Below are 235,207 nucleotides of genomic sequence, written 5' to 3' on the forward strand. Positions count from 1 at the left end.
AGACCTGTCAGCAGCCTTCGACATGGTCGATCACGAACTCCTGGACCACCGCCTTGCCGACGTGGGGATCCAGGGCACAGTCCTTCAATGGCTGCGCTCGTTTCTCTCTGGTCGGGGACAGAGGGTGGCGCTTGGGGGAAAATTGTCATCCTGCCACTCCTTGGTGTGTGGAGTGCCTCAGGGTGCGATTCTCTCCCCAATGCTTTTTAACATCTTTATGCGCCCCCTCGCCCAGCTTGTCCGGAGTTTTGGGCTGGGTTGCCATCAGTATGCCGATGACACCCAACTCTATCTGTTGATGGATGGCCATCCTGACTCGGCCCCAGACACACTGGCGAGATGTCTGGAAGCTGTGGCTGGATGGTTACGTGGGAGCCGGTTGAAGTTAAATCCTTCGAAGACAGAGATCCTCTGGCTGGGACGGGGCGATATGGGATTGAGGGGGCAACTCCCATCTCTTGCGGGGGTGCAATAAGTGCCAGCACCGTCCGTTAAGAGTTTGGGTGTAATCTTCGATACCTCCCTCTCTATGGAGGCGCAGATTACAGCTATAACAAAGGCAGCATTTTTTCATCTCCGCCAAGCTAAGCAGTTGGCTCCTTATCTCTCTCGCCCTGACCTAGCCACTGTGATCCATGCGACGGTCACCTCCAGACTGGATTATTGTAACTCGCTCTACGTGGGGCTACCCTTGAGACTGACCCAGAAACTCCAGTGGGTGCAAAATGCCGTGGCGAGACTCCTTATGGGGTCTTCGCTGCGAGATCACATCCGGTACTATACCAGCTGCACTGGCTCCCGGTGGAGTACAGGATCAGGTTTAAGGTGCTGGTTTTAACCTTTAAAGCCCTATACGACCTAGGACCCTCGTATCTACGGGACCGCCTCTCCTGGTATGTCCCACAGAGGAACTTATGGTCTGCAAATAAAAACATCTTGAAGATCCCAGGCCACAGAGAGGTTAGGCTGGCCTCAACTAGAACCAGGGCCTTTTCGGCCGCGGCTCCAATCTGGTGGAACGCTCTGTCACAAGAGACTAGGGCCCTGCAGGACTTGACATCTTTCCGCAGGGCCTGCAAGACAGAGCTGTTCCACCTGGCCTTTGGTCAGGGCGCAGCCTGACTCCCTCCTCTGGCAATCTGCACAGAATTTTGCTTATTGGTTGCCATAAATTTGATTTTAATTTTTATAATGAAATGTTTTTAGAATCGTTGGATTATTTTGATTGTTGTTAGCCGCCCTGAGCCCAGTTTCGGCTGGGGAGGGCGGGATATAAATGAAATTTATTATTTATTATTATAAAGAACAAGAGGCGGCATGACTGAGGAGGAGCTGTCGGGGCGGCGAGAGATCCAGCCTCCAAGGAGCGCTTTGCAGCTGCTCCTATAGAAGCTGCCAAGGCATTCCTTGGGGGCCGGACCTGCTGCCTCTCCTGCCTGAGAGGGGGCCGCCTCACTTTGCTTCGCGGGTGGGGCCAGCCCCATTGCAACGGACGGCAAGACCGAGGGAGGGCTCCCCCCCACACACTTCCCTAAGGAAAACGGCACACGAGGGGCAGAATGCTGGTCCGCATAATTCCCCCTCCCCCCGCACCGTCTTTACAAAGGGGCATTCGGACATGTCATCGGCTCCCTCCCCCCCCCCCCCCCGCGTTCCGAAGTGTAGCGTTCCAGGAAAGTTCTGGATTCGCATTCCGTTAACGGTACCAAGCGCCCCTTAGGGCTCAACATCCGGGAACAGGCAGTTGAGCAAAGCGCCGCTTTCTGCTCCCCAACCCCCGCTGCCCTGCAGCTCATGCAAGCCCCGCCCACTTCGAGCGGCTCGCGCCGGCGGAGAGTCACGTGCCGCCGGGCTCCCCCAATCCGCCAAGGCCCCTCCTGCTCCTCGCTCTCGCGCTCCTCAGGGCAGCGGCCGCCTCCGCCTCTCACTCGGCTTCTCTCCCCGCCTCGCTCGCTGGGCGGCGCGCGAGAGCAGAGCGCAGGTCCCGCCGCCGCTTCAGCTGGTTGGTCGGTCGGCCGGCCTCTCGAGCGGCTCCTTCGTCACCGGGACAACCGGCGGCCCGCTATTGCCTCACAATGGTGGGTGGTTTTATTCTCTCCTCACCCCCCCCCTCCCTGCCGTCCAACGGACCGTTAAACCGCCGCCTGCCCCTCGCGCGCGGGAAAGCAGGCGGGCCGTTATGTGGAGATTCGATATGGGCGGAGATAGGTAGAGATAGACAGAGACGGCTATAGGTAGGGTGGGGTCTGAGGCGGCGGGGCCGGCGTTTGGGTGCGAGGAAGGTGGCGGTCAGGGAGGGGCGCGGCAGGGCGGCTCCTCTTTGGGGTCGGGCTCGAAAGCGGCATTGTGGAGACGGTGTCCGTGACGGGGAAGGTGGGTGGAGGGCGGCTGGGGAAAGGACCGGGCGTCGTCCTCCCGGCCTCACGGCACAAGCGTTGCAGGGCGGCCACGGCTCCGCACGATGCGCGTTAAGATGGAGGGGGACGGGTGGGGACGTCCGCAGGGGCCCGGCGGGACAAATGGTGCTGGTGGAGGCGCAGAGGCGAAACGCGAGCTTCGGGGCAGCGTCGCTGTGTGGTGGCGGCGGCGGCGGCGCGTGCACGCACGTGAGAACGGGCAGCTGGGAGAGGGCGGGGTGGCGGGCACCGCCCGGCCCCCCATCATCTGAGCAGGAGTGCCAACTGGAATACAATATTCGAGGAAGCCCCGCCCTGCATTATCGATCGCATGACGAGGTGCACCCACGCCCAATTGGGGAGGGGGGGGGAATCAAATATTTTATAGGGAGGGAGAGGGCACGAATGGACCTCTACCCCTAGGAGTTGGCGCCTGTTTTCTGTAGGGAGGAGTTGGGGAAAGGAAATGGAAGATCTCGGGGGACAGGAGATGAACCCCCCTCCTTTTTCCGCTCCTGTGTGGAGTGTTGTAGATGCATCAGCGCAGGAAATTGTAAGATGGCTTTCGTTGACTTCCCAACCTTGTTTTTTTTGAGTGTGGCACGAGTTTTAGGAGAGTAGTTTCCTGCACCTTTCTGTGCACCTTTTTGTATGTTTTTCACAAAGCTTGTGTGCATGTGTGGATGTTTATTGCACAGCAAACATCAGCATCAAATAAAACTTTTTGTTCTTGTCCAGTATAGATAGTGTATCTGAAGTACAGCTGGAAATCAAAACAGTTTGTATTATGTGGGGAAGCGGTTTGAATGTTTGTAGCTGCTGGCTTTCTTTCCTCATTTTTGGTCTGCTGCAAGTATTGTCACCCCATGTCTGATAAAGCATGCAAAATTCCCATTGTTACTTACTTGCAATGAAGCAGTTCACTGGAAATTACATTCTGATATTGTGTCAAGTTCATGCATTTAAATAAAATGCAGATGTTACTGCAGTTATAAATGGTCTTTTCCAACATTGGAAGAAAAGATAAATATTTCCTGAACTCTGGCTTCAGTAATCTTTCAATTTTCAAAGAATGGTCCAGAGGCTGTGGACTTTATAAATGAGATTAGTAAAAGAGAGAGCCTCCCTATTTAAGTCACCTATTTGTTGAGTAATCATTTTCTGAGATGCCAATAAAAAGGCTGGTTAATGGATAGCATGGGTATTGGGTATTTGCTGTTAGGCTGGGAGCAGTCAGTGCGAACACATTCCCCGCTCCTAGCCTGCTTCTGAGTACAATTCAAAATGCTGGTGCTTGCTTCTAGTGATACAGGGTTTGGTATTTGGAAACTTAAGGGAGCACCTGCTCCAACAGGAGCCTGCCTGTACACTGAAAATATTTGGAAGTCTACCAAAGTGAGGCAGATGGCAGTGACCTTCTAGGATGTGACCCCCTCCCCTTTAGAACCTTCTCCCCAAAGAGGTTCACTTGATACTTACAAACTTGTTTTTTGTTTGTTTGTTTTTTGCTATCTGGCAAGATCTATTTCCCCCCAAAATTATTTTTGTGCAGGCATTCTTGGTTGGTTGTTTATTGTTATTGGTTTTTGTCATCTTTAAATCAACCTTTTTTTTTTTTACATTGAATATAAACTTACAAAACCTCATACAGGCACACTCATTAGGAAGCTAGAATCAGCTCTTGCTCCTTTTTAGCATAGTTGCTTATTCATATCTTTGATTAAGCATTACCCACATTTAAGCAAACTCGTGTCAGCAGCAGATCCATGTGCAGAATCATGCGTACTGTCAATTTTTTTTAATTAGTGCGTGGGAGAAAGGAGCAGATGGCCTCTGCACTTCACCCTTAAACATTTCTTAAAACATGTCATTTTAACATAGTAAACTTCTCCCATGAGAAGAAAAATCTGAAAAAGCAATTTTAGGTGGAGAAACACATGAGGGTTACTGTTATTCTTGTTTTATATGGAAGTGCTGTCTTGCCTTGTTGCATCTTGAATGCATCCTAAGCCCTGAAAGCTAACTGAACCAGAGCAATAAAATGCTTGAAAAGATGCAGTTGTGCTGTTGAGGTGGGTGGCGGGGACAGGAGAGTAGATATAAACTCTAGGATATTCCAGGCTCCTTACTAGTATTTCAGTATTATTATTTTTTTTAAGTCTAATGTATGAAGAGAAAAGATAATGCTGACAGTATTCTACCAAATTTCTTCACTGATCAAAACAGGTTCTGGTATGACTGAAGTACCTGTCAGTTATTATAAGCAGATTAAATTAATGTTGTGTGCAGTGTTGTGTGACCTGACCCGACTATCGGCCACTTGAGACCAAGCCACTTGATGCCAGGGTGTTGCCTGACATCACCATCTGGAGGTGCATGCCTGGGGATCATTGGATCTTGACTGCTTTCTCACAATAATACTACAATTTGTAGAATTATATTAATTATGTTTCATCAGCACAATTGGAATGAATTTCAGGAACCAAAATGCTTTTTCTGTGTAGCCTATAGGGCAGGGGTCCTCAGACTTTTTTTTAACAAGGGGCCAATTCACTGTCCTATGCATACTGCACATATTTTATTAGTAGTGCACAAAAAACAGGAAAAACAATACTATATTTAAAATGAAGAATGATTTTAATCAACATAAACTTTTGAACTGTGCCAAAACTGAAGTTGTTTAAAGAAAGAATGATATGTCTGCAATCCAGGACTCTCTTGAAAAGTATGTTTGGAAAACTCAGGAACCCAGATTCCATGAAAATCAGCTACAATTAAATTGTAATGGGGGGGTTGCAATAAAAGGCTGCAGCTTTTTGCCAGTTTGTTGACTGGAGATTTCCCCCCAGCTCTCCCCACATGTCTGCCGCCGCACACCCACAGGCTCACACAAGCAAAAACATGAGAGAGAACGGGGGACAAATCTTTCTCCTGTACACAAATCCCCATTCCCCAATTCTTTCTTTGGGGATACATGTGCCACCTGAGCTCTAGGAGGCTTACATGCGAGTTTGGGGGGGGGGAGAAGGAGGCGAGTAAAGCCCTGGGGGTGTCCAAGGACACCAGTTGCCGGCTGAAAGCTCTTGGCAAAACCTCGGGGAGAAGAGAGAGAAAAGTTGCTGCCTTTCCTTTGCCCTCTGCCATGACTCTCCGCTTGCGGCAACCTTCCTCCTCTCCTGTTGCCCCACTTCTTGGTCCCCCTCCTATCCATCCTCTTCCTCCCCTCTCTCAGCAGCTGCCTCTTGTCACCAGACTCCGACCAACATCCCTGGAGCTGCACGGCTCCCCCACCCCCAGAGAGCAGCCTGGGAGCGCATGGCAACGGTGTGCAGTGTGAAGCCTTCCCACAACTCAAAGGCCTTCCCGGAGCTGTCAGGGGAAAGGGGAGGCTGCTGGCAAAGCCCACTGGTGGGCAGGGGGCCAGTAGCCTAGCCGCGCAAAGCGCAGCAGCTGCTCGGTCTGCTGCTTAATAGAGGGAGGGGGCCCAAGTGCCGCTGCCACCTTGCCGGCCACGACTCCCCGCCGGCCCCCTTGCTGCTTCCTCCCGCGTCTCTCTGCTCAGCCCCCCGCTGCTGTGGGAGCCATGAGCGGCTGCTGAGGTGGCAGCTTCGACCGCCGGCTTCCAGCCTCCTCTGGTCTCAGGCAGCGCTCTTTGGTGGGCAGGAGGGGCTCTGCCGGCGCACCTGCGCATTAGAGAGTCAGAGCCATGGGCAGCTGCTGAGGCAGCGGCTGCGACCACCGGCCTCCAGCCTCCCTGGTCTCAGGCAGCACTCTCCTCCAGTGGGCAGGAGGGGCTCTGCCAGCGCATCTGCGCATTAGAGAGTCGAGAGCCGCTCTTTTGCCAGAAAGCGGCTTCCCTGGGTGGGGAGGGAACGAGAGAGACCCATCCTCTTGCCGAGATGGGAGGGGGGAGGAGGAGACTGAGCAGGCTTTGTCCTGGCCGGCCGAGCTGGATTAACAACCCTATTGGGCCAGATCTGGCCTGCGGACCTTAGTTTGAAGACCCCTGCTTTAGGGGATAGATTTGATTCTTTCCACCCACATTTTCCTGTCTACATCACACAACTGGCAAGCTGCTATTTTACCCTGTGTGGGAAAAATGCAGGTATATATATATACAGTCGTACTTCCACTTACGTATCCCTCCGGTTATGTAAACTTCGGGGTATGTAAGCGGCAAACCCAGAAGTATATTTCTGGGTTTTTGCCACACACGCATGCGCAGAAGTGCTCTACCGCCGAGCGTGCTTGCGCAGAAGCAGTCTCCAGTTCCGAAAACCTTGGGATCCAGCTGGACCTCTGGAACGGATCCTGTCCGCAGCCGGAGGTACCACTGTATATGTATTCAACTGAGGGCAAAAAACAGCTTGGAGTGATCTGTCTTTTTGTTTGTTTGTAGGAGTCTTGTTTGACTCCAACCCCAAACGGGATTGAAGACATGAGGCAAATATGGAGTGAAACTGGGACTATTTTTTTAGCATACCTGCAACAACTATGTAACCCTGAACACTCCAGTGTATTGCCTATTGGCATCTTTGCTTGTTTGTCCTCACAATGGCTCCTAGCAAATGCTCCCAGCAACCTGATCAGTTATCTTGTCTGCCAACACCTTTGTGGATGTTGAAGAGGCTCCTGGAGTATTGTGGCATTTAAGGTGTTAAGCAATAAGACTGTTAATACTCTTTTCACTTTCCCTCATGCTGGTAAGCTTTGAGAGAATGATTTGGGGCAGTCCTTATCCACATTGCTGTCTTGGTGTGCTTAGTCTAGTTCATTCCCTGACCAGAACTAACTTTACCCCCACTTCACTCCACAAAGCCCAGATAGACTGAAGTAGATCATGGACCCTGACCAACAGTCAATCTGACAAGTAAAAAAAAAAGGTAGAAATCCTACTTGGCCCCTTTAAAGCCGACCAAATAGTCCTTAATGGTTAATATGTGGAAGGCTTTATTTTGGGAATATACAGGGACATTATATAAAGTTGCTGAGATAATGGATTTGGGGCTTCAGCTTGCCTTACCCACGTAACCGTTTTGATAAATTTAAACCATAGCTACTCACTTTTTACACAAATGAATCAGACATGTGTGATCACTTCAGTGCTAAGTGGGAAAAATGAATAGTCTATGAACTAGGGCATTTTTAACTCCAGTCGTGCTGCTATGCTGAAAATATTGAGAGCCTGGGGAGAAGAGAAGAGGAAGTAATGGCAAATGGGGATGCAAAGTGGGAAGGAGATTTCACTCCCCTCACTTGTACACCCCCTTTGGTGTTAAATTATCTGCCCTTCTCCATATGAATATCACTGATGATATAAAACTAGAAAGGAATAGTGTAATTGGAAGAAGATTCTCTATTATACAGCAGGTTATCTTAAAAAATTTCAGGGATTAGATCATGTTTATGCTGAGGTTAATCATTTGGGAAACTAGGCTTGTTTTCTTCTAATAGTTACCCTCTGAACAGTTTTCCAGGCAACATTGGTTAGAATTGCTCTTTTCTTCCTATTTATTCTAGCTGTCAGCTGTTCAAGATGTAAAGCAGTATTCTGCAATGCTTTCCAACCACTCTCAAGTCTGATCCTCCTGTAAGCCATCACAGTGTTATAGCCAGTCCCCCTTGGGAAAGTGGGGGGGGGGGGGGAGGAGAAGCCTTGCTGCAGATGTTTTGTCAATTTTCTTTCTCTGCTTGTGAAACGGACACAGATCTAGGTTTTGTACTGTAGCCCTCAGGTTTTAAAAAAATGCCAGGGAATTCATATCATAGAACACTCCTGTCTTCATAACTTGAAGTAATTATAAGTAATTTAAGAAGCGTTTTTCAGTGCCATTTAATCCTGTCTTAAATTTTAAAATAAATTATGTAGCTTGGGTAATTTTTTGAGGAAATTGTGCTAATACCAGAAACCATAAAACACTAAAAATTCAAATTTGTTGCAGCATAATCTTTCAGGGACATGGCATAAATGGCTTTGACTATGTTAATCTTTGTTTGCTATAGTTGAGTAGCACAACCAACCTTCTGGAGTATATTCACAGTAATGAAGCTGTTGAATTACTCAGCAGTTTTGAATCAAAGCCATCAGTGCCATTGATGTGATTTTCAAGCTTTCACATATATAGACCTCCATTAGTTTGTTAAAATGAGTATTTTAAAGTTAGGGAATTTCTAGACTTTTCCCAGTTGACGCCCTCTCAAAAACTGTCATTGGGGCAGGGGGGCGGGGGATAAATATGTGGAATCCTTTAAAAACAAACAGACCCTAAACATTACTACTTTAAGAGGATTAAATGCATTACGTATAATAGGGAATTGTATCCAGGGGGTGGGGGTGGAATTGGCTAATAGCATAATTTCACAAATGCATGTGCTACGATATTTATGTTTTATAGCAGTGTTCATGCTTCCACTGCTGCAAAAGGGAGAACACATTTAAATTTAGTTATGAAACTTAAAAGTTGATACATTATTTTATCAGCACAAAGATTACAAAGGAACCCAATGTGGACTGTGGTGGTGGCCTTCAGATATTGTTGGCATACAGCTTCTGTCATCTCTGACAATCAGCCATTGGGTTAATGAAAATTAGAGTACAACTGAATCTGTAGGGCATCATGATCTAAAGCCGTGGTTCCCAACATGGGGCACCCCCCCACACAGGGGGGTGATTTGATTGGGGGGGCCAAGAATGAGTTAGACCAAGTTAATGGCCTTTTAAGTGACACGGGTGGCGCTGTGGGTTATACCACAGAGCCTCGACTTGCCGATCAGAAGGTTGGCGGTTCGAATCCCCGCGATGGGGTGAGCTCCTGTTGCTCAGTCCCTGCTCCTGCCAACCTAGCAGTTCGAAAGCACGTCCAAGTGCAAGTAGATAAATGGGTACCGCTCCGGCGGGAAGGTAAACAGTGTTTCCATGTGCTGCTCTGGTTCACCAGAAGCGGCTTAGTCATGCTGGCCACATGACCCAGAAGCTGTATGCCGGCTCCCTCGGCCAATAAAGTGAGATGAGAGCCGCAACCCCAGAGTCGGTTGCAACTGGACCTAATGGTCAGGGGTCCTCTCACCTTTTAATGGCCTTTTAGGCTTCCTCCATGTGAATAGTTCACTTTTTGAATAACAATTACATATAACGGGAGGGGCATCAGGATTTTACAGATGTTTAGGTGGGGCATCTCAGAATACTGTGGTTTCTTTCTCTTTCTTTTTAGGCACTCTCAAATGATGATGAAGCTCTTATTAACAGAAAGTTACCAAAAGAACTCCTTTTAAGGTAATTCTACATTAGAAGTTTATAGTTTTAATGTGATTATTGCTTATAAAATGGATTTCATTGGTTTCAAATTTAAGTTTTATGAAAACTTATACATGCCTAGTTTTAACTTCATTTGTTGCAAAAATGTGTCAGTTTGAGGATAGCTTTTTAAAAGCGCGTTACCTATGCAGCTAGGAAACAATAGCTTTTCCATTGTTGTCAATTGGAATTTTCTGTGAAAAAATCAAGCTTTAGAAAAGTTGGTAAGTACAGGATATTTTTTTATTATGGCATGGGAATGGGAGGGAATTTGCATAAGAACTAACAGAGAATTGACTACTCCACTTGGAGTTGAGGCTGGATTTCCATTATCTCTTGGCTCTCTTCCCCCATACTTTGCCCTTTTAAATTTTAAAGCAACAGTGGAGAGGGGAAAAAGTTCCAATTTTGATGAGAGCAGTGGAAGAAGGGGCTTCTTTCATCCTCCATATACCATTGTTCTCAAGCTGCTATTACCCCTGTAGCAGATAAAATATAGGCATGAAATATGAGTTTCATATTGAGTGTATGAGCTGCTGCAGATATAATGTTCTCTTAACTCTTTCCAAAGTTAAAATCAACTATCCACCATAAACCTCTCCTGAGCGAAATTGCTTTTTGGTTTGCATTTACAGGTACCAGTGACAATTAAAAAAGTTCTATTCCTTTCCTTTGCTTGATACAATCAAGTGGGACTTCTAGACTCTTCTGTGTGGCTTAACTTTGTGCAGTGAGTGTGGCAGCTGAGACTTTGATTTTCTTCTTAAGCACACAGAACAGCATAGTTGGGCAGAAGGGTCCTGAGTTACATAACAATATCTAGTAGGCTATTTCCTAATTATAGTTTTCTTACCCTTAGATTGATGGGAACAGAAAGGTCTCAAAGAGAGTTTATCTAGTAACTTACCTAGAATTGTATGGAATATATATATTGCAGGTATATGATACACCAGGGGTTGTCAACCTGGTCCCTACCTGGTCGCTAGTGGGCATTTCAGGATTCTAGGTGGGTGGTAGGGGGTTCTACGGCACAAGCTGAATCCCTCCATCAAGCACTGGTGGGTAGGAAATTTTACTATCAAGAAAGATGCATTAGTGGGAGGTAGGTATAAAAAGGTTGACTGCCCCTGTGTTACACCTTGCTGTAACATTCTTCAAGCTGTGACTATATGTGAGAAAAGTTCTTATAACTGCCTTTGAAACATCTTTGGTTGGCAGCTTTCAAATACTACCCTGATCTGACTGATCTATATGTTTTTAACTTGAGTTAATATGTTTACAGGAGTACGTTAGAATGGATTGTTGAAGAACAGTTTTACTTCTTTCTTTTTTACTTTCTTATAGAATATTTTCCTTCTTGGATGTAATTACCTTGTGTCGATGCGCACAAGTTTCTAAGGTACTGCTAGGTATTTGCTTTGTAATTTCATTTCTTCTCTAAGTAAAAAAATGAATGTATAATGTACACTTACATTAATTGTCTTTGGAATCTCACTGTTTTCACTGTATAGCAGAAAAAAGAGTGTGCTTGCAAAGCTTGAATGGTCCTTCTTCCTCTTTTACCATGAGGGGGAGTTTGGATCCTTTTTCAATTAACCATTTTTTAGTGTGATGTCTGAATCCTGAACTGTGGTTAATGATGGCAATGGTTTATTGAAGCAAACAAACTTTAAAAGCCACAATATGAAGTTTGTTTGCTTTGGTAAACTATAGTAAATATCCACAGCCGTTTATTTAAAACATAATGCTAAACTGTAATTAACTAAAAATGGAAGCAGAGTTTTCTAGCCGCCTCCTTGCATCAGTGGAGGAGCAAGGGGAGGTGATGAGCCTGAGGCTTATTCAGTACAGTGGTACCTCGGGTTAAGTATTTAATTCGTTCCGGAGGTCCTTACTTAAATGAAACTGTTCTTAACCTGAAGTACCACTTTAGCTAATGGGGCCTCCTGCTGCTGCTGTGCCGCCGGAGCATGATTTCTGTTCTCATCCTGAAGCAAAGTTCTTAACCTGAAGCACTATTTCTGGGTTAGTGGAGACTGTAACCTGAAGCGTATGTAACCCGAGGTACCACTGTAACACCAAACCATAGTTTATGAACCATATTCCCTACATTTCAGCTTGGTTCTAACATGTATAGATGGGGAAACAATTGATGTGGTGGTAGAATAATAATAATAATAATAATAATAATAATAATAATAAGCATTTATGAAAGCTGCAATCCTGTATCCACTTGCCTGGGACTAAGCCCCATTGAACTTGGGGTTATTTCTGAGTGGACATGGATAGCAGTGCTTTCCAAGCTTTTCATGTTGGTGACACACTTTTTAGACATGCATTATTTTGCAACACGGCAATTCAGTTTTACTAGCAAACTAGAGATGCTCTCCAGAAGTGGAGCATGTATGCAAGCCTCCCGGGATGGGTGTGTTTGTGCCTAGCCCCCACCCTGCAGCCACCTCCTTGTGCCACCATCCCTGGATCTGAGCTTTGCAAGGCCGCTCCGGGAGGATGGTGTAGGGACACGACAGACATGCATCCTGATCGAATGGCTCATGGTTGCCAGGACCTCCCTGAGCAGCCTTGCAACACTTGGACCTGAGGAGGGCAGCATGAGAAAGTCGTAACCATGCACAGCCTTTCAACTTGGTTGCAGCCTTGGTGCCTGCTTTTGTGCTGGAAGGAGAAAGCACAGAGTGGTGGTTTTGTTTTTGTTTTACTTGCTACAAACCTGGAAATAAGTTGTCCTTGTTTTTCCCCTCTCCTGCCCCCTGGTGAGGGTTAAACCTAGAGACTGCTCCATTACTATTTCAATACTAGACACACCTTCCTATTCTGTTCTAGCTGCCCTGGGGAGAAAGAGAAAATTGGCTTTGGGATTTCCTAGGAGTATTGTTGGGGGAGGTTGGTGCATTTGGAGGAAAGATGAGCAAATAATTGCAAAAAAGAGAGAGGATTTGTTGCTGATTTTCAGGGTGTGCCGCTTTGCTGCTTGAGAGGCTTCAGTAGCTTCAACAGAGGGAGAATAGTAATTCTCCTAAGGTAAAAAAAAAAAAGGCGATCAGCTTGATGTGACACACCTCCACACTGCAGCTGATACACAGTTTGGAAAGCTCTGGTGTATAGGGTCACATTGTTTAACAGCCCTGCAGAATGGCTTGTGTGTATTAGCTCCATATTGTAGTTTAAGCTAAACAGAATAGAGGTTTGTTTAAGGCTTCCTAGTGAGTTCATAACTGAGGTGAAATTATAAATTGGCTCACAAGTTGCACTCCTAGCTACTTTATTATACCAAGTAAGTATTATTTCATCTAACTTTGCATTTAGGTAATATTCTTGCACTCTTACAGGATATTTATCTCTCAAGAAACTGGGCCTTAAAATGTTGCTTTAAAAGTAGTTTCCCTCAACTAAGGACCATTTTAAACATGGAAAAATCCTAGTTCTGAATTCTTCATGCTTTCATCATACGTTTTGTGAGTGATGTTTTGAAAAGACATTGGTTATTATGTTGCGCATATACAGCAAGCATATATGTATGTGTTCTTTGTTTATTTTAGTCTTGGAATGTGTTGGCCCTGGATGGGAGTAACTGGCAAAGAATAGACCTTTTTAACTTTCAGACAGATGTCGAGGTTCGTAACACATAACGTTTTTCACTATCATAAAAACAATGTAAAACTGAAACTTTAAAGTACAGATTTGATTTAATTTTACATTTTTATCTAGCATTATTGGTTGAACTTTGATTTGAAAGTAGTTAATTGCTTTTAATTATCTTTTTTTTAGAGCAACAAGCAACTAAAACCTCATCTGACCTCTTGCCCACTGATTGCACTGTGTCTGGTTTCATTTTCTTTCTTTGTTACATTGCAAATAAAGTAAGGGATAATAATGAAAAACTGCTTTTCTATACATAAAACAAATGGTGGCCAGGCAGCTTTCGCAAAAGGTTGAAAAATAATTTACAGGTTTTACCAGGTGAGGGGATTACACAATGCCTTGAGCTTTCACTGTCTCCTCTTCATAATTCTTTTAAGGTATTCAATTATTATTATTATTTTCTTAAAACAAATATTGCAAACTTTTATTTTGTATTTTCTTAACAGAAATCAATGAAACTTTTTGTAAGGAATGTTTTTCCATATACCACTGAAGCTTAGGACTGCCACCACCATTGTTGCTATAGTTCATCTTTTTCCTCTTTGCACCAGTCACATAGTGAGAGAGAGAGAGAGAGAGAGAGAGAGAGAGACGAAGCCTAACTATGTCCTGTTCTGGTCTGGGGCAGGACCACAGATAGCTCTGAATGAATGGCTTGATCTGACAAATGTTGAGCCCATATTGAGCCTTTTTAAAGCCTCTGCCCTCATACTACCTCTCTTAGGCTCCATCCCATTGTGGATAACATTAGATTCTTAGAGAGGCCAACCCTTTTTAAGATCTTTAAATTCTTTAGTACCCTCTGGCTTGAAGTTGGGTACTGCTTGAATTCATGACCTGCATCATGATGCACTCTGCTGTTATGGGAGATAGATGGACATATTGGATCATTATTATACACCGAGTTTTAAATGTTTTTGTGTGGTATCTCTCAGTTGTTGCAACAGAAAGCACTTCCTAACATTGATCTCAATCCTGCACATACTGTCCTGATTCCAAGTTGTTATGTTTCAGTTAGGTTAACAAAGAACTAAACTTCAGACCTATAGAAACCTAGAATGGGGCATTTCCATCCTGGCAAAGAGGAAAGGTTGTGGTTTAAATTGGCCCTGATTTAGCAGGTTCTTTATACTTTAGTTGAGCATTTCCAATACTGGAACCTACATACTTACGTGGTGTGAGATTTCTACCACCATGTAAGTTTTATTTATTTATATGTATTTTTGAAGAAATCTGTGTATGCTAAAAGTGATCATTTTGCCATGTCCTCATATGGCTCTTTCCAGTATCCCTGGCAGTTCATTTAAATAGAGTTGGCTTGAGGCCTTCAGCAATAAAAACATTTTTTGTTTTGTTTTTGTCTGTTTTAGACATTATTCTTCCTGGTTTGGTGCTCCTCTTGAAAGGCATCTGGTTAGATATGAAGTTGATATTTGTTTCATCTATTTAAGGGCCGGGTCTTAGAAAATATTTCCAAAAGATGTGGTGGGTTCCTGAGACAACTGAGTCTGAGAGGCTGTCTTGGGGTTGGAGATACTTCTTTAAAGTAAGTAATATTTTAAAAGTTGCTCTTTTTAAATTGCATTACAGTTTTCAGCATCAACCATGATGGAAAGGTGGAGGCTGCAACAAGTGTTTGAGTAGAATACCCAGTACCACATTGACCAACTCTGGATCACGAGTACAACGATACTGATGAAAATGCCAGTGTAGCTGAGCTCTGAACCCAGAATTGGTTAGTCAAAGGGGGAAGGGAGTCTGCCATTGCTGACTGGAACAATCTAGACAGTGAGAGGTGCATTGCCTACAGTATCCCTATAAGTAGCTATTCTGTCACAAGCATTACATCTTGCAACCACTGACATGCTACTCACATTTCCTGGCTAGCTGGTTTTGTGACAGTCCCCTGTCTGGAATAAGGTACAATAAACCTGTAGTTCCTGGCTAGAAGCTATCAAAACTCATTTTCCTCACCTGCGGTACCATCACTGGAAAGAATGTAGGGTTGTACAACTTTTGAATGCCAGTGTCTCAGCGGTGTAGGGCCTGCCAGACCCCATCAGTGCAGCACCTGTTGGAAACTCCCAATGTTCTAGGTGCCTTTTGTGACAAGGAATTTCATTAGCAGTTTCTGAGCTTCTGGGCGCAATACTGCACCTAAGAGTTCAGATTAAAACTGCAGAGTGGAAGGAAAAGACTATTTTCTCCCTTCCCACTTTCAGCTACTCTCTGAAGACTGGAGAAGAGACCCTCTTAAGAATATTAGGGGGGTAGGCAGGGGAAGGACTAGAACATGTGAAAAATGAACATCACAATTTAGCTGCAGTTCATTTATTTAGTTTTGTACTCTTGTTATAAAAAAGCAAGACATTCCGTTGTTGCACCCATAACCTAGGTTTAAGGTGCCATTTAGCTCCTAGCTTTCATATCTCAGTTTCTAACACTGCCATTAGAACTGTCTGGCAACAAGGTTGTGAATGGGATGTTAAAAACCTGGTCATGTGCATTTTAAGTCCTTTTCTCTCCAGTCATCATAGGATCAAACTGTAAGTCATTTAAAACAATTCAGAAATTCTTACCATAATTAACATTTTACTTTAATTGTTTGGGGAATTCCAGAACAGCTGTGCAGAGACACTTTCTCCTTCACATGATGGCATAATAATTAAAGGAATGGATATGAGATTAATAAGTTGCAAATAGTTTTTTAGTGTGAAAGCTCTGACAGAACCTGAATATTATCTCAAACACAGCCAACTGTGTTTCTGATGTATTGTAAATGTTAAGTGCCTGATGGGAGAGTGCATTAGTACATAAAAATGTGCTCTACTTATTTGTGCTTTTTAATTTTATTGCTTTTGCAGAACATTTGCACAGAACTGTAGAAACATTGAACATTTGAACCTTAATGGATGCACAAAAATTACTGATAGGTAAGCCAACGGTGTCGGATGGGAAAACTGATGTTTTTAAAAAATTAGTTCGATTCATTTTTACTGCCTCTCTTCCTTTACAGCACTTGCTTTAGCCTTAGCAAATTTTGCCCCAGGCTAAAACATCTGGATCTGACATCTTGTATTTCCATCACAAACAACTCTTTGAGAAGTTTAAGGTAAAGCTTTTTATTATTCAACTTACATTGAAATGATTTAAGTTTATATCTGGAAATCGACTGGTGCTGCCTATTAATAGTATTGCTGGTGTTTAAATCTTTATGACTGTGTGTGGCCTTTCCCTCAAGATTTTGTTCTGTGGTGGCTGGCAGTTACCTTTAATATTTGTTAAGAAGAATTTAATTTGGCTCTGCTGCTATAATAACTACTCAAACACAGTGCTTTCTTTTCTTTCTTGTTGCAGTGAGGGATGCCAAAATCTGGAACTCTTGAATCTTTCCTGGTGTGATCAGATTACAAAAGATGGCATTGAAGCACTGGTGAAAGGGTGCAGTGGACTAAAAGCACTATTTCTTAGAGGATGCACACAGGTACAAACCTGCTAAGGTACCAAGTTGAACCCATAAGAGTTAGTTTTATATTGGGGTATCCGACAAAGTTTTTTTTGTTGTTGAATAATAATAATAATAAGAATAATAATAATAATTTATTATTTATACCCCGCAAATCTGGCTGGGCCTCCCCAGCCACTCTGGGCGCCTTCCATGGAAACCAAAAATACAGTAAAATATCACACGTTAAAAACTTCCCTGAACAGGGCTGCCTTAAGATGTCTTCTGAATGTCAGGTAGTTGTTTATCGCTTTGACATCTCGTGGGAGGGTGTTCCACAGGGTGGGCGCCACTACCGAGAAGGCCCTCTGCCTGGTTCCCTGTAGCTTTGAACCGTCAGAAGGCCCTCGGCGCTGGACCTCAGCGTCCGGGCAGAACGATGGGGGTGGAGACGCTCCTTCAGGTATACTGGACCGAGGCCGTTTAGGGCTTTAAAGGTCAGCACCAACACTTTGAATTGTGCTCGGAAACGTACTGGGAGCCAATGTAGGTCTTTCAAGACCGGTGTTATATGGTCTCGGTGGCCGCCCCCAGTCACCAGTCTAGCTGCCGCATTCTGGATTAGTTGTAGTTTCCGAGTCACCTTCAAAGGTAGCCCCACGTAGAGTGCATTGCAGTAGTCCAAGCGGGAGATAACCAGAGCATGCACCACTCTGGTGAGACAATCCGCAGGCAGATAGGGTCTCAGCCTACGTACCAGATGGAGCTGGTAAACAGCTGCCCTGGACACAGATTTGACCTGTGCCTCCATGGACAGCTGTGAGTCCAAAATGACTCCCAGGCTGCGCATCTGGTCCTTCAGGGGCACAGTTACCCCATTCAGGACCAGGGAATCCTCCACACCCGCCCGCCTCCTGTCCCCCAAAAACAGTACTTCTGTCTTGTCAGGATTCAACCTCAATCTGTTAGCCGCCATCCATCCTCCAACCGCCTCCAGACACTCACACAGGACCTTCACCGCCTTCACTGGTTCTGATTTAAAAGAGAGGTAGAGCTGGGTATCATCCGCATACTGATGAACACCCAGCCCAAACCTCCTGATGATCTCTCCCAGCGGCTGCATGTAAATGTTGAAAAGCATGGGGGAGAGGACAGAACCCTGAGGCACCCCACAAGTGAGAGCCCAGGGGTCTGAACACTCATCCCCCACCAACACTTTCTGAACACGGCCCAGGAGGAAGGAGTGGAACCACTGTATGACAGTGCCCCCAGCTCCCAGCCCCTCAAGACGGTCCAGAAGGATGTTATGGTCGATGGTATCAAACGCCGCTGAGAGATCCAGCAGAACTAGGAAACAGCTCTCACCTTTGTCCCTAGCCCGCCGGAGATCATCAACCAGTGCGACCAAGGCAGTTTCAGTCCCATGATGAGGCCTGAATCCCGACTGGAAGGGATCCAAATGGTCCGCTTGTTCCAGGCGTGCCTGGAGTTGTTCGGCAACCGCTCGCTCAATCACCTTGCCCAAGAATGGAAGATTTGAGACTGGGTGATATAGTTGGCCATGGTGGCCGCATCTAAAGATCGTTTTTTAAGAAGCGGTTTAATAACCGCCTCTTTCAGCGGGTCTGGGAAGGCTCCCTCATGGAGGGAAGCATTCACCACCCCACGAAGCCCATCGCCCAGTCCTTCCCGGCTAGCTTTTATAAGCCAGGATGGGCAAGGATCAAGGAGACAAGTGGTTGGTTTCACTCGTCCAAGCAGCCTGTCCACATCCTCGGGGGTAACAGATTGGAATTGATCCCACACAACTTTAGACAGAACTCTAGCACTCTCCCGCCCCGGCCCTGCTTCTTCTACTTCTTCCTGAATCTGAGCGATTTTATCTGCAAAAAACTTTGCAAAATCATTGCAGGAGAACATGTGGCCCATACTGGGCCCTGATGTTGCAGGTGGTTCCGCTAAATTGTGAACCACCTGAAAAAGTCTCCTGCTGCTGTTTTCTGTAGATGCAATAGAGGCGGTAAAGAAATTCTTCTTCGCCGTCGCTTTCGCCACTTGGTAGGCTCGACGTTGAGCTCTAAGCTGTGTCCAGTCGGATTCGGAATGAGTTATCCACCACCGGCGCTCTAGCCGTCTTAATGATTGTTTCATTGCCCTCTGCCCTCAGATGCGTGGAAAGCCACGGGGCTGTCCGGGCTCCATGCAATCGGAGAGGGCGCTTCGGAGCCAAACAGTCAGTAGCCCTGGTTAACTCCACATTTCAGCGGGCCACCTGGGAATCGGCTGAAAGGCCATCAACATGGGATAAAGCATCCCCTACCACTCTCTGGAAACCATTTGGATCCATTAAGTGGCAGGGGCGGACCATCCGAATTGGTCCCACCTCCCTGCAGAGGGGATGGGTCGCAGAGAAGTCCAGTTGCACCAGGAAGTGATCTGACCATGGCACTTCTTTCGTTTCGCTTTTACTTAGTGTCAGATCACCAACATCCATAGAGGTAAACAGGTCCAAGGCATGTCTGCGGCTATGGGTTGGGCCAGACCTATTCAGGGACAGCCCCATGGAGGCCATGCTTTCCACGAATAAAGCAGTATTCATTTATTGACGTGATATTTTGCCATGCTTATGTCCACTTCTTCTGCCAATTTATTTTCTTTTCATTAATACAGCTGGTAGATGAGGCGCTTCACCACATTGAGACTCATTGCCATGAACTGGTTATCTTAAACTTGCAGTCATGCATGGTAAGTACTTCTCTTTGCACTTTGTAGCTTCTATGATTAGATGGAAAAGGTCATTCTCCTAGGATGAAAACTACAGTGGTACCTTGGTTCTCGAACTTAATCTGTTCTGGGATCCGTTTTGAGGAAATTTTAATGCTAGGCTTCAGAGTTTAATATTGAGAATACACATGTACCAAACAAGCTTCTGCCATGCATTCAGAATTTTGAAAATATTGTCTTACAGCTAATGTTCAGTTTGTCCTGGTTGTTCCATTTTCTTTTATAAAGTGCCACTTTATAAAAGAAGATATCAAAAATAGGAGCCTAAAGTTATTAGGGCATATCAAAGAAGGGGCAAATAATCAATTCCAAGGTCAGGAATTTGGTGCACATGACATGCCAAAGGTAGGGAAATTGTGGCCGTTCGGATGAAGAACCATGAACTTGAGCCAGCACAACCAGTAGTCAATAATTATTTGAATTTGGCGAGGGACACAGTCCTCAAGTAATCTTGGTGTTCCCTCTTCCAGCTATGCCTGTCTTTCTCCTCTATCACCGAGAGAGGCTGTCCTACTATGGTTCCTGCAAGATTTCTTTTCCCTAGACACCTAGATGAAGATGGTATTAGGTGCTCAGCCAAACAACTCAGTCATGGATCCGTTATAGCCAACACACACAAAAGGGCACATCATAACAATTAACCTTCAGTCTCCCACCAAAGCAGTGATAACGCCTAACAACTTGTGCCATGCCATTGCTAGGAGCTCCACAGCAGTTCCCAGCTAGCAGGAAAGAAAGGGATCAATAATAATAATAAATAATAATAATAATTTATTATTTATACCCCGCCCATCTGGCTGAGTCTCCCCAGCCACTCTGGGTGGCTCCCAATCAAGTGTTAAAAACAATACAACATTAAATATTAAAAACTTCCCTAAACAGGCCTGTCTTCAGATGCCTCTTAAAAATAGCATAGCTGCTTATTTCCTTCACATATGAAGGAAGGGTGTTCCACAGGGTGGGCGCCACTGCCAAGAAGGCCCTCTGTCTGGTTCCCTGTAACCTCACTTCTCGCAATGAGAGAACCGCCAGAAGGCCCTCAGCGCTGGATCTCAATCAATCAATCAGTCAATCAATCAATCACCCACCCTGCATGATTGCTGATGGATTTAAAAAATGAGGAGATGTGGAGTGGGGGCCAGGTGATTCACATTTCCCCTTCTCTATAGTAGCTCACAAAAAAGTCTCATCAGTGCCCTCCCATTGTTTCCCAGCCTTTTTCTTGCTTTCCTAGAATCATGAACTATAGTCAAACCTTGGTTGTCAAACTTAATCCGTTCCAGAAGACTGTTAGACTTAAATGTTCGACAACCGAAAACTGAAAGCGGAAGCCTCAGTGCAATAGGGAAATTCAAAATGGAAGCCGTGAAGCACCTTCGGCTTCCAAAAATCGTTCAAAAACCGGAGCAGTTACTTCCAGGTTTTTGGCGTTTGGGAGCCGAAAAATTTGAAAACGGACCCGTTGAAGAACCGAGGTTTGACTGTAATAGTGATTTCTTGACATACCGTATTTTTCGTCCCATAGGACGCTCCGTCCCATAGGACGCACCTAGTTTTTTTGGGGGGAAATAAAGGAATTTCCCCCCCTTTATTTCCCCCCCAAAAGCAGGTCGGGGAAACGGAACCAGGTCGGGGAACAGCGGGATGGCGGCGCTGCGCCTCCCTGCTGTCCCCCGAGCTTGTGGGGCTAGCCGATGTCTGTCCGGCGCACGGGGCGCTCTGCTTCAGGGCGCCCCGCCCGCCGTGCGGCAGGCTGCTATCCGCAGCGTGGGGAGCCAGGCGGGGAACTCCTGCAGGGCTCGCCACGCTGCGGATGTCTGTCCGGCGCGCGGGTCGCTCTGCTTCAGGGCGCCCCGCCCACCGGGTGGCAGGCTGGTATCCGCAGCGTGGGGAGCCCTGCGGGGAACTCCCGCAGGGCTCGCCACGCTGCGGATGTGTTCCCAAAGCGCCGGGCACTCTGCTTTCAGGGCGCCCGACGCTCCGGAAAGCAGGCTGCTATCCGCAGCCTAGACATCCCTGCGGGACCTCCTGCAGGGCTGCCCAGGCTGCGGATGTGCTCCCGAAGCGCCGGGCGCTCTGCTTTCAGGGCGCCTGATGCTCCGGGAAGCAGGCTGCTATCCGCAGCCTAGACATCCCTGCGGGACCGCCCGCAGGGCTGTCTAGGCTGCGGATGTCTTCCTGAAGCCTGGAGAGCGAGAGGGGTCGGTGCGTACAACCCCTCTCGCTCCCCAAGCTTCAGCGAAAGCCTGTATTCGCCCCATAGGACGCACCCAGATTTCTCCTTCATTTCTGGAGGGGAAAAAGTGCGTCCTATAGGGCGAAAAATACGGTAATTATTGTTTGGCATGTTTGCACGCAAGCTTCTTTCTTTTTCTTTTTGGCTGCTAGTATACTTGCTTCCTTCAGCAAAATGCATATTACCAAGGTTGAAAGGAAATCCATCTTTGAAATAGTGCACCAAACTGCAAGATAAAGCACTGTGTTTGAGGAAACTCCTTTCCAGATGACTATAGAGCGGAATCTATAAAAATGTTGACTAGCATGCCCTTGGAGTGAAAATAAATAGTATGGAACAAACTGCATGAGAATTGTTATTGTTAACATTTGTTATTTAATTGTGTAAACTTGATACCTTTTAAGAGAAATTGCCTAACTTCAGATGACAGAACTTCCCACTGTTCTTTGTTACAGCAAATATCGGATGATGGCATAGCAGGTATCTGTAGAGGATGTCACCAACTCCAGTCGCTTTGTGTTTCTGGTTGTACAAACCTTACAGATGCTTCTCTCGTAGCTCTTGGTCTGAACTGTCCAAGATTGAAGTGAGTACTATTCAGTTCACACATTACTGAGTGGTGGTTGTCTCCCTCTGATTTGAAGTTGCATTCATCGTCATCAGACTAGCAGGTGCCTAATAGTTTTCAGTGACAACTATGATGCAGTCCAATGCGTATTTATCGAAAAGCAAAACAGGAAAATGGGGAGGGGCCCAGATTCAACCCCTGCCATCTCCAGGTGGTGCTGCGAAAAACTCCTGTCTGAAACCTTGGAGAAGTTCTGCGAGTCAGTGAGCTAGGTGGACCTGATCAATGGAAGGCAACTTTCTATGTTCCTAAGTAAGTTCCACAGGACTTATTTCCAAGTAAGTATGGCTAGGATCCTCCCCTGTGTGATTTTAGTATTTTTAAAGTCATATATATTGAAATTTGCATATTCCCTGAAAACTAACTGAAAATGTAATCCTGGATTACAGATAAATTTCTGAGACCTGATTAGATTTAATACTTTTCAGTGTTAACTTAAATGTGCCAAAGGTAGACTGTAGTCTGCAAAAGCTCATGCTACAATAAATCTGCTGGCCTCGAAGGTGCCACAAAACTTTGTTGTTTTGCTGCAACAGACTAACAGAGCCACCCATTTGGAAAAAGTGTGGAATTGCTAATTAGACCACAATATGCAAGTAGCAGTATATCTTTAACCCTTCCCTCATCTTTCTCTGCTTTCTTTGTATATTTTGCCTGGAATGTGTAATTGTGCATTTCCCCAAGACATTCATATAAATAGGAGGAGGATGGGCAAGCAAAACCTTGTTTATACATCACTGGGGACAATGTGGAAAGAGAACCAAGCTTGCTGCATGGTTGGGGGAACAGCTTTTCTCCTAGAATTATAGCATGGGAAGATAGATTCCACTTAATCTTATGGGATAAGCTAATAATTTTTTAAAAGTTGGGAAAATAACACACCTTCCAAAATCGGGAACAGAAAATAAGATGAGTAGCAGTGGTGTTGGTTATGTTCATGAGTCCAGCAGTGTCTGTGGGTGCAGGCATCTAACCACCCCCCCCCCAAAAAAAAGTAAAAAAAAAAAGTCATACATTAATCAGTATGGGTATACTTGCAGGTAAAGCCTACTTCCCATTCCTGGCTGAGAATAGCAGAGTCTCCATTAAATGAGACTCTGCAGGGAGCACACACAGATGCATTTCCCACCCCACTCAGGTGTAGGAAGGGGGTGGTGGACCGCTCCGGGTGCCCTCACTGAGGGGGGGGGGTGACATTCAGCACACCACCCACCCACAACTCCCAAGCCCACCCCAAGCCATTGGGGTAAGGAGGGAACTTTGCCGGCAGCATTCCCCCCTTCCCCCTGACAGCTTGGGGGAGGCTTGGGAGTTGTGTGTGGGTGGCGCCCTCATGGGCGGCTCGCTCCACTCCAGGCACCCAAGCAGCTATCCTGCGCCTGGGAGGGCACCCTCTGTGCCATGCCCTTCTCGGGAGCACGCCCGCCCTGGGCAGCGCAGGTATATGCTCCGCCGCTGACCCCACTCCATTTGGAGGACCTCAAATACATGGGCCTTCTCTCTCCCTCCTGCCCACATAATTTCAGATACTTGCTAGTCTTAAAATAAAAATGATACTTATTGGCAATTCTGTTTATTGTGCATCTCCCTCTTCCTGATATTGTTCCCCTCCCACTTCTTCTTAGGGTCTGTTTGTGGAGGTGAATTTTTCTTTGCAATGTATTTCTGCATTATTTCCCTTAAGGTGAATATAGAAAGGTTGGTGCATTTTATATTTTGTTTTGCAATTTTTATTTCCTGATGGTTATGGCTGCACTTTTCTTCTTTTCCTGCTGCTTTTTTCAGTTTTAAAAATTGTTAATTTTAAACTACTTCAAGGGATGGATCAACAAACGTAACATGCTGGGTGAAAGTCAAAGTTCCTTTTCTAAACCCTCTTTCTTCAGCACATCATCAGTGTAAAATCGAGTTCCAAAACACATCCATAACAAGGTAAAGAGGGTTGTTCTGTTATAAAAACAGACTAATCACTAGGAAACATTGCCGCCACCACAATGAGCAACTTCTTCCAGGCTATTTGGGATTCCTTGAAGTTACCCTAGATGTATTCTAGCCTTTCTAAAAACTGGAACCAAGCTATTCTTGTAACAATAGAACCTTTAGCAATAGCATAAGAGATCAGTGATGTGTATATAGTTTTGAATGATGCTGATTCAGAAACAGAACAGTTGGTATATGCGAGATGGAAAGTGAACGAGCAGCCTATTTCCCATTTAAGGAGAGAAAAAGATAATTCTGTTTGCTGACTTTACCTAAATAAAAAAGCAGCAAGCTTAAACTACATAATATTCATTGCATCCCATTAGTATTCTTTCAATGCTAGTTAATATATCACAAACTTAGATGGTCTGAATTGGTTAGCACAAGGTTAGTACAAATGGCACACTACAATGTAGTACACTCATACCTCGGGTTAAATATGCTTCAGGTTAAGCGTTTCCAGGTTACGCTCCGCGGCGACCCAGAAGTAATGGAACGCGTTACTTCCAGTTTTCGCCACTCGTGCAGATGCTCAAAATGATGTCACACGCATGCACAGAAGCAGCGAATCGCGACCCGTGCAGTCGCGTTCTACTCAGGATGCAAATGGGTATAGCGCTATTGTGATGTGCTATCGGACAGCAAACACTCTCAGGAGGCAGCCTGTCAGAAAGTAATTGTGTACACCCAAGCTGTATTTTTAGATCTGTATCCTACCCTTTTCCCAAGGAGCTCAGGGTTCACCTGCCCTTTATTCTCTCAACAACCCTGTAAGGTAGATCAGATAGAGGGAAGAGAGATGGACCCAGGGCCACCCACTGAACTACTTGTCTGAATAGGAATTTGAAACTGGGTCTCCTATTCTGGTCCTCCTAAGTACAGTGGTACCTCTAGTTACAGACACGATCCGTTCTGGGGTGCCGTTCGCACCCTGAAAAGTCTGCAACTAGAGCGGCGCTTCTGCATAAGTGCGGAGCATGATAGAGTGCTTCTGCGCCCGCGCAAAGCTCACAATGCTTCTGTGCATGTGGCAAAACCCGGAAGTATACACTTCCTGGTTTGCCGTGTTTGCAAGCTGAAAAGATGCAACATGAACCTAACGCAACACGAGGTATGACTGTACATTATGGCATGATGGTTCATTGCTTGAAAGGAACAAAAATGGATGGAGACACTTCACCTGGCTTTATAGCCCTGGGTTGCTTCAGGCCTTCAACAGTTTGGAATTCCAAGAAATAGTCAATTCCAGGTCATCAAAACTGTGAATGTGATCAAGAAGCTGTGGCCGAACGTTGATAATGATGAGAGAATGCTAATAATGACCTCTGTCCATCCACATCCACAAGACAGCTGTCACAGACTTCAGCCTTCTTCATCCCCCCCCCCCCGACTCAACTAAAATGTTTTCAGGTCTCAGTCAAGATTTTCAGTTCTTATAGTGTATCAGCCATAGAAACAGGATTTTAGTCATGTTGCAGAACTTGAAATTTGTAGTCTCATTGCCAACAGAGATAATAAAATAATCTAGGATAGTAGATGTATTATTTATTCCTGTTTCCATTGCATAGAATCACATGCTAGGTTCCTGGTGTCATCACAAGGATTTCTTTCTGATTATTCTCAACTGCAGAAATGTTTATTTTTCAGGATTCTGGAGGCTGCAAGGTGTTCCCATCTCACTGATGCTGGTTTTGCACTTCTAGCACGGGTAGGTAAGGTTAATATTATTTAACTTTTTATCCCATACTTCCTCTAAGTATCTTATAGTAGAACTTTTAGCCTCACAACCCTTTGAGGTAGATTAAGTTTCAAAAATGGATGGATATTGTAACTCCATTTCACACAGCCAGACACACCTCTAGCCCTTGTACCACATTGACCACACATTTAAAAAAAAGTATCTTACACAAGTACATATCTGCATGTGCAAAGATATAAGGAGGAAATCTGTCTGTTTCAGGGAGTTTGACTAGGTAACCCTTGAATTGGTTGTGACCTTGCTTTTGCCCAGCTATGCATGAGGGTCAAGTTCCCTTGTTTTCAGTTCTCAAAAAAACTGATTGCAAAATTAATATACATTTTCCAGATTAAGGAGGGGTTGCTTCACTGTATCTCCACCCACTGAGTATTTAACCTGTTTTGGATAAGAGGAAAAACAAACCACAGTTATTCATATTCAGTACATATGAGTCGTGTATTGTCAAGGGAGCTGACACGTAGCACGCTTTGCAGAGCAGAAAAGAGAAAGCAACACCAGCTAACTTGAAGTTAGTTGTTTTATTAAGAAATCAGAACAGAAAAAACATGGAGACTCCAACATTGTTGGGGTGGCTTGGCAGGAGTCACTGTCTTTGCTTTGTGCTGGGGCACCTGCTTGTTGCCCCTTTTTCCTTGTCCTCCAAACTCTCAGTCTAGTACCTCCCAGCTCTTCCCCTCTGGGGTGTGTCTGGTTGTCCACCACTAGGAGCCTGGATCCATCTCCTCTTCCTCTGCGCTTTTTTCCTCATCTAGTCAGCCCCTGACATGTCATAAAGTATACACGACATACTGGAAGTTTCTAAAATCTTAAGTTCTCAGTTTAGCCTTGTTTTTAATGGTAGAATGCTTTTTTTCTCACTTTTAGAATTGCCATGAACTAGAAAAGATGGACCTAGAAGAATGTGTTCTGGTGAGACCTATTTGTACAAGGCCTTTGCATCAGATCTAGTAAAAGTATCATTAAAAGATGACACTTCTGTGTCCGTAAAAACGTGCAGACTACAAAAACTACCTGATATGTATTTTTGCCTATCCCTGAGTTTGACACTGTTCTCCATATAATTTCTTTCTTTCTAGATAACAGATAACACATTGATACAACTTTCCATTCATTGCCCTAAACTGCAAGCATTGGTAAGTTCCTGTTTATTTAGTTGTTTTAAGACAAATAAATACTCATTCCACTTCTTCAGATCAAATGATCCATTTCATCTTGTTGCTAGTTGAAACTGGGAATTAGGAAATTTAAGATTATGTTCATGCAGGGCATTTATATGAACAGAATATAAACAAATGATTATATGCCAGCACAGATTCTGCATGTAAAATTTTTGTATGTTTTGGGGTTTTGTGTTTGCCAGTAATGAGACTACATAGAGTACTAACGTATTTCTTGACCTACCTCTGGAAATCAGGGCACTTGAAAATTGATTTTTGAAAATCAGTTTAAAAGGCAAAGCAATCAAATATTCTGTTTCTTTAAAAATAGCCTGGCTTAAAATGGCATTGTATTTAATGCAACATGTAAGTCTTCATCATGACCATCAATTAGAATGAGTTTTATGTTGCTTTTTGATGGGGATGGGAAAATAATGGGATAATATTTCTCACCTCTTGAAATTGCTGAACAGCTTGGTAGGTTTCTGGATGAAACATCTGCTCTGGATCCATTCCAGTCCGGCTTCCGCGCTGGTCATGGGACCGAGACGGCTCTGGTCGCCCTAACAGATGATCTCCACAGGCAGCTGGATCGAGGCGGGTCGGGGCTGCTGATTCTTCTAGACCTGTCAGCAGCCTTCGACATGGTCGATCACGAACTCCTGGACCACCGCCTTGCCGACGTGGGGATCCAGGGCACAGTCCTTTAATGGCTGCGCTCGTTTCTCTCTGGTCAGGGACAGAGGGTGGCGCTCGGGGGGGAATTGTCACCGCGCCACTCCTTGGTGTGTGGAGTGCCTCAGGCTGCGATTCTCTCCCCGATGCTTTTTAACATCTTTATGCGCCCCCTCGCCCAGCTTGCCCGGAGTTTTGGGCTGGGTTGCCATCAGTATGCTGATGACACCCAACTCTATCTGTTGATGGATGGCCATCCTGACCCGGCCCCAGACACACTGGCGAGATGTCTGGAAGCTGTGGCTGGATGGTTACGTGGGAGCCGGTTGAAGTTAAATCCTTCGAAGACAGAGGTCCTCTGGCTGGGGCGGGACGATATGGGATTGAGGGGGCAACTCCCATCTCTTGCGGGGGTGCAATTAGTGCCAGCACTGTCCGTTAAGAGTTTGGGTGTAATCTTCGATACCTCCCTCTCTATGGAGGCGCAGATTACAGCTATAACAAAGGCGGCATTTTTTCATCTCCGCCAAGCTAAGCAGTTGGCCCCTTATCTCTCTCGCCCTGACCTAGCCACTGTGATCCATGCGACGGTCACCTCCAGACTGGATTATTGTAACTCGCTCTACGTGGGGCTGCCCTTGAGACTGACCCAGAAACTCCAGCGGGTGCAGAATGCCGTGGCGAGACTCCTTACGGGGTCTTCGCTGCGAGATCACATTCATCCGGTACTATACCAGCTGCACTGGCACCCGGTGGAGTACAGGATCAGGTTTAAGGTGCTGGTTTTAACCTTTAAAGCCCTATATGGCCTAGGACCCTCGTACCTACGGGACCGCCTCTCCTGGTATGCCCCACAGAGAAACCTACGGTCTGCAAATAAAAACATCCTTAAGGTCCCAGGCCTCAGAGAGGTTAGGCTGGCCTCAACTAGAGCCAGGGCCTTCTCGGCTGCGGCTCCAATCTGGTGGAATGCTCTGTCACAAGAGACTAGGGCCCTTAAGGAAGGTATACTGACATCCTTCCGCAGGGCCTGCAAGACAGAGTTGTTCCACCAGGCCTTTGGTCAGGGCGCAGCCTGACTCCCTCCTCTGGCAACCTGCACAGAATCTTGCTTAATCAGTTGCCATTAATTTGATTTTAATTGATTTTTATAATGAAATATTTTTAGAATGTGCGATTATCTGATTGTTTTTTTTTTAATAATAATATTTATTAAATTTTATATAACCAATAAAAAACATACATAATAACATAATATTTTCCATTATCCACATTTCATTCTCAACTTTGGACTTCCTCACATCTCTTGTTCCTGCTTTCTAAACATAAATTTTACCAGCAAATTATTAACTTAATTTAATTCATATAATATAATTTTCCAATATTTAATTTAATTTTGGGATTTAACATACTCTTATTGAAGCTTAATCATAAAATATTACTTATCCCAAATTTATCTTTTCATCTTCCAATTGAATTTAAATTTATATTCTTTATAACTAGTTTGTTGAAGCCATGTTTTTGCTAATCTTACATCTTTCTTAGCAATCATACAATTTACAATATTTTTGTAGATAGTCCTTGAATTTCTTCCAGTCTTCCTCCACCAGTTCTTCTCCCAGGTCTCGGATTCTGCCCGTCATCTCCGCCAGTTCCATATAGTCTATCAGTTGCATCTGCCATTCTTCCAGTGTGGGTAATTCTTGAGTTTTCCAGCTTTTAGCGATGAGTATCCTTGCTGCTGTTGTAGCGTACATAAAAAAGGTTCGATCCTTCTTTTGCACACTCTGACCAACAATGCCCAAGAGAAAGGCCTCTGGTTTCTTAAGGAAGGTATACTTAAATACCTTTTTCAGTTCATTATAAATCATTTCCCAGAAAACCTTCACTCTAGGGCAAGTCCACCAGAGGTGAAAGAATGTTCCTTCAGCATCTTTACACTTCCAACATTTATTATCAGACACATGGTATATCTTTGCAAGCTTGACTGGGGTCATGTACCACCTGTATATCATTTTCATAATATTTTCTTTCAGGGCATTACATGCCGTAAATCTCAAACCTGTGGTCCATAACTTTTCCCAGTCAGCAAACATAATGTTGTACCCTATGTCCTGTGCCCATTTTATCATGGCTGATTTGACCATTTCATCCTGTGTATTCCATTTTAACAGCAAATTATACATTCTTGAAAGTATCTTAGAGCTGGGTTCTAACAGTTCAGTTTCTAACTTTGATTTTTCCACCTGGAATCCTACCTTTTTATCCAACTTAAAAACTTCTTTAATCTGAGCATAATGTAGCCAATCTCGCACTTTATCTTTTATTTTATCCATACTCTGCAACCTCCAGTTATCTCCATCTTTTTCTATTATTTCCCAATATTTCGGCCATTCGGCCTCCATATTGAGTTTTTTCACGGCCTTAGCCTCCATTGGTGATAACCACCTTGGGGTCTTGTTTTCCAATAAGTCTTTATATTTCAACCAGACATTAAAAACTGTTTTTCTGACAACATGGTTCTTGAAATTCTTATGTATTTTAGCCTTGTCATACCACAGATATGCATGCCACCCAAACGCATTGTTGAATCCTTCCAAATCTAAAACATCAGTGTTCTCAAGAAGTAGGCAGTCTTTCAACCAGCAGAAAGCTGCTGATTCATAATACAACTTTAAGTCTGGCAGGGCAAATCCCCCTCTTTCTTTAGCGTCAGTTAATATCTTAAACTTAATTCTGGGCTTTTTGCCCTGCCAGACAAATCTTGAAATATCTCTCTGCCACCTCCCAAAACACTCCATTTTGTCCACAATCTGCAAAGTTTGAAACAAAAATAACATTTTTGGCAATACATTCATCTTAATTGCAGCAATACGTCCTGTCAAAGAAAGTTTCAATCTTGACCAATGATTGTTTGATTGTTGTTAGCCGCCCTGAGCCCGGCTTCAGCTGGGGAGGGCGGAATATAAATAAAATTTATTATTATTATTATTATTATTATTATTATTATTATTATTATTATTACAAAGGATGTCATCCAAGCGTTTATATTGTCAGCTTCCTTCTGGGCTCAGAAATAGCAAGTCCTTGGAAGTAATAGGATCCAGGAGATTCCATCCTATATCTTATCAGGTTCACTGTTTGAGTGTTCTTGAACTTGCATATAACCAAAAATGCTGAAGCCCAAGTAAATATTGTGTGGGGAGAAAGGAGGACCAGAGGTAAAAACAAGAAGGAACCTCAGAATGCAAAAAGGGTAGAAAATCCTGTTTTGTTTAGGCTTTCTATTTCACTTTATCTACAAAAAGTTCTCAAGAGCCATGGATAATTCTGCTTTCTTCAGTTGAAGCAGGTCAAAATTTGGGGGGAATAAACATTTCTGTAAGCCCTGTCTCCAACTGAATAAGTGGAGTCACCCATCTCAGAAAAAATTTCCTTTTCCTAAACGAGAGGAGATGGATTTGACCCGTTACAGAAATATGCATTAATGAAACATTGCATTTCTCATCTTTGTTAGAGCTTGTCCCACTGTGAACTGATCACGGATGATGGGATTCTGCATCTGAGCAGCAGCACATGTGGACATGAAAGACTCCAAGTACTTGAATTGGACAACTGCCTTCTAATCACAGACGTGACCCTAGAACATCTTGAAAATTGCCACAACTTAGAAAGAATTGAATTATATGACTGTCAGCAAGTCACCCGTGCAGGCATCAAAAGAATAAGAGTACGTACTGCACAACTGTGCTGAGATGCAGAGCCTCAGTGTTGATATATCAAGGTAGCTCCTGGCATGACTTTTAATACACACCAAGACCAGTGTCGTATCATTTAATAAAGTGTCTATTCGTAGGCTCTCATTCAGCAAGAGTGCACAATACTGAACTCAATGCTGTCTAAATTTATGCAGAACACCATGCACCTGCAACAGAAGCAGCATATTCTTTTTCCTTTCTAGAAAGGGATTTGTGGAAAAAATGAGCAGCTTATTTCTTATGTCTCTATCAAGGGTTGGGAGGAATTAATAATATTATTCCCTGTCCTTCACCTTAAGTTCCCAGAGTGGGTTACAGAATTTTTTGAAAAGGTGGTAAAACTGCTTTGGTTGCAGCTACACTTTGTTCTCCTGCGAGTTCATAGATAGGATGAAGGCTGGCAGGATCACCTTGATACTGTTGCTGCCGAATTCGGGATATTTGGCTGCTTTTCATTAGCAGTTAGTAGCTCTGCAGAGCAAGATTAACAAAAGTGGATTGTTCTGGAAAGAGTTCCAGTAAAAATTCAAGTAATGATTGTTTGCTAAAAGATCCTGGAAATTGGAGTCCCATACTACTGCCTAAGCAGTCTGAACAGGGCTGGCAATTACTAAAGTGGATGTAATTTATTAAGGCAATGCAGAACTGAGGGTTGGGGTCCTGTTGGGAGGGGAGGGTTCAGCAGCAAAGCAGATGTTTTACTATATTGGGATGCAAGTTTTATGGTAACTTGTTCAACTTCATTGAGTATTAATTTTTGCCTACAGGCTCATCTACCAGATGTGAAAGTTCATGCTTACTTTGCTCCAGTAACTCCGCCTCCTTCTGTAGGAGGCACTCGCCAACAACTCTGCCGATGCTGCATTATTCTTTAGCAGGTAACGAGTGGCGCTGAAGATGTTGGATGAAAGAATGAATGACTGGGAGCAACCATGGTTAAGCTATAAAACAATGTGTTGTTGTTTTTTCCAACCATCCAATTCTGCATTGGTCATAATTCCAATGCTAATTTACAGGTAAAATATCATGCAGATATGGAACAGTGTTGGCACTTGGATTGAATATTCTCCTCTAGCATTTCTGCCATTGCAGTGCCAGCGTGTACTAGCTGGTGTGGAGATACGAGTGTCAAGTTAATCAGAACAAAATACCAACAGTAGAACACTACAGTTAGTTGCACCTCCATGGTTTAAGTATTAAGATCATCGGGGACATGTAACCAAAAATGTATTTAACTGTTGGCACGGTTGCTCTACAGAACCTGAACAGGCCATAATAGTATAACTTGCCTTCAAAGAAAGGCAAATGTAACCTGTTGAACAAAGCAGCTTCTCTGGAATGGTATGCAGGAAGCACCCGGTGCCCCAGAGCAGGCAGTGTCATGTGATACGTGACATCAAGCATGGAACATGTATAGCCACAGCTGCAAAGAACTTCACTTTGTTCAATGGAATGTAATTCTAAACAAGTGTGTATAGCTGATGCCCCATAAATTGTCCTGGATCTCTGCTCCAGTGCACTGTACGAAGATTGTGGGCGGGGAGCAGGGCGGTTTGAAGGAAAAAGGTAAGGTTGAGAAGAAAAATGAGATAGACCAAACACATGTAAAAGTTGCCAAATTTTATTCAGCGCAGGGCCAGTCTGGAGAGTGTGGGAAGACTTGTCCCCCACCAAGGATCTTCATGTGATCCTGCCTGTCCAGTCAGAGGAGAGGAGCCATCCAAGCGTAAGGACTTTGGCTCCAGGAGCCTCTGGGGAATAGATTCCCTTCTGAAAGTAGCAGGGCAGCTGCAAAGGAACCATCAGGAGCACTCCCTATTGTTCCTTTGCTACCACGGCTTCACTTTCCCATGCTTGATGCCATGACATCAGGTGCCCCATGAAGGGTGGGCCATTTGTTCTAGCTCTCTGGTCAAAGGGGGTTCTCTTCATGCTTGCTCCTTCCAGAGTCAGCAGTGTTGAAAAAAGAACAAAACAAATCTCATGGGAAACAAAAGCAGCTCAAGAGTCTGTCTGCAAGCCTTTTTATGGGCACTTTTCCATGATGTGTTGAAAGACTCCCATCTTTTGGGTGTAGGGTCTGAGGCTCCTCTACCTTCTCTACAGAGGAATCCTTAGGACTCCCCTGGGAAGGAAGAAGAATGGTCTCACATGGCAGCAGCAAGATGCTTACACCAGTTACTCCATTCTGATGATTTTGTGCCTTTTCTTTCTAGGGTATTTTCCCTAGATCTGCAATCATAAGCAGACCTTGACATCCCAGTCATAGTCTAGAGAAGCACCAGATTTTCCAGCTCCAAATTCTTCCAGTGAGGTTCCCTTTCTGGCATTGTTCAGAAAGCTGGTCAGTGCTGATTGATCGACACCCTTGCAAGGTAGGAAGGCTGCAGGAGTAGCAGAAAAGTTTTATTCCTTTCCAGAAAAGACCTTGGACAGGTTCAAATTTCCCTTTGATGATGGCCCAGTAGTAGTGCTATTGTTGGAGGCAGTGGTCCCCTGGGATGGGGATACCTCTTTGAAGGATTAGGTAAGCAATGTTCAGAGCCAGTGTTAAAGACCGGCCAGCAGACTTCCTCCACAGCTTCTATTTTGTCTTGTGCACCCTTCCTTTGGGCGAAGGATCTGTTGGCAGGAGACTGACAATAGGCTACAGTGGTACCTCAGGTTAAGAACTTAATTCATTCTGGAGGTCCATATTTAACCTGAAACTGTTCTTAACCTGAGGTACCACTTTAGCTGCTGCCGCTGCTGCGCAATTTCTGTTCTCACTCTGAAGCAAAGTTCTTAACCCGAGGTACTATTTCTGGGTTAGCTGAGTCTGTAACCTGAAGCGCCTGTAACCCGAGGTACCACTGTACACAGAATTCAAATTTGTCTGGTGACTTCTAGCCTTTATAGCAGATACTAGGTTTGTTGGTTTGCCATTTAGACCTCTGAAGCTAACACAATGGACAGTCATACAATCTGGTTTGTCTTTAAAGGGTCAGTGACTGGGGAGGAGGCCCTAAGGGATGTTTTAATCAAAATATAAGAAAAGGGATGTGCTTCAGAGGGGAATCTCTTTCCTTTCTGGCCATTTCTTGAGAGTCTTGCCTGGACTAGAATAAGACATGTTTTCTGTCTTTATGCTGTTCGTTTCAGGTGGGGGGATTGCCTTGATTTATTTAACAAAATTTATATACCACTAGATTGAAATATTAAAATTATCAATAAAAACAGTTTAAAATCCTAGAATGGTCACTTGTAATGCTCCTCCCTGATCAGACAGCTTAAACAAGTCCTCTTGATGCCTCCTGTATGCCATTATTTGGAATGAAATTTTGGTTACTTACCATGAATGTTCTTTCCAGGGATGTGCAGAAGGTATCCTTGCCCACCATATTTAGGGGAGTGCAGTATGGTATTTACCTTCAGCCTCTGTCTTGTGCCATGTTGATTTGGAGGGTATGATCAGTTTTCCTTTCCTTATGCTGTTTTGATTGTCTTCCTCACATACGGTCTCTGGTTCAGACCAGTAGGAGACTGGGGAACTGGCTGAAACTTTCAAACCTGGACCATACGATACTGCCTGTCCCAAGGTGGTAATAATCTGTTTTATGGATGCTTCCTGCACCTTTCCCCAATTTGCTATACTGGAGAAATGCTAGAGGCTGTTTCCCAAGGGCAGTTATAAGCCAGTTGCTAAATCAAGTACTCCAAAGTTGTGAAAGGACTCTTGTAGGGCTCTAAATAGGAAAGGCATATTGTCTAGTACAGTGGTGCACCGCAAGACGAACGCCTCGCAAGACGGAAAACCCGCTAGACGAAAGGGTTTTCCGTTTTGGAGGCGCTTCGCAAAACGTATTTCCCTATGGGCTTGCTTCGCAAGACGAAATGTCTTGCGAGTTTTTCCGACTCCCCCCCCCCTTTTTCCTAAGCCGCTTATCAGCTGATCCGCTGAAAAACCACTTATCAGCTGATCCGCTAAAAGCCGCTAATAGCGCTAATCCGCTAAGCTGTCAATGGGCTTGCTTCGCAAGACGAAAAAACCGCTATACGAAGAGCCTCACGGAACGGATTAATTTCGTCTTGCGAGGCACCACTGTACTAGTTACATGGGCTTTGCTGAAAAGGAATAAGCATTTAAGATGGAGCAGTGCTTTTGTCTCATGGGAATCTTTGAAGCCAATATTATGAATATATAGAACATAAAAATATTAGGACAACACAATACAATGTTTCTGAAAATAAGCAGTGGTACTGTGGCAAGGGTTAAGTTCTGCCTGACATATTACTCAATACACAAGCAAGTAATGTTGCACAAACTGTTTAATATTATATTAGGGAGAATGTGTGGTCCTCCAGATGTTAATACATTGCAGCTTCTAGCATCCTGGCCACTGATCTATGCTGGCTGCGGTTGCTGGAAGTTGGAATTGAAGAACAGCTAGAGAACTGATTATTCCCCATTGCTGTGTATATGAATCGGACTTGTGCACATCTCTGGTGCAGCAGTGAGATTAGAAGTTTTCATTATCCATCTTCTCACTACCATACCAGGAAGAGAAGCAGTATGCCCAAGCCTGAGGGGTTATTCATATAATGGTAAATCATACACATTGGTACCTTGGTTTGCAGCCACGTCAAACCCAGAAGTGTGTGTCCCTTTCTTTGGATTACAACCCATTTTGGGGGAGAGGCCCCATTGGCGAAAGTGCACCTTGGCTTACAACCTGTTTTAGTTTACAACCGGACCTTCAGAACGGATTATGGTTGTAAACCAAGGTACCACTGTATTAGCATAGCCAGTGTATGCCCTGAACTCTTATGTTCACAGCACACTGAAAATTAAAGGAATCAATTCATTTCAGCTAAGGGGTAATCAAATTGAGGAAAAAAGTATGATTGGAAATGCACTGCAAGAACTAGATACTGATGTCTTAAGACTACTTTACAGCTAGGTTATGCATTACATTGATTGCCAGCAATGGAAAATGTATTTCTTTGTTAAGAGAGGAATATTCTGCAGACCATATCTGTCTGATTTGCTATCCGTCTATGCTAATTTAAGCTGTCACAGGGAGAAATCTAATCGCTTGTCAAACAAAATTGTTTTGATATGTGTTCAACTCTTAAAAGGTAAAGTGTTTATGAAATTCCAGTTATTAAACAGGTACTTGCTCCAAATGAAAAAATTTGGTACACTATTTAAATAAAGGCATCCTTATTTAGACTGGTTTCAATCATTCCCCACCACCACCACCACAAAAGACAAATTAATGCAAGAGTCAATCTTCTGCCAACAGCATACTCAGAACAGTTTTCATACGTGAGTAGCAGAAAATGGGTGGAAAGCTTCGGTGCAGACAAAAAGATCTCAGCACCACCTGCACTTCAGTATTGCTTTGCAAGTAAGGAAAGATACAATCATTATTGGAAAATGTTTTTTTACTGAAATTGAAATGTATACATCTTATTTAAAAACAAAAAGCAATTTGCTGGTGCCATAATTAAATCCAAGTGAACCAAACTACTGTACAGCTTTTATAATTTAGTGACATTTTTCAGATTCTCCACAGATTAGAAAAATGAGATGATGCATCAAGTCCATTGAAGACACCCGAGTACAACCAAAATAATTTATAGGCAAGAAAAACTCAAAACAATTAAGTATGCTCACAAACTCTACTCTCCTTCCCCATCAGTGCAGAATAGTCCAGGTCATGGGGGGTGGGGAGTAAGGCCTTATCCTACTCTAGGAATGAAACAACATTCTTAACATAAAGACTTAACCTAGGCATAATTATAAATGGGAATGAAATTAAGAACAGTATTTGACATGCTGCTCTTCCCACCTTCAAATATTCACTACATCAGTTAAGATTTTAGCTATTTGATTAAGGGGCAAGCCACCTACCATGACGGAACAACCAGCATTCTCTGTCTAAATCTCCCACAAACCTGTATTAACGCAGAGCAGACATGTGCACCTGTCCTTGGATAGTTCTCTGCTCTTCGGCCAACATTTAAGGACATTTTTGCAGCTCATTCATTAAGTTGTGCAACTGCTAATCAAGTATTTGGTTGTATGGAAGAGGCACTGTAACTATGGTTTTCCACAACAGTCAGAGAAAAAAAGCAACAAACAGTTCACACATGGGAAGATCCTGGTCTTCAACTAGGGCAGTAACAAAAATCAATGTTTGATTTGTAGATTCCTGCTTAATGCTTTAGAATAGTCCCTTGGTGCCAGTGACATTCCCTTTTTCTCCACGAGGAAGTCCCAACTCACTATTAATAATAGTGTGGTTCAAAAAGTGAAACATTGAAAAGCTGCAGTAGTGCTTTATAGAAAAACTAAAAAAGACATGATGCATAGGCAGATTTTCTGTAACATGCCTATTACAAAGCAAAGTATTGTACCTCACAGGATTTCTTCTTATCCTCTCAAATAGGTACGGATGATGATGCGGTCTGCTGCATGCTTAATTTTCATCTGGCTAGGACTTTCAGTAAGTCCACCTTTTGACATTTACACTTCTTACATTCACGCTTATACACAATTTACACGGAGGATGCTGTTTTGACAGCTTTACTCTCAAGACCCAAAACCTGATTGCTATCATTTTTACTACTTATTTCCACACAAATTACTATGTGCTCTGCTAACATCAAAAAATAAAAGCGAGTAATAGACAAACTGGCACAGAAAGGTAAATGCCCAGAATAAGTTTACATTCAAACTGGATACAGTGTAATAGGAAAGCAGTAACGCTTCTACAAACTGCATCTACTGGCCATAGCTTGCCTTAATGTTAAAAAGGGCAAACACCTTTGTTTCCTTTGTTTTTTCCATGCCTGTATGTTAGCTATTCCGGCATTGTTACCTCTTATGAGGACTTTGGGCTATGGCAGTGGGAAGTTCATCTACTAAACAGCACATTAGAAAGGTCACCTTGTGTTTTCAATATGAAACATTCTATACGGTGAAGTCAGATCCCTGAAGAGACGATGTTATTTGTCATTCTTGAGCATGACTTCATTCTATACTGGAATATCAATCCATTATATTGTATGGCAACATCACTTCAAAATTATATGGAAGCCTTCACCATTTTCAGCTGTAGATAACATTAAAAGGAGCCATTATTTTAATTTATAATAAAATTTTATAATGAAAGCACATGAATATAAAATGCTATTAAAAGTATTTTCTAGGGCTCACTGAACTGCCAAACTATGGGTTCCATAAGACCTTGAAATCAGGACTGCTTTCGTTCTACTCTACAAAGACCGGTGTCATCAGTTCTTATGCCTAAGTATCTCACAATTCTGGAAAGACTCATTCATTAAATACTTTGAAAACATTTTTCAAGTGTAACTTGAGTAGCTCCTTTTTCTTTTACTGAAAGATATCTAAATGGCAGTATACAGAGTGATTGAAGGTAGTCCCGAGTTCAGGAGAAGCAGGTTGCAACTTTAAAACATAATTTCAGAACACAAATAAAACACAAATTTAAAAACAAACCGAATGTAAAACATTTAAATGCAAGTCTGTTTTAACTAACTACTGGTAAGTAAAAAATGCAGGGAAGCCAGTGCCTCACATAGGCAGTTTTTTAAAAAATAAGCTAAGGGTATCATTTTCAACATTATTATTAGCATACCTTTTATTGTGGTAACTAAGAAGCAGCTTTCATCTTCAAAGTTTTGAACCATCTAGGAAGAAAGACAATTAAATGCAGCTACATGCTGGCAACATGCATAGCAGTGTACCCAAGTTTCATTCACCCAAAATTGCCATAAGGAGTGCCAAGCTGTTTTACAAGCAGCAACCTGAGCCTCAGTGTTTGCTCTCCTCATTTCAATACTGCTGATCTAGTAAAAAAGTGTCATTATTATGTTTGCATGCTATTTTTTAAAAAATGAAACTCTACTGTGCTCAATGATGAGTGACAGTGATGTGGCCATGTCTTTTTATCTCTACGAATCTAAGAATATAATTGTGCAGACCCTGGTTGAATATTTGTGGTGTCTCTCAATCCCCTGCTTTACTTAAATTTCTGCTGTTGTTTTAAGCATCCATGTCTGCCTTTTCGTTCATCTTCAACTTCCATCCCTCAACTGTGTCATGCGAGAAATAACGGATGTAGACCCCTCAAATATTCCATATGCTCATACAGTGTATTTCACTCCTCTGTCTTCAACATGAAGTTCCAGGTTCAGTGTAGTAATTTAAAAGAGATATTTCATTAACAAGCGAACACTCCTATGTACAACAGCCATGAACTGAACCTTTAACAGAACAAGTTAACTGGCAGGCTTAAAGCTACAGTACTATATATCAGCATGTGCTTTGGGCATAAATGGGGCTGCAGAACAAGAGAGAGGATGAAGCATGGAAATGGGGATGGCCTGTGTGCAAGTCGGAGTTGAAAAAAGGGTTGCAAAACGGGAGTGATTAGGTGGCACAGCAACAGGGTGAAGATAAAAGCAGGGGCATTAAGGAGCTTGCAGAAAAGGAGGGATGGTGGTTGCATAATTGGGTGGAAGTTAAAAAGGGTGCTTTGTAGCTGCAAGGTGTGGGAAGGACGACGATATAGAAAGTTACCATGGGATGATCTGTATTAAATGGCAGGGGGTTGCAGAAAAAGAGTGGTGGTGGAGGCACAGACATGGGGGGTGAAGGTGAAAACTGGCACAAAGCAAAGCCACAGAAAACAGAAGTTATGAAGCGGCTTCAGAAATGCGGTTGGGAAGGGGAACCATAGGGGGTTAATGGGGGAATGGCAGAGAAATTGATGCGTTTATGAATAAACAGTACTTTTATTTAGATTTCTAACCCACTGCTCATTAAAAATAATTCCATATATATATTAGGTACTCAAATTTATTTGTTAGAAGCCATTGACTATAATAAAAATACAAACAGAACTGAAGTACATTTTAGCATGGGTTGTCCCCAGCACACAGAAATGGTGTCTGATCCATTGTGTTGCTAAGGCAAATGCAGAAATTACAGTGGTGCCTCGCAAGACGAAATTAATCCGTTCCCTGAGGCTCCTTGTATAGCGGTTTTTTCGTCTTGCGAAGCAAGCCATTGACAGCTTAGCGGATTAGCGCTATTAGCGGTTTAGCGGCTTTTAGCGGATCAGCTGATTAGCGGCTTAGGAAAAGGGGAAAAAAAGGGGGGAAACCCCGCAAGACATTTCGTCTTCCGAAGCAAGCCCATAGGGAAATTTGTTTTGCGAAGCGCCTCCAAAACGGAAAACCCTTTCGTCTAGCGGGTTTTCCGTCTTGTGAGGCGTTCGTCTTGCGGGGCACCACTGTATGTATCCCCATCCATCAACAAACAACAGATATTTCTCCCTGTTGTTCAAAAAGGAAAGTGGAGAATTCCTTTGAGAAATCTGTCCCTAGCAGCAATACGTAATATGATGAACAATATTTTCCACCTCTCCCTGCTGCAGATACAAATTATGATTTACTGGTATTCTGGCATTTCTCCCATTTAAAATACATTGTCAGCAGAGTTTGGGATAGCATGCCGTATTTTTCGCCCTACAGGACGCACCGGCCCATAGGGCGCACCTAGTTTTCGGGGGGGGGGGGGAATCAAGGAAAAAACTATGATTCCCCCCCCCCGTAGCTCTGGGAGCAGCGGACAGGCTGCACGCAGCCTGTGCGCTACTCCAAGACCTTCTTCCTGCTTTTGCGGGAGGTGGCGTAATTCCCCCACCTCCCGCAAAAGCCCACAAGAGCCGCGCGCGACCCCTGCGGACTTTTCGACCAGGAGGGAGAAGGGACTGAAACGGCCAGTCAGTCCCTTCTCCCTCCTTGGGGAAAAGCCCCCAAGAGCGGCACGCTCTTTAAAGGCTGCGCGGCTCCTACGGGCTTTTCTACGAGGTGGGGGAATTCCCCCACCTCCTAGAAAAGCCAGCAGAAGCTACACAGCCGCTTTAAAGAGCGCCCGGCTTTTGCCTGCTATTGTGGGAGGTGGGGGAATTCCCCCATCTCCCGCAAAAGCCCACAGGAGGGAGAAGGGACGGACTCCGCCAGTCCGCCCCTTCTCCCTCCTTGGGGAAAAGCCTGCTTTCTACCACCGCCAGCCTCCAAGCCGGGTTGGAGAGTAGCAGGAAGGCTTCGCGCGCCTTCCCACTGCCCCCCATCCTCTGGGGCTGGCCATGGGGGAAGCGCTGCTTTCCCCACCGCCAGCCTCAAAGAGCAGACTCTCCTGGCTTCAGCAGAAGCAACGCGAAGCCTCTGGAGCGCAGGCTTCGGAGGCTTCGCGTTGCTATTGCTGAAGCCAAGGAGCCTGCATTCGCCCCATAAGACGCACATTTCCCCTTCATTTTTGGAGGGGGAAAAGTGCGTCTTATAGGGCGAAAAATACGGTAATTAGAAATGCCTCCCTCAACACATCAACTGAGAGAGAGAAAATGCAATAGACCAAAATCAGATTTCATAGAATAGTAAAATGGTGAGAACTACATAGTTAAAAGTCCTGCTTAATGAGATGTAATCTTTAAATTTTATTTTTAATATCCTGCTTTGCTACTAGGGGTAGCAAGCTTAAAGACATCACCAACCAGTCCATATTTTATTGATAAGGGTTTTTGCATTTGTTGGCTAAGCAGCACCATTATGAAATTTGCCCCAAACTTTTTGGGGGCAACCTCGTGTCTGACATATGCTATAATTTAAACAAGCACAGAAACAAGGCATTGTGAACTCTAGAGATTATTTAAAAAATAACGCACGTGGGAGTTTCAAGAGTGACCTCAAAAAGAAGTTTGAATGGTTTCCATTCTGACAGCAGGGACCTGGGGTATGGGTGGCTACTATGAACATGCCCATGGCTGTCCTAACCCTTCGCCGGAGGGCCCAGTATATAGATATATTGAAAACAATGTAATTTACCTGGTCACTGACGAGAATATGGATGCCAGTAGGACCCTGTCTGTAAACCTGGTTGATCTGATGCAAAGGAATATTGAACACCAACGCAAGTTTGCGCATGACTTCGGATGCAGCCATTTCTTCCAAGTAGATTGCATGATAAACTAAAATAAAAATATCTTTTAAAGTACTCTTGCAGACTTCCCATCACTATTTTCTTTGTGAAAGTTACTAGAATCTGTATTCAGTGTATTATTATTATTATTAATAATAATAATAATAAATTATATCCATTTATAACCTGCCTTTTTTCCTGACAGGACTCAAGATAAAAAGAAGAATCATTAAAAACATGGGGAAAACAATAATAAAAAATAAACATTGATAGAATTAAAATTCTATAGATATAAAATCTGTTTAAAACATACAATTAATTATAATAAAAACAACACAGCCCTTTCATTAAAAGTTCACAGACAGTTCCCAAAAGCTTTTTGGAACAAGGAGGACAAATCCAAGGAGCCAATTCCAGAGCCACTGAGAAGGTCCTTTCCCACATCCCCACCCAATGTGCCTGTGAGGGTAGCTGGACCCAGAGAAGAGCCTCCCCTGAAGAGCTCAAAACTCGGGCAGGCTTGTGTGAGGGAATACGGTCTTTCAGACAGCTTGGACCTATGCCATGTAGGGCTTTACAGGGCATAAACAGCACTTTGAATTGTGCCCGCAAAGAGACCAGAAGCCAGTGAAGCTGTTCTAAGAAGGCAGTCCATATGGTCAGCAATCTGGCTGCAGCTCTTTGAGCCAGTCAAAGCTTCTGAGCACTTTCCAAAAGCAGCCCCACAAAGACCGTGTTACCGAAATCCAAACAGGCGTGTGTAACTGCGGCCAAATCATACATATCATTCAATGGGCTTGGTGCACTTGCGTTAACTGTAAACACACTTCCCAGCCACCACAGAAATCTGAGCATCCATGTTCGGTGTCTGAATTTGATTCAGCACAACCTCGATACCAATCCTTTAAACAGGGCCCAGAATCCTAACCCATCAATGGCTCCCATAACTTCCTGGATCTGAGCCAAGACAAAGTGTGTTCTGCCTACACAGTGCTCTGAATGAGTTCCACGTAGCCAGAGGAGCAGCGTACAATGTCTATGTAAGGGACACACATCATTTTGCATCATCCTCCAAACAGGTATTTTCATTGCCACTTCATAGTGCATAGCAGTTGCTATGGTTTCTAGTTGCTGCAAGCAGTTAAGATCCTGTTCACCCAGACAAATAAGATTTAAATAGATGCAGCCCTTACACCATCACACTCTGTTCATCCTTTCATGCAGCACTTTTCATTTGTTCCTGTTAAGCTCAATTTTACTTAACATTCATATAAAGATTATGCTAAAAATTTAGTTTTTCCTTTAGCGTTTGCAATTTCCTCAGTTTTGTTATCTGCAAATTTGAGCCCTTTGCATAGCTCATTCATGAAAATGTTAAAAAGCATCACATCTGGGACGCCTTATAGAATCCTACACTTCAGATGAAATGTAGATCCTACAAATCCAAGCCCCATCTGTTAACAGCAGTTTCTTTTCAAACATTTGTTTTAAGAAGGCTGCATTGTGGGACAAGTTAAAAAGATGTGCATACATTTAGTCTACCTCAACTTTACATTTCTGTTTTACTAACCAACCCACATAAAAATAGGAGCAGTTACTGCCGATCTGGTATGATTTGTTCTCAGCATGTCAAATGACAGACTCTATCATGTTTATCCTCACCAGTATTTTTCTGTGTATTAGGTCACATAAAGTGTACACCAGCTCTCTGTACTGCGGAAGCTCCAATAGTTCTGTCCATTATAAACTACTCACACTGGCAGAGTAGAAATTTAACTTTTATTTGTTCCAAACAAATACTCAAAAAACCTTCAGCCCTAAAGATGGCTACAAGTGATGAATAAATCCTCCAATGTATAGTAATATAGTCCCATCTAGTAATACAGTTGATACTAAAATAAGCTCCTGACAGACACATACCATATATTGCACCATTCCTGCTCTCTCCACTGCCTGAGTCTTGCTGCCTTTCAAGTTGTAGACTTCTTGATTGCTCTTGGCATACATAGATTGTTAGACGTGGCCTAACAGACCTGGAATGTAAGGGGGGAAAATAAATACTCCTGTACAAAATAAAATGGACGTACGTCATTATGTTTTGTTACTTTAACACTACTTATTTTCTTTACAAACTACTTCACATTTGAGGCAAACTATCAAAGATTGTTTAGTCTGATGACTCATCTCAGAACCACTGAGATTGTCTAATGGTGGTGAATTAATCTTCAAACTTAAAGCAATTAGGACACTGGTGTATGGTGCAATTTTGTAATATAACTACTTGAGTAACAGAAGTAACAGCAAGTTAACATCATCTATTATGCCAGCTTAATTCATAGTTAGAAATCTGCAATTGTTAATATTTAGTAGCCATGACCTCAAGAACTTTAGGTTGGTTATAGCTCACCTAAATGAGAAGATTTGTCTCTTGGCAACAAACCCATCCGTCTTCAAGAAATCAGTACTGCCCAACTGCATTGCTACCAGTCTTACAGTCTACCTTTGAGCTCATCAGTGCCTGCATCATATCTGTGGCCTGCCCTGAAGGTGTACAACAAAACATTCTTCTTTTGAGCACAGTACTTCCAACTCCTGCATGAGCTCACACAGGCATATGCCAATCGAAAATCTAAATTAATATCTCCCAAATCCCTCTAGTCTAAAACAGACTTTCGTACAAAACTGATGCAAGCAAGAGTTGGCACAGGGATAATATTTACCTTGATTTAAGTGCATTGTAAAGCCGAATTCCATCAGCTGGACCACAGATTTGTACCAGATCTTCTCTTGTAAGCTTCAGTAAATCAGCACCTGCAGAAATAAAGCAGAATAGCATCCATATAATATATAGATCAGAATGCAATGTCCACAGTTGTAATATGCCACTGTTGCTTAAAGTGCATCTCAACAAATGCCTCTCCAAAACATTTAGCTGAAAGGAGATATGCTCAACCTTCCAATTCTGGCAGGACAAGTTTCGTGGCTTCAGGGACTTGGCTGAACAGCAGATTTTCTAACTTTATCATTACAGGCAGCACTTCATTCACTGTGCATTCATATTCTTATTTATTAAATTTCTATATCACCTTCAAAGATCACAGGGTGATCAGGGTGCCAAGAACACACACTCTAGATCCTGCCACCCCCTCAAACTGGACAGAACCTGGAGAGAGATGGATTCATTATAGACCCCCTCCTCAACTCTCAAGTTCACCCTGATGCTGCACAGAGTACTTGAGTGGGCACAGCTGGGTGAGACCAACTCCATCCTGTTCACCCACCCAAGCCTTAGCAATGCATATTCAAATCTAACAAGGATCCCCTGTCAGCCCCTAATATTAGTGTGTCATATCCACAGAGCATTTTCAATTACAGTTTTCTGCCAACAAATCTCAAGACTCCTTACAGCTAGCCTCCTCGGTAGCAACCAACATTTAGGAAAATTCCCCAAAACATTCAGTTAACATTTAAAATGGTTAAGGGATGGGAAGTATTAAACATTCGTGTTTTCCCTTTGGACTATGTTTTCTCTTCTCCAACTTCTCTGCTTTGGTCTCAACTGTGACATCTGTTTCTCAGGTTACGGTTCTGTGTTGTTTACCTCTTGTCTTGCTGCTGCCACTTGGGATAGCAGCTGTTTTAAGGCAGAGACTGAAGCTTGCTGTGTTTTCTCTCCTTTCTCCAGATTCAAAGGAAACTGTGTTAAGGTTCTAATTATGCCACTACACAATAATGACTGGGGTAGGAACAAGAGAAGGCTGTAGCAACAGCAACCTGCACTATTTTCACTATCCACTATTCACATTTACTCTCAACAAGTGTGCATTCCAAAGACATGCTTGATCAGTGACTAAGCATGAAAGAAGGCAGAAAGTGCGCTTCCAGCATATTATTTGGTGGGGAGGAATTCTGACAGACACTCAAAACTCAACTAGTAGCCTAAGGAAACATGCATAGACAAATCCACAAAGAAGGCAGACAATCATATAATTTTTGGTACAAAAGAATCCAAATTGTATCATGCTGCAACTGTTGCTATTAAGTTGGTCATATAAAGGGCCTGGCATCAGGAGTGAGCAGCAAGATAGCCAACTTTGCAGATGACACAAAATTATTCAGAAGACTTCCAATATCATGGTTTTATGTAAATAACTGCCATATCTGGAACACCACATATAGCGCATCCCAAAAGAGATATTGTGCAGAAATAATAAAGCGTTGGAGCACCTTCCCCACAAAGGAAGCCTTGGGGGATTTTTAGGAGATGAAACCTAAGGGAAGACATAGTGAAAGTGCTAAGAATTACAGTGGTGCCCCGCAAGACGAACGCCTCGCAAGACGAAAAACCCGCTAGACGAAAGGGTTTTCCGTTTTGGAGGCGCTTCGCAAAACGAATTTCCCTATGGGCTTCCTTCGCAAGACGAAAGCCCATAGGGAAATCTCCGGAAGGCTGCTCCGAAGGCTGGCGGCGGGAGGAGGTCTCTCCGCCCCACCGGCAGCCTTCGGAAGGCTGCTCTGGAGGCTGGCGGTGGGGCTGAGAGACCTCCCGCTGCCAGCCTTGGGATGGCTGTCCTGAAGACTTGCGGTGGGAGGAGGGTTTTCCTTCCCACCGCCAACTTTCAGAATGCTGTTGGAAAAACCCTCCTCCCACCGCAAGCCCCGGGAACAGAGGAGAAGCGCTGCGTGCCTTCCCCTCTGTTCCCGTACCTGTCCTGAAGGCTTGCGGTGGGGAGAAAAGCCCTTCTCCGCACCGCCAGCCTGGCAAGTGGTCTCCATAGGAACGCATTAATTGATTTTCAATGCATTCCTATGGGAAACCGTGCTTCGCAAGACGAAAAACTCGCAAGAAGAAAAAACTTGCGGAACGAATTAATTTCGTCTTGCGAGGCACCACTGTATTGACTGTGTAGAGCACAGCTGGACAACCTGTGACCCCTCCATATGCTGCTAGACTACAACTCCTATAATCCTTTGTTTGGTTCAGAGTTTGGTTCTGTTTCCCACCCCGACATACTTTAGTTTGATATGATCTTTTTCCTACTCTCATATGAGAAGTCTCACCCACTTAAATAGATCAACAACAAATACAGGAGACAGAGGAAAGTACATTGAACATGGTTACTTTCCAAAACTTCCCAGTGGCACAGATGTTTTAAAAGGGGGTTAGACAATTTCATGGAGGACACTTATTGTCTAAGGTAAAGGTGCCCCTGCCCGTACGGACCAGTCTTGACAGACTCTAGGGTTGTGCGCTCATCTCACTCTAGAGGCCGGGAGACAGCGCTGTCCGCAGACACTTCCAGGTCACGTGGCCAGCGTGACGAAGCTGCTCTGGCGAACCGGCACCAGAGCAGCACACGGAAACGCCGTTTACCTTCCCGCTATAAAGCGGTACCTATTTATCTACTTGCACTTAAGGGTGCTTTCGAACTGCTAGGTGGGCAGGAGCTGGGACCGAACGACGGGAGCTCACCCCGCCACGGGGATTCGAACCGCTGAACATGCGATCGGCAAGTCCTAGGCCCTGAGGTTTTACCCACAGCGCCACCCGCGTCCCCTAAGGGGACTTATTGTCTACTTCTTGCTTAAACCTCCATGCTTCAGAGGAAATATTCATTTACTCCTGGGGGGGAAATAGGAGAAAGATGCTAATTGCACAACTTGTTTCTGGACTTCCCAGAAGTAACTTTTGGAAATGGAATGAACCCTTAGCCTGATTCAGCAAGGCAGTTCTTAAGATTATAGTGAAGAAGGGATGCTGCAAGTGTGTCAATAAAAACCATAAAAAATGCTGGAAAGAACTGACAAGGAAAAAAAGAAATCGGGTTGAATTTCTGATAACTAGCAAAGTTATCTGTTAAATCTATATTGCTCACTTGACTTCTATATCAGAAATACATGAAGTCCCATGGGATGAAGAGCTACTTTGAAAAACAAGCAAACCTAAAAGTTGATCTTGTAAGTACCTGAGAAATTTGAAAACAGCCTTGTGTAAGTGGAAAATCTATGTTTAAGCAACCATTGTTGGGCTTCTTGGATTGTGGCCGATGGATGAAGTTGCTGGGGGAAGAAAAAAAATTACTTAAATCTACATTTTATACGGTAATATGCACTTTAGGTTTTTAAAATACAATATTTTCTTTCTAAAGGTATTTCTGTACCACTGTATCATAAAATATCTGGGTGCTGTAAAACAATAAAACACCATTTAAAGCAATATGAATACTCATTATAACCAATAAAACAAAATCCAGGAACACTTACAGTTTCTTCGCCACCACTCTCTCCAAAAACCTTCCTGAGAGGATGACTGGTAATTGGCTTTTAATTGCAGTGGTGCCCCACAAGATGAATGCCTCGCGAGATGGAAAACTCGCTAGACGAAGGAGTTTTCCGTTTTGGAGGCGCTTCGCAAAACGAATTTCCTATGGGCTTGCTTCGCAAGACAAAAATGTCTTGCGAGTTCCTGCGGGGTTTTTTTTCCTCTCCCCCCCCTTTTCTAAGCCGCTAAGCCGCTTATCCGCTAAGCTGCTAAAAGCCGCTAAACCACTAATCCGCTAAGCCGTCAATGGGCTTGCTTCGCAAGACGAAAAAACCGCTAGACGAAGAGACCCGCGGAACGGATTCTTTTCGTCTTGCGAGGCACCACTGTATTATACACCACTGCGCCCAGGGTTGGATTTTTTAAGGATCAGTCACACCATTGTCTTTTTAAGAGCAGATGGCAGAACCTAATCAGGCAACAACTCTTTTGTAACATCCTGAACGCACCTGGCTATTCTACTCTGGCCAGGAAGAGCAGTGATCTAAGACTGCGCATGGCCAGATGCATCAATTTAAGGATCCTGTCCACATCAGGCTGCACTGACTGGAGCTGATCCGGTAACACTGGACCAGACAAAGCGTTGGACAAATGGGCTGGATTAGCTGTGACAGCGGCATCTAAATCACTCCAAATTGGAGCAAGCTTGTCCTTCAGTTGCCTTGCAAACCACTTGCAGCTAGGCACTGTGTGCTTCAGGGTCTGCCCCACAAATCTGGAGTAACAAGTCCCCAGACAACATGGAACTCTGGAGCTGACTCCTTGCGGATGCAATGCATGCAGTCAACTGTAATGTCACTGCCTTCAAGGCCATGTGATAGACACAATGTATCAGCTTTCTATCTCAGCTTGGGAGTGAGATTTCCACCACTCGGGCTCTGGTCTTTGTCCAGCCCATTTCATCAACCCCACAGCTCCTCAGAATACCAAGGAGTAATGCATTCTATCTACATGGTATGAGGGATTCCTGGTAGCATGAGAAACTGGCACTCACCTCTCCCGATACTTGAGGAATTCCATCTCCTTGGTGATTTGGAGATGATGAATTGCTAGACAGAAGGATGCGGGAAAGGAAGATTACATTATTATTTTACTTTTATTTTTTGAAGCTATAAGGCTGTGATACAGAGGCATTCCTCTCAAGTATTTTCCTGCCAGCAAACTTCCCACTGCAAACTCGGGCAGGGATGGAACTTCATAAATTTAACAGAGCAGTTTGGGAGTTCAGTGCTAGAATTCCAACTAGGAACCATCTCCAGTGCATGTGTTGTTTTAAAGTGCATTTATCTGTCAGCACCTCAGAACTGAACTGCTAGAAGAGAATGGCCAGCAATTTTATAACAGGTACATTTTTGATGTCTTATTGGCATAATTTTACACTAACCTCTAAACAATACAACATAGCACTGCCACACACTTGCAATAGGATTCAACTTCCAGACTGAAGACCACAAAATATTGTTGTAATACAGACCTGGGCTGTTTCTCCTTATCCTGTGCTTAGAACAGGGTTGGTAAAGGACATTTTACTGCCTGTGACAAAGTAAAAGTTGCCCCCCAGCCCCAATAGTCTACAGTGGAGACTGAATGATATGGTTTGTTTATATACCACTTTTTAGTCCAAAGGCCTCCGAAGTGGCAAACAATATTAAAACAAAAGCAATATACACTAAAAGTACAATACATGAAACACCTTAATCAAAACAATATAAAATAGTGGCAGACTTTTCAATGGCTGGTACTAAAAAAGGAGGACGTACCACTAAGAGCAGGAGATAACACAATATCCTCTGTTGCACTACTAAGCTAGGAATGTTGACAAGGGTTAACTTGTCTCTTCCATGTTTCTGTAAAGCTTTGGGCTTTGTATTATAATTTCTTGTAATCTGATTATCCCGAGAGAGATAATTAAACGCAAGGAAATCACATACAAGTTCCACAGCATCGTTTTCTTCAGTCTTAATCTTGATATAAGATACGTCATGCTAGAAGAGAAGCATACCTGTCTGGGACACTGTAAGTAGTACTATGTGGAGTAGAGGCAAACGTCGGAGTTGGGGTAGGGCTACTGTTCACAAATGCGGTAGATGTATCAGGCCACGGTGAACACTAGAGAAAAGAGAAACATTAAAACAGCAGTTTTAAAGCTGGGCTTCACTTTGCAAGAGCATAACTCTTACTTTCTCCAAAGCTCTCTACCAGTCCTCACTTATTTTATCAAATAATTATATATTTACTATGCATGCATACAACTCAAGCTACGTCACTAAAAGTTTATACGTGCCTTGAGATAATAAATTTAGTAATGACTTCCCCCCCCTACAAACAGATCTCTTCATACCTGAATTTCTAAACTATTCCATAAACTGATTGTTTTCAGTGAGTGACTAACAAAATCAGGAAATTTTAAAGGTAAGTCCACGCATTACAGTATAGCTGGATGACTCTGTAGGAAATACCCAGAAACTGCTCATGTACATTGGGCTTTACTAGCATGGTTTCCTCCAAAAGAACCATGGGAACATAGAAGCCTACAAGGAACCAGAAATCTCTCACCAAAAACTCATTCCGATGGTTTCCTAAGGGAAGCCATGGTAATTTAATAGCATTGAAACAAACCTAAGTTTAAAATTTAGATACACATCCACAAAACTTTATGGCATCTCAAATGTGCAGTGTTAAGCACCCAAAAGCAAGAAAGGGGAGAACCTCACTCATACAGCAAGGGACTTTAGATCTCTTGCAAACAAAAAAAAAGGGAGGGGGACTTTTGAGCTTCTCATTCACATTCTACAACCAGTTGTAGCGAGCCGCATTCTGCCTCACAGAAAGGAAGGGGAAACAGCAACACAACATGGGGAGAGACTTTTCCCACATACTTTAAGGAAACATGCACTCCAACCAAGGGCACTGCATGCCAGCTCCTATATCCAGAATGCACTACTTGATCAGTTAGTTTTTTTTAAAAGGTCTGACCTAGTTTATCGAATTCTGAAACATTGCTTTGAACCACTGAATGTCTGGAGGAGGATTCTAAGCATGTTCAGCTGAACAAGTTTAGATTCTTCCCTGTAGCTGGAAGCCACAACTTACCAGGGTCCTCTTTTGCAAGGGATTGGTGGATCATATGCTAGCTTGGCATGATTAGGGTGGGTGGGAATAGAACCATGCATACCTTGTAGTAACAGTCCAAGGTCCACCATCCTACTTTCAAAAGCAATCTGTCAAATGTCTTTGGACACTCACAGAGTAAGAACATGATAGTGATCCATTGTTTGTAACCAGTATCCAGTACTCAGAGGAATACCACCTCTAAACTTGTAATCACAGCAATTTGCTGCGTTTTCTTATCAGGATAAAACCATGCACATTCGGAAGAAGGCTATGAACGCCAATTTCATAACCCTTCTCCCTCTCTCATACATACCCTCAAGGGAAAAGAGAGCAGAACCATTCTCAGCAGCCTTTTTTTCTTTATTCAACAAGAAAATAATTTCAACAAGCCTGACAAACACAGAGTTCTGTGTTTTGAAGCGCACAGAAAGCAGAGGGGGAAGCTGGCATGTACAGGTGGCTGTTTTTCATGCCTTTGGTGCACGATGGGGATTAAGCCCCAATTCTAGGGCAACAATAAATCATGTTCTGATTTCTGACAAAGCAAATATGCATTTCAAAGATGTGCACCCCACACTGAAGCTACACTCAAATATGCATGCTTGTATTTTTTACTTCCAGATGTGAATTCTAAGAATTTTTTTAAAAAGATACATTCTCTTTAAATGTAATAGTTTAAAACAATATCAACAACTGAAATAAGTATAAAAAGGTGCCACAAAGTTTCTGGGTGCCTGAAATGTGAAGGTTCAGCATTTGTTTTGATACAGTATGTATTTTATGGTTGCTTTCAATATACTAACTGAATAATATTCCTTCTGAGATTGTAATCCATGCTGCCTATGATTAAATGGGACATTTTAGATCAATAATTTTCTCAAGATAATGACAGTTAAGCAGAAATTAACACTGGATTAAAGCAAATGCATTCTAGCTGAATAATTACTGCATTTTAAGGGTACTATATTTTAAGGGTGCTATCCTATAGTCCCTGGGATGGTTATACCAGAGACTAAGATTTTGCAGAGCTCTCTCTCTTTCTCTCTGTGGGTGAGGTCTGCCGTCCCACTGCTCCTGTGTAAGATTGTTGCTTTGTCCACCACAACCAATCCTTCCCATGACCCAGTAGAATTGTATACCAATAATTATACACAGAAAGCTTCCTCCGTCAGTTAAAAATGAAATGATGATAAAAGCTTTGACTATCTCTATCCCTTTAACTTTTTATACTACCCCCCTTACCTTTTTTAGGCTGAACATTTATGGTAAATCTAAGATATAAGTATCAGTATCTTTTATGCCTTCTTAAGTTACACTTAAAGTACACATTTGATTCTAAGCGCAAGTTTTAGATGTTGGCCACTATTTACTACATGGACCTCTACTCAAGAACTTAGCAGTGATTTATTTGTAAATGTTCTCTCTATTTTGTATTACTTTCCCTCAGATATGCATTCTTCTGTTTCCAACCAAAGGAGCCAACTGTTTGTATACATGATTGCAGCACAAGTTTGAACAGCTCTTTCAGAAGAGCTCTTTAGTCTTCTGCTATTGTCATGACTGGACAGAACAGATTTCCAATTCTCACTATTGATGGGAAGTTTTGCTTCTGCACATGACTCTGGCAAACCGCTCTAAGCTGAAGCGTTCCTTCCTCACCCACCCTAGAATGTTTAGTTCACATTGAGTTCATGAAACATCGTACCCTGACCTGTTCTCAATGCATGGTTAACCACATCTACGGAATGCGATAGTTATGCTATATCAATCACTAGTAATAGTTTAATAAGGAGGTTTTCATATCTGTCCAATTCTGTGTTCCCTTTCCCAACTTTTAATCTATTGATGATTAATGCCTATATGCAACCCTTGCATTGTATTTGTGTTAACCAATCAGCAACAAGCACATATGTGGCAATGCTGTAATATTCAATAAAAGGGACTCCCCGAGACATGCTCGAGAGATGCCTCCCATATGACACTTCTCATTCGTCTGTCGTTTATTTCAACCCAACACACTATATCTTGACCAAAAACACTGCTGAAATCCTTATTGAAAGCATTACTGCAAAAGCTATGAGAAAAAGAGGACACGGTAGAATCATGTGAAATCTTGACCAGCCTAGTGGGGGTAGAAAACGTCTTGGGAAAATTCAGTGTAGAGCAGCAAGACCCAGGTTCAGATCACCACCAGCCATGAAGTTCACTGGATGATCTTGGGCTAGCTGCTATTTCTCATTCCAATCTACTTCACAGGTTGTCATACAGTGGAAGGAGCAGGAATGGCACAAAAAACATTTAGTGGTTTTTTAAAAGGAAGGTTTTGGGTTTTTTTTGCTACCACAAGATAGCACTCAGTGATGATTGCAATCCTGTAAGCCAACAAGAGCTTTCCACCACTGACCACCTTACGGATAGAAAGCGTTGGCATGCTACATCAGTGATAGGGAACTTATTCAGCCCGGTTGGCTGAATCCCCACCTCCCTGAAGGCCACCTGTCATTTGCCTGCTGACAAAGCTGATCAGCAAGGCCTGCCTGCAAAGGAACAACTGAGAGCACCCTGTATGCTCCTAACCATTCAGTTGCTGCTGCAACTTTACCTGCTCCACACTCAATATCACATATCCCCCATGTTTCAGAAGTCCGACTGGCCCCAACTAGAAGCCAGGCACTTATGCTTCTGGTACCACACTCTGGAATACTCTTCCAGTAGAGATTTGGCATGGCTTACTTTCAAATGTCTCATGAATTATTATTATTTTTTATGCCAGACAGGTCTATTCAGTTGTTTACTTTTTATTTTTTCAGAATTAGCCGCCATTTTGTATTGATTTTCTGCATCTTACATTTTATTGTATTGTATACATTGTTGGGTTGATATTTTATGAGAGTGAGTGGTATATAATTCTTATTTTTTACAGTAGATAATCAAGACAGCTATATAGGGAATGTACATGTGATTTGGAGAAAACAGACAGTAGGTCAAATTAGGGCCCCTGCTGGAATTCAAAGTGCCAGTTCATAGGAGAGAGAATGTTACCATTCAAATGTATTGTCAGTCTAGCCAAGGACATTTTAACAGCTGGATATGCTTGAACTGGCTCTTTCACTGGCAGCTGGTTTCATGCTAACAAACGGAGAAGGCCTATTTTGTTGTGTGTACAAAGGGAAGAATAAAGGCCTACATAGCATTATTCAACTCTCAGTTTGTACTTTTAAGAAGTGTATCATATAAATATTTGCACTGAGCAAATACATGATTAGGCCAAGCTCATTTAGGAAATTAAAAATAGTATTAACAAATGGAAAGCCATTAATAAGGAAAGCAAAGTATTATTACTGCAAATAGTTAGACAACACAGAGCCATGAAAAAAAAATAGTTTGTGGAAACTTACATGTGAAAATAAAAAAAAATACATCTCAACTGAATGATATTGCTACTTCTCATTCCATTAATTACAGGAGAGAAAACAGTTGTTAAGAACACAGCTATTCAATAAAGCCATTTCAGGTGTAAACTGAAGCTCTTGCTTTTATTAAGAGTCACAGGCCTGCTGACATTTTTATGTGTTAGATTTAGGAAGTATTTCTCACTAAGATACAAGCATGAAGTAATTTGTGGGTAAACGAAAGTGCACGAAATTAAGCCAAGGCAGACAAAATCCTTGTTTTTTAATCTTGGATGATGGAAATTGGTCCTATATCTAACACTGCACAAGATAACTTGCACAATGAAAAGTAAGCAGAAGTCCCTTACACTGCCTCGCTTTGCCAGAGAATCACCGTAGTCTGCTGGCAAAGTCCGCTTGCTGGACTTTTTCTGCTCATGTTCAACTGCATCTTCAATTATAGGCTCAAGCCTCATCTGGACAAACACCAAAGATGTGGATCAATTTCTTTTCATTATACAGTGAGGAAAATTTAAAAGCCTTTTAAAAACTTCTGCAATCGTTAGAAAGCTATAGGAAACTCACTGGTGTTTAAATAAAAAGAAATGCAAGAACCCAGTGAGGCTCTGCCCATAAATTCAATAACTTCTAAAATACAGCTCTGGGCTCAAACCAGACAAGAACAAAACAAATCCTGAGACAGTTTTCTTTCAGCACTGAAGGGCTTTTAGACATGTAATGAGGTTTGAGCAAAGCTAAATGTTTTAAGAAAATATATATTTCTACTTGATCCTAAGTCTTATGGGTCTTTGTTTCTTTGTCAAAGACATCTGTCAAATGAAAAGCCTACTTTTAGATATATTTAGCTTATGACCCACCCCTTGACACTCTAACTCATTACTTAGATTAAAGTATGTTATGTGTACTATGCGCCATTTATCTCTGAAAACGAAAACATTTCAGTATTATTACCTCTGTGAGAATTGTAGTGTCATATGAAGGTTGATATTTTTCTTTTTCATGAGCAGTTCGTTTCTCCATTTTTTCTCTGTCTGTTTTCTGTTTTCTATCTGCCCCTTTTGGCTAAAAATTAAATTACACACAGAAATCAAGCTTTAGAAAAATAAATACTACAAGCCTCTGTACGCCAATTTCCTCCCTGCTGTTCATTAACATCTCTTACCTTAAAAACTTTGATTTGGCAGCTGGCCGAATGCAAATGATCAGTGTATTCTCCATTTTCTGTCTGTTTAAAAGTGTCAACCTGAATCCTAAAAGGAACTCCTTTTTCACCTCCATGTTTACGAGGTGTAAATTCAGTGCTGATACAATGTACCTAGGGGTTTAAAAAAAAGCCACAATATGGTGTTCATTTGTCACTACAGTATTACAGTTTTCTTTTTTACGGGAGGGGGAGTAAACAAGTTGTAATCTTCATTTGAGAAAAAATTATTTTCAAGATTTTGACAATTATTTAACTTCTTGCATACAGTACACAAGAGTGATGTTACAACTAAGAAGAGCGAGGACTGTGTTTCAGCTCTTTTAAATCATTAAAGATCACCAACATTTCTTTCCCACCATTAAAAACTACTATCATTTCTTAAGAAAACAAATCTTCAAACCTGAATAAAGGCAGATGTTCGTTTTCCAGGATCCCACAGAAATTCAACTGCATTAAGCTGGCTTGGATTTGTCTTTATATCGATTACTCCAACTGACATAGGAATATCTTAATAAAATAAACACAGTTTTGGGGGGGAAACAATGCAGTGAAGATTTCATTTGCACATTTTCATCTTAAATAATGTTCTCTTAGGATAGATTGAGAGTAGCAATAATGAACATGCAGAAATTTAGTTTAAAGTTTCACGTCTTTTTTTTTTTATTAAAATACCATCTTTGTGCTTAGATCACACCATCTATTAATTGTTACTAACAGGGTATCTCAAAATGAATGAGAGAATTTCCAATGCCCTTTGTGGTAATCTACGTAATAATGCATTATTTAAACCACGTACAATTCAAATTTTACTATATAGTACGTCAGAAGAGTTAACACTTCTCTTGTTAATTCATCTCTTCATATGAAGAGGCTATGTTAATTAACACACCTACCTAAATCAAGTAATCTGTCTCCAGGGCGATTCCACTTCCAGCCTTCAAGTTGCTGGTGCTCAGTATACTGCAGTCTTCTGTCATGGAACACAACTCTTATAATACTCTAAAAAAAAAAAAGATGACGGATATCTAGTTTGCAGTGTAAACATGTGCCAATGCTATGCCCACCCAAATTTTCCTACTGCAATGAAATCAGACAAACAAGAACCATGCTTCCTTTTGGAGGAATGCTGAAGTATACAAAGGTATGAGCTTCTCACAGATAGCCTGCAGAGTGACAATATCTTAGTTTTAAACTAACTTTGAACATTCTGATGATTCTCTACCTGGTTATGTGCACTCTCTCTTCTATCAGGGTGATAAAGAGCACCAGAGAAAGGGGTATCACAGAATCATAGAGTTGCAAGGGACCATGAGGATCATCTAGTCTAATTCCTTGCAATCCAGGAATCTTTCACCCATTGTGGAGCTCAAACCCACGACCTTTAGATTAAGCGTCTCATGCTCTACCAACTGAGCTACCTTGATTTCAAAGAAAAACTCTACAGGCTGATGGGACTGGACAAACCTATGTGTTAGCAATATAAAACTGGAGTGGGGCACACACAAAAAAGAAGGAAGGGGAAATACTGACGTGAGAGCAAGTGAGTCTGTACAGGTTTTAGAAAACAGAACCTGCTAAAAATTATATTCACTAGAAGCTGTAACCTGGATTCAACTAGATACAATGAAAATGTGTGGTGGGATAATGAGCTGCTTGTGCGTTGAAGCTGGATCCCTCAGAGCTCACTCAGTGTAGTGAAGCCCTGCCTTGAGCGGAGCCCTTCAGCATGGCTCCGTCAGTCGCTGGTAGAATCTGACAGTGGGCGTTTGCGGAAACGTTTCCAACATAAAAGCTGTTTCACGGACATGCGCCTCCTGGATTCCCTGCGTGACAGTTTCCGGCGGGGGGTGGGGGTCCTTAAAGGCTGTCCTGATACCTCCTCACTGTTCTCACTGGAAGTATCCCAGAGCCTCCCCTCCGACTCCCTTTCCTTTGGAGCTCCCGCACTCCCCCTACTGGTTCCCTCTTCTGCTGAAGAAGTGTCTCTCCTATTCTCCTGAAGCCTTCTCACCACCTGTCCTTCCGATGGCAGTTCCCTGACATCCACCTCCCCCCCAGGGCCCCCTTCACCCCCTCCCGCCTCTTCTCTTACTGGCGGCGAGGACGGAAATCCCTGGAAGGAACTCCCCTCATCCTCCGAGGATTCAAACACTTCTAACCACGGCCTTCCGTCTCTTTCCCCCTTTTCCTCTCCTTCGTCGGAATCTGTTTCCACCTCCACTCCCGACTCTGGGAACCCTTCAAACTCCCCTTCCTCATCTGTAGTCCCGAAGTGTTCCCTCCTAAATCTTGCCACTGGTTGTGGTTTCCTTGGGAAACGCCGATGAAACGTTTCTATTAAAATCTCGTCTTTGACTTCCTCTGCCGGTACCCATGTGTTTTCTGACTCTTCCTCCCCCTCCCATTCTACCAAGTATTCCACCTGATTCCCCTTCCACCTGGAATCAATGATCCCTGCCACATCCATGTTGCGTTCTCTCTCTTCTATGACGGGTGTCCGGGTGACCTCCCTCTCATGCTCCCCCCACTCACATCCCTCTCTGTACGGCGACAGTAATGACCTGTGAAATACTGGGTGCAATTTCATGTGACTGGGCAATCGGAGTTTGAATGCTACTGGGTTGACCTGCTGTATGACCTCAAAGGGTCCCAACCGTTTGGGTCTCAATTTCTTACACCCTCCCTTGAACGGCAGTCCTTGGGTGGATAGCCACACCCGGTTACCCACCCTTATGGTTTCGCCTTCCCTCCTATTTCTGTCTGCTTGCTTCTTATATTCTTCTTTGGCTTTCTCTAAGTTGAGTTGGAGCTGACGGTGGATCGCTTCCATCTCTTCAACAAAATTTTCCACTGCAGGTACACTCCACCTTCCCCCGCCCTCTCCTGGAAACGCCCGAGGATGACACCCATAATTGGCTAGAAAGGGACTCATCCCTGTGGACACGTTCTCCGCGTTGTTGTAGGCAAATTCTGCCAGAGGTAGCCAGTCTACCCAATCAGTTTCTCTGTCCTTTACATAACACCTCAGATATTGTTGCAAAACCCCGTTTGCCCTTTCTGCTTGCCCATTTGTTTCTGGGTGCCTGGCGGTGGAAAAACTTACCTCCACATGCAACATGCTCATTAGTTTCCTCCAGAACCTAGAAGTAAATTGTTTTCCTCTGTCGCTCAAAACCCTCAAGGGGGTGCCATGCAACCTAAAAATGTGCTCCACAAACAACCTTGCGGTTTCTTCCGCTGTCACTGCATGTGAACAAGCTATAAAGTGGCACATCTTAGTTAGTAGATCTACCACCACCATGACCGCGGTTTTCCCTTTGGATCTCGGTAGATCGGTCATGAAGTCTATGGATACCATCTCCCATGGCCTTTCTGGGGTGGGTAAGGGTTCTAATAACCCTGCTGGCGCCAACCTCTCTCCCTTTGCTCTTTGGCACCTGTCGCATCCCCTGACATACTCCCGCACGTCTTCCCGCACCTTGGGCCACCAAAACTCCCTGGTAACCAACCACATGGTCTTGTGCTGCCCGAAGTGCCCCGCCGTGGGGCTGTCATGCAACTGTTTAAGCACCCGCCCTCTTAGTTCCCCATCTGGTATGTAGAGCGCCCCTTTGTAATATAGTTTTCCGTTCTTTTCCTCAAACCCCCCTGCGTTCTCACCTGTCTCCCTGAGTTCCCTAAGTTTTTCTTGGGCATATTCATCGTTTTCAATACCCTCTACCAGTTCTCTTTGCCCCACCAATGCCGCCCCACAAACCCAGTGGTCCTCTGAGATGATATGTCTTTCTTCCGCCCCTCCTTCCCCCTCCAAGTACTCAGGTTTTCTGGAGAGAGCGTCCGCCCTGACATTCTCAGCCCCTGGCACGTAGCGAATTTCAAAATTGAACTTGGAGAACTCTTGCGCCCATCTTACTTGTCTCTGGTTCAATACTCGGGCTGTTCTCCAGTATTCTAGATTTTTGTGGTCTGTCCGCACTTGAACCTTGTGTTGCGCCCCAATCAACAGGTGTCTCCATCTCTTGAACGCTTCGTGGACGGCGAGTAATTCTCTGTCGTACACTGTATAATTCCTCTCAGACTTGTTCAATTTCCTCGAGAAGAAGGCACACGGTCTCCATTCCGACGTATTCTCTCCTGGCTGCAGGAGCACGGCGCCCACCGCTCTGTCAGACGCGTCGGTTTCCACCCTCATCGGCTGCTGCAGATCCACGTGTAAGAGTTGTTCTTCCGAAGCAAACGCCCTCTTTAAACTTTCGAAAGCTCGCTGCGCTTCTTCCGTCCAGACAAATTTCTTCTTACTGCTGAGACAATCCGTGATGGGGGCTGTTAAATGGGCGAAGTTCTTGATGAACTTCCGATAGAAGTTTCCGAACCCCAAAAACCTCTGCACATCTTTCTTAGTTTTCGGTGGCCTCCATTCCAGCACCGCTTGCACCTTGCTAGGATCCATGGCCAGCCCCTTGTCCGACAACCAGTACCCAAGGAATTCCACCTCCCTGGTGTGAAACTGACACTTCTCCAGTTTCACCCACAGCTGGTTTTCTTGCAGTTTGCTCAGTACCTCTCGTACATCTCGCACATGCTGCTCTTCATCCTCTGAGTACACCAGTACATCGTCCAAGAACGCAGCGCAGTTCTTGTACAGCAATGGTCCTAGTACGTGATTCATGAATGATTGAAATACTGCTGATCCCGCCTGGAGGCCGAAAGGCATAACGCAGTACTCAAATGCCCCCAAGGGGGTGAACATAGTGGTTTTCCACTCATCTCCCTTTCTCATACGTATCAGGTTATACGCCCCCCTCAGGTCCAGCTTGGTAAAAATCTTCCCTTTTCTCACCCGGGTCAGAATGTCATCGATTCTGGGCATAGGGAAAGCCACGGGTTCGGACACTGCATTTAGGGCCCGGAAATCCACAATTAATCTCGGTTTGTCCGAGTTTTTTTTGTCCACAAAGAACACTGGGCTACCCCCCACCGCTCGTGACTCCCTGATGAACCCACGCTTGAGGTTTTTGTCAATAAACTCCCTTAGCTCCTTCTCCCTCCTCCCCAACAGCTCCCATTTCCCTTCCCGCTTCTCCAAGGCTCTGGCCTCCTGGCGTGATCCTATGGCCAGCGCTGATTTAGTCAGATGGTCCATAGACTCCGCCCTGGGCCCCCGGGAAAGTTTGTCTTTCACTGCCGAAGATAGTCCTTCTTCGAACAGCATTTGTATCGGTTCCGCTGACAAATCCCAACCTAATTTATGGATCAACATGGTGAACTCAGTCCAGTACTCACGGACAGATCGGTTCCCTTGTTTACACGCCATTAACTGCCTGCGCGCCACTCCCTGCTCAATCTCGCTGGAAAACATCAGATCCATGGCGCGAAAAAACTTCCTTGTGTCCCTTAGGGCTTCATTATTGGCTGCCATTAGTGGCCTCACCCAATGTTTTGCCCCGCCTTCGAGATGGCCAATCACATAAGCAACCCTCGATTCCTCATCAGGAAAATCATCAAACTGCAGATTGAGGGCATATTGCATCTCTGTCCTGAAGGCTTGATAATTCCTGGGATCACCCCCAAACTTCTGCACCAGTCCAGGCACTTTCCTCGAGAGCTGGGCGGCTTTCCCCTTTTCTGCATCATGAGCCCTCCTCTCCTCCAGCCTCGCCGTTTGCAGAGCTAACTGTACCTCCAACATCCTGTACCTTTCTTCCAGGCTAGGACCGGCTGCAGCTGCTCCCCCATCTCCGGCTCCGGCTGGGTTGCTCATGATGCCTCTCTTTGCACAAGCTGCTTTCAGGGACTGTCAGATTGCTGTGGTGGGATAATGAGCTGCTTGTGCGTTGAAGCTGGATCCCTCAGAGCTCACTCAGTGTAGTGAAGCCCTGCCTTGAGCGGAGCCCTTCAGCATGGCTCCGTCAGTCGCTGGTAGAATCTGACAGTGGGCGTTTGCGGAAACGTTTCCAACATAAAAGCTGTTTCACGGACATGCGCCTCCTGGATTCCCTGCGTGACAGTTTCCGGCGGGGGGTGGGGGTCCTTAAAGGCTGTCCTGATACCTCCTCACTGTTCTCACTGGAAGTATCCCAGAGCCTCCCCTCCGACTCCCTTTCCTTTGGAGCTCCCGCACTCCCCCTACTGGTTCCCTCTTCTGCTGAAGAAGTGTCTCTCCTATTCTCCTGAAGCCTTCTCACCACCTGTCCTTCCGATGGCAGTTCCCTGACAAAATGTAATCCAGATTAGCCAATGTGGTATCCTCCAAATATGACTGGACTACTCCGTTTAGAATTTTGTAAATATCACACCAGTTAAGTAGCCCTAGTATTCAAAGTAAGGAAAATGTCACTTATCAGTTACAGGCTCAATAAATCCATCAGCAAGTTCCTGAGTACTTGTGCTTCAAAATATAATAATCATCAAGGACATTTCTTCCAGAGTGAGAATATATGCACCCAGTTTAAGAAAAAAACATACACCTCATTCTCTGCTTCACAATATTATTCTTCCTTTCAGAAAACAAGAAGGGAGGTAAACAACCAGGATGGAAATATACTTGTATAACTCAACTAAAATGGGCTCATCTACCCTATGACATCCACTCTAAATTATTTTGTCGACTGCAGCCCTAACACTGATTTAGAAGTCTCAGGTAACGCCAGCACATTGGAGGACTGGGAATCATGAGAGCCAGGAGTTTCCTCACGCACTTGCCAGGCAGCTTAGGGTATGTTTTTCTTAAGGTGATAAACATTCACAGCTGCTGTGACTAAAAGAAGCCCTAGGTGTTTAAAAATTCATAATTCAGTCTCTATAGTAGTTTTCATCTGTCCAACAGGGATTTTCAGTGAGTATAGTTCACAAGTATAGAGTGAAGGCTATTTGGGTACTGAATAGTGATGGGTGTCCTCACCCCATGTCAAGACTAGCTCAGAATAAGCAGAAAGGGGAAACACATCAAATTTTCTGAGCCAATCCAAATTTTAAAGTGTTGTAAAAGCTCCAAAAGCTCATACCTGATCTCAAATACAGAAAGCTATGATAGCATCACTTGTACTGAGCCACCTTTTAGGCAGGTATAATAACCTTTTTTTTAATCCAAACCCACATGTATTAAATTCTGCAGAATATTCTGAATAGTGAGACTTCACACAAGGTAATTTTTTCCTTCCCACAACTGAAAAGTGAAACTAAAAGGTAATTAAATAATGGTTACATATTCTTAAATATTCCTCACATTCAACAGTTCCTGCCTTTATACATTAGAGTGAACTATATATACTTGAATTGGAGTAGGAGGATTTAGAGCTGAAGTACGCAGTTCAGACCTCAGCCCTGGATGGTCTAAAAAGTTACTAGGAAGAAATGCTGGAAATGAAATGACATCCTACACCACTGAGATGAATTCTTTGGAATATCCCAGTAGTCCAGCCATGTACAAGTTTTGGGGATGTCCAAGACCTATACTGAAACTTCTGCCATTAGAAAGTGGGTGATGCATTCTCTCCTTGTTGCAGTTTTAAAAGCCAAAACAGGGAAATGTTGTCATTGGAAGTAGCTCCAATAGCTACAAAGAATCACAAGAGACGGGAATCAGGACTGAGCCAACAACATACCTTCACCATTTTCCCATTGATCTCTGGCATATCTCCCATTTTTCTATTATCTAACAGCCGGATTTCGTAGGACTGACCTTTCAAAGGGAAAAAATAATAATTTTACTTATGTAGTGCCTTTGGCCAAATGCCACTTTACTGCAATACTTTCAAAGACATTGAAGTACAATACATTATATTAAAACAATTTTAAACTGTTCTGTTAAAAAGAGGGAAGTGGAATCTGAAAGGGAAAATACACAATGGTAAAGCTCCTCTAGCATGAGGGAAAGAAAATTATTTAGGCCCTTTTGCAAAAGTGAGGAAGAAGGGAAAGTAAATTGGAAGACAGCTACTATAAGCTAAAGATTCTGCCGACAACAAATGACACCTTTTATCTACTGATTTAAGATGGCACATTGTATCTCTAAATGTTCTTACAACGTATTTGGAATGTCTGTGCCTGTATCAAACAGAGCCTTGAAAACCACAGTGCCATCTTAAATACAGCCTACACTCTTATAGACAGCCAATGCACAAATCAGGATGGACATAACTGTAAACAACCAGTGATTTAAAACACACTACAAGAGATGGAGAAGCAATAACAGAAATCAAGCCTTGTAGTCACCAGGCTGAAACCATCCTAGTACAAGTAAATAAATGTCAAAATTATTTTCCTTTTTGTGTTTCCCATTCATATAACACAAATAGTCGTCTATGAATAGTTACGTGACAATCTGACGCTTTCCTCAATCTAGTATTAAATTTAGGACAATGAACACTGATTCTAATTTATTAAAATACTGCATCAAAGTATCAAAAGAACAGGGTTTTTCCCAATATTAAAAAATGAACATATGGAATAAATCTTATCCCAATACAGAAATTTAAAAGCAGCTATAAATGCAGCTTAAAGAGCAATGTACCACAATCCCTGCCCCATGAACAAAGTTGAGGAAATGCATTTGTATTGGGGATCATAGGTAATCTCATAGGAACACCTTTCCCTTAACTTAATGCACTTTCTTAAACACTACATTGCCAAGATGACTAAATTACACCAAGCATTCCAAGGAATGTTTAGGAGAATATATTAAGTGCCAGAAGGTTTTGAATCGAAAACAATGCATAAATAATGTTAGAGGTCTAAGAGCTCTCAAAAACTTATTTCATACCCCACAAGCTATCTTCGTAGTCTAAACTTCATTTTATTTAGCAATACGATTAACCTTGACTGCAACTGTTATTTCTCAATAGAACTTCAAGTCTGGCTTTTTCCGAAAGAGAAACAAAGAACACTATCATATGACACCATTCAATCTGATGTTGGGATTAGCCAGCATCTCAAAAAACCAGCACATTTCCTGTTAATGGAAATGTTTGTATTCCAGTTTCATAACTATAAAATCTAATGCCTTTCCTTGTTGTCTCGCTATACATACCAGGATACCAAAACAAGCACAGATATTTACAATGAGCAAGTATTTTGAACAACGATTATTATTTCAGGCATTTAAAATTTATTAAAATGTAGCCATATACAAGAGCAGCAGAAGTCTGCTCAGAGGAACAATGCTAACCTTGGTTTAAGTAAGTAAGGGTTTCATCATGCAGTTTGACAGCTGGAGACGTTGCAGCACACATAACATACTGAAATGGTGGGTGTTTTGTGTCACTGTCAGGTGGAAGGCTGGAGTCTTCTTGCTTGAAAATGGGCAGTGCCAGAACATCACTGAAATGAGAACGGGTGACAGTGTTAGATCTCAGAAGCCTTACTTCTCTTTGTTAGCAACAAGGACATTACTCACTGGGAAGGCCAGTGGTATACCAGCTGGAAGCGGCAGTCCTGTTTCCAGGAAAACAGTATCCTTGAATACAATTCTCCTTCTGAATGCATGCTGAAACCCTAGCAATATTATTTATTTGAAAGTAAGTATTTTTACCCCACCTTTAAAATTGCTTCCTGTAAGGCAGCTCATGTAACCAAAATAATTATGAAATAACAAAACAATTAAAACACAGTATCTAGAGTATCCAATAGATTATAAAACACATCAGCAAAAACCAAAGAGCCAGCAAGAATAAGTTTTAAAACCATATAAAGTGGAATATAAACCATGGAATAAAAGGGTCTCCAAAGGCCATCTAAATGGAAGAGGCAGCATGCTGAATTTCTTGGGAGAGAGATCCATAAAATGCAGCCTTTTCCTTGACACCAAGAGTGAGCTATGCTATGTTTGTTATACAGCATCCCACAATGGCAACCTAACTCTAGAATGAAGAAAAATATGTAAACAGTTGTAAATTACAAATAGACACCATGATTATGTAGCCACTTATAGCAGAAGTTAACACCTTAACATTTAGCATAACAGATATTTCAGGTGCTATTTCATGCTAGCTTCTCAACAAACAAAAAAGTTACACATTTGGGACTTTGTTTTAATTTATGTAGTGAATCTTGCCCATTCTTCATAAACACTGTTGTAGTTACATCAAGTTGATACTAAAGAAACAGAAGGAAAAAAAAATGATGACATTGTTTATTTAAAACTAAAGATTCTGTTACGCTAATAGCTTACAAGTTCCAGACAACATGGTGAGATACCATCTGCCTCAAAATCTCCAGGGATTTACTCATCAGCCCTACAAATTTTTACTATGTGGGCCAGTCTGCTAACTACCGTTCATCATGTACTCAGTTACTTCACATTAACACATGGCATCATTTTCAAAACAAGCAGATGTATTTCAACTGAATTCTGGATAAACAAGCATATAAACAACACTTCCAAGCAGGATTTACAAATGATATGTCAATGCCAGAAGCTGCACTACAATCACCAACTTCAGATAGCATTAGAAACAAGAGAAAGAGCAACTCTCATTTTTTAATTTTTTTATCAATTCAATATTGACATCTTACTGGAACAGCAGTTTTAGCTCATAACAAGTAGTTGGGAACTACACTATGCACCAATCCAGTTTATAAAAGTCTGCCTTAAATCATGTGAACAAAAAGCAGACACCATTTATCTAGTACAGAGAAAACTTCAGTCTATAAAGAGTGTAAGCCAACAAGTGTTAACTGATATATCAGCTAGTGAGCCACAGATGCAAGTGAAACCCAAGGTACTGGCTACTCTTGACGAAATCTTAACTGAAAACAGAGCTGAGTTACCTAAGAAGTCACCTTCTTGCTATGTACCATCTGTGGTTATCTGAATGTTCTGGAAGGTTATTCTGAAGTACTAACATTAGGGGACCAATTTAGTCACTAGTATTTCTCCGCAATATATGAACTACCTCCTCCTAGACAGACATTTCAACTGTACCTTACAATATCTGATGACCCCCAAAACTCACCACAAAGGTTCTATCAGCTTGCTCTAAAAAAAAATCCAACCCTGTTTAAGGGGGGGAAAACCATTCCACTTGCATAATTGCCAGAGAAAGAGAAAAAAAATCACACAACAAACAACTTTAGATACCTGTTGATAACCTCAAACTAAGAAAAGAGATTGTAACATAATTAATTACCTCAAAAGAAAAAGAATGGGCTAAAGAAATGTGGAAGCAGGGCATATAGCCATGTATTCTTGTCAAAATAAAAAAGCAATCCATAGCTATAGTTTACACAGATTCTCTTAGAATTTATTCAATTTTTATCCCACCTGTTAGCCAAAATGGCTCCAGAGAAAAAGGGTATCTGCCCTCAGGCTTGCAATATAAAATGACATAACACAAAAGAAAAAAAATGGACTGGAAGGGAGGGAGGGAAGTGCAACAGCCATTCTTCACATAAAGAATAAATAACTTAATCTACTATTTGATTACTTCATCAGAAAAGGCCAAATTCCTAGAAGTGTGTGGCTTACGTACTAGTTTAATCAAGTTACATAGTTATAAAGGTCAAGTTATACAGATCAGGCCTTGGCATACTGGAAACATTGATAACTACAGATGAGGAAAGAGATTATTACACTTGGATGAAATTCCAGTGACATTTATGCCAACAGTTCCTGATAAATAGGTACCGCTCCAGCAGGAAGGTAAACGGCACTTCCGTGCGTTGCTCTGGTTCGCTAGAAGCGGCTTAATCATGCTGGTCACATGACCCGAAGCTGTACACCAGCTCCCTCAGCCTATAGAGCAAGATGAGCGTCGCAGCCCCAGTGTCATCCACGACTGGACCTAATGGTCAGGGGTACCTTTACCTTTTTATATATGTACCGGTATGTCATGAGGTCCTCGACTACCCCTCAACAGTGATTGTTTTGTTTAGATGGCCCGAAGTGAAGGCAAGACAAATCCCTGACTGTACTGTGCTTCAGAAATATCAGAACTTGCTGCTGTCCAGTGTCTCTGAAAGTCAGCTTCAAAACCAATAATATCACAGTCCTTCCTGAATTGGCAGAGATTGGTGGCAACCACAACTTTGAGCTGGCTCCCAAAGCCGCTCCAAATTTGTGCACTCCAGAGATCATGGATGGTGGTGGTGGGAACTGCAGTGGCAAACAGATTAAAAATGTGAAGACTAATCTGAACAAGTATAACAAATCATGTTTGGATACCATTGTGGGCTGGATCCTCATAAGCTGCTGTGTATAGGTAATTCCCCGGGACGCAGGTGGCGCTGTGGGTTAAAGCCTCAGCGCCTAGGGCTTGCCGATCGAAAGGTCGGCGGTTCGAATCCCTGCGGCGGGGTGCGCTCCCGCTGCTCGGTCCCAGCGCCTGCCAACCTAGCAGTTCGAAAGCACCTCCGGGTGCAAGTAGATAAATAGGGACCGCTTACCAGCGGGAAGGTAAACGGCGTTTCCGTGTGCGGCTCTGGCTCGCCAGAGCAGCGATGTCACGCTGGCCACGTGACCCGGAAGTGTCTCCGGACAGCGCTGGCCCCTGGCCTCTTAAGTGAGATGGGCGCACAACCCCAGAGTCTGTCAAGACTGGCCCGTACGGGCAGGGGTACCTTTACCTTATAGGTAATTCCCATGTCCAGGAACTGAATAGGCTTCCTTGTTCTGGATGAGGTCACACTGCCTCTGAAGGAGGTACATAGCTTGGGATGCACCTAGAGCCATCACTATTGGTGGAGGTGCAAGTGGCAAAAAGTACTTTTTACCAGCTTCAGCTGGTATGCCAGCCATGGCCATTCCTGGACCAGGATAGCCAGGCCACAGTGATCCACACCATGGTATTCTCAAGAATGGATTATTGTACCACACTTCTAGGTAGAGCTACCCTTAAGGTAGGTTGAGAAGCTGGAGCTAATGGCTAGGCAGTTAAATGAAATAACCTACTTAGGAATGCATTACACCAGTTTTGGAGGAGTTGCACTGACTGCCTAGAAACTATCATGTTAAGTTCATGTACTTGTGTTGACAAGCAAAGCAAAGCCTGACTCAGAATCTAGGTATCTAATGGAAGGATTTCTCCCATATACACCTGCCCCAGACACGGAGAACTGGTGGGGATTCTCTTGAGAGTGCTGCATTTGCTTGGAATCTGGTATGCAGAAACTTGAGAAGGCATTCTCAATAGTCCCCCCACAAATATGCAAGTCCCTTTCTGTCCAGCTAAGATCTGCAAAAACCCTTAGTAGATTAAACTACCTGTTAAAAACAGATGTTCTTTCCTCCTCTGCCTTTTGCATTTTATACCTAGATGCTGTGGATTGCTTGATATGGATGTTTATATAGAATTGCTGTTGTTAACGGCTTTAGTAAGCATATTGCTTGAAAAGTGAACTTTACATCACATCAACCACCACTAGTAAAACAATTCAGTTGTCAACCACATACAGTACACCCAGCTAAGGGAAACAAGGTTCAACGTCTGATTCTCTTCTCCCCTCTGCTCTGGTGTGGAATGAACCCACTCACCCATCCCATAAGTAGCCACATATTCCAGTGTTCCAAATTGGAATTTAAAATGTCGGTTAGTAATGTTGGCTTATTTGACTATTATTGCGGTGGGAGTTTCTCCTCCTCCTCCTCCTCCTCCTCCTCCTCCTCTTCTTCTTCTTCTTCTTCTTCTTCTTCTTCTTCTTCTTCATATTTCACCTTTTCTCTAAGGAGCTCAAGGGTGGTATATATGGTTCTCTCATCCTCTTTTTAGTTTCACAACCCTGAAAAGTTAGGCTGAGACACAGTGACTGGCCCAAGGTCACTTGGCGAGCTCCATGAACAAATGGGGATTTGAACCCTGGTCTCCCTTGACTTAATCTAAAACCAACCGATACACCACATTGGCTTTATTGGAATTTATTGTTTAAGTTTTTGCAGGACTTAGTTCAGAGCCCTTTCTTCAATTCATAGTAAAAAAACAAATAGACAATTAGAGCACAGCCTAACGTGTAATTTAAAAGTGAACAACACAACTTGGAATAATGCCACACATGAAGAATAAAAGGCATATCTCACCTATACTAAAGATACAGGACATTGTAGATACAACACACTGTCCGTTTAAAAAAAAAGAGGAAAAACTAAGCACCCAAAATTTGTACACTTTTGAAATTTGTACCTGCTGCAGAGCATCATCAGGGTTTTAAAGCAAAATGCAAATGTGAACAGCAGCCTCTGGGGAAAAAAGTGTAGAATGGGGATTTCTTTTACCAACAGCACCCAGTCTACCTGAACTATTGTTATCTTATTTTTATGTGCTGTAAGCTGCCCAGTGTGGCCAGATGGGCGGGGTATAAATTCTTATTACAGTGGTACCTTGGTTCTCAAACTTAATACATTCTGGAAGTCTGTTCCAAAACCAAAGCGTTCCAAAACCAAGGTGTGATTTCCCATAGAAAGTAATGCAAAATGGATTGATCCGTTCCAGACTTTTAAAAACAACTCCTAAAACAGCAATTTAACACGAATTTTGCTATCTAATGAGCTCATTAACCCACAAAATGAAAGCAATAATGTACTATACTATAAAATAAATAAGACATTATTGTAGATGATAAAAATTAAAATTATTTTTTTCTTACCTGCACTGATAACAGTCATTGTTTGGATGGGGGGGGGGCCTTTTATCCATTTCCGCAGTCACACAACTAATCAATCAGTAGCTGAACTGGGTTCCACAAAAAACAAAATAACCAAAAAGCCGCAAAAACAAAAAATAGCAAAAACAAAAGCACCAAACTTAATCCATTCCGGAAGTCCATTTGGCTTCTGAAATGTTTGAAAACCAAGGCACAATGTAATGTAATGGTTTCCCCAGCCACTCTGGGCAGCTTACAGCACATAAATATTGTAAAACATTAGACATTTAAAATTTCCCGATACAAGGTTGCCTTCAGATGTCATCTAAAAGTCAGATAGTTATTTATTTCCTTGACATCTGATGGGAGGGTGCTCCACAGGGTGGGGGCCACTACCGAGAAGGCCATCTGCCTTTATTATTATATTGGCAAAGGCTGTGATCCCTTGCTTCCTCCCTCCTGATGGAACGGGCAAGGTATCAGAGTCAAGGCCGCCTGGAGGAAGAAGGCAGAGGCTACGTTAGGCGCAGCTCTTTCCGTGAGAGCGGGACTCCCAAGCCCCAGAGGCCAGCTCCCTTGTAGTAAGGTTAATGCTTAGTGGGCAATGATACACAGCAGGGTTTCCCAAACTTGGGACTCTAGCTGATTTTGTACTACAACTCCCATCATCCCTAGCTAGCAGGACCAGTGGCCAGGGATTATGGGAACTGTAGTAGAAAAGCAGCTAAAGAGCCAAGTTTGGGAAACCCTGATATACAGTATAATGAATGGAAAAGGATGTTTAAAATAACGTTTGTAAAAAAAAATACCCAGAAACCTTTCTTTTGGGAATTATAGGGAAAGAACTACCTAAACTGTATAGAATCTTATTCATGTAAGCTACACAGCGGCAAGAATGTTACTCGCCCCAAAATGGAAAGCAGCAGAAGTCCCAGCAAAGGATGAATGGATACAGGGACTTATGGAATATGCAGTAATGGCGAAACTTACCGGAAGGATAAGAAATCAAGATACTAAACTTTTTATAAAAGAATGGAAATGGTTTACTTAATATTTTGCAGATAAACTGTAAACATATAAGAACACTGACAGGATTATTGTAATAACCTGCAGTTTCATAGCAGTATATATTTAAAGTAGATGAATAAATAATTTGGAAGATGCCAAAAATAAATGTAAGGAACCGCAGAAAGAGGGGAAAGGAAGTCGAGTTTTGAAATGTTAAAAAGATTGTAAAATTAGTGTAATGTATAAACCTGAAAGCATAAATAAAACTAAGAGACCTAGAGGAGGCGCCGCGCCGCTGCTCCGCCGAAGGGAAGGGCGCCCACTAGCCCGCCCTGGCGCGGCCCAGCTCGGCTCCCTCCCCGCCCCGCTTCTTCCACCCCGCTTGCCGAGGGGCCGACCCACCTCATGCTATAAGCGCCGGCCCCCAGCTCTTGCCCGATGCCGGAGAGGCTGGCGTCGAAGTCGTGCGCGAGGCCGGACTCGATCACTTCGTCCATCTTCAGCACCCACGCCATCTTCCACCGGCGGCCTCGGGGGGAGGCGGGCAGGCCGGCCTGGGCAGGAAAGGAGGCCTCCTTTTCCTCCTCCTCCTCCTCCACCCCTTTGCGGTGAGGCCTCAGGCCGGGCGAAGGAGGAGGAGGCCTGGACGGGAAAGGCGCCGAGGGAGCGCCTCAGCCCCGGGGGAGCCCTTTCCCCTCCGAGGAAGCGGCGCTCGCGGGAAGCGACGACGCGGAGGAAGCCGACATGCTGCGCTTCTCTCTCTCTCTCTCTCAGGCCGGGCGGCTGCCTCGCCCGCCGCCGCCGCCTCAGCAGCCGCCCCTCAGACCAACCGCATCAGCGCCGCCCTCGGCTGCCACCCGCCGCCTCGCCAGCCCCAACGGCTTCTCCGCCAGCCGGAGCTGTTCCGGCGTCTCCGCCTCCTTCCTGGTACGTTGCCGCGGCGGCGGCGGCGGCGGCGGCAGCTGCCGAGCCTGCGCTAACATGGCGCCCGCCTCTCCTCACAAACGTCGCCAGGGCGGGGCGGCGGTTGCTCGGGGCCTCTCGCGGACGGGCTGACCAATGCGGACGGGCCCCTGGCGACGTGGAGCCAATCAAACGAGGCCCTCCCCCCCCCCCCGCTCTTTCGTCGCTGGGCACGAAGGCCGCGCGCTGCCTACAAAGCCCAGAAGGCTGCACAGTGAGGGCAGCTGTCGGAACAGAGGCGGGCGTGTCTTACGGCGGCGGCGCTGACGCAAGTTGCGTGCGGTCTCTTGTCCGCCTCGGCGCGGCCGCAAACAGCGCGGAACTTTTCGCGGCGGTTGCCGCGTGGCCTCGCGATTCCGGACGGCTGAACGGATTTAACGTAGAGCTTTCGGAACGCTCCTTGACGGTCGCTATAGCAATCGAGCCCGTGACTGTTTTGAAATTCAAAGCTTCTGCAATAATAAAACAGTTGAAAAGCAACCGTCAATCGAATAATCAGACTTTCGAAAGTTCAACCCCCCCATTATATTTTATTAAGCTTAAGCGTTTTTAACACATACAGTTAAAGCACTTTAAACTTGCCAAAATATACCATTTGTCTGATAACAAATGCTGGAAATGTAAAGGAAATGAAGGAACATTCTTTCACCTCTGGTGGACGTGCCCTAGAGTGAAGGCCTTCTGGGAAATGATATATAATGAGTTGAAAAAGGTATTTAAGTATACTTTTCCCAAGAAACCAGAGGCCTTCCTCCTGGGAGTCCAAAGAAGTTATGAAAAGATGTTATGATACATGTTATATTGTTTATTATTTTTGCATTTCTGTATTTAAAAAATCTCAATAAATATTTATAAAAAAAAATTAAAGCACAATTTCGAATTTTTCTCTTATTTCTGTCGACTTCCTGCACGAGGGGCTTTTCAAATCCCAAAAGTCTGCAGCTTTTTGCCTATCTTCTTATACTGCTTATCCTAGTATTTTTGACACTTGGTATTTCAAGTTGCTTTTAAATGCTGATTTACATTATCCAACTGATGCAGGCTAGAGTTTCAAGCTGAATTGATGCTTTTGAATTCTGGTGCTGGAGGAGACTCTTGAGAGTCCCATGGACTGCAAGAAGATCAAACGTATCCATTCTTAAGGAAATCAGCCCTGAATGCTCACTGGAAGGACAGATCCTGAAGCTGAGACTCCACCTCATGAGAAGAGAAGACTCCCTGGAAAAGACCCTGATGTTGGGAAACATGGAGGGCACAAGGAGAAGAGGACGGCAGAGGACGAGATGGTGGGACAGTGTTCTAGAAACTACCAGCATGAGTTTGACCAAACTGCGGGAGGCAGTGGAAGACAGGAGTGCCTGGCGTGCTCTGGTCCAGGGGGTCACAAAGAGTTGGACACAACTAAACGACTAAACAACAACAGATTTCTCTGCAAGGAGGACAATGGGAAAGAATTGTCTTTTGCTTACCTGTCTTAAGGGTGTATTTGTGTATGAATAGGGTGAGCCTGTGACCAGGTAAAGCAAACAGTTACCATTAACAGATATCCTGGCAAACAGGATTTCTGCTGTAGACCACCTCCTGTGATGTATTTCTGCTGTAGACCACCCCTACTGTGATGCATGTATGATGTTTTGAGGGGTGGTTTTGAGCTACAGGGTGGGCAATTTCAAAAGTCTATATAGGGGCTTGCACACCATTGTTCTGGGTCCCTCCTCCCACCTGCATGTGGTGCATGAGAACCCTGTTGCAACAGTTTAATAAAGATCAGGCTTACTAGCTGCTTTGCTTCTCGATATTCTCTGGTTGGCATGTTATTTTCTCCTACTGATAGGGAACCCACTTAAGGACTTTATACAGGCTCTTGGATACCCCAAAAGGGAAAAGGAGATTTTTTCTGTAACAGCAGTATATAAATTCTAATTATAATAATAATAATACCTGCAAACCCTATGCATAGAGCCATGAGCAATGCTTCAAAGGCCCAGTTAATTGATAAAAGTTTGAAATAAAGTAACTGTGATTCCAGTATTTAAGAAGGAAACAAGACCTTATCAGTAGTAGCTGCTAAGGTTTGAATGAATGGGTTGCATACCATTTTTTTTTTTTTTTTGTATTGGGGCTTTTATAAGAAAAATACCTCTAATTCCCTTATGGGTTATCTAGAGCCCGTACAGAGTCCCTCAGAAGATCTCTATCGGTCAGATAGAAAGAAGAGGCCAACCAGAGTATATTGAAAGCAAAGCGGCTAGTAAGCTTGATCTTTATTAATGGAAATAATGTGTTACAACAGGGTCCCCACTCACGACACACAGGAGGGAGAACCCCGAATAATGGTGTGCAAGCCCCTATGAAGACTTTTGAAATTGCCCACCCTGTAGCCCAACATCACCCCCCAAAACATCATACATACACCACAGTAGAAGACAGAAATTTGAGTGTGTTGCCTCTCCTGTCTGCCAGGATACCTGATAGTCTTACTTGATTGCATTTTCTGGGTAGCCTGGCCATTCCTTTGAGATGGTAAATACTTTAGTTCCTGAATCTCTTACGCATATTGAGTTTGCTCAGCTCAACAGATACTTGCCAGACTGTATTTGAAAAGGGAGGTGTAAGCCCCTACAATCCAGATAATTGGAAAGCTTTTCCCATTTCCTTCCTCCTTGCAGAGATATTTGAGGTCAATTTGGGAGCCAAAATGGCTTCAGGATTGCTCTCCTGTACTATTCATTTTTTTTATTATTAAATTTTTTATTACATTTTCAGTTTACAGAAAAGAAAAAGAAGGACAAACCAGAAAAAAGAAAGAAAGAAAAACAATCCAACTTTCAAAATACATTTTTAGGTTACTAACTGGACTTCCCCACATCTCCCTCACCCTGCGTTCTTTACAATAAACATATCAGCAAATTATTACCTTGTTTCATATCTTATTTATATCTTTCAGAGTGTTTTACTTCTAAATTTAAAGTACCTTTTGTCAAATATTTATACCTTAAGATAATACATAAAATAACTTTAAATTTCAACTTTTTCTTACTTATAACTTAACTTTCTATTTTCCTAATCTAATTGCAGGAGCTAAAATTTCCAAGTCATGCAGATTCTTAACATTCATACAACTTATAATGTTTTTGTAAATAGTCCTTAAATTTCTTCCAGTCCTCTTCCATTGTCTCTTCTCCCAGATCTCGGATTCTGCCAGTCATTTCAGCCAGTTCCATATAGTCCATCAACTGCGTCTGCCACTCTTCCAGCGTGGGAAGGTCTTGTATCTTCCAATATTTTGCAATGAGTATTCTTGCTGCTGTAGTTGCATACATAAAAAAAGTTCTATCCTTCTTTAACACCTTTTGGTCCACAATGCCCAGGAGGAAGGCCTCTGGTTTCTTAGGGAAGGTGTATCTAAACACCTTTTTTAACTCATTATAGATCATTTCCCAGAAGGCCTTCACTTTTGGAGAAGTCCACCAAAGATGAAAGAATGTCCCTTCAGCCTCCTTACATTTCCAACATTTATTATCAGACCGATGATATATTTTTGCAAGTTTGACTGGGGTCATGTACCACCTATATATCATTTTCATAATATTTTCCTTCAGGGCATTACATGCCGTGAATTTCATTCCAGTGGTCCATAACCTTTCCCAGTCTTCTAACATAATGTTGTACCCAATATCCTGAGCCCATTTTATCATGGCTGATTTGACTATCTCATCCTGGGTGTTCCATTTAAGCAGCAAGTTATACATTCTCGAAAGCGCCTTGGTCTTAGGTTCTAACAGTTCTGTCTCTAATTTCAATTTTTCTACCTGGAATCCTATTTTTTTGTCTGACTTAAAAACCTCTTGAATTTGAGCATAATGAAACCAGTCTTGCACCCTATTCTTTAATTTTTCAAAGCTCTGCAGCCTCCAATTATCTCCAATTTTTTCTATTATTTCCCAGTATTTCGGCCATCCGGCCTCCATATTGGGTTTTTTTCGAACCTTGGCCTCCGCTGGTGATAACCACCTCGGGGTCTTACCTTCCAATAAGTCTTTGTATTTTGTCCAGACCATAAATATAGCTTTCCTGACAATATGGTTTTTAAACATTTTATGAACCTTTACCTTATCGTACCACAAATATGCATGCCATCCAAAAACATTATTATACCCTTCCAGATCTAGGACATCAGTGTTCTCAAGGAGTAACCAATCTTTCATCCAGCAGAAAGCCGCAGCTTCATAATATAACCTTAAATCTGACAGGGCAAACCCCCCTCTCTCTTTTGCATCCGTTAATATTTTAAATTTTATTCGGGGCTTTTTGCCCTACCAGACAAACCTAGAAATATCTTTCTGCCACTTCTCAAAACACTCCACTCTGTCCACGATCTGTAGGGTCTGAAACAAAAATAACATCTTCGGCAATACATTCATCTTTATAGCTGCAATTCGACCCAACAAGGAAAGTTTCAATCTTGACCAGATCTCTAAATCTTTCTTAATTTCTGACCAGCATTTTTCATAATTATCTTTAAATAGATTCAAATTTTTGGCAGACAAGTTTACCCCTAGGTATTTTACCTTTTTAACAACATTTAACTCTGTCTCTTTCTGAAACCCATCTATTTCCAAAGGTGTCAGATTTTTCTCCAAAACCTTGGTTTTTTGCTTGTTCAGTTTGAACCCCGCTACCCGACCAAATTCATAAATTAATTCTAACACTCTCTTCGTACTAGATTCTGGCTCCTGTAGTGTTAAAACCAAATCATCTGCAAAAGCTTTCAATTTAAATTGTTTCACTCCGACCTGTATTCCTTGTACCAACCGGTCTTCCCTAATCATGTTCAAAAGCACCTCCAGAACACAAATAAATAACAGAGGGGATAGGGGGCAACCTTGTCGTGTTCCTTTTTCAATTTTAAATTCTTCTGTCACCACATTGTTTACTATCAGTTTAGCTTTCTGCTCTGAATAAATTGCCTCTATTCCATTTTCAAACCCCCGTCCCACTCCCATCCCTTCCAAATTTTCTTCATAAACCTCCAAGAAATGTTATCAAAGGCCTTCTCCGCATCAACAAAAATTAACACTGATTTTGTATTAATGTTGGTTTGCAAAAGTTCCAAAATATCAATAATATTCCTAGTATTATCAGACAAATGTCTTCCTGGGAGAAAGCCTGCCTGGTCCTTGTGAATTACTTCATTTAATACTTTTTTAAATCTCCTTGCCAAAATATCTGCAAAAATTTTGTAATCCACATTTAGGAGTGAGATGGGACGGTAGTACTTAAGTTGAGTCTTTTCAGTTTCCACTTTAGGGATCAATGTGATGAAGGCTTCTTTCCACGATTCCGGTGCCTTCTTCCCCTCCAAAATCTGATTGCATACCTCCATTAATGGTTGTATCAAATAATCTTTCAATATCTTATAATACTTGGAGGTAAGCCCATCCGGACCTGGAGATTTGCCTAGTTGCATATTCTGGATGGCACCCTCTATTTCTTGTTGTGTTATTTTATGATTCAGGATTGTTCTCTTTTCCTGGGCAAGTTTGGTAAACCATTTGTTTTCAAAAATTGGTCTATCTCCTTCTCCTCTTGTGGCCCTTGAGTATAGAGCTTTTTGAAATATCTCTGGAAACACTTCCTAATTTCTTCGGGTTTCTGGATATCTTTCCCTTCAATCTCTAGATTGGTGACTGTATTCAATTTTTGTCTCTTTTTCAATTGCCATGCTAATAGTTTCCCACACTTGTTAGCTGATTCAAATGATCTTTGTTTCATTTGTTTAATTTTCCACTCAGCTTCTTGATTTATCAATTTCGCTTACTGTGCTTGGTAAAATTTAATTTCTCTCAAGATCTCCTTCGATTTTGGCTTAGATCTCAACTGTTGATTGCTCTGGATACAACTTGCATCTAAATAAAGATGTGGTGAGCAGGTTTTGTTCTTCCACAATGGCCACATAAACATTTATCAGTGTATGCTTACAACTGTGCTTTCATACAACCCTTATAAACTAATCCAAGAGTCCTGCATTTTTACTTTAAAATGCCCTGCAAGGACTGGTCGTAGAATCTTCTTTACTCTTTCAACTCTTACAGTACCTTACATAAATCAGGAGAGAGGTCGTCAAGCTGTCCTTTATGTGGATCACTTTGGATTGCAGGTGGAATATTAATGTGCTTTAAAAAAATTGCACAGGAGAAAAATACCCAGCACTAACTATACATTGGAGAGATGGGCCAACGCTCTCATCTCCCAAGAGCAGGTATATATGACAGGCTTCAAACCCTGTCATTCACATTCAAAATAAAATCCACTTCATCTGCTTTGTGAGAATTAGACTACCGTTCTTATTATGATAGGAATTCTGAGGTCTTAGATACATGTTAAATGTTCATAAGTGTACCAACCAAGCACGTACATAGATCAGCACAGGAAGACCGACCTGAAACTATTTTTTATTCCCAAACTGACCTCAATTATTTCTCTGCAAGGTCAAAGTGGGAAACCTCCCCATTGTCTCTTTCCTCACAAATCCTGTCTTAAGGGCACATTTAAGATATGAATAGGGTGTGAGCCTGACCTGGCTCAGGAACTAAGTATTTATAATTACAGAAGACTGGCCAGGCTCCCCAGGCAACCCAATCAAGTGACCATTAAACAGGTAACCTGGCAGACAGGAGGTAAACAAAGCACTCATATTTCTCCTGTAAATGGTCCTTTCTGTGATGTAGGTATGATGTATCTGGGGGTGGGGGTCTTGAGCTACACCCCTTCTGTGATGTATGTATGTATGTTTCTGGGGGTGGTCTTGATCTACAGGGTGGGAATTTCAAAAGTCTATATAAGGGCTTGCACACCATTGTTCTGGGTTCCTCCTCCCTCCTGTGTGGTGTGAGGACCCTGTTGCAACAGATCAATAAAGATCAGGCTTCCTAGCTGCTTTGGTTCTCAATATTCTCTGGTTGGCCTCTGTTATTTTCTCCTACCAATAGGGAACCTACGTAAGGACTCTATATGGGCTCTTGGATACCCCGTAAGGGAAAAAGGGCAGATTTTCGTTTACAACATTATTGCTTTCGTTTACAACATTATTGTCCACCCTCTCTTCCTATGAGATTGCAGAAAGATTGTTGAGAGATGTGGATTAATAGATGGTCTTAACTATGTGTATGCCGATTAGGGGAGAGGAGACAGGAACAGCTGTTTAGGTCAAACCTTCAGAGACTATGCATGTGCATTTGCAATACAACATTACTAATTTCCGTTCTTTTTTTGTATGCTTCCCCAAAACAAAATTGGACTCAGATTCACAGAAGCAAGGAGAATGGAAAAACACAAGTGCTTTGCCGATACCCCACTTTTTCCAAAATGGTGCAGTGCAGAAACTCCCTAACAGAGATGCAGTTTGCAAATCTCCCTACAGGGGAAAAGTCCATATTTTGGAGGATAAAGAAGCATGGCTCAGGAAGAAGGGGGAAACCAGCATGGGCTGTGCTAGGTATAACTTCCAAATTTTCATAGATGGAAATAGGAATACGAGGCTTAAGGACTTGTAGACTTGCACAGAGTTATTCTTAGACCATAGCATCAATGGAGTTCCCCTTCACTGAAATGCATATTATCAAAGTTTCGTTCCCTGTATTCATTTTACTCTGCAATAGCATGTGCAGTACTGCCATTATTCCCAAAGCTATTTATCAGCTAACCTTAAACATCCTCAAGTTCAACAGTAAAATGACATAACAGTGGATAGAAGAAATACAGAGTTCCAGTGTATTCTCACCCAATGGTTGTGCTCATACCAACCAATGTAATTTGTAAGGTGCTTAAAATGGCCAATTCACCCTCTATTCCATTTCCAATTGATGCACAACGTCCTATGGCTTTTAGAGGTCACTGAGCAGGCTCATTAGGTTGTTTGTCGATTTTGTGCGTGTAACCCTTTAAAACACGCATTTTTGCATACTGCAGGGTTCACCCAAGCATGCTGATACTTCCCTCCACTCTCAGTAATTCCGCTTTGGCCCCATTCCTGTTGATGCTCAATCATCTGTGTTCCCTATTAAGAGGAAATGATGTGCAACTGTTTACGCACATGTGCATTAAAGCCAAGATGCATTTAGCCTGCTTCCGGGGGCCCAAGGAATGAGGCTAAAACCCTGAATAATTCTAACGCATGTGTCTGTGGCCTAGCAATTCTAAAAAGGCATTTTAGAAAGGCAAGATTTGAAGAAAATAGATGCTAGGCGCAGGTATGATAAAACAGGCACTACCCACAGTTAAGTAGGGGCAGTGGGTATGTTTGGTTGTGTACTCAGATTTTAATCAGAAAGGGGAAATTGTAAATTGGTGGATATAAGCTTAACAGTACATCTGTTACCATTTAAGGCTATTGGCTATGCTATGCTACCGTAACAGGAAAAAATAGTTAATCTCATCTTTCCTTTTAACAAGGCATAGTCACATTTATTAAATTGTAATTTTTACATATTTTTGGCTACATCTCCAAAAGGCCTCTATTAGTTATGTGCGAATGTAAATTTAATTGAGTCATTTTAGCCAATGAAAAAAATGGTAAGACAGCTAAAAATGGTAAAGACAGCTAAAGAAACTAAAATTCTTCAGGCGGTTCATAGCAACTGCATGATGGTTCCCCTCTCCAATCTCTAGGCTAGTCCCCATCCCCCAGACTTAAAAAGCAGTACATCAGTGTCCTCCAATTAACCTTGAAAGATGAATACAAACATTTAAAAAACAGTCACATGAAAGCTTGCTGCAGTAGAGAATGCTGAGCATTCAGTAAGTTCCCAAGTATATTTCAATATTTATTGCCCACATCCAGCAGCGGAGCAAGCCGATCGGGCGCCTGGGGCGGCACGCATGCCCTGCACTCAAGGGTGGGGCCAGCAGCCTGTGGGGCGCGGCCAGCTGGGGCAGTGTGCTCCGTGGGGCCTACCTCCTCCCACTCAGCCGCCCTACAGCTGACGGGGAGCCTGCGGGCGCCCAAGCCACCGTGTCACTCCCAGGAGAGCCAAGTGGCTTGGGTGCGCTGCAGGTCCCGGGTTGAGTGCTGCCCGCCATTTTGTCACCCCCCCTCAGTGGTGACACCCGGGGTGGGCCACCCCCCCTTCCTCGACCCCTGCCCACATCAGGTTCTTGTGTTCATTTCGCATTTCTTGGGCTTCATACCAAATGCCCAGTGGTTTCTCAAAGGAAAAACACAAGGAGATACTCTTTATTTAACACACATCTTGAACCTTACAAATGTGTCTGCAGGCGAAGCAGTAAACCTGAAATTCTAGCAACGTTCCTGGAAAGATGGTTGTAGCACAAGTGTAATGCAAAATGTGTTACGACTACCTGTATGTTAAAATGAACCATCTTGTATATAAATGTTATTTAAAATACAAATTGAATAGACTGATATGCTGTGTTGCCTCTTCTTTTCTCCAAGCGGTATTGAGTTTTCCCCTTTGGATCTTTCTCTCCCAGGTCTTTTTAACTGTGATGTTAACTCCATATGCAAAACCCAGATTCTGCCACTGGCCCAGAGCTTGTTCAAAGTTCAGTTAGTTAAAATAAAATTGGTGTAAATTGGGAACAGTAACACGCACATACTCATTTAAAGATACGGTACTATTTTAAAGTAACCAGATAGGCTTGTAATAAATAAACTTTTAAGTACCTTTGTTAAATATAATATCTATATCTGACTGGCATTGTATCATGCCTGTACCCCAGTTACTGGTTTATTTGTAAGTTAAGAGTTCAGAGGTTATGAACGAGATTGAATGTGGCAGCAGCATGTTTTGCAGCATTCTCACTGGAGTGGGAATTGGGTTTTGTTATTATAGAGTAAGTGTGTAAATACCCCCCTTCCCTTCACGGGAGATGGCATTTCCACAGCAAACATCTTCTTGGGCACAAAAACATCAATGAACCTTGGAAGATGGAATAAGCACTTCTGTTAGTTTCTTAAGTTCATGGTCTTTTTTCACTCTTCAATTATTCCAACAATTAAATGTGTGTCTAGAGCAACATTCCCAATCTGATGCCCTCCTGATATTGTTGGGACTACCACTCCCATGAACCTCAGTCAGTACTGTCAGGGATGATGGGAATTGTAGTGCAAGACAATCGGTGGATACCATGTGGGAAATGCTGGTATAGAGGGGCTGCTTTAGCCTCTCCCTCAGTCAGGGAGAGGGATGCAGGTGGCGCTGTGGGTTAAAGCCTCAGCGCCTAGGGCTTGCCGATCGAAAGGTCGGCGGTTCGAATCCCTGCGGCGGGGTGCGCTCCCGCTGCTCGGTCCCAGCGCCTGCCAACCTAGCAGTTCGAAAGCACCTCCGGGTGCAAGTAGATAAATAGGGACCGCTTACCAGCGGGAAGGTAAACGGCGTTTCCGTGTGCGGCTCTGGCTCGCCAGATGCAGCTTTGTCACGCTGGCCACGTGACCCGGAAGTGTCTCCGGACAGCGCTGGCCCCTGGCCTCTTAAGTGAGATGGGCGCACAACCCCAGAGTCTGTCAAGACTGGCCCGTACGGGCAGGGGTACCTTTACCTCAGTCAGGGAGAAGCCAAAATGGTAAAGTCACTTCCACAACAGAAAGCAAGACAAAATGAGCAATACCCGTAGCCCATGCATAGAACAGCCCGAGGGCAATTTCTATGCCTATTGTTCAAAAATTGGGACGTTGCAGTTTTCCTCATAATTGCAAGAAACATTTCAAAAGAAGAGGCCAGTCACGTTCAATCATGTGCACATATTCCATCATGTTCAGTCATGTGCAAGTGAAAGAGTTGCCGTTACATAAACCTTCCTCTGACTTGGTGTGTGCACACATGGGGGATTTCGAAGGATAGGCAGGACCGTATTAGTTCTTCCACATTGAATACCATGTTTACACACACGTGCACACTTTAAACTCTTCCTTTATAGCTTTGGTTAAATGCAGGTTTCAAAGCTCACTTCATGCTTAAAGCATGTTAATGAGAGATGAAACATATGAATCAACAGACTTTCTCTTGATTTGCTATATGCAAATTATACACAGAATCTTTGCGGTTTGAGATGACTCACTTGTAAGGAGGAAACAGACACATTAAAGGCTGCCCCAGGTGCCAATTAGGTTTGCTGTTCTCTTACCATATTTAGTTGGAGCCTGGTTAATGAATGCATGAAACCTTTTCTGAAGCTTCAGATTTATCTGATAGTCTCTGGGGCTACCATACTCTGTTAGAACTACCATAGCCTAGCTCAAAGTAGTTTATGCTTTGCTGGGCAACAGTAATAGGTTTTCCTATTACAGTGGTGCCTCGCAAGACGAAATCAATCCGTTCCGTGAGGCTCTTCGTATAGCGGTTTTTTCGTCTTGCGAAGCAAGCCCACTGACAGCTTAGCGGATTAGCGCTATTAGCGGTTTAGCGGCTTTTAGCGATCAGCTGTTAAGTGGCTTATCAGCGGATCAGCTGATAAGCGGCTTAGCGGCTTAGGAAAAGGGGAAAAAAAGGGGGGGAAACCCGCAGGAACTCGCAAGACATTTTCGTCTTGCGAAGCAAGCCCATAGGGAAATTCGTTTTGCGAAGCGCCTCCAAAACGGAAAACCCTTTCGTCTAGCGGGTTTTCCGTCTTGCGAGGCGTTCGTCTTGCGGGGCACCACTGTATTTGTGTGACATCCATTACTCTCCCTTTCTTAACAAATTTGAGGATCAGGGGATTCTAGATGTGTGTCATGTACAGAGAAGAAGGGCTAATCAATCCCTGCTTTCCAAATACATGGCAGAGAATGAAATTTTGGATGAATTAGCAGGAATGATACAACAAAAAACTGAAAAGAAAGTGCTGATGAGAATTGCTAGGACATCGTACATTGTTCCTGCAGATTAATATGCTGACACATTAAACTATGAATAACATGGGTTAGAAGTATTTCCACACAATTCTCACTTGCAGAGGATTTCAAGTTGGGATCTAGAAACGGGGGCCTCTTCCCTGAGGTAGCCTAGCTACACACTTGCGATTTCCATTTTAGCATTATCAATTATTCCTAGTGCCAAAGTTTAATTTGATACCTTAAGTTACTTAGTCATTTTCTACAGTCCAATTCATACTGAGCCTGTGCTCTTAAATACATTGCAGGAAGTTCTATGGGATAATTCCACATAATAGTTCTAATACAGCAATAGTTTCAAGAAACTGATCATACGAAACAACCGGTTGCTCTGGATCAATAGGGCACAGATGAAGGCCATGCAAATAGATTTGTGTACCCACAAGCATGTCAACAATGCATGTGGACTTCTTGCTCAACTGGGACAAAAGAACACAAGAGACATCGATTCTAAATAAACAGAAGCTAAGGAGCTAGCTTTTGAGTATGATTAGCATTTTGTTTTCCCTGAATCAGTTGTAACTACGTTTAGTTGTTTGTTTGTATTGTTTGCATTTTGGAACTGGGAGTTACTTACATCTGAGCAACTTATTTCCGTACTCCTACAACACTAGTCCATTATAACTGTCTGTCCTTCAAAAAAAGAAAGAGGAAACCAGTATCGTTAAAAATAAAGTACCATAAATGGTAAGATCTACCACTAAATAAAGCAGAAATGCAGCTGTATACATAGTTAAATTTTTCAAGTAATGTTATGTACATTTTATTGCCTGTATATGCACAATGGTAAGCAGAGAACTATAAATACACAATGTAATAGAACAGTAGAAAACAAGAATGTTACACATATGGAAATGAGAAAGGGGAGACTATTTTCCTGATGAAGCTGCTAAAAAAAGCCAGTGACGAATAATGACAATTAAGGTTGTTGTTTTTTTACATATATTTCTAAAATATTTTCCCAGATAAACAGCTTTCTGCAACAGCAAATGCTTCTTTTATAACCACATCTCTCATCTTTCCCAGTCAGAACAACTTCTGATCTAAGTCAAAGTAATTTATTAAATTATGTAACTCCAAGTATTCAATTTTTCAAGGTAATTAGCAAGTAAAGTATTATTAGCTCTTTTAAAAATGGTATTTGGCTGCATGTTAAAAGAATTGGGTTTTGAATACACAATAGTAAATGAACAAAAATGAAATAAAAAAATATTTCTATAGACAATTTTTTCCCCACAAGACATTATGGGTAGCAGCTCAGTCAAAAGTTTCCACCCTGGAGAGGTAGAGAGAATCTTAGCCTAGCACAGAAAAACCAGAATCGTTGGCACTGCTATCTTCTCTCCTATAAAAACACAATCCTTAAAACTAGATTATGTAACTATGGTCACAAGATCTAGGTTCTAGCCATTGTGAGAAGGGTGCTGATCTCACTCCCATCTCTCAGTTAAGAAACTTGGTAGATGGTGGTTAAATCTGAGAAACAGAAGACTTTTGGGAACATTTTCTTGATTTTCATTCTCTCAGTTATGAAATCCATAAATACAAAGATGCATTATTCACAACAAAGTTAAAAAAAAGTTACAGAAACAACCTGAAAACTTTTCCACATCTCTATCCAGATGGTCTCAATGACACCATTTCAAGGAAACCATGCAATAAATTTGGTGCTGCCTTCCCAAATAATTCAAATTGAAACCCTCAACCAAGGGTTTCAAGATCTATAGTGCTTGTGATTCTTTTCCCCAGCCCTCCCCCTGTAAGTCAACGAACAAACACCTGTTCTTGCAAAAAAAATAAAAATTCGTTGCTGAAAAGCTTTCCGCAGTGCTTGCTGTCCTATATCCCTACGCGAGTTAAAATGGTAGAACGATTAGTTCCAGTAATTAGGTTGAGAGGAAACATTCTAGTGATAAAGATAAATACATACGGAGCATGCTTGTGCAGAGCACTCCACTCTGAAGCATCCTGCTTGAGGAAGGGATGGTGACAAGAATGGTTCATATCCATTAAGTGACTTTGCTTAACCTGAATTTGGGAAAGCAGGGCGTCACATTCCCCCAGTTCTGCAACACTGTGTTCTGAATAGGATGTCTTCCACTGACTTGTCCTCCTTAGTTTGCACGGAATTTTTATTTATGGGACAAACATACTCAACTGTGAACCGTGTTTAGATACTGGATCAATCCAGCTTTTCTTTTCTTTTTAATTAATGGGCACTGCTTGCTTTCAGACTCTATTATCTGACTTAAGACATGCCCATGAGGATGCAACTCCAGTACAGGGACCGAGTTGCAATTCTGACCAGTCCGGCTTTGTTCTTATGCTCAAGAAAGTAAAGAAAAACAAAACACCCATAGCCATTGAATAAAAACAGCCATACAAAGTCATGTTACTTTGTAGCCAAAGAAAAACAAGGAAATTTAGATTTTAGCTTTTAAAGCTTAAAGCATTCCTGTTTAATTAGGTTTGTGGTGGTGGTTTTTTAAAAAATAAAAAATGTACAGTAACACTGATGAAAATTAATGGGAAGACACACAGAGGAGTGTGAACAGAAAACATGATGGATTAGATTTAAAAATTTATTTTGCTTCAATCAGGTGATATTAATACTGTTTTTTCTTTTCCCTTGGATATGGAATAACTGCAACAGTCACATGCAGGCTGAGAATAGCCCTCCATTAAGGGGGAAAAAAAGGGGAAAAAAAAAAACCTCCAACAAAAATGAAGAGTTCCAAAAGTTTAGTTTGAGACTTTTCCTTTTACTGATGTGTCTTTTCTTCTGTGAGCAACATCATCACTAGCTTTGTCCAGGAACATCTGCCGCTGAGTCACCTGCTCCAGAGCCTGTTTGTGCACGTTTGATGTAAAGGTTCAACAACTTCATCTGCAGATTTAATTCAGTAAATGTCCTCTTTAGTATTCAAGACATATTTAAATTACAGAAAAGTTTGGGGGGGGGGGGAACCAAGCAATTGTATGCTGTTTATAAGCAAAATAATAGCAAGAAAAAACACATTTGATAAGGAATGATGGCAACAATGGGGTGGGGACTTCCTGAGAGTTGTAAAATGGAGCTGTAGTTTAAATAGTGAATGAAGATTTAACTGCTTTGCATCATTAGATTATGGGGGAGGAATCAGACAAGTATTCACCATAACTCAGGTGTATTGTTCACATGTTAACTACAGGATATGAGCAGTTGGGATACTTGAGTTGACGTTAAGAATTGGCTCAGATGCAATGGGAAGGAAACCATGGTTTCCTGCTACAAGAACGCACTGTTCTAAGTTTTAGGCTCCCACAATTCCTCTCTTCCATAGGAGAAAGTTTTGGGTTTTAAACTACCCGCAGTTTCCTGCGCAATCTGAACATGAGGGAATGGTGGTTTGAGGATAAGCCAGAATTAGAAACCATGATTTGATCCAGGCTTGCTGCCATTAACTACTGTTTGAACAAAGCACAGTCCCCCAAGTTCAGGCGGCACAGGAAGCTTTGGGTCTCCTTTTGCAGCCACAGAAGACCAAACAACAGAAAGGAGGCACATAAGCAGAAGGCCTCATATGGCTTGCTCTCATTGTTTCTTGTTACATTTGACCGGGGGTTAGACTTAGTCATTTTTTTATTGTTCAGCCTTTCAGCATTCAGATGGCTAGTCAGGATCTCTTATTATACAATATTACAATCCTTCTTTAAAATCCATGATTTCAGTACACTTAATTGCCCATGTTATAATACAATTTCCTAGTTCCTTTCACCTAAATGCTAGGTCTATTCTGGGTAACATTTTAGTCCAGAATAGTACACCATATTTTCTATGGAATTCATAGAATGGCACAGCACATATTGCTTCGCCCTCTTTGTGGCAAACTGTTGAACTCAGACTAGCTCTTGGGTGTCACAAGTTTCGACTTACTTTGCTGCCAGTGAGTTGGCTGAGATGCGGTTTCAGTTCATCACCAATTACTGCATGAATGGCTACAAGACAGAAGACACAAGCCTTCCGAACACTGCTTTCAGAGTTATCATAGCCCTGAAAGCAAGAAAAGTTAGCATTAAAAAACTTAACATATTAACACAAAGAGAAATCACTAACACATTTTAAATGGGCTAGAAATCTCATTCCTAAAATTATTTGATGGAATGATATATGGTAGCAAAGAATTCAGATACTGAATAAATATATTCTACCTATTAAATGCACACGTTTGCTTGAGAACTGAGTCGTCTCAGAGGAAAAAAACTATCAGGTTTAAATTATTTGCGATACACATGATTCATTAAGGTTTTCATCTGTTATTAGCTGTTCATTTGTTATATGTTTTCTTACCTGTAGTAGACCTGGTACTATCTCTGGCAAGAGCTGAGCAAGTGTTTCTTTAGGTACTCTTTCTATCACCTTAGTTTGCATTTTGATTGCAGCCAGGTTTATAGGATAATCTGCTGTTTGGATAATGGGACAAAGTACTTTGATGCACTGATCTGGGCTAATGGATGTGGCCAGCATTGTAGCAGCCTCTTCAGCAGATCTTACAACCTAAAAGATTAAGCAGAAACTCAAACCATTAAATCACATTTGTTCAATTTTGAATGCATCCTTAAAACTTGGTGGAAAATATATATGCAAATACTTTTTGCTCAGGATAGCAGCATTTCAATGAAGTGGGCATTTCCCCCAAGAAGTACTTGGCATCATAACTTTAAAATATGATCTGAAGAAGTGTATCTGAAGAAGTGTGCATGCACACGAAAGCTCATACCAAGAACTAACTTAGTTGGTCTTTAAGGTGCTACTGGAAGGAATTTTTTTATTTTGTTTTGACTATGGCAGACCAACACGGCTACCTATCTGTAACTTTAAAATATGAGTATGCTTTGCTAAACAATTAAATCAATTTATTTGGGTAAATCAATCAATATTTTAACTCCACATACTGTAGTCTTAAAATATACTGTTATACTGTTGTCTTAAAATAAAAAGCTAGGTAGAAAACAAGAGGACAGTATAGATTCACATTATTTCAAATTTTAATTCATGATTTTCAGCTACTGTACAATTGAAACTTGATTGCTGCTGAATATATACTTGGCAGTGACTTTAAAAGGGTTTTTATTTCCATAAGGTGTGTAAAAAGCAAAGCTGAATAAAGGACATACAAGTAAGGGAAGTTTTTAGTACCAATATAAACCCTCTAGGTGCGTAAGGAATAACAGTTTATTAATATTGCATTATAGTGATACAGCTAATCTTGATAGGAAATAGTTTGCAAGTTACAAGACTGATGCCTGTCTTGTTGAAACTGAGTTTAAAGGATACCCCAGCTCCCACTGAGAACTAGCTCCTCTCCACATAATCTGTGGTACTGGAGACATTTTTTTTAATCGAAAACACGAGAGTCTACCTTTCTTAGAGTTAACTGTGACTTAATGTTACAGATTCAGTAGCTTTGTACTCTTATGACAAATGCCTTGTCTTCTCTCTTTTCATTCTTCAGTCACATCCTCAAGGACAACACAAGTCAAAATAAGTTATACAAACCTCCTTGTGGGGGTCCTTATGAGCTTCTAGTGTCTTCATGATTGTAAGCTCTGCATAATTTCTAAATCTTGCTGGTTGGTGTCTTAAAATTTCTCTTAAAACTTTCAATGCCAGTGCTCTAATTGCATGCTGAAAGTTCAAACATACTTTGTTTAGTCTTCTTTGCACAACTTCAAACTGAATATTTTCAGCAGGGAAAATATTTCCATATTTCCAGAACTGAATCAAGTATTTAATTGATCCTTTGGGATCTCTGAAAATAAAGGGCTTTTCCACATTAATTTTCTTTCTGCAGTTACACATTTGTTGCCAGGAATCCAGGCAATCTTTCCTGATAGAACTTCTATGATGAACATCACATTCATCTAAAACTAACACTGAAATGTTTTCTATAAATTGCTACTGTTAAAATTGCTCAGCTAACACATTGCAGCCCTGTTCAGGGAAGTTTTTAATGTGTGATATTTTAGTGTATTTTTGGTTTCTATGGAAGCCGCCCAGAGTGGCTGGGGATACAAATAATAAATTATTATAATATTATTATTGCAAGTGCAATACAGGCTACACTTGCAAGATATAACTGCTTAAGTGACCTTAGCTTCTACTGCAGCCTGTGACATATCCTCTCCCTGCCAGGTAGGTACTGATTATCAATTTTGGTATTTTAAGAAAAATACTGAACAACAACACTGAACAACACTGCCTGGGATGCACTGCTCATTGTCCTACCAGGGCAAAGCTTCAGTAATCCTGACATTCTCAAGGGGAATATGTGTATCAGGTTTGCCCCAAACCCAATTACGTCGCAGGAAAGTAAAGCAGACATATAAACGGTTTTGGCTTTCCCTATGTTAAAACTTTACCTCTTTGTCCCCAAGCGTTTCAAGTAATAAAAGCAGAATTGTTTTGAAGTGCTCATCCCAAACACCGAAAGACTCTTCTTGGGTCAATTTCATTAGCTCGTAGAGAGCAGCTTTCCGTTCTTCTACTCTCTCATTGTGATTTGACAGTTCCTTCAGCAATTCTGCAACCAGGTCAGAATGGTCCAGTGGATGTTCTGTGACAAAAGGAAAATGAAAAATTATTAAAAAGAACTCCTATTTTTAGCATTTGATGTACATCTCAGACCATACATTTACAGCACACAAGCACTCTAAGAGGCAATCAACACTCATTTTATTTGATTTGATGCATAACCTGGAGATTGGAGGATTTTCTTTCTGCTAAATCCCTCTACTACTTTTGTGCCAGAGAGTGACCTAGGGACTGGGGGACCTCTTCTCAATTTACTTACTAGGAGCCTGGTTCTTTGAAGAAATACTGCCAGAGATTAGAGTTGGAATCATTTCCTTCCCTAGAGCCAGTTATGGTGCAATAATAACTCAACTCAGCTACACGTGACACAAAAATTGCCACTAACTGGTGGAAGTGAAGCAGTTATTCCATCCAGTTATTCTGAGAGATGATCTGATGGTGGCTCTCCCTCAACCATCACATAGAAGCAACCATGCTATCAGGCTGCTTTGCAGAGAAGGAGAGCAGGGCTGCTTCTATCAACTATGCTGAGAGACCGCTGTTCTTCATCTGGCCGTTCCATCAGGCTATCTGAACTGCTCGTACCCCAGCTGAGCATTGCTAATAACGTTTAAGATCTGGAACCTGTTTCTTTCCTCCCTCCTCCCTCCCCATCTCTAAAGAGAGGAATTGTCTACTTTATATGTGGCCCTGGAAGCCCATTCGACTGAAGAGCAGCATTAAAATACTCTAAACCAGGGTTTACCAAACTTAGGTTTCCAGCTGTTTTTGGACTACAACTCCCATCATCCCTAGCTAGCAGGGCCAGTGATCAAGGATGATGGGAACGGTAGTTCAAAAAGAGATGGAGTCCCAATTTTGGGTTCAGGAAACCCTGCTCTAAACTAACAAGAAGACAAATAAATGAATAAAAAGCATAGGCAAAAATGAAGGGGAGTAAGAACAGGGAAAAGTAGTAATATCACATTAAGAAATTAGAAATGAAGGGATGTATGGGCTGTATTCAACTAAATTATTGCACTAGTAGAAGCCAGCACAATGATCCCCGTTTGTGCAACAAGAACCCCTTCCCTCGCAGTCTCCCCAAATCTGCTCACGAGGGGCAGGAGAACCCCCAGGACAGAGGCAGGGCAGAAGGGTGCGGATATTGTTCCATAGGGCAAGAAGAAATGCTTGTGTTGATGGAACAGTCTTTCTTAGTACTGTGTTCAATGCAACCCTATGCCAAGCAACTATCATTCCAAGCTTAAAATGAGCCAAATGTAGCTGTGTATGTCTTCTTTCCAAAGTTGAAGTTTAGACAATACACACAACAGTTCTAACTAGAAATATTTTGCCAGTAAAACACCACTGACACAGGTGTTTCCTTTACCCCAAAAAGGCTAAGGTAAAATGTTTAGCTGCTGAAATAAATCTATTTGGAAACAGCACAGCTGTTTAAAAAAATTAAATCTCATCTCATCTTGCATATAAAGACAACATCTAGTTGCTTTCAAGCCTACGTTTTGTATATCAAGTTTTCACTCAACCTCAAGAAGCCTACTAGAAGTATTTTCCCCCCAAGGTTGCTGTTTTTGCATGTTACTTGTTCTTTGTTTTTACCCACACAGTTCCTTCCATATACCGTTTCCCCAATGCTGTTAGCAAAACACTAGATTTACCATCAGGAAACTGTTCTGCATCATCATCAAACATGGCCTCTTTTAAAGCTGATTTGTTAAATGAACCAACACTATCTGAGTAATTGTATGGGTTATAATCACGTGATCGTGGGGAAGAATGAGACGGCATTGTGTTAAGCAATGAGGTTTTGTTGTCAAGAGCTGTTCGGCCTGTATCAGTGGCACCACCTCCTGCTCGCAGATCCACTATTCCAGACCCACTGCAAATCTAAGAAAGATAGATAGAAAGAAAGAAAGAAAGAAAGAGACAAACAGATATACAAAAGCACATTAACACAATCGGCAGATTAAGACATCTGTTTTAGTAGTATATAAATATCAGGCAAACATTCTTGAGTATTTTACTAGCAATCTTGAAAATTCAGCTATTTTTTATGTGGCTTTTAAAATATCACCATTTAGCATAAAAATTTGGCATCCAGAAATTAAGCATTTATACCCACAGTAAAGCTTCTAAACCAAACTGATCTGTAGAACTTCTGGTTGACCATTTTTACAAAGTTATCGTTTTTAAATAGAAAAGGGCACATTATAAAAACAGAATTTTATAGATTTCTTTCAAAGATTAAGTTTACAGCTAGGTTCACACTACTTTCATAAAGCCAACATATATTCTTTTTTTTACGCAAATGAGTAATATATGCTTTCTTTGATTGGAAAATATAAGTGTAAACCTAACATGCTTTGGTTTTAACAAAGATTAGTTTAGTTTCAAAGTGAAGGCATAGAAGAAGACCCTCAGTTTACAAATCTCCTTTTATAATTGCACCACACTGCTGCTTTGAAGTAGTCTCATATTCTTTGGTTAATGCCTGAATCAAGGAGCTTCCTATCCATGGTTGTCTCCCCCCCCCCCCCCCGCCCCAAGACATGTGTTCTGATAAGCAGCCACATATATGGCAGAATGGCCCCACGGTTACTTTTTTTAATTTCACCCCCTAACTGAAATACTCACTGAATCGCCATCCTCTTTTTTGGGATCCCGTTTCATGGGCTCATTCATATCTTCTTGACTGCGGAAGCTAAAGTTCTGAATTGCTTCAGTCACCCCACGAAGAGAACTATAAATGTCTTCTGAATTCATATTTTCTGTGTCATAATCAAATGCACTGTAGAATGAAAAAGACAGGTTTTTTTCCTTTTAACTTGAATGACAGAGTCCTCTACTGGTATTCCTCTGCATGAATTCTCAAGTGAGAACTATTGGAAGACAGCAAGTTGCCTAGTGCCAGAGCAGACTGTTTGTACATTTTGTCCAACTGACTGACAGCAGATCCCCAGGCACTGCTATTTCATCCTTTGATTGGACACAAGATTTTAAACAGTTGAAGTACCTGCTCTACCACTGAGCCATGGCCCATCCCTAAAGAGCAGCAAAGTGTCAGGAGCGAGCCAGCAAGAAATCACACAGAAGGTAGAAGAAACAAGGTCTGCTCAGGAGTGCCAGGCCTAATGAGCACAGCAACTCTTCTCGGTAGCTCCCAGGTCTTTCCCAAGTAATCTGAGACTGCGCTGGCATGCCTACCTTTGCTCCTCCCACTTCATACCTCTCCTGGTCCTGGGAGACCAGTGGGGAGGGGAGCTGGTCACAGCAGGAGGGGGAGCCACCCTGGCTTCTTCACCAGCCTGACTCATCTCTGCTTCTTAGCCAACCTTCTCTCCTGCTTCTGCTCTTGCACTTCTCTCTGCCACAGACTCTTCCCGCTCACTAAACCCTGTTACCTCTTCAGTTTCTGACACCTCCTCCCAGGCTTATCCCTCTGACAACTTATCATTGTCCCACTACCACTCCCTGGGCTCAAAGCCTTATTCCCTTGGGTTTTCCCCAGCTGGTGCCTCCTACCAGTCCTCTGTGTCCAGCCACTTCATGACACAAAACATCTGAAATGATGTGAGAGCATGCAGTGTTAAGTAAGGAGGAGAGGATTCTCTCTCACACTGTGGGGATTACAAAGGATACGGAGAGGCAGACTATTAGGATATTGACTATTCCTGCCCGTCTAATTAAATTCAACATGTTATTGCACTTAAAGGCTTTTAATCAATTTTCTATTTGTTGAAAAACTCATTTTGTGAACAGTAAATTAGTGGAAGAAGATATAATTTTGTCTCTTACCTTGGTGACAAAGTATTTTGGGATGTATTGGTTGGGGAAGTGATGGGGCTAGACCAACTAGCTGGTGAGCGAGGAACAGGCCTTGTTAAAGGGCTTCCCATGGACCCCTTTAATGAAACAAGATATTTTCCATTAAGACACTTAATACTATGGTTCAGCATTTAATTTAGAAAAGCAGATTTAACAATACTTTATTTATATTAGCAAGCTTGAGAAAAATCCAGCTGACAAGTTTAACCAGTAAGGCAATTTCAACACCCACCCCTATGCTATCAAATAATACTTTTGACCATTGACAACCACGTCTTTAATCTTCATTAGAATCATTATACCTTTAAGTTTTTTAATGGGGAATAATGTAAAAACCTGAAAATACCTGGCCACCATTTCCTGTATTCCGGAGGTGATTGTGAAGCAGCTTTGTGGCACCATCCTGAAAAGTTTTTGGTAAAGCACCCAACAACATTGTAAACTCCGGGGTATTTAGCTCAAAGAGAGAAATCAATACTGACTGTGCAGCCTAGGGGGGAAAGAGCATATCATATTAAAATAAACAGGCTAGCCTTAAGACAAATAGGTTTCAAGTGTCAAGAACTACTAATTTTCCCAGCTCAATAAATCTGTCATTTATATACAAAACCAGGTCCTTCTCAAATGGGGTCAGGGAATCAGAGGAACAGAGCTGTGTACTGGCTTCATACTAATTCATGTCCATGGGAGAGTAGATCCACTTGGGGACACAGTCAGGGAATGACCAGTCTATGTTTTATTCATCCATTCAATTGTTAAGCTGCCCTTTTTATCACTAAGAACCCAGGATCCTTTACAGTATCTAATTAGAGTAAAAATTTCAACCATAAACGTATTGAAATGCATAACCCTGGATCCAGTTACCAATGTTCTACAGTGGTGCCCCGCAAGACGAATGCCTCGCAAGACGAAAAACTCGCTAGACGAAAGAGTTTTCCGTCTTTTGAGGTGCTTCGCAAGACGAATTTCCCTATGGGCTTGCTTCGCAAGACGAAACGTCTTGCGAATTCTTCCGAGTTTTTTCCCTCCCCCCCCTTTTTCTAAGCCGCTAAAAGCCGCTAAACCGCTAATAGCGCTAATCCGCTAATAGCCGTGCTTCGCAAGACGAAAAAACCGCTATACGAAGAGACTTGCGGAACGGATTAATTTCGTCTTGCGAGGCACCACTGTATTTCAAGACAGGAAATCCAGGTTCTGTCTGCCTAACAAGTCACTTCCAGCCCCTGGGATGTGACCGGTGAGTGCACAATATGGATTAAGCTTTATGACTGGCTTTCATCACCACCAGTATGAAATATCTCCATTTGACGCATGTACAATCTCTGGAGGCTCCCAGCTAAGTGACCAATCCTTACATGCAGTCGTAACTTGAACAACCTATGCAAGGTGCCTATGCTCAGTGCTAAGGCAACTGAACCGGGGAGGTGAAAGGAACTGACACTATTGCTGTGGTCTTTCCTGTTGCACAGATATGCACCTAGTGAGGGACACAATTAAAAAGGGAATGCATGTGCTTCCTTTGAAGTTTGCTTTGGTGTGCTGGGTGCTACTGTGACTGGCCTGCTTCCCTGTCCTCAGATGATCTATATCATACCCAAAGTCTGGGTCATGCCCTGGTATCCAGTTGATTCTGAAAGTCACATCAGTAACAGAAATGATTATGTGGAAAGGACTTGCACCTCTTTCTATTTGCAAGTAAGACTCATTCATGCACTGCATACACAGGTATTAGGTTTTGTGTATGAAAAGTATATGTACTTTAACATGCAAAGCACAGAATGGCTGTGTCCCCTGACAAGTTGTTAGGTAAGCAAGACATCAGCAACTATACATCTGAACAAAATCTTTGAAGCATACATTTTTTTACAGAACATTTCTGAGTGCAATAAAATCGTATGCTTCTGTTTATATAATAACCAGCTCTTCTCCTTTACAAAAACATGGGAGTTAATGACTTTTATAATAGTAAGCAATATATGTAGCAAAAACTATTACAAAACCTTGATATTGTGGTATGAATTAAGTCCTTTAAAACCCTCTTTACACATCTAACATACAAATGACATACCTTCCTAACATCTGAACTTTTAGGTTCTGTTGTCCAAGTAATAATTCGAGATACTGCCAGACGAGTTTCACTTGAATTTATAAAATCTCCGGGGTCCATCTGCTGTGCAAGTGTCTCTATATATTTGAGAATTGCAACCTTTACCTATGTAAAAAAAGGAGAATCAAATAGATGTACAGAAAAGTGCAACCGTCAGTGAGGAGGTTAGAATGGAAGAGAATTTATTTTACTTGGGAGCAACCTTGCAGTTGTATCCTGACAGGATGAAGAGAAATGCATTTTCTTTGCATTTTATGTTGATAGAAGCTGTAAGAAATAATCTCCTTAGAAAAAGGCATAAGATCAGTGTGTTGAATCCAGAGAACCGTGAATAGAGAAAATAGTACTGTCCTGCAAACCTTTACACAAGAGCTTGTGCAAGAGTTCACAGAGTACTATGATAGTTTAGCTCTACAGTTCTATCAAACAGTTGAGCAAATTGAATATATTTGGGTTTAGTTTCAGGTTTTTCACCCACATTTTTGTGAGTGGAAGACACCTTCAAATTTTTCAATATAAAAATACAGTGAAGATTATACTAGTCAAAGGTCTATGCAAATAGTTCTGCACGCTTCAAGGTGTATCTTGAACAGCAACTTTGTGATAGTTCAAGGCAAACCACTTTGAAGCAAAGCTTCTAATCCACACAGCAAATAGGGGGTTCACTTGAGGGGGAACTGACTCTCAAGGCTTCAGGAACACCAAGAAGAGACCAGTCAGCATTGTAGTCCCATTTCTTGTCAGATTACCATGGTCACGATGATTTGTGGCCAAATAAAGAAAGGGAAGAAAATCCCTGTTGATTCTCTGTGGCCTCTGTGTTTTTTAATTCCATTGACAATTGTATCTTTCTGGACAGGTGGTCCGAGGGGGATATTGGACATTACACGCCCCCGTGTATAAGATGCCCCCTATTTTGGGGGACTCCAAATTAAGAAAATGGGGGAGATTACCTAGAGTTGTTAAGCTTTTTGAGGATTGCCCAGAGTTGTTGAGCTTCTTTTTTTTGGGGGGGGGTGCCCAGAGTCGTCGAGCTTTTTGGGGGGAATTGATGAAAATCGCTCACCCACTCACCCACCAATTGTGTGCCCACTCGCCGCCAACAACCTCCCATCGCCCGCCCAATTGCAGCAGCGGCAGCCATTGCCACACCCAACCCTCACTCGCCCAATCACCACTGACAATCTCCAGATCATGGCTGCAACCAATCAACCGTCCCCCCAATAAACTATCCATGTATAAGACGACCCCAAATGTATAACTTATTTTTTAAAGAAAAAAACCTCATCTAATACACGGGAAAATACGGTACAGTCCATCCCCCATGTTGTTTAACATCTATAAAACACTGGGTGAGGTCATCCAGTGGCTGAAGTATTGCCAATATGCTGATGACACCAAGCTTTCAGTCCCTTTTGCATCAAATCCAGAAGAGGTACTGAGTATTCAGAACTGGTGCTTCAAAGAAGGCAAACAAACAGACTCAGTTCAGGCTCCACCTCTCACTGGAGCCAAGTGGGACTGCCTGGTGCCCATGCAGGGGGAAGCCCAGCTGGCTGACACACAGCTGTTCTCTCCTCTCTCTCTAGGAGACAGAGGTGCCAGCCAAGCCTGAAAGGCCTAGCCCCAGCTTGCCTCCTCAGAGGGCTCCTGTCATGGGGGCACCTGGTTGCGCCCTCTCAAAATCCGGTGGCATCGGTGTCAGAGGGCTCTGTTCTCTCTCTGCAACCCATTCCTGGCTTGTGAGTCCCATCCAGGAACATGTCAGTACCACAGGCGCCCAAACCCCACACTATGCCATTGTTTAATGGTATTTAACCTATTCAGGAGGAGGATCAAATTTGCATTTTATGGGTACTCATAGGTCCAGTGGTGACACAGGTGGCCTCTCAGATGAGAAATCGACATGAAGAAAGTCTCACTAAAATTATCCATACTCTAATGAGCTCCCTGTTGTGTCTATGCTGGCAGGGGCGGGTGACAGCTGTAGTCCACAATATCAGGAGGCTACCAGGTTTGTGAAGGTTGCTGTAATGTGTTGTATATGAGGCCACCTTTCAAAACCATCTGGAAATTTCAATTTCCAGTCGAGACTGTTAACTGAGATGGGCCTTTTTAATCATATTGTGCTGGTGTTTTGCCATGTGATCTGGATTCCAGTTGATGCTTTGACCCAATTCAATGTGCTCATTTTAATCTCTAAAGCTTTAAATGGCTTGGGCCAGGCTACTTGAATGATAACCTACTCCTATATATACTCCTATATACTTGGACCTTTAGGTAATCTTCAGAGGCCCTTTTCAATGTGCCCTCCCCCCAAACAAAGCACAGCAAGTAACCACCAGGGAGAGGGCCTTCTAGGTGGCAGCAAAATCTGGCATGCCAGAATTATAAGATACAAGTAACGGACTGGCAGCACCACTTCTTGAAGGCAGACCACCACTTGTACGTGCTGGTTTTTCACCTGACTAGAGTGATGTCCAACATTGATGGACTCTTAACTTTGCCTGCTTCCATTAGAAGTCTGTCCTCCGATGTAAACATACAAACAATGCATTAACTTGTGGAATTAGCCATGACAGCTACTAGACTAGATACTTTTACAAAGTGGTAGACAAATTCAGAGAGAATGTGCCCATCAGTAGTTAAGTAGAAAACTTTATGTTTGCAGGCAATATATCACTGAATACCATAGGCTTGACACAAACCATGTATGAGAGCTGTAGCCTATGAACCTATGGAGGTATCTGGGTCTTACTATTGAAAACAGAATGTTAGACTAGATGAATTTATGGTTTGTTCCAGAAGGGCTGCTTTTTAATATTCTTCTTTTAAAGGCCATTTAAGAACCTATACTCTTCTCTCACTTATGTGCTTGTATGTATGTGTTAATATCCATCCCTATTCTCCCTTTTCCTTTTTACTACTCCTCATCTAAAAAAATAGGTTGCACCAGCACAAGTGACCCACATTGATGTCAGCAACGTAAGTGTTAGAGAAGGATGCTAATCCTTCTATATTCAACATCATGTGACCCCCTTTACAATAAATATCAGAGGTTGACAAAGGCATCAGCATCATTTGTAGTTCACAAAAAGCAAACGGTGAATGGTCTAACATCAGGTTCATATCTGCTAAACAGAGCAAGGAGGGATGACCTTATTTCTACCTTCCTCTTGTTGCTCCCTACCCAGCAATCCATGTTATTCTGTACTGAAGTGTATTATGAAGGACCTGGGGCTTTACACTACTGCTTTCCTTAATTCAGGAATCGAATATAAGTTAAGATTCAGTACTTTCCCACTCACACCCAAGTTTGGCAGCTATTGAAGCAGTACTATCCTCTCTCCATCAACAGAAATCCTGCCAAGTAAATTTTTCTAGCTCTGGTGTTTCCTATGTTCAGAAATAGGTTTTCATAAACACACACATAATGCCCCCCTGCCTATAGTAATTCCATACACCTTCTCAAAATCCTATAGGTGTCAGTATATGGAAACATCGCAGCTGCCGACAGCCAGATTGTTGACATCACATGATGCGCCTATCTGTGGGAAAGAAGAATTTCCCAGGAAGTTCACAGGCTGGAAAAGTCTCTATGAAGAGTGTAATCTGAAACCTTCTGTGTGCGCATGTTCAGGAAGTTTGTCAGACTTCTCTAGTGCTGTAGACAGAAATAAACATAATGTAAATAGACGTTTCTGTCTGTCTTTTCCCTGCTAGGGAAGAAGCAGGAAAAGGGGTGTGTGCATTTTACCCACTCTTGGGAAAATGTCGCCTATCAAAATCTCCCTGGTCTGTCTGGATGTCAGCCAGAGGAAGTTACTGGTATGCAAGCTCCGAGGACAGTGAGAGGGGCCAGCCTCTGTGGAGGGGTGGCTTGCAAACCGACAATAGGTACCATTTGCGATTAAAAGGGACAAGGATTGGTATCAATGAGCAACTAGAGAAATTCACATTCTCAGCAAAGCAATCCTACATTTAAATCTAGAAAACTATTGCAAAATCAAGGTCAGAAGATTCCCACTAACCGATATAATTAAACTCAAACTCTCTTTATCACGTACAATAAAATTCTGCTGCACTTTAAACAAACGGAGAATTGTAGCTGTGTGACTTCAGCACCGTGTTCAAGAATAAAGAAGTGCCGTCTTGTGAAAAGCTCTTAACAGACCGTGTACAATTACTGCGTGCAGGATAGAGGAAAAAATACTGGTTGTATATATGCTTGTTATTTTCCCAAATTGCCTCAGTTTAAATTCTTAGTATTTGTTGCATTTATACCAAAGCTACAGTTTGGACGACTACACATTTGCAGGAAAATAGTCTGTCTTTTATATATTCCAATGCATTACTTCTTTCCAGCTAATGTTCGCAATAAGAACTTGTTTAAAAATAAAGGTCCGTTTCTCTAATTTTGACTATGCAAAATATAGCAGGACTTCAAGAAGCTTAGGAATAAATTCAGTTGTGAGAGCCACTAAATCTGTAAAATGAGGATTGGGAAATCACAAACATAAAATTAGAACAGACTTGATAGAGTGAGTTTGCATAACCAGCTTGGTGTTAGGCAGCCATACTTCGTTTTGTTGTTCTTGTGTTTTCTTGTAAAGTTTACTGTCAAACGTTTTAACGAAAGCATAACGCTTGATCTCAAATTGGAAAGCATGCTCAGAATTCCTTGCAAATGTTAGTAGCTGCATATGGATGCATACAAGTAAACGTTTTTAAAATGTAAATTTACACATAGTAGGTTAAAAAGACAATAATGCAGACAAAAACCTTGGAGCTCCAAAAAGAGCGAAGCTGGTCTTGCAGTGCTGGCTTGACTGTCTGAAATTTTATAAAAACAAAACCCACTATTTGAAAACCAGCAACACAGAATGCAACAAATATGCAAATATTAATAAATGAAATTTGCACTGAACTCATTTGTTTTTGAAAACTTTGCACGTTCTTACCTTCAAGCTGGGTGTCTGAGTCTGATCAACAGTAAATCTCATTAAAATATTGAACTGGAGCTCATTGGGGAAAGATTCCCTGCAAAAATGAATTAATCCAGTGTTAAGGGTTAAAGAACAGTTGGTTAAAGGGACTGTGGAAAGACAGAATGAAAAGGGAGAGAACAGAAAATACTGCAGGTAGCTTTGCCCAAAATATATCTGGTGCCCATGCAGGAAGACTGAGCTGTTACTGGTTGAAAAAAAGAATCAGATGTATTTGTGGTTGGCTGCTCGTGTGAGCAGCTTGTTTACTTGTACTGCAGTTCTTTAATTTTTGCATCTCATCCAAGCCTCCCTTGGGAAGCTTCTCAAGCTATACTAGAGTTTTGGTAGGTACCCTACACCAACCTTTATGTGCACTTATCAAGGAGTATGGCTCCTACTTTCCCAATCAGTTCGTACAGGGCTTTTCTTCTAGAAAAAGGGGTGGAGGAACTTGCTAAGCTGAGTGCCCATCGAAAGTTGTTGAGCTTTTTAGGGGGTACCACAATCGCCGCGGCAACCTGATCATCATGTTGCACAGCCCCAGCTGAAAAAGGTGCCAGAACTCAGTTCCCACGAGTTCCAGCTGAAAAAAAAGCCCTGAGTTCATATTTAACTACCACATTGCTCTTGGCTTGAATACCTTCCATGAATCACTTCATGGGATGTTTTCATTTTTGCTTTTTAACTTATTGTCTCTCTCTATATTCCAGTAACAGCCTTCTTTCCTGGTTTGTGTATTATTTATTTTGGTTGCCCCTATGGTTCAGCTATTGTTGTTGTTAGAATTTATATACCACCCTATAATCTCAGGGCAAGTTCACAGAATAAAATCAAGATATAAAACCACAAAATACCTAATAAAAATAAAAACAGCAACCCAATACCCCCCACAAAACACATTTTAAAAGGGCACAGGATGTAAATTGGATCAACAAAAAGGCCTTTTCAGGGAACTGCCATCAGAGCCAAGGGTGAAGGTAAGGCTCCCCAATGATGCTGGAGAGGGAACCAGCAAGGAGAGAGGGGAAGCTTCCGCTGGGGAAGGAAATAGGCGTGAGGCCAGGAAGAAAGGGGAGGCTGAGGGAGCTTCGGAGGGAGGGCTCCGAGACTGTTCCAGCGAGACCAGCGGGGAGAGCACAGAACCTCCGCTTGGGACGCCCATTCTGCGCAGAAAGCTTCCGCGCAGGGAGGCTAGGCGGAGACTTGGTGTCAAAGAACTTTTATGTTGGAAAAAGTTCAGGAAACGCCCACTGACGGATTCTGCCAGTGATTGAGACAGCCACGGAGTAGAGGCTGTCCAGCCGGGGGAAAGTTTTAACCAAACAACTCAGCTTGGAGCAGTTTGCGGCTTACGCACAAGCAACCCCAACCCCCATTACAGGCCTGGTTAAAAAGGAATGCTTTTGCCTGGCGTCCAAAGGTGTATAATGAAGGTGCCAGGCGAACTTCCCTGGGGAGAGCATTCCACAAATGGGGAGCCACTGCAGAGAAGGCCTATTCTCGTGCTGCCACCCTCCGAACCACTTGAGGAGGCACATGAAGAAGGGCCTCAGAAGATGATCTCAGGGTCCGGGTAGGTTCATATGGAAAGAGGCGGTCCTTGAGGTACTGCGGTAGTGTTGATGTTTTTTTGCTAATGTCATTGTGGCACTAAACTCCCTCATACTGATGGCCAGGTATTGGAAGAGTTCCACCATACAGTCAGTTGCTGGCACTGTCAGGGGTGTCATCCAGTAACTGAGAAGGAACGGAGTCCTACTTATGAGTCCTTCTCTGAGACAAGGTTCTTCAGGTTGGTGACATGAAATGTTCAGACTCTTAAGGAAGAAGGATGAAGTGTTTGGGAATCCCTGCTCTTTTAAGATATCATCAGGTACAATCTTCTATGCATGCTTAGTTCAATTATATGTGCTACTATTCTTCCAGAATCATGTAGTGAATATGGGAACATACTGACATCTCATTACATTCTAATCTTTTTCACTTATGGTGCTAAACATTCATTTGATTTGTATCTGGGAAGATAAGCATTCTTAAGAATGCAAGAGGTACTACTGATACAAAGATGCAGAATATACCGTATTTTTTGCTCTATAAAACTCACTTTTTTCCTCCTAAAAAGTAAGGGGAAATGTGTGTGCGTCTTATGGAGCGAATGCAGGCTGCGCAGCTATCCCAGATTCCAGAACAGCAAGAGGGATTGCTGCTTTCACTGCGCAGTGATCCCTCTTGCTGTTCTGGCTTCTGAGATTCAGAATATTTTTTTCTTGTTTTCCTCCTCCCAAAACTAGGTGCGTCTTGTGGTCTGGTGCATCTTATAGAGCGAAAAATACAGTACCGCCCCCCTTCCAGGAAATATTTCCACAAAGTCAAGAATTCATTACCTTGTCACATCAAGTGCCTTTTGAACTTTCGCTTGCACGGACCCCAACAAGTCAGCACCCATTTTTTTCAACAGCTGTGTCAGCAAGACAAATAGCCAGTCCTGCAGATCTTCTTTATGGACTTGAATGAAGTCAACTAAAGTTTCCAAAAACATGCTGAACACCTGGAGGGGACAGAAAAAAGGACAAAGGGAAAGAAGAGAAGAGTAGGGAAGAAAAGGAGTTGACGCTTGCCTGTGTTGAACTCACAAAAGAATGTAGTAACACACACAGAAGCAGAAAGAGGCAATGATTCACAGCCAAGCGGGAAAACATTCTGTCTGCCTTTCATCAGAATCTGTGATTCAAGAGTATTTAAGCAATTCAGAAAATTAGTACTTCATGCAGTAACACTGGGAAAAGAAATGCTGTGATGACTGGCGCAACTTTCCCCGCCCCCAGCTACTGCTTTGGTGTTGTCTGTTGTATTGAGTTTTGTGGAAATGGTTTAAACCAGTGTGTCTCAAACGTTAAAAAATTGTAACTCTTCCTACGTGTTCTGACTCAACCCATTCACTCCAATTTTGAAGCCTCTTTGGGTCAATCTGCCAAGCAGCCTGATGAGTTATCTCATTCCCACCCACATGGGTGCTATACTCAACTCAACCTCACGTCAATTACACTTCCTCACCTCGCACTCTCGATTTCTCACACAGATACACACTAAGCTCTTCTCCCCACAACACTTTAGCCAGTACTAACTCAGTAAGCCACTCAGTATAGTTTGCATCCCCAATGAAGGAGGTCTTGCCACCCTCCATTTGAGAAACACTGCTTTAGACTGTTAATCCACTCAGTGTTGCATGCAACACAACGTGCACACACCACAAACAGATTTACTGAATTGTAAAAAGCTAAGATGCCATGACAAGTCCTCAAAGTTCAGTGAAACACAGGACTCACAACTCATTTCCATACAGATCACTATTCAGTGGTGAAACGTGAAAAGAGTGCAAGTTTCTTCTCTTATAAAGATGTACTTTAGCAAGTATGATCAAATTTAATTTACGTTGCTTATAAAAGTCTTTGTTAAAATAGTTTGTTGAAACTGCACAATTCACAATCTGGCGGAATCTTCCAAGGCTCAAATTTCTTGATTCTCTGCAGGTACAATACAAGCTTTAAGTGCAATTGGCAGGCCACACCTTCTGTTCAGAAAACTAATTTAACAGTCAAACAGGACAGCCTACCGCACAACACACAAAAAGGAACACACTACAAGATTGTCTACTTTAACAAAGAAAAAATTAAAATATATGACACTATGGGGTAGACAAAACAGTTTGGGCAAGGGATCTGCCAAGACATTTCATCCAGTCTGTGCTTCCACTGTGCATTCATTCACCAGTGGGGACAAATATAGGTCACAAGTATGTATTTCCTATCTCTGTTCAAAACAGTCCCCACAGAAGCTGTTCACTAGCTCTTTTATCCATGGTCCTCCAGAAGTTGTCAGACTACAACTACCATTATCCCTGATCACTGGGCATGCTGGCTGATGGGAACTGTAGTCCAACAGCATACTGAGTGTCAGGGGTTCAGGGAGAGAGGCGCAGAGGAGGGAGGAGACCGAGAGTGAGGGAGAAGGATTCCAGCCTGACGAGGAAGAGGACGACAATGACCCGAGATGGTCCATGAGTCCGTCCAGTGAATCGGAGGATTCCCAAAAGGGAGCCCCCCTGGTCAAGCCAAGGGGAGCCCAAGGGGGAAGCAGTCAGGAGCAGGGGAACGTAGGGGGAACCGCCAGTGGGAGTTGGAGATCGAGACCTGCTTCTCCACCGGAACGGAGTGAAGAGGGTGGAGTTACCAGTGTGTCGGGAGGAACAGAACAAGGAGCAGAGGGGGGAAGGAGATCGGGGCAAGACGTCCTGCCGGAAGGGGCGGAAAGCAGTACCGGGAGCAGTGTGGCTGTTGAAAGGAAGGTCAGGAGCAACGTACGCGCGCCAAGTTCAAATGTGGAGGCGCGCGGAAGTGGGGAGAGCTCTGGGGAGGAGCCTGGTGCTAAAGCACGAAGGAGGGGGCAGCAGGCAGGAGAAGACTCAGCCTCTGGGGAGTCCCGGAAAGAGGGAACACAGGGGGGCAGGAAGACCCTGCGGAAAAGGAAGGAGAGGAAAAGGTGGAGCAGCACAAGCCTCTTAAATTGGTGCAGGGGAGGGACGGACTCAGAGGGGACTTCTAACATCTAAGGGTAACAGATGTGGAGCCACGGAGTTTGGATGTAATGACGACAATGATCTTCAATAAAACCTTTTGTATATAACTTGGACTGGACTTTGGTCTCTTGTGAGCTGGGACCCAGGGTGGCGCTGACAGTAAGTCCCCTCCTCTGAACGCAAAATTTTTTTTTGCAAAGCTCACGAACGGTGACAGCCATGAGTGCGGAGGAGCAGTTGACAGCTCTGCGAACTACAGTTTCCGAACTCACTGCTGCAGTCCTTGCGTCTCAGAAGAAGCATGACGAAGTGGAGAAGCGCTGCCAGGACCTGCAAACCAGGTGGGAACGTGCAAGCAGGGAAGGGTTCCCAGGGTCCAGATCAGAAGGGATTGGACTTGGACGGAGGGGGGGCAGACTAGTCACCCACTTCGATGGGAACCTGAAGCACTACCCCAGTTTCAGAGCAGACGTTTTGTATGCATTGCACTTGCTTCGTCATGACTTTAAAGATGAGGAGGAGAAAGTGGGGTTTATTGTTTCTCACTTGCATGGGCCGGCCAGAGACTGGTTGCGCAATTTGTGGCGTGAAGATGGCCCTGCCCGCCGCGATGCAGATGAATTCATTAAAGCAATGGATGCCTGCTTCCAGTCAACTGTAGATGTGGATCTTGCACGCAGGGAAATTTTTGGATTGCGGCAAGGCAAAGCCACTGTGCGTCAGTACCATTCCAGATTTTTTGCTTTACTGACTGCGCTAAGCTGGGAGAAGGATTGTGCACCTGTGAGGGATTTGTTCTGGGAGGGGCTCAGCGGTCCCATTAAGGATGAACTTGCCAGGGGAGACAGACCCCAGACCCTGGAGGAGCTTGTGCAGAGGGCTTTGGCGATTGGGATAAGGCACGAGGGACGTCCTTGGCACACTGAGGAAGAACGTCAGGTGCGTCTACCAGCGAGGACGTCTTCTTTCATCCCCAGGGAGTTCAGTCAGTCACATCCTTCGCCACTGGGAAGGCAGGGGGAGGAGCCCATGGAACTTGGTGGTGCTAAGGCTCAAGCAACAGCCAGAGCCCCAGCTTCCGGTGCAGTAAAGGCACAGCCTCCTAGAGGGACCAGGAAGTGTTACATTTGCGACAGTGCACAGCACATGGCGAAAGGGTGTCCCCAGAGGCTGCAGAAACACACTGCAGTTTTAGCAACTGTTGCAGCAGAAATGATGCAAGCAGAGCAACCTCAGGGAAACGACAGTGCCTGGCTGGAAGCAGAGCTGCTGGGGCTCAGCCAGGCGAATCTGTAGAGCAGTCCCCAGCGCTTTTGCAACGCACAGACCCTTTACCACCCAAGCCAGCGGTGCAGCTCACTGCAACACTTCAGTTGCCGAATGGAACCACCCTGGAAGTCCCCATCACGATTGATTCTGGGAGCAACGCAGATTTTGTGGGGACGCACTTTGTCAAGCAGCATCGCATAGCGCTTCTGCCAGCGACAACACCTCTGAACGTAGTCACGGTGGATGGCAGGAAATTGCTAGGAGGACAAGTTGTGCAACAGACGCCTCCCATGGTGATGAGGATTGGAAATCATCGAGAAGTCATCAGCTTCAATGTCACCCGCCTTTCAGACACGCCTATAGTATTAGGCATGAGTTGGCTGGAGAGACACAGTCCTGCTGTAGCGTGGTACCAACGGCAGATCACCTTTTGCTCATCGTACTGTGCTCAACATTGCATCCAGTCCAGCCAGGAGGAGGGAGCTGAGCAGCAGTTGCAACTTGGCATGGTGCAGGCAGTACCCCGCAAGTACGAGGGGTTCCTGGAGGTTTTCTGCGAGAAGGAAGCTGACCAGTTGCCGCCCCACAGGCCTTATGATTGTGCCATCGACCTGGTGCCAGGGGCGCAGTTGCCGACTGCAAAGCTGTATTCCATGTCTGAGGACGAGATGCAAGAACTCAGGGAGTTCATAGAGCACAATTTGAAGCGCGGATTCATCCGAGAATCGAAAGCGGTGGGGGGCAGTCCTGTTTTCTTTGTAAAGAAAAAGGACACGCCCCAAAAAAGACTCATTGTGGACTATCGATTCATAAACAGTAAGACCAAACCCAAGGCCTTCCCCATGCCCAAGATAGATGATCTCCTGGCAACCGTAAGGAAGGGGAAGATATTCACCAAATTGGATCTGCGTGGAGCGTATAACCTCATACGCATCCGGGAGGGCGATGAGTGGAAGACGGCCATGTTCACGCCTCTGGGCACGTACGAATACAGAGTGATGCCATTTGGTCTCCAAAATGGATCTCACGTCTTTCAAGCATTTATGCATCACGTGCTAGCGGGACTTCTATACAAGAAATGCGTGTGTTTCCTCGACGACATCCTGATCTTTTCGGAAACGGAGGAGGCCCATGAGAAGGACGTAAAGGAAGTCCTGCAGAGACTACGGGAGAACAAGCTCTACGCCAAGTTAGAGAAGTGCCAGTTTGATGTGACGGACGTGGATTTCCTAGGCTACAAGCTGTCCGACAAGGGGCTGGCCATGGACAGCGCCAAGGTCCGCGCGGTGTTGGACTGGAAGAGCCCTCGCAATCGGAAGGAAGTCCAAAGATTCATCGGCTTCGCCAACTTCTACCGCAAATTCATCAGAGGTTTTGCAAAGGAGACGGCAGCGATCACGGACACTCTCAGTTCCAAGAAAAAGAGGTTCGTGTGGACGGAACAGGCGGAGCGCTCTTTTCAGAAGCTTAAAAGCCTTTTCGCCTCCGAGGAGCAGCTGCTGCACGTGAATCCAGGCAAGCCCATACGAGTAGAGACCGACGCGTCAGACAGAGCGGTTGGAGCCGTACTCCTGCAAGAAGATCCACATGGAAACTGGAGACCCGGTGCCTTTTACTCCAGAAAGCTCAGCAAAGCGGAGCAAAACTACACCATATGGGACAGGGAGCTGTTAGCCATTCACGCAGCGTTCAAAGCGTGGCGACATTTCCTCATTGGAGCCAAGCACACAGTGCAGGTCCGCACGGATCACAAGAATTTAGAGTATTGGCGCACGGCGAAACTCCAGAGCCAAAGACACATGCGCTGGGCAGAGTTCTTCGCGGATTTCGACTTCAGGATAGAGTACGTCCCAGGGGACTCCAACGTTATAGCCGATGCGCTCTCCAGGAAACCGCAATATCTTGAGGAAGCGGCGCCAATAGCAGCCAGGCACATTTTTGCACCGCAGGCGTGGGCGTGCGCTGCCATCGCTGTCGACCTGGACGCAGTGCGACGCGCGTTGCAGGTAGATCAGTTTGCACAATCCAAAATAGAGGAGCTGCGTAGGGGTTCGCTGAGAGACGATGAGTTCCAGTTACGCGACGGACTGTTAACTCACAAGGGTGCCCTCTACGTGCCGAGCGACGAGCTCCGAGCAAAGGTTCTGCAGCAGTTGCACGACGCTCCCAGTGCGGGCCATTTCGGCAGGGAGAAGACAATAGAACTGGTGGCCAGGGACTTTTGGTGGCCCCAGATGCGAGGAGAAGTAGCGGAGTACGTCGCCAGATGTGACACTTGTCAGAGGTCCAAGCCAGTACACCAGAAGCCGGCGGGCTTGCTGGAACCACTGGAAACACCACAGCAACCGTGGGAGAGGGTGGCGCTGGACTTCGTCACTGACCTGCCCAGTTCCAGAGGCAAGACGGCGGTACTGGTGGTGGTGGACTTGTTCACCAAGATGGCGCACTTCATTCCCTGCGCGAAGGTGGCGACGGCGGAACAGACCGCCAAGCTCTTCATCGACCACGTGTTCCGGGCGCATGGGCTGCCGCGGGCCATCCTGTCCGACAGGGGGCACCAGTTTATTTCCAATTTTTGGCAGAAGCTCCTAGGTATCCTGCGCGTCAAGATCAACCTAGCGTCGGCAAGACATCCACAAACCAACGGCCAGGCCGAGAGGGTCAACGCGATCATGCAGCAGTACCTGAGATGTTATGCAAATCAGCGACCCACAGCTTGGGTGGACTACCTACCGATGGCGGAGTTTGCCTACAACAACACGAAGCATGCGTCGACGGGGGTGACGCCGTTCTTCGCGAACAATGGACGTCATCCCAGGACCTTCCCGGGGTTCGTAGCACCAAGAGAGGGGGAGCCGCAAGAGGCCGACCAGTTCGCTGCAGAACTACAAGAGGTGCACGAGGAGCTGCGGAGACATTTGGAGCTAGCCAAACAAGCATATAAGGTGCAGGCAGACAAAGGCAGAAGAGTGGGAGAGGACATCCAGGTGGGGGACTGGGTGTGGTTAGCGGCCCAGGCGATGCCAACCAAGTCGTTGGCCAAGAAGAAGCTAGGGCACAGGCAGCTAGGACCATACCAGGTGGAGGCTAAGATCAACCCCGTGGCTTTTCGACTGGCCCTCCCCGAAGGTTCCAGAGTCCACCCGGTTTTTCATAGGTCGGTGCTCACTCCCTACAAGGCCCCGCACAGGTTTCAGGAGTCTGAAACAGTACCGCAGCCACGCACAGAGTCACCTAGGAGGGAGGGATCGCCTAGGGTCGAACCACTCAACGAGGTCACAGAGATCCTGGACTCGAGATGGGGGGAAGAGGGAATAGAATACTTTCTAGTCAGAGAGGGTGCACCAGTCAGTGCCAGTGGGTGGGTGCCGGACTACGCTTTAGACGAACCTCTTTTAAAGGACGAGTTCCATGCCCTTTTCCCACATAGACCCATGCCAGCCGAGTACTTCGATGACTGGCTCTTTACCCCCACATGTTCAGGCAGCACTTTCCACGGCTTTTCTTCAGCCGAGGAAAGAACACCGAACTCAAACTCGCCCAGGGGATCGTGTTCGGGGGTGGACACAGAGCCCTCTTATTGGTGGGATGAGCAACCAGAGGAAGCCTGGCGCAAGAAATGGCTGAAGGGGCCTTGGACGGCAGCACCAGACGAAGTAGCAATGGAAGAGGGAACTGCGAACATTTTGGGTGAAGAACCCGAATTCGAACACACGTACACCGAGCTGCCAGCAGAGGTCATGGACGTAGCCGAACTGTATCCTGCATCTACCTCCGAGGAGCTGCAGTTCCCACAACCCGCACCCGATGGGGGGGAGGGGGGAAGGGGGGGCTTCGAGGGGGGGATGGATGTCAGGGGTTCAGGGAGAGAGGCGCAGAGGAGGGAGGAGACCGAGAGTGAGGGAGAAGGATTCCAGCCTGACGAGGAAGAGGACGACAATGACCCGAGATGGTCCATGAGTCCGTCCAGTGAATCGGAGGATTCCCAAAAGGGAGCCCCCCTGGTCAAGCCAAGGGGAGCCCAAGGGGGAAGCAGTCAGGAGCAGGGGAACGTAGGGGGAACCGCCAGTGGGAGTTGGAGATCGAGACCTGCTTCTCCACCGGAACGGAGTGAAGAGGGTGGAGTTACCAGTGTGTCGGGAGGAACAGAACAAGGAGCAGAGGGGGGAAGGAGATCGGGGCAAGACGTCCTGCCGGAAGGGGCGGAAAGCAGTACCGGGAGCAGTGTGGCTGTTGAAAGGAAGGTCAGGAGCAACGTACGCGCGCCAAGTTCAAATGTGGAGGCGCGCGGAAGTGGGGAGAGCTCTGGGGAGGAGCCTGGTGCTAAAGCACGAAGGAGGGGGCAGCAGGCAGGAGAAGACTCAGCCTCTGGGGAGTCCCGGAAAGAGGGAACACAGGGGGGCAGGAAGACCCTGCGGAAAAGGAAGGAGAGGAAAAGGTGGAGCAGCACAAGCCTCTTAAATTGGTGCAGGGGAGGGACGGACTCAGAGGGGACTTCTAACATCTAAGGGTAACAGATGTGGAGCCACGGAGTTTGGATGTAATGACGACAATGATCTTCAATAAAACCTTTTGTATATAACTTGGACTGGACTTTGGTCTCTTGTGAGCTGGGACCCAGGGTGGCGCTGACACTGAGTGCCACAGATTCCCCAAACCTGATCTACAGGATTCAAGCACAAGCTAAAGTTTAAAATATTGAAACTTTAACAAGGGGCATATTGTGAGTACGCCTTCTTCATCAATCCCTCCAGTTATAGGACTAGTTTGGACATGACTCTAAACTGTGGTTTAGACTTAAAAGCTATGGGAAGCTATCTGGCTCTTTCTTCTTCCCTTTTCTTTCATGTACAAGGAAGAGGAGATTGGAAACGATGGATTTTGATTTTAAACCAACCAGAGCCCTCTTTTGTGTCTGAACTCTGGCAAGTTCTAAGTCTGCTTAGTTCAAACCAGTAAAAATAAATTTTAAAAAATAGCAGTAAGCAGAGAGTAGGAGCAAAGTTCTCTGAATGGAGAGATGTGGAAAATGGGGAGTCATCCAAGGACCAGGACTGGGAACTGGTACTTTTGCTCACCATACCAAACAGTTTCAGGTCATTACAACAAAAAGATTGTGAAAAGCCCCCAAGGGATCTTTCCAAACTGAGTGAATGGGTGGTAACATGGTAAATGCGTCAATAAGTGCAAATTAATACATATCAAAGGCAAAAATCGTAATTCTGCATATACACTCATGGAATGTTAACTGGGTCTGAACACTCATGGGGTGAATGACCAGGAACAAGACCTTGGGCTTGTAGTGGATAGCTTGATGAAGGCGCTGAACCAGTGTGCAGCAGCTGTGAAAAAAGGCAAATTCCATGTTGCTACACGAGGCAGCGACGGCCACCAACATGGATGGCTTTCAAGAATGTTTGGACAATTTCATGCAGGTTAAGGCTATAAATGGCTACTAGCCATGGTTGCCATGGTCTGCCTCCATGATTGGAGGCAGCAATGCTTCTGAATACCAGTTGCTGAAAACCACAGGCTCACCTGGGTGGCCACAGAGAGATCAGGATGCTGGACTAAATGGGCCATGGGCATGATTCAGCAGGCACTTCATACGTACTTAAAATCTTAAAGTCTGGTTTGATCCTGGCTTATCTGAACTAGCCAGAGTTTAAACTAAAACACTCTAAAACCGAGACCTCTGATTAGTTTAAAAAGTGGGTGCTTCTGATTTTATTCTTCTGGTGTGCACCACTGCCTCAATATAGCTCAGGACACTGGTTGTTCGGACCCAGAGAGCCCTACATCTGTGACAAGCAGCAGAAGTACAAGCAACTATGTGTTGGTGTTCTATTTAAAAAGGTAAAGGTACCCCTGCCCGTACGGGCCAGTCTTGACAGACTCTGGGGTTGTGCGCCCATCTCACTTAAGAGGCCAGGGGCCAGCGCTGTCCTGAGACACTTCCGGGTCACGTGGCCAGCGTGACATCGCTGCTCTGGCGAGCCAGAGCCGCACACGGAAACGCCGTTTACCTTCCCGCTGGTAAGCGGTCCCTATTTATCTACTTGCACCCGGAGGTGCTTTCGAACTGCTAGGTTGGCAGGCGCTGGGACCGAGCAGCGGGAGCGCACCCCGCCGCAGGGATTCGAACCGCCGACCTTTCGATCGGCAAGTCCTAGGCGCTGAGGCTTTAACCCACAGCGCCACCTAGATAGGTCCAAATAAAGCAGCTTAGTTTCCTAGAAGTATCTTCTGCTCCTTGAAGTAATACAATACTTAACAATAAAAATAGCACTAATATAATACACTGGATTGGTTCCAGATTCACTTAAGTTGGCATAAGTTCTCGCTTGAATTAATGGGAATCAACTCAACTGTATTTAACTTTTCACGCTGATTTAAATGGGATCTAAGATCAAATAAGTTTGGATCCAACTCATTGTTTCAGATGATATGGTTACCATGATGTACATTTAAAGGTGATGCAGCTGCTTTTAGCAGTAACCAACAAGCAACTATTGCACTTCAGACAGTGACTGAGTTGAACCATGTTGAAAGTGATCCAAGTGGTTGAAATGGTTGCCAACCGTAATCTCTTGACATATGAGCAACTCGGTTACATTTAGTGTGCACAACTTAGCAAGGCCTCAGACTACCTTGCAACATTTCCCCTTCACACAGCACACATGGAGTGCAGCTGCACTGGAGTACAGAAGGAATTCAGTGTTCATCATTATTTCGCTTGGGAAAAGACTTAATGACCTTATTTGCAAATAATGGTAACCAAACTATGGCTTACCAGGACCATGAAAGTGCAGGTTTGTGGAGAGAAGCTTGCAGCTGCTTTGCTCCTCTCTGGTTTATTACATTCCCACACCAGGTTAAGCCAAGTTTTGACTTGGTGTGTAGTCTGAACCTGGGTTTGTGGTTTAAACTCTCTCCTTGCCAACCAATACCTGTAGCTTAACCTTCAGTCCTGATTCAAACAACACTGTAAGGCAAACCTTGGTTTGATTTAGCAAGGGAATATAAAAGAAAAACCAGAGAGGATCAATGCAGCCCCAGTAAGCCATAGTTTGGCTTACCATGATGTGCAAACCAGGTTATTATATATATTTTTAAAAGTACAAGCATCCAGTAGGAGAGTCATATGGTGACCGTGTGAATATGGACAGTGTGAATACTCTGACTTTATTGCTGCTTTTGCAAAATCGTGAAAATATTTCTTGAAAATTGTGTGTGAAGCTGAAACTGAACAGTAGAGATAAAAGCCCTGATGTATCGTTTGCAATAACAGGTCTTAGATGATGTAAAACTCAGATGCGCCAACCACCACAACACACAGTAGAAGTACAAAACCAAAAAGGTCAGTTAATTAGTATACAGAAGCACATCCAAAAATATTTCAGCATAATTTGCATGACTGCAAGGATTTTGTAAAGCGCAAAAGCTGGACTCGGCACACATTCTTTATAAGAGTAAAGTAGAGGGGGAAAAGGTTATTATCAATCATGCAATAAGGTTAGGGCTCCAAAAAATATTGAACCAACTTACTCTCTACAGAGAGTTCCAACACAGGGGACAGCATGCAAAAAGAAAAGAAAAAAAGGAGGGAGGAAGGGAGGGAGGGAAGATAAAACACACAAATTAGTTGCCATCTGCATAGTTCCTGTATGAGGAAAATGTGATACATGGGTTTTAATATGATTAAGTAAACAGCTTTGCTCTGAAATTTCCAATTCTTGCAAAAGCACATAGGTCTCTCTTCTTTGCCCGTTTCACTCTTTTAAAACCAAAACATCTGAATAAAAATACAGTTTTTTGAAAGCAATTATTTAACATTTGGGTATGGATGGATTCAAGCATTACAATTTTAACATACATATTTGAGATGTATTATATTACTCACTATAACCATAACATTTGAAGTGCATATACATCTCTTTTTTTTAACCTCAAGTACCCTGCAGAAACTTGTGCCAATGAACTAAGGCCACTCATGGTTCCCTGAAGCATGTTTCAGCATTGCATGCCAGATTAAAGTATATGTTGCAAATGATACCATTTTAGTGGGTACTCAATGAAAGTTTATTGTGTTCCTATGAAAATTTTACATTGTGAGGCATCCTTAATGGTACCCTAAAACAACACAACACAATGGATGGTCAAGTCAAGGATCCATGAGAAAGGATCTCCAATTTACATTTCTGATAAGGGAGCAATTCCTCCGTGTTTGCCATGAAAAGCCTCAATTAAACTACAGTTTAAAGCACATATTCAAAAGTCTAACAAAGCAGTAGACAGAGCAATATGCAAAAAGAAAATTAACACTGAAGGTATCAGAATTCAATGATGATGTCAATTATATGCAAGATATACTTTGTTTTCTGATATAACCACTTTCTGCAGTTTTCACTAAAAATTCTGAGCACTTTAAGAGAAACCATAAACATCATTTGAAAATGTACTGATTCTGGGGTCTATAAGATAAACCTACCCTGTGCTTGGTCAGAGACAGGTATTTCCTTCACTGGTGACTATAACCTCTAAGTATTTGTGTACATATCTGCATTGTTATAAATACCTACACACCTATATTTACACACATACTTATCCCAATCTACACACACACACACACACACACACACACACACACACACAACATTCAACAAGTTTTATCACCTTAAATTTTAAGACATTTGTTAATCCTACATTTGAAGAGAGTAATTCAAAAACCCCTAAAAGCTCCATTTGAATGTACAATACTCAAAAGCTATATTCTGTCTCTCCCCCCCCCCTTTTGTTCGTGTAAGGAGAGTCAATTTTGCCATTAAATCAAAAATTCCAGAATTTATGAATCCATTCATTTGTTGTTGGCATCATTTGTGTTCACCTACTGACATCTAATAATCCTGCTGCCAGTGACATATATGAAGCAAGTTACTTATGTTGATTCATTAAGGAATCCATCTATATCGTTTAATAAGAAAAATACCAGATCTATAATTATGTGGTTTTCCCCCTCCTCCTGTGCCCCCCTCCTAAATCCACGTTGGAGGGTCTGGAGAATCTCTAAGAACAGGGTGTGTAAGGAAGAAAGAGGGCAAAATGCTTGTGCTGATGGAACAATTTTCTTAGTGCTAATCTGCATTCCACCTTAAATCTTTTTCCTGTTTTTACATTGCAATTCCCACCACATATAATAAATTCCATTCTGATTTGTCATTTCCAGCAATCACTTTCTTATTTCTTATTGTTGGTGTTATATGCCAGCATGCCACTATCTTATATAACAATTATCTCTTAAATACTTACAGAACCTATGTGATTCCTCCCCCTCCTTACAGGTTTTCCCATTCTCTCCCATGCATGTTTTGTACTCATTATGAATTCTTCCACCTATCCAGGTTTAGTATTATATTTAAGAAGCAACTTATATATCCTTGATAGCAAGCTATCCTTGCAACGCATTAGTATTTATTTCCCCCCCAAAATCTGATAGAAATCATTACCTACTGTTTTAATTCTCAGGTAACTATTCACTGAGAACCTTATTGTAAAGTAGTCATACTACACCACAGGAGATTTTCCTGATTTAAACTTTATTTTTAAATACTTCCAACCCCATAATTTGTTAAAACCACATATCTAAAAAGTTCATAATCCTCCAGAACTTCAAACCACCATTTCCCCTTATCTCTGTACCAATACTCAAGGTTGGATGATAGTGGCACAATTGGAACAATTGCACCAGAGCCAATGCCTGCAAGTTGGGCAGAGCATCTGAGCTTCCTTTAAAAAAAAAAAAGTAAAAGTCTCCAGTCCTCCTAGAAAGTAAGTTGTGAAACAAAATGTGCAGGTTCCCTTTCCAAGTGATTTCTGTGAGATGAGACAGACTAGCTGCTCCCACCTTTCAGTGTTTTTAGCCAATGAGTGATGTCAGAACTGTGATTGAGAAGAGAGCTATTTAGGCACCAGGCCACAGACACCCCCAAGGTCCTAAAGAAATGCTGTTTCCCCCTCTCCTTCTTTCCTGCTTTTAACAATTAGAATTTCCATCGTTTGCTTGTTTCCCTGCCCCTGCTAGTTAACAGGATTCATTTTTCCTGTGGTAGGTTCATTTGAGATTGGGTACTCCCTCCAAGTCTCATTGTGTTTAATGCATACAGGGTCTTGTTGCTATTGTAGCAGAACACTAGAAAGTGGGAGCAGGTTTTATTAGGAATCAGGAAAAATATGCTTCTCCTTACTATTTTACCTGTAAAAGTAAAACAGTCAAAAGACAAATAATGAAAATGAAAGGGGGGGGGCCCTCCAGGGAATAAGTTTCATAAAGTGCAGAAGCCACCAGGAAATTTTGGAACATTCTAACATTTCAGTTCTAAGGCCTTCTCATAGAAGCAGAGAGCACAGCTGCTGTTTGTTAGGTTGTGTGTTATCTACTGAATTCCAAGTTCAAAGCTTTGGAGAAAGACTATACTACTGCCTACTGGGGAGTTTAATCTCACTCTTCTTTCTGTTTTATCATGGAATGTAGATTTATCTGCTTTCGTATTTAACACTTTTACTGTGAGGTGTATTCTTATTGCTGCAACTAGATTTTGCTCTAAAATCGGGTATGATTTGTACCTTGCTGGGGAGCTAGCAAAGGACTGTGTGCTTTATACCTTAGTAAATCTTTTACTGGAGACTTTGACTGACTGAGAGAGTTATCGGAATCCACGCATCCGCCAAGCTTCTGCTAATTAACCAGAAGATGGTGTGTGTGTGTGTGTGTGTGCGCGCGCGCGCGTGTCTCTAGTCTTGAGCACCACTTCTTGTGCTTTGGTGCCCTAGCAATGCGCTGAATTCCATTTAATTCTTTGTGACATAGCCACTCCTACATACATTCCATTGATAGCAGATACTGGTATTCCTGTGGGTTTTTATTTTGTAAAATCAAGCAAAGATTTAGCATGGTGATCACAGTGTAAAAATCAAAGTATGCTGGCATGGCATTACAATACAACTTACTTGAGCTGGGTGTGGGGACACAGAATTGAGGATGGTGAAAACACGGATAACGGAATGGGTGGAATTAAAGTGTGGATGTAATAATACTGGAGCACTGGGGAATGACTACAGAACTGATAAAGCAGAGTGATGTGTGGACAACCCAGTATGAATTCTCTTCAAACACACTATTAATGTTTTAATGTTGCTGTGATAAAAAATAGCAGTCTGAATGGGCCCCAGATAACACTGCTTTCCACAGTTCCCCAACCCACAGTGGCTTCAGGCCTAGGATAACTTTTCTTAGGAATCAGTCTCCTGTGCACAATAACTTGAGAGTAAGCTCAGCTAAACACAGGCAGGAGTTAGCTGTACTAATCTGCAGAGAAGGGGCAGAAAACCCTTTAAAGTACAATGACACATCACTCCAGTTAAAGAAACCAACATTTGATGCCTGTGATACAAACATTAAGTCCCCCTTAATACAGTCATTTTATGCTTCCTTCTATATGGACCTGACCATTAGGTCCAGTCGTGACCGACTCTGGGGTTGCGGCGCTCATCTCGCTTTATTGCCCGAGGGAGCCGGTGTACAGCTTCTGGGTCATGTGGCCAGCATGACTAAGCCGCTTTTGACGAACCAGAGCAGCACACGGAAACGCCGTTTGCCTTCCCGCCAGGGCGGTACCTATTTATCTACTTGCACTTTGACATGATTTTGAACTGCTAGGTTGGCAGGAGCAGGGACTAAGCAACGGGAGCTCACCCCGTTGCGGGGATTCGAACCGCCGACCTTCTGATCAGCAAGTCCTAGGCTCTGTGATTTAACCCACAGCACCACCCGCGTCCCTTCTATATGGACAGCCATATGTTAGGCTGAGAGCTGCTGACTGGCCCAAGACAGGAAGTGAGCAAAGACAATGAGTTAAGTGAGTTCAAAATGTGAAACTCAAGTGCTCAGAGTATTTACTTTAGTCCACAAAAGCTTATGCTGTATGAAATTTGCTGGTCTTTAAAAAATCACGACTGATTTTTGTGCTACATTGTTTTGTGTTATTTCAAGAATTTGAATAGCGAGCAACCAGGATGCAGTTGCAGAAGTTGGCTATCCCCATGGTTTGGACAAAATGTTCTTAAGCATAGTGTGAAGATGTAGTCTACTTATTTAAACTTTCTGAAATTTTAAAGAGGTCATGAACACATGAAGGGGTGGCATCTGCTCTTCCACACACTAGTGTACAGCTGTATGCAAGTACAAATAGATGGGTATTGTCCCTGCACTCAAGAGCCCAGGGTTCCTGACTACTTGGAGAAGACCTTTCTAAAAATACAGAGCTGTATCCATGGGGATAATTTTAGACAGTACAATGAATGTTCTAGACCTGAAAAACAGTTCTGTGCAGATAGTCCTTCTTTAGAAACAAACACTGGTTCAGTAGAAGGTACTATCTGATTCTATCATGTGCCTCTTGTACCATTAAAGGATTGGGCCTCTGTTAATAAAAATAATATGAACACACTTGGAAGTGCTTTCTGTCCACCAAGTATTTAAGTCTAAATCTATGGCAGTATTCTTCTAAAAACCCTGCAGATGTTCATAATCGCTATGGAGCAAAACAAATACATACCTTGCTATGAGGATCAGCAAACATCCTTGTGAAGATTTCACACAACCTTTTTAATTCAACGCGACTGCCAAAATGACATAAGACTAATTAGTAAATGGCAGGGTAATGTTATGAGCAACTTTAGAACAACTTTAAAAATGAGTCGGTGAAATATTTTACATTCGTTAACATGTTTGGCAATGTAAACGTGCTTATACTATGCTTTACACTCAGAACTATAGCACAGAATCATAAAGTCCAAGTAAGGGTCAACAACTGCTGGGGGGGGGGGGGAGATTGTCTACTGTTGCTTACTTGCAAATCTCCATTCTCTTTGAGAACCTGTGTGTGTGTGTGTGTGTGTGTGTGTGTGTGTGTGTGTGTGTGGAGCCAGGAGGAAGGCAGGTTGGCCTCAGGGGAATTCATACTTTGGGGTGGGTGGGTAGGAAAGGGAGTACATGAGTCAGTTATTTTATTGTTTGTAAGCCGCTTGGAGATTCATTTGAATGAAAAGCGGCATAGAAATACAATAAATCAAAATCAGTGGCCCAATACTTCCTCTTAATCACCATTAAGGTATTATTGTTATGGCATGTACAGGGTCAAGATCTGAAAGTGCTTTATGGCTCTACTATTATCCAGAGCCATTTTTATGCTCTACTTGTGAAGGAATGTGCTCAACAAAAGCTAAATGTGACGCTATCTATTCCTTACAGAGACCTTTCAATCATCTTTGAAGGAAATATCAAGTGTCCAAAAGCACTTCAAGAAATTGATGCCAGTTGCTTTCCTTTTGTTTTGCAGGGACAATAGACGTCACCTAGCAAGTTATGAACTAGGAAGCCAGTTGACTTTCTTTTCCCTGCTGTAGAATTCATTAGCCGGAGAATAAATATCTGCAGAGCTTTCTCAACTACAAAATCTCTCACCTAAAAAGGTTTCCTACCTTAATGTTCGCTGGTTTTTTAACAAATTTTGTAGCCCCAGAAGACCTTCTTTTCTTTCTGACCAGTTGGAGCTTGCACAGCGATTGAGGACCTCGGCCACATCCTCTGTCTGCCGCATATAGGTAGGGATGGTGCCATTCCGAGAGCTGTACGATCTTTCTGAGCAAGCACTGGACGCGTCGCTATTGGCATCATCATCGGAGTACATTCCATAGGATTCGTATCTCCTTCGCACCGGCTTTTTCTATCACACAGAGAGCATCACTTGAGGAACCATAACCAATTTGTAGTACCTCTTACGCAAATATCATGTGCCTATTCATATAGCAAACCTCCCCGATGCCACTGTCACCTGCACCTACACCCGGAGCAGGCATCAGATTCATACCCATCTCATTTCTCTCACCGCACTGAGCCTGAGACCCTCTGGTTATTTGAAAGGGAGACCTCCTCTAACCATGATCGTTTAATTTCTTTATATAAAAACGGGCAACTTTTCCCTCAAAAAGTGTCACTGAAAACTGCTTGCAGAATATAAAACCACACAGCAATCACATTGAAACGCACAGTTATCAGACTAAAAGCCACCGAAAAGCAAGAGCAAGAGCCAAAACTATCAATAAATTGAACAGAATCAAAAGTGTGTTCAAAGAAATTGCAGCTGTTGTAGTACAGATACTGAAACTGCTAAATGATGTTCCAAATCTTGCTGTGCTTACTAGGTGGGGAGGGGAAAGTAAAGTTCAAACAAGACTGTAACATTAATCTCTTAACACAACTGGTACTATGTATAAAGCAATAACCTTTCCCAGCAAAGGCACTAAGATCATAAAGGCAAAATGTGCATGAATGAGCAAGTTCAACTATATTAGACTTTAAAAAAACATTTGGAATACATGGAAGTCACACTGTAGGACAAAAGGACAACAACATTTGAAACTATAATCATTTGGAAACGTTCAGCTCCTTAAAACAATTGTGAATCTGGGACACAAGTGAAGCAGACATTATGTATTTATTTTAAAACACTGAGCATTTTTAACAGGGAAACATAGATTGTTATACCTTAGTCCGTATGTCTCCTAAGAGCTGATCGCAATGCATTACAGAAGAAACAGAAAAGTTATGAGCACAGCTGACAACGGTTAAATAGTGTAAGCACAGATGTCATTACCTCTAGTTAGAAATGAGGTCTGGGTTTAGCCTCAGGAACAAAAGAAAACATAACAGTTTTAGCTAGATACACAACTGTGGACCCAAGCACCCTTTTTTTGAGGAGATGTAATCAGGCGCCCCCATAACAGGCTCCTTTATTGAGGACGGAGCTGTGAAGTGGGAAGCCATGCCTGGGCTGGGCGAAGGGACGTCTGTGTGCATCTCACCCCTGGGAGGAGCCCAGATGGAGGAGGAGGACACAGTCACCACCCAACAAGGAGGGAGGAAGAGAGCATGACCCAGGGGTGCTGCTCCTTTCCTCCACTGGGCTCCAGCTTGTGAGGGAGCCCACGGAGGCCCAACGCTGCCAGCCAACCACAGCTCTACTCCTGGGTCAGGCCCCCTTCAAATCAGTCTGATCGGACTGATTTGGAGCAGCGGCGTTGGTGGCAAGGGCTGGGCCAGTGCAGCCGCAGCAGGCTCCCTTCCTGCTCTGCCCCGGGCAGCGGTAACACATGGTCCACCCCTGGAACCATGAACACTATCTTGAGCTCCTTGAAGGGAAGGTGGGATATAGATTTAATTAATAACAACAGGAAAAAATGTAGACCAGTCTCTGCCTCCAAGGAGCTTACAATGTAAACCGGACAGCAGGGAAAACAACAGTGAGTGATAAATGTATGTAAATGCAGTTACATGTACTATGGGAATAAATATTAAGTTGTTAAGAAAGGCTTTGAGGGGAAGGTAGATGAGTTTGAAGGAACAGAAACATAATGGCATGTACGGTCAAAAACGGAGCTCCATGTAATTTAGCAGAACCAATAATCAAATTTGGCAGTAATACAAACTGCAAAGCTTTTACTCTGTCACCCCCCCCCAAAAAAAAAACAAATAAACAGGTGTGTGATAGACAAGATGCTCACCAAAGCATCTGCTACTGCTTCTTCCACATCGGAGCCTGTGTTCAAGACACGCATGGCACTAACTGATGAGGATAACCGACTTGACTGACTTATTCCAAAACCTGTGCCTGTCATAATAAGACAAAAGAAAACATAAATCAGAATCATCCTGGGAAGGTCAATGCAATATAAACTAAAATTTAAAGCCACTATTTAAGAAGTTTTATGCCTTCCAATATTTGGAAGCGGTGAAGCCTCAAAAAGGTTCATCTCATTTGTTCTGAATCTGGCTGCTTGCCTGCTTGCCTTCAACTCAACAAAAGGAACACTTACTTGATTTATTAAGGGAAGTGAATATATGCAGAGCCTACCATCAATACCAGCCCTTGCCATAGAAACCTGGTACACTCTCAGAAACCACATGAACCAGATGGCTCAGGAGAGATACTGGCCATAATCTAGAAAATTCTACTACATGCACACTCCAGAGAAACAAGTGCAGCTAGAGTTCTCCTTCAAGTTTGTTAAAGTAGCTCCTGTGGCTAAAGACAAGCAATGGCTCGATTTTAAAAGCAATTTCCCTGTTTAGTTATCTAACTGTGGCAGCAAAAATTTTAAGGAAAGAGTGCACTGCCACATACAGTTTGCAGTGACATGTTCATGTTGGATTTTGGCCTTAATATCCTAATGAAATTAAAGTAAATTTAAAGGCAGTTATTTAACTGTACCTCATGTGGCAAAAAGAACAAAAACATACTGTGTATACATAATTACGCAGGAGCTGAAGCAACAGCAACTATTTTCTTTTTTCTACTAAAATGTGTTTGTCACTGGTGTTTTTTAAAACTATGAAACAAATTAAGGGAAACCACAGTCAATACAGCCTACAGCATTACGTATCATAAAGCTACATGCATTAATAAAGCTTTGGAAATACAAGAATGGAAAGGAAAAGAAGGAAAAACCCAACAAAATTCACCTGAAACTAAAGAAAAACTGCTGTGTGTGTGTGTGTGTGTGAAGAAAGGAAAACACTTTGCACTTTTATCTACTTTGAATATTCGAAATAATGTCCAGAAATTAATACTGAAAATGATAAAAAATACGACTGCATGAAAAATCAAATGGGGTAAAAATAATCCAGGGTGATGGCACAGATGATAGCAAAGTGTACTCATCCTTCACCTGTAGCCCCATAAACATCTGGCGAGTAGAGGGCCCCAGTGGATCTGGAGTGATGCCTGGAAGCTGCAATAACAGGATCATATGAACCCTATCTATTACTATAAAAGTAAAGTATAGAACAATTGTACAGAGCGCAATGGAGCAAGGTCTAGGCAAAGCCAGGAAGCACTGCTTCATGACAAGAGCAACTAAGAACAGATTCACAGCAACGCTGAGTACAGGGTACAATAATCCTGTGATTATTGGCTCCCTGCCCACAGAGAGCTCGCATGCAGCTTCTACTATCCTCATCTTCAGAACTGTGCTATTGCAAACATTCAACATTTGTGTTTGTGGTAGGTGTAAAAATCTTGCACATGTCAAGAATTGCTTTCAACTGGCTGGTCACAGGTTGGCAGCTGACATGCACATAATTTTCAGCATTGTAAAACACGCCCTATGAACTTAATGGTCATGAGAACAAGTGACATTTTCTGGAGAGGAGAGAAAAATAATTTGCCTTACATGAAAATGTAATAATTACAAGACTAAATCTAAAGGGGCCTTTTGTATTTTTTGAAAAATCTAAAGCCACCTGTTGAATGACAGAGCACACAAAATCAGGAAATGACCAAAAAAAAATAATTCAGCTAAGCAAGCTATCTTTTTTGATGTTCACAAAGTTGTCAACCTTGAAACCTCATTTGGCACAAAACATGATAGTTAATTCTCTTCATATATTAATAATAGTTTAATTAAAAAATCCCCTTAGTCCATCTGTGTATCTAAGAATCATTAAAAGGACAGAAACCTTGAAGTTCTAATTCTCCTGGTGAACATTGAAATTAAAATGTGTGAATTCATTTTTCCAAGTTAACATAATTAACATTTTACTTGATTCATTACGTTAATCACATACAGCATGCAACTTCCCCCTTCACATTTTAGATATAACTTAGTAAAAGGAGTGTAGCAAAAGCGTAGGGAACAAATGTGTTCTTTGTGTTAACATTTATTGTGTTAAAGTTAATAGTATACATAAATAAGTTCTGATTACATTATATTTCCTCATCAAAAATGTGTAAAGTGGCATAGCTATCAATGGGCATTCCTTGCCCATTGATGGGGAAAAGACTGAAGGAGAGGTTGCCTTAACTTAAAACAAATGGACCACTGGATGATAACTAAAGCAAGCTTATACAGAAGAGTGATTTCCAGGGTTTTGAGTTAAGCAGTGGCATTGCAGTGCTAAATTTTACTGAAACAGGAAAAATGTGGCTCAAAAAACCCCTAAGTTTTTTTTCTAGGAAGGGAACGTAAAAAATAAGAAAAAGAATTGCCAAGCAGTTTAAGCCATTGAAGGGAGTTTTTAAAAAGTCTGATCAATGCTCAACAAGGGAAGTTAATTCAATTTCCCTGGATTAAAATGGTTTTAGCTTAAAGCAGTGTCAAACCACAAAGTGGCTAGGCCTGGTATTAAGCCTTGAATCAGCGCTTGTGGTTTGTTTTACTCTAAACAAACCATGGTTGTGCTTTGTTCAGAGCAGGGATAAGCCAGCTCCAACTCCATCATCCATGACCATTACTTATGATGGCTGGGGTTTATGGGAGATCTGGTAGGGCACCACATTAGCTACTCCTGGTTTAGAAAAAAACAAACAACGGGCATGTGTTTGGGCATAGTGCAAAGTGAACCGCTGTATGGTTGTTTCCCTGCTGGAGGAAAGGAGGAGCACAGTGGGAATACTTGAGCTGCATGCTGTAGTAAGTAGGTCATGCAGAGACTAATTTGCTTAGCTATAGTTTAATGGCTTTGTGTTTCATCCGAACGCAGCCACTAAATGTCAGATAAGCAACTTAGAATACTATGTCCATGAAAAAAGACTTTTCTTCTAGAAGTTATCTTCTATCTATGAAATTCAGAAAGGTTTCCAGTGCCAATGTTGTGTTCCCAGGCCAGGCACTAAAGTAAGGTTTTGAAAAAAAAACCCCAAACCTAATCTATAACTTGTTTCTTGACTGTGCTGTGAATCTGCTGGTTTTGCAGGGTTAAAAACCGAGTCCTCTGAAACTGCATTGCCACTACTACACTATAAAATTATTAAATGCATTATGATTTTCATACTAAAGATCAAGAACAGGGGAAAATCAAAACAAATCTAGTACGGTAAGAAGGAACGGCTGATAAGCATGTGCAACACAGAAACGAAGGGCAAACCTTGATTCTCAGAATATCAATTTTACAATCATTTGCGCCAGGGAACAATCCAGAAGTGTGCCCCTATAATCAGAGATACTATAGCGTGTTTCTCCCAAACAGGTATCAACCCTGAAGATCTCCCAAACTGCTCCTTGAACACCAGTTTTCAAAAGAAGTTTGGGTTTTAGTGCAAGAGCTGATGATTAGGTTACGGGGCGGGGAACAGTATGTGTAACACTGAAAATGATTTCTCATTTACAAGAGAAACTGGGAGGCAAGAGCGTTGAAGGGATGGCTAACTGGCATGTGTGGAAGAACCTTGGGGGTTGCTAGGCATACACTTCTGGATTGCGTCGTCACTCTAGAATTACGGAGGGCATTTTTAGGCTCTTCAAATGGGCAAAGTCTTCAGCCAGACTTAATAGACTGTCTTGTTAAATGCCATCTCTTTATTTAGCTTATATTAGCAGATAATCAAGGGCAAACACAGCCATGCAGAACAAGCTCTCCAAGTACTTACCAAGGGGCGCAAAAGAGCGGACAGGGCTTGTATCCCTGCTACTTTCACGGCTGGCTTCCCGACTGCACCCCTGACTCACACTAGGCCGAGGAATACGGCTACCTCGTGCTAGTATGATTCAGGGTACAGACCAACAGCAGCACAGAAAGGGAGAAGACACAGAAAGAGTTGACATTTTAATGCAATCCCACATGTTACCTTTCACAACAAGACCCCACTTTTCTAAAGCACGAATGACATCTAAATATATGCATTTCTCCTTACTTTGACTTACAGAAAACACAGGCACTTCAACAGAAGCGCATGTTTATCACGTGCCCATTTGGAAAAGAGTTAAAGTGCGAATGGAATTAGGCACATCTAACTTTAGGGGGAAATAGGGCGGAATTAATATATGCTGCATATTTGTTCATACCTGCAGATAAGACTGAAAGTCAAGGATATTCATTTTCATCATTTTCTGTATTTCTAAGAGGTGCTTCTTGCAGGATGCTTTTCATATACGCTTAGAACTGTGAAACATGCATGCAATAAACCTATGCCTGTGAGAATGCTTTTCCACATACATATATTAAGCAACAGGGACTGGGTATTGCTGGAAAAACCACCTAGTGTGTGAAATAAGCCTTAGCCTGGGAGGTGATGACTGGATATTTAGTGAGCTTGCTTTGTTTACTGAGTATGCTTTTCCAATCTAAAGGAGAATAGTAAGATGCTTACTATTCTTTACCTAATGTGTTACTAATCTCAGGCTATGACATGGAAGACCCAATTTACAAGCAGATATTCAGCAAACCTGGACTCAGATCACCTGAATTCAGTGACTATGTGAGAGATATAAAAGAAAGAAGCTATGACTAGCTAGCAAGCCTTACCAACTGACAGTCTTGAAGGACTCGCCTCCCTGCTACATCCTTGACTTCGCGGAATCTTGCTTCGCTTTTGTGCTGTTGCATGACTGACTAGCACTCTCTGAACCCCTGTGTTCATAGTTGAGAGTGTAGTTGTAGTCAAAACTCTTCCAGGGGAACCAGAACGGCTGCCAGCTGAAAGCAAAGCAAAGCAAACATAAGCTATACATTCCAATGCATAACTGCTTGGGAGTAAAAGAAAAATCTCAAGATAAATGAAACAGCTATGGTAGAATGGAATGGTTTGAGAAGTTGTTTGGAAGAACCTGACGATAATGAACAGCATAGAATCTGGAACATGTGTGCTGTGTTAAAGCAAAGTTTATTAGTTCATGCACAAAATATGCTTTTAATATTTGTACCTCCTTAAATACTAATTTCCAAATTTTAATAATTAAAACACATACCACTCGCATTAAACTGCCAGGGGCATATTAATGCATCATCACAAGCTAGGAACTAATTACAAGAGTCTTGATGCTCCAGAGACATAGCTGGAAGGAAACTGCTTATTTTGTGTAACATTCCCAACTTTAATTGGACTGGGGTGCCAAGGTCAGTGGGGCTGATACTCCATTTCTAAAAGCAATTATCAGTGCTAACCAATAAGCCATTCCTGAAACTTGGGAAACCAGAGAATAGCCTCTGATGCCTTGCAGAGAGATGTCATTTGGCAACTAGGTGCATACCCTGAAGAACTTGTGATCACCTAAAGCAGCTCTTTAAATTACACCTGAACGTCCAAGTACTAAATTTTCTTTGACAATAGGTTTGCAAGTTAGAACTTTACGTTAAATAAACAGTTTCACATGCACTGAGTATAAAAACAGAGACATCCTATTTCCAAATGTTCTAGGCTGTAATCCTGGCTGTGAATAGCAGGACTGTACAGAGCACTGGGGCCATGGCTGCATCTAAAGTAGTGTCAGTTGTGCTGGCCAGGGAAGGTGGGAGGGCAATAAAACTGCTTTTTTTCTGCACTAGCTCCAAGTGTGGAAGCTCATGGCAAACTGCCCTGTAAATTGTTGTACAAATTGTGTCTTTGAACATTTTTGTCTAACACAAAATAGAACCAAAGTTGGCAAGTGAAGATAAAGTGACTTGTTGGTAAATAATGATATCCTAACACTTTTCAATTTCAATGCATTTACAGCATAACTGTGTAGTGCTGAAGGACAGCAGTCCCACCCATTTTAAAAAGCACGACAGGCTGGTTTTATTTTAACACGTAGATTTCTTTGTAGTAGTATGATATGGCCTGACATGACCAATCCTTGAAGACAAATCAAAATAACCACATACATTTAAACAATCCATTTCATTATGTACTTCATTATATAAACAGGATCAAGATGGAGGATGGAAGGGCAAGTCAATGCACCATGCAAATGCTATGTGAATCACCGTGTCCATTCGGATACAATGTGCTAATGGAATAGAACAGCAATTCCCAAACCACATGCTTTGTCACACTGGTGCGCAGTGAGAAGTAAAGGCTCCTCTTAGTCCACAGCAACTATCACTAGGGCAGGAATGGAGAACTTTCAGCCTTGCAAATTTTGTCGGGTTCCAATTCCCATCAACAACTTGCCAGCATCAGCGGTTAGGAATGAGGGGAGCTTTATTCCAGCAACATCTGAATGAAGTTCCCCAACCCTGCACTAAGGAGAGTGTGTTTCTGTATGATGCCCCGTTCTGGCCTTGGCTCCTTCTTAGCAGCATTAGCAATCTGCAGGCAATCCACTTTCTTACTGTATTCTGCAAGATTCACTCACTCTCAACAAAGCAGTTACCTGCTCTCAAGAGATGCTTGTCACTGCTTCTATGCATGGGTCATCAACGTGAGAAGTTTTCCAGGAGGTACGCTCAGAACGAAAACATACAGAAAGGCAGGAGGCAGGACCCTCCAAGTCCACAGCACCAATTCACCAAATAAAATTCTTACCTTCACATTCTAAAATAAACCCTTTTTGGATATATGTGTGTCTCCAACTTAAACTCAAAAATGTAAGTGTACTTCAGCTATCAGAGGTTTGGGAAATACCGCTGTCAAATGCCTTCTTTCAGGCAGGAGTCTATTCAGCAAAAAAAGTATGTGTACCGAAACCCAACTGCGTACGTTTTTTAGCATAAACGTGTTTGGGGTCCCCGCATAGCATTCAGACTACTTGAAGGCCAAAATGCTATATATACTTGGAAGCAAGTCCAATTAACTCAGCGAGTTTTACTTCAGATTACATAGGCACTGGAGTTCCTCCTTTTAAGAGCTGTTGCTAAATATTGTGAGTAAGTTTTAACCCTGGTAATTTAAAGTGTCCCTCCAAAAATATTAAGTGAAACAAATGGATTGTTAGAAGATTATATGCTCCATGTTAAATTATGTGGTACAAAGCATGAAATCACAGGTTGTTTCCTGTGTTATGCATACTCATCCTGAAAAATAATGAAAACTGCATGTAGACTATCATATCTGATTATCACATTGTTTATTTCACTGAACGCGTGAGCAGCACAACATGTATGTGATTGTCACCCATTACTATCTACACGTTTTTGTATTTTGCATTTGGGGCATTTGTAGTATTTGGAGCAATCTTCAGCATGAAAACCAATGGCCACTGCATGCTTCTCTTTATAAAATGGTTCCAACCATTTCAGCTTGGAGCATCATAAAATTTGTCCCTACATCCTGGCTCTTGAGGCTGCTCAATTGTTCATCTGAATTCCTAAAACCTATGTGCCTTTAGATTCTTCAAGGTATTTCTTTTGGCAGGGGTATTTTAACCTACGTGCGTAAATATTGACTGCTTCTGCTGAATAGGATCCTGTTGTGATGGATGGACAAACAATGATGCACACACAAAATCTGAAAAGCCTTACCACCAGACTGTGGATTAGCAGACTGTGATCCTGAACAAGTGTAAAGGCAGGAGTAGGGTAAGGGTATAAAATCCATGAATAGGGAGGGAGCAGAGCAGATTAACAATGGATGGCAAATGGAAATAAAAAGGCTTTAGTCAGTTCACATAAAAGAGGGGGGGAATGCAACAAGAGGGTTAGCGCAAAAAGCAGTGCATTTTCATAGCCTCCACCAGGCTCAGGTGCTTATATACGAAGCAGACAAAACAGAAGCTGCAAAATTACAGTTCTTCAGCTCTCGAACAAAGAACTGCACCGCGTTCATAAATTCATCGGTAAATTGAATTGAAACACTGGATCGAGATCTTTGGATATCTTCACTCCAAGTAAATTTTAAGTGCAAGCTTTAATAGCTGAAGAAACGGTAACAAGTTCTTCAATTTGGATAATACAATGAAGGAAAATCAAAATGGAGTGGGTTAAGAAGAGGGGAAAGATACAAAAAAATTGTATCTGGCATGCATGCAGAAGTTGTAAAGGAACAACCAAAGATGAGTGCCCGACTACAAGAATTTCAAAGCAGTATTTTTAACATCTACATGCCCCTGGCCTTACTTTTATATTTATGTCATTGTGTGTATGGAAATACAACCAGAGAGGGAGAGCACGCTATCACATCTTAGTGCTGGCTTTTATGTAATCTTCATGAAATAGTTGAAGAATACCATGCAGACTTGGGTCAACATCTTCACTACTGCTCTAGTTCTTTTCAAAGATTCCACAACGGACCCACAAGATTAAATGGTTGCTGGTCACAAATACAAACCCGCCATGCTATTGCAGGCCCATCCCAATAGTTAAAGAATATGAAATGACAGCTATGGGGACACAGGTGAAGATTTGTTTACGGCAGAGATTTTCAAACTTTTGTTTTCAGGTGGCTGACTTGAGAAATCTCTGTGCTGAGCTCCGTTCACGATGCAGAACAGTGGGTGCAAACACATACACCCAACACTCCTCTAACGGCAAGGGTAGGGCACATGTGCAACCACAGATGTTGCTGGACTACTGCTTCCATTATTCCTAATCAGTAGGCCATGTTGGCTGGGGCTGCTGGGAACTGGAGTCCAACAACATCAGGCAGGCCACCCTGTGATAGGAGAAAGTTGATAGTTGTAGCAAACTGTCTATGGAAAAGTTGTCCGCCATTACTGATCTAGTTATGAGGAATGACAAGCTTTCATGGACTGCCAGAATGATAGGAATATTTAATTATTATCACTGCTGAAGGTTCAGTTCAACTACAGAACTGCATGGTGAAAAGAAATACACTTTCAATACCCTCAAAATTCATTGCCACTGAAAAACCTATGTGTGGCTTTCACTCCTTCATTTATAATATTCCAGATAGACAGACATTTAATGGCAAATCTACACAGACCATTTTAGAAACAACCATCTGAAATCCTAAAACATTTCATTTAGAGTAAATTGATGAGTAGCAATAATAAAGCTAATGCACGTAAATTGTTTCAAATATTAAAAATAGTGTCTTCTTGGATTTTTGGTAGCTTCCCAGTTCAAAGCTACTGTTATCAAACTTTGCCCATTTTAGTTAATTGCACAATTAAAATACACATTATAATCACATATCTAACTTTCCTTAAAGTTTTAAATATGATTTTATACACCAACATCCTTGAATGTTCCATAATGTTTATAAAGGACTATCCACAAATAATTTAAGCAAGATGGTTAGATTAAAAGCTTACAAGTTTATCTTCTTGTAAGATGCCTGCTTATTTTTATTTAACAAAAATTATATACCACTTGACTGTAGTAAAAACTCTAAGCAGTTACAAGAAATAATAGTTAAACACAACTAACAATATTTAAAAATAATTAACTATAAAAAGGACAAAACACATGAACCACCCTGAGACCCCCGGGTATAGGAAATTAATTAATTAATTAATTAACAACAACAAACAAGAACAATCAATATTTATGTGTCTGGGTGGGCTTGCCGAAACCATATTATTTTAATTATGTACCAAAAATTGTATAGTGAACCCTGCCTGATGTCAATAGGCAGGGAGTTCCAAAGTGTAGGTGCTGTCACACTCAAAGATCAGTTTCTTATAACTGTGGAACAGGTAATATGTGCCATCTGTAATGGTGCCAGTTCTGCAGATCAAGGTGGTTGAGTGGGCCCATAGGGGGCAAGGTGATCCTGCAAGTAAACTGGTCCAAAGCCTTAAGGGCTTTATATAATAATAGTTAAGGGGACGCGGCTGGCGCTGTGGTCTAAACCACTGAGCCTAGGGCTTGCTGATCGGAAGGTCAGCGGTTTGAATCCCCACAACGGGGTGAGCTCCCGTCGCTCGGTCCCTGCTCCTGCCCACCTAGCAGTTCAAAAGCACGTCAAAGTGCAAGTAGATAAATAGGTACTGCTCCGGCGGGAAGGTAAACGGCGTTTCCGTGCGCTGCTCTGGTTCGCCAGAAGCGGCTTAGTCATGCTGGCCACATAACCCAGAAGCTGTCTGCAGACAAACGCAGGCTCCCTCAGCCTATAGAGCGAGATGAGCGCAGCAACCCCAGAGTCGTCCACGACTGGAACTAACACTCAGGGGTACCTTCACCTTTATAATAATAGTTACACCATGAACTGAGCCCAGTAACAAACTGGAAACCAGTGCAGATATCTGAGCACAGGTGCTATATGCTGACAGTGCCCCACTCCTGTTAGTAATCATGCTGTAGCATCCTGCACTAACTGCAGTTTCCAGATCAAGCGTAAGAAAAGCCCCACAAAGAGTGCGTTGCAGTTATCCAATTTTGAAGTCACAAATTCCTCAACTGCTGTGGTCAAGCTCTCCTAGCCCAGGGATGGTAGAAGCTGTTATATAAAGTGCAGCTGGAAAATGTGCTTCTAGATTCTGAGGCTACATGGGTCTCCAATGACAGTTAGATCTGGAAGCACCTTGAGCCTGTGTACCTGCACATTCAGGGCTGAGTGCCACTGCATTCAGACCAATTTATTTGACGGAGGAACCACTCATCCCTAGTGACTGTCAAGATTCAAGCTCAGCAAAGTGGTTAGATCATTGCCTCTTTCGAGGTAGCAGGGACTATTCTGCTCTGGAACCAACCAAGCAACAACCTCTCCCGCAGTTATATGTTAAGTCTCTAGCAATTTTGTTTTATATTTACATTATCCTAACCATATTGTTTTTATTCTGCAATTAATGAGCAATACTGCTGTTACACACACAATCACCAAAATAGGTACATGCACTTAATTTATCAACTGCAGTCTATGTGAGCTCATGCTATAATAAACCAGCTAGTCTCAGAATGAGAATACTGCATAAATAAAATGTGACAGCACTGTCACTTAAAGTATTAGTTTTTCATTAACTACCACCTATTGAGATCCTTTTGCATGCATGTCTGCAATAGTACTAGGGGCTTATCACGCATTATGCAGAAGCAAGTCCAGGGTTGTCATTGGCCACATTTGGATCATCAAAATTTGCTTAATAAGCAGAGATGTGTGTGAGCTTTAGGCACATCTGCATGGCTTTGTGCAAACAAGCCTGGCTTGTATGGAAGCCACTAACCATAGCTCCCAGTACTAATGTAACAATAAACTATGACTAATTGCAGCTTCCTGCAGGTGCCTGAAGCTCATGCATATCTTGGCTTATTAAGCTGAGATTCATTGTCCAAATGTGGGCATTGAATATATAATTAACAAAAAGTTACACTTAATTGAAGCTCTATAATTAGTATAATTCAGCTTGCAAACATGCCTATCATAATCACCAACACTATGTGTAAATGTAAGACACGGGGTAGCTAGTGAGTGAAGTAGTTCATAAAGTCTCCATAATCTGATGATTTGCTATGAGCTCAGAAGCAGAGCCAACTCTTAAAATCCATTAGCATTAAAGTGATGAAGATACGCCTTCTAGCACTGAGTGCAATATTTTGCAAAAACATGGGGCCAATAGCTGCCATTGCAGGACACAGCAAATGAAACTGTTTTGTCTTGTTGCACTGAGCTTATCTCTATCACAATGATCTCTTCTTGCTTACATTATTGGGTTACAGTTAGTTTCGTCGTGTGCAATTTTTATATCTCGTAGAACACACCATTTGTATGCTATATTAAACCCTTAAAGCAGAGTGTTAAGACTGAATTCCAAACCCACACAACAGATTATTTACAATGCCAAAAAAGGGCTTTGAATGGAAAGAAAAACAGAGGCACATTCTAAATCCACATAATTAACATTAGGGAATTAACCCTTTAAGCAATCTCCTGGAATGAAATAAAGCAATTATTAAAGTACACCAATAAGAGTCTTCTTTCATATACATAAAGTCCCAGGCACTACCAGATGATGGGCAGTTGCAAATATTTGCATTAAAAATGACAATTGAATCATAATACAGTAGTCAGCTCTCAGGTATTTTTATCTCACTTTGCCTTCCAAGATATCTCTACTGCAGCTAGGGAGAGTCTGATATAGTTTTCTAATTCCTGTCTCTATGCTAATAAAATTGCCTTTATTGTCTTTATAGGGACATTTGCCCACATACTCTAGGGTATTCCTCATTTGTATATTATCTTCTATGGTTATCCAAAAACACTGGCAATATTTCCTCTACATAATTTGTGAAGTGGAGAAAAATCTCACTGAACTATGCCCCTACACCTTTGGAATTTACATCCATCAATATCTACAGGTTACACTTCTCAGGTAGGCAGGGAAAAATAAATGTGCTGCAGTAGGTGTGCAGTAAACATTCCTTATGGTGTAAGAAATGCAGGGATGACAACCCCTTATCTTTCTTCCCTGGTGCTAAAGTGAGAGTATGGGGTGCATCTTGTTATTGAGTTGAGATCAATGTTGTATAGCCTTTTTCCAATACCAGTGTTTGAAAATCAAACTGAAAAGTCACATTAAACCTAAAGCAACTCAAACTCTATGTTAAAATGACAGAAAAATCAGTGTCTTATTCAGTAAATGACCATTTAATAATGAAACAAAATCTAGTTGTCTCTCTCATCCTACACATGCTGCATATATTTTCTATGGCATCATGAACATAAACTATCAATTCACTCTTTATTCTCTGTATTAAAATCTGCAATTACTACACTGTTTCACAATGCATCTTCATTTGTAAGGTCTCCATATAGTCTAATCACAATCCCTAATCACAGGAATAATTTCACAATCCCTAATTACAGGAATAATTTCACAATCCCTAATCACAGGAATAATTTCTTAGTGGTTTTTTTAAAAAAGTAAATTTTCATTTTAATATCTTGTTCAAAATAACACCACACGGACTATAAGAGACTCCAAAAGCATGCAGACTACTGACCCGAAACACTGAAACACTGAAAAAAAAATACCTTCATTTTTGTCTGGCGATGATGAACCTATGGCACAGAACAACAACTCAGTATGTAGTGTTTTAAAATATATATATATTTGACCATATCCTTTGGTCAATGATTGTACACTATGCATATGGCTTAATCTTATTAAGAGAGTAAGAACGACAACATAGAAATACATACGCTGCGACTGAGACACAACTTTTGTTCGACTACGGCCTCTGGAATCCGTCTTTGAGTTTCCCATGCCAATAGAGGGAGCTGAAAGTTTGGTCCGCACACGTCCTATAAAGTGAAACAACAAGAAACAAGCAACACATAGCACAAGTATTAGAGAAATATTTCCGTCACCTGAAGAGAAACATTAAAGCAGTAAGACTGTTGCTCTAAGCAGCTATTTTGCAGCTAGAGTACGAAATGCTAAAAAAGAAAGACTAGAGCAGATGCTCCAGTCACAACTTCTCAATACGCCAGAGAATGGCAGAAACGCAAACTTCAAAAGGGAATGCGGAGTGCAAAATTTTGCCAGTGTCTTGCTGTGACTCTGAAGATGTAATATGATAAACCATAATGTTCGCAGGCTTTCCCATGACCCTGTCTCCCTTTTTCTAGTTTAAATACTTTTGGTTGTATGCAGTGGTACTGCTAAGCTGACATCAGGAGGAGGAGGGAAGCAATTCTGAGTATTTCCCCCTCCCCTCTACAGTCCCTACAACCCCTAAATTTGCTCCAGAGAGTTGGAGAAACACCAAACCCTATTCTCCATACTTAAGCTGGATGTGTATTTCTTTTCTCTCAAAGAGCTAAGATTAAAACAGCTCTGAAACTATCCAGTCAATAATTCTGCACTGAAGAGTTAGCAGGATGGATTTGAGATGGCAGAGGCATGGGACTTTCCAGGTGGTTTGGATTCGACCTTTCATCAGCATGGCCAATGGTCAGAAATGATAGGAACATATCATAGGATAGGAACAGCAACATCTGGAGGACAAGGGGTTCCCCATGCCTGAGTTAGCAGGATGCTTAGGGTTAAAGAGGGGAAAAATACATTTTGGTTCCTAATATCCCATTACTCTAGCAGAGTGCTTCTTAACCCGAGGTCCATAAAAACAATGGGTCCCCATGGGGTCTGTGAATCAGGCACACACAGAAAAAAGATTCTTCCAATGCAAATAAAATAAATTGCATGTAATTTTTTTGTCTTAATTTATGAATTTGTATTTTTCTAGGGAGGAGGGTCCATAGCTTTTATTAGGTTCTCAAAGGCGTTCATGTCCCAAAAAAGGTTAAGAACCGCTGCTCCAGCATTTAAGAATTACTAATGGTAGATATTGCTGAATATTAAAATACAACCCAGAAGAAAAGCAGAAAGTGCAGTACAGTTCAGTGTATAATCTCATTCAATATAGTTCTCATACTTTTTTGGCTCCCTAAAGATTTATTCATCAAGTAGAGAAATAAGCTCACAGAAAGTCTAGAAGTGTTATTTCCTTAGCTACTAGAAAACAATGTTTTATGCACGTTAAGTTTATTATGCACAAACAGGTTTGGCTAAATTCAACACAATAACACCCATGCAGTGACAGTATTTCTGCCATCCATTGTAATGGTTAGATGGTGCTTAAATGCACAAAGACTTTGACCTGTACAAGGCAGGAATACAGAGTGCCACCATTTAGGTATGATGCAAAAGGACCAGAAAGACATGATCCAGCTTCCACTGCAATAATAATGATGAAATCCACATGGCAATCATCCTCATTTTTATCTGGATCGATATATTTGCTTATTGGTGCAAAACGTAGGGTTGGAATACTGGTCAACTGAACAGTCATGTTCACCTATTTGAATATTGGACAAATATTGTCAAATATTTCAAGAATGTCATTGTAGATTAATATTTTTATGTCATGATGGTGTGATTCATTAGCAAGGGCAGGAGTGAGGGCATCTTGACCCCTAGCCTTGCTGCAGTTAGAGGCAAACAACAAAAAAATTTCACACTGAATACATATTGTAACTGCAGGTATCTTCAAGCAGGAACACAAGCAGTTATCAGTGGCAAAGGCCATTGCTTAATGGGTATACTATACAGCTAGGATCAAGGAGACCTAGATTCCCTCAGTCATGAGGCTCATTAGGTGATGTTAAGCCAGTTGCACAACTCAGTCTAAACTACCTAACAGGGGTATTGTGTGGATAGAGTTAATATATAGTCTTGAGCTCCTTGCAGAAAAGGACAGAGTAAAATGTAGCAAAATTAATCATAATTTTCCATCTTTAAAAAGTCAGTGTCATTGTTTAGTGCTGGAACATATTACAATTACAAAACAAAGGTAAGCACAGTATTAAACTTTTTGATGGATATCATTTTTGGATTCTCGTAAAGTTAATGTTTTAAAGACCATTTGACAATACTTGACCACAGCTTGACAGACCAACCTGAGCTATGGATCTACTTGATTTCCAAGAGAAATTTCAAGTCCAAATAAATAGTAGCACCTGCTTCCCCAAAGCATGAGAATGTCTGTCTAGCATGTTGAAATTTCCACCAAAAAACTTTGCACATCTAAAATAAAATGGGTACCAATACATTTTTACTGTGAATGGTTACTTGGAAAAAATATAAAATAAAACACAATATTTTGCAAATAAATATTGCAGCAACAAAACATTATTAGGCAAGCCAACTAATGAATTAACCCTGAAGGTCACATGGGGGACTATATACTCTGTACAATGCTGTTGTTTGTGATAATGAAAATATAAGATGAAAGCATTTCATTTTTAGCAGAAGCTTCATTCTCTTACCATCCTCAGAAGCTGTTCCTAAACGGGAAAAATATTAAACAATGACATTCCAAGCAGATTTTTTGTATTAGGTAAGCAATCACTCTTTGGCTTCCTAAATGTGTATATATTAAAAAGTGTATTATATGAGATTAAATTCTAGTCCATTAAATATTTTTTGATGCAGTTACCCTGCATTAGAAGCTACATTCTTTGTCTGATGAAAAGTTCTGTATTGCACCTATCCACCACCACTGCTAAAATTACTTTTTGACATAGCTGTACAACAGATCTGGCACAATGTGCAAAAACAGGTAAACTTTCAGAAACATTCACACAACTAACTCCAAAACAAGATTCAAAACTAGCTTTCCTTTAGTAGGCAGTCTTGAAAGCCATGAACATAAAATCAGAGCAATATATTCAAACTAAGTACATTCTGAACAGACTAATCTTATGAAATCCAGCATAGAGAGTGATATCCAACAAAGTCATGCTTGGAACAGAGCCAATGAAATTACTGGACTTAAATACAGTACTTAAATCCATTGATTTCAGTGAGACTTCTCCATGACTTGGCTGAATCGTACCCAAATAAATTAATTGTGGCCGAGTCAGAAAGGGGTAGTTGCAAAGTCAAACAGCTTAGTTGCCGAACGTTTTGGTTCCCGAACGTTGCAAACCCGGAAGTGACCGCTCTGGTTTGCGAACTATTTTTGGAAGCTGACTGTCCGACGGGGCTTCCAATTGGTTGCAGGAGCTTCCTTCAGCCAATCAGAAGCTGCGATTTGGTTTTCGAACGTTTTGGAAGTCAAATGGACTTCTGGAATGGATTCCGTTCAACTTCCAAGGTACAACTGTATAATGAATTGAAAAAGATGTTCAGAATAACATTTGTTAAAAAAACCCCAGAATTTTTCATTTTGGGAATTATAGGGGGAAAACGAGTTAGACTCTATAGAATTTTTTTCATGTGTGAGACTACAGTGGTAAGAATGTTATTTGCCCAAAAATGGAAAGAAGAAAAAGTCCTGACAAAACAAGAATGGATACAAAAACTTGTGGAATATGCAGAAATGGCGAAACTTACCGGAAAAATAAGAAATCAAGATAACAAACTTTTTATAAAAGAATGAAAATGATTTATTGACTATTTACAAACAAACTGTAAACAGATAAGAACACTGACAGGATTATTGCAATAACCTGCAGTTTTATAAGAGTATATATTTGAAATAGATGAATAAATGAATATGTTAAGTTACTGTATTTTTCGCACCATAGGACGCAGTTTTTCCGTCTTAAAAACGAAGGGGAAAAGTCTGTGCGTCCTATGGAGCGAATGCAGGGGGGGAGGCAGGCAGGAAAAGCCCCCAAGAGCCACACACAAGCTTCGTGCGGCTCTTGTGGGCTTTTCCCCAGGAGGGAGAAGGGACTGACGCGGCCAGTCAGTCCCGTCTCCCTCCTCTAGAAAAGCCTTGCGTAATCTCTCCAGCCGCGGGGAGGCTGCGCAAGGCTAAAGAAGCCAACTTTTAAAAAACATCTCTATCTCTACCTCTTTTTCTTTTTTCGTCCTTTCTCAACCCTCTTCTTTTCCTCTGGATCAGTGTTTTTATCTAGATTAACGTTTTAGTTTGGGGGGGGGAATATTATAAAAAAGGAAACTTTGCAGCTTTTATTTTAGTATCCAATAAAAACAGATTAAACAAAACACAAAAGAAGGAAATAGCACAGAAGAAGAGGAGAAAAGGGAAAGCCATTTACCAGAGGTAGATCTTAACCCTTGCCTCACCTGGGAGCTTCTCTGGCAGGAATTCCCTCGGCTTAAGTGGGGTGGGGGAAGAGTGGCAGGTAGGGGGGTACCTACCTAGACACTGAAGCCACATGTTTCTCCAATGAAAATTGGGAGTGGGCATTGCGTGAAGTGGCTGTGGATCTCCTGCCGCAGACGTGTAGGACTGTATAGAGCTGGGAGGGCCACCCGAGGGTCATCTAGCCCAGCCCCCTCACAATGTAGGAATTACAGCTAAAGAACGCCAAGCAGATGGTCCCCCAACTTCTGCTTAAAAGCCTCCAGTGGTGGAGACCCCCAACACCTTCCAAGGTCATAGAATTGCAGGGTTGGAAGGGAACCCCAGGAGTCATCTAGTCCAGCCCCGGTGGACAGCGGGCACGATCCATCCCGTTGCGCAAGGCTAAAGATGCTGCCTAAGGCTAAAGAGGAAGCCAAGGCAGTGAGCGGGATGGATCGTGCTCGCTGCCTTGTCTTCTTCTTTAGCTGCGCTGGAGAGGTTTAGCTCCTGGCTGGAGAGGTTGAGCGGCTATGGATCCCGCTCGCTGTCTTGGCTTCTTTGCTCTTTGGGGCTGGGGGGGGGGGACCAGGCTTTCCCCGCAGCCCCGAGAAGCTCTGGGAGAAGCGGACAGGCTGCACGCAGCCTGTCCCTTGCTCTTTGGGGCTGGGGGGGAAATAATATTTTCCCCCTTGATTTCCCCCTCTAAAAACTAGGTGCGTCCTGTGGTCCGGTGCATCCAATAGAGCGAAAAATACGGTAATTTGGAATATGAAGGAAAAATAAATTGAAGGAACTGCAGAAAAAGGGGGAAGGAAGAACATTTTGAAATGTTAAAATGATTGTAAAACTACTGAAATGTATATAACTGAAAATCATAAATAATATTTTTGTTTTTAAAAAAGAATGTCAAATGTGCCAGCACTGTGTGTGCCACTGAGACTGAGATACTACTGGCTTGGCTCCAGTTACATTACTGCTACTCTAAGACCAATTCCAGAAGATATGAAAGCGTCAGAAGTGGTTTCTAATGGAGCCCAACAAGCTGCTGAAATGGAACACACAATTCTAGTGAGCATAATCAAACTACTGAGTTTCCTAAATTTGCAACCCAGAAATGCAAAATAACCAAGACTGTCTGTTACAGAAAGCAAAATATTAACACAACAAAAATTTAACTGTACTGCTCCTACTGATGAGTGTCTAGAAAATGAAGATTCATTGTTAATTTGAATGTCAGTAGCTAAAGTATTAAGAGAAGGTAGTTCAAAAACTGATCAGCCATATAGATACATATAATAGCAATGTTGTATTAGAAGTTGACAAACATAATTCAGACCTTGAGATTAATGTGCAATGTGTTAGTGAACAAATAACATTAGTCACCAATGAAATTAGTGTGCAAACATCTACTGTATTGTATGAACAGATTTCACAAGATTAATAGTCTAGAAATCAGACAAAACAGGGTCTTACCATCCATCTTGTCAGAAGTATCCTCTTTGTTGGAAGAGCAGGCAAAGAAACAGGGAAAACTTAGTGTGTTAGATAAACCGTGTTGACAAGAGAGCCAAAGAACATTCAGTAAGGAAATGAGAAAGTTTACAGACACTTGCATCTTTGTTAAACCTGAGAGCTATTTTTGAGGGCTTGAGGATGTGGCTGAGTGCTCTTAAACAGGGGTGTCTGCGAGGGCATTTAGTAGGGGAATTTGAGGGGGAAGCCCGGGGTACTATCTCAAGGGACATGGAGGGTGAGGGCGCTGCTGCAATGACATGCAACACCTGTACCATGCAAAAGTACATGCGTAGGAAGTGCAAATTGGTTGCCTTTCTGGAAGAGAAGGTGTATCAACTCGAGGCCCACAGAGCCTAGGACTTCCCAATCAGAACGTCGGCGGTTCAAATCCCCGCAACGGGGTGAGCTCCCGTTGATTGGTCCCTGCTCCTGCCAACCTAGCAGTTTGAAAGCACATCAAAGTGCAAGTAGATAAATAGGTACCGCTCCGGCAGGAAGGTAAATGGCGTTTCCGTGCGCTGCTCTGGTTCGCCAGAAGCAGCTTGGTCATGCTGGCCACATGACCCGGAAGCTGTACACCAGCTCCCTCGGCCAATAAAGCGAGATGAGCGCAGCAACCCCATAGTCAGTCACGACTGGACCTAATGGTCAGGGGTCCCTTTACCCTTTTACTTACTAAGTATGTGGTGGGGTTTCTACCTATGCTTGTCTCTTAAGTAATCTTTAAGGCAAGAAGAATCAGAGCAACATTCTCCCGAACCCAGGAGTGGTTACTCCAATCTTTTTTTTTTCCTCGCTAGATGTCAAGCTTGGCAAAGAGTAAGTGCCACCTAAGAAGCAATTTGGGTGCCAGTCAGGACCAGATGAATGGCAAACTAACAATGCTGCATTATAACAAGTATCAGCAAGACCGGGTATCATTTTCCTTCCCTTTCACTTGCATAAAATTGGGAATATTTAAACTTAAGTGTATGCGATGCCACAGCTTTGCCAATGCAATACAAAAAATGTATAGTCCTCCAACTAAATATTTTCAGCACAAAGCTGCTATTGGAGTACACTTCCTCTACTTGGTAAAGCAAGAGGACATTCCTTGTTAAACAACACAAATTATTCTGAATTTTAACAGTTTTTCACACATTAATATCTCATCTACCATGCCTCTTTACTTATGTCTACCATCATTGGTACAATCAGAATTGTTGAGAATTTGAAATATGTTCTTATGCAAAAGATTTAACACCAACTTCCTGCAAAGGAGAAGGCAAATCAGGGGAGACCTCTTTTATTCCTGCTGCAGCCTGTTAGCCATGCATGTTAGCCCATCCTTGCTTAACACCCAAAGTGTCCCTAATCATTAGGCATCACCCAAACTAGGGGGAGTGATGATTCTAGCAAACAACACTGAACATGGCTGATGGGACCAATGCCAGCGGAACATTCAAAATCACACTAGCTCTTTTTAAAAATAGCTCCATAAAATACACATTAGATAGCCATACAAAACCTCTCAGCACACATTAGGTACAACAGCATCCTTGCAAAAGGATGGTGTTAGTAACACAATGAAGAAACATTTTTCTTCAAAAGCTGAGAAAACAGTAACTAACTACAACCAAGACATCAACAGTTCATCTCTCTGTTGCAGGAAACCAAAGCTGATACTGATCCTAAGCAATGCCAGAAACTGAGATATGAAAGCTAGGAGCTAAATGGCACCTTAAACCTGGGTTTTGGGTACAACAACGGAATGTCTAGGCACACTTCTTTATAATAAGAATACAAAGCTGAAAATGAATGAACTGCAGCTAAAATATTAGGTTCATTTTTCACATGGTCTATTCCTTCCCCTGCCCACCCCCCTAATATTCTCCAGTCTTCAGAGAGTGGCTGGAAGTGGGGAGGCAGAAAAAGGTCCTCTTATCCTTCCACTCTGTAGTTTTAATCAGAAATCTTAGGCGCAGTACTGCACCCAAAGCTCAGAAACAGCTCACACTAATGAAATTCTCTGTCACAAAATGCACCTAGAACAATGGGAATTTCGAGAACTGATCCTAAGCATGTTTACTCTCAGTAAGTCCTAAGTCCATTCACAATTGCTCCTCAGAAAATAATCTTAGGATTGACGTTTAAGTACTCTCAATGCTAGAATGACCTTTTCACCAGTACCCCCCCAACAAACCACAGAGAAGTGATTTAATTGAACCACTAATAACCAACTAGGCAACAACAGCCTTTCGGTTTACAAAGCTGGGTGTCTCATAAACATCACTGCAAGGGCACACACAAAAAACATATTTAAATTCACAGAGAAATCCAATAAGCAGCTTATTAGATCATTAAACAGATTCCCTCACCTAGTGAAGCATATGATCCTGGAGGTAGACCAGCGGCTGCTAAACGGCCAGCTCCCGTTGGCTGACCAGCAGCATGACGTGCCTTCGCTCCAGCGGCAGCATTGACATCTATGTCGCTGCGAGATCTCTGTAGCATTCCTGGGCTTGGAACAGACTTGGTAGTTCCTGCAACTGGGATTGAAGGTAATGAAATTGCATATATCATGCATCCCTTCTTATTAAGCATACAGTTGTTCTTGCTCAATAAATTAATTGTGCAACGTCTTTTAAAAAGATGCTACTTCTAGAACTTCCAAAGAGAGTTTTAGTCTAGTACAGGCATGTCCAAAATCTGTTTCAGGGGCCTAATCCGGCCCGCTGCTTGGTTTAATCTGGCCCCTGTGGCAGTGTATTTCCTGGGGTAAAATCCTAACACACACCCCCCCTGCAACAACTTCAATCCTGAAAACAGCTCAACAACTTGGGGGTAAAATCATTAAAAAAACTCAACAACTTCAATCCTAAAAAAAGGTTGGCTCTTTGGTCGGCCCTCACGGCCCTTCACTTCATCAAATCTGGCCATCTTTGAAAAAAAGTTTGGACGCCACTGGTCTAGTACATTTAGTACACAAAGAATTACCTCTGCCAGCCATAGTTGTTGAACCGGATGTGGACCATTTTGATGCGAAGGGACGACTGAAACAAAGGCAACAGTTTTAGTAAGGCATGTTATTAAACATTTTACAACACACTGAATTATTCTTTCCCCTTCTTCATTCTGCATGAATATGTCTAGTGAATATGCAAATCCATTTTACTTGCTAACATCATCCTGCTATGGACCAGATAAGGCCTTTTTAAAGGTCTTAAAGAAGCCCATACATTTCATTGAGAACTTTAAACAAGCACTACTATATTTTTATACAAAGCTGTTAAGCTGCATATAAAGGGTGCAACTGGGTACTTTGAATACAGTGGTGCCCCGCAAGATGAATGCCCCACAAGACGGAAAACCCGCTAGACGAAAGAGTTTTCCGTTTTGGAGGTGCTTCGCAAAACAAATTTCCTATGGGCTTGCTTCGCAAGACGAAAATGTCTTGCGAGTTCCTGCGGGTTTCCCCCCCTCCCCCCCTTTTTCTAAGCCGCTAAGCCGCTTATCCGCTAAGCCGCTAAAAGCCGTTAAGCCGCTAATAGTGCTAACCTCTAAGCAGTCAATGGGCTTGCTTCGCAAGACGAAAAAACCGCTAGACAAAGAGAATCGCGGAACGGATTCTTTTCGTCTTGCAAGGCACCACTTTACTTATGAAGAGTTCCTTTGGGTGCAGGTAGACTACATCAGGTGGGGCTTGAGCTCCACCAAGTGGTAACAGGCAGATTTTGCTGTGATGGCTTGCACCTGCAATACAAGATTGTGCCCTTCAGACTGGCGTTACCCCCAGTGTGTTCACCTCCATCTACAACAGATACTGTATCTACACTTATCCAGTTGATCTTCTGTTCAGATTTCTGGCACAAGAAGTCCTCCAAATCACACCAGCCTCCCTGAAAGATCTGTGGTTCTTGATCAATACCAACAAGAGAAGCCCTGGTAGACTTTGTTGCAGGAAACAAGGCCTTGTCTTCTATGGGTGGGCAACATCAGTGTTAAATGGGAATGTGGAGGTAGTCCTCCACCAGATTTACCGATGACAAACTTGACTTGCTCTTCTACAAAGTTGGTTATTTTTCTCTTTAACAATACTTTCCACCAGTTTTCCTGGGACAAATTTTAAGCTGACTGACTTATAATTAGAAGGTGCCCTGGATCCCTTTTTAAAAATCGGGTGTTGTATTGGATAATATCCAGTTCTCAGACGATCAGCAATTTCACATTTGAATTATTTGGAAAACTCGCGGGTGATTGCCATCCCGTTTGTCAGTTTTTGTCTATTAGGCCCAGAATTTCATCTCTCATCACCACTCTTTGGCCTAAGTTCCTCATTCCCTCCCTACAAAAGTTAGCTGAGGCACTGGAAACTGCCCTTTATCTTTCACTATGAAGATGGAAGTATTTCATTCAGCTTCTCCATCTCCTTATCTTCCTTTACCACATCTCTGAGTCCTCTGTAACCAAGGCTGAGATTTCTGCCTTGCAACAGTTGGATTTTCTGCTAATTCTCAAATTCCTGTGGACAAGCACTGTGTTTTTGTCAAGGCTCGAGAAGCAAGATCCATCTCCTGCCAAATTAGGACGGTTGAAGCAGGTGGAATACTAGAAAGGCTCTGTGACTCGACTAGAGCTTTAGAATGTTCAAAATTTGAAAACAGCAAATTCAGACGTGTTCAAGTCCTACCTGATGTAGTCTTACCTGCACAGAATGTAGATTTGCACTAAAAAGGGGCATCCCATTGAAAATAATACAAGGTGGGTCCATTTGCATTCAAGTGTGCATATTATTTATGCCTGTGAGTCCTGACTCAGCAAACGGAGTAGATGTATGGGGTATGCTTTTGCACACAGATCTTATCTGGATTATTGTGAAGTTATTTTATTCTAAAATGACCCTTACTTGAGGCTTTCCTGTGAGCTGGAGGATGACCTGTCAGATTGTGGAAGTGATGCAATACTACCCGAATTCTTTAAGTATGTATGCAGGCTTCTTTGATAGGATGGCTCAAGGTTATTATACAACACCTCTGCTTCACCTGGAAAATGATTTCTTAGACCTAGGTAAGTCCTGCAAACAAATTACATAATATTTATTACAGGGGCATTGGATAGCCAAGTATTAAAAAAAAGAAAAATACAAGCAATAATCCATCAACACCAATGAAAAATATATTAGGAAATTTCTGATACAAAATTTAATTGAGTAAAGTTTCACCATTCATCCCAAACCTATGTTGTCCAAGCACATATAGAGAAATACTGTTGCTCCTTTAGATATAAATGAAATTCTTCCTCTTAGAAAGGCATCAATACTTTCTAGAGTAAAATATTTAAATGATCCCAGACTTACTTTCTTGCCTCCACTCTTGCTTCAGCATCAGCATCATGAATACCCTTTTTGATAGTTTCAACCAAGACTGCTGCATGCCTAAAAGACGAAATCCAAGTCCAGCATTATATATAAAATGTGCATATTGTTTTGTGAATAAGTTAACTAAATGCTTCCCCTTGCCCAAATTCTATGTTAGTTCTTCTGTGAGGGCAATTTCCATAGCACCCATGAACCACCTTCCAAAAAACAACAACAAAGCACCGCATCAAGATTATAAAGTGGCCAAAGAAATGGGAAGTAATCTGAATCTGCTTCTATGGTTAAGGAAGATACAACAATCCTTTAGCAGGATGTACAGAGGAGCTACTCATAAGTACAGTGACGACACTAGTTGTTGCTGCAATGAAACCACTGAATATGGTAACTTTGATACAATAATAAAAATGCTAGGATTAGCAACTTTCATACATAACGGAAATGAAAATTTGTGCTTCTGTGCAGATAACATTGTAACTAGAACTAGAAATATAGATTAGAATGGGTCACATACCTCCCCATGCTTGCTTTTGAGGAAATCTGCACCAAATTATCTACCTCTGTGCTATCTAGTAAGACTGAAAAATTGCTATTTGAAATACTTCACTTAAGAGTCCATTTGTACAGACAATGGCCCAATTTGCACGTAACACTAAGCCACAATATGTTTAGCCAAAATGTGGCTGGTTTGAAAGTCTGAACTCTGACCAGCAGACTGTGGAATGTTTTCTGGTAACACACCACAAAGTAGAGTCATGATTAGTTGTTGACTTACAGACTGTGGCTTTAAAACTATAGTGTGCTATTATATTTCAATTCAACCATGGCTTGTTTGAATGCCCCAACCAAGATGATCTCCAGGCTATAAAGGAACAAGGTAAGAGTAGCTAGAAAACAAACCTAGTTTTGGAAAATCAAGCCAAGAGTTGCTTGCACATCTATGGGATGCCTCACTGTTTGTTGGTCAAAACACTGTTTGATCTAAAACTACTTCGTTTAAACTTTGAATGCTAGCCTCACTAACAACAACAACAAAACAGAATTGCCTCTTCTGGTTGTTGTTTTTTAAAGGGTCTGAAACAGCAAGTAGATCCAATTGTTAGGAGAACTTAACTACGTTTATACTTGTGATATTAAAGCAGAGGTTCATGTCACCTATAAATCATACCTTTCCAAGGAATGCGTTTGCCACTCTTGTAACAACAGGTCTAGAAATTCAAAAGAGCGCCTGAAAAAGACAGGGACTAAAGTCAGGGTTTGATTATTGCCGAGTCTAGGAATCTGAAGCTCTTATCAAGATGGTATGCACAAGAGGGTATTCCAGAGCATATGCGTTGAAATTAATGGACCTAACTTAAGTCATGTCTACTGATTTCATTGGGTCACCTCCGAATAAAACTGTACTGAACAGCACCCACACATTCACATAACAAAAACTGTCACAGAGATATCAAAATTTTCAAAAGGAAGGGGGTCCATGACTTGGCTTTTGAAAAGCTGTCCACAGTACTTAGCTAATTGGGAACCACTGTCTTAGGCAGCACTAAAACCACAGAGTATTAATCCCCAGTCCACATATATTTAATATGTCTCACAAAGCGCAATGTTTTTATTCCTGAGTACTGACAAAGGACTCATCCCACTGAATCCTGTTGCGTATCAAGGGGGAAGTCTATACAGTGGTACCTCAGGTTAAGAACTTAATTCGTTCCGGAGGTCCGTTCTTAACCTGAAACTGTTCTTAACCTGAAACACCCCTTTAGCTAATGGGGCCTCCCACTGCCACTGTGCTGCCAGAGCACGATTTTTGTTCTCATCCTGAAACAAAGTTCTTAACCCGAGGTACTATTTCTGGGTTAGCGGAGTCTGTAACCTGAAGCGTCTGTAGCCTGAAGCGTATGTAACCTGAGGTACCACTGTATTTGTCTTGTGATGTAGCTCTACTGCCTGTCCTAATAGGCTGGCTATTCCATGACATTTACCATCATTAGGAAGAATTCTTCTTGGCAAGCATCACCATACTGTGCACATTCAGTCTAATTTTACTACTGCTGTTGCAATTGGATTGTTTATACAGGATTCAAGAGCAGCAGTAAAGCTGGCTGCTGTTTTGATACTTTCCCTCTGCCTTTTTGGTACAATTGTTAATTCTAAATAAAAACATATACTCTGCTAACATCAAGAATGCAACTACGTGTGAGAACAGGACTTTTTTGAAATGTTGAATGCAATTAAAGATGATGTGTTCTACATCCACTCATCAAAAATGCAACCCACGCCCACTTGTAAATATATGACAAGTTTGTTCCTGGTCTTTGATTTGACTTTCCTTCATCTTATCTTCAAATTTATATCATCTTAACAACATAAAGCAATAGAACCAGCAACACAGAAACACCAAGCGAATAAAAATAAAAGACTTCATGCCGCAAATGGAGTTGTTATTGATTGACTGAATTTATATACTGCCCTACTCCCGGAGGTCTCAGGGCGGTTCGCAAAACAAAAACAAAATATAAAACCACAAAATATAATCAAAATAAAAACAACAACCCAATAGCTGCTGCCCCCCCAAAACCCCACATTTTAAAAGGGCATAGGATGTCAACCAAATTAACAAATGGCCTGGTTAAAAGAATGTTTTTGCCTGGTGCCTAAAGTTATATAATGAAGGCACCAGGCGAACTTCCCTGGGGAGAGCATTCCACAGATGAAGAGCCACTGTAGAGAAGACCCGTTCTCATGTTGCCACCCTCCGGACCTCTCGAGAAGGAGGCACACGAAGAAGGGTCTCAGAAGATGATCTCAGGGTCCAGGTGGGTTCATATTTAACATTTTAAGTTTCACAATGAATCCTATACATGTTGAAGTCCCACTGAGCCTAATGGAACGTACAACCAGGTAAGTGTGTAGAGAACTTCAGCCTTTATTGTGGGATTGTGACACTGCACATATCAGAGTTACAGCAGAGCCTAACTCCTGAAGATGAATTCCATTCATTTCCTAAAACCCTTCCTTGAAATCAAGGAACATTATATTCATAAAGCTTGTTATTCATAAATGCTCACCTCCTGACTGCAACAGATTTTGAGGTACAGTTGCTGGTTATTAAAGGTATGAGTCTGGGCACATGGGTATGCTGAAAAGAGAGTGAAAAAAAGCTATCACAAGGCATTCAATACTCATAATAAATTTTGTGTAGCATTAGAGTCATAAGGTTGCAGTTCTATAGCATTTATCATTTTTCACACAAAGGTGGCTTTAAGCATAGGGCTCATAATTTTATTTAACTCAAAATAAACTGAGCACAAAAATTAAGATAGAAACCCAGATGGTGGAATGCTGAAGAAAGTTTTAGGCTACATAATAGCTTCATCTTTTCTATCTCTTATCAAACATGTAAATAAGGAACTACAATTCTGGAAAATATACAGTATGATGACATGATATAAAGAGGCTTCTGGCTGCCACAAATACATCACACAAAGTAGCTTATTAGTTCACATAGGACAAAGTACGTACTTATAACCTTACTTGCCCATAGTTAATATATGTTAATATGCCCAATACAGAAGTGAACTTTAAAAATAACAATGGAGCATACTTACACGAATGATAAATCTAATGGCTGCACACCCAGAAGTAGCCATAACTTTGGCGCTATTAGGAACCAGATTAAACAGAGTAGGCACAATGGATTCTGCGCCATGATCAAACTTGTTTCCCAGAACTGTTGAAAGATGGCTGGAAGGAATAGAGTAAAACTGGTTATCAAAACTAATTCAGCACCAACGACAGGAACTATAATCACTCTTTGTAAATAATATAAAAACCTTTTCCCAACACGTTCCCAACTTTGCATGTTACATTTAACATAGCCCATAAACATGCCTGGCTGGACCAGAACTTCAGTTTAATCCAGCTTTCAATTTCAAATGTCAATCAGCCAGATAGTCCTCCAATTGTCTTCCACAAATGTTTTTGAAGATGAACCACCCAGGTCCCTATGGCAAATCTGAAAACACAAACCACACTCCTAGATAGGAAAGCCATTTGCCTTGTGATTCATTTGAACCAGATGACTAATTGGATAGTTCATTATGCACCTCACCAAGGCAGACCAATAAATGTACATGGGAACTACTGTCACAGTCAAGCACTATCATTTCTCCTAGCTAATCATGCATAAGGATAAAAGTATCTTCAGCAGATGGCAATTATACAAGTGTCTTGTCCTTTCACTTCATTTAAGAGATGCAATGAAAATCAGAAGAATAGTTATAATATAATAGCCTATTACAGGAAGCGATCATTTCCCCGCCACAACACACACATTTTCCTGGAATCCAGCCCCATATAAAGCCCTGCATTTATCCCAGTAGAGAGGAATCTCTGGCTTGTGGCTGTTAGGCCAACCAGGCTTCCCCATTTGGCCTGCGAGGCCGGCTGAGCCAAACCACACCTGCCTTTGCAGCCACTGAGTGCTGTCTGAATTCAGTGCCTTACCCTGTTCCACTGCTTTCAGCAGCCACTGGATTCAAACAGTAACTCCCAATCTATCCCAAATATATTTGGCCCCTTCCAAAACAGTGAGGTGGAAAAATTCAAAAGGAAGAAATGGGGGCACGCTCCAAGGGTGCACCTGACTTCTTCCTTTACAAAAGAAGAATTGGGCTTGAAATCAAACTGGGCTCAAAAGGAAGAACTGGGAGCAAAGTGTGTCCCTGATTCAACCATCTGAAATATAACACCAGGGAATCGATAGAATCCTCCTCCCATCTCAATAAAAATGTCCTGCAGAAGGTTGGCTACTTTTGGATCTGGTCCTCCCGCTGGATCCAGTTCCCCATCCAATTTAGTCATATGAAATTTTTCTCACTCTTTTTTATCCGTTAAAAAACCCTAGGACTAATATGGTCATCCGGCTGCTGGATCCTGCACAATATCCTCTCCCAAATGAAGGCAGGGAATTGCCTGCAATTCTAAAGTCTACTCCAGCTCCTTTAACCACAATTCTAGGGGATCTATCACCCTCCAAGAACCAAATCCTACAAACATGTTAATATTCCTATCCATTCAGGTGCTTTTAAGAACAAAGCACGAGTACAGTTCATACAAAGAGGCTACTTGTTTGCAAACTGTTGTCTTATCTAGATGGTAGTAAGTAAACTTTAAATACTTTAGGTCAGTGTTTCCCAACCTTGGGCCTCCAGCTGTTTTTGAACTACAATTCCCATCATCCCTGACCACTGGTCTTGCTAGCTAGGGATGATGGGAGTTGTAGTCCAAAAACAGCTGGAGGCCCAAGGTTGGGAAACACTGCTTTAGGTAACAGTGGGGGGGGGTGCCACGGCAGCCACAAATTAAGCAATTTGTACTTAGGTATTTGACCATCAATAGTCTGTAAGAGGCCACAGAAAGCCCACAAAAACTCCTCCTCCTCCTCCTCCTCACTACCACCTTGCATGCCTACCTTTCTTTCTGTGCTCAGTGTGTGTGTGTGTGTGTGTGTGTGTGTGTGTGTGTGGTTGTAGATAGCTAGAGAGATAGTATGACTGTAGTAGTAGAACCTCTACCTGGTTTACAAGAAATAATGACTACCATGCTTCTTTATAATAATGTGCATGCTCACATGCTTGCAGTCACGAAGCGCAACTGATACAGTGGTGCCCCGCAAGACAAATGCCTCGCAAGACGAAAAACCCGCTAGACAAAAGGGTTTTCCGTTTTTCGAGGCGCTTCGCAAGATGAATTTCCCTATGGGCTTGCTCCACAAGATGAAAACATCTTGCGAGTCTTGCGAGTTTTTTCCCTTCCCCCCCTTTTTCTAAGCCGCTAAGCCGCTAATAGCGCTTAGCCGCTAATAGCGCTAATCCGCTAATAGGGTTGCTTCGCAAGACGAAAAAACCGCTAGACGAAGAGACTCGCGGAATGGATTATTTTCATCTTGCGAGGCACCACTGTACATGAGATGTAGCCCGGAGGGTCTTGCTAAGGGGTGGGCTCACAGCAACGGCATTTGTATTACTTTTAGAAATCTCTTTAAATAATGAGCTTCTCTTACAAAATGCTTCCCACAATGCTTTTGCCACAAGAGTCGCAAACATAAAATTGAAAGTGTGATTGATGTGAACATATCAAATGCTTTAAAATAGAAAGCAAATCAAGTCTTATTATCAGCTCATGATTTTGAACATTTAAGATTAGAAATAGCGGGGTGGTCTGTGTCTGCAGTTATTATCACTGCAGGGCATACCACAATAATTCTACTTTGGATGATCTAATGCATATTAATATTCTGCAAAATGAATGCCTTTCTGCAGCATTGTTTATGCCTATTTTTAAACATTATATCCCTTTAATACAAGCTCTGCTCTAGCAGGAAACTAATAATCTGCAAAATATGAGAACTACCACACCTCCAAAGGAACAAAGGGCATGCAGATGCATAATGTGCCCTGCAGTTGTGTTCTAAACTCTTATTCATGTTTTACATCAGTTATGTTACTCATCATAGTTATACAGATACATAAAGCAATGCAACATTTCTACTGTATTAGGACTATTCAACTGATTAAACCACAGCCAAGTACTGTAGTTTTGTATTATCAGTTTCCTTAGCAGATACTTACGCTACTGTAATGCATGCTTCTCTAACCACTTGTGATCTGAGATCTTTAGCTGATAATTTAAATGCTCCATCCAACAGCCGTAAATGCTGGAAAAATCCGTCATACTGAGCAGCTCCGGCAACAAGTAATGACCGGACCTTCTTGAGCTGGGGGTGGGGAATGGGGAGTGGGATAAAGGGGGAAAAGAATTGGTATAATATCATTTCTGATTCCAAATGGATAAATTTGACAATAAGCTACTGTTTGAGTCCAATAAATTTGTACAATGTAATATTGAAAAGATATACCGCACTGGCTCGTTGATCCCAATCATGTTTATCATCTGACAAGATTTCTCTGATTTTATTTAACGTTTCTTCGAGTTCACGACTAGAATAAATCTGAAAAGAAAAGATGATGAGACTAAGACTGGGTTTTGCAGAACTCAAGTAATCAAGCCAAGCAGCATTCTAGAATGGTGGAAACCCTCTACTCTATGGGAGCGTTAAGGATAAGAGGGATAAGAATCAGACCATAACTGGTTATTGTTTATGTTTCTGATGGGCAAAGTCCCTTTCCACCGCAATCCTGTCAGATGTGGTTTTATTTGCTATTTAGCAGTACAAAGTAGACATAGTATTACTGGTGAGAAACATTAAAGTACTCAAACTTCTTTTAAAAAATAAATCATCAGCATGTTTTGGACCCAAAATTTTAGTTATCTACTAGAAAAGTACCCTGACCGTTTTTTTTTAGTCCCCACACGCCCAAATATTGACCAATATAAAATCCAACCGCAGAAGTGAGAGGAAGTTAATGAAAATGTTCTGTTTGATAACAAAGGAGTGCACCTATATTAAGCTTAGAAAACACTGTAAGGCAGATACATGGGTGCAAGCAGTCCTATATGTGTAGGGCTAAAATTTAATGGATGAAACTCAGCATCTTGAATTCGGATCTAGGAAATGGAACCAATGCAAATGGTTATGTTAAGTCTGTATTTCAGCATCCTGTTCCTCTTTGGGGGACAAACTCACTGGCGCCTATATGGATGCAGATGTACTAATTCAGCCTTTATTAACAAAAGCCCAAGTAAATAATTAAGAAAATGTATACCAGGGTGATAAATGGTAAGAAGAAGAGGAGAAAGGAAAAAATATGCTGGCTTGTATATATCTTTAAATAATTAATGCTATAAAATAATGTTGCTTATATTGCAGGCAGCCAACAGAGGGCAACAGAATACAACAAGAGCTTGTCCTACTCACACAGGAATTAAAAACCATTAAAACACTGGATTAATTGACAGCAACTATAAAAAGCACAATGTTTGGAAAGTTCACTGAACACTGCATAAGAATTTTTATCCTGGGGTTTTTCAGGTAAAAGAATTCCCGGCCTCTACTGATAAGGGTGGCTCTAACTTAAATTCCGTCTATTATTTTCTGTCTAAATTTCTGGAAAAAAATTCAAGTTATTATATGTCCTACGTTTGATTGAGATACTCCCGACTTTGTCAAAACAACAGCCTATATTCCAAGGAGTCAGAGGTAGACCACAATTTCCCCACCTAATTGTTTTTATGGAGAAAATGCAACAAAAAATACAAAATCTGTCATCGAGACCCTGCCCTTGATGCTGCCCTTGAGCTGTTTCTCAGCAACATTCCTCTAATACAGATCAGTCCCAAGTTATGCAGGGGTTACATTCCGGGGATGGTGCAGAACGCTGAAATTGTGGAGACCCTCCTTGGAGCCCAAAGGTGAGGTCAGTGAGGCTCGAGGAAGCTCCAAAGAGACCAGAGGCACAGAAGGGCTTTGCTTACACTGCTCATCCTCCCCGCCTAACAGCTAACATGCGCTGTAGCGAAGCAGCCACCGCCACTTTCCTGCATGTCCTGTAGCCTCCTGCTGACCCCAGAGCTTCCATTCTAGTTGTGGGTATTTTGGGATACAGTATTTTGGGTATGGACTGAAGGGAGAGCAGCGCAGAGGGTGTTTAAAGGGTGATCTCCACTTTACGCAATTTCACTTAGGTGCGCAGCAGCCCGGAACGTAACCTCCGTGTAAGTGGGGAGTTTGCCTGTATTTCTTCTCAATGCATGTTTTAGAAATGTCAACCTTACTATAATAGTACTATAATAACAGTACGTGCTTGCTAAAATGGTTTGCTTTACTGTGTTCTAATTGAACAGGAAGGACTTACGTATCCATACGAGAAAAGTTTATAGAAGTCCCGCTGCAATGACCATCAATACAGTTTAAGCTTTAATTTCACACCATTTACACAAACAGTTTAGAGCTAGTGAAAATCAATTTTGATGTAGTTAAACAAAAAGGCCCGGGTATACTGGATTGTTGTTGGTGAAACTTTGAGGCCACAATGAGCCAAACAATTTATCAGAAATAACAGAACTTGGCTAAAATGACTGTATGTTTGTTGCAGATAAGAACCATTAATATTCCAAAACTATGTAGTGTAATTTCATCAGATGGCCTCCTGTTGCAGAGAGAATCCTAAAACGTGGCTGAAGCATATGCTGTCTCCAGCATGGTCTGTGATTAATTGCTGGCTCCTCACATTGCCTCTGCCCCACCCCTATCTAACAATTCCTACATGCTGTGTTATATCTGTTCTATTGTCCTAATGAAGAAGTATAGGTAGAATTATTATAGACTGATGAAACACACTATGCATAATGTTTTGACTGTAGGAATTTAGATTTGTGAGTGTCACACATGCACTCTCTCAGAAGGATGCTGAGCAGAGAAACAATGAAAGCTACTGCTTTATCACATAAGATGCCTTGTCTCAGTGCTGCTAGGACACCTATGACCGAAACAGATTATTTTAAGGATTATTTTGTTAGGCTGTTTCCCCTCCCCCAAATATATGTGTGTGTGTGTGTGTGTGTGTGTGTGTGCGTGTGCGTGCAAGTCACCTGCTTGCCTCCATTTAAAAAGCGTAATTGCTTTTGAAATTTGCTCTCAAAATATACTAACACATTTTGCTTAGTCTGGCACTTAGGAATGTACCTTGATGTTTCAACACTACAACCATGTAATTTTATAATAGAATAAGTGAAATTTTTAGCTAATTCTTTATTTACAGGGAAATAAGCTGCAAAGGCCTTGATCACTACCTTGTCCAATGCCCAGCTCAAGACAGACTCCTCCACAATATGTATTTAAGCCACTTAGGATTAATCCACTTTACCATAGCTGTCGTATGCCACAAGCAGATGTGGTCAGAGTCTTATCCTACAGATTCCTGACCAGTAAAACTCTCTCAAGCCACACAAAGTTCATGCAAGTAAGCTAAACTGCACCCTTCACTCTCATCCTACTCAATCTGATATGGAAGATTATTCCCAAATATATTTATAATTTAACCCCTGAGTGTGAGAATTTAACTCAGCTACCAGACCTCCCCAAAAGAAAATTCATTCATTCAAACCTTTTTAGCACACCTTTCCTCGAGTTCAAGGCAGCCCATGGAACTCGGTAAACATTCAGTTATTAAAAGAGGAGTGCTGTGAAAAGCAAATTTGCAAAAAAATTGAAGTGCTCCCTAACTGAAATCTTATGGACAAATCACACTTCACCTTACCTGCACAGTAGGAACATCTGTAAATGCCTTTATAAAATCATCTTCATCAACAGCACCAGCTCCTCCTTCCTTGGTGGTGCCTGTGAGTGATAAGACTGCAATTATATATATTTGCATAAATGTTTGCTTGTATGTCTGCTTGCTATATTCAATAAAGCTTTGATCTAATAAAAACAAAAACATGTATTTTACCTGGGATTTTAAGCTACTGTTAAGAAACAATAGGTAAAGGTAAAGGTAAAGGTAAAGGTACCCCTGCCCGAACGGGCCAGTCTTGACAGACTCTGGGGTTGTGCGCCCATCTCACTTAAGAGGCCAGGGGCCAGCGCTGTTCGGAGACACTTCCGGGTCACGTGGCCAGCGTGACATCGCTGCTCTGGCCAGAGCCAGAGCCAGAGCCAGAGCCGCACACGGAAACGCCGTTTACCTTCCCGCTGGTAAGCGGTCCCTATTTATCTACTTGCACCCGGAGGTGCTTTCGAACTGCTAGGTTGGCAGGCGCTGGGACCGAGCAGCGGGAGCGCACCCCGCCGCAGGGATTCGAACCGCCGACCTTTCGATCGGCAAGTCCTAGGCGCTGAGGCTTTAACCCACAGCGCCACCTGCATCCCAGACCCAACAATAAGACTGATTAAATTACTGATTTTATTACGTAAGATACAATTTAAAATGCTTGAACTACCACAGGGTACTGCTGAATATTTACAAGAATGCCAGCCTTCCCTGCCAGGGCAACAAATTCTGTACCAAGAAAACCTGAATTCTGTCACACATATAATTATGTAGATTTGCATAGTTTCCATAATTTATTCTGCTTCTCAGCAGTGGGCAAAAATGATGACAACAACTGTGGCTCTCCCATGCTCAAAGGTCAAAAGAAAGAAAAAAAGCACAAAGTCTAGTATCTCCAACCCTAACACACAAGGGATAAAAGCTGGAATCACTGGCAAGACAGACTGGAAGACAAAGATAAAGAAAAGCAGGGTGAGAATATAAAGAGCCAAAGGATTATTGTGCTTCTTAATGTGGTTCATCAATTAATACCAATGAAGTGAATTAGGCGGCAGTGATTAGGATGAAACTAAAGAAGGAGGAAGAATGCCTCCAGCCCAAGAAAGTGGCACTCTATATAAGCAGGGAAGTTAAGAAAGGTCAAAATTAGAAATTTAGTTGCATGGATGAAAAAAAGATTTATGTCAGAGACTGGGAATTTACAAGACTGAGTTTGCCCCAAATATGTTTTCCATTTTCAGCATTTAGAAGTATTACACACAGCTGGCTTTACCAATTGCAACAAGTGGCTCAAAGAGGCCTATCACCAATGAACGATGAAACAGTGCTGTGTTTGCATGAACATATATTGGCTCAACAAGCTGCTATGGACATGGGCTCCACATTCATTCCTTGGTTCACATGTGTGAGCATGGAACCAGGAAGTCTTCCATTAACAAAATTCCCCATTTCATCTGAATTGGGAAACTATGGTTAACAATTCAGAATATAAACTAACTTCTAACCATGGCTTAATATTTATGGCAGTGTTTTTAAACTCTGTTCCAGTGGTTCTTGAGAACTTTATTAGCAACTCCCCAGTAAGGTAATGTGTAATAGTGGCCAGACCTACCCAAATCATAGTTTGTCCACTCCTACTAGTATTGTAGTGTGGAATCACAAGAGAGCACTCTGTGACAGTACACATGACCAGTGTGTTCATGTGACACAAAGCTCACGTGAGACAATGGTAAGGCCTGACATTAGCTAAATGATCTTCATGAATCAAGTGTGTATTCCTCAAAAGTGTACAGGGTTCCATGTGAAATGTTCCAGAAGTTCTTGGAGAACAAGTTAATTTAGGCAGTTCCTTGAAGGCAGAAAGTCTGATAGCAAACAGATACTGCAGCAGTCTGCAGAAATAAATAAGCAACATTTGGAGGAATCCATATTATTATTGTTGTTATTAAAAGGAATGAAAACTGACACTTGCACTGGGCTAAAAGTATTGTAAATTAATACGTTAACACAGGCCTTAAAATGCAAAGCCTGTAATATAAAAGATTAGACAACTAAAATGTGTTAGTTTCAAGCTTAGGAAAGCAAATGCTTTAACTAATTCTGTATATTAAAATGCCACTTGACATATCTTTAGGCAACTCATTAAACTTATTAGACAACATGTTTGTGAACTACTAGGTGAAATATAACTTTGCATGTAAATAAAAATAGCAATGTTCTTTCCACACTTGAGTGCATACACCTTTGCTAGAGGGCGACTTCTAGCAAATGTTTAAATTAGAAGAACGTAAGAGATATGTGACCCGGCTCACACAACATGCTAAGCCAAATTGATGCTAAATTCCTATGCCCACATTTATGTTTTAACTCATCAGATTAGAAATGGCTACCACCTGAGTTTACATAGGTGAGATGGCTCATATGTCAAATTAAAAAAAATAGTCCATATCAGTGTGAACCAGCAGCTCAAATACTCTCACAGCACTCCAATCCTGCTGCAAAATTAGTCAGAGCCTGGCTTGCCATGTCCTCCAAACCCAGGTTCAAGTTTTATTTCCTCCAAATAAACCACAAGTCATAGCAAGTTTGTCATGGTCATTTGTTAGGAACAAGTCAACCTAGGGTTGGAAGACACAACAAGACATGTTCTAGGGAATACCGCAGGAACATCTGCTATGGTTTAATGTGACAAGAGAAATGAAGCCATGGGCGGTGTCATATAACTAGAGTAGCTGTCAATGGAGTCATGCTCAATAAGCTCCATCGCAACAGAGAATGTAAAATGTGTGTGTCACCAATGAGAACATATGCCATATCAGTTATTTTGAATATATGTTTTTGTTGTATTCAAGGTCTCTGGATTCACCAACTTTTGAGAGAAGATTACCATACTTTTCCGTGTATAAGACAAAAGTTTTTTTTACTCTAAAATAAGGTTAAAAATCGGGGGCATCTTTTACATGGATAGTGCATATGCGGGACGGGGGATTGGTTGCAGCTGCAAACATGAGCTTGTCAGCAGCAATTGGGTGGGTGATTAGTGGCTGCTGCAAGGGCTGCTTAGGATTGGCTGTTGGTGCGACAATTGGGTGGCTGCGTCAAGGGCTGCTGCGGATTGGCTGTGCCTGCGGCAATTGTGTGTACAATTGGCGGCTGCTGGCGGGGAGCTTGTTTTCTTCTGCGACGCATGCAATTGGCAGCATCAGGTGAGTGATCTTGGGGGCATTCAAAAAAAAAAAAAAACTCAACAACTCTGGTCCATCTCCCCCCATTTTCTCAATTTGGGGTTCCCAAAAGTAGGGGGCGTCTTATACACGAAAAAATACAGTATACACCTGAGCATATACAGATTAAAAATTAGTTTTTAGACACATTTTTTGTCATGCCTTTTATTAAGACTTTCTGGGGTCTCTTGGTTTTTGAAAGTTTTTCAGAAGTCAAATGTCTGACACGGCTTCCGCTTGAGTGCAAGAAGTTCTTGCAGCCAATTGGAAGCTGCACCTCGGTTGTCGAACATTTTGGAAGCCGAACAGGCTTCCAGAATGGATTGCGATCGACAACTGAGGTGTGAATGTATATAGTCATTGAGGAGAAGGGAAACTGAGATACTTGTTTCCACGTTGGTAGAAAGGGGTTGCAGGCAAGACAGCTTTCCACCAATGGCAAAATGTTTCAACAAACTAATGAACATTCACATCCAATTTTGATTATTACCACTTTGAGCTAACACCAGTGTGTTGCTCATGTACCAGTGCATTTTGGCTTACCTATTTTGGCTTAACAACCATGCCAACCCAAGTTACACGTGCATGTTTTAAAGTTATTGTTTTCTTTGCCAGGGTTATGCATTATCAGAAAAATGAGTTTACTCTACTACACAAAGTAGAGGTGAATTGTTTTACATCACATGTACAAAAACCAGGGAAGTATTGAATGAAGTTTCTATGGGTTTGGTTTTTGCTGAAACATCTAGTATCTATAAAGCCAAATCTTAGAAAAGAAAAGAAATGAGGTACAAAATTTCAGAGGAAATTATAATAAAGAATAATTCAGACAAAACCTAGAGGAAAATGCTAAGAATTTACCAAAAAGTAAACTCAGATGCTTTGTATACAAAGAAAAATTTTGGGTTTGCATTTCACCCAGCATCCAGTGCACACCTGTTGTGCTATACAGAATTATACATGGCAATGTAACCTTTTTTTTACAACTGTTATGTTTAACTGCCTGCCCAGGGTTGCAGCATTCATATCCTACATCAGCGGTTCCCCAAGGGTGTGGTGTGGAAGGAGAGGATGGCAAGCGTGGTGAGAAAAATCAAGGACAATCAAAGAAACTGTTAAACATTTCAGTTTCGGGTAATGTAGTATAGCATAGTATCAATTATAATTTATTTATTTGCAGAATAGGGATAGATATATTTTCAAAATGAGAGCAAGAGCATCAAGTGATATGTAGTACAATCCTAATTATGTTTTCCAATAAATTTCTTATCAATAAAAAACTCGGCCTGGCATGAGCAAATTCTTATTTTGAAAGTGTGGTCCAGATAAGTTTCAGAACCAAAGCCCCAGCTGATCTTAAGGAGCTACCCGGTTCACACAGAAAACATGAGTAACAATCCTTCCAGCTTTCATAATTCAACTTCTGCAACAATTTAAAACCACACAGTAAAAGTCAAAATGGAAAATATAACATTAACTAAACCTTTCAGACAGACAACTGCATCTTAAATATAAATTCAGTGCATCAATAGCCTGTATTAAATTTTGCCATTGTAATTTTGATTATACTTTAATGATCACAGTAAGAGAAATGTTATTTGCTTTAGAAAGTCCTGTTTCCAGCCATTTCAAAAGAAAACAAATGTCTTCCAACTTAAAATTCCTAGGGACATGCATGTAAATACATAAAACAGATTTGTCTATGAACCAAATCTGCCACACTTACACAGGAATTAATATCACAGCACTGTGGTGTGGTCTACATTTCCCCTCCCCCTCAAACAAATGGTTTGAGTCCACTTAAGAGATTATTTACCTGTTTCTAAGTTTTTATATAACAGCAGGGATGTTTCAGTATCAAGTAATGCGTTAAAGCATTAGATTCATCACTATGCAATGTAAGTAAATATAAAATGTAAATTCAACTATTCACAAGAGTGTGAACAGCTAATGATACAATACAAAACAAGCATTTAAAAACTGGATATTAACTGGACTATCATCTACATCCACACACATGCACTAATTCATGTATGCACACACTTTGCCAAGGTTCTTCACACTTTCTAGGTCTGCAAAAAATACTGCAGTTATGAATTAAACATTACCCTTCAAAGTTCCTCAATATGAATTATGGCTGAGACAGGGTCAGCAAAGAGAAGAAAGGCAGAAAAGGGGGAATGGGGAAGAACACTCAAGGGTCAATAGTTTGGTTTTACCTCCAACCTTAGGCCCACCAGCAGAACCTGGCTTTCTTGAAGTATTTGAGGGAGTTGCAGGTTTTTTGGCTGCAGGAACCTTGAAGGCTGAGGCAGCTGAAGATGGCCTATTTCCATCCACTGACTCTTCATCATCAAAGCTTTTATCTGGAAAGGATGTTTGAAAACAAAATCTTGTGTTATAATCCTTTTAAAAAAGAAAGAAGTGCCTTTTAAGCAGCATTCACTCAGAAGTTGCCAAAAATCAAATAAAATCAATACTAATTATTACGCCCTTTGTCTTCAAAGCGGTAGACAAGTAATAAAAAGGAAAAGGGGAAAAGTCATTTCATTTCATATAATGGCTTTGCAAATGATGGGGGGAGGAAACATTTTAAAAATCCTAGTATTTCAACAAGAAAAAATATTTTACAAGGCAAGTATTGTCCATTTCTAATTTATTGCTAAAACCGAACTTTCGCAATTAAATTCATTCCCAGCATTTTAACAGAGAACAAAACCTCTGCTTTTCTACTACTCATGCTTGCCGTCTCTACTACACATCCTCCTCCCACAGTGTGTCTACTAACACTCCCTGCTTCATTTCTTCCACCCTGATTTCAGCACTTACAATCACAGATCCGTTTGCAGATCAGCCGCCTCATTCCTCTGACAGCTCTCAATGCCCCTTGCACTAAGATACTCTCACTTGCTCACATGGCCACATGGATGGAAAATCTCAGTGCTAATCAAAATATTCTGTGAAAAATTGTCAGAAAACACCAAAGATCCACCACGGAGATTTGTGCCGGCATCCTTCTCTCTCTTCCCTGCACTAGGTACTGAAACAACCAATCAGCTGCAAGGTGACATCATCTCCTGGTAGCCACTGCCAGATGAAAAGGTGAAAATTCTTCACACATATAAATTCATTCCCATGCGCAAACATTTGCAGCCACCGTTCTATAAGCTATTAAAAGAAATTTTAGAGGCATAATACTCTCTGAGACCTTAGGCTTAACCCCACCCTGCAAATTTCAAGGGTGTTGTCTTTCGCCTAGTAAAGTTTCCCTCCCATCTCCACAATTTTTGCTTTCACGATAGCATATTCCATTTAGCATCTCAGACTAAAAACCCAGCATTGCACAAATCAAATGAGACAATTTTACAGCCAGGTAAAAGAAAGCTGCATTTCTCTAGGACCCTGAAAACGTAAGGGAAACCCAACCTGTAGTTTCCCTCACAAACAAGATGGGCGAGGCTGACACACAGCTGCGTAAGGGAGATGCACACCCATGTCACAGACTTCCTTTCCCGGAACCTTTATTTTTATTATTATTATTATTATTATTATTATTATTATCATTATCATTATCATTATCATTATCATTATCATCATCATCATCATCATCATCATCTTCATCCTGTCACAGGTCCCTCTAATTTCTGAAATTATTTGTTTATCCCCAGTGTGCTTCTATTTTGGAAAAATAAGACAACCTATTTGTGGAAGGCTGCATTTCCATGACATTAAAATCAATTTCTGCCTAAACTGTGATCACCTAGATTGGGAAAACATATATTAAATATCACAGGTGAAAACGTGGGTTTAGAAATACTGGCTTAGCCCGAAGAGCAATTTATACAGGACCACTGACCTGCTTTGCTTGCTCTACCTAGCTATGTTTCTTAATTTAAGGTTTACAAAATGCTGCACATTTTTAAAAAATAAAATGCATTTCCTTCCATTACAGTGGTATCCAACTCTGAAGATTCTGCATGCAGGGCTATGTTACTATCAGAATGCAAGAGGAAGACATGAAACACATTATTCCATGAGTTTCCATGGAAACCGTACTCTGCCTTTGCACATGAACTGGAAGACAACATTTCAGTTCTCACTACAAGAGACGCCTTTAACCCTTACGGCATGAGAATTCAGACACACTGCTGACTGTTTTAAGCATGGTGAAACCTCTACAAGTGCAGCATGAGAAATAATGCACCAAGGATAAAACTGAACCATAAACAATCTCATTTCTTAGAGCTGGGTATCTTCTCAACACACAGTTATAAAAGTACACAGCAGAAGACAGTAGCTTTTACACAAAGCTTGTGTGAGATATTAAGATTTCCTCGAAACACAACAGGCAGCTACCTAGCCAGTTAATCTTAACCATCTATGAATCTTAACCATCACCAGAAAACTTCTGATCTGGATTTAGATTCTCTCTTCTATAGTTTAAGTTTCATGAACGGATGGTTTTTTTCTTGGGAAAGTTTAAAATTTGTTACCAAAAATAATACATGATTTTTTCTTGCAGGACATTATACAATAACCAGCAGCACATGCTCAGGTGCTTAACACGAACACAGCTCTGTAGCCATCTGAAATGTAGTCTGGGTTTCCTGCAAAGGACCAGGTTATTAACTGGACTGCCTTCTCCTGTAATAGGCTGCCCAAACACCAAGATGATGATGATGATGATGATGATGATGATGATAATAATAATTTATTTGTACCCCGCCCATCTGGCTGGGTTTCCCCAGCCACTCTGGGCGGCTTCCAACAAAGATGAAAGATACACTAAAATGTCACATATTAAAAACTTCCCTGAACAGGGCTGCCTTCAGATGTCTTCTGAATGTCAGGTAGATGTTTATCGCTTTGACATCTGATGGGAGGGCGTTCCACAGGGCGGGCGCCACTACCGAGAAGGCCCTCTGCCTGGTTCCCTGTAACTTGGCCTCTCGCAGTGAGGGAACCGCCAGAAGGCCCTCGGAGCTGGACCTCAGTGTCCAGGCAGAACGATGGGGGAGGAGACGCTCCTTCAGGTATACCATAATCTAGGCTCTGCTTCAGGAGTCCCAACTTCAGAGATGAATGCCCTCCTCAGGAAGAGCCGCCTGACATCTATACTAATGTTATTTAGGCACATGTGTTTTTAAAAAATAAATATCCAGGTTTTTCAAGCTCATGTTGAAGTTTTATTTTATGGAGTTTCTTTTGCATGTGCTGCTGTTTGAAATTAATGATTCTTATATTTTTAGTGGTGTTGTATGATAGCTACCTTGGCAGCTTTTGGATGGTGGGGGTGCAGGGCATAAACGGAATAAGTAACTAAATGAGTAAATAAGATGAGCAAATTAGCCCTCAAAAGTTATTAGTCTGCATGGGAACTAACAGGAGGGACAGCAACAGCCCACTGCATTTCTATGCTGGGTTCACAGGAGGCAGTCCCCATCTTCCAGAAACCCACTTCAAATCACAGAATTGTAGTGTTGGAAGGGACCCTCTGTAGGGTGATCTAGCCCACCCCCTAGAATGCAAAATAAATAAATAGATGCAGGAATATCAACTGAAGCTTCCAGGACAAATGGCCATCCAACCTCTGCTTAAAGACCTCCATGGAAGGAGAGTCAAAAACCTCCTGAGGGAGTCTGTTCCACAGTCGAACAGCTCTTACTATCAGAAAGTTCTTCCAGCTCCTTCAACTGTTCCTCATAAGGCTTGGTTTCCAGACCCTTGATTATCTAGGCTGACGACCTCTGCACACATTCCAGCTTGTCAACATCGTTCTTAAATTATGGTGCCCAGAACTGCACACAGTGTTCCAGGTGTGGTATGACCAAGGCAGAATACTTCCCTTGATCTGGACACTAGACTTCTGTTGATGCAGCCTGGAATAGCATTAGCTTTTTTTGCTGCTGAATCACACTGTTGACTCATGTTAAGCTTGTGCTCTACTAAGACCCTGAGATCCTTTTCACATGTACTTCTGGTGTGCCCTATCTTATATTTAAGGAGCTGGTTATTCCTGCCTGAGTGTAGAACCTGGTACTGTTAAACATGTGTCCCTGAGCACACACACACCCATACATAGAAGTCTACAAATGTCACCATCACAAGTGTCCTTTTCAAGATCCTGAACCTTGAGACCCTCTGCAGCACTGAGACATTGCTTCTTCCTTCCTTTGCAAACCGAAGAAAATAATCAACAATTTCCAGAGTTTGCGATTATTACAGACTTACAGTCACGCAGAGCAGGTACATCGGTAAGCCACACCAACAGTTAACAGGAGGGAAACCATTACTATCGCTGTATGAAAGGAGAGCAAAGGGTGCTAGGGATCTGACAGGTGGCGAGAGAGGCCGAAATGCAATGAGGCAAACTCCAATTGCAAATGAGGCGGGGTTCAGTCACACAAGGGAAAGACAGACAATTAGGAGACAATAGAAAAAGTTGTACGTTTACTCTTGGGCAGTCATTATGGCCCGAGAATATGATCTTGGGGCCACTCAACAGTACAGCGGTACCTCGGGTTAAGTACTTAATTCGTTCTGGAGGTCCGTTCTTAACCTGAAACTGTTCTTAACCTGAAGCACCACTTTAGCTAAGGGGCCTCCTGCTGCCGCCGCACCGCCGGAGCACGATTTCTGAACTCATCCTGAAGCAAAGTTCTTAACCCGAGGTACTATTTCTGGGTTAGCGGAGTATGTAACCTGAAGCGTATGTAACCCGAGGTACCACTGTAATTATTTGTGAATAACCAGCCCTTCCACAAAACCAGGTTGCAGAGTATGCTCTATTCCCATACAGAATATAGTACAATATGGAACTGAAAGTAGGTACAGTGGAACCTCAGGTTGCAGGCATAATCCATGACGGAGGCACATCTGCAACCTGCAGCGTTCACATCCTGAAGCGCCATGTCTGCGCAGGCACAATTTGGTGCTTCTGCACATGCGCGAGCGGTGAAACCCAGAAGTAACCCATTCCGGTACTTCCGGGTTTCCTGCTGTCCGCAACCCGAAAACACATAACCTGAAGTGGCCGTAACATGAGGTATGACGTTACATAACTTGTTGGATCCCCTTGAGCCCTGCAGTGTATGGTTGTCAAGAGATACATTTTGAGTTCTACAGGAACTGTCCCAACTGGTGGAAAAACCCCTGAAGTATCTTAACAATGGGAAGCATGTATGTTCTCTCGAGTTTCTGACACAAACCAAGGAAAATAATGAACACTGAGGAGATAGAAAAGAGAAGCCGTGTAAGGGTAGATCTCTCCTGGTGAAGCTTCACCAAGACTGGGGTTGCTGGGCAGACACAATCAGCCTTAAAGGGAGGGATGAACAGTGTAAAAAAGGGGTGTGTGAGATCTGGATTATTTGAGCTTTCGCGCCACATCACATTTAGGAATCTGCTCGCAAGTCTCCTTGCTATTGGTGGCAAGTGAAAAAGGTGGCGGTGGAAGTCATGTGTAGAACTGAGGGACTATCAATAATGTAATAATAATAATGTAAATATTGGGTGTGCTGGCAAAGGCCCTTGCTTGGCACAGGCACACACAGAGTGAAGTCTTAGAAGCAAAGGCACTATCTAAACAAGCGGCAGTATTAAATTCATTCCAGATCTGTATTTCGTTCCAGATCTGTTACCTATCAGCATTGGGGATTTAGACATTTTGGCTTGGCAAGGTAGCCAGTCAGTCCTGCAATCCAGCCCCTTTCACAAGTCCTTTTTCATGCACGAAAATGCTATGATCTTCCAACAATGAACACACATAAGTGCAGATCAGCAATCCAGGAATCTTCAAGACATCACCCAAAGCACTGAATTTGTGGATAGCGAAGCCTTGCATCCAACAGATGTGTCCAAATTCTTCAGGGGTGGAGTGAGGGTAGAACAGTGAAAGGGGTGATGGAAAATAGAGAGATGAAATTGTTTCACTATGTTCTGTCTTGCTTATAAAATGGTTGATTTTTTTCTTTAAAAAAGACTGTTTAATTACAAAGAATACAAGGATTGAAAGTACAATTTGGTAGTTATAGGGGAATGAAATCTAATCAAGGAGTATAGTTTCCTTCTGACTGACAAAGAGGTTAGGAGGAGAAGTTGACATAATATACAAGGGAAGAGTTGGAGTAAGAGAGAGATAAAGAGCTGAAACACTAAGAGAAAGGAACTAGACTACTGTGGAAATTAGAGTGCATACCTGGACCTCTCCAGAAGAGATGTCTTCAAATATAACTAGAAGCTGAATTCTGACATAACTTTAAAAATATGTATTGGCTTGCTTAGGGAAATTGGTTTAACTGAATATACTCTGGGTTTATTTAGGCTGCTCTTATGGGTCAATGTTCAAGCTACTTAAAAGTGCCTTTTCCAAAACAGTCAAAGTTTTGTGTGGAACAACAGTTAAGTAAACTGAGCTTATTGGGACTTTAATGTTTCTGAAGCCTTAATAAACTAAGTTAGAAGTTAAAGGACTCTTTAGTAGGAGGCAGCAGGGGCAAGGAAATATAAACTTGGTGGTAGCGGTGAAGAAATTACACATCAATATATCCTTCCTTTTTCAGCACCCCATGAGCAGTGTCAAGACAGGGTCTTCCCTGACTTTCAAGTGCCCTATACTCATGGAAAAGAATTCTGCGCAAGCTATGGGGCCAGAATACACAGGCAACAATTTATATCAACTTGCTTCCCTCCTTTCACTCAAATTCACAATAAAACTTAAAGAACAGCAGGGCTGTGTTTTCAGACAGTACACATGTATCTAGGAATTTTATTCCAAGGCTCTCTGAAAAGACATTATTTACTTGATGGTAAAACCTTTTATTAATTGAAGCAATACATATGCCAAAAGAAATTTGGCAAACTACTGACATAAACAATAGCTGATTAATCACTACAATAATTCATGGCAAAGTAAACAGATGAGGAATTATAAAGAACACACTACTGTATAACAAACTGAAATAAAGTAACTGGATGTGTGATTGTCCCTCAACCCAACAGATTAGCAGAAATTACTAGCTATGCAATACTTCTGCTTATTAGCAACCAAATACGGAATACTAAAAACATGAGCTGGCTTTTGCACTGGACATAATGCACTTGAGAACATTTGGCTGAATAAAATCAAAATGTTGTAATAATTACAACCGGCTTTGCTTGTTATATTGATTCATTTCAGAGATCAGGAAAGACATTACCTTCCCCAAACATTCGTTGCTTTCTAGGATTTTGTGTATGGCTGCCATACTTTAATCTTCTGCCATGTCAAAAAGGGACAACACGGATCAAATTTTCAGGGTGGATTCTAGAGCAGCCAGGCTAACAATAGATATTTTAGACTAGACAGGACAGGTTCCTTGGTGGATCGATAAATAGGACAGGAATATGATCATAAGTTACTGCTTTAGTTTCCTTTCTCCATACTCTCATTGCTAGGCAACTATAAGCAGCTAGGCAGGATGGGATGGGGGAAAGAAAATGATATAATGGAAAAGGGTAAACGAGCAGGCAGTGGCCGTCCAAGGCGGAGCCAGAAATAACTGCAAAGTGGAAAGACTGCTTTCATTGGATCCAATGCCAAAGAAGCAATCAATTCTCACCACTAATCAGTAACTTGTTAGGGACCTACACTGAAACCACTTTTACAGGCACATGTCAATGAATTCTGAGAAGTGGAGGTTGGCTGACTTGTGCCCCTCCAGAGATTGCTGAATTCAAACCAGTGTTGGAAACTCAGATATAAAAGCTATTTGCCAAATGGCCCCTTAAGCCTAGGTTGCAGGCGCCGCAAAAGGATGTCTAAGCGCATAAAAAAAAGAAAGACTGAAAATGAATGAACTCCAGCTAAAATCCTACGTTTATTTTTCATCAATACGTTTTTTATGTTTTATGTTTTTCTATGTGCTTTTTCTATGTGTGTTTTTCTTTCCCTGATGTTGGGAAAGATTGAGGGTACAAGGAGAAGGGGACGACAGAGGACGAGATGGTTGGACAGTGTTCTCGAAGCTACAAACATGAGTCTGACCAAACTGCGAGAGGCAGTGGAAGACAGGAGTGCCTGGCGTGCTCTGGTCCATGGGGTCACGAAGAGTTGGACACGACTAAATGACTAAACAACAACAACATGTGCTGAAAGCCACCCAGAGCAGCTGGGGCAACAAAATAATAATAATAATAATAATAATAATGATGATGATGATGATGATGATGTCATCTAGTCCTCATCTAAAGACTGCAAATAACAAAGCCATGCTTCCCCTGCCTGCCCTGCTAATATTCTTATGTGGATTTTTTCTCCAGACTTCAAAGAGCGGCTGGAAATGGGGAGGCAGAAAAAGATCCTCCTTTCCCTCCACTCTGCAGACAAATTCCCTAACAGCCTCATCTAGCACCAAGGAGAGCAGTTATGTGTGGAAAATGGCACCAGTAGGTATGTTAGCACCTGTGTAAGTAGTACAAACATGAAAACTTAAAAACCCATTATGGATAAGCAATGGAATTTTGGGAATCAGGTGGTGGGGCAATGGGGAAGAAGACTGGGAAGGAATGCGCCCAGGAGAGTTGCTCTTGATCTTGGGCATTGACTCCCAGTGTTTCATCTCAATATTCAGTAGCTGTCTGTCCATGAGGCAGAACTGGAATTGACCCAGCAAGCAGTTAACCAGATGAATCACTCTGACACCTATTCTATGGGCACTACCCAGGGACACTTGATGCACCACCCTTCCTGAAGCTAGAAAGGGAGGCCACTTGGCAGTGTACTGAGTTCCACTGAAGTTCCAGTGAAGAAGGGTGGCACATCCACATAACAAAAACAAAATAAATTTCTGGCAGGACAAATGATTATTGAAATAACTGTGAAATATAAGCTATCAAACTGCAGGCAATTCCTGGGCATTTCTCAACTGAGATGAATATGGCACAAAAAGCAGTAAGGTAAAAAAGGAAAAGGACCCCTGGACAATTAAGTCCAGTCAAAGGCTACTATGGGGTGTGACGCTCATCTCGCTTCAGGCCGAGGGAGCCGGCATTTGTCCACAGACAGTTTTCCGGGTCATGTGGCCAGCATGACTAAACTGCTACTGGTGCAACAGAACACCATGATGGAAGCCAGAGCGCATGGAAACACTGTTTACCTTCCTGCCGCAGCAGTACCTATTTATCTACTTGCATAGGTGTGCTTTCGAACTGCTAGGTTGGCAGAAGCTGGAACACAGCAACGGGTGCTCACCCCCATTGCACGGATTCAAACTGCCAACCTTCCGATCAGCAAGTCCAAGAGGCTCAGTGGTTTAGATCACAGCGCCACCCGCTCCCAAAAAGCAGTACTGGCTGGGCATGAAGGATCGTGACTTGGTACAGGGATGTTAGCAGTACTTTGACCTCCCCACCCAAAGCACTGCTGACCAGCCACTATCACCTTAGATAAAAGTTATCAATTATATATTATATCAGACATCCATCAACAGCTCGGCCTAACCCATCAATCCACAGCAAGTGTAGAGAGTCTAGAGGACAAGGTTCTCCCCGAAACACACACAGTTTTCTGGTCACCATTGGTCATACAGTCAAATAGTAAACTGCTTAAAGGATTAATTAGAGCAAGAAAGAGAGGTGTGTTGTTTTAAAAGATTAATGCCTCCTGGAACCCTGCAGAGTCCAGTTCCCATGCACCTCTCTGAGCAGTATGCTAGATCACTTGAAGGCTCCCTCTTCTTCACATGAAATGCAGTAGACCCAACATCATCCTCAATGTAAGGGACCTGTGTCTCTGTGGTGATCACTTCTTCATTACTTTCTTCCTTCAAACCCTGTATTGCTGCAGTAACAGCAAATGAGTAGTAGGAAGAGCTGTGTTATGCAGCATGTGAGAAGGGCAAGAGGGTAGAAGCTAGAGAGGGTACAAGCTACTCCTCACGTATGTGGGGATACATGCGCATAAGTGAAATTGTGTAAGGGGGAACACCCTCTAAATGCCCTCTCTGCCACTCTTTCTTCAATTCAAACATATCCACAACTAGAACTGAAGCTCTGAGGCCAGCAGGAGGCTGGAGGATGTGAGGGAAAGCAGCAGCTCCTGCTGTTGCACTACCCTGAACATCAGCTGTTCAGCAGGAAGGCTGAGCAGCGTAAACAAAGCCCCACTGCACCTCTGGTCTCTTGGGGGCTTCCCCTACTCTCACTGATGAGCTCTGGACTCTCCAGCTCTATCCCACCATTTCCAGAGTTGAATTGAATTATTCAATTATTTCCCAGTGCTACGTGTATACTGTGTCACGCACAAGTCCATCATGTAGGGGGACACCTGTATCAAGGCAACTTTTGCTGAAGCATGTGTGCAAGTGAATGGGTGATTGGTTGGTCAGGTCCCCAAAGCAGTAATAGAATATTAACACAGGGAAATACAATAAAAGTATACTGCAAAAGTACAATAAAAAGGATAAATATGGAACAATAAAACACCAGTCACCAAATGCCCCCCCAATTCTACTTGATATACATTTGTGAGCTGAATTCATGCGCTCACGACAGATACAGCTCCCCAACATTCCACTTCTCACTTAAGAGACAGGTGAATGCACACGCACACCCATGGGTAGGCAAACTAAGGCCTGGGGGGTCGGATCTGGCCCAACTGCGTTCTAAATTGGGCCCCCGGAAAGTCTGGGAATCAGTGTGTTTTTACATGAGTAGAATGTGCCCTTTTATTTAAAATGCATTTCTAGGTTATTTTGGGGGCCTGACTGGTGTTTTTACATGAGTAGAATGTGTGTTTTTATTTAAAATGCATTTCTGGGTTATTTGTGGGGCATAGAGGAAGAAGAGGAGTTTGGATTTGATATCCCGCTTTATCACTACCTGAAGGAGTCTCAAAGCGGCTAACATTCTCCTTTCCCTTCCTCCCCCACAACAAACACTCTGTGAGGTGAGTGGGGCTGAGAGACTTCAGAGAAGTGTGACTAGCCCAAGGTCACCCAGCAGCTGCAGGTGGAGGAGCGGAGACGCGAACCCGGTTCCCCAGATTATGAGACTACCGCTCTTAACCACTACGCCACACTGGCTCTCATAGGAATTCATTCATTTTTTTCTTCAAAATATAGACCGCCGCCCCCACAAGGTCTGAGGGACAGTGAACCAGCCCCCTGCTGAAAAAGTTTGCTGACCCCTGCCTTAGCTGAATCTTTCACCTAAGAGCAAACCTATTCTGAGCATGGGGAAATGCTCACACCCTCATCACACCCAAAGCAGCAAACCCCAATTACTCTGGTTACACTCCTTTGCAGTAGGAGGGGTAAGGGAGAAAGGAGGAAAGGTCAGGAAAAGGTCTACACCCACTTCCAAGTCATTATCTTCTCCTGGAGTGTCTAAGGCAATAATGTGGAGTACATCAAAATAGTATTTCAGCGGTACACCAAACTGTACCCACCACTGGATCACAATAGTGAGGTGCATAATAAGATACGTAAATGATGTTCCCCATCTCTTGCTCTCTTCAACAGCCCCCACCACACCCCCTTTTCACACAGTGCATAGACACCTCCTTGCAAGCCTCTAAGGAAAACTGCAACTGTAGGGGAAGACAATGATCGGGAACTTTCCTTCTATAAAAGGTAAAGGGAACCCCTGACCATTAGGTCCAGTTGTGGCCGACCCTGGGGTTGCGGCGCTCATCTCGCTTTATTGGCCGTCTATACGCTTCCTTAAATTCACCTCCCTTTGTGTTAAAGACATTGCAAAAATGGTTACAACCATACGTATTTAAAAGGAACTGAAGTATTTCTTTTATTATTGTGTTCATATCCCACTTTTCCTCCAGGGAGCTCAAGGTAGCAAATAATGGTTCATTCTGCCCCTTTTTATCCTTACAATAACCCCCAGGAGGCGGGTTAGGCTGAGAAACAGTGACTGGCCTAAAGTCACAGAGTGAATTGTGTGGCTAAGTGGGGATTTGAACCCTGGTGTTTCAGGTGCTAGTCTAACATTCTAACTACTATATCACATTGGCACCATGTACATTTAAATACAGCTTTTTTAAAAAAGCAGACACTAAAAGATAACAAAGCAGCATTAAAATGTGTGAACCAGAGATTTAAACAACTTAATTTGCACCGAAATGCTTTTCAAAGTGTTGGTGCTGACCTTTAAAGCCCTAAACGGCCTCGGTCCAGTATACCTGAAGGAGCGTCTGCACCCCCATCATTCTGCCCGGACGCTGAGGTCCAGCGCCGAGGGCCTTCTGGCGGTTCCCTCATTGCGAGTAGCAAAGCTACAGGGAACCAGGCAGAGGGCCTTCTCGGTAGTGGCGCCCACCCTGTGGAACGCCCTTCCAGCAGATGTCAAAGCGATAAACAACTACCTGACATTCAGAAGACATCTTAAGGCAGCCCTGTTCAGGGAAGTTTTTAACGTGTGATTTTACTGTATTTTTGGTTTTTATGGAAGCCGCCCAGAGTGGCTGGGAAGGCCCACCAGATGGGCGGGATATAAATAATAAATTATTATTATTATTATTATTATTATTATTATTATTATTATTATTATTATTATTTCTTATTAGTATTGCACAATTTTTTTAAAAAAAATCATATTAAATACAAATTATATTAAGTACTCTTGGAAACAGCTTACAAAATATGGGTAGAATGTATTTACTGATTAACCCTTTTGCACATAATTCTTATAGGTCATGCAAAGAATGAAACGTAATCTTTGTTATTAGCTGCTTAGAAGGCTATGGGGTAAGCTATACACTTCCAGTCCACTGATTGCTATTAAGTGTTTCACTTTAGAATAATTTCGTCTTCCCTACAGCAAGTGCTGCCATTTTGTAAAGGAACTTGCTTTATATTATCTCACACCCATCACTGTTACTGTTGCATGTACAGTAAAGTGCTTTAAAAGCTTCCCGCCGTAAGACCTGATCATTAACAGTCCTGACAAAAAGAAACAATTATGATTTAGTGGACACTCCTGAATCTTATTGAATAAACTTCCTGGGATACTATCCTGAGCGATATTGAGGAAGGAAGCTTACACAGTGATAATAAATTATCTTACACAAAGCTGAGACAACTACTTGTGAAAACAGGCTAACTACAAAAAGCTTGGTAGTTCTTATACGTCAAGAACTTGCACTTTGCAAAAAGTGCACACGTGCACGCAATGAAATGTCAATAAAAAGCTACAACTATTTTGCCACTATTAAAAGGTAAATTGTAAGATACACCCTCAGTCCTGGAGAACCTTTATTGCAAGAATGAACCCCAAAACTTGCAGTTCTGATGCAGACCACGCACTGAGAGCCACTTACGTGATGCACGCCTTTTCTTTAATGGAAGGAAGCGAACAGGGACTACTGCATCCTTAGCAAGTGTGTTAGCTTTGCATCAGTTTGGATAATCTGAGAAACCAGATGCAAAGTGCAGGTATTTTCATGTCTGCAACCATCTTTTAATTCTAGGCGCTAAAGTAATTCAATAGTCAGTCACTCCTCTACAAAAACTTTAATATTAGGCTGTTCTTTACAGCTGTGTTCACACCAAATACTTTGTGTTAAAATATGGAGAGGCATATTACCCATACCACAAGCAAGCTATTATAAGATCTCTTCAGTCACATTAACTTTCATACCTCAGGTAGAACACATAAAAGGGCATTTTGAAGTTAAGAGGATATAAGCGTTATGTCAGGGAACTGCCATCAGATCCAGAGGCGGAGGGAAGGCTCCAGAGCGATGCTGGAGAGGGTCCCAGCAGGGAGAGAGGCAGCCCATCTGCTGGGGAAGGAAATCAGCGTAACACCAGGGGTGAAGGGGGGCAGATGGGGGAATCGGAGAAAAGGCTCCAGGACTCTTCACCGGAGACCAGTGGGGAGAGCACGGGTCCTCCGGTGCCCACACCCTCCCTGCGCAGAAGACTTCCGCGCAGGGAGAGTAGGAGGAGACTTGGCGTCAAAGAACTTCTTTGCTGGAAGAAGTTTAAGAAACGCTCACTGACGGATTCTGCCAGCGACTGAGACACCCACGAGTGCAAGGCTGTCCAGAGAGAAAGGGTTCAACCAGGCAACCTAGCCAGGAGTGGCGGCAACTTACTCACGAGCAACCCCCTTAGAACCATTACACATTAAGAGTCTATTTGATTTGAGAAGAGGCATTGTGGGGGATAGCACATTCTTGGGGGATAGTGACAATCTTCCTACAAGGCGTCATCTGCATCTGACTGTTCCAAATCATCTGCATTCCCTCCACTTGTATGCAGACTGAGCATTCCACACCTCCATAGGTGTGTTCAGTATATTCTCCAGTCAAATCCAGGATAAAGGGCTAATAAAAAAAGGAAAAACAGATCTTGTTTACGCTTGCTGGCTGATATATATATATATATATATTTGCACACAGATCTAGTTAAGGGTTTGAGACTACCCCATTACATCTCAGAAATGGGAGACATAGCTCAAGAGGAAAATGTTTCCTCCATCCAAGGAAACATATACATTCCCTTCCTTATCCCACTTTCTTGCATTCGCAATTTAGCAGCTACTTGAACTATGGGGAACAGAGGTGCCAGAGAAGCTGTCCAGCAATTACTCTACTTTTCTTGCTTCTCTGAGAGACTGGAACAGGCCTCGGGGCTTTGTGGTCTTCCTCTCTAAAGACATAAATGCATGAACTGGGAGACCACTTTATCCAAACATGACATTCCTCTAATCCTGGACAATGAAACAGACTTTCCTTTAAGTTTCAGCATCTAGGAATAAAGGAGGTCACACATTTAAATAACTTTGACCTCCCAATTTCAACAAGCACAGAGGGAAGCAAATACCTGAACAGTCTCTGAACCACACATTTATTTAGGCATCTCTAATTTGGTTTGGTAGCAATCTCACACGGAAAATTCCCAAAGCAAATACTTTTGGGGCAAACTCTTGCCTATAGAGAAGTTTTTAATATTTAATGCTGTATTGTTTTTAACACTCAATTGGAAGCCACCCAGAGTGGCTGGGGAAGCTCAGCCAGATGGGCGGGGTATAAATAATAAATTATTATTATTATTATTATTAGTAGTAGTAGTAGTAGTAGTAGTATCTTCAGTTCACAGAGGTCAACATTGGTGCAACAGAAAATTTGCAAAACATTTAAATTGACTGCCTTTATTTTGTTAGCAGCTTAGAAAACAAGTTTGCATTTCATATATGTAAAACCATTTTGGAACTTGGAAGATGGTGCCAGTTGGTCAGTGTCATGCCACTGCTTTACAGGTTTCTTAATAAAGTTATCAGAAGCATTGTATAGTTTATTGCTTCAGCAGTTCCGTCTTGGAGATTTATGCACTTGGCTGACATCAGTTTGCTAAATCCTTCCTTGAAATGTAGATTTCCAAGGAGATTATGCATGCTCAGGAAGCTGCTGGTTCTAGCAAATTCATAACTGTAGTTCTTCCAATAGGTGAAGCTCAAGTGAAATAACAACAAAGGGAATTCAAAAAAGTTATGAATTTGCTAGAATCAGCAGCTCCCTGAGCATGCATAAGGGCCTTCACTGCACCAAAAAAGTGGACACTTTAGAAACACATATTTATCAACAATATGAATATTATAAGGCATGCTCATGGCTGAGGTCTCCTGCGCCAATACACTGGTACCTCGGGTTAAGAACTTACTTCATTCTGGAGGTCCGTTCTTAACCTGAAACTGTTCTTAACCTGAGGTACCACTTTAGCTAAAGGGGCCTCCCGCTGCCACCGTGCTGCCGCCGCGAGATTTCTCTTCTCATCCTGAAGCAAAGTTCTTAAGCGAGGTACTATTTCTGGGTTAGCAGTGTCTGTAACCTGAAGTGTCTGTAACCTGAGGGACCACTGTACTGATAGGCATGAACTGCTCTTAAGTGACACATCAAAATGTTGGTTTCAGTTCAAGGAACTTGGTTGTGTCTTCCTACCTCTGGCTACTGGCCCTTCAAGCAGGCTGATCCATCAAGCAAGAATTTTCTCAATCTTAATCCACAATTTAGTTTTCAGAAATATTTGTGAATAATTGTTTTTACTTTTAACATAATAGGTCTTATAACCAACTGAAGGCATTTCACTCTCTCTGTCGCAGTCAGTAAGAATTGTATGGACAACACCTAGCAAATAAGACTCGGGAAATGACCCAAAGCAACCCCATAATATATTGTACTTTTATGTTGTAAACTACCCTGAGATCTAGGGACACAGGTGGCGCTGTGGGTTAAAGCCTCAGCGCCTAGGGCTTGCCGATCGAAAGGTCGGCGGTTCGAATCCCTGCGGCGGGGTGCGCTCCCGCTGCTCGGTCCCAGCGCCTGCCAACCTAGCAGTTCGAAAGCACCTCCGGGTGCAAGTAGATAAATAGGGACCGCTTACCAGCGGGAAGGTAAACGGCGTTTCCGTGTGCGGCTCTGGCTCGCCAGAGCAGCGATGTCACGCTGGCCACGTGACCCGGAAGTGTCTCCGGACAGCGCTGGCCCCTGGCCTCTTAAGTGAGATGGGCGCACAACCCCAGAGTCTGTCAAGACTGGCCCATACGGGCAGGGGTACCTTTACCTTTACCTTTTTACCCTGAGATCTACTGGTATAGGGAGGTACACAAATTTAATAAATAAATAATTAAAATAAATCATAAACGCAAAAACTAGGGGTTAGATTCAACTAGCCTAGTGCACTAGTGAAGTGCACAAGAACTCCTGCTAGCACAACAGAGCTTTCCCCTTCCTCCTTTCCATGCTCCAGAACAGTGCATGGTGGGGTAGAGAGGAAATATTGTTTTGCCCACCAAGCAAAAATGCTTCCACTGGGGCAGAATGATCAAATCAGTGTGATGTTGAATTCCACCTTTGCCTTTATCAGCATTTTTTATAACATAAGAAGAGTTTGGATTTGGATTTGATATCCCGCCTTTCACTCCCTTTAAGGAGTCTCAAAGCGGCTAACATTCTCCTTTCCCTTCCTCCCCCACAACAAACACTCTGTGAGGTGAGTGGGGCTGAGAGACTTCAAGGAAGTGTGACTAGCCCAAGGTCACCCAGCAGCTGCATGTGGAGAAGCGGAGACGCGAACCCGGTTCCCCAGATTAGCAGACTACCGCTCTTAACCACTACACCACACTGGCTCATAACCACTGAGTATTAAAGTCACTGAGTATTAAAGTGACTTTAATAAAGTGACTTTAATAAAGTGACTTTAACCACTGAGTATTAAAGGTCTCAGTAAAGGGTTGGTCTCAGTCCAATTTAAAAAATGGACAAGGTTGCACATCACAAAAAAAAAACCCACCACAATAGCTGGCAACTTAACTGGCCGTCTTTATGGGCATTTCAAAAAGTGGATTTCAGTAAGCAGGAATTGGTATTTCTGAACACAGAGAAACTTTTTAAAAATATACAGTCTACCACAAGTAGACAATTTTTTTAAAAAAAAATCTAGTTAATAGACACTCTTAAGTTTACTTATGTCATGTAATATTATACTTAACTGATGCATTTTGGACTTCCAACAAAGTAAGTCACACAAGGCAGTCATGATTAACAAGTCTCATTGATTTCAATGGGGCTAAAGGATGACTAACTAGCCTGCAAAAAGTCTTGATATGCCAGCCTGTATCAACCAATTATTTTGTGTTACTTCAGCTTTTTTCTTGCAATGTATTTTTCAACTGGCTCTTTAAAAAATGGGGCTTGATTTTAAAGGGTTCAATATAACCAAAGCTACTTAGTATGGAATTTTACTTTTCTTCTTATTAAATTCTGGTTTTCAAAGCATGGGGCCAATCTGGCATCATCCACTAACCTTGTATATCAAAACCAGCCTCTCACCTGCCATATGTTAAGTCAGACTCCTTTTGCATAACAGTGAATGGTACCGTCTCTCACTTTTGGGTTTAAATATATTTTGGAAATATTTTTTTAAAGTTGTGACTATTTCACATAAATGGATCTCCACATAAAGTAGGATGTTAAGTGACCATGTGGAGCCTTCACTACCAGAAAACTATGCAGACAAATGAAGTCTCAAGGAACATTAATTCTGGTTAAAATTTAAGAGTTTATAACAGACCCTCCAACCCTGGGGGGAAATAGGCATTTACAATGGACATTATACCCAACTAAAGGATTACCAATTACAAGGGGGAACCACAAGAAGAGGGAACTAAGGGGTGGAAATAGACCTGACTCTAGCAAATAGGAGTATCCTAAGTGGAATTCCCACTGGTGGAGGGGAAGACAAATTTTGAGGACCCCCCCCCCCTACTACAAGCCCTAGGAGTACTTTGTGCAGTGCTTGAGGGTTGGGCGACCCTCCTAAGCAGCATGGGTGTGGGGCCTGAAGGAGGAAGGCACAATCCACAGGCAAGATCCCTGCACTGGATCAAAAACCTGCTGCATATTCAAGGAACATTTATGTCAGTGGAAGTCAGAAGATGAAGTTTGCATCAAACCCTAGGTCTCTAGTTTTGTTGGCTTTTTTTTAAGGTGGGGGAATCTGGCCTCCTCCCAAGTATTATTCTCTACCCTGCCCTCACTCGGAACAAAGACACAAAGAGCCCTGATGGAAATGCAAATTTCCTTCTCCTCCCCCTCCTCCCTTCAAATTAATCACTTGATAAGTAGAGAAGGGAGAATTAACTACTTCTCCTCACTGCCTGCGCGTATCTGCTTCTGCAGGAGTGTGAGAGTGTGTGAGGCGCAGAGCTTCTTTTGGCCCACCCAACATGCTGCCCCAAAGAGTTTGCCATGGATCACATCCACCAAGTTTAGCCACCCCCATTTTAAGGAACGCATCTAAGGAAAAAAACAACGGGCATGCTTTTTCACAAACTACCCAGCTTCGTAAAATGACATCTGGAAATCTTGAGTGACAAATCACCACCTTGCAGTGACCTTACTGATTCATCAGCCATTGCCTCTGAAACTATGTTTTAAATTCATTTCAGCCTTGTATTTAAGCACGAGTCTGTTAGCCACAAGTGTTGAGGAACTATACATCCGCATATGTACTGTGTGTGTGTGTGTGTGTGTGTGTGTGTGTGCGCTCTATCCCTCCTCCATACTCAGCTTAGAAGCCAAGTGGGCTAACTAGACCAGTGTTTCCCAACCTTGGGCCTTCAGCTGTTTTTGAACTACAACTCCCATTATCCCTGACTAGCAAGACCCGTGGCAAGGGATGATGGGAATTGTAGTCCAAAAACAGCTGGAGGCCCAAGGTTGGGAAACACTGAACTAGACAATGTAAGCCCTCTCCTCCATAGCAAGCATAGAAATGCAGCACACTGCTACAGAAGGGTCAGGGCACTCTGTTTTGTTTTTTTGTTTTTTTAACATAATATTTATTAAGTTTCAAATAAACACATATAAACACAAATACAAACAACAATAAAAACATACAAAAACCAACAAACAAAACAAAAACAAGTATAAATTCAAACCTTATTTTCTAAACCTAATTTCACCGACCTCCTCACACCTCCCCCTTCTGTATTCTAATTTCATTTATCTTATCAGCAAATCCATTCCCATATTTCCCATAGTTTTTAATAATTCTATTCTTTTTCCTTAATCAACGCCCCTGCAAACCACTAATTTTTAAACCCATATCTTTTTAACCTTCATTAATTTTATAATATTTATCAAGATAGTCTTTAAACTTCTTCCAATCTTCTTCCACTGTCTCTTTGTCCTGGTCTCGGATTCTGCCAGTCATCTCTGCCAGTCCCATATAGTCTATCATCTTCATCTGCCATTCTTCCAGAGTGGGTAGATCTGGTGTCTTCCAATACTTTGCAATAAGAATCCTTGCTGCTGTACATAAAAAAAGTTCTGTCCTTCTTTAACACCACATGGCTTACCATACCCAGGAGAAAGGCCTCTGGTTTCTTCAAGAAGGTATATTTAAATACCTTTTTCATTTCGTTATATATCATTTCCCAGAAAGCCTTAATCCTTGGGCATGTCCACCAGAGGTGAAAAAATGTACCTTCATTTTCTTTACATTTCCAACATTTGTTATCTGATAAGTGGTAAATTTTTGCAAGCTTGACTGGGGTCATGTACCACCTATAGATCATTTTCATAATATTCTCTCTCAAGGCATTACATGCCGTGAATTTCATACCGGTGGTCCACAACCTTTCCCAGTCAGCAAACATAATGTTATGACCAATATCTTGTGCCCACTTAATCATAGCTGATTTAACTGTTTCATCCTGTGTATTCCATTTCAACAGCAAGTTATACATTTTTGACAAATTCTTAGTTTTGGATTCTAACAACTCTGTTTCCAGTTTTGATTTTTCCACCTGGAAGCCAATTTTCCTGTCCAACTTATAGACCTCCAGTATTTGCTAATAATGAAGCCAGTCTCGCACTTTGTCTTTTAGATTCTCAAAACTCTGCAGTTTCCACTTATCGCCCTCCTGTTCTAAAATTTCACAATATTTTGGCCATTTAGCCTCCATATTAAGTTTTTTCAAAGCTTTTGCCTCCATTGGTGACAGCCACCTTGGAGTTTTGTTCTCCAGCAGATCTTTATATTTAATCCAGACATTATACAATGCTTTCCTGACAATATGGTTTTTAAAACCTTTATGAGCCTTAACCTTGTCGTACCACAAATATGCATGCCACCCAAAGAAATTGTTAAATCCTTCCAAATCCAAAATGTCTGTATTCTCGAGAAGCAGCCAGTCCTTTAACCAGCAGAAAGCTGCTGATTCATAATAAAGTTTCAAGTCTGGCAGGGCAAATCCCCCTCTTTCCTTTGCATCAGTTAAAATCTTAAATTTTATCCTGGGTTTTTTGCGGGTCAGGGCACTCTGTGCCTCCACTGCAAGGCTCCAGCAGGCAATATTTTTTTTAAAGATAATTTACCAGCTAATTAGTTATGGGCTTAGTTACAAAGCTACTGCTATATTAGATTATTGGTTTGACTTGATGCTGGTTGTCAACTTCCCAACAATCATTTATTGAAATCATCAGCCAGAAAAGTTGTAAAGGAAGCTTAAAGGTAAAGGGACCCCTGACCATTAGGTCCAGTCACGGATGACTCTGGGGTTGCGGAGCTCATCTCGGTTTATTGGCTGAGGGAGCTGACGTACAGCTTCCGGGTCATGTGGCCAGCATGACTAAGCCACTTCTGGCGAACCAGAGCAGCGCACGGAAACGCTATTTACCTTCCCGCTGGAGTGGTACCTATTTATCTACTTGCACTTCGTGCTTTCAAACTGCTAGGTTAGCAGGAGTAGGGACCGAGCAACGGGAGCTCACCCCGTCACAGGGATTTGAACCTCCGACCTTCTGATCAGCAAGCCCTAGGCTCTGTGGTTCACCCCACAGTGCCACCCGCGTCCCTTCCATACACACACAAAAAGCTTACCAACAACAACACAATACTTTCTGGCAATCATCAATCTTGCAGTCAGATCGCTCAGTCAGTAGAGCATGAGACTCTTAATCTCAGGGTTGTGAGTTCAATTGCCACATTGGGTGAAAGATTCCTGCACTGCAGGGGGTTGGACTAGATCAGGGGTTGGCAACGTGCAGCCCTTGGGCCAGATGTGGCCCACAAAGACAGTTTTACCGGCCCACAAGTCGCCCTCGAACCGAGCCACCCACTTGATGAGTCCCCCGCGCACTGTGACTCGCTGAGCGGCACTGGAAATTATGTCTGCGCATGTCCGCAGTGCTGGAAATAGCGTCTGGGCATGCGCAGAAGCGATTCCCAGCGCCGCGGACATGTGCAGACACGATTTCCGGCGTCACACTGCGCCAGTCCCTCTTATTTTGGAGGGGAATGGCAAGATCTTCCTCCACCCGTGGAGAGGCTTTTCTGAATGTGTGTGTGTGTGTGCTCAACTGTGCACTGCGCATGTGTGATTGAGAGAGATGCACCAAGTTTGTGTGGCACACAGGGGGGAGCAGCATCTGGGAACAGCAACAACTGTACTCTTTAAGTCTAAGTTATGTCACACCCCTCATGACGCTCATCCTGTGCCTGGCGCCCACAGCACTTTCTCAAAATTCAGAATATGCCTACTGTTCCAAAAAGGTCAGCAACCTCTGCTCAAAATGATGATCAACAAACATGGACTCTCAAGCCCCTGCCCCTTTTGTGTATAGCTTTCTTAATCACACCTGTTTTACCATTTTTAAAGTGTTTTAAGTTGTCTTCAGTCCAGAAGACTATTAAAATGTAGATATTATGCAAATTAGGGAAACTAATCCAACCAAAAACATGGAAAGAAACTAATTTTAGAATATTTCAATTGACAACAACGGTGAGGACAGCTTCATATATTTTATGATTAAATGCCTAAAAGTCTATAAATTCAGTTTTAAATGGAACTCTTTTGTCTGCAATACAAGTTCAACAAATTTGAGTTGAACTTTAAATTACACTATAAATTACTGGTTGAGACTATCTTTCTTCCCGAGCGGCCTTGCTCCCCTGACTATTAAGGACAATTTCCAATCGACATGGAAACGAGCAGTGAAAAGTATAATAACTACTCTAGGCTTCAACCCACAGATTTTACTTGACATGGGGTATGAACAAGCTAAAAAAAATATTAAACAGCGTGTGGAAGACACAGAACATCAAGCAGACCTAGCTAGGTCCCAAAAATTTCTAATCAGTGAAACCAGTAGATACCTCAACTCCCAAATGCCATATATAACTAACCTTGAAATCTTAAAACAGCGAAGGGTTTTCACTCTGGCCCATTGTCAGACCCTCCCCATAGCCCTTCAGAAAGGCCGTTATAGGAAGATGCCATACGAGGAGAGGAAATGCCCATATGGTTCTGGGCAGCAGGAAACAACGGAACATGCCTTTTCCCATTGCCAGTACTATGTAGACATACGAGCCAGGTTTATCCTGCCTATCCTGCACAAATTCCCAGGACGCACAGAACAACTCAACATCTCTCTACTACTCCAGGATGAAAACCCAGATGTTACATACTCAGTTGCTAGATTTTGCGCTTCCATGATGGATATTCGCGGAAGGATGGTTTGTGCTGCAAACCAGTCCTAAACTGAAGGCCCATATTGCAAGACCGTTATTCCCCCAAGCTCCACCCCTTATAGTTGTTTTAACTGCGTGTCTTTTAGTCCTTATCTGTTTTATTTATCTGTTCTTATTCATCAATTGTGAACATGCGCTGGATTATGGAGAAAGCTAGAGAGTTCCAGAAAGACATTTACTTCTGCTTCATTGACTATGCAAAAGCCTTTGACTGTGTCGACCATGGCAAACTATGGCAAGTTCTTAAAGAAATGGGAGTGCCTGATCACCTCATCTGTCTCCTGAGAAATCCCTATGTGGGACAAGAAGCTACAGTTAGAACTGGATATGGAACAACTGACTGGTTCAAAATTGGGAAAGGAGTACGACAAGGCTGCATTTTGTCTCCCTGCTTATTTAACTTATATGCAGAATTCATCATGCGAAAGGCTGGACTGGATGAATCCCTAGCCGGAATTAAGATTGCCGGAAGAAATATCAACAACCTCAGATATGCAGATGACACAACCTTGATGGCAGAAAGTGAGGAGGAATTAAAGAACCTTTTATTGAGGGTGAAAGAGGAGAGTGCAAAATATGGTCTGAAGCTCAACAGCTACTGGTAGATCATGGCTACTGGTCCCATCACCTCCTGGCAAATAGAAGGGGAAGAAATGGAGGCAGTGAGAGATTTTACTTTCTTGGGCTCCATGATCACTGCAGATGGTGACAGCAGCCACGAAATTAAAAGACGCCTGCTTCTTGGGAGAAGGGCAATGACAGGCCTAGACAGCATCTTGAGAAGTAGAGACATCACCTTGCCAACAAAGGTCCGTATAGTTAAAGCTATGGTTTTCCCAGTAGTGATGTATGGAAGTGAGAGCTGGACCATAAAGAAGGCTGATCGCCGAAGAATTGATGCTTTTGAATTATGGTGCTGGAGGAGACTCTTGAGAGTCCCATGGACTGCAAGAAGATCAAACCTCTCCATTCTGAAGGAAATCAGCCCTGAATGCTCACTGGAAGGACAGATTGTGAAGCTGAGGCTCCAGTACTTTGGCCACCTCATGAGAAGAGAAGACTCCCTGGAGAAGACCCTGATGTTGGGAAAGATGGAGGGCACAAGGAGAAGGGGGCGACAGAGGACGAGATGGTTGGATAGTGTTTTCGAGGTTACCAGCATGAGTCTGACCAAGCTGCGGGGGGCAGTGGAGGACAGGAGTGCCTGGCGTTCTCTGGTCCATGGGGTCACGAAGAGTCGGACACGACTAAACAACTAAACAACAACAACAAATTCATCAATTATCTGTGTTTAATCTTGTACTCTATTCACATGTTTTATCCTTTGATTGTTTCTTTGTTCTTATTTTCTTTAACAATTACCTGTTTAAATCCTAACTGCCATTTTATTTATATGTTTCTCTTATGCTGGTCTGTGACTGTAATAAAGTTTATTCATTCATTCATTCAATTTGTTGTTTGTACAAAATGGACCCCCCCTCCCCCGTTAAATGCACTTGCATTTATTACCATTAAATACTACATGTGCCTGTGTTCTAATGAATAACTTCATTTAAAATTTTCCTCATCAGGAATTAACTTGTCTAAGCCTTCTCAACAAATCTGGATTGAATGTACTTTTTTAAATAGTCTTTCAAGTTTGACATTATACTGGCAAAAGCCAAGGAAGAATCTTATTAATGTACTTACTTTTAACAAAATAGCAACACACTGAAAAATCATTGAATTAAAATAGTATGATCTTGGGCCTACATGATAGTAGTACGCAGCAATTATGTTAGATACAGACTGAGAGCCTTAATCTGGTTAACAAGGGATATAACTTTATCCTCTTCAAGGAGTACCTTACACACAAAAAGTCTACTGCCCAGAACTGTTGTCTGCCAGCTTCACACAGCACCAATGTAATATGATTTGAAGGTATCTGAATATTTCTAACAAACACTCGTACATTTTCAAGCAAAAAAAGAAATGCATTGCTCTGGAACCTTCCAAAATAATTTGAGGGAACAAATTTCAAAGAAAAGCTTCAGAGTTCCATCTATAGAATCACCTATGCTTCCACCTCTCATAATGGAAAATTAAGGTTCAAATTCAGTGCTTTTAAACAGAAAAACTGTTAAGAACAGAAACAATTTCCCATATATCTGAATTCTTAGTATGCTTAAGGTAAGGTTCAGTCAGACGCAAGTCTTCATTCATTCTGCTAGCAAAAGTAGAAATACTGAAAGTCACATTTTGAAAGGGATCCAAATAGCCTGCAAGCGGAACACTTTGGCTTGTGCATGGAGGTCTCCAGATTTCTCCCACTAGCTGCAGCCCTTTGCACATCTCATGCCTTTCCAGAGGGTCCCTCAACAAGCAGAAATAGCTTGGGGTCATACCTGATTGCACTGAGGAGACAGAAAAATCCTGTTGCCTGAGTGAAACTTTGCTTTTGTCTCTTTGCAACCAAGTCAATATATCCAGGTAACTAAATCATCTACAGACTAGATTATCTGCAACATACAGTATTATTTTTGATCATGTTTTCTTTCTCATGACATTGTTCAACTTTGTTATCAAGACTGAATATCCCCCTAGATGTGGTGAATGGTGGATTTAAGCAAGAAAAAGCTGCTAGATCATCCTACACAATCCTAATTGGATCTGACATTTTATGCAAAGCTTCTCCATACCAGTGTCAGTTGACTTTCAGAACAATGCTATTTTTTAGTACTTCTGCTAGTGATAAAAAAGGTGAGTAGATATGTGGGGGGGGGGAATCTAACAGAATTTTTGACATGTTGAAAAATCTCATTTTTTGGCAATTTCAATTATACAGACATATTTGAATTTATGAAGAAGTGGCACTTAAAACTTTTAAAGCTAACCATTTCCAAAGTTTGTCTAACTACACATATCAATGGTACAGGATTATGCAAACACCTTAAGGACTACAAAATACTCAGTCTAAGCTATTGTCTAATTTCCAATGGATTAGAACACAGACATCATAGGAATCCACTGTAGAAGAATGCCTTATTTTACACCTAGATATGTATGGCTATTATCTACAAGTAATTACATCTTTCTTTTTAGCTTTCTTTCAGTTTCCTAACTCCTGCTGAAAGCTATACCTTGAATAAATTATCTGAGCTGCTATTACTAAATATAAACTCCAAGACAAAGTCAATGCCCTAGACATTAATTTGCTGCCCCATATATTATCAAGTTCTATAAAGGTCAAATAACCCTGTAAGGCGATATCTTAGGAGCATTTGTGCAAATCATAAAGTATCTCCAAAAGCGAACATGCAGAAGAACCCTAGTATGATTAGTTACAATGCCATCTTTAATAAGTAAAAAATTACAAATACACAATTCTAAAACAAAACAAAACAAAAAATTAGCATTATGGCTCTTCAATCCTCTAGGGCAGATTGTTCAAGGATGGTAGCAATGGCAAGCTCATGTATAACATCAATCTGACAGATGCTAAGACTTAAGCATCTTTAATACAGACAAAGGTTTAAAAAACATAACCCTGCATTTTCTTCAAATAATGACTTTGTACAGCAAAGTATATACACTTTCTCACTGCTGATACAGAGAGGGCATGTCCTCCTCATAGACACATAAAACCATTGGATATAGGGCTAGCAGACAATTCTATGTCTACTCTTATTGTTGCTTAAAGCAAATTTAAATTTCAGAGCTCTAAAAGCTATACAGTAAATGAATCTTGGTGTAACACAAATATGGGCTTAACATAGCAAGGTTGTTTCAACATTCAAACGCACACAAGCTAAGTCTAATTGACAACAAAAACAAGGCTGTACTCACCATCCCCAACAGCCATTACACAGTTGTAATGCTACCAGGAGCTTTTTCCAAGGATACAACTTCAATCTGAGTGACTGTAAGTGCCTGCGCCACTCTCAATCCAGTGCAGCGTGAAGACGACACAGCACTGTGTGACCCAGTCAGATCTGCAGTTCTCTACTGCAACCAGCAACAGCTGCTACACCACTTCAAAATAAAGGTCCTGCTTCTTGCAGGAAACTCCTTCTATCCATTATAACCAGCCTCTCTCCTGCTTAAACCTAATAACACACTTGCCGGTACAGGAAGAAAAAAAATCCTTTCCTAGCCGTCTGCCTTTTTCTTTAAAGGTATTGCTCACATGCAATGAAGGTTATTCGACAGGGACTTTTAATGCAGTCATCAAAACACAAGGCATGCGTCCAGTAATCATTTTCTGCTTCCATTCCCTAAGGATTCATGTGTAATCAGCAATGAGCACATGACCAAATGATTATCTGATTTGCATAGCTATGAACAGAAGATGTGTCATATTCTTCTTTGGCCTTTATTTTTTTGCTGCCTTCTCAATCTCTCATTGTGTTCAGCCATCACTGGTTGCTGTAAACAAACCACGTCAAAGGCAGACCTTCAAAGGCTTTTCTATTCAAAGAAAGACGTGCCACTTAATGAAGATTGCTCCTGGTAAAGACAGTGACAAAACCCAAGCTAGCCACATTATCCCAGGCAAAAAGACAGTGTACTTCATGTCTGAGCCACACACAAGAGTCAAGGCAAGCACTTCTCAAAAGGAATTTTTAAAACTGACAAAGCAATATGGTAACACATAGATTAGCAAAGTATAGATTAGCAAATTCATTTCAGTGAAACCGTTTGCTGTTGCAAGGAAATCCTTGCAACAGCAAACAGTTTTACTGAAATGAATTTTTAAACCAAATATTCACACACAGAAATGTTTCTGTTCTCCCCCTTTAAACTGGAAAGGGCTATAGATCGTTTAACTATGAGCGGTAGAGACAGACTGCTGGAATTTGAATAGTGTGTCATTGTGGTTAGAGTATTGGACTAGGACCACAGAGACTCATATTTAAATCCCTGCTTAGCCACAAAGCTAACTGGATGGACTTCTAGAGTACTGTGAGTCCTGGAAGACCTGCTCCCTGTTTCGCAGGTCTTTCCCACCTGAGCTGGGAGGGCGAGCCATGACTGAACCCAGCTTTTAGTTTTTAGGGGGTTTGTTGTCGTGTTTTTTTTTGTGTTTTTTTTTGGATAAAAAATTCAAAACTGGAAAGTGCAAATATAGTGAACATGCTGGATGAAAGACCCTCCCAAACCTATTTTTGACTTGCAATGTTTTTTTTTTGTTTTTTTTTTGGATAAAAAATTCAAAACTGGAAAGTGCAAATATAGTGAACATGCTGGATGAAAGACCCTCCCAAACCTATTTTTGACTTGCAATGTTTTAAAGCACTCAACTGCAATTAGTTTCCTACTGTGTAAATAAGGTTGAACACATCAGCCCACGCATTTACAGCTAAAAGGAGTGTAATATCTAGAACCAGTAAAAGTATTAATCCCAAACAACGACCTTGGTTCCCCGATTACTATTTGGAAATTTGTATTTGTGTATATTATTTGTAGTGTGATGACTGTAATGAAGAAACATAATTTACAAACTGCGAGTCGTCGTCGCCTCCCCCCCCCCGTGACATTTGCATGGTAACCATCTCAAATGGAGAAAAGATGTTGAGCAATGAAAAATGTATGAGACCCAAACAAGTGAGAAATATATGTGGTTCAAACGCACATGTACTTTGTGTCATTTGTTTGAAGTGATGCAATCCTAAACACCACTTTAACATTATGTTTCAAGTCTCTGGCAAAGAAAGTTTCATGTGTGCCTTCCCCCTCCATTTATAAAATGGGCCATTATGAGAACAGATAAGCTGTTGCATTTGGATGACTGCAAAACCCATTCAGAGCGCTCTGGTGTTTCTTGCTATTGTGAAAAAGGTACAAACGCTGAAAACTTCAGCCATTTAAAATATAATGTAGGGATCCTCTTAAATCCTGTAGAAGAAACAGCATTTACAGAACTCAGCCTCCCAGAAAAGGAATTCAATGGGCTCTGCTGCTGACTGCAATATCTGTTTCCATGGAAATGGTTGCTCATTTGCTAATAAATAGGGGAAGCTTAGCACACCTCTTGTTTGCAATGCCACATGAGAGAGACAGCTGATAGCAGTCTTAAGACCTGGGAGTAGCTGACAGCCACATCAGAAGTGTTATGCAGCACAAATGCCACGCAACATAGAGATCTAGATATTGAAGGTATTTTTATAGGTTAGATACCTGCGTAGACTTGCAACTGAAATGCCATTTTGTACCTACTGTGTGGTTATGTAAGATGAAGAGAAAAAGAAAAGAAACCACAACAGTAACTGCGCTTCCCCACGCCATAAGGCTATGGTTTAGCCACCATAGAAAAAAACATTATTAGAATGATACCCACAGACTGAAGGCAGTCGGGAGTCAAAATAAAGACTTTAACCTTATCTGCAAACATATTTGTTCGTAAGAATGGTTTACATACATAATTGGAATAACAGCAGAGAAGCTTGCTCGCAGAAGATAAAAGGGGAGATTTTATGAACGGGGTGTGTTAGGAAGGTAAAAATCCCTGTTCAAAGAAGCCACCACTGAATCTCATGCAGATATTCTCAACAGGGTGTGAAGTAAGAATAATTTCTTAGAGGCAAAGTCTTAATTCGGGGATATGGAATTTGTGGCCCTCCAGATGCTGTTGAACTCCAAATCTATCATCCCCAGCTAGCATGGCCAATTGCCAGAGATAATGGGAATCTTAGCTCAACAACATCCAGAGGACCATGGGCTCACCAGTCCTGATTTAAGTGAACAGTGTATGGTAATGCAATCAAAAATAGCTAAAGAAGTACATCTGTACTGGAAGGGTTGGAAACACAAGAAATAAGCAGTAGGAATACATCTCGCACATGAATCAGTGCAATATAAATACTGAAAGCAAGTGAAAAGTCTCAGTCCACAAGTGAAACGCTAGAATGAAAATGCATGTTCAACATGTCAAATTTGCACACCACAGACAGGAATCCAACTGCACCCATTGCGCTCCCAGGTGACCTTTTGATCTAGTGGATGCCTCTGCTAACCAAGAGGTGACTGTGGCCAATTTGCCCTTCCATACTCAGCAACTGACAGCACCTTCCATGCTGCTCTGGAAGCCGCCAATTTTCAGAGAGTGCGGAAAAGAGGGAAATCACAAAAATTGCCTCTCTTCTTCAGACAGAGAAGATGTGTGTTGAAACAAAAGCCCTTCCATTAAATCAAGGGCACCAGTTGGGATTCTACACTATGTAAACCATGAAAAACTCATAAAGAAATGCATATTGTATATTCCTAGACAAACTGATCAATGTGTAATAAACAAATAAGTAACAAGAGACCAACAAAGACAACAAAATCTAACAACTCTCAAAAGAAGCTAGAGGCTGAGAGCAAACAGGGACAAATAACTGTATTCCAATACAGTTTCCTAAACCCAGACCTAGGTCACATTTGCTTCCCATACTGCTTTAACAGTTCCGAGGTGCTCATGTTAAACAGTGCCAATACTTCCTTCTCAAAATTGCATAGTACTAACTAGTTAGATGCTATAAAATAAACATTAATACCATACATTTGGAAAACCTAAATCCATATCTAACTTTTGCCATATTTAACTAAGCCTAACCTTAGTTGCAGAAATGCTAAAGACAACTCATACATGTCAAGCAGCTTAAAATAGTCTAAATTCAACTTTTTATATATCCATGTCAACATACACTATTGGATACTCACCACTGAAGTTGCTTGAAATCATATTGCCACCGTTTTTCACTTCATCAAATTTCATAAATATTGTTTGTAACCTAAGAATATGAATAAATATATATAAATAAAAACACACATATCATTCCTTTTTCAAATCAAACATTTTAAATTACAATTTTAACCAATCCTGATTTTTTCTAGGACTCAAGTCCCAGTTTCTAGAAAACCCAATAATGTCACAAATACAAATAATCAAGGTAAGCTGGTGATCACAATTCACAATGTTATGTTTGAGTCATGTTCTAGTGTGTATTTTATTAAGACTAAAGCAGGAAGAGAAACCATATTTAAATGCAGTTTTGCAGTCAACATGCATCGGTCAGGCACACAACCCCTTTCTCTCTTCGGAATCTCTCTTCACAATTAACTGCAAAACATACTCACATCTATTTAAGTTCACCCATCTATTTCTTGGTTTCTGTTAGAGTTATTTTCCCTTTGGTTCTGTCCAATATTCTTTTTCTCCTGCTAGTTTGTCTCATTCTTCTACATATCCAAGCCATTTTAGCCTCTGTGTCCTATTTTCAGCAACTAATGTTAGCTGGTTTCCTGGTGCTTGCTGTTCCTAGAGCTTTCTAATCCTCCAGATGTTAGATTTGCTAATTCTTTTTACGTAGCCCATAATCCATTACCCTGTTTTATTATTTAAGATCCATAACCCAACTTTCAGAGTTACACATCCTCTGCAAGTCCTATTATAAATCTTTAAATTTCAAATTGTACAAAGGAATGCTCAAAAATACGGTGCAAATGATACTCACTGTGTATCAGTAGTTACGTGGCACCACATCAATGTATTATATCTGAAATCAGTTCGCTTGGAAATATAATTATTGAGTGAACTGATCACAACCCTACTGGAAATAGCCAGACTTCTATGGCTACAGTGCTTGCATTCCTTGAAACCCTCATTTCAGTTTGAATCTCTCAAAGCAATGATTAACTTAAAAAATAATAAAAAAAAACAAAAAAAAAACAGCAAGAGTAACAAACATGTGATTGGTAAGTGTTCAACATTACTGCTTCTTGAAAATTCCTCAAAAAAAGAGAAAGGAAAGCATTTACATTTTCAAGAAGTCAGTTTTCTGACCACATAGACAAATGGAGTCTCGCAAGAGCAGGTGCTTCAAACCTTGGGGAAGTACTTATAGCAAAAAAGTTGGGGGGCAATGTGGTTTTTGTTCTTGTTTTTAAAACTCAAATGACCAGAGCACTGTTGGGGCAATTGAGAAGCTTATCTTCCATCTTGCAGACTGCCATTCAAGGGCACTTTGTGTGTCTATTTAAAGATGAGTTGTTTACCTGTAACTAATGTTCTTTGTGCTGTCACACACATAGTTTTTTTTTTTTTTTTTTTTTGCATTTCTGTGGATCAACTCTACAAAAGTTCTAGAGCAGGAATGAGGACTCTCTGGCCCTTCAAATGTTGCTGAACTACAGCTCACATCAGCTCTAGAAAGAATGGGCTTGCAACGTCTGCAGGTTCAAAGGTTCCCTGTGCCAGTTCTAGAGTGTTAGTCTGAAAATGGAAAGGAAAGCTGTGATACCCTCTTGGAGAGAAAGAAGTCTACCTTCTCGAGGTGGCACCATGTGAGGCAGAAATTTGAAGGGGTGTGTTACTGAATTTTGTTGCATAGCTGAAGAGAGAGCTAATGCTGGTCCCAAGTAATGGAGTCCTATGCATCTATGTGGAAGGGCGCAAAAATATGAGAATACAGTGGGTGAATTAAAGATAGTATCAAGCAGTACAATGTTCTCACCTAAGGGGCTCGTATCTTAGGAATGGTTGGAAAGAAAGTACTTTATGTGGTATGATGTTTCCTTGTGAAACAATGATCCAAAGGAGATCTCAATGTTTAATGATGTCAAGTCTATCTAAACAGTTAATCATAGTGGTGTTCTAAACCACAGAGCCTAGGGCTTGCCAATCAAAAGGTCGGCAGTTCGAATCCCCGTAACGGGGTGAGCTCCCATTGCTCAGTCCCTGCTCCTGCCAACCTAGCATTTTGAAAACACACCAAAAAGTGCAAGTAGATAAATAGGTACCGCTCCGGCGGGAAGGTAAACGGCGTTTCCATGCGCTGCTCTGGTTCGCCAGACGCGGCTTAGTCATGCTGGCCACATGACCCAGAAGCTGTACACCGGTTCCCTCGGCCAGTAAAATGAGATGAGCGCCGCAACCACAGAGTCGTCCGCAACTGGACGTAATGGTCAGGGGTCCCTTTACCTTTAAAATAGAATGGGGCATAAACCCCAAACCAGTCTTTGCTTTGTGAAATCTTACCACTGAAAGGGAAGTTTTCTGTCCCTGTGTTAGTTTTCTGAGTGAAGATCTCATTAATTGTTGGATCTTTAGGTGGTGTCTGGATGCGTGGAACTCATCTGTTATCTGACTAGCCAATTTCTCTATCTTTCTGTAACTGATTCAGAACCTGCTTTTCATGAGACACTCTTCACAGAGCACTATTATAAAATATACATCAAAGCACAAATAAATTATGTTTTAACACATCTCTCTCACATTACTGCTAAAATCCAGCACCAAACCAGCCCAAGGCAACTTAAACATACAAACCAGACCATAACACAATTTGTACAACACAATTTATAATGAACCACTGAAGGCTGTAATGAAAAGGTGGACCTTCAAAGTCCATCTGGAATATTGAGAGATAGGGCTTGCTTGATCTCATGTGGGACTGAATTCTACTACTGTGGGGCCACTGCGAAGAAGACCCTGTTCTGTGTTGCCACCAGCCCAATTGCATCCACAGGTGGGTACATAAGCAGGGCCTCTGAGAAACATCTTCAAGGATTGGACTGGCAGGTTGACCTGGATGCAGGGAATCTTTTAAGCAACCTAGTTATAAACCATTTACCACATCTCTGGAAACATATCACTAACCAGGAAAACTGGTATAATTTGATGTAATATGCTCCAACTGCCTCTCCACTACCAGTAGCTGGACAGTTGCATTTCTACCAGTTCAAGTTTCTGAAAGACGCACTTCCAAAATTTAAAGGCAACACTATGAATAGAACATTACAGTAGTTCAGCCTGGATGCTACAAATGCATGGATAACCATGGATAACCAAGGCACGCTCCTCCAGGTAGAGTCAAAACAGAGGAACAAGCTGAAGATGATAAAAAGAACCCTTAGCTATTACTGCCATCTGAACGTTTGGTGCTGAGTCCAGCATCACTCCTAGTTGCACTCCTAGTTATTCTTCAGGGGGAAGTGTAACCCTATCCAGAACTACTTACAAATCTCAATCCAGGGGAGTCTCTTTCCCCATACACAATGCTTGGATTAATCTTCAACTTGTGCCGTCTCAAGGCACAAATTCAGAAGTTCAACAGCCTCCCTAGGACCAGCAGATGGAAAAGACACGTGGAGAAGTCACATCTGCATACTGATGACACGTTTGAACCTCTGGGATGGCTTACCCCAGTAGTTAATGTACATGCTGAACAGCATAGAGAATAGAATACACTTCTGAGGAATTCCACAGGCCATTGAACAACAGATGTCTTCTAGCACCCACATTTTCCAGGAAAAACCAGAGCAACTCCCCTAGGCCCAACTCAAACAAGTCTAACATACCATATTTTATGGTATCAAAACCCACAGAAAGGTCCAGCAAAACAAACGGTGTTACACTCTCGTCATAAATCATCTACCAAGGTGACCAATGCTGTTTCTGTTCCCATGTTCCCAAGCTAGATATGAAGCTGGATTAGAAATGATCCAAATATTCAACACTGCCTGGAGTTAGTTGTCCAGTTACCATTAGCTCCACAAGGAAGAAATATTGGAGACTAGGCAATAGCTCTCCCAAGCCAATAGATCTAAATTTCAGGTTCTGAAACTAGTAGGAAGCAGAGTATCAGGTCTTTTAAGAATGTTTCCAGAGCCTCTTTGTGTAGGAACAGAACCTTCACAAGTGGGAGTGTACAATTCTTCAGAAGAGTCATTCTCCCCTTTCCATTTGCTCTGCAAGTCCCATAACAACAGAACAAAATTCTAGGCAAGTCATATGTATTATTCAATTTGGGACGACTCAAAGCCTTTTTTCCTTGACTTAGGTGTTCTCAAGACAACTTGAGAATTCACATCCTGTTCAAAGTGTACAGAAGTCTTGCAAAAGTATTGAATTCCAGTGCATTATTTTGAAATCAACATGAAATACACATGGCTATATCCAGATATTTACACAACAAACATGCAAAGAGGCTGCTGACACCAATGGTGTTTTTTTAAAAATCCCTATAAATGCTATACAACTGGCCAGAATAATCTTGCAGTTTCACCATTTAATTCAAATTCAGTTTTGAGGTGGCTGCCTTGCTTTCCCCTTTGCTTTTAACAAATTACTAGGAAAAAGCTAACATTAATCTAATATGCACACTTATCATTTTGAGTTTCACCAAATGCCACCACAGCTGAGTTCTACACACACAATTCTCCTCTAAATGTCAAATTGTATTTGACAGCAACCTTTAAAACTAACAAAATGTTGACTACTAGATTATTGTAACTTACTTAGTTTTAGATTAATGTACTGCAATGCCATCCAATCAGACAACTTACTAAGATACAATTTATCAGGCACATCCATGATTTTATGGATATCACTACCTCTCAAGGAATAGAGTATTACTTTTTACTATACAGTGGTGCCTCGCAAGACGAAATTAATCCGTTCCGTGAGGCTCTTTGTATAGCGGTTTTTTCGTCTTGCGAAGCAAGCCCATTGACAGCTTAGCGGATTAGCGCTATTAGCGGCTTTTAACGGATCAGCTGATAAGCGGCTTATCAGCGGATCAGCTGATAAGCGGCTTAGGGCTTAGGAAAAGGGGGGGGGAGGGAAAAAACCCCGCAGGAACTCGCAAGACATTTTCGTCTTGCGAAGCAAGCCCATAGGGAAATTCGTTTTGCGAAGAGCCTCCAAAACGGAAAACCCTTTTGTCTAGCGGGTTTTCCATCTTGCGAGGCATTCGTCTTGCGGGGCACCACTATACATAGTACAAATGTATGTCAAGACAATTACACTACAATTTGTTTCAACTACTACATTATACTTTAATTACTATGGTAATAGTTTCGTTGTTTGGCTGTTCTAACTGGTGTGAGGAGCAATAGAAGAATACGGCTAATGCTCTCATATCTGGCTTGCAACTTTTCATAGTTGGCCACTGTGGGAAATAGGATGCATAGGCCTTTCATCTGATTCAGAAGGCTTCCTTTTATGTTGAAGTGATAGCTGAAGGAGCATACATGGAAGTTTATTATAATTTGCAACAGGAATGAAGGATTTCTAAGAATTTAAGTAGGAAGAAAAAACTTATTAAGATCCAATGACTGTGTGGGAATGGAATCCTTTTCTGTTTTGCTACTGAGAGGATGAATTCAGGCATCTTGCATAATAATCTACCAAAACCTGCAGCACTGTAAAATAGTGATGCTTCTACCTCTGTGTGTTCTTTTGTTTAATACAGCATGCAAACACAAAGGTTAGTTTAATGCAGGCTTCCGCAAGCTCAGCCCTCCAGATGTTTTTGGCCCACAACTCCCATGATACCTAGCTAGCAGGACCAGTGGTCAGGGATGCTAGGAATTGTAGTCTCAAAACATCTGGAGAGCCAAAGTTGACCTAATGGGTTCATATGTCAGCCCAGGTCTAGAAAGGCAAACCAGTTTAAAAACACATCTTGCTTATTTTGAGTGGGAAAGTATACATCTTATTTTTACTCTCCAAATTTCCAGTTCTTCCATTTTAGATCTCTTCCGAGTCTCTGCCCCCCCCCCCCATTTCCCATCTCCACACCTCCATGACTTCAAAGCTCTATTCCAACCAGGAGAAGACCTACACATGCTGTATCCCCCACCTGAATGCTGCTGCATTACTGTGGCAGAAAATGCTGCCTTTCTGGATCAGATAAGACATGGATCTAATCTTTGAAACAGAAAAAGATTTCTGAAAGTCCTCTTTAAATTACAGTTAATCCAGGGATTGGGAACTCGAGGCCTTCCAAATGTTGGATGCCAACTCTCATCAGCATGGCCAACTGTCAAAGTTGGAAGTTGCCGCTGAGCAACAACCGCAGGTTCCTCTCCTTCATAAAGTAAATATATTAAGCTAAAGCAACCTGAAATAAATGTATCCTATTGTCACAGCGGCCAACCAGAACCCTATGAGAAGTCTGCAAATAAGACCTCAGCACAATAGCACGTTCCTCTCCTATGGTTTCAAGCAACTAGGATTCAGAAGCAAACTGCCTCCAACCATGGAGGCACAATACATCAGTTGTGGCTAGTAGCCTTATCCTCATGTATTCTGCCCAATCCTCTTTTAAAACCATTTATGTTGGAGACCGCTACTATCTCCCATGGGAATATATTCCATAGTTTAGCTATGTGCTATGTGGCAAATATCTGTATCTTGCTTTTGTACCTAGGAGCTCAAATATGCATGTTCTCCTCCCCCTGTTATGTTTGCAGCAGCCCTGTGAGATAACTAAGTTAATACGTGTATATAAGCAGCATTTGTGATGGGTGTGCAAAGTACCCAACCAACATAAAAAGGTAAAAGGTAAAGGACCCCTGGACGTTTAAGTCCAGTCAAAGGTGATTATGGGATGAGCCGCTCATCTCGCTTTCAGGCCAAGGGAGCCAGAGTTTGTCCACAGACAACTTTCTGGGTTATGTGGCCAGCATGACTAAACCATTTCTGGCGCAATGGAACAGAATGAAAGAAGCCAAAGAGCACAGAAACACCGTTTACCTTCCCGCCGTAGCAGTACCTATTTAACTACTTGCACTGGTGTGCTTTCGAACTGCTGGGTTGGCAGAAGCTGGGACAGAGAAACAGGAGCTCATCTTATCATGCGGATTTGAACTGCTGACCTAATCAGCAAACCCAAGATGCTCAGTGGTTTAGACCACAGTGCCACCTGTGTCCCTCCAATCCACATAGTGCACCAAGTCCAGGAAATCCTGGCATCCCCGGTGATAGCACATACGGATTAAGGGGAGAGGAGGATGAAATATACTGAACTGGTTTCCTGGTGAATATTCCATATTCTCAGTTTAGGAAGGGGGGAACCTAAGAGAATCAAATGAAGTTTTTCCCCCCACTGAGAAATGTTTTGGCTACAGCCACAGGTCATCACATAGTTTGTTCCATAAACATTTCCCCTAGCCAGGGATATCTCAGTGGTGTGAGACAGATACCCTGAGCATGCTTTTTGCCAGTTTTCAAAGCCATAGGTGGGGGTTCCCATAGTGGTGCCATACTGTTGGCAAGTTTAGATGCCTATGCTCCACAAAATTATCTAATCTTCCTTTTAGGTGACCAAAGCTTGTGGCCATTACCACGTCTGGTGGGAGCAAATTCCACAAATTAACTATGTGTTCTGTTAAGACATACTTTCTTTTTTCTGTTTGGAATTGGCACCAAGTTCTATTAGAGAGAAAGAAAAACTTAACTATCCACTATATCCACACCAGGCACAATTTCATACGCTTCTGTCATGTCTCATCTGACTTGACTTTGTCTAAACTGAAAAAAAAATAAAATGCCAATATATGTGAGCAAGGCACTAAATAGTGTTAGATTAATACAATTTAGCCTATTCTAACAGTTTACCTTTCCCACTGCCTATTTGATTATTATTTCTAAGCTATACCAAGAAAACTTCCCATATTTGCTAGGTTTCTTGCAATTTGAGACGTTTACATTTTAACTGGGCAGCAAATAACTAAAAGGTTGTTTATGCAGTCTTTTGGCACATTATTCAATCACAAGCAGCGACCAGCACAATTCTGGTTTGTTCATACAATGTACTCTAGAAACAATGGTAAATTGTGACAAAGTTTTTATTTTTATTTTGTTTGCTTCAGTGTCTACTGTTTCCTGTTTTGAGCAAAAGGTGCTACAGTGTGCACCACCGAACAAAAGTATATATACATTTAACCTCAAAAGCTAGCAAATGTTACATAAGTTTATGCATATAATCATAACAAGATAGGTATTTGTAGTAGCCATCATAGCTAACTCACCTTGCAGACGGAAGTCCCCTTTTGTTAAGATCAACTCTTACTTTCTCTCCTACATGCCTATAAATCTCCACAATCGCCAATATTGCAGCATCTCTCACCTGCGAGCATACAGAGCAGGTATTAGAACATGGCAAGAATATTTAAAGGTATGGCAATTAGCACACTACGCTTACTGTTTAATCTTCTAGTTTTTGCTCATCAATATTTTGCTTACCCGTCAATAATTCTAAATAAAATGAAGGGAAAGGGTTTAAACAAGACTGCAAGTTTAAGGAGTCAGGTGCATAATTGCTAGGTCTTTTTCAAACACATTGACTGTCTGGTCTGAGGCTACAGAAAGAGTAAACTGTTGCAATATGCATGTCAAACTCAGACATCTTTATAAAAGTTAAGCTTCTCTGCTACACTGTGCTGCTCTAAACAATATTGTTCCATACACAGTCTGCTTTCTTACTGCAAGCATGTCTACTGCAGTGGGAGGGGAAAAATATCAACTTATTCAATGCAATTCTACAATGAATTTCTTATGCTTAATTTCTCTGTGAGATACTATTGTAGCCTGTCAGCTACCATGTTCATTTATGTTTGATTAAAAGAAACAAAAACAAAACCCCAACCCTGAAGCCATTTCTTCTTGTATGGTCCTCCCCTCCCACCCTCCAGCCATGCCGCTAGAATTTTAATTATGCATATATGTATTCTTAGGGAAGATAGAAAAACTTAACAACTCTCTTATCTTGCAACCTATGACTAACAGGAAGGGATGCAGGACAGAAAGTAAATAACTCATCACCTATTCTGAAGAATGCCTTACATTTATTTATGAAAAGACGTATTTCTAGAATTCTATACAAGACCACTTAAACCTTTGAATACATAGGAAAAAGCCAAACATATATTTCCTAAGCCAAGAGTTCCATTTAAAAAATTGCCTCATTGTTCCACAACAGTGGTAAGTTTGTTGAAGACACCTCCTCTAGTTTCATGTGGGAAATGAAAAGAAGTTCTGCTTCTTGGTCTAAATTTCTAGGTATTCTCAAAATTCTAGATCTTTAAGATTTACTAACAATCTCCTACAATCCTCCCATTATTGACAAACCCATGTAGTAAGAAAACACAGACAGAAGAAAATCAAAAGAAATGTTTTTTTGTTGTTGAAAGATTATAATCCTACCTGGCTATTGGAGTCTCCAGACAAGATGCATAAGTGTGGTACCAGTTTGTTGAGAATTAATGATTGTGCACCATAGCTAGGGGAGGAAAAAATCAGAGCAAGCGTCATTTCTCACCTCATGCACAAAACATCAGCCAACACTACCAGAAGACAACTCCAACTATCCTTACAATCTAAGGACAGTTTAGATGAACTCAAGAGGTAAAGTTGAAAGCAAATTAAAAGTCTGATCATTGCTTTTCATTTTAAGGGTCTTTTTAAAAAGGACTAATCCCTAGAAAAAGAACTTGCCCCAAAGGAAAGGGATGAACATTTATTTCAACAGCTTACTTCAATAAAAATAAAATACATACGTGTTTAATGTTGCAATAAGACACAGACACACTCCTTCTCGTGAACGATAGTTCTTGTGTTTAAAGCCAGCAACAAGACGTTCCCAGACGAACTATTAAAAATAAAAGGTCGGTTAGGTTATTGAATGAAATTGCATACTCCATGACACAAATGTAAATTCTAAATTAACACAACCAAAATTATTACATTTATTGCTTTGGGACAAAAAGTTCAGATCAGGCTCTTTTACACCTACTACCATTATATTAATACTGGTATAAAACAGCATTTAATCAATTAGTTTTCAGAAACTGGAGACAAAATAAGAATAACAACTGAAATATCTAAATTGACGTGTCTCTCATATTAACCTTTCCCTGCTTAAAAATATCTTCCCACTGCGACTTTAATAGGTCCCTCCCTCATCCAGATATTTACAACTGAATTTCTTTTACATTTGATTTTTTTTATTTAAAAAATTGCATTAATGTATTTTTAAAGTATTTATTTTGCACACTTATACTTCTGGTTCTATTTGCCCTCCAATTCCAGTGCTGTTTCTGTTCTTCAGTGATGATCTCCGTATCTTTCTTCTATTATGAATTTCTTGGGCTACACTCATTTGCTTCCATGCATGTTCTTCTTCCCATGTTTCACTTGCCCTTATTAATTCCTTTCTTGCTTTTATCTTTATAATTCTCAGCCTCCCAGGAGCTCTGCTGTATCGCAACTGCCAATGCTGTATACTTCAGACTTACAAGACTAGATTTGCAACGATATTTCAAAGCAAACAGATTCCAACTGCAATTCCCTTCAGCTGCAATGCTGCCATTATAATCTCAGCCGTTCAGCAGGCATTCAGGAGAAAAAGGTTGCCTAGCAACTGCTGCACAGTGAGCAAGAGCACATTTCCCAGACTGCAGCATTTTATGATTTAGACCCTCCCAGTATTCAAGTCATGCTGTAGAATGAGCAAAACAGACAATGTCGCATGTATATATAGGCTACAATGCATTAAATTATACATTGTTTTTGCCTTTAAAAGACTTGGAGGAAAATACTAGGGTAAGCTAGACCACTGGTCTTCAACTGGGGGGTCAGGACCCATTAGTGGGTCCTGGCTTGATCTGAAGTGGGTCTCAACAGGAGCACTACCACCATGCAAATTTATTTAAGAAATGGGTCCCAAATGGATGCCTAGGTTAAAAGTGGGTCTTGGGTCTTAAAAGGTTTAAGATACCTGAACTAGACAATACTGAATATATTTTCCACAATGATTTAAGCAGCTAAAAGCAGTGCTGAACCATTTTTCACATTTCTGCGTTAATTCATAAAAAAATACCATCTAAAAATTCAGTGTTTCAACAGTGTTGTGTTGAAGGTAGTAAGTTGATTGCAAGAACCCCCCCGCCAGCATTTAGCAGGCATTAGATGTTTAATTTAAAGGCTGGTCATTCCTCAGAAGCATTGGCCTGGCACAAGCCCAGCTGGAATTTATGCAAGCACAACACTTGGCAACAAGGAAAAGAATAATATTTTACGTTACAATCAAATACTATTTTTTGGAAGGGATCACAGAACAGACAGACAGACAGACAGACAAATAGATGATAGATAGATATTCAAAAACATTTTCAAAAATGCACACAAGGACAATCCAGCAAAATTTAGCTTATTATAAACAAAATTAGCTGCAGCAATTGCAAGTCCATCAGTAAACAGCATTTTCCTTATAACATTTCAAGCATGTTCTCAGAAAATTAGTGCTATATAGAGAAAACCATAAAAAATAAAATGTCCAGCAAGTTAAACATGAAATAATCATACACTAGAATACTATACAATTTATGTTGCCCTTTACAACTCTCCATGGCATTGTCATGCAGATTGCTATGCCTTTAGGGTATAACTAGATTCTCAGTCCTGCAGTGCTTGGGGTGTGTGTGAGCAAGACAAGAATGTCAGTGGGGAGGGAAACAAGAAATGGAACTTGAAACTGATTGCTGCAGCTTGTACTGCTACAGGAAAAACAGAAGTGACAAAATGGAGCCTAAACAAAGGGAAGTCTGTAAGACACACACAAACAAGTCATCTACGCCAAAAAAGCAGCATGGTTAGAGGAGAAAAAGTGTGCCTCGATTTTACACTGAGGAAATTAAAAAATACGAAAGCTAGGATATCATGCAAAGAAACAAAAACCCTGTCGTGAAAAACTTAATCTACTAAGAAGCCCAAGTTATTGAGCACCATTGTAACAGGGGTGGCTAATCCTTTTCAGCCCAAGGAACAAATTTGCTGTTGACCAGCCCCCCAGGGGGTCCTTCCATTGAAGGTCATGGCCAAAGTGGAAGTGGGTATCATCACGGCTGCTGCTCCCCCTCGCTCCCACCCACACTGACAGACATGCATTCAGAATACAACATCCACACACTCATCCCCTTCCAAAGGTCTCCAACAAGTCCAGTCCAGTACTGCAATTTTTCACCCCATCACAGAGCTTAGAGGAGAGAAACCACTCCTAGTTCTGTGATAGAGAGGATTTTTTTGGGGGGGGAGGAGGAATGTTAAACATTTTGGCAGGCCTGATTTGACATGTGGGTTCTGCCTCCATGTCTGAACATAATACAAAATGTTGCACGATATGCACCGCCTTAGAACAGTGCTCCACGCTGAACTTGAATTACCTGACATATGATGTCAGGTGGTTGATGGGTTGGTTGCCCCTCCCAATTGGCATACTGGCCTGTTTCCAAGTTACGTATGCTCAGACTAACGTGTAACCAAAGATGTGTAATTGCATCATCATTTTCTTAATGCAAGATGAAGACATTCAAAGGAGAGAAGGATTCTTGTACCTTTGGCATTTGTGCGAAAGAAAGATTTTAGTAGATACAGCCAGAGTTTGAAACTCGCATTATTCTAGGTGCGTTTTGCGACAAGGAATTTTATTAGTGAGAGCTGTTTCTGAGCTCTGGGCGCAGTACTGTGCCTAAGATTTCAGATTAAAACTGCAGAGTGGAAGGAAAGAAGGACCTTTTTCTGCCTCCCCACTTCCAGCCACTCTCTGAAGACTGGATATTCTTAAGATATTCTTAATATCTTAAGAATATTAGGGGGGCGGGCAGGGGAAGCATGGCTTTGTTTTTTGCAGTCTTCAGATGAGGACTAGACTATATGAAAAATGAATATAAGATTTTAGCTGCAGTTCATTCATTTTCAGCATTGTATTATTGCTATAAAAAAGTGTGCCTAGACATTCCATTGTTGCTCCCATAACCTAGGTTTAAGGCGTTATTTAGCTCCTAGCTTTCATATCTCAGTTTCTAACACTGGATACAGCTTTTCACATGTGGGTAAAAAAACCACACCAGCTGAGATTTCTTCTGCTGCACAAGTATAAAAAGGTAGAGGAATTTTTCCCTTCTTTGTCACAGGTTACCCTATCATAAGGGACGCGGGTGGTGCTGTAGGTAAAACCTCAGTGCCTAGGACTTGCCGATCGTCAGGTCGGCGGTTCGAATACCCGCGGCGGGGTGCGCTCCCGTCGTTCAGTCTCAGCGCCTGCCAACCTAGCAGTTCGAAAGCACCTCTGGGTGCAAGTAGATAAATAGGGACCGCTTACTAGCGGGAAGGTAAACAGCGTTCCGTGTGCTGCGCTGGCTCGCCAGATGCAGCTTGTCATGCTGGCCACGTGACCCGGAAGTGTCTTCGGACAGCGCTGGCTCCCGGCCTCTTGAGATGGGCACACAACCCCAGAGTTGGACACGACTGGCCCGTACGGACAGGGGTACCTTTACCTTTACCTTACCCTATCATAACGGAGCATTTTACAGAACATAAATAGAACTGCAGTACTGTACAAATTTCTGGAAATATCATACCATTGGCTGAGCTGCCTGGTCCATTAATTTCAATGCAAGATTTTGTGCTTGATCTCGAACTTGATCTTTGGCATCTCCCATTCGATCCATCAAAACTATAAGAACTAGAGGACAGAAATAAGAATTAATAATATATATGGAATGCAAATTCTGAATAAAATTTTATCTGGTAACTAACTGTAAAAGTGATTCCACCTCATCCAGTCCCAAGTTTAGTAAGAAGATCACTGAAGAAGGCTGTACTGCTTTAAGGTTTTTTAAACTGCTTTGAGAGGTTTTTAAAAAAATAATAATCAAGAGGTATATGAATTTTATGAAATAAATAGAAAGTGTACATTTTCACACTGAACATTGGGCAAAAGTGTACTAATTACTTCTCTATACAGATCTGTATGTGCGATCAGCTTTCTACACGTCCTGTTTGTAGAAAAGCACAAAATATGGAAGCCAGTCTCTGAACATATAAAATCCAAGACAAAGTTATTGATTTGGAGTAAGAATTCTAACCTAGCTATTGTTGTAACAATTCCAAAATCTGTTATTACATAGACAACGTCTTCTTACCAGTTTCTATCCCCAAATGCTAGACAACACCAGGCAGAAATTTCAGTCTTTTGACCCTAACCCATATCCAGGGACTCATCTGCCTAGCCATGCCAGTTCATAAAGACTGAATATTTATTTTCTGATTTTTTCCGATAAGAGGAGGAGATTCAGAACCAGCAGGCAGGAGGGGAGCAATGCAGGCTGAAAAGGTAATCAAACACATAGGTTTGACTAGTTAATCTGACTTAAGTTCTGAGGAAGCCATTAATTTGTTATTGCTTTTAACCCTTGTGTTGAAATGTCTGGCCCATTGGCAGAAACTTTAAAGTTTCAAGGGTTCCTTAAATGCATACAGATAAAGCTGTAACTTCAACAGAAAAAAACAAACCATGACCCAAGGCACCCGATGACCTGAAACTGTTACAAAAGTATGCGTTTGAATATTTTCACACAAGACTTTTCTAACACTACTTTCTCATGATATATCATGGCTTGGAACCAAAGATGACACCACATGATGAACGTATTCACAAATGTCTTTGCTTACTAGTGCTCATTAAAACTGGAGCCTCAGCTAAAAATGATGTCAGGCATGCAAGAAAATCTTACCTGTCTGGCATTCTATACACCCAGGTTCAAATTTAATTTTGAACATAGAAGCTAATAATCTAAACAGGACACAGATCCCATGTGTGCTAACGCAGCGTAGTGACACAGCAGCATGTGCAGACGAAGTACGCAGTACATAAGGCTGCACATGATTCCCTTCTCCCATCTTTGCTGGACCTTCATATTAAAGCAGAGATGTAGCAAAACATCTCTGATCTTTGAGGAGCTCCAGTGAAAGCCGCAGCATGATCAGCTGGGTGGGGTACTTAAAATCTTTCTCTGCCCCCCTCCTTATTCAACTCGGAACAAAGACAAGCCTCTGCACTCAGCAGACAGCTGTAATGCTTGGGGGGGGGCTTAATTAACAGTACTGGGAAGGGAGTTATGTGATGACACTATGTAGTCCCAGAAACACAGTACAGAAAATATGATGGCTGCCTGGCATAGAGCAATCTGATTTTTTTTCTGTACAGTGTTGCTGGAAACCATGCAACTTCATAAAATGCTTTGCCCAGGTCTATTCATTAGAGATGGTTTTTAGCAATGGTCACAGGTGGCTGAAGAGTGCAGGGGCTTGATTAAAACATGGAAGGGGGGACGAAATGATTAGACCGCACAGCCACTTCAAAAGATAAGCCCACCCCACCTGACCTTATGAGAAGAGATCTTCCACCTCCACCTCACTCCCTGAGATCATCTAATGTTCATTTGGCTCAGTCCTAGAACTACCTTCTTAATAAATATTCAAATACTACTTCTGAAAGCATCTTCATTAAAGATTGTTTGGGGATTGCTTTGCCATTACACACACTTTGAGCTATGGCAGCAGTGAAGAACCTTTGGCTGGTGAGCCTCATTATATCTATGAGACCTTTTTCTCACGTGCCCAACATCTAACATAATCTGTGGTGGCAGAGTGGGGCAGGGAAAGACATGGCAGAGGTGGTGTGGATTCAAACTGTGCCTGCAGACTGACATTTTCCTTCTGTCAGTCCACAAAGAGAAAACATCTACTTATGGGTGTGGTTTGAATCCAAACCACATCTGCAAATGGACTTCAAAGGGACTCCCTCTCAGCACCCATCAGCTGATCAGTGTTGAGAATGAACCCCTGAGAATATGTCAAGTGATTGATAGGTGGGCGGCACAGCCAGATCTAGTTACCACACTGGAGTTAATGGGAACTATGTACACAAGAGAGTTTAATTTATTATTTAGGACAAATGCACTATTAATTTCCATTAAAAACAGTATTGCAAATTTTCCCCACAACATCCAACTAAGTGTTTGCTTAGTGCAGTGGTTCTCAAAGGGGTTTGCGTGCCACAATAGTGTAGGAGAAGGGGTGGCAAGTGTGCCAGAAAGATTCGATGGCAATTAAAGAAAGATTTAAACAGTATAGTATAATACTAGTATTATCAGTATAAATTTATATATATTTACTTTTAGAATATTAATAGATATCTTTTCAAAATCAAGCACTGTTGGTTGTTTCTTTTTGTTTTTCAATGTATTTCTTATTAATAAAAAAATCAGTATGGTGCGAACAAATTTTTACAGTGGTGTCCCGCAAGACGAATGCCTCGCAAGACGAAAAACTCGCTAGACGAAAGGGTTTTCCGTTTTTCGAGGTGCTTCGCAAGACGAATTTCCCTATGGGCTTGCTTCGCAAGACGAAAACGTCTTGCGGGTTTGCTTCCTTTTTCGTAAAACCGTTAATACCTGGGGAATCCGCGCTCCGCAAGACAAAAAAATCGCAAGACAAAGCAACTCGCGGAACGAATTAATTTCGTCTTGCGAGGCACCACTGTATTCTGATAGTGTGGCCTGGAAAAAGAAGTTTGAAAACCACTGCCTTTAGTGGGAATTAAGTCCATGTAAATTCTTTTAACATCCTCAGGCATATTCCTTAAGCTCTAAACAAAGCATCAAACAGAAGAACAGAAAAATTCCATTTACACCCTCAGACAAGTCAAACATTCAAAGATTCAAAAGTAGTATTTTATGAGTGAAAAGTTTTAATCCTAGAATAATGAAGCTAAGTGGTACTTAATGTCATAACTGATCTTGCATGACCAAAGTCATGCTGTGATTTGATCTGAATAAGATTGGCAGGCTGGAAAGAGAGCCCTTTAAAAGTACTAATTAGAATTTCCTCATACGAACACAACCTCTATTAAATCAAAACCAGGCAAACACATATGCCCACAATAGTGAACTGGAAACTTTTTCAAAATCTAGTCACTTGGCAATGTTATGCCAGCAACTGGAATTCTTCCTAGTCAATCCAAGTTTATTAATGCACAAGCCAGAGGACCTGCCATCTTAAAAGTTGCTAAAACAGTATTACACACAATAAATACATCACTCCCTCTAACAGCAAACTTGGGTGGTGGGTAACAACAATAAATTCAACCAAAACAGGGTCACTTAGAAACAAAGGTGACGCATTAGCATGCTCAAGTGAGCCCCAAGATTTGCAGTACAAAAAAAATATATTAAGAGCCTACAGGGTTCTCTGAAAGCTCAATGAGGAATGAGTATGCTCAATAGTAACAAAATGCTGCATCACTTAGAAAATTAAAAAAAAATAACACATAACCAAGGGAGTGGAATGCCCCACTTGAGTGCCCATAGCTAGTAGACAGTAACTGCTGCTAGAAGGCAATGGTAGTCTATAAAATTTCCTTAAAATAGCTCAACAACTTTGGTAGATCACTGCCAGTTTTTTTATAGTGGGAGTAGATCTCAGTCTCTTGAAAGTTGGACATGCCTGCATTAGTTCATTGAATCACAGTCCTATGATTTTAGATCCAATTTTGCCTGTGGCCAGGATAAACATGACCATGTATTTAGAGGACTTTGGGCTTTTTATTTTCAAGAAGTCTGTAGCTTTGGATATAGTAGATATGGGTGCTAACTTTACACTAGGGCTGTGTGATGTTAGGCTTTCAACACTGCTATGTATCACCAAACATCATGGTTTGGTGATATACTGCGATGTTGAAACAAGCTGCATTGGCCCCAGCTGACGAGACAAAGGGTGAAACTGTCACAGCTCTAACTGCAGGAGCTGAGGCCCTTTCACCCCAGCACACAGGCTGGGGCCAATGCAATTTCCCCTGCCTGCATCTCAGCTGGGGGCCTGATGCTTTGCTCAGTTAGGAGGGGCAGTTTCACAGAGCCCCCATCCCGCCGCTGGCTCCCTTAACTGTTCAGCTGAGGGGAGTGCCAACCGTATGCCCCACAGCGCAGCAGTTTCATGAAGTCCCCACTCCACCGCCGGCGCCAGGCTGAGGGCTCCATTAACTGCTCAGCTGATGCAAGGGCAGTAGCAGGCTTCTCAGCTGAGCAGTTTAAAGATGCGAAGGGAGACGCTGTATTGGCGCCTTGCTGGTGCAGCTTGTTTCTTCCTCTGCAGTGTATGAGGGCAGACCGTGATGTTGGTTTTACTCAGCGGTATGTCACTCATGCAACAGCCACCGTTCTCAAGCCCCTCAGTTGGCAGCGCCCACTGGAGGAAGACTCTTGAGTCCCTCTAGAGGACGCTGCTATCAGAGGGACTCAGGTGCGCAGCGGTTTCATACCAGTCCTGGGTGATATATCGCTGCATCGCCCTGGACTACTTTGCACAGCACAGACAGAAGACAACATCTGAGCAAAGTGTGCAACATAACCATGCATTTGGGTACTATAACACAATCCTTTGAATTTAACACAACTGTACAGGTATTTACATTTGGATACTAATCTTAGCTTTATCATACTAAAGACAACTAACATGGTATGTGTGTATTTTTTACTTTGAAAAACTGAACAAAAGGCATCCTAAGAGAATCACCAAATTGCTTATCTTCAGTTCTTTTACACATAACATTTTAAAGCCACTCACTCACCAGGTCCTATATAGGATTTGAAGCGTCCTGAAAGTCTGTCAACAAAGGCACCGAGAAGATCTAATCCAAGTAGTGATACCTGTGAAAATAATGAGAAATCTTAAAAATGCAAGTTTGGGTGATGGCTTACCATCTACTCCAGTCTTCCAGAACCTAGTTTCTCCTCCAGAAGTTTTCAACTACAACTCTCATCAGTCCTGACCATTGGCCACAACAGCTGATGGAAGCTGAAGTTCATCACTTTTGGACAACTACAGGTTACAAAAAGCTGACTAAGCCATCTAAGTCAGCATCACATATGTAAGCTTTCAGAGTAAGAAACCACAATTAAAAACTTATTCACACAGTGCCATGACTATGGATGAATGGCAAAAGATTGGACAATATTCTTCCACCTTGGTTCCCCATAGGTTTTTTGACTAATTTTCATCATCTTTGGCTGCTGTCTTACCTGGTTGGGGCTGATGGAAATTATAGGCCAACATCACCTGGAGACCTAAATTTAAGAAACAGCAACTTGGGCTCTTCTTGAGAAAGTTTGATCACAGAAATCTATTCTCTCACCACTGTTTATCATCATTATAAAAAATGCTCTCAGAACTGCAGGAGCCCACTAGGCCTTTCTTCTGTGATTTATGCCTAGCAGAGACAAATATTTAATCCTTTCTGCATACTACTGCCCATAAGCTAGTGCAGAGCAAGGATAAGCACTGGGGGCAATGTTGCAAAACCTATATGGAAAAAAATGTTTCAAATCTGAAGAAAATCTAAACAGCAAGCCATAAAGTAAACACAATAATATTGTTTTTTTAAAGAAATGTAATAGTGGGGTTTTCTATTATTCTTTCATTTAACTACCAATGTTTACTAGCAACATTTATACTTAGAAAACATTTTGAGTTGCATAACAGAGGAAAGCTATGAATTACAAGTACAGAATAGCAAGTAGTTTAGGACCACAAGTGCCTACAAGCAAGGTGTGGTTTTCTTTCTGACTAATCCCAAGGTGACAGCAGAGTAAACAATGAAAATTCAAGCAAGACACCCTTACTTAAAATTCAGTGGCCTATCTAAAGAAACACAAATTTCACTTGGTTTCAAGACTAAAATTGAAAAAAGGTCTGCAAAGCTATTCTTTAAAAGAGAGCATTTCTCTTGGTAGAGAATTAAAGGTGTTATTTAGCTTGATGGGGACTGCTGGGGAAGCCTTGAAGAGACATTTAACACACTAATTCTACCACCTCTGAGTAAAACCTCATACTTTAAGACTAGAAGCATTTGCTCATCCTTTTGAGTTCAAAACCAAGACTTTCATATTAAAAATGAAACAGTCATAAGCTACCCATTATTCCTAGAACTTAACATGATATATTTATATCATTTATAGCAAAATTGTTTAAACTATGCTGAACTGCCCAGTCATTCTATGGTTCAACCTCAAATTTAAAGCATAACACATACATCAGAATGCTCAGGAAGATGAAATATTATAACACAGAAATAGTCTTCAAAAATCGACACCCCCCCCGAATAACTACCCACAATTTTTTTTTATTCTCATCCATATACAATTCAAAATATACTCAACTCTCAAACCATCTCTGTTATCAACAGGAGAATGGCAAAAAATACTTACAGTGGTGCCTCGCAAGACGGAAAACCCGCTAGACGAAAGGGTTTTCCGTTTTGGAGGCGCTTCGCAAAACGAATTTCCCTATGGGCTTGCTTCGCAAGACGAAAATGTCTTGCAAGTTCCTGCGGGGTTTTTTCCCTTTCCCCCCCTTTTCCCAAGCCCTAAGCCGCTTATCAGCTGATCCGCTGATAAGCCGCTTAACAGCTGATCGCTATAAGCCGCTAAACCGCTAATAGCGCTAATCCGCTAAACTGTCAATGGGCTTGCTTCGCAAGACGAAAAAACCGCTATACGAAGAGCCTCACGGAGCGGATTAATTTCGTCTTGCGAGGCACCACTGTATCTACCAGCCAGTTGAACTTGTACCCCTCGGACTTTAACCTCTTCAGAACAAAAGCTCCTGGATCAACTCCCTGCCCATGTGCTTTCCATAGCTATAGAGCTGCACTTGTCCAGTAGAACTCTGTCTGCAAATTTTAAATATAAATACTGTATATCTATACATTCTTACATGGTGATACCACTCCTGCTAAGCGGCTGCAAAGCTGTTTCTCCAAAACATCACTGGGCCCTGGATGATTTAAATTTTCACATTGGTCCTAGATCCCACATAGTGGTTGAGAACTGTTCAGTGCTCCCCTGCTATCTCTACATGCAAATAAGTCAGGTATATGTGGGAATGTTGCATTAGGCAGATTGCTGTTAGGTATATCACACCCTCCTATCATTGAAGAGTATGCAAAAACAATTTAAGCTAACTATCCACCTTATAAGTTAGTGTTGAGTGAAACAAGGACTCTAACAGAAGAGGGTAAACACATAATTAACCAGCAGAGGGAATGCTTTCGTAGCAGTGAGTGAACAGCATACCCAACTCTACTTATTTACAACAAGCTAGATATGGAAGCATAATGTAACTCTAGTGCCTACAACATGCTGCACAATGCTCTCAACTGCAGAATTTTGTGGTGGTGGCCAAAACACTTCTGAAAATTCTAAATGGCTCCATGGCTCTGGAAGTGGCCTGTTGTTACTGGATTACAATCTAAGCAATTATTCCAAAGAATAATGTCGCCAGTAAATTAGTCTGGTCACAATTCCATATGACAGTAGCTGAAGAAAGAGACGAGAGCAGATAGGTACTGTACTTATTCCTGAAACAGGGACTGCTGTGACAATGTGATATAATTTCAATGAGTACCTTTGGCCCAGTTAACAACATTGTGAACTGTGAGTGATCTTCAAAACACACCTGCACTTTCTGGATACCCAGGGAAACTATATGGTAGACAAATAAGTCACCTTATGCCAAAAACCCAGGCTGCATCATGTGTTTATGTTTCCAGCTACCACCCAGAGCAGACCACGTGTTTGACTATGAAGGTCACAACTGTATTTGTGCCAAATTCTTCTACAGAAATTCACCCCTGAAGAATTTACAATTGATGTTCTTCTCAAAACTGCAATACCGACGACACAAGGAACTAAAGAAAGGGATTTGTAAAGGCCAGTTTTGTACCCAGGACAGGCTTGAAATATTGGGGGGGGGCGGGGCGGGACTTGCTTGTTGGCCTGTACAACTTCTATGTGAAGTTTTAATGAGCTAAGATAGGCATTCTCAACAATAGGTCCTCTTGGATGCCAGTGACAGGCTTGCCATTGCTTACAGAGAATACACCAACACTATAATTTACTATGTAAAAACAATATCAAAGAACCAAAGAGTGAGGTCCTGCAAGAAACCTGAATCTCAAACTCTTCCCACCATCCCCTGCCCACATCCATTCAGGAAATAACCATTAAAGAACCTAATAACAGCAGCCATACAATTAGAAACTCATTCAGTTGATCATCTTTAATCCAATGTATGCTATCCTCTGCCAACAATCCACTTCTGCTACCTATGCAGGAAAAGTAAATCAGCCTCTAGGCAGAAGATGGAAATGTTCCCACATTCATTTCTGGACCTCTGCTTTTGAATTAAAATCACTATTCTTCGACTGAGTGACTCAGATAAATTATAGTTTAGCAAGTTCCTATTTATTTAGGACTCAATTGAGATGTAGGCTCTCTCTCTCACACACACACTATTACTACAGGTGCTAAAATTAACAGATTATAGAATTAATAGACATATTATTTAATTGTCAGTTATTGCTGTTGTACAATTATAAATTTAAATATATATTTTTTTAAAATCAAACTCTCCATACAAATGCCACCAATAATATATTGTATTTCTTGGTTATTTGATTCCACTGTTGAAATTTTCCCTACTTTTAAGAGATTTGCATCTGTAAGGAAATTTCTGAAACATCCAGAATTTCTGTACACCAGAAGAAACAAAATGATATTTGAATAGAACAAAAAAGTATGCATCTGATAAAGAGGACTCTCAAAGTTTATAGTATGACACAGATTCATTTTTGAAGCTGTCAGAGGACACAAGTTGAAATTGCTGCAATAGACTAACATTACAATCCTAAATCCTACTTATTACAATGAAGATTACTCCCAGGTAAATGGAGTCAGCCCCTTGAGAACTGCATGCTTACTCAAAAGTATCACTAGATTAGCTTGCACTGAACACAGAGGGAACATCCATAAAACTGCACTCTGGTATTTTACTATTTTTACATACACACACACACACACACACACAAAACTACTATGGATTAAGGTTAGTTAGATTTCTTTTTAATTCTTAAATTGTGATTTTAAAGCAATTCTTAGAGTAATGATTGATAGTTGTGAAGTAAGTATTAAAGCTCTGGCTGAAATACTGTACTAACATTTGCATTTCTATATTAAACACTTAACATCTGCCCATCTACAAACATGCTTTTTACAACAACAACAACAAATCAACAAAATAATAATAATAATGGGAATAGCTAACTATGCATCTAAACAAAACTCAAGCTGTTCTGAAATGTGGTATCTTAGCTGTTGACTGAAGAAACTGATTCTAGTACTTTCAAAATATTTACCTTGTTTCTCCATTCTTTCCATCTCCATGTAGGTGTTTGCTCCTGTATCCTGCCTTCAAGCTTATTTTTTCTTTACCATTTCTCTTCATGAAGTTGTCTTTATTATACTGACTACTAAATCTAACCCTCATACAGATAATTCATTAAAGATAAATAAAGAGAGTGTAACTGGGAAACAGTCACTAACTAAAAGCAAGTATGAACACCACCAAGAATCCATCTGTTCCACACACGTGGGTACAGTCACGTGCAGTGTTTTGAAAATCTATGGTACTCACCAATACACAAAAGCATAAACATCTCAATCTCTTTTTGCTCTATTGGATTAGGTACTTGCAATATGACTCATGTCTGGATGTACCTAAAGGCACTACAAATCATTTTTTAAATTAGTATCCAATAATTCATAGCAACTGAGGGCATGCACATGCATAAACGTGTATATATATATATATATATATATATATATATGATATGCAGATTATACACACAGATTCATCTCTGGGGAATTTGAGTAATCAACACATCTGAAGCCTGGGTTATGGAGCAATACCGCCACCAGATGACAGGACTGTAAATGAGCTATACAGTAGTTAAGTCACTGACTAGCTATTGAAATGGTCAAGTCCATCACTGGTAGGTAATACAACAACAGTCTCAAGTTTTCTACTGCAATCTCAAAAGTTTTTATTTTTTTTATTTTAAGCACGTTTTCCACACCTCATCTCTCAATAATTACTATTTTCCTATGTGACAGCCAAAAAGAAAAGAAAAAACAGCATGGAAAATTCAAAGAGTCGCTACAAATTTTCTGGAAAGTGTAATGAAAAACCCTGGGATTAAATTATCACCATAGAGAATAACTCCTATTTACCCTCCAAACCGGACTGTTTCAGCACATTGTTTGGCTTTGCTGGCCCTCCACAGAAAGAACTTAATTTGGAAAGTAAACAAAAACCCTTAACAAGGAGCATTGTGTCTAGCAGTGTACTCCTATAACCTACTCCGAAGAAAGCCCAAGTGACTTCTCTGGGACACTCCCAAGTAAGTGAGGCAGCACTGCAGCCTAAAATCGGATCAGCATGATGACACACTGCCAAACCCTGCATATTTTTATATGGAAGAAAACTCCTTGAATCCAATGATGCAAATATATGACTGCAGTCTTAATGCATTTCTATTTGGATGCTGCCCTTTCACTCCTGGGCCAGTACATTATTTAATTGGTACAATAAGAAGGTATTGGAAAAACAAGCATCTCAAACCCATAAGAAACATTTTAAAATCCGGGAATAAACTTGATTTTGGCCCACAGAAGGTTCACTGAAAGGGCAAGCCACAAAAAAAACACTTTACGAAAAAGAGGGCCACGTAAAATATGTTTCCCCCGCTGCAAACGAAATAAAGCACAAATAAGCTTACCTTGTAATTACTAGAGTTCACCCATCCTGTCAATTCATCAATGACTTTATCCAGGCGTTGCTGATCCTGCTCAAGATCAGTGGAAACGCTGGGATCGTTCAGATACTCCAGAAATTCTTGGCCGACCTGCATCCTGCGGCCCACATCTTTCTGCGGCACCTGATCGCAGAAGTAATCCATTCTGCTATGCTCCATGGTTGGTTGGAAAGGACCTTCGCCTGAAAACAAACCTCTCTGATCCGTGTTTATTTACAGCTTATATGTATGTATGTTCGCGGGGAGGAATCTGAACCAGCCCAGAAGGAATTCCCAGGTGCAGTGAAATCCAGGAAAGCTCTGCCTTCACAGTTCCCTTTTCCCAGAAAAAAACCCCCAAAACTAGGAAAAGTACCAGTCCTTTGACAAAAAGAGAACATTAAATCATCCCCCCCCCAAAAAAAATGAAGGTTATGATGATGATAATTCAAATAACAGTCTCCAGTGATTGCTGTTCCAACGCAAGATCTGAGGGGAGGAGAAGGTGTTTATTTTGGGGTCGGGGTGGCGATGCCCGCGGTGGTTTCCCTCCTGGTCCTCCTCCCGCTTTCTTTCCCCCCTCCGAGGTTCTGGGTTGCGACGTCGGCAGCGGCGCGAAGCAACCTCTTTCCCAAGTCCTCCGAGGCCAGGCGAGCAGGGCGGGGAGGCGGCGGGGCACTTTCGGAGAGCATGGGAAGAAGCCAATGGGGTCTCGCTCGCTCCCTCAAGGCCGGCCAGGGAAGCGCCGCAGTTCGCCGCCCAGGCGCCCCTCAGCCTCTCACCGCAGTGAGGAGGAGCAGCAGCAGCGGCAGGAGGAGGAGGAGGAGGAAGGGTGGCCGCTCCTCAGGACCAAGGCAAGCAGGAAGCGGCCGGAGCTGCTGCTGCTGCCGCCGCCGCCGCGTCGCTGCGGGGAAGGCGGGACTCTCATGCTGCGCGCGCGGAGGCTGAGGAGGAAAGCGAAGGGGCCCAGCGAGCTCGCGCCGCTCTCCTCTCCTCAGGGCGCCGGCGGGGGCTCCGTCCTGTGGAAGTTGCGTCCGCCTCGAGTCGCCGACCAGGCCCCGCCTTTTCTTGCCTCTTTGCCCCGTCCCGCGCGTGCGCACGCGCGTCCCCGCTTCCCTCAGCGGCGCTCTCCCCGACCATCACTTTCCTGCGCATGTGCAGAAACCCTTCCTCCGCGCCGTCTCTCTCCCTCTCCTTTCCCCTCGCGCCTCTGCGGGCCCGCCCCCTGCTCCGCCCCTCCCAGTGAGAGAGAAAAGAAAAAGAGGGCCCGCGCGCGGGGGCGGGCGCGCGCACCCCGTGTCTTCCAGCGCCTCTCGAACGAGGCGCCATGCGCATGCGTCCCAAGAACCAATCCCAGTGAGGGAGGTGGGAGGGGTGGTTGCGGGGAGGAGGCCCTGCTTCCTTCCTTCTTTTTATTCGTCGCTCGCTACGGCGCCTGCGCGGCGCGCATCTTTTTTCCCGCGCGTATTCAAAGATAGCCCCCATAACGATTGCATGAAGGAAGGTTGAAGGGACTCCAAAGCAATCCATCCCAATCTATTGCTGCCTGACAGGGGCTGGCCCCTGTTTGTCACGCAGACACAGACACGTGAATTTGTAAATCTGTATTTCACACAACGTTTCAAACGCATGCATTTGGAAAGGATCCTTAACCTGGCAGAGAGCAAGAGAGATGACCTGAAATACAGCCCAAAACGCTTTATCAGTACAGGACATAACATTTTACATAAAAATAAAGGATAACCCTGTATCATACAGGACATGTGGTAACCCTAGCTGCGGCAGGCTTATTGAGGATCTGCCAAGTGCCAAGTTCCTAAATGAATAATTTTTCTTTTTATAAATTAGTGTTTATGATCTTCAGTTTTATACATTTCAATAATTTTACAATATCTTCAACATTTCAAAACTCAACTTCGCCCTCTTTCTGTGGCTCCTTAAATTTGTTTTATATATATATATATATATATTCTGCCTATTCCAAATTAAATTAATTTACTCATTGATTCATCTCCTTTCAGTGGCGTAGCGTGGGGGTGCAGGGGGGGCCGGCCGCACCAGGTGCAACATCTGGGGGTTAGGGGGTGCAAATCCACGGGTTAGGGGGCGCAAATTACTTGCCTTGCCCCGGGTGCTGACAACCCACGCTACGCCACTGTCTACTTTATATACTCTTATAAAACTGCAGGCTATTCCAATAATCCTGCCAATGTTCTTATCTGTTTACAGTTTATTTGTAAATCTTCAATAAAACATTTCCATTCATTTATTTAAAAAGTTTGTTATCTTAATTTCTTATTTTACCCGTACATTCCGCTATTTCTGCATATTCCATAAATTTTTGTCTCCATTCTTGTTTCGCTGGGACTTCTTTCCAGGGAATAATTTTTAATCCTCACGACCCAAGTAGTTGGAAACTGGAATATTCTGCAATAAAACTACCCAAAGCTTTCTCTCTCTCTCTCTCTCTCTCCAGGCCAAGGCTCCTGTTTGTGGGAGGAAAGATCACATTATCTGGCTATTCAAGCCAAAACTTTAAAAAAACAACTGCTTATTTAAATTTTCAGGAGTATAGAAACATTAATACACATACAAAACATCTCAGTTGTGAGCTCATCTATACTTGGCTTGTCCAGTGCTTAGAAACTGCGGGTCCAAGGGGTTTGTTCCTTGCCCTGCCAGCAGATCTGTACAGAGGTTATCTGAGACTCACAGTTAAAATTTAGTATAAACTCAAATTTTAAAAAAGCAGCCAGTCCCTGGTGGGGCCCACCTTAATCCTACAAGGCCTGGGCCACAGCGTACCCTCTACCCAGGCCTGCTGGCCTGCCGCTTTCCCCCTAAAAACCTGCTCTTTCCTCTGAATCAGAGCAAACATGCATCTGCACGAAACCCAATTGGCATTTGCTCCAGTTCAGGGGCGCAAGAGCAGGTTTTCTCCGAGGGAAACAGGAGGACAAGCAGAAGTGCGGGCAAGCCCTCGATCGGGACAATTTAGTGAAATGCATTCTGCCATGGTTGGTCGTGTGTCAAAGAAGAATACCCAATGGTGGGTGTTCATATGTGCCATGCCATAGATTTCTATGAAAAGGCTTTGACTCGCTTTGCAAGTTTCCCCGGCCCTAGCTTCCATTTTATCAAGTCATAGGCTGCACACAAATGGCAGAGAATGGTTAGGAAAGGGATGGGTCAAAAGGGACCAGTTTACGCAGGATCTTGGGTCATAGAAGCACCAAGCTACATGTTCCACAGGTACAGCTTTGCGGCAGAAGAATGTGCGTTTGCGAAAAAGCCCTGAAGAGGCTTCCCTCGCTTTTCTTGTATTCAGACTGAAAGTACGGTATACGGTTGTATTTACAATCTGATCCTATGGTTTGGAAGCAGTGGCTGCTAGTCAGCTATTTGCCCAATTGTCCGGTATTTTGCATTCATGCTGTAGTTTACGGTATTATTGGAAATCTAATGGGACAGGCTGCTGTGGTTTAGCAAAATAGTGCCAACAGCACAGTATCAAATATAATCCATTTGGGAGATCCCAGGTGGTTCAGCTTCACTAGGGATTTCATCCTGTTTTCACTAGAATGAAGACACATCAAGGTAATTCACATGGGACTGGTGAGCTTTCATAATAGGAGTAACTAAACTGTGCTGTCCCCCACAGTCTTGTACACCCGGGTCCTGCTATGCGAACACTCATTATATGAACCTTCAGTTATCCATGCATGAAGGATTCCTACCCTAACATCACTACACAAATGTCTGATTCAGATATCCGAACATACAAATCATTGCACACTGGGAAAGATCCTCCAACCGAGTGCAATATCTGGCAGCGTAGTAAGAGAGACATACATTTTGGGGGTTAACTTTTCATGGGAATGCTTCGGGATTTTGGAAAATTGTTGGCTTGCTACGCAAGAACTCAGCTTACAAACCATTTATCTGGAATAGATTATGTTCACATAGTGGGACCTGCATATACAGTATTGGGACTGTTTAATTTTTTTTTAAAGTGCCCTAGAGATTGAATCATTAGTCAGGAAGTCAGGTGTGTGGAATACATTAGATTACTGAGGATGATTCAAACCCCAGCAGACTGCAAAAAGCTCTAAAAGGTCACCTGCAAAATATTTGGTTCATCTGAAATAGATGTCATTTTCTGGAAAGTTCATTGTAAATGTCAGATTCACAGAATATTTTTTTATTTATTACATACGCTTCAGGTTACAGACTCCGCTAACCCAGAAATAGTGCTTCAGGTTAAGAACTTTGCTTCAGGATAAGAACAGAAATTGTGCTCTGGCAGTGCAGCGGCAGCAGGAGGCCCCATTAGCTAAAGTGGTGCTTCAGGTTACAAACAGTTTCAGGTTAAGAACGGACCTCCGGAACGAATTCAGTACTTAACCCAAGGTACCACTGTCCTTTGCAAAAAATGCCGCAAAGCGGTTTGCTACACAAAACAATGTAACTATTGGATATTTGGGTGATCTTCAGCCAAAGGAGATTGTTTGGAATCGAATAAGCATAAGCACCATCCTAAATTCATTCAACATAATGTTTATCCATAGACCGTCCACAGTATCCTGGACTCTTGAAATATGCAAAGGCTCTTATTCGGAGAGAGCCTATGCCTGTATGATTAGATTGTAAGTGCTTTTACACATTATGCTGAACTTGTTCAGGGAGCTAGAGACCAGTAAATGTATGTTCATTAGCCTGAACATCTTAACTATTTCACTTTTGCTATAAACACATAAACATGGCAAAATAATGTTGCAGGAGAATACATTTGCAGTATTTTTTAAAAAGTCTAGTCAAAATGTTTCATTTCTGTGCTTTTCCTACCATTTATTAAGACGCTGTCAAGCATATATTTTAAAATCAGGATTGTGGTATGATTTAAAAACTGTTTGCTGTGGGCACTAGATATAAAATACTGAATCAGTTTCTGAGCTCACTAGATACTCTGGCAAAGAACATTATTACTACCTTGCTAAGGTATTGGGTTTAACTAAAATGACTCCCAACAATATGTATTTCTAACCAGAAAGTCATACTAAACCTGTTTGTTCTGCACACACCCAAACTGTGCTAGAACATTAACTGCTACTGCATGTAGTATCATGTTCTGAAATGTGTAAGAAATATAGGAAAACAAGTGGGACCAGCAACACAATGTTGCAGTTTATCTCCACCCCTTAAGAGGAATGCTTCTTTTCAGAATTGGGAATTTGAAGAATGGGGAAAGGACAAAGGGCACTTCCCCAACCCAACTTCCCCCCTTCAATACCATCTCCTTTGCTCTATAGCATTACATGGTCGTTGGCTTTAAATTGGAACATAATAGAGTTACGTTGTGGAGAAAAGGGGGGGGGGTCTAGTTCTAGAACTGTAACATCCCTGTATAGTGCATAGGAAGAGATTTTAATCTCATGACACACATTCCCACCCCTGGCTGCCACTGATAAGCTTTCAGGGCCTTGATCAAGTCATTTCTATTCCATCTTCCATGTTTCCTTTTTGAGCTTTCTAAAGAAAAATAGACATTGCCAAACTAACATTTGGCATTATTGGAAAGGACACCACAAGATAATGAAAATCAGAGTGGTAATAATAATAATAATTAATAATAATTTTTATTTATACCCCGCCCTCCCCAGCCAAGGCCGGGCTCAGGGAGGCTAACAAGTAATAATAAAAACAAGTTGAATGATTACAACTTAAAAACAAAATTAAAATACATTAAAATATTGAAACATTAAAATATTAAAATGTAGCCTCATCGCAGGAGGAGAAAGGAAAAGAAAAAAGAAAGAGAGGGAGGGAATCAAATTGGCTCCAAGCCAAAGGCCAGGCGGAACAACTCTGTTTTACAGGCCCTGTGGAAAGAAATCAGATCCTGCAGGGCCCTGGTCTCATGAGGCAGAGCGTTCCACTAGGCTGGAGTATACACCAGGAGGTGGAGATTGTACCACTCCAAATGTTGGACTTCAGTGCCCATCAGCCCCAGCCAGCATAGCAAGTAGTCTAAGATGAGGGTTGAGGTAGTCCATCGGTTTTCTCTTAAACAATAGCGAACGCAGTAAATTAAGAATTCACTTGTAATGTATCAGTGGTTCAGGTTCATTTCTTCTCCTTCCAAAATAGATTCTATCTTGAACGCAGTAATAAAGAGTCCACTTGTGATATACCAGCGATTCAGTGCTTGGACGCTGTTCCGGTAATTTGACGTTTCGTCGCTAAAGAGCTTAGTCATTGAGCTGTCAAAATCAATTATCAATTGTCAAAATCAATTGTAACAGAATTGCACTGAATTAACAAGTAGAATAAGGAAAAATTAAAATTAAAAATAAGTTGAGAATGCATAATTAAGGCAAACCTTTGTAGTAAATGATCTACAAGAGAAGACAATATGTAAATGGCTTAAAGCAGGGATATATCTACAAGAATAAAGGTGAGACAATAACTATTCACACATACATAGTTAATACCCTCAGGCCCACTATTACAGAAAATCTCCATAGAAACCTACCTGTCCCCATCTGCATGTTTCCATCGGGAGGATGTATATCAGCTGGGGTAGGTGGGTCAGAAGGATAATAATAATAATAATAATAATAATAATAATAATAATAATAATAATAATAATTTATTATTTGTACCCTGCCCATCTGGCTGGGTTTCCCCAGCCACTCTGGGCGGCTTCCATAGAAACCAAAAATACACTAAAATATCACAGATTAAAAACTTCCCTGAACAGGGCTGCCTTAAGATGTCTTCTGAATGTCAGGTCAGATAGTTATTTATCGCTTTGACATCTGATGGGAGGGCGTTCCACAGGGCGGGCGCCACAACCGAGAAGGCCCTCTGCCTGGTTCCCTGTAGCTTTGCTTCTCGCAATGAGGGAACCGCCAGAAGGCCCTTGGCGCTGGACCTCAGCGTCTGGGCAGAACGATGGGGGTGGAGACGCTCCTTCAGGTATACTGGGCCGAGGCCGTTTAGGGCTTTAAAGGTCAACACCAGCACTTTGAATTGTGCTCGGAAATGTACTGGGAGCCAATGTAGGTCTTTCAAGACCGGTGTTATGTGGTCTCGGCGGCCACCCCCAGTCACCAGTCTAGCTGCCGCATTCTGGATTAGTTGTAGTTTCCGAGTCACCTTCAAAGGTAGCCCCACGTAGAGCGCATTGCAGTAGTCCAAGCGGGAGATAACCAGAGCATGCACCACTCTGGTGAGACAGTCTGCGGGCAGGTAGGGTCTCAGCCTGCGTACCAGGTGGAGTTGGTAGACAGCTGCCCTGGATACAGAATTGACCTGCGCCTCCATGGACAGCTGTGAGTCCAAAATGACTCCCAGGCTGCGCACCTTGTCCTTCAGGGGCACCGTTACCCTATTCAGGACCAGGGAGTCCTCCACACCAGCCCGCCCCCTGTCCCCCCAAAACAGTACTTCTGTCTTGTCAGGATTCAACTTCAATCCATTAGCCGAATCTGGAACGCTGGCGCAGAGGCCTTTTATGCACACAGGAGAGTGTCGGGTGGCTATGCACTTTTATTTTGTCCATGGACTAGTCAAGAAGGAACACAGCCCTTGAGCTTGGCTCAGTTGCCATCAAGCTTCTGTAAACTACGTAGGTTCTTGTCAGGCAGTGTTTGGGGGGTGGGTGTATCTTGAACAACAACAACAAAAGGATTCTTTTCCCCACTCCCTTTTAATTTGCAGACTTCTGTACTTCGGCATAGCTAGGGATTTCTCCAGGGAGTATAGAAACAATTGCCTCATATTTGGGTGGCCCCGTTTCATTACGAAAGAGAGAGGCACTCAGGCAGAAGTTCAGCGATCAAGGGAGCGATATTCTGGTTAAGGCATGAGAGACAATAGCCTCCTTTTCAGCTGCGTAGGGAAAAGATGACTCGGAGACCCCTAAGTACATCGTTGGCAGCAAAATCTGAGGCCCTGATTGATGCCATGTTTCAAATCAGATTTTTCTTACTCATTATTTCCCTAGGTCATAGCTTGCGTTGGACAATTAGCCATTTTATTTCGAGAGACAGCTGTGTGAGATTAACTCTGCTCTTACCCACTCAGAGAATTCTTAGCACTATTTTCAAGGACACAATAATATCCTTTATTTTGGGGTGGGGGGTAATGTGCTTGCTGCCCATCAGCATATGCTTCCAGGGGAGTGTGCAATTAAAAGGGGGGAAGCATGGAAAAAACAGCGAGTTGACTAAACCATAAAACACCAGTTAAAACCAGCTCTTCAATCAGATTAAACTCCCTGGGCAAATAAAAAAACACTTCACATGCCAGGTACCACAACCAGAGAGGTCCTATTGATGATCACTGCCCTAACCTCAGAAGAGAGTCTCTGATGAAGATCATCACATCTGGGCAGACTCATTTGCTAGAAGGTTGCTCTTAAACTGAAGTCTTTTATAGCTACAGTCAATGACCAGCACTTTAACTGGATAAATTGTTTCAGGATTATCTGAAATGCAATAATAGAAGTACAATACAAATAAATAGATGAGTACTAAAAGGAAGAGAAGTTTGATTTGTATGCTGTATGGTATTGTGGATACACTAATGAGCTGAGCACTCTGGGCGAATTCATTGTTGTCGCACAATTCTGTTTTGCTGGCTTCCGTGAATCGTTTGGCATACCTAGCATACCAATATAATATATTAATATATGCCTGTAGTTAGCATGTGTTACAAAATCTGAAACTGGGTAGTGTTGAATAACGAGAATGTCAAACTTTAAGGACACAATCCACCGGGAACTTCTCTCCAAGCAATGCTAAGGCAAAAGGGAATTGCATAAATGTGCTCCTTTGTAAGAAGAACACACTGTTGTTGAACAGCTACATTTCAGCTGGACTTGTGCAGGAGAACTTCTTAATGAACAATGTACTTTCCACTCAATGGGGGGAAATGTTAAAACAATATGCTGTACAACAATAGAGGAACTATTTGCCCAAGATGCCCCATGCTATTTATGGAGCTAGCGTTTGTTGGAAAGTATTTGGTGACGTGTTCCAAATTTGCTGTCGAATGGCATTGCTCTTTACAAAATGTCCATGTCTAGAGATAATAACAACTGAAGTAGTTTCTAGATTTATCAGCCACGATCAATTTTGTGAAAATAGGAAGAGTGGAAAAGCAAGTCATTTGGTGGGAAGAAAATGATATGAGTATTGTAACTTCATTTCAGGTGCCATTTCATAAATAGTGTCATGCCTTGCAAACCTTTGCACATCCTTGCTTGAGAAAGTATCAAGGAAGCAAATGGGTGTGAAACCACTCATTGAAAGAAAAATGACTCTTCATTCTGCTTTTCTGGTTGGCCTGCTGGAGAAGCAATACATATACATTTGGTATGATTTCAATTAAACTCTGTATGTATTACAATCTGGGCGTGCATTTAAGCTGACACTGAATTCCTGGACACCTACATAATGTTAATGCACTTTTCCTTGGCACGCTGAATCCCTGTGCCTTTTTTTCTGACTACACTTGGGCTCCCTCTTGTGGCCCAAGGAAATACAAGAAAAAGACATTTCCATTTTGTAGGTATTTATATACTTTATATACAGTATTTTCGTGTGTGTTTTTTGTAGAGCCAAAGCATTCCTAAACATTTTACTCATATGCTGCCAATAATGTTTAACATTTCTTTATAAACCCTTCATGGCCATGGTACCCATCAGCTTGACTAATAATAATAATGATAATAATTTTTAATTTATACCCTGCCCTCCCCAGCCAAGGGGGTTTGTCCTTTTATTTCCAATTGCTGCATAACTCTCGCTCCTTGAAATACTTTATAAATGACTTAACAACCATTAATTTATTATTAATATATTGGTTGTCAACATTAACCAACAAGTAATGCAATTACTCTTTGCCCCTTTGAGATTGCGTCAGAAAGAATCTATAGGAAAGCATGACAAGAAAGACACGAATGGTCTAGTGAGGAATTAGGGGGCTGTGAGAGGTTCTATTGTGTGTCTTGAAATATTGTTGCCCGGTTTATATATTATTAAAACTGTATCAGTACAATATAAGATGAAAATCAGGATAAAACCCAGCCCACTGTCTATATGGGCTCTAAAAACCAGCAAGGGGGTTGGGTGGGAAGTGATTTGTGCCAACTACCTAAAGTGTAGTAAAAACATCTGTTTTAAAAGCCTGAGAAAATAAAAAAGTTTTCATCGGATGCCAAAAAGAGCACAATGTAGTTATGCAACCACACTCTGCACCCCTTGAAACAGGGAGGACCTGTTCAGCATGAATTCTCATTGCCAATGTATGGGTACTGATGCACCAGAATTTCATGATGCAGCTGACAAGTATATGGTAACCCTAGAAACACCAGCCTTCCTCAGAAAATGCAGTCCAATTCCTTGGCTCTGATTGACTGACCAAAGAGAAGGGTAGGGTTTTTCGGCGAAACTGTGACCCTGCGGGTGAGTGAACCAAAGGCTCGTTTTATGGGGTGCCACCAAAAGTTGCAGAGGACCATTTGCCGGTGTTTGCACTGATTTCGAGTGAATTGGACGTCAAAGGGATGGTATCCACAATATAGAAAATACTCCTCCAAAATCCTACAAACCCCCTCGACATAATCAAAAAACAATGACATAGGCTATGAGATTAACCCCACCCAATGAAATAGAATGTGGTCTAAACCTCCCTTTAAATCCATCTAAGCAAAATAAAAGAACTGACTCTGAAACTCATTTACAGATTGTACCTAACACCACAGAAACTGGCGCTGATATGCCCAGGAGCCTCACCAAAATGCTGGAGAGGATGCACCTCCACAGGCACATACCTCCACATGTGATGGGAATGTCACCAAATCCAACTCTTCTGGACATCAGTTATACAAGAAATATGCAAAATAACTAAGCAAGTATTAGAACTGGTCCCACTGAACATCTTCCAAGATAATAATGCCCACTCACATTATAAAGAGCTCATAAGCCACCTATTCTCAGCAGCCAGAGGCATCATAACCAGACAGTGGAGAGACCTGTCAGTAGTAAGCATGGACCAATGGTATTAAATAGTATGGGAAACAGCCTTATTAGAAAAACTAACCAATAAACTGAAACGGATGTGGGGACAAATAGAAGATGCCTTCACCCCAGTATGGTTCCCCTTTATCACATACATAGCCCAACAAGATAACAAGAATCCACTGAAAGCACATGAATCAATCTGGCTAACTTGATCCAAAAATCTACACACACACCCTGCACTCACTCACACACACAGAAATCTCACTCCAGCCTACCAAAGACAACCAACCACTCCCTAGGTCACCCCCAACCTGTCTCACCACCAAAGAAACACAACAAGCAAAAAGTAAGAGAACCCACATAAGTGATGCTGACACAAAACGCCACACATACACTAAGTAGAATAGAAGCATAACCTAGGTAAGTATTGAATGTCGCTGATTATGAGGTTTATGACTGGCAAATGCTGCTTAGACGTACTGCGACAATATTTTATAGAGCTGCCAATACTTCTCATTTGCTGTTTTTTTATCAAAAAAGAAAAGCTAATCTTTGACATGTTTCTCAACATATTATTTGAAATTACATTTGCTTTTATTGCCAAAGGAAGAGAATGGTTATTGACATCATCTTTACGTATTTGTATCTGTTTTGCACAGTTTATGTTTTTATTAGTGAATTATACTCTTTTGGAAGACGTGTGTTAATTCTGTTGTTTGAATCTCCTTTGTACTTTTGTCTTCCTTAATGCACGATGACTTAATTTGATTAACAAAATATCTAGCAAATCATTTGATTATTTATTTATTTTTGCACCCGATGTCATCAGAACAATTTAATTTTCATTTAACAGCCGTTTTTCTTATGCCTCAAAATCCACAGTGGATGGAGAATTTGACTAACAAATATTGGCACTGAAGTAATATAGTCATGAATCATGCCTGTTGCTGTACATGGCTGATACTTGAGGCCAGTGTTTAAAAACAATATGTTTTTTTAAAAAATTACAGTGCCATCTGTCCAAGTTCTAAAGGAGGAAACTGTTGCTATCAAAGGGTTAAAAGGTAGCAGAAACGCTCTAATCACTGAGCAGCTGGAAGTCATTAGGCTTCCAGGAACATGAGTTTGTATAAATAGTCTCCTGTGTGTTTGCTCCTCCCTTCTCCCCTTTTGGGCGTATTTACTGATATGTGTGGTTCGTCTCCGGGTTTTTTTGTTTTTGTAAATAAACCTTTCTTTGAGTTCCAAAACCGCTTGCTCCAAGACTCCTCTTTGAAAAGAAATACTGCCTCTCCTGCCCTTCTTAAACTGCTGCGCGAAATGCTCTGCTGTAATGGGACTTGAGACGATGGAAGCGCACCGGACATTTACTTTGCATTAAACTAATTAAAGTTTAATGGGACAGAAACCAATCTAGATTCAAACCAAAATGCAAACTCTGAGATCTACGGGCACAGGGCGGTATACAAATCTAATAAAATATTGTCCTTTACGTTGTTGTGGGTGGACATCTACAACAAACACAGCCCCTAAGCCCGAGAGCTCTGATATTAGCCCTTTTCCTTAAAAATGTACCCCACTTGTTGGCAGGGGCACCCCCTTCCAAAGGCATTCCTGGCATCATCGATATTGCACCCCCGCAGCTGTGAGGACTCTTTACAAAAATGGCCAATTTACTCAGATTCTGATCCTCAATGACTTTCTTCACAGGAGCGGAAAGATGAGCACAAGGGCTTTTCCACTGTACGTGGCATGCTTTCCCCAGCAAGGCTTGCCAGGTGCCTTCCCTCCAAATTGTTCTAAGAATTCAAAGGCCTCAAATATGGAATAAATATTCATTAAAGGTAAAGGTAAAGCAGTGGTGTAGCGTGGGTTGTCAGCACCCGGGGCAAGGCAAGTAATTTGCGCCCCCTAACCCGTGGATTTGCACCCCCTAACCCTAACCCCCAGATGTTGCGCCCGGTGCGGCCGGCCCCCCCTGCACCCCCCACGCTACGCCACTGAGGTAAAGGGACCCCTGACCATTAGGTCCAGTTGTGGCCGACTCTGGGGTTGCGGCACTCATCTCGCTTTACTGGCCGAGGGAGCTGGCGTACAGCTTCCGGGTCATGTGGCCAGCATGACTAAGCCGCTTCTGGCGAACCAGAGCAGCGCATGGAAACGCTGTTTACCTTCCCACCGGAGACGTACCTATTTATCTACTTGCAGTGTGGTGTAGTGTAGAGAGCCAGTGTGGTGTAGTGGTTAAGAGCAGTAGACTTGTGATCTGGTGAACCGGGTTCGCGTCTCCGCTCCCCCACACGCAGCTGCTGGGCTAGTGACACTGTAGCACCCTGCTTGTGGTTAACGCTTAGCTGGAATGAAATATTCAACGCAGCAATAGAGAAATTAAAATAATAATTTATTTGTCAGACAAATAAATATGAGGCACAGTGGTATATGGTTACCAAGCTCTGGCCTGGCCTCCTGCCATTCTGGCCAGCACTTATATTTCCTTAATCCATCCCCCTTGCTCCTCCTGTGGCTGCCTCTGTCCAATCAGCCTGGTTGAAATTCCTATTGGCTGTTTGCTAGAACCAATCACAAAAGATACACCCATTTCCTTCTGTCCTTTTATGGGAAACAAAAAGCTATATATTCTTCTATCTATAAATGGCAAATAAGTAGTAATATATCTTACATGTGTCTCAACAAGGAACCTTAATTACCAGCTCACCTCGCCCTATTGCCCTCCAAAACAAATGGTTTAATCTCAAATTTTTATCTTAAACAGATCATCATTGAAAGATCTCCTTCCTTTGGAGGTCTCTAAACAAAAGCTTGACAAATGCTCTAATGATGTTTCCTGCTTGGCAAGGGGGGCTGGTGGCTGATGGCCCCTGTGATCTCTTCCAACTATATGAAATAAGAATCTAGCATAAGGATTTAACATTTCTTAGCTTCTAATTCCTTTGCATAATTACATTTAAGCCAATATATATTTAATACATAACATAGATAACCTTTTAAAAGGAAAAGAAATCTTAAAAGGATCTCAGTTTAAGAAAGAAACAACTTTAGAAAAAGACTTCCCAAAATATTCTCTTCCTTTCTGCCAGCTCTTCTTCTCTTGTTTCTCAGCCTCAAAAATAGAAAGAAAGAAAACCTATCTTCTCCAGCCAAGCCAGTTGCCTTTTTCACTGCTCTTGACCTTTCAACCTTAGGAAAATATGGCTCAAGTTTAATGGGAGGCACATGGTTTTATTTTACTATTTACCCACTCTTAATTATCTTTTTCTCTGCTTTTTTATCTTCTGTAATATGTAGGGTCAGTGTAACCTTGGCTGTCAGCCTGTAATTCCCTTTTTACGACTTTGAGAATTGTTTTCTGCTATAAATCAGGGGGCCCCCTTGTCTAGGAGAAAAACATTTTGCCAAGGTTCTTAGGCAGCTGCTCTTCTGCCTGGCATGAACATTTGAAAATCTTTAAGCTCATTTTAAGATACAGGCCCTGATCAAGCCTTAATAAAAATGCAGGCTTATGATTAGATGCCTCAACACTTCTCTGAAGTTTCTCAGCCCCACTCACCTCACAGAGTGTTTGTTGTGGGAGAGGAAGGGAAAGAAGAATGTTAGCCGCTTTAAGACTCCTTCGGGTAGTGATAAAGCGGGATATCAAATCCAAACTCTTCTTCTTCTTCTTGCACTTTGACGTGCTTTCGAACTGCTAGGTTGGCAGGAGCAGGGACCGAGCAACGGGAGCTCACTCTGTCATAGGCATTCTCGAACCCCTGACCTTCTGATCGGCAAGTCCTAGGGCTCTGGTTTAACCCACAGTGTCACCCACGTCCCTGGTATGAGCTTTTGTGTGCATGCACACTTCTGCCACTTGTCTGAAAAAGTACGGGAGAGCAATCCGGAAGGTATTTTGACTCTCCCGACAACCTCAAACATTCCTCTGCAGTAAGGGAGGCAAATGGGGAAAACCTTCCTGTTGTCTTTTCTGCTTACAAACCCCATCTTAAGGGGGCATTTGTGTAGGGATAGGGTGTGCCTAGGACCTGAATTCAGGAACGAAAGTATGAAGCATTCCAGAAGAATGGCCAGGCTGTCCAGGTACAGTGGTACCTCGCAAGACGAATGCCTCGTAAGACGAAAAACTCGCAAGACGAAAGAGTTTTTCATTTTTTGAGTTGCTTCGCAAGACGGATTTCCCTATGGGCTTGCTTCGCAAGATGAAAACGTCTTGCAAGTTTGTTTCCTTTTTCTTGAAACCGTGCATTCAGGGGGTGCAGTTGCGATTTGACTTCGAGGAGCAACTCATAGCACGTGGTGTGGTAGCCTTTTTTGAGGTTTTTGAAAACTTTGGTGATTTTTAAAGCTTTTCCAAAATCCATGCTTCGCAAGACGAAAAAATCGCAAGACGAAAAAAATTCGCAGAACGAATTAATTTCGTCTTGCGAGGTACCACTGTATGATGGTTTTTGGGTGGTCTTTGGCTAATGTCAAAAGGCTTTAAAGCTTCCTGCACCCTTTTGTTCTCCTTGGAAGAGAGGGAACTCTGTTGCAACAGAAAAATAAAGATCTGCCTTGCTTTCCACTGGATCCTGCCTCCATCCATTCTTCTCAGAGTCCCATGGGAGAGTTGGGCAACAAAAGCCAAACTCCAATTACTGTATTACCTCCATTTCTTTAGGCACCAGGGGAAAACATTCCTCT

General features: G+C 42.2%; 3 protein-coding genes and 1 long non-coding RNA gene across 37 annotated transcripts; 2 read left to right on the forward strand and 2 right to left on the reverse strand.

The window, feature by feature from the left end:
• Positions 1-1,915: 1,915 nt before the first annotated feature.
• FBXL2 (F-box and leucine rich repeat protein 2) lies at positions 1,916-38,092 on the forward strand. 3 transcript variants are annotated; one of them, XR_013832162.1, is made up of 16 exons: positions 1,916-2,078; positions 9,608-9,669; positions 11,035-11,089; positions 13,251-13,325; positions 14,805-14,899; positions 16,218-16,286; positions 16,370-16,465; positions 16,711-16,837; positions 19,469-19,543; positions 22,274-22,404; positions 26,074-26,134; positions 27,050-27,094; positions 27,262-27,318; positions 31,535-31,747; positions 32,543-34,150; positions 37,061-38,092. XR_013832162.1 is itself a non-coding variant. In XM_079947793.1 (16 exons), the coding sequence occupies exons 1-15, from the start codon at positions 2,076-2,078 to the stop codon at positions 32,648-32,650; spliced, it is 1,272 nt and encodes a 423-aa protein (XP_079803919.1). In that variant the 5' UTR covers positions 1,916-2,075; the 3' UTR covers positions 32,651-32,653; positions 33,992-34,924. The 3 variants fall into 3 exon arrangements, 2 of the variants coding, with proteins under 2 accessions (XP_079803919.1, XP_079803920.1); XM_079947793.1 differs by lacking the exon at positions 37,061-38,092 and having other exon boundaries at positions 32,543-32,653; positions 33,992-34,924; XM_079947794.1 differs by lacking the exon at positions 37,061-38,092 and having other exon boundaries at positions 31,535-31,801; positions 32,543-32,679.
• UBP1 (upstream binding protein 1) lies at positions 38,084-72,936 on the reverse strand. Of its 3 annotated transcripts, XM_079947790.1 has the most exons (16): positions 72,803-72,936; positions 65,988-66,139; positions 64,426-64,502; positions 57,715-57,820; positions 57,222-57,328; positions 56,780-56,932; positions 56,569-56,679; positions 55,965-56,072; positions 51,093-51,199; positions 50,085-50,139; positions 48,735-48,828; positions 45,489-45,579; positions 44,689-44,801; positions 42,675-42,817; positions 39,422-39,473; positions 38,084-38,875 (listed from the first exon to the last, which is right to left on the reverse strand). In XM_079947790.1, exons 1-16 carry the CDS (start codon positions 72,913-72,915, stop codon positions 38,838-38,840), a joined length of 1,620 nt encoding a protein of 539 aa, XP_079803916.1. In that variant the 5' UTR covers positions 72,916-72,936; the 3' UTR covers positions 38,084-38,837. The 3 variants fall into 3 exon arrangements, 2 of the variants coding, with proteins under 2 accessions (XP_079803916.1, XP_079803917.1); XM_079947791.1 differs by lacking the exon at positions 55,965-56,072; XR_013832161.1 differs by lacking the exons at positions 38,084-38,875; positions 39,422-39,473; positions 42,675-42,817 and adding an exon at positions 45,176-45,309.
• Positions 52,626-54,185, forward strand: LOC307199775. Its single transcript, XR_013832186.1, has 2 exons — positions 52,626-52,660; positions 53,652-54,185. It is a non-coding gene; the product is annotated as an uncharacterized lncRNA (long non-coding RNA).
• A 14,885-nt stretch (positions 72,937-87,821) lies between the features above and the next one.
• CLASP2 (cytoplasmic linker associated protein 2) lies at positions 87,822-220,531 on the reverse strand. Of its 30 annotated transcripts, none has more exons than XM_079947733.1 (42): positions 219,465-220,531; positions 213,420-213,498; positions 208,369-208,472; positions 204,508-204,599; positions 204,155-204,230; positions 202,981-203,078; positions 194,884-194,954; positions 164,392-164,538; positions 158,937-159,016; positions 155,636-155,728; positions 155,349-155,494; positions 152,325-152,460; positions 151,785-151,855; positions 149,885-149,944; positions 148,699-148,776; positions 148,249-148,416; positions 146,340-146,395; positions 145,721-145,891; positions 143,322-143,345; positions 140,077-140,094; positions 137,449-137,550; positions 137,281-137,307; positions 128,955-129,125; positions 128,080-128,187; positions 125,381-125,443; positions 124,217-124,323; positions 123,201-123,224; positions 122,135-122,379; positions 121,210-121,273; positions 105,135-105,298; positions 102,724-102,802; positions 102,545-102,595; positions 97,724-97,867; positions 96,002-96,145; positions 95,626-95,732; positions 94,465-94,618; positions 93,489-93,717; positions 91,656-91,849; positions 90,793-90,921; positions 89,584-89,790; positions 89,170-89,286; positions 87,822-88,140 (listed from the first exon to the last, which is right to left on the reverse strand). In XM_079947733.1, the coding sequence occupies exons 1-42, from the start codon at positions 219,657-219,659 to the stop codon at positions 88,054-88,056; spliced, it is 4,680 nt and encodes a 1,559-aa protein (XP_079803859.1). In that variant the 5' UTR covers positions 219,660-220,531; the 3' UTR covers positions 87,822-88,053. The 30 variants fall into 30 exon arrangements, with proteins under 30 accessions (XP_079803859.1, XP_079803864.1, XP_079803870.1 ...); XM_079947738.1 differs by having other exon boundaries at positions 93,591-93,717; positions 219,465-220,530; XM_079947744.1 differs by lacking the exon at positions 140,077-140,094.
• Between the last annotated feature and the right edge of the window lie 14,676 nt (positions 220,532-235,207).

Source organism: Podarcis cretensis (assembly GCF_951804945.1).
Source record: "Podarcis cretensis genome assembly, chromosome: 12".
NCBI lineage: Eukaryota > Metazoa > Chordata > Lepidosauria > Squamata > Lacertidae > Podarcis > Podarcis cretensis.

Excerpts from the sequence above, each read along its gene's own strand:
- FBXL2 (XM_079947793.1), top strand. Across the intron at positions 16,287-16,369 it reads TGCACAAAAATTACTGATAG|CACTTGCTTTAGCCTTAGCA; the intron begins GTAAGCCAACGG and ends CTTCCTTTACAG. Across the intron at positions 26,135-27,049 it reads GTTTTGCACTTCTAGCACGG|AATTGCCATGAACTAGAAAA; the intron begins GTAGGTAAGGTT and ends TCTCACTTTTAG.
- UBP1 (XM_079947790.1), bottom strand. The coding sequence starts at position 72,915 with ATGGCGTGGGTGCTGAAGATGGACGAAGTGATCGAGTCCGGCCTCGCG. Across the intron at positions 50,140-51,092 it reads ACTTACAGTGTCCCAGACAG|CAATTCATCATCTCCAAATC; the intron begins GTATGCTTCTCT and ends CCTTCTGTCTAG. Across the intron at positions 38,876-39,421 it reads CTTAGTTACCACAATAAAAG|CTGAAAATGGTGAAGGCTTC; the intron begins GTATGCTAATAA and ends TGTTATCTACAG.
- CLASP2 (XM_079947733.1), bottom strand. The coding sequence starts at position 219,659 with ATGGAGCATAGCAGAATGGATTACTTCTGCGATCAGGTGCCGCAGAAA. Across the intron at positions 102,803-105,134 it reads AAGGCACTTGATGTGACAAG|GGAATCTTTCCCCAATGAGC; the intron begins GTAATGAATTCT and ends TCATTTTTGCAG. Across the intron at positions 93,718-94,464 it reads AAAAAGAGGATGGCGATTCA|ATTTGCAGTGGGTCTGGAAT; the intron begins GTGAGTATTTCA and ends TATCTTTCTTAG.